The sequence below is a fragment of the Dromaius novaehollandiae genome, chromosome 23, assembly GCF_036370855.1.
Source record: "Dromaius novaehollandiae isolate bDroNov1 chromosome 23, bDroNov1.hap1, whole genome shotgun sequence".
NCBI classification, from domain to species: Eukaryota; Metazoa; Chordata; class Aves; order Casuariiformes; family Dromaiidae; genus Dromaius; species Dromaius novaehollandiae.
The window spans coordinates 3,262,626-3,550,983 of record NC_088120.1 but is presented as its reverse complement, the minus strand read 5'-3'; the positions used below and the strand labels follow the sequence as shown (position 1 = coordinate 3,550,983).

Below are 288,358 nucleotides of genomic sequence, written 5' to 3'. Positions count from 1 at the left end.
CTCTTGTGTGTCTCCTGGTCTGGGGGATTATGCTGGATCATGGCTGTGGTGATGCTGGGCCAGGGGTCTGCTCCCACTAGGAATGGGGTGGCAAAGCCCAGCCTAAAGGCCACAAGGGCACTGAGGAAAAGTAGCATCCTAAGATGGGATGGAGGGTCCTTGAGGCTTTGCCCCAAGGTCAGGGTGAAGTCTGGAGTCTTGTGACATAGCTACAGGAGTTTCATTATTTAGCAGACCTCCATTGGAGGGTGCTCTCCCTGTTATCTTAACCAAAGGCAGGAGAAGAAAGACCAAACCACCAGACATGGCGGCTCCAGAGCCCGCGGACCCCCTTCCTGATAACACCATGCTAGCGCTTAGCAAGCCAGAAGGGAGCCCTGACTCATCTAAGTCAGCTCCTGGCACGAGTGCTGCAGTATGCTCTGAATTTGGCTCCAAATGCCTCTCCAATTTCTCTGCAAAGGAGAATGAGAGATTAGCTCTCTTCACAGCACACCATGAGACTCACCCACCTGTGTGAAGCATTTTGGACTTCTTGTACTCACAGCACTGTTTTTAGTACTTAATGAATGAGTCTTACAGTCAGTAAGACTGGTTGGCCTTCATCTGAGGCCTCCAGTTTTCTTTTTCTGGCTTTCTTGAAATGTTTTTCATCAATGCAGCTCCAAAAGCTAGCCGGGTTCATTGGAATTCCCAAAGCAAACACAAAAAAAGGTCCAAGAAGTCTAAAGGAGGACAATGTTCATTGAGATGTCTCTGCTGGCAGGAGAAACAATAGAGGAACACACTTTGTGTTGGGAATACTGCTTAGTGTTTCAAATGGTTCAAAAATACAAACTTCCGTCATTGTATTGAAAATGAATTGAATATGTTCGAGTATGCAGGGATGGGGCTAGGAAGACCAAAGTCCATCTGGAGTTTAATCTGGCAAGGGATGTCAAGGACAACAAGAAGGGCTTCTGTAAATACATCAGTAACAAAAGGAAGACTAGGAGAAATGGGGCCTGCTGCTGAAAGAGGCAGAGGCCCTGGTGACGAAGGATACAGAAAAGGCTGAAGTACTGAATGCCTTCTCTGCCTCAGTCTTTACTGGTAAGACCAACCCTCAGGAGTCCCAGGCCCTGGAGAGCAGGGAGAAAGTCTGGAGAAAGGAAGACTTTTCCCTTAGTGGAGGAGGATCGGGTTAAGGATCACTTAAGCAAACTGGACACACACAAGTCCATGAGCCCTGGTCAGATTGTGCTGAGGGAGCTGTCTGGTGTCATTGCAAGGCCACTCTCAATCATCTTTGAAAGGCCATGGTGATCAGGAGAGGTGCCTGTGGACTGCAACTCCACTCTTCAAAAAAGACAGGAAGGAGGAGCCAGGGATCTACAGGCCAGACAGTCTCACCTCCAGCCCTGGAAAGGTGATGGAGCAGATGATCCTGGATACCATTTCCAAGCATATGAAGGATAAGAAGATGATCAGGAGTAGCCAGCATGGACTGACCAAGGGGAAATCATGCTTAACCAACCTGACAGCCTCCTACAATGGAATGACTGGCTGGGTAGGTGAGGGGAGAGCAATGGATATTGTCTCCCTTGACTTCGGTAAGGCTTTTGACATGGTCTCCCATGACACCCTCAAAGGCAAGCTGAGGACGTACGGGCTAGATGAGCAGACAGTGAGGTGGACTGGAAACTGTCTGAATAGCAGAGCTCAGAGGGTTGTGATCAGTGGCCCAAAGTCTAGCTGGAGGCCTGTAGCTAGCAGTGTCTCCCAGGGGTCAGTACTGGGTCCAATCCTGTTCAACTTATTCATCTCTGATGTGGATGATGGGACAGGGTGCCCCCTCAGCAATTTTGCTGATGATACAAAACCAGGAGGAGTGGCTGATACACAAGGGGCTGTGCTGCCATTCAGAGGGACCTCAACCAGCTGGAGAGATGGGCAGAGAGGAACCTCACAAAGTTCAATGAAGGGAAGTGCAGAGTCCTGCACCTAGGGAGGAATATCCCCATGCACCAGTGCAAGCTGGGAGCCAATGGCCTGGAAAGCAGCTGTGCAGAGAAGGAGCTGGGGGTCCTGGTGGACACCAAGTCGACCATGAGCCACCACTGTGTCCTTGTGGCCAAGAAGGCCAATGGTATCCTGGCCTGCATTAGGAAGAGCATTGCCAGCAGGTTAAGGGGTGACCCTTGCCCTCTCAAGCCTCCCACCTCAGCCCTGGTGAGGCCACACCTGGAGACCTGTGTCCAGTTCTGGACTTCCCAGGACAAAAGAGACATGGAGCTACTGGAGCAAATCCAGCAAAGGGCTCCTAAGATGATGAAGGGACTGGAGCATCTCTCATGTGAGGAAAGGCTGAGAGAGCTGGGCCTGTTTAGCCTGGAGAAGAGAAGACGGAGGAGGGGAATCTTATCAATGCGTTTCAATACCTGAAGGGAGGGTGTAAAGAAGATGGGGCCAGATTCTTTTCAGTGGTGCCCAGTGACAGGATGAGAGGCAACGGGCACAAAGCGAAACACAGGAAGCTCTGTGTGAACATGAGGAAAAGCTTGTTTACTGTGAGAGTGACTGAGCACTGGGACAGGTTGCCCAGAGAGGCTGTGGAGTCTCCTTCCTTGGAGATACTCAAAACCCATCTAGACACAATTCTGGGCAACCTGCTGTAGGTGACCCTGCTTGAGCATGGGTGTTGGACTAGATGATCTCCAGACTTTTCTTCCAACCTCAACCATTCTGTGAGTCTGTTATTCTGTGAAATTAGAGCTTGGTAGATTTATGCTATGGCTTGTTTATATTTTCTTGCTAAACCTGAAAGCTTTGAGGTGTCAGAAATTCACAAAAAGAGGTTCATCTAAAATAATGATAAAAATGAGGAATAGTAAAATGGACTGTTTGGGTAGTCCAAAAAATATTCCACTTGACCTGAAATAAAGTACTTACTTTTGAAATGTTTGTAACTAAAATAAAACCAATGATGGACTGACTTCCAGCAGTTGCTTAATAGACCAGGTCTTCAGAGGATGCTATGATCTCCATCTCTTCATGACAGAGTGTCAGTTTTCTCCATCTCAGAAAAGATGGGTCACTCCTCATCTTCTAGCAGAATAGATTTCCATAGAGTTTGGTATTCCTGGAAATGCAACTTTCTCATTTGAGTTGAAACAGTATTGTCCCATTGTCTTCTGCTAACTGAGAAAATGTCCTGAACTCCCAGAACTTCAGCAGTCTGCTTCTTTTGTAGTCAGGGTGTTCTTGCAGGGCCTCCTTTGTGAGTGTATTTCAGTAAGTACCTCTTTGGGAAGGAGATCTGGTGATATGAAAGCTTGTGTTCTTACAGGAGAGAGGTGGACCAGCTTTTTCATACTGGCTTATTCAATCCGAGCTTTGCTGTACCCCTCTTCACAAATCAAATGTTTGTCTAGGAACAGAAAAGTATTTTGTGAGAGATTTAGGTTGCTAGACAGACTGTAAATATGGAATGCTCTATATTAGGGATGCACTCCCTGGATGGACCTTGGACCTGGTTCATCACTTGCCTTGTCGGAGGCTGTCAATGGACCCTGCCTGCCATGTTCGGACCCCGTGGGACTGTGCCCTGTTGGTGAGGGCACAGCCTGTGCTGCGGCCACCCTTGGATCCTGTCTTCTCTGCCCTTAGGAAGCATTTGGCCCTGGCTGCTCCTTGACACCTCGTCTTCTCCAAAGGCTGCAGTGAAGCACAGGCCGTTTTAGTCTCCCCCATTCCTCGGCTGGCAGCAACGACTGTGAAACATATTAGGGAACTGTGTGTCTCTAATGTTGGAAATAGACATGGAAAACTCTTGCTGCTGTCAAATTCTGTTAATTCAAATGACAGGTGTCTGTGTCAAGAAGAACCGATTCTGCAAGTTGCCAAGACTTTGTCTTTTTTTCAGGTGCTTTCCTTAATCATGTGGGAAATCAAACACTAAATAAACTACATTGAAAGAACATATGTATTTTAACACCTAAGGATGTTTTTGCCAGAGAGAGTAGAAATGTCTACTGTTAAGAATGTCAGCAAATTAACTTTTTTCCCTCTAGACCATTCCCAATGCCTTCTGTAGCCATCACTATTCTGGAGATTATCTTTGGGATCCTATTTCCTTTTTACCAACATTAAAAAATAGAAAACCCTCTGTAAGCAAAATGACTCCATTGTATGTGCTTTGCTCTGGTCCTGGCAATAATCCTTTATCTGATTCTGGCTCCCCAGGCAGCCAAGAAGTTGAAGAGATGTTTTGGATCGTTTTTTGCTCTGCGGTCCCTATGGGTGGCTAAAGTTGCCCATGCCATCAGCTGCTCATTTATATCTAACACTTCCTGAACGCACTTCACTGGGAGGAGGGGTTAATTGGCTGCTGGGTGCTCAGGTAGTGCAAATGACCAGTTCTTCACCGCAGTTATAATGATTTACGCTAGCTACAAACCTGCCCAAATGAGGCAGATGTAGAAAAAAAAATGTTTAGATATACAGGAATTAGAGTAATAAATATAAAGGCATTAGTAGGGCTAGTGAAAAATTACGGCTGACTTTTCTCAAATATTTTTAACACAATTTGCACATCTAAAAATGTTGCTCACTTGTTGTCATTCTAACATACAGAGTCTGTCCATCCATCCAAGCACTTCTGGCTGGCTGGACATCTAACTGTCTGGTACAGTGGAAACAGGACCCATAGGTAATTTCCTGGTCCCAGTAATTCGGGTAATTAATTACCAGATTCAAAGGTAATTTCAGGTGACTGCTACCGACTGCATTGGGAAGCATCTTTTGAAGGCAGTTTGCAAGACTTTACCTGGATAAAATGGTCAGTTTTACGCAAAGAAGACAAATCTAGCATCTTTAGAAATGCAGGCTGGAAAACCAAAATGAAACACTATCTTGGAAAAATCCTGATTGTCCATAAAAGAAAGACTGTTTCTTCCTCAATGTCTCTACAGGTGCAACAGGTGAGACTGTCAGTGCTGTGCCAGCAATAGACAGGCACAGGGAAAGCAGTACAGCAGGTAGTTTTGTGAGCAAAACATACATGAGAACAGTACCTGCCATTCTGCTCTTATGATGCCTTAAGGCTTCTGCCCTGGACTTGCTGACATGCTTTTGCCCTTCTCCTCCTGTTCAGCCGGCTGTTGGTCTTCCACAAAGCTTGTCCTCATGTGCATAAAGCCAGCATATCCTGCATAAACAGTCTTGGGATTTTGTGTGATTGCTCTTTTTTCCCACTTCCATGCATTGCTCTGTAACACAGGTGTTTGGTGACAGGATCAATTGCATCAGAGCTGAAGTTGAAGTGGACCAGGCTACCTCCGAGTCATTGTGTAATTTTTTCTGATGGAATGTAATTAACTTTAATTATCTCATCCAGAGTCACATGGAGCCTATAATGGCATCAATCTGTATGTTTTTGTGTCCCTTATGTTCTCAGTTTGCTCTGTGAATTAGGTGCTTATTGTGGTGTTCCTAGGAGAACCTGTAAGCAAATAGGTCAACATTTTATGGGGGTTTATAAAATCCTAACCACAATATCCCAAGTTTTCTGGAACTGATATCACTCATCATCATTCATCAAGAAACATCTAACTTCAGAATCATCTGATTTCTCCTGTCCTGATCATCCCCTTAAAGACTTTAAAAGATCTTGAAGAACAAAAGGAAACCAATTTTACGCTTCCTTTTCATTCACAGCACTCATTTTATGCAGCAGAACTACTCTCAGCTGTGATCTGCAGACAGAGGTTTCCATTGCTCTGTTAGCTACTGCTCACATTGACACATTCACACTAAGGAACAAGCAGTGTGAATCATCCCTCAGGGACAGTGCTGCACTCACCGACCTCACAGAAGTGCCCCCTCCTCTTCCAGCACCAGCTCTTTCAGCACACTGCTCAGAGGTAGGCAATAGCCTGATCAGCCATCCCTCCCTTCACCTTACAGCATCAGCCCAGCCAGGCTATCGTTGCTGGTGGGACGTCACGCCCAGTGGTTCAGGCAGGTGTTGTGGGACGAGTACAGCACAGCAACGCACACAGAACTTGTGACTACGGCAGCACGTGGCAATGCAGGTTTGTTGTCCAGCAGCAAACAGCCCAGAGTTAGCAGGGTACTACAGAGGGCAACCACGATTCCTCTGGTCCAGCTGCTCACCATGAGCAAGTCACATCCCTGAAATGGGGAGCACAGCCTGTGCTGCGGGGGAGAGATGCAGACCGTGTTTGAGCAAGAGAAGATCAAGACATCTTGGCTCTGTCTTCCACTGTGCATGCTTACAAAACCTCTGAAAGCTAAGTTTGAACTTGGCCATTAGACAAAGCAGCTTCCTTAGCCTTCTAGGCTTACAATGAAATGTAGCACTGTATCTGTGAAATGAAAATGTATATGGAAAGAAATATTCTTTTTACCACTCCTTTACTTCCAGATAACAAGGAGAATCATTAGATAACTACTGAAAAATGGAAGTAATCCAGAGATCAGAACCCAAGGCTCCTCTTCTCTAACCAGGCTATGAAACTGTGCTATTTTTACCTTACTTTTCTTCTCACCCTTGACTCTTGCACTCTGGGCTGCACAGAGGCGCAGTTTCAGCTTGACATTTCCTTGAGATTAGTCCCCAGAGACAAGCAAGAAGTCTCTTATCCACAGTCGTTGGATGCTGGAAGAGTGTTTGGGAGCATTATTTCTTTATTCTTACCTTTTCTCTAGAAGTCTCTGAAAATCACTATGTGCGATCTCTATGTGTCCAACAGGTTAGTGTTAGAGAGAAGATGCTGGGTTAGATGATGTAATTCACTACCGTCATTCTTATCCTATGAGACATATCTGGTCTTCTGGGTTACTGTATCCCATCCTTATACTGCCACAGTTCTGCCACTCTGATCCAGCTGGTCCCCCCAGCGCCTCCAGTCACAGCTCACAAAGTAACATTTTTAATCAAAAGAAGCGTAGAAAGGGATCTCCAGGATCAATTACTTCAGACACAGAGCTCAGGTTACAGTGTCACATTGTCTGGTTCATCAAACCCTAGATCCAGCTGTGTTGTTTCTTCCTGCGAGTCTTGCAGGGAGGCTGTTCTGGGTACTCACTGATATCTCGGCAGGACACATTTGATTTCCACATTAAATCTCTTCATGACCCACAAACCCATTTGTTTCGGGTCATCTTTGTACTTTAGCTTAGTTAGTTCAGCCTCTCTCTGCTTTCCCACCCGACATTCCCTAAAGAACAGCCATGATCCAGCTGCTGCTCTTTCCCTTTTTCTGCTCTGGGACATGACGTCCCCAGCATGGTGCTGGCTCTTCTGAAACAGGAGGAACTAAGCAGTGGCTGCTGGTTGCTAGTTGCTGCGTGATGTTGTTCTTCCTGCTGGCACTGCTGCTGGCTCTGCACAGGACACTCATGGTTTCATCTTGTCTTCGATCTTGTTCATGGTCTGGCTTTCATCTTTTTGTCTCAAAATGTTCTTTTTCATTTCCTGTGGGAGGAAGAGACAAGTCCATTCCTGCATGTGGAGGAATCAGATAAAAAATTATTGAATCCTGTTTGCTCACAGATTGCCAGTGAGACAGATTTTAAGGAAAGTGCCCAGTGTTTCAGCCAAAAGCCCAGTCTCCATTTAAGAAAAGGTAAGACCCTGGGTTGGAGATGCTATGAGATGAATACAAACCCTCCAGTATTTGCTGCTTATGCACTTTCTGTGATGCTGCCTGTTCATTTTGTGCAATATAGATACTTGTTCTGTTGCCAGCCTGGAGGAAGATAATGCATTATGACTAGCTGATAGTTTGGTAGCTTGTCTTTAGAACAGCTTGAAGTGACTTGCCAAGAGTGCCCTGTCATAATGACCTTTCTGGTATTTCCAGTGTTCAGCCAATATCTTGCTCTGCCTCTAATACAGCACAGTAGCACATGGAAAATCAATCATCATACATTTCTCAAAAATCTACCTTGCAAGACCGAGCCCCAAGAGCTAACTTTAATCAGAGGCTCCATAATTCCCAGACTTCAAGACTAGAAAAAAAATTTGTTCATTTATTTTGACTTTGCAGCCAAATCAGCAAATGTCCTTTTGTCTCAGCGTGGTCAGCACTGTCCTAAACAGACATGGCGTAAAGAAAAGCTAAGTGTGGTTGAGGGACCATCGTTATTCATTCACTAGCCCCCACTGCAAGAGAGTCTCTGGACAGGAATTTTCTAGCCCTGCTGTCCAGGCAGTGTCATTGTATAGGTTTTTGCAGAGTCCTGTGTACTGAGATCATGTTTAACCATGAATTAAGCTCCTCTTTCTTGCCGGATCTGAACAGTGGCTTGTGAGCCAGGATGGGCAAGTGCACAGAGTATCGCATGAGGCCCATGGGTGAGTCCCAGCCAGATTCTGGTTACTGTCAGCTCTCAATACTCGGAGTCTCATTTGGCTGTCCCCAGGGTGTTATTCGACTGGCTTTTGTCATGGTGATCCCCAAGTCTGTGCAGGACTGGGAGCACACTGCTCTTCCCTGGGCTCTCCCTCTGACTCCACCACTTGCTTTTGGCTGGCTGGGTTGGTCTCATGAACACTGGGAATATTTCCTCGCAAGGTGGATTGTTAGTATCTCCATCTTACCCTGCAGGAGAAACAGAGCCCTGGAAGATTAAGGATAGCATGCCATCTACTTTGGCATATGAAATTTGCTGCCTCTGTCCTGTTTGCGATGCACAGAAACACCCAGACTGAGCACGGGTTATCTGACTTCGAAGCGACTGTTGGTGCAGTTCAGAAAGGAGATAGGGGTTATTGCCATGCCCAGAGAAGCCTAAACCAGCAAGAAGCTGCATGCAAGAAGATGAAAGTGGCATTGAGGTCCACTAGCTAATAAACTGTCTTTGGCAAAGGCAAGCCTCAGCTCCTTAAGGAAAGAGTATAAAGAAACAGGCACATATTGAGTAATCTCACCCCCTTATATCCTTTTAAAGCTTCCAGCAGTCTGCAATTTAGAGATACCCTGAGCCAAAGATTACATTCATTTTTAGAATACAACACCCAATGGACATGTTTTTTCCTGTGAATTTTAATTCTTTTTTTCCTGAGCGATAATTTCCAGAACTAAATTGGTAAAGTACCCTCTCTTCCTAGTCTTAAGCCCATTTTCCAGTAACTTTACGGGAAGGCCTCTAGTCTTTGCATTGCAAGAAGGTAAATAAGTGTTTCCTTTCTGTCTTCTCTGCATTTGTGGTCTTCTGCTCATTTTTCTTCCAACCTGAAGGCCTAGTCTGTTTAGTCTCCTCTCCCTGTGAAATTGTTCCTTATCTGATCATCCCGTGACCTTCTTTTCAGTCTCTTGTATCCAATTGAAATGGGAGTGCCAGGCCTTGAACTCAGTATCTGTGTGCACACAAAAGGGATGGTGACACATGTGTAATTACACGTGTTTTGTTCTCTGTTTCTCTACTAGCAATTCCAACATTTGATTTTAAGTTACAGCTGAGCACAAAGCTGCTTTTTTCAGAAAACTGCTCCCACCAAACTATGTGTGAATAGATAGTTTCACTCCATCGCGGATGCTCAGAATTGTCACTTTTGCATCTATTGCCAATTAAATTCAACAGCTGTTTTTATCACCTGTCACTCTGTTGTGATATTTTCTGGCAGTGTTTCCCAGGATGCCTCCCTGGGATTACTATCAGTTGCTCTGCATCACCAGTAAGCTCTCTCATCTTGTGTTTGAGCCCTTCCTTTCTGCCAACATAAATTTCATGGGACCTATGACAAATTGCTGCTGGGGAAGAGGTCCAAGCAATAGCAGAGGAACTTCTGAAATCATTAACATGCATGGGAAAAATATTAAAAACTACACTTTCAGACCAGTAGTAATGTAATAACAATAATGTAAGCTGCAAGTCAGCTTACACAAGCTGGGCCACAAAGCTAGGTGTGCAGCTCAGCTAAGTGGAGATTGAATGGGCCGAGGAGGCCTCTTGTCTCTACTCTGGACCGTTTATGCACTCCACCAAAGTGCATAAAAGTGTAAATTAAGCAGTGCATTTTGTGCCAAAAGTCTTTCCTTTCCTTCAGCAACCTGCCTGAGCCTGTGACCACGCACATGTCAGCTCACATTTGCTGTTTGCTATGAGTGAATTCATACCCAGTGTTCATACTAGGTGACATGAGGAAACCTACTGGTTCCTTCCCTAAGAGCAAATCTCACCTTCCCTCTGCACTACTTTTTCTTGTTCAAAGATTCCTTTATCCCCACATGAGGCCTTGGACCATCATGAACCTTGGAACCTTGTCATGCTGTGATTCTGCTTTCATTTGCCATGATGCAAATTGATCCCACAATTAAACCAGATATCTCAGTTTAATCACCTGCTATCAAGCAGTTGCTTTCAGGGGAGCAGAAAGGTGATTGGGTGATCACGATTCATAGAGAAGTGTGGGAGATCAGAAGATGGGAGACCCATGAGTGCAATGAACCACAGCCAGGATCAAATAGAGCTTTCTGAAGGCACAGGCTGCAAGAGGGACCCACCATCCCTGCTGCCTTTCCCAAGACTTTTCAGAACATCTTGAGGTCCTTGGTTTTGCCAGAACTCAGTTACACTGAGAATGAGCTTTTCTCACCAATCATTATGCTACTGCTTCTCCTCAGGGCTGACCAACAGAGCCCCATGTAATCTGGATGCAGGAAAGCAGAGGAGAGACATTTCCCAGGGCAGGCGTAGACTCCCACAGCCCTTTGCAAAGCACCCAAACTGCCCAGGGGGGAGCAGTGAACATTTTTTCAGTGTCTCCAGATATTCAGTGAGGGTAGATGTCTGTCAGCATGGCTGTAAAAAGTGGCTTTCTAACCCTGTATGGAGGCAGTGTCTATCCAAGGAACGTTATGCACTGAGATGGCTCTTACACCAGGGATGGTGGGGTCCGTCCCCACTAGAGCTTTATAGCCCTTGGTAGCTTTTCTAAGCACTACCCTGGCATGAAGGGTGGGCTGTGCATGGGCCAGCACCCTGCCAGGTGCAACAGCAGCCAGGGTGGAAAATACAAACCAGAGGAAGGATCCCTGCCATCTAAATAGTGTTAGAGCTGCCACTGATTTTGTTTCAGTTTCTAGTTCTAGTATAGATCCCAGGAAGCCATGAACAACTCATTTAATATTGCTGGGGATGGAGGCACCAAGACTAACTGAGATGGGTCAGGAAACACAAAAGTAGGCCAAAGGACTGTCCTTAACCAATTCAGCTCTACTTCAGGTGAACTTTAAAGGCCTCTCTGAGAACCACCTCTTCACCTGAGTGTGTTAACTCTCATATGTGCCAAGGTTTTCCCCTAAAACTTTGCTAATGACTATGTCTGCGGACTCCACCAGCCATACAGCCTGACTTGGCACCTTGCTCCTTGAAAAAAATGTTTGGAATTGCAGACTGGGTGCTCCTGTCCATCAAATTCCCTGGGAGGCTGGGCCTGGAGACGTGGGCTGAACACACAAGGCAAACCATGGCCAGTGCAAACCTATCGTGTTGTTCTTTGCAACTGTGGTGGCATGGGTACACTGTCCTGGCCACAGGACACTCACCACAGGATTGAGGAAACCAGATCTAAGCTGTTCTAGATTTGAGGTTGGTGGTAAAGCCAGCACTCCCAAGTAGCAGAGCATTTTCTGACCACGAACTATGAGCAAGTTATGAAAGAGGATGGTGGGAGTGAGCAGGGGTGGCAGTAGGGCCTCATCTTCTGTGAAACTGAATTGCTCTTCATCCAGGAATGAAAGATTTGCAGAGACAGAGAACAACTAAGTAGGAACCTCAAATTATAATGTGGGCATTATGCTGCGATCTCCTTTAGCAGAGCAGCGAGACTAGAGTTTAGGTTTTTACTCCAGGGACTGCTTTTGCCTTTAGCTTAGTTTACTTTGAGGAACCTGTAGTCCACTGTGAGGAGAGGAGGGAGGAAAGATGCCTCTTCCTCCTGGATGAGCCGAGAGTGAACCAGGTTTCCAAATCCAAAGGGCTGATTTTGATGCCTTCTCTTTGGACAGATGCTTGTTTCACCACCCAGAACTGTAGTGCACTGACCCTCAATACTCTGTGCTGCATGTATGCACTGCCCTGTGTTGTAACGCTTACACGCACTGAGCACAGCACGCTTTGCCAGCTGAAATGCAGCAGGACTGAGCAGTCAACTGAGGAAGGACAGTCATACATGCCCACAGGTTGAATTTACCAGCTTGAGAAAACAAGGAAAGCCACAGCAAGAAAATGCATTGGAATCCCTCATTTCCTCAGAGGTGATGGTATCAGCACATCCACTAATTACTGGCGATTCATCAGGGGCAATGATATTAGGAGCCGTATTATTTAACAGTAAAAACAGCATTTCCACACTCTGTTCTCTTCTTTTGAGAAGTGATAACAGCTTCAGAGCTAATCCAGTCTGTCTCCTAATGTGGCTCAGGTGCCAGCCTGGATGTGGTCCTCACGGTGATGTGTCCGCTCTCACACCAGCAATACATGCAGGGCAGCAGACCTCACTATCTCCCCATCATCTGCCAATATTTGGTTGAATTGTTTTTTCCTTTGAAAATACCTATTATTAGCAGTGTCAGGAGAAAATAATTAGCAATGCAGTCCTTGTGGGAGCATTTGGCTAAAGCACTAGGATTTGGGATTTACAATGTTATTCACCTCTCAAACTCTCACTGAAAAGCAGGGACCTTCTGTCCTTGCAGCCTCCCTGGACATGGGACTTTGGACACGCTCTTAGGCATGGACTGGCAGGACATGTTCCAGCTGAGGCAGCTGCATCACTCCAGGAACCCCTGAAAGCCTCCCCAAATGCTTTTCTCTGTTTGAAGATCCAGCAAAGCCAGCTACAGGCAGGCTGCTGCTGAGCACAGCTATGCCGTTCCCCGCTCCTTCCTGCCCATGCAGGCTGCTGCTTCCCCCCTCAGCACCACTCTTATGATCCCTACAGAGCCAGTTCAGGCATCTCAATGATAAAAGTTTAATCCTATCCAAAAAAAGTGAAATGTTTTCTGCTGGTTTGGCTCCTGCCCTGACTCATGGCAGAAGCAGATCAATATGTGTTTCAGTGCAAGGGAATGGACAGAAGAACCAACCGGTGGTGGCAAGAGGTTAAGCTGGCCTGGCTGAAACCTCGCACGGTATCCCTAGGCCAAGGGACAGGACTGCTTTCAAGAGTGCTTGATGAGCAGTAAGAGGGCCAGAAATGCTAATTGGGTGCCATTGGTTCATTTGGATTGAAAATGCTGTGTAAGACTAGTTCTGATTGGTTACTTTGTCTGCCAACAGTACAGTACATTCTTAGCTGATTGCTTGTGTTTTGCATTCTGTACTCTTTTGCATTTGCTCTTTGCAAGGTTTCAGTGTTCCTGTTTGTGACACACTCACCAAAAGCACTTATTGAACTAGCTTCATTGAGTGTTTGGCTGCTGAAAATTCTGGATTGCACTTGAAAGTCTAGCAAAAATCTCAGCTTATCCTACAGCTTATCCTACAAATTATAAAGGATTGTTTAATAAATCATAGGATCATTTAGGTTGGAAGGGGTTGGAAGGGACCAGCCATAATAGTTTGCTCAGGACCTCGTCTAGTCAAGAGTTCTTGAGAGGCCAGTTCATCTACATGGCCACTGACTCAAATGACAGAGAAAACATTCAGATATCCAACCCAAAATTTGTGATTTTTGGCTCTACAACCTTCAGCCCACATTCAAAAGTATATATTCAACTCCAATTACTACTACCAAAATTCTCCAGAAGAGGAATCTTCCCCTGGAAAATCAATGGATGATGTCACCTAACGAAGCCATTTGAGAACTTCTCTGAATATGTTTGAAAAGTCCTAAGAAGTGGAAGAAGGGGCCACCCAGGACACCATCAGGCTTCCTGGTGTCCTTCTTTTTTCTGAGAAACAAATGCAACATTTTGACTTGGTGAAGATGATATTGGGAAGATTCGTATGCATGGGGGAGTAGAAGGGTGTGTATGTAACCATGAAGAAATAGGATCATGTTCTGAGGGAGGCAGTGAAGGGCCAATGTGGACAGTAGTTTTGCAGGTAATGTCAGTTTTCACATAGCCCTGTTTATCAGATAAACCGTGCCTCACAGAAAGGTAGCACAAGTTCCCTTCTTTGGCAGGTGCTTAAATGCTATTCCCAGAATAACCAGAACACATTTTCACCCAGGTCCAGGTTGCAGGTCAGTCTGCAGCCAGGTCCAAAGAAAATACATCAGAGTCAGCTAGTAACACCTGTCCTGGGGTGGAAGCAGTCAAGGCTCCTAAGGTCTCCAGAATCACAGTTATTCCCTCCACCTGATCCTGTATCTCATCCCATCCTCTTCTGCTTCTGCCTTCTTCAGCTGTTTTACCTTAACATGCCAAGGAAATGCAATTCCAGCCTCACAGTCCTGTGCTAACAGGCAGTTTTACTAACTGTCAGCTGTGTGGGACTGCTGAGACCAGCTGGGCTTTCCTCATTAGTCTGCAACCCTTTGCCACGAAGGCAGACAGTGTAGCATATGAATCATGTTGTATCTTCAGCCATCGCTGCATGCAAAATGGCTTCAATTTGCCCAGACTGAAGCATCTATAAAGTAAATTTCAACAGCTCAAATACAGCCACGGAAACTGCTCCAGGAGGAGCTGAAGTATGCCCTACCAGTGCTTCTGTTTCCGCTGAGTGTACAGGGACCCTAGACACTTGCCTTAGGCTGAGTAAAGTCTAACCACTCTATCTGCCTATCCCCAGCTCTCCTCCACTGAACACCAGTTGCTAAATTACATCCCAGGAAATATGTGTTGCAACTATTTAAAATAACAAAACTGTACAGAGAGGCCTGTAAAAGCCTTTCCTTTACCGCTTCTCCAGCACCAAGGATGGTTTTGTTATTTTCTTTGCTGAAGAAATCACCAATACCACCTCAGTTCTGCCCAGAGAAACTTTTGAGGTCTAGGAAAGTCCCCAGTTTCCTGCTGAGCCAGGCACAGCAGGGTAATGCTCACATTTTCCTAAGGATTTAAACTCACTGGAAGAACTTTGGTTTGAAAGTGCTCTCTGTATGTCCATTTTGTGTTTCCTACATTGCTAATGAAGGGAATGAAAAGCAGAGTGGGATTATTTTGACTCATAGCTATCCCATTTAATTTTTCAAGATACAAAATATGGGCTATAATACACATGTTTTAAAGCTGAAGCTTTAAAAGAGGCAGCTGTAAAAAGAAGTGACAAGGGAACATAGCAAACAGAAAACAGTGTTACTTTTCACTTAAAAGAAAGCAAAACTTGCTAGAATGTACAACTAGCTGCTCGAGGGCCAAATGCTTGAAAGTCACAGGTCATCAACTATTTGAGACATGATAGAAGCTGAAATTAAGGGTAAATCTGGGCTGCTTTGAATCAAATGGCAGAAGTCCTCTGAAGACCTCTGGTAGCACAGGGTGTGGGTCAGTGCCCTTTCTCAATTAGACGCCAAGAATTTTCCAACCTGGCTAAGGGGCTTTGATCTCTTGGTGATCAGTGAAGTGTAAAGGGACCAAGAAGACACTGAAAGAACTGGGTCTGGGCAGCTCCAAAACACATCCTAGTGTACAGATTTTTAATAAAAATATTAAGCTTGGTCTCAACAAACGGAAATGTCTGTGTGTAAAAGCACTAGAAGAAACACTAGGGCAAAGACCTGGTGTTGCACTGATCATCAAGGAATGACATCAGTAAACACTGAGGAAAGTGCCATTTGTATCAAAACCACATGCAGATGAGTTCAGCAGATGACCTGCACTCCAGTAGCACGAGGATGGCATCAAGGTATATCACGTCACATATACCATTCCTCTTCCCGTTACCCTGACAGGAAGCCAGGCTGCAGCTATAAGATATCCCAAATGAGGAAGCGTGGGGGTGTGAGAGTTAGATTGGGCAGAATCAATTTAGACAAGCTAAACATAATAAAAATCCCATTCCCTTGCCTCAGGATCTCAAGCTGAGTTTTGTCACATCATTCTTCAACATGAGGAGATCAGGTCTCCCAGCAGGAGGAAAACCTGAGGTAGTGCGGGCAGGGGTCTGGACGGCAGCAGTGTGGTGGTGGAGCTGCATGGCAGGGCTGGTATACGGCAGTTCTCCTGGGTTTCTTGGCTATGGCAGCAAGATTACCAGATCATCAGAGAGATCTGGGGCTGATCTGGAATCTGAGGCTGCCCCTCTAGCTGGGCAGAGGAGGTACCTCCCCGACACTGGCGGCCCTGCGGATGTTACCTGTCCTGGCTTCCCGAACCACCTCCCTGCGCACCAAGAGCTCATTCATGAAGCATCTACTGTGCTGATCTCCTGTGTCTTGGAGGTAAATCTCAATGGGTACAGGCTTCTAGCGCTTCCAGCACCAGATTTTCTTGGTCCTTATGGATGGCACAAAGCAAGGCTTGTGCTCTCGTTTGGTACCTAGAGGTGCTTCGTTGTACCCTGTTCTGGGCAGTGCAGTACATAACAAGGTCCTTCCCCTCCCAGCATGGGGCACTGGGCAGACTGGACACTTTAAAGGGAAAATTAAGCAGTAAATTCTTACATCTCTTGAAGCAGAGAAAAAATGTTCTCTTGGAATGATTTCCTGAGCCTCAGCATGGCAAGCGATTTTTTTTTCCTGACATTTTGAAATAGCAGGATTTCTTTTTGACATTTTCAGAATGATGCTTTTTACATTTTTTGCCATCAAATGATATTTTTAATTAAAAATTGATCTAAATGGAAAGTGAACTGCATCAACAAAAGAAACAAATAAGCCCCCTCTCTCCCTCCACTTTTGCATTCATCCTGACACTCACCTGGAAGGCAAACTTTGTGTTTGCAATCAAACAGTAGGGTTTCAATCCTTGAAGGTTTTGCTTTTTCTCCAGTCTGTATCCATTGGTCCAGTAAAAAGTATTTCCTCTCCCTACAGCCCTGTACTACATACAAGCCACTCAGCAGTTGTTGCACAGAGTGGGATTTTCTAGGAAATAGGTATATTGAGTTTATAGCCACAGAAGTACTGTGTATCACACATAACATTTGCCTGCTGCAACATATCTCATTTCTACCGTGATTCTGGTTCCAGGGACAGTTGCATTAACATTCCTAGTAAAAGGAACTGCTGTGTCCCTCTTCTTTTTGTCACCTCTTTCCCTCACTTCCTCATGAGAAAGCTGCCTGTGCAGTCATGGTGCCTCCCTGCCATCACGTTGCATCCTCCTAGACCCAGGGTCACTGAGCCCTGCTAGATCAGGACGAGGTTAGGTGAGAAAAGCCAGAGCACTGCAGAGGGATACAGCCCTTTTTACTTTGTTGGGATCAGACCAAAGGCAAGGCATCCACAGCTTTCTGAGAGAGACGTTTGTCAGTGAAGATCTTGGTGCTTCATTGCTCAGTGTCAGAAAGTGCTGAGTCTTGCAGAACAGCTTTCTAGTGGAAGAGAAACCTCTGATGCAACATTTGGATCTATATTTGTGCATGAATAGGAAAGTTCATCTGCTCTATGTATAGAAAACCTAGATGTATCATGCATGTCATCTGTTTTTCTGTATGTGTTTGCATACCCACCGTGACGAACAGGCCATGCTACAAGCAGAGCCATCCCTTCTCCTAGACATCCTAGTCTAATGTCTAATGTCTGGTTCCCATAGCAGCCCAATCCCACAAGAGAGAAGAGCCAATACACTCAATCTCCCAAACATGTCTACATCTAACCCTGCATAACACACTATGTGCAAACATTACCTAGAGCTCATCAGGCAGCAGGACATTTTTGACTTTCTGGTCAATCCAAGAAACTGGCAGAAAATTCAACCTAGGCTGAAGTGAAAATAAAAATGTAAGACGTTTTTTAATTTTTGAAAAAATCCAGGGTATTTTTCTTTACTCATAATTAAATGTTTAGCTGGTATTTTGGAGTTATTCAGCCTTTGACTTTAATTGCTTGCATTAGACATTGGGTCAATGCTTACATGAAGCTGCTGTTTCTAAGCCAGATGTTGAACATTTTCCTTTGGAAAAAAAATGCACCAAAATTTTTCCCAATTTGGCTTCTTATGGGGTTAGGATTTAGACTACATTTTAAATGGAATTAATAAAATATTATGCAAAACATAAAATGTATTTTAATTCCATTTAAAGCCCTAATTTCACAAGTATTCCAGTGGTAATCAGGTTACTTTTCAGCCATTCACATGACCCATCAGCCTGCCTTTAATGAAGTGCTGGTACAATTTTTGTGCCACACAATGAGATAGATTCAGGATTTCCTTCTTTTTTCCTGTGTTATTTTTAATCTGGATTGTGACACAACCAAGGAAGAGGGTGGTGTTGCTTACGGTGGCATTGCTGCTAAATATACTGCTCCTGAAATGACACCTTAGTTGTATTGTGCAGGTGCTTCAGACGTAAGCCTGCGACTGAGGCCTGAAAGAGAAGAGTGGTGTCTACCAAGAGCCCTGGAGAAAGGAAGCCCAGAGCAGAAGGGATATTCTCTTCGCAGAGAAGTGGAAAATGTATAAAAGGGACTGATGGGAAGGCTCAAAAATGTAAGAACACTGGAAATGCCCGATGGGGTCAGATAAACGGGCCATCCAGCCCAGGGCTCTGTCTCCAACAGCAGCAAGAGCAGATGCTACTTGCAGGGTGTGTGTGAGCCTGGCCACTTGCTGTGCTCCCCTCCCGATGTATGCCCCCAGCATCCATGACCATTGCATATGGGACAATGGAGGAGACATCTTGCATCCTCTAGCATCCATTCATGGACCTGGTGCCCATGGATTTGTCCAGTTCCTCTCCAAACCTACTGCCACCACCTTCTCCCACAGCCTCCTGGGGCAGCCAGCTCCAGCAGTTCACGACATGCTGCATAAAGAACTTCTTCTTATCTGTTTTAAACCATTCTCCAACTGGTTTTCAAGTGCTTTCAGTTCTAGTACAACAGGATTTGGTGAGCAGCTCTACTTTCAGCACATCCACTGCCTTCGGGATTTATAAACCTTGATTACATCCCCTCTCTCCCTTTCTCTATCCAAATTGAATTTTAGACTCTCCTCAGAAGGCAGCTGTACCATTCCCTAGACCATTTTAGTCTTTCTCCATTCCTTCTCGAGATGCAGAGACCAGAACCTCAAGGTTTAGGTATTGAAGATGTGGGTGTAACAAGACTTTGTATACAGTAAGGTGATACGTCCTGTCCTATTCTCAGTGTCCTTCCTGATGATGCTCAAAATTTTATTGGCTTTTTCAGTGCCACTGCACACTGAATTGATGATGTCAGTGATGTTCCCAGGATCTCTCCCCTGAGTTATAACTGCCTGTTCCCAGCTCTGCATTGCATAGACATGGTCTAGATGATTTTTCTCTAGATGAATTCCCTTATATGCAGCTACACTGAAGCTCATCTGCCACCTGTATGCCCACTCTCAGCTTTGTGAGGTCCTTCCAGAGATCACTGTAGCATTAAACTATTCAAAACAGCTTAGACACAATCATATGCATTCTGTTTTATGACATTTGTAGTCATGTCTCTTAAAATAAAGTTGAGGAAGTTTTAAGGTTCTAATAATATAAAAGGACAAATCAGGCCTCTGAAAAAGTTCTGGAGCAAGTGGTCACCATAACCTATTCAGTGTTAGGATGCAAATCTCTCCTCTGAAGAAAAGAGCAGGCTCTATTTAAGAATTGTTTGTTGGACAGCAAAGACCAAGTATGTGCTGGGAAATTCAATCTAAAAAGTGGAAATCACTGGGGAAAGGATCTTTGGAGCATCCGGAAGGGCCATTGGGAATTTCACACTACAGGGTCAGCTGGAGCAGGGAGGAGGTCCTGCTGTCCAGTAAGTGCAGTCACTGAGCTTGTCATCCACAGTGAGCAGGGTAATAGTGTAGGATGTGGGAAGCAGTCGAAACAGTTTCCTCGGCCGGGGGGGGGGAGGGGGGGGGAAGAACAGAAAAGATGGCTTTAAATACTACAGCTGTTCTTTGGAAGGTGAGCAATCACTCCTCTCATCACAGATTACCTTCTTTATCTTCCTGTTCCCCTATCTTCTGTTGCTTTGTTAAGATACTTGCATCATCATTCCCAAGCACACAGATGTAGATCGCAGAGTTCCCAGACAGCTGAGCTGATTTTCTTGCTGCAGACATGGGGCAGTGCTTAGATTTGAAAATACCAATTTATAACCAAAGAAACTCAACATACACAAAACCATGCTGGGATTTTTTGAGGGAAAATATTATCAGTTCAGTTAGCCTCAGAATGAATCAATATCAACCAAATGTCTGAGTTCTATAAAAAATGAATACTTAGAAAAATCCTACAAGGTCTATTAATACAGAGACACCACTGTTGGCTCAGAAAGTCCATGAGTTACAAATTTTTGAAGACTGGGATTGCTCTGTGGAAGACTTGGTATTTGTGCGCCCTATTCTCATGCTCTTCCTTAGGCATCGGCTTTTGGACGCATCCTGGGACAGCGGACCTTTAATCTGTACCATTGCTCTCCTGTACTTTTGCAAACTGTGGCTCTGATCCACAGTCCCACCTACAGTCTGTGCAGCACAGGAGCCCAAGGTCACTTATAAATGTGCATTCATTTAATTATCATCTGTTTAATCCCCTTGGAGTCAATGGCTGGATCTACCTTGTCCAGCTAAGGCCTCAGTGACACCCTTATAGGAAAATCCTTTATTTCTCCATGTTGTTTAGCTTGTAGACAAAAGACGTAGGGCTCTTCCTGTGATGGTTGTCCTGCTGGAAGGAAAAACCTCAGACCTGCTTAGACCCTATGGCTCTCACTGCGTGGGGGAAGACTGCCACTTGGCGCACTCTAATACTTATGCCATAGTGCTGCATGACCTGGCCCATGGTATGGCCCAGCATCATCACCCCCTCAGGTACAGTGTTTTTCCAACACTGTCTCCTTTACAGTAACATGGCGCTGCCATACCCCACCCTCTGCTTGGACATCACCGTTCAACTGAGCAGAAGGACCAGAAACCAAGTTCCACGTAAGTTAAAGAAACTGAAAGCCAGTAGGAAGATCACTGTGGCACTGGGGACAAACCACACAGGAGTTCCTTAACAGAAAGGCTGTGGTGTGACTTAAGGCCATGCTATGCCAGTTTCAGAGGAGGAGGAGAACATTATCACCTCTCCAACCCCTCCGGGGTGTCTCCGGAGGGCCTGCCAGCCCAGCATCCAACATCCGCATGACGGCAGAGTCCCGTGGACAGAGGCAGGCACCAGACCAAGAAGTATTTTGGATAGCCAGAGTCAGGACACCAGCTCAGACAGGATCACCATCTGCCTTTCTTCAGGGGCAGACCCTCAGTTTACCCCTTGGCCCAGGGCTGCTGACGACTCCAGTGGATCTGCCAGGCTGAACTATCTGTCTCTAGGCACCAGCCCCATCCTCTCCCACTGCCAGGCAGCCAGGTCTCCACTACCAACTGCTTGTTGCCATCTCCACTACTAACTTTTTGCTGCAAGGCTCAGCTTTAAGCTCCACACCACTGCTGGTGTGCATGCGTGACTTTGTGGCCAGCTGCTGCCGCAGTCACTTTTCAGGCTGCAGTGTTGCTGTGTGATGACCAAGAGCAAAAACACCAGTGCGACTTTCTGTGGATCTTCTCTGGATGAGGGGGGACCTGAAAGAGTGATCCCTGTGTGTGTGTGTGTGTGTGTGTGTGTGTGTGTGTGTGTGTGTGTGTGCGTGTGCGTGCATGCAGCTAACGAGCACAGCTCTGTGACCTTTTGGGGCTGAGCTCTTCCTTCAGCCTCAACCGACACAGCCCTTGCTTTGAGGGTACTGTATGTTCATACAGTTCCTAATAATCAAATTAGCAAGCTGTGGCTGCCCAGCAACTGCCCATGCCCTGCATAGCTGCTCCCCCAGTGACAGCGTGGAGCTGTGAGGGCAGGAGTGACAGCCTTGACTTGAGCGTGCATCTGCAATGCCTGTGGCCAGGAGTGGGGTGGAGCCCTGCCCACCCAGCAGAACAGGATGGAAGGAGTGAGCACCTCCACGGCACCCAGAGGGATGCCCTTTGAGAATACTCATCCCTTCCAGGAGGACAGTGTCTGGAGCGTGCAGAGTTCTACTACCCAGCTCCCTGGTAAACATAAGGAAGCAAGAGCACAACCAGAATGTAAGGGGAACAAACACTGGAAAGGGCATCGCAGTCCATACATCTCTCCCGCGTAGCCACACAGCTACAAGACCAGTGGCCAGTCTTCAGGAGTCCTGTACACATGACCCTGTGATTCCATCTTTCACCTGCACACATAAGGAGTCCTGTACACATGACCCTGTGATTCCATCTTTCACCTGCACACAGGCTAGAGGGGCACCCGCAGTTCCCCTCATTCATGATGGATATCTGATCCACAATGATAGAGCATGCAGAAGTAGGTCATGGGGTTGAAAGCGAATGATGCTGGGAATGAGGACTGGTCGAGGGGCCCGTCAGCTGCCCAAGGGCTGCAGAAAATCTCTTGGAGGGGGAAATAAGGTCTTTTTCCATTGATACTGTCAGCTGAAGGGCAGGATGCCTACTTACACTCATAGACATAGCAGAGCGCTCCAAGCAAGGGGCTAAATCCTGGAAGGGCAGAGATGTCCAGGAGCCCTCCATCTGGTTTAGCGCACTGCCATGGACAGATGCAGATCTAGAAAATCCTGCTTTATTTCTACTAGCCTGAAAAGCCAGCCCAGAAAATGACTTGCATTAAGGATCCTCTCTCTGAGTTATCAGTCCCGGGTTGAGGAAGGGCTCCCAGATCATGAGATTTGATGGACTTTGCAGGACTCCAGAGGCCCTCAGAAAAGAGTGCAGGTCTCTGCCTCTGCTCTGTGATATCCTGTGGCTAAGCTCAACTGGCCCTAGTATGGAAAACTGCAAAAATACATCCTTGCCATAGACTTTGCCTGATAACCTTTGGGAAAGATAATATCCTCCTCTCAGTCCTTGGTGATGGAAAATACTGTTTGTTCTAGTGAAAGTTGTTACTATCTGGTTTATTAGTGGGTATTTTTGTGTCTGAGACAGAAAAGAGGCCTCTGAGATCAGAAGAAACTGAATCCAAAGTCCAGCTCTTTAAGGACCCTCTGGGCAGGCAAAGAGTTCTCCAGAAACCTTTTTATAATTTCTATTCTCTCTTCTCTCCTCCCTTTGTTTTTTATTTTTAAAACTAATTAGTCTGGTTTTTTTAGCCAAAAAACAACTTTTTTTTTTTTTTTTTTTTGAGTGTGAAGACTTTTTGTGCTCTTTGGTGAGGTCTGTATAAGGAGACCATCTTGTCAGAGCCACATCACAGCTGAAGCCAGACTTGAATCCCACCAGAGGGTTGAGGAAAGGGGAGATCAGAAAGTGTCAGTCACACTCCCTGGGCACTTGTTGGGGCCACGTGCATCCCTGTGCAGGGTTAGCACAGGCCAGAAATGCATGGGCAACTGGGTATTCTTCTGTGGCAGCAGCATTGCAGGACAAGGAGGGGAGGCAGCCCCCAAAGACCACACTGAGGGAAGAGCTCAGGAGATAGCAAAGCTGGACTGTCTGAGTCTGAAATTAGCCACTGAAAAAGTATTCCCAGTGTTAAGCAGGGAACAGAGCCAGCAGTGAGCAGGCAGGGATGGATAGAAAGGCCAGAAGAGATGCAATGTGGCAGGGGAGACCCTGTGACACCCTGCCACCAACCTCCTCATCCTTTCAGCCAGCCTTGGCAGGTGCTGCCCCCCGTCCCTAGTGGCTGGCGGGCTGGGAAGTGCTCTGTTTCTCTGGGCAGGCAAATTCTGCAGCTGGGCCGACAGGGATGTGGAATGGCCTTGTGGCTCCCCTGACAGGAGAAACTGTCCCAGGAAACGGGTTGGCACCGCCTGTTCCAGGAAAACCTGGGGCAGAGCATGCTTCAGCTCCCAGCTCACTGCTCTACTCCCATAGAAACTCAGCCAGCCAGATCTGGTGGGAGCCACTCTCAGCTTTCACTCCATGTGCCTGGATAGGCTTATGCAGCCCACAGTCTGCAAACATGATTTCAGAGTGACTGGATCTGCCTAAGCTATAAAATGTCTGGCTGATCCTACCTTTCTAGATAGACTGATCTCTCTCACTAGGTGCTAAGTATGTAGTGCCAATAAGAAGGTAACACACCCCAATCTGGGCCTAATTGGTCATCTGGGATGTTCTCTGCCATAGCAGAGCTGAGATAAACCTAGATCCCATATCAAAGATGTCCTATTTTGCATAAGAAACATGCTCATAGGCAGATAGGATAAATTAAAGAAGTGAGGCAGCTTGCAAATCCGCTAGCTATAAGACCTTTCCCAGCCTCTTCCATCGAGTGAGTCAGAGCACGTGGACTGAAGCCTGTGTCAGGCATCACCAAAGAGCACAGCAAGAAGTGAAGGCTAACATGTTCTGCCCAACAAAACTGACTGATAATTTAGATGAATGTCATGTGGTCTGTGCTGAAAAAAACCTCCAAAACATAAGAAAAAAGGGGCAGTATGACTGGGATTTTCAAAGGCTTTAAAAGAGCTGGAGGTTATGGTTCCATTAACTACATGCAAACTTCAAGTCCTGGAAAACAGCCAACAGGCTGGAATTCAGTTGCTTAGGCTGTTAGTGGGGTATGAGTGACCATCTCCAGGTTTCTAAAGAGCAAGGTCAATTAGGTAAAATTGTTTTCACACTGGGGGTGGCAAAGCACTGGAAGAGCAGCCCAATGAGGTTGTGGAGGCTCCATCCTTGAAGATATTCAACACTTAAGGTCCTCAGCAACCTGATCTAACTTCAGAATTAACCCAACTTCAAGGCTGATCCTGCTTTAGGCAGGAGGGTGGATAAAATGAACCCCTGAGATCCTTTACAACCCAAATTATTCTATAATTCTGTATTTCACATATAATTCTGTATAATTCATGTATAATTCTGTAATTCACATACAACTGTAATGAATGAGCCACTGAGGTTTTAACTGAAATCTCAAGGGGTTGCTCTGGGAGGAATACAAGCCTGTGATGGAAGTTGCTTTGTATTTTTTTTAACCTGGTGGTGTTCCACAAAGCATTGCCATCTCTCATGGCTCTTCTCATGCCAGGGCCCTCTCCCCAGGGGTCTTTCCTCAGCAGACCCCTCAAATATAGCTGTTTGCAACTCTTCATATGAAGTTTAGCACATCCGACAACATGTTGGCTTGCACTTCTCCCACTGACAGTAAATGCAGCTAGAACTGGCTTTTAGAAATGAGTTATTCTGCATGGTGAAGAGTGATTAAAATACAGCATTTCTGTAAATTGGTCATTGTATAATTAGAAGCTTAAGGTCATGTATTTTTAATATAACAGATGTAGTCATCTTCATCTTTCCATTTAATAGTAGCATTACAGGAATTGCAGGAATAGCAGAATTACACAGGAAAAATAAATGGGTTCTGAGGAATATTCAGTGAATTGGATGTTGCAAATATTCTCCCGCATTGAAATTGTATAAATCCCCCACTGAGTCACCATCGGGCTTCACCCCCATGTGGACAGCTCTCAGGATAAGGCAAGGAAGGACAGTCCCACTTCTACCAGCTGTTGTAGGTTTTGGCTGTGTTTCACAAAGAGGTGAAAATCCAACTTTTTCTCTCGGATATATTCTGATGAACTCTAAGAATAAGGCAGCAATTTTGAGTCAGGTGGAGGTGAGAACAGAACTCGCTTCTTTAAAGTGATGGATCCCACATATGTCACCAAACAGTCTCTGAGCCATGTAAATGAAAGGCAAGTCTTGTTGTGGCTCACAATAATCCTACACCCTGACCTCTTTTGCCATCAAAACCTCTCACACTGAGATTTATGAATCTACTACACCTCTTATGCTTCAAATTGTCTATATTTAAGGCAGATAAAAAAGTTTCTATTTTAATTTCAGAGCTGTGGTTCCACTGATATGTCAGCCAGGGTGGCTTAAAACTGGGAATTTCTAAGACATCCTACGACCACCAAGTACGTGCATGTGGCCTGTTTTTCACCAGTAATGATAACAGGACCCCAAATGACTAATTCTGTCACCCCACGCCCCCCATCTTGTACAGGTCTAAAGTGAGATGAACCCGCCCTTGGTATTCAAAGGCCAGCCTAAACTGTGCTGATAGCCATGGTAGATTTACCAGTACTGACCCTATACGGGTCAGCTTTAACACAGTGTGACCGGTTTCTTCCAGTGCTTCCCACTCACTTCTGGACCAGATGTGGATATGCTGCTGCTGCAGAGCCAGTGGAAGTATCTCGCACGCAGCCTTGGGAGCAGATGTCAGCTTGTCCACCACAAGAGCCTCTTACCACTTCTCCTTCCTCAGCTGGGGACAAGCAGATCTCCTAACTGCAGATTACTAAGGCAGAAACACTTACAGCAGAGGCTGTCATCGTGGGCATCTTTCGTAGCCTGGGAAAGAAATGGGTACATTTAGGATATGATTTCTCCCTGTCTCTTAGTTATCTGTTTCTCTAAGACTCATTCTGCATATTCATTGACTAGATTTCCGCTGATGGTGAAGGAAGTGTAGGGTGAGTCTAGACAAGGCAAAAATGTCCCTCTTTTAGATTTTTAGATTGGATTAGATGACCCGTCAGCTGTAGGAGGAAATTCCTGCAGTGAGTAGAGGTGGGTAAGATCTTTGATATACATGTTGCAGTGGGGCATGTGTACCAACAAGTTGGGCTTAATGTGAGTGCAAAGGGGGCCTTGCTAGTTGTGCAACAATGACAATACAGGTGGAATATAGCCAGTGCCTCCATAGGTACACTGCTATGGAGTGGGACTCTGTACAGGAAGATCCAGGCTGGTGTGTTATCACAGATCTTGGCAGATATTGGGAATGTCCTAAAAAGCTGTGGTGACATAGCCAATGGAAACCATCCATGTCTGTTCAATTATTGGTACTTCACATGTTTTCCTCCAGAAAAGTGAGCTGATGCACAGCTCTTGCTAGAATGCCCTTGTTCAAACCACTGTTGTCTTTAGTCTTGTCTTTAGTGAGAGCAGATTGATTGGCAGATCTCCTTCCCTCACAAGCTCTTGCCTTTAGCATTTGCTTGTTTGCCTCCTGTTTCTGTGTTACAAACTCCTCTTCTGTATTAAGATCTACGCTTCTCATTTGTCATTACATAATAGCACTAACTAGATCAAGATGTTCTTTTTGGACACCACATGGCTATTGATGGACTACAGTATTGCGTTTATAAATAAATTAATATGAAGGACGTGTCCATTATAACAGGGTCCCACAATGGCTCAGAAATCACACTTCTGGGAAAAGTAAAATTTGTTCTGGCTAAAAGTCAATATTTTGTTTTACTGATTAAAATAATTCCAAAAATAATTATTAAAGAGGCTCCAAAATAAAAGGAGTACAAGTGGCTTTACAAGAAAGATGTCTCTACTTAAATGATAATGCGCTCCTGCAAAAGTACTCATGGAACAGCCACAGGGAAAGATGAAATTCCAGAGCCCTGGTTCAGACTGTAGCTCTGTTAAGCTCAGGTCCATTAGACCTTCCTCTGATTTGCCTGCACCTTACAGAATGCTGTAGGACCTGGACCTGCCATCTGACTAGAATTAAATGTTCCATGCAATTAGAGCTATGGAAAGCAATCACAGTACTGCCTTATTTTCATTGACTTTTCTACCAAGTCCACAGCCTGATGGTTTTGGACTAAAACCATTTTGCTTTTAGAGTTAGATGCTCTTGGGTTTAGAGTTGGGTTTGATATTTAATCTGAAATTAATATGTCTTTTTTAACTCTCTTTCAGAGCAAAGGATGGGTTTGCTGCAAGAGCACATTTGCACTGCATAGGAAATATTCACACCCTGTTGGTAGTGGAATGAATCAGGAAGAGTTTTGTGGGAGTTAGGCTCAGATTCATCCTAGGGATTGAGAATATGTGCAGAAGAATGATATTTTGAATGCTACTATTCCCAAACTACTGAGATGTAAAGTTTTTTTTATTCCTATCTGCTCCTGTAGAAAATGCCACAAAAGATATTAAGCCTTCATGGTTTAATCATTTCAAAGTCAGGAAAAGCAAATGTCTTGATACATCATTTTGATACACGTTTATCACATGGCTACATGATTTTTAAAAGAATCTACCTTCCAAAGCAAGTGGGATTAATCTCATCTAACTTTATACATCTAATTGCTACCTAAGTCTGATGCCCTTGACTACCAGAGGGATAGCTCAACCTCCTCCTGCTGGGAATCGCTCATTTGACTGCTTTTGAACGTTCAGTAAATGAGTGTCCCCTCAGATAATTCTATTTCTACTTACAATAAAGGAAGCCTAGAAGTCTTGTCAGACTGAGATAACCAGCTCTGGAATGTCTGAGGCTAGCTGAGGTGAGACCTCTGTACTGCCTCTCCAGGCTACCATCTAGGACAGGATAAGGATCATCTGCACCAAAAGCAAGAACCTCTACGGCTGGATTTACTCCAGCACTTGACCAAAGTGCTTAAGTTAGCAAAGACACTGGTGAGAGATGAGTACTTCCAGCTGGTGATTCAGATCTCTTATCCACACTCCCAGGGAGACAGCTGTGTTGTCATGGATGTTCTCATAATTTACATGCTGTGCTAGTGGCAGCTCTGCAAGGACTACTTGAAAACAACAAGGATAGCTCTCACCATTACTTCTGAGGCAGACAGGTTTTGTTCTTTGGGAGCCAGACTTGAATCCTCCCCACAGCAGGAAAAAGAAGAAGAAAGTCATCCTGGGAAATAGATCCTTGCAGGACACTGTTCAAACAGGGAGTTGCTTGTTCTGACCTCTTCCACCTGGAATGAGGTGAAAGTAGCAGCCTTGTTCAGGGGGAGTTGTGCCAAATGTGCTCCCAGGCAGGAGCTCTGTGATCATGATGAGAGACTCCTCCATGGCCTAGCATCTTTCCATCCTGATCCTGCTCTAGGAAGCCAGGTGATGTTAAAATCTCCTCCCAGGTGGAGGCACTTGCAATGAACAGCACTGCCAAGACAGACAAACACTGCTGACAGACGCACATTCATTCTGGGCATGAGATCAAGGTGTAGATGTTGAAGATGCTGAGAACAAGCCTGTCCTTACACACTATATGAGAATGTGGTCACCTCCCACCTAGAAATGTCAGTGAGGTGTCTGCAGTAGTGGTTGGACTGGTTTGAGTCTTCTGCAGAAACTCTGAACCTCCTCCTCTGCAGCAGATGCCTTTGGGATGAGAGCGATGCACCACACCAGCTTTGCCCAGAGCAGGCTGAACTGCACTTCTGAGGGACAACCTGCAGGAATAGAGACAGATCTGATGAGACCCAGGAAGTGCAGGAGGCCCCTGAGCTTGATTTAAGTTATTGGCCATTGCAGGAGCTTGCTGGTCATGGTGGTCTCCATCAAACAGAGTCTTCACATCAGGAATAAACCTTGTCCTTGAGAAAGCCCCTGTAGCTATATAGAAAAGTGCAGTGTCACTTGTGCAGTGAGGAAGACCAGTTTCTCCTGCTTCAGATGACAGGAGTCACACCCAGGAATCACGGTGCTCCCGTGTACCCCAAAGAACCAAGATCATCCCAGCTAAGCATCTAATACACTCTGTGCATCCTGAGCAGTCACTGTTCAGGACATGTCAGTCAGTACCTGATACAGTACAGCTGTATTGGTACAGGCCAGCTAATGTGACACTGTAAAAGCAGCCTCGAGGTGACATAGACAGAAAGGACAGTCTGTAAAAACTCTAGCACATGCTCTAGTTTGTTTCTGGGCAAGCAAGAGGGATTTTTTTTACCTATTCAAGTGTGCATTATATTCATTCTTAACTCTCTGTCTTTACCCATTTTTCTTCTGGACTTCTGGTTTTCAAAGTGGAAATGCTAATAATATAGAAGAGACTGTCTATTAATATAATTTATGTCATGGCAATGCATTTTTTTTTTGGAAGGGTTATCTAGGGTGAAGAAAAGGAAATGATAATTGTGAAACAATTTTTTTTCCAACTCTGCTATAGATGCTCAATACAAAACTGGAGACCTTCCCTCCCATGGTGGAACTGTTCTCCAGTGAAATATCCTGTTTTCAGAGGTAATCAGTTGCTTCACCTCTTAGCTGTCTCTCATTGCTCAGGTGCATGCTGTGTTGGCTGGGCAAAGAATTGCAGTCCCATTCTTCAAACTATTCTGCCATGTTGCCCTTCACTTTTCTGACAGCTCCTCCCCTCTCCCCCTGCAAGGCTCAAAGGGAAGCCCACAGTCATGGGGAGTTTCTTATGCTCAAGCTGCAGCTTTTGGCTGAGGACTGTGGTGTGTGCTGCTTGCAATGCCTGGAAGATTAGCTGCTTTCTTCTTCTAAAAGAATATTTGCTTTGTTCATGGATGATCTCTTCCTCTGGCAAGTCACCTCAAAGATATTTAGGATGAACATCAGCAACTGTCCCATGCAAAAGTGTAAATAGTTTATCAGAAATTCAGTGGAATGCCACTTGTTTCACAGAAGTCTCACAATGTATCTTATCATTTCTGGAGCACTGCTTTCACTGCGGCAGCATTTGATGCTGCAGAGATCTGACAGTTACTTACAGTGTCATTCACATGCCTCATTAAGTCTTGTTCTAATTCTAATGATCGTATAACACAAAACAGACTGTTTTACATTTTCTTGCTAATTGCTCCTCAGAAGAAGGTTTTCTCAGTCAAGATGATTTCTACAGCTGACAGCATAATCTGTCCTCCCCATGGCATTAGTTTTTAACACATTCCGAGTGACAGCACCCTGCTTGCTCAGGAAAGTGAACCTGATCCCCTCAGCACAGAATCAGAGACCCGACCTAGTATCATGATTGGTCTTGGACTCTTCTCTTGGTCCCATATTCATAGATTACAAAGAAGCTGAAGTTGAGAGTATCTCTAGAGTTCCTCATCCTAATGATATATCTCAATCCTTCTTGTGCGGCACCCTATCCAATTTCTTGTTCTGGAGAACATCTATGCTAGAACTGTGATTCCTTAAAACAGCAGGTTTCAGACATGGACAATACTACTTGTGGGCTAGGGTCTCAGCATGATTACATCATAATCTGTGCTATAATTTATAAAAAGTCTATTTCAGGCTTTGTGGGGACCCCAGAATATATAACCTATGTGAAGAAGGTCTGAAAGGATACCTTAGAGAGGAGAATGCTGACAAAGTAATTCCTACAGGTCCTTAACCCTCTGCCTCATTTTTATAAGTGCATAGTCCATTACCTGAGTGTCTAAAGCAACACTGAGCTGTCAATTAGCAGTATCATTTGCTTACATTATTAGGTTTTGCAATTTTCACCAAGTGACACCACTAAACAAAAGAAATGAGTGAACATGTGTGCCTTCTTGGAGGTTAGACCCTGAATGAAAGCTGCCTATTTTCCATCATAGTCCATTTAGGAGCCAAACAAAGGGGCGTGCTTTTCGCTTTAGGCACTCAGAGGTGACCCAGGAGCTGCAGTGAACACTGGATGGCAGCTGGGGAAATGGAGGAGAGGAACTGGGGTACAAGGCCTTGTTAACTCTGTTAATTATCTGGCTTTGCATTTCTGTGAGCTATACACCAGAGAACATGAGTTCAGTAAACTGTATGTATAACTGATGCTTTTATCTATATAACTTGTTACAATTTATATCTATTCTGTATATAATATTTAATATAAATTTACTGTTGATCTAAACAGTTCCTCAGCAGCAGCTATACATTTAGTCTGCAGGCTGACTGATAACAAAAGAGGTGTTAAGCAGCAGTGATTCCAAGTCCAAAGCAATGATTAGACCCTTGGATAACTACCTGTGACTCTGGGAAGGTTCTGAATATCCAAAATGATGTAGGCAGAACCGCTGTAAAGATTCACATTTTAGGGCAACAGCTGGCATGGTAGCTGGCTCTCTGAACCCAGGTTCAGGTCTCACCAGTAAGGCATCTTGAAAAGCATCCTAGGAATGGAGACACTCAGAGAGACATACTGCTAAGCAGAGATTAGAAATGCATTTTATGCTCCTTTTCTTTGTAACCTTTGTTTCCAATGATTCATCTCTAAGTCTGACCTGAAATAGTACTGGATCAGTCTTTTATGTTAAGTCTTTCCCAGAGGCAGCAGATTAGCATGGAGTGTTTTATGTAGGCAGGTCTGAAGAAGTGTAAGGGAAACAAGCTCTGAGGAATACTTCCCAGTGTTTTGCGGAGTGGAGTTTTGCTATTTTTCTGTCTGATGGAGGCAAACCAGCACCCCTTCTGCAGAGAAATACTCATGTCTCCAGCTAAACCCCAAATGGCCTGTGAGACATGTTAATGTCTCTTAAATGAGAGGCCTCTGCAGCAGGAAGATAGCCAAACTGACAAACTGCTCCTAAATGATTAACTCAACTTCTCTGCACACCGGATAGCTACCAGGAGCAGGGAGGACATTTTCAGCTGCCATCAATTGCGTATGGAGTAGGAAAGAGCAGGTAGAGACCATTGAGATGGCATGGCTCAATGCCTCTGGTGGATGCGCTCTTTCTTACCATTCATCCCTTTCTTCTCAAATGAATTGTTCTTGCTATGGGTCTGGAACCTGTCCCTGAGCTTTTTTACTCCATGATGGAGTCAAGGCAGCTCTGATACTCCTGGGCACACCTGAGATACTGGAACCTCCATCCAAGCAAAACCTGCTTACTGTGCCTTGCCCTTCTGCTCTCTCCACTCTTCTTTCGTCTTCCCATAAACTTTTCTGGAAACAGGAACAAGCATGTTTAGTTTGGGGCAGCGCAGGAGACAAGGGAAAGCACAGTCTGGCTCTAGGCCCAGCGCCACTCCAGCAGGGACACCAGGTGGTAACGGTCACTGCCCTTGCCCCAGGAAGAGGAGAAGACAGCATGGATGAAGCCAGAAACACAGCAGGGTCAGATGTTTAGTGGCAGCTCTGAAGGGAAGCACAAACTAAGGCAGAAGACTGATACGGCAGATACCAGTCATTTGGTGTTGGAATCACGTCACCATGATATCAGGAAAGATCTTTTGGCCGCAGGCCTCACATAGGGTTTCTAACTCAATGAAAGCCATGGTCCAGCCCTCTTTGCACACACTGTTCCTTCCTCATCTGAGAACCCCCTCCCCTGTGCCAGAATCCCTTTCCCTTCCACTTTGATGGGGGCAGCTTCACTCCACCCAAGAAAAAACTTCCATCAGGGAGTCTCCTACCTGCCCTGGGAAAGACTGGTGGAGGAACCATATCTGAGGAGACTGTGACTGTGGCCTCTCTCACCATGAGCAGTAAAGAAAGGGGGAGAAGGGAGTGACCAGGCTTTTTACACTATTTAACATGTGTAATGAAGGGCACAGAGGGACAGGGTGAAGGTCCAGCTGGCCAGACAGAGGCCCCTGACTCTATGGGTTGAGCAGCAGTATGCACAGTGGTGCTCTGTCCTTGCACCTCCTCACTGGATCAAGGCTTTCTACCTTGCAATGATTTCTTGTGGTCGATGTTGGCTGGTAGATCTAGATTCGGAGGAGCCCATTCTAAGTAGCAGCCCCTGTCTTGCTCTTTCATTCAAAAGATAAGGGAGTTCTGCTGGATCTGTTTTAGACTGTTCAAAAAATGCAGTGATGCTGCAGGACCAGTGCTGAGGGGGAATGCAATGCCAGGTGATACTGACCCCAGCTCTAAAAGAGAATGGCAGGGGGTCCAGAGCCCCACTAGGTCTGGTTACAGTGCCCCATGTTCCTGTGTGATGGAACAGTGGGCCAGCACCCTATGAGCATCCCCTCCCTGGGGTGTTGTTCCCAGATGGCATGTTAAATGGTGGTACAAATGCAGGACTCCAAGGGAAGATGGCTGTTTTTTAGTTTTTGGTTTTGGGTTTGTTTTTATTCTACTGGAGAGATGCCAGGGACAGAGAAGCTCTGGAGGATGCCCCAGTCGGACTGGGGAAGTGGTGGATGAAACTGGTGTTTTTGTACAGCCCAGAGCTCCCCTTAGCAGTGAACACTTGGTGAAAGGTGCAGTTATCTGAACCCAAGGTGGACGTAAGGCAAGGAGTCTATTTCTTATAACTGACTTTCCAAGGGGTCTACATGACTCATTCAGACATCTGCAATGTAGAGGCTTAAACCAAGCAATATGAATCCTGCTTCATGGGAAGAGCTAAAAAAGGGAGAGCAGAACAAGTGAAGATAAAAAAGCAGAGAAGATGTAACCTCCCCATAACAAGGACGATGAACTAAAATCTCAGCAGGGAGAGCATTGCTCCACAGAACATAGTAAGTAGCAACATGCCAGTGTTCATTTCAAAAGGAAAACTGATTGTAAGCTCTGTTTCTAGCTAGAAGAAGGAATCAAATGGGTGAAATGAAGCACTACTCCTGTTTTCTCTTCTTTGTGCAACTTGTAAGGAGACTCACTATGGGAGAAAACCCTGCCTACAGCCAGGATTCTTCTTCTATGGGAACAGGAATGTTCTACAGGCCTACAGACTGCTGATGCTAAGGTGCTTCCCTGCAGCGTAAAAGATCTGAGGTGATTTCATAGCAAACATTTGATAGGAATATAGCATCAGGCCAGCCCACATAGAATACAGATGACTACAGCCCCAATATTTCCAGAAAAAGGGAGGGATGGGTGAGTATTTGAGCCCCTGAGGCAGTTACTATGCCATTTCAGCTCACCCACATTTCTGACAGATTTTGCCCTCGATAAGACACCTACTGTACATGCAAGTGTTAGGGTTGGCACAACTAAAGTAAGCAGGAAGTGATAACTAGCAAATGTCCTTTAGACATTTAGCTGGCAACAGTCTAGCTGCTACAAGCTCTGATTTATTCTGTGGCTTTCACCTTACTGGTGAATGTAGCCTGGGCCAGGTTCGGCTCAGCAATTGCAATTCTATAAGAGTAGCATCCAGAGACCTCGTGCTGGATTAGGGTCCCACTGCGCTTAATCCTGAAGACATATAATATAAAACAGTCCTTGCTTCCATGTACGTGACTTAAGTAGATAGGAAAAATGCAGGAAGTGGAAGCCCAGGCACAAAACGGAGAACAATTTCCTGGAGCTGTTTAGCACTCTAATCAATCTAATCCAGTCCAGGCTACCTCGGTAGGAAACATAGGTACAAATATGGGAGGATGTGTGGCAGTGTGAGGAAGCCATGTGGCTCCCTGGGCCCCTGTGGGTGCTTGCCCCATCTCCATGCTGGTCCCACCTCTAGCAGAGGTCCAGTCCCAGGACAGTTCTGCCTGCCCAATTGCTATTTACCTCCTGAATGGGAATTAAGAGACAAAAAATGAGTACTCCAGGTTTGGACTTGGTTAAGTAGGTCTGACTTTGGGTCCACTTCTTCGGGTTGACTTTGTCTCCAGCAACAACTTGTGTCTTTGGATTCTGCAATAGGAGCAGACCTTTGGCCTTCCTGGATGCTCCTCTCAAAGGGCTGTGCAGAGCCAGCTGCTACCATCACCGGGCCTCATGGCCCTGTCTGAGGTGCTGTGGGCCAAGCAGCTTTGTTCATAAGGCAAAATAAAGAGTATCTTCTTCTTTATTTGACATTTAAGTATTATTTTAACGCTTAGATCTTTTTTTGCCATGCTTAAAGGTTTCTGAGGTATTTTATACCAGTGCTCTGAAAATGAACAAAGTCTTTATCTGCTAAACTTTATAAGCAAAGCATTTATCTACTCTAGCTGTCTGCTAGAATTTTAAAAGAAGTAAATTACTAAATTCCTTAGGCACTAAAGCTCCATTGTGAGCTGCCTCAGTATGTTCGGGGGCGCTTGCTGAAACTTCTCAGGAAAAAATTGGATGAGACCCAAGGGAAACATACAAAATGCCTTATTTTAATGGCAATGCCAGATATTGAAGCAATTATTTTGAAAGCACAGAATTTAAATATGATATTAAAATGAAAGAAGTTTGATGGTTATAAAAAGGGAGCTAATAATAGAAAAACTTCCTAACATTCCTGAACAATAGAAAGCAGCCTGGACTCAGATGTTATCTGGGGTATCACACAAACACAACACAAAAACTCAATAAACAGCCTGTTGTCCTTATGTTAGCATTCACCTCATAATAAAAATAACCTGGTTGCTTTAACTGTCTATTTGTTCAATGAGCTAAACAAAGCACTTGCTGCCCACATTTGGGTGGAAGGGGCCTGTTGCCAGACAGCCCTGTTTCCCAGCAGGTGTAAGAAGCCAACTGCTATGTGGTTCCTTGAGGCTACTGCTATAGCTCTGGAGGGACACTGCTGCCAGATGTTGATCGACCTCTGGCTGGGCATGTGGCCCTATGTTTTTCCCTTTGTTTTGCTTTTGTTAGGGATGTTCATTTAATAACTATTCTACTAGGGGCACCTTTCTAAGTGTGTGAACAGATAGCCCATAGGTGGGTCTTGGAACATGCACTGGAAGAGCAGTGAGACTTGGTGTCCCTTATTTTTGTCGCATGTCCTTCTAATGCAATTTTTCTGGTGATGCTGAAGCGCCCTTTCCTTCTCAGCTGCCTGCAAAAATCTGGCCAGTTCATGGCTTGTAGTTTTGGTAATAAGCCATAGCTACAAATGGGCTGCATTTGGCCATGTAGTCGTGACTAAGCATGTAGCCCGTGCATGTAGCCGTGAGTGGACAGGTGGGTTTATGCTGGGGAACAGCAGACAGCCCTAGGAGAAGTTTGTGTCCTCGTGGTGGAACTGGGACTAACTGTACTGGGCAGCACTGGGCAGCATGGAACAATCTGGGTACTGTTATGAAGGGTTCATTAATATAAAGGTAGATGTTAGCAGTGGAACCATACTAAGCTCTCTTATAGGTGACAATCAATAACAGTTACTTTTGTAGTGAGTGGGATCCTGGGCCTAGAGCTCATTTCATGCTCAAGCAGGTGTCACCGAGGCCTCTGAATGGTGTCTCAGATTCTAACAACCACCTTGCAATCCACTGGCCAAAGCCATTTCCGCCCAAAAAGCGAGCCCATAGTGACAAGATCAGCTGTAGGTGTCTAAAATTTGCTTAGACTAATATTGATCTGACTGAATGGCTCCATTCTAAATGCACCACTGGGCCATGCCCAAGCATTCCCTGAGGGTTTTTGACCTCATGATGGATTCTGCAGTAAGATCCTCTGAGCAGCTTTCCAGGCTGCCTCTTTGCCATCTGTCTTAGTCAGCCTTGGTTAGATTTTAAAGTGAATTAGCAGTCAGCAAATCCCTAGAGCCAGGAAAGCAGGCAAGCCATTGCTTTTCCATTACACATTTTGTATAGCCACACGCTAACTAGTCAGTTTTAATAAGTGTCCCTTACACATGGTCCCTCATCAGTGTGCTGTTTTCATCAGGAGCTGTGTCACAGTCACATTTTCCAGTTTGGTAGTCTCTTAAGGTCTGGTTAAGCTGTTCCTGGAAATTGGGAAGTAGGCACAAAAAAATCCGAATAATTTTGGCTCTCTCCACCTTATATGGTCTGCTAATGTTCCCCCCTAACACCCTCAGACACAAACACCCCAAACAATCTCACACCATGATCCAGGGCGCATCTTTAACATTGACCTGTAAAACCACTAGCCTGGCATTCTGTATCAGAGCCCTCACAGTTGGAGCTGGAATTAGCAGGGGATGTGAAGGATAGAAGGATGGACTTCTGTAAGTACACTGGCAGCAAAAGGAAGATTAAGGAACCTCAGCAGGGGACCTAGCGAAAAGAATGTGGAAAAGGCTGAGCTCCTCAGCACCTTGTTTGCCTCAGTTTTCACTAGTAACATTTGCCTTCAGGCCACCCATGTTCCTGATCCTACTAGCAGAGTGTGTGGGAGCAAAGTAGAGATCATACACAGCAGAGGAAAACCGAGTTAAGGAGCACTGAAGTGGCACTGAAGCCAATTGGACATATGCAAGTCCATGGGACCTGACGGGATGCATCCAAGGGTGCTGAGGGAGCTGGCCAACATCACTGTGAGACTGTTCTCTCATCTTTGAAAGGTCATGGCAATCATGGGAAGTGCTTGAAGGCAAACCTGTCTTCAAGAGTGTAAACCTGCCTTCAAGAAGAGGAATCCAGGGAACTTCAGTTAGTCTCACTTCAGTCGCTGGAAAGATGATGGAGCAAATCCTCCTGAAAGCCATGTGGAGGCACGTGAAAGACAAGCAGAGATTTAACAAGGGCAAATAGTGCCAAATCCACCTGATTGCCTTCTATGATGAGATGACTGGCTGTGTAGATATGGTGGGAAGCAGTGGATGTTTTATGCCTTAACTTTAGCAAGGCCTTTGACATGGTCTTCCATCGTCTCCTTATAGCCAAATTGCTCAGACAGTAGATGATGAAGTGGGTGGAAAACTGGCTGTATTGGGATTGCCAGGCTCAAAGGGTTTTGATCAACAGTACAAAGTCCAGCTAGCAGCTGGCTACTAGTGGTGTCCCTCGCAGGTGGATACTGGCTTCAATACTGTTTAGTGTCCTTGTTAATGGCCTAGATGATGGGACAGAATACACTCTCAGAAAGCTCATGGATGACATCAGATTGGGAGGGATGATTAACAGCTTGTAGGGCGTGGCTGCTATTCAGAGGGTCCTCAACAGGCTGTAGAAATGGGCTGACAGGAACCCCACAAGTTCAGCAAAGAAAAATACTTCGTCCTGCACCTGGGATGGAACAACCCCATGCACCAGTACAGGCTGGGGGCAACCGACTGGAAAGCAGCTTTGCAAGAAAAGGACCTGGGGGTCCTGGTGGACAACAGGTTGACCATGAGTCAGCAGTGTCCTTGCTGCAGAGAAGACTGGCACCAGAAAGAGCGTAGCCAGCAGGCTGACAGAAGTGAGTCTTCCCCTCTATTTATATATTTCAAAAGGAGATCTCACCGCTGGCAGCAGCTACCTAATGGAAGAGTGTACAGAAGACAGAGCCAGATTCTTCTCAGAGGTGCATAGTTAAAGCATAAGAGGCAATAGACACAAGCTGCAACACAATTAGCTATCAGGAAAAAAAATTTCACTGTGGAGATAGTCAAACAGTGGAACAGGAACTTGGAGAATTTGTAGACTTCTGATCCTTCATTTGAAAATCAGCTGGATCAGGCCCTGAGCAACCTGATCTAACCTGATCCTGCTCTGCTGTAAGTGGGAGAGTGCTCCAGAAGCCTCCAGAGGTTCCTTCCTACCAATTATTTTTTATGATTCTAGATTCTATCTGTTCAGAGGAATTTATTTTCTCTTTTTTTCCCCGTTTTCTTTTTCCAGTGCAATATCGCTCACTTCCCCCACAAAAAAACACAGTAAAATAAAAGCAAATACAAGGAAGAGGTGAGGAAGAAAAAGATGGAGCAAAAAGTAGCAACTTCATTCAAATTGTTGGGCAAAAAGGAAAAAAACACAAAAGAGAAAATAAAAACCACTCAAATTCAAATGTTGAAAAAATTCATAAAGAATTTTTTTCCAATTTACAGAAGGGAAGTGACTTTTAGATTTATTTTTTTTGCTGATATAATTTTACAGGTCTGGTTTCTAATGTATAATTATCTATAAAGTTGTAGACTAGAGGAGTTAATCACTGCCTGCACATTCTGCCTTTCTCCTTTCTCCTGACTCAAAAGGCCAAGGTCAGAGTCTTCATCAGGAACCATGAACCAGAAGATCACGGTTCTTCTTCTATTCTCAGGTGGACCTTTCTCCTTTTTTCCACTCCATCTTCGTGCCACTGAGATAATTGCACACACAAATTTGAAACATGCAGTACATTTCAAAGACATCATCGTCTCATCTTTTTGCCTGCATTATCTCTCAGTTTCTGTTGTCTCCTTCCCCGTGATCGCAAGAATAAGACATCCTTTCTCTATGTACATATAAGCGTGAATAACCATCTCGCTGACTGTTTGCCCACTGTGCCCTTGGTAGAATGCCCTCCCATAGGATGTGCCAGTGTGACCACTAGGGACACAGATAAACTGTCATCAAGGAAAATTCTCCCACAGTGAGAGAGCTCCCTCCTCTTTTTCATCCTCTGCTCTGATGGCAAATTGAGGCCTATAAATCTACCTTTCTGTGAATCTCCATCCCCAGAGATTTTAAGATCTCAGTTGGACAAGGTCTTGAGTAACCTGCTCTAGATTTGAAGTTAGCCCAGCTTTGAGCAGGGAGCTGGACTAAAGACCTCCAAGGGTCCCTTCCAATTATTCTGTGATTCCAGTTGTATTTCCTCATGCAAGGAATGTTTCAGAGTCTCTGGTGTTTAGGAAAGTAAGAGCAGAGCTGAGATTCCACCACCACAGAAAATAACTCTGCTGTTTGTCTGTGTGCCTTGTCACATTGCCTGGCAGAATCTTCAGTGGTGCAGCTGTTTATTGCAGAGTAATGGAATATGCACTTCCCATGGACTGCTTTTTTTCACAGCTTTGAATAACTGAATTTTGCTCAGTAAAACACATTGTTAGGGACATTAGTGGAGTTGACAGAGACAAGTGGTTTTGTAAATAGAATCAAAGTATTTTCTCTTGGTCTTCTCTTTACACATTCGATTTCACTGTAGCCTGTAAGGAATGGGAGGGATGGCAAATAACAGGCACAGATCTATCACTTTGAATCAAGAATAAAATATTTAGTCAATAACATTTAGTCAATTCACATTAACCAGCACCTGGGGCAGATGGACATTTCCTCTGCAGGAAATTCACCACAACTTCAGAGCTGAATGTCAGCCCAAAATCCAAGATCCTTGGCTGTTGTATGCAGGGATCACATTCGAAAGAAATATATGTTGACTGAGTCTGTTTAAAGCTCTTTCTTTTCCATGCTGTGACTGATGATTGCTTTAAGCGCACTGAGCCAAGACTTGGCCTGTAACAGATACGGTAATAATCAGACGGTGTATGGACACTTAGCAGGTGCTCTGTGCACTCCTCTCTGCCAGTCCTTAATATGTCTCTCTCAGTGTGAAATTCACTGGAGGCCACACGCGATTTCTGTCCCACTAAAAGTGGGATGCAGATTATGCATTGCTCTGTTCCTGGATGAGTTTTACGTGAGGGAAATAGGTAGTTGCAATTATGGTTGATCACAGTTTTAATCAAAAAATACCAGTTCAGTGAATCATGAGTGCTTTGTCCTGGATTTCCAGTGGACTGCTTAACCCTTGACTTTTGTCTCTGAGCAGCCAGAAGGCGACCATTTAAGTCTTGCTGTCCCAGAAACAGGAACCTGCATACCTTGGGAGTTCGGTATGGACTCTGCGACCTGACAGTCCCTCTTCTCCACAGCAGCGTGAGGACTAGGACACCTGGGGAAGACTCCCAGGATACACGAGTGTGGAGCAGCCCTGCCATGGGCAGCTGTCATGCAGAACCAGAATACTGCATACACTGGTGTGCAGCTTCTTCATAGCTGTTAATCATGGCATTTCCCTAAAGGATGAAATAAAGTTTATTTCACAAAACCTGTATTTCTGTGAAACAGCCTTGATCGATATTGGATGGAGTCTATTTCTGTATTAGCTCTTGTGACGAGGTGTGCTCCAAGGCTCCAGATTCAAGTTCAAACCATTTAAAGACCTTTCAAATCTTTTAATTTTTTTTTCAAGTGCGAACTTGATGGAGCTTCAGTCAGCGTTTGTCTCACCAAAGCTATTCTGCTATTATGCCTGTAGGCATTCTTCTGCCTACAAACCCACCTCTTAGCCACGGCCAGACAGGGACCTGCCATCACTTTCCCACCATTTTACACTCCTGACTGTCGCATTCCCATCATCCTGCACATCTCATGATTAAATTAAGTAAACTGAAAAATATATTGTACTAGATCATGGAGCTAGTAAATCTGCTCATACACATCTGCCTGTATAGTACAGCTCAGTGCCCTTCTGTTAACCTTTTTATTTCTGGTAGGGTTTGGATGGAGCAGGCAAAGATTGTTATAGCTGTATCTCCTCTTCCACCCAAATTCTTAAACTAAAGAAACCCAGGAAACTCTGGTGGTTTTGATTTCTGAGGCTGGTTTTCTCCCTGGATAATGGAAAAAAACACCTCTGCATTTCACATTTCAAATGCTTGATATTAACTGGAGAGAACTCCAGGGCCAGGATTCACCTCAGCCTACTTCTACTACTAGAAGCTGGGTGAGCAATTCATGTGCCTGAACATAGGCCTAAAGTGCCCTGGCAATGGTCCTTCTAGCCTCCTGCTGTGCAGGTAGGCAAGGCTCTCCTGCAAGTCCCACGCTGCATTCATCAGAGCCATGCAGATGTCCATACAGCCAGGGCAACTGGAATGGGATGAGACACCTAATGTTAAGGCAACTAACAGACTCCGCTCATAGCCCATAGAAAGAAGTAAGCAGATGATACTCAGGTTAGGAGGAAACAGTTCTTCCTATTTCTCTCATTTGACCATAGAAGGAGCTGAGGAGTCCGATGCCTAACTTTTAAATGTCTAAATCAGGGCACACTGTCTTTGTGTAATGCTGACCAGCTTTTTATTCAAAGAGTCATTTATGGAAGAGAAGTTAGCAGGAAAGACAAGTTCATGGGACATTGTATAGTAATGTCATGGGACTCACACAGTTAAATGGGGAAGTTTCCATGGCAAATATCACCTTCTATCAGCCAACAAGTTTGGATCTAAAAGGAAAATGAAAACACTCAACTATAACAGCTGTCATTCTTCTCATGATGAAGAGGTTCATCCAAGATGCTGACTTGAATGAAGGCTCTGTACTTTCCTCCTGGAGTCAAAAAAGCTGAGAAGGAAAAAAATCTTGTAGATGATTCAGCTGTGCCTCGGGATCATGTAGCCTGTGCTTTTCAGGTTGTTTTCAGCGTTCTGCACTGTTCTGATTGAAAATTTCTCTCAGTAATTGAAACAGGGCTGTTCAGCCTGATATGAACAGATAGGTGCTTTTTACAGACTTTGGAATGTATCATCTCTTTCCGGTGACACCAGTCACAGGACAAAGTGAAATTCTTTGTCACTCAAAGCTCAAAGTGAAACTCTTCACAGTGAAACTAGACCACCAGGCTGATAAAGAATGGTTCTTCATTTACAGTGTGACATCTGTATTTTCCTTTTAGACAGGACTGAGAGCTTGGAAGTTGCTGTCTGCTTGTCTTTGCCTCAGAAGAGTCCACTGGCAGGGGGAGTAACTGGAAATCATGAGGGAGAGGCCCTGTCTGGGAGCTCACTCATGAATCTGCTATTGCATCATGAAAGATTTAAAGCTGCTTGCTACGCCAAGCAGTGCTGTAGCTTTTCTTCCTCTGACCGTAGTGCTGGAGTTCATCACAAGACTGGTTACAGATAAGGACACTTGCAGCGTGCATCTAAGTTAAGGTGTCTGCTTCCATTTCTCCATGAGTAGATTTGTACCATGCTGTCCTCCCCACACTCCTGGCTGACACTTCCAGGGCTGTAATGATTATTTGCATCTTTGTTGTAATTATTTATGGTGAATAGAAATTTCCGGGTGGGAAGGTGGGATTAACAGTAGCTGCCCACTCTCAGTGAACTCATTGTCATAGGATGTGGGAGTGACTCATGGCCACACTGCGTCCAACTCTCACTGCCTCAGCCCTGATTTGTGCGGCCAGGGAGGAGTTTTGCTTTATGTCGCTTCTGTGTTTTAGCTAAGAAAGGCAAATGATTCCATTTTCAAAGGACAGTGTTAGTTGAAGGGTGATATTCATCTGACTGGGAAGGGGTCAAATACAATTTTAGATGCCCTAAGGCTTGATAATGACTCAGATGACTACCCTTGCCAAATAAACAGTTCATCTTCTGGGGAGCAGGGCAGCTCAAGCTATTCTCCAGAGGCACTTATACCCTTTTTTGCTAGTCCAACGGTATTTACATTCCTGCCCTCATGCCCATGAAGTTCCCAGAATGAAAGGGTCTGTGAAGACCCACAGTTCAGTTTTCATTTGGAGAAGTCAGTATTGCAATTTCACCATGAGCATGAGTGCTATTAGTCACACCAGGACCAAGACTAGGCTCTATAGGTACAACCAGAATGGGAACACTAGGGGAAGAACAATGACTGTTTCTCAGTGTATAAACCCAACACTGTGCATGCTTGGCTGGGCTCTGGGGTTCATAAGAGCATGGGTGGAGAAAAAAGGATCAAGAAAGTGGTATTCTGGTGATCAGATCAAACTAGTATAAGGCATACTAGGTTAGAGTAGAAATGGACAAATTAAGAGAAGAAATATCCATTGAGAACTATAAAATAGAAGGAAAACAGCTCTAGCTTAGGAATTCCCTGAGTTGCAAATTGCCATAATCTGGCAGAGTATTCTGAGGAAAAGTCACTCAGCACTTGCCCTGTTCTTAAACTCTTCCCTCAGCCCCTTTGTCACTGCCCCCACTGTTGGACAACTAGAGAGGAATGAAAGCCCTTCTCTGAAAACTCAATGGCCCCTCCTGAGAAAGGGGAGCCACAGAAGCTGCAGGAAAGAAAGAATAAAAAGAGGAACAAATGAGAAGACGAAAGGATCAAACATTACATGAAGGGAACCTCAGAGTGATGATGGTCATAGCACCCCAGACAGCACCACCCAGTGACAGGGTGGCATTCAGGGAACTGATGGAAGGCTCCTAGGGATTCATGCAAAATGAAGGATAGCTCTAGGTAGGGGAATACAACTCAACCTGGCCCTAAGCCCTCTTTGTTAAGAGAGATCATAAAGACTGAAAAGATCATGCATTGTTGTCACCAATGTACAAGAACCAGGACATACTATGAGGACTTAATAGCCAGCATTCCTCCTCTAGGTCACTACAAGTGATCCTGAGCAGACTACCTGGTCACAGAGGTCTCAGAGCTTGTGAGGATCTGACTACAAAAGAAAGAGTGAAACACACAAGGGAATGACTATGAGTCCATTTTGTTTAAATAAATACACATTCTCCTCCTATATCATTTCAAATTGAGTTTTGCTACACTGATGGTTACAAGTCCATGCTTTGTTCACTCCTTGGCTGATAGATATTTAGTGCATCATGAGTATTTCTTTGTTCTGATTCACTGGAGTAGGTTTCAAAGTGGCATATGTCAGTGTGTGGCTTCAAAATGGTATAGATATGTTGGTCAGTGTTGTTCTCCCTCTCTTCAGGCTAGAAGGAACCTCTGGATGTCACCTAATCCAACCTCCTGCTCCAAGCAGGGCTAACTTCAAAGCTATGGTGGGTTGTCCAGGGCCCAGTCCAGTCAAGTGTTGACTGTCTCCCAGGATGAAGACTTCACAGCCTCTGGACCCCTGTCCTAATGCTTGACCTCTCTCACTGTAAGTTTTTCCTTCTAGTTCTCTGCCTCTTGCCCTTTCACCATGCACACCTGAGACAAGTCTTGCTCCATCTTCTCTATAAACCCATCAGTTAGCTGAAGACTGCAGTTAGACCCCCATTTGCTTTCTCTTTCTAGGCAAAACAAGTCCAGCTCCTTCAGCCTCTCCTCCTATGTCATGTACTCCAGTCCCCTAATCACCTTAGTGCCTTCCATTGGATTCTCTCCAGGCCTGTTGCCAATACAATATACTCCATCCAGAAAACTGCTTCACTCTAACTCAGTGGAAGAACACAGCTGGTAGAAGCTTCCTCTCCCCTGAGGAAGGACATTGCTGGTTTATCTGTATCAGAAACTCTTTGTATGTGTAGATAAGGCCTGTGACCTCATGGAGTTTCAGCAAGTAAACGTAACTTCTTGGAAGTTTGCAGCTTTTCTCAGTCATCTTTTTAACTGAGAAAATTTAACTGAGGAAAAGTGCTTGGTGTGGAGAGAGGAAAGCAAGGTGTCTAAAGAGAAGGAAGCGCTGATAGGGCTCTCTATTACAGTCCTTTACAAGATTGAGAATAAACACTTTGTAAAGCCAAAATATACCTTCTGTAGTGAAACAGTGCCTGAAGAACTCTCAGTATACCAACATCCCATTGTGAGGTTTAGAATGTGACAAAAGCATGGAATTCAGAGGAAAACGATTCATGCAGGAAAAGTAAGTACTGAAAGTTCCTTCCTTTATTTTGGAATGTCCAACTCTTCATTTCAGTTTTCAGTGCTAAAAGTGAGGTGACATCAAATACCGAAGAGTAGAGAAAAGTCTCGAACCAAAAGGAGGGGCCTCTCTTGTTGTGTCTGCCTTCTTTAGACAAAGTCTCTGACAAGAAGCAAATTATACTTTGTTGACTGAAAACACACAGTTTAGGCACACACTAATTAGAAGGGTAAACCTCAAGGGAGGATACTGCTAGCTGCAGAAAAGGTAGATGTAAATTAGCAATGGCAAAATTAGGCTGAAAATTAAGAGGGTCCTATGTATTAGTGTTCTGACCACAGTTTGGAGCTGTAGTTTAACAGGGATCAGAAAGATAGTTTTGAGATACCTTTTGTAGTTCTCATGGTGACATCAACCTCTCCTAGTTCTCCTCCAGTTTCTTAGCAGGTTTTACAGAGGAAAAAAGCATTATCTCTGTTTACATAAGCACACGGATCTGACTGTGATACATTCACAGGAAGCTGCACCACTGATGAGGAAGAAGATATTTTTACTTTGACACTATACAGGCCATAGCCATTTTTAATGTCATTTTCCTTCTTCTGAGGGAGGGTGAATTCAAGCAATAGTTTTCATGCTGTTTAGAATTAATTTGAATTTCTTTGTCCACTGACTCTCCCATCAATTCGATGATGTCACTTTGCCAGCAGAGACAGGTCTGTGACAGTTCCCAACTCTTTGAAAGCTTCAACCAGAGCAGCAAAATAACTCCAATCTCACAGATACTTGTCTCCACTTCTGTGAGTGACACTGGTGTTCAGTATAGCATAGAAAACATCAAGTAAACCATAAACTAGTTTGTGCATATGCATATGTGCTACAGAGCTCTTTATTACCTGTTGCCACTTCTCCTTTCAGCTCAAACAAATACAAACACTCCCCAAACATGTCTGGAAATGTTAAATAATTAATCAGCATCTCAAACTTCCCTGGGGAGTCATGGTAGTCATGGGAGGGAATCAACAATGCTCTAATATATTTGTTTGATCTTGATGTAGATCAGGACCAGAGCAGGGCTCAGAATCAAGGATCCTGGACTTACTCCTAAGACTGGAGACCCAACACTCTCCTGCCACTGGGAAGGAGAGCATCTATTTTGTCTTTCGATTGCCTTCCAGCTCCAGAAACAAGGGAAACCACACTATGAAAATCTTCATGATTTTAGCCTTCCTTCTGCATCAAGGGAATAAAATCCTGAGCCCGGAGCAATCAACAGTCTAGCCAATACTGTTGAGGCATTCACTTGAGGTACTGAAGAAAGAGCTGTAATTCTCCCTCTCTGGAATGTGTCCATAACTTTCCCCCATCCTGGAGTTCAGCTGCCTGGGTCCCAAGCACCCAAGGCCCAGCTGCATGACCTTGGCTCAGATTGCAGAGGAAATTACTAAGCTGGAACAGTGGTGTGAAAATCTTAAAGTAGAACATTCATGATAGGAAACATAAAATTAGAGAAGTAAGTTTGCTGAGATGGGGATCAAGGACCCGAGAGGAAAAACACCAACACAGAAAGGTATAAAGTCATCAAGAGAAAAAAACCAGCCAAGTCAGTGTCAGCAGAACTTAGGCTCGATTCCAGGAAGCTGCAGAGGTCAACTCATGGCTGCCTGGCCAGCAAAGACTCTTCGGATGTGTTATTGGGGTAGTAAACAGACTAACGCTTAGCCTAATAGCTTGTTATATATTAGCTGTCTGTTGTGTGTGTTAGCCACTAAATAATTGCTTTATATTTCAAAACTGTATATCATCTGCTTGCAGAGTCTCTTTGCATACAGCTAAAGGTTGTAGGAAAGGTTAAATCTCTGATCTAAAGAAGAGAGAACAGAAATGAGATTTTACATTACATGTGATGTTCTCACCACAGAGCTGAGCTGGAGGGGTTTTGTTTTTGTCCAGAAAACAGACATACCTATGCAAACCAGCACTGCCTGTTCCTATGCAATGTCGGTTTTGAAACGAACTGAGATAAGCTCATAAAAATGCTATTGGAAACTCTTCAACTTTCTAACTTGTATCTTCAGTTAGCAGGCTCAATTTGAAGAGGAAAAATGAAATCAGGCCACGTGAAAGTCAAATAAATGGAGGCAAGGAAGAGACTCAATAAAGCTGTATTTATGTCCCACAGTCCAAGGAAAAGGGCCAGATCTTCTCCTAAGGACATCCCTCAGACAGCACCAAATGGCTGCAAACACACCTGAGTTATATTGATGTACAGCTACAACTGCTCCACGTCACAAGAGCCTGTAGGCCCAGACTGAGCACCATCAAAACACTTAGGACTTTGTCACCCCTACCAATGCAGCTATAAATCTTTTTTTTTTTTTTTTTTCTCCAGTGATAAACTGAAGAGTAAACTCGTTTCAAAGGCTCCTTTATCTGTAGATCTGCTTGTCTTTCTGGTGCACTTTCATATTGTCTCTGGGCAAATGCACAAATTCCCACTGTGCCTCCCCCCCAAAAAAAGATAACACATCTCAAAAAAGAATAGTTGCATTATTTTCCTAAGCAGGATATTCAATACAGGATATTAAATACAACAGTGATTTTGACCTTATAAAGCATGAGTGAAATGAGCTATAGCTGTTATTAGGCAAGAGAATGTCTGGGTGATCAATGTCAGAGGGAGAAGAAAAATGTATTCTTTTCCCTTTTTTTGAAAATATCCGAAGACTAATTTTGCGCCCCAAACTCTGTTTTTCACAAGTCAGTCTAATGAAGGCCACGAGCCAAAATCTTCATTTCCAAAAAGCTTTTCTGAGATGAATCAATGCTTGTGAAAAATATCTAACACCGCAGGAAGCCTGCAAGGGCAGGACAACTAATTTACAGCACATTTTTCATGTGCTAAAAGGTAAGAGGAACCTGGCCTGCAATTACGGCATCCGAGTTCCCCAGTCCTCTTGAGTACCTGACAGAACACCAGCTCTGACCAGCTGCACACTTGAGATCAGTTTGGATCGTCTGCTACAAAGGTCTACAAGCTTCCTTGGAAGTATTTCTTGCCCTGGGGGTGGAATTTATTCCTCAGTTGGAAATATAAAAGCACCAACCTCTTTCCTTGCACTTTAAATTGCACCAAACACATTTCCACCCACAAAACAACACCCACATTGTTTGGAAAGGAAATAAACTGAGAGGCATCTTCTCTAGACTTTCAAAGAAAAGCTATTGTAAGTGATGGTGTCTCGTTCTGTCTCTAGGGAGTTCTGGAGGCTCCAAAGATTGACCATGAGTCCTCTCCCAGTTGGGAAGTGAAGTGATGTTGTAGGGAATGTGTTTTTTTTGCATAAGATTCAAACTATGGTGGTGCAGTCTGAAAATCCACCATTTCACTTTCATTTGTAAGTGAGCTCCAGGCCAAAGCTGCTAACTTTATGACTTCTACAAAGCAAAGCCTCTCCAGTTTTAAGAACATATTCTTCTGAAGATGAACTCTAGGCAGTAACAGGCAGCTGGGTTTCCTAAACTTAGATTTTGCCAGGGATAAATCCTGGGCCTTGTACAGAATCCATTATATCAGGAAACTGTAACTGTGTTAGCCACAGACCAGACTAAGGACTAAATGGAGGAGGCTGAGATGAAGCCAGTAGGCTGGATCCTACTAGCTTTCTACTTAAAGCCTCTAACTTCCACTTGCTGAATGGAGAATTGATGAGATGCTGCTGTCCCCAGGAGTAGCCAGCTATTTTAGGTGCTGAATTTGGCCAAAAGCCTCTAAAATTTATGAAAAGAGCATAAATTCCTTCTCAGGTTAACCTGAGGGCATCTAAGGCAGACTCCTACTCAGAGTCACAAACTTTCCGAGTTAGGGGTATCAGCAACTCTCAGCCCACCACACTGAGACAACATGGTGCAGATAGCAGAGTTTGGCTATCAGCAGTGCTAAGTGTTCAAAAATCATGAGATTAGCTGTTCTCTGAAAATAATCCAATATGTAAATTGGCTGCCAGAGGGAAATGGAGACAGTTGATTGGCAATGGCTAGATTAAAGTCTGTTTCAGGCCAAATGATGTGGCAAAGGGTTTGTGACTTTACCATTGTCATTTCAAGTCCTTGGACCTATTTGAATTGCTTTTATATAAGTGGTTTGTCTAATATGTGAACAAAGCTAATGCTTCTTCAGCTGGAATTAACACTCTGGCTCTCTAAACTTCAGATGCAGGAAGCCTATACTGCTAAAGGCATGGAAAGGCACGGGGTGATGAGCCCTAGATCCCAGACAAGGTGATAAAAGTGTTCTCTGCAGCAGGCTGTCCATGCCCATCCAGCAAAGCACTCAGCCCATGTCTCCTCTGGACCATGGGTGGTGGCCTCCACGGCTTTAGGACACCACCATTATCTTGCTGTGGTTACTCCTGTTCCAGCCACCTGAGATAACATGAAGGTCTACAGCGCTGCAGCTTGCCAGAATGATGTTTCACAGCACGGCACAGGGGACAAGGCCCAGGCCGGTGCAGCCTGGATCGCCCTGCAGGAGAGGGGCAGACACGCACCCCCGCCGCACCCCTCCAGGACAGGGGGGCCCCAGGAGGCAACGCCTGAGCCTGGGCTGCCTGGGGCAGGAGTAAGCACGGCAGCGGCCGGCACGGACACGGCCCCCAGGGACCCGAGTTACTTGGCAGCGCGGAGGCCTGCTCCCTGCCCCAAACCCAGCCGGGCTGGCCTGTCCCAGGGCGGGCGGCAGAGCCAGCCCGGCCGGCCAGCATCCTCGGGGCGCCCCTCGGCCCGGGACGCCCGGCGCCGGCCAAGCGCAGCCCCGCCGGAGCCTCCCTCCGCCCCGGCGGCGCCCCCGCAGGGCCGCCCGCGCCCCTCCGCCCGGCGCCGGGGCCGAGCCAGCCGCGCCGCCGCCGGGGAGCGGCCCGGAGCCCGCGGCGCGGCGGAGCGCGGCGGAGCGGGACGCGGCGGCGGCGGCGGCGGCGCAGCGAGGCCGGTGCTATTTAGGGCGGGCGCGGCGGGCGCTGCCACAGCGAGGAGCCGCCGGACGGGCGCGGGCTGCGGCGCGGAGCGGAGCGGAGCGGCAGGTGAGTGAGTGAGCGCCGGCCGCGGGGCCGCCGGGGCGATGCCGGCGGGCGGGCGCCCCCCGCCGCGCTCCCTCCCTGCCTCCCTCCCTCCCTGCCTCCCTCCCGCCGCGGGGCCGCTGCCGCCGCGGTCCGGCCCGGCGCGGCGGGGCGGGGAGCGCCCGCGGAGCCCCGCTGAAGTTTGCTGCCGCGCTCTCCCCGCCGCCCGGCCGCCCCGCTGCAGGGGAAGGGCCGCCCGGCGCTGCCCGCCCCGCCGCTTGACGGCCGTGCCCCGTCCCCGGCCCGGTCGCGGCTCGCGGGTGCCCCCTCCCCGGCCCAGCCCCGCCGCCCCCGCTCCTGAGGCCGCTGCACGAGGAGCAGGCAGAAGACGGAGGTGAGGCCCGGGGTTGCCGTCCCGGCGTCGCGGGGAAGCAGGGAATTACCCCGGCAAAGCTCCCTGCTCGGAGTGTGTGCGCCAGAGCCGGCGGGGAACTGGGAATTAAGCAGTGCTGGACAGTGGGAAGTGTGCGCACGTTTGTCTTTAAGGCAGGGCTTTTCTCTCAGAGGTAATTTTCAGTTTAAAATTAACTGCATTTAGATATTGCAAATCTCTTTCCTAGGCTACATGGTGATATTTGGTAAATGAAGTGATCTGCTTTGGAGGTGTAATTTCGAGGTGAATTGCTCGGGGCAAGGTTTGGGTGGCCGTGTCTGAGATTGGTCTCGCGATAGTTGTCTCGGTATTACTCCACATTGTCCTAATTTGTACCACAATTGACCCATCTGCCTAGCTTTTCTTTCACACTTTCTTCAGGTATGATGGTGACCAAATGTCACCTCCATTTGTGTGCTGGCACAAAGCCAGGTGCCCTCATTAGGAAGTTTTACTCCTGGAATCGTCCTCACCCCTCGCTGCTATAGCTGCCATGCTCAGGTACCTGCTTGGAGCTCACCTGGGATTTTCAGAGCAAAGCCACTGTTTTCTCAATGGACTGTCACCATATGTCACACATTATAGGAAATAATGCAACAACCTTTGGGATGAGCTTTTGTACTACAGCAAAGAGCAGAAGGTCCAGCAGAATTATAAACCAACCAGGGAAAAAGACCACCAGCAATGCCTTGCTGTCACGAGATGGTGCTGATTTTTCAGGATACCATGGACAGCAGTGCATGAGACATGAACAAGGACTTCAAGGAGACTAAAGTTCCAGAAGCCGGTCTCTTTTCCAACTGTGAGCCTGAGATAAACCCCAAAGAAGAAAGTAGTTTCACAAACCTAAGTGGACACCTGAACTAGACAGTGGTGGGAAGGCATCTTTGCCAGTAATTGTAACTTGCTTATCACAGTACTGTTGTCAGCAGTGTTAAACGGGTTATTCTAGGAAATAATGTCTAGGATCTATGAGGTTTTTCAAGATAGATTTTTTTGTTTGCCCTCCAAAGTTAAGATGGCATCATAACAAAGGATTTAGGCTGTGCATCATGCATGGCTCTGAAATATTAAAATGAAGAAATATCAAGCAAATTGACAATCTGCTTTCTTTCATGTTGCCTTTAACGTTTCTTTCTTTCTTCAGTCGCAGAATGTTCTGTCTCCCTTGCAGCTGATGGTCACCCCATGTATCACACTTCTGATGGACTGGAAGGAGTTAAAAACTGAGCATGTGTAATGCAGGAATGTTTGAGTAAATGGCAGAGAATAAGGAAATGAAAAAATAAAAACTGCTCTGTGGTTTGAGTGATGCTGGTCTGCAGCTTTCTTAGAATTCTGTGAAGTATATTTTGTAAAGTGAGATGTGAAAATGCAGAGAAAGATTGTGAGGGGCCTGGCTCCTTTCAGTGCCTAACAGAGAATAAGCATGATGGCAGTGCAGTGTCCTGACCTAAACACAGTACAGAAAGCAATTGCAAAGATAACTTTCTTCCAGTATTTATATTGCAAGGCAACACAGTCTTCTTGGAGCCATTTGCCAAGCTAGAGTTGTCCTACAGCTTTGAGGAGAGCCATCCTGATATAAAAAGTTGGCATAAAACATTGACACGGGTCTTTCTTCTGCCTTTTGAGTAAAGACTCCTTTCTGCCTCCTTGGTGATGTAGCTCAGGGATACATCTAAAGAGAGACACCCTTCAGAGGGCACATAAAGTTATGAGTTCACCTTTCATGATTCCCAAAGTTGCAGTGCATGAGCCGTCTAAGAGGTTCCTTCCATCTGTCCTACCAGCTCACTTCCTGCCCATCACTAACCCTACATAAGCACAGAGACATTGTGCAAAAGAGGAGATAGAAACTTTACCATCTCTGAGCTCATCCTAACTGGGGTGGCTAAGGGAGTTGTATTCTAAACCAGGGGGAAAAATAAGCCTAATCTTTACCATAAATACTGTAACTGGAACAATAACTCTTCAGTTTCTTGTTTGCTTCAGTTCCTGTATGTGAAGAGCTCTTAACTTGCCCTATATTGGAACGCCACTTCATTGTGCCTTACAAGTGTCCAGGAATAAAGGGAACAAATATTGTATGTCAGGGGACTTTGTATCTTAGAGACTGAATAAGAAGGCAAAGGAGTGCAGGGAGAGGAGAGGGCAGAGAATTAGTAGGAGTTCACACTGAGAAAGCCAGGGACATGTGGAAAGAGCTGCTGGGGGTGATGCAGAAACAGCATCTATGTAGGGAATATTTTTGTACAGTGCTTCCTGCCCAGCACAGTCCTAGGAAGTACTCCTTCCTCCTGTTCATGCTAGGAAACAGTGAAGACCGGGAATCCTGGCACACCAATGATACTCTTCCAGTTACAAGCGGTAGTATCATTCCTTACCATCTGTGCTTGAAGGTAATAACAATTATCTTAATTCCTCTGCCTCTGTGGACTACCACAAAGCTGAGTCCCGAGCCTGTTCCACATGTGAACTTGGATGTTCTGTAAAACTTGTGCTGTCTTAGGTTTTGATTAATTTTTAATTGGCTAAGTTTACGCTATATTGCAGCCAATAAAGATTCTTATGACTTGCACTCTTTAATACAGAGAAAAGAGCCCTATTAATCCATTTTGCTTCCTCGGTGCTGGATTGACTGTTGGAAATGACATTCCAGAAAGATTGTTTAACCTGTTTTTAAAGACTTCCAGTGAAGGAGATGTCACAATGTCCCCAAGCAATCCATTCAAGAGTTTTACTGGCTTTACCATCTGCAAGGTTTTCCTAATGGCTAACGTCAGTCTTACTTGCTGCAGTTAAAATCCTCTCCTTTCAGTGATATTGGTCATAGCCATGGCCTTGTTCCTGAGGGCTAGAAGAAAGCAAATGTCACCCCTATCTTTAAGAAGGTCAGGAAGGAGGATCTGGGGAACTACAAGCCAGTCACTTTCACCTCAATTCCTGGGAAAGTGATAGAGCGACTAATCCTGGATACTGTTTCCAGACACATGAAGGACAAGGTGATCAGGAGTAGCAAGCATGGATTTACAAAGGAGAGATTGTGCTTAACCAATCTGATAGCCTTCTACGATGAGATGACTGGCTTGGTGGATGAGGGGAAAGCAGTAGATGTTGTTTGCCTTGTTTTTAGTAAGGCTTTTGACACTGTCTCCCATAGACAAGCTGATGAAGCGCAGACTAGGTAAGCGGTCAGTGAGGTGGATTGAAAACTGGCTGAACTGCCTGGCTCAGAGAGCTGTGATTAGTGGCATGAAGTCCAGCTGGAGACCAGTCACTAGTGGTGTCCCCCAGGGGTTGACACTGGGGCCAGTACTGTTCAACTTATTTATCGGTGACCTGGATAATAGGACCAAATGCACCTTCAGCAAGTTTGCTGATGATACAAAACTGGGAGGAGTGGCTGACACACCAAAGGGCTGCGCTGCCTTTCAGAGGGACCTCGGCAGGCTGGAGCAATGGGCAAGGAGAAACCTCACAAAGTTCAACAAAGGGTGGTGCAGAGATGTACATCTGGGGAGGAATAACCCCATGCACCACAACAGGCTGGAGGACAAACAAGTTGGAGAGCAGCTCTGCAGAGAAGGACCTGGGGGTCCTGGTGGACAAGCTGAATATGGGCCAGCAATGTATCCCTGTGGCAAAGGCAGCCAATGGTATCTTGGGCTGCATCAGGAAGAGTGTTTCCAGCAAGTCGAGGGAAGTGATCCTTCTCCTCTACTCAGCACTGGTGAGGCCACACCTGGAGTACTCTGTCCAGTTCTGGGCTCCCCATGACAGGGGAGAGAGAGCTACTGGAGTGAGTCCAGCAAATGGCTGCTAAGATGATTAAGGGACTGGATCATCTCTTATATGAGCTGAGGCTTAGAGAGCTGACACTGTTTAACCTGGAGAAGAGAAGACTGAGGGGGAATCTTATCAATGTTTATAAACATTCCATGAGAGGGTGCAAAGAGGATGGAGCCAGACTCTTTTCAGTGGTGCCCAGCGACAAGGCAAGAGGCAATGGGCACAAACTGAAACACAGGAAATTCCGTCTGAACACAGAAATTATTTATTTACTGTGAGGGTGGTTGAACAGTGGAACCAGAGAGATTGTGGAGTCTCCATCCTTGGAGATATTCAAAAGCCATCTGAATAGGGTCCTGGGTAACCAGCTCTAAGTGATCCTGCTTGAGCAGAGGGGATGGAGCTAGTGATCTTGAAAGGTCCCTTCCAAACCCAACTATTCTCTGATTCTGTGATTCTATGGGGAATGGACTATTCCTTCTCTCAACTTCAGCTGTGTCCTTTCTAGCCCAGATATCCCTCTTCATTCAGTCTATCCTCATGCTTTAGCTTTTCTGATGACTCCCACTGCTGTCCTCTGACCTTTATTGATCTGGTCCATATCTTGCTTGAAACAAAGTGCCCGAAGTTAAACCTGGGGTTCCTATTTGACCATGCCCAAGGTGAACAGAACAAGATCTATCCCAGGACCTATTCCTAGTTATGCATCTACCAAAGTGTTTGCCATTTTGCAGGGGTACAGTGTTGCTGACATTGCTGAGAGGGCCTGTTGATCCTGTTACCTAGGCAGTTGCTCTCAATCACATATAAGGGCAGCTGCTCATTTTTGCCTAAACTAAATACTTTATACTTGTTCTTACTGAATTTAATCTTAATCTTGTTCTGTAGTATGCTGGAACCTCTCCAGGGTCATATTGCTGGAAGAAGCATGCCATCCACTTCATTAACCAAGTCATTGCTGAAAACAGTAACAATTATTGGACTTCCCTGTTCCCATCACAGCAGAATTAGAGCATGTATTAGATTCTGCATGTGTGTAGATAAATGCCTGTGTGCTTCCTGAGACATCTGGCTGCTGGCTCTAGATGAGTATATTCAGCCAATAATTGTTGTCTGTTACTGAATTGCCTCCAGGAAGCGTAAGGCTATGTCACATTGAATTTATTTACTGGGTGGAGAAGCGCTGGATTTAAGGGCAATGTGTTGCCCTCTGAAGGTACTTTGTTCCCTATGTTAGGTATTGGCTACTCTGATTAAACATCTGTAGTGTCTGTAGTTAGGCAGATGAATCCCACCATCATAGTTTGTCTTTTTAAGACTTGACCATTTATTTAAGTGCAGGTATTGGTATGTCAGCCAGTACCTTCCAAGTCCATCTACAGGCAAAGCTGTAGGATTCTTTGTGGAAAATTTGTAATTCTACTCACTTTTGACTTGAGAAGAGGGCAAGCAAGGAAAAAATGGCTAAAGCACGAAGTTGAAATTTGGTGCATGTGGATGGCCCTGAGAAATCCCTATGAACACTGCCCCATTGTGCTCAGAGATGAAATCTCGTGGGAATGGCTCAGCACACTGAAACTAAGTTAAATAAGGCATCAATAGTTGATCTGCAGAGCACACTGCAGTACTGAACTGAGCAAGGATGGTTTTGATGAGACCTGTAAGAACTTTTTCTTTTTTGTATCTCTATCTAGATCTATCATTATAGATTCCAGCTAATTTTAAAAGGGCCAATGTTTGGATGCACTGGGGTTTTCTAGAGCACTCAGCCTTAGCCTACCTCCCATTGCTCCCATTGAATGAATGCTAACATTTTGTTGACTTAAAAATTAGGGAATTAGAGCATTATTAAACACTTTGGAAAATCCCTGATTCTGAGGACACTCTAGAGGCACTGAGGACTGTAGGAAGCTGTAACAGTGATTTCCCTATCCCTTTCTAAACAGGCTCTAGTTTTTTGGAGCAGGTACTTGGAAGACCCTTGGCTCTGATCTCCCTTCCTCTCTCCAGGTCTCACGTATGTCACTGCTTTCAGATTTCAGGTAGGGTTGATTTTTTTCTAAGGTAGGTGTTTAAATGGCTGAGTCTGAGCTTTTAGACTTCCTTTTCAGGGACTGGAAAGAAATGGGCACAACCTAAAATAGGTTTCTGGGACAGGAGGGAAAAGTAATCTCCATAAAGGGAGCCTGAGATGATTAGCCACTGTTTAGATGTCAGACCTGCCAGGTTAGCATTTTCTGTGGCAGTCAGATCATCAGGACTAGAGTTAGGGTCACTGCACTTGCCCAGGACTCCCACTTCTCAGACACTTGCATATGTCTGTATTACAGGGACAGGTCTGGCCCTGTTTGCAGACCCAAATTCACTCCGTGCCTGCACTGTACAGAGATAAAACTGACAGACCATTGTTGAGCCTCCCAGCACAATGAAGAGAAGACTTGACCCTACATTACCTCTTGACATGGTCTTACGTAACCTCATCTCTGTATGAGGATGTGCTGGGCTTCGTAGGTGCATTCATTTGCCCAGATGTGTCTAGAGGTCAGTCACCTATATTTGAGCTAATTGTCTAAACTACCTTTACAGTTGGAGGAGAGACATCATCATGTGCGGAGAGGGGAGGGATATTAATCACCCTACAAGCAATGATGTGTTCTTTTCTCATGTCGGATAACTTAGGTCAGGTGATTGATTCACTGACATGTAGATACCTGCACAGTACGTATCTGTGATATGTACTGTTCAGTGGTGTGAATCTCATCTGATGTGCTTAATCTCACATCACACTGTATTTCATCAGCCCTTACAATTCCACTTAATATATGACATTGAATAATAATGGGAGAGGAAATATGAGAAGGAAAAAAATTATTGGAGATTTTGCATTGTGCATGTTTGGCATCAAAGACTTTAAGACTGAGAGCGCATAGCTAATGCTAGAGCTAAATGCTATTTCTGCTCCTTCTGAAGAAATTATTGGCAATGTATTATAGAGAATTCTGTACTTCAGCATTTAACAGCCTCACTGCTCACTAAATCCTTACTTTTCTCTTTGATAAGTAATATTTAGCTAAAAAGTGTAACAGCAATTGTAAGTTGGCAATAAGAAATGGGTTGGATAGCCAGTACACGCTGGCTGTGTATGTAGGCGAGCGATGCAGAGCAGCGACACTTTTTGAAAGCTGAGCAAAAATAGAAATTGGGGGAGGGGGGTGGAGAAGGGGGTTAAGCATTGCCAGTATTTGCTTCCTAAATAGAATTTAAACGTACTTGCTTACTTAGGAATAGGAACTGTTTTGTATGCAATTTAGCATATAGAGTACTGCTCTCTATATCAATGAAAGAAAATAAACACACCTGTTTTACTCTGGAATAATTACGACAGTACAGACAGTATAGATACAGCTGTGCTGCATGAACCATGTTAGAGTGAATATATGAAGTGTCTTCTGTACTTTCCGAGCTTTTTCTCTAGAAATATGAACTTTTTTGTACCAGCTCCCTTTATAGACAATGAAGAGAGACACTCAGGCCAAAAAAGTCAATTTATCCAACCTGTTGCTTGCCTAGGGTGACCAGCTTTAACTAAATTTTAGATATCAAAGGAGATTGAGATGAATCTCACCTTAACTTTATTGTTTTCCTCTGATATGTCATTGAAGTAGGGGACAAGGAGAGGAAACTTTGAAAATGGCACTCATATTACTCACTTTATAACCAATGGAAAATGTTCTATCCATAGCAATGGAAATAATACACCAGTATAGACTTAATGTAATAACACAAAGAAAAATAAATTTCCTAAGGAAAAACTTAAAAAACTTACATTTCATTATATTATGGTTAACGCACTGCAATGTTATTGGTCAACAGCTAATCTATACTTATGGTATACAAGTTTTGTAATTTCACAATATTGGTTAGGCAACTGAACTCAGAAATGCTGATGAAGGCATTTCACAGCAAAGACAGGTCAGGAAGGTGCGAAGTAACTATGACTGGAGTACAAGAGCTCTGTTTCTTGAAATATATTAATGTATTAAAAAATCATTTGGTGTTGATGCAAAATACACCTGACATCTGAAAAACATCTTGAATAATGGTGTAGCCAGTAATGCAGTGGCCTTGCTACTCCCTGACAGCTTGGGAAATTCAGATGCAGGCTCATGCTCCTATTGACTGAGCTCAGGGTCTGAAGAGTATTTGCACAGGTACTTGCATAAAAAGGAATCAAGATCTTGTGGAAAATGTTGGGGTGCAATCAGTAAGTGGAAGCTCTGCCTCAAATGCACCAAGGTGTGAGCAGACTTGTGCATGGGTGCATATGCCTGCACTGGCAGGTGTGTTCACGTGCGTGTATACTACCTGCCTGACATGTAGGTAGGAGGAATTTACCCCTCATGCCATGTTGCCAGAGGTACCAGTTGAGCAGTGGCCCCGTGAGAGGCACTGGGAACAAAACCTCATGCTGTGAAGTGGAACCCTGGGCGCACAGGCCTGCTTAGAGGTTAGGGAGAGGAATGCGTCCGAGACCATGGGGAGTCTGTTTTTCCTCTAGCAGCTAAAGTGGTCTGGCTCGCTACAAAGTTGAACCTTGTTCAGTCTTCCCTGGCTGGAATACGAGATAGTGGAGGGAATCAAGCTGGAGATGTATGAAACATTCCCCTGCTGCCCACATCAATGGGTGAGACCAGAGGAGCAAGGAGAGACCCAGCTGTAAGTGCTGAGTGACTTTACTGTGACCTTCAGAGTTGCCACTTCCTGCAAGTGCTTTTGGCTTCTGCCACAATCTGCGATTTCCAGCTTGGGCTCCTTGCTGGAATGGAAAACAAATGAGCAATTGCACTCATTACTCTCTCTTAGGGACAGCTTTTCTCAGGGCAACAGGGCTACTTTTGTAGATGCCCCTTGTTAAACTGTATCCCATGCTGTGATAAAATTCACTGCTTGTGAAAACAAGCATTTTGTTTTGCTCTAGGTGGAGCTCCTATATTCACTGTTGAAAACATTTCCCTGTCATATCAGTATACTTTATGTATCTATATTCAAGATTACTCTGCTTTCTTTTCAAGGCGTTACCTCTAAGTTCAAATGGCATGTTAGCTTGTGCATAGCAGACAGCAAGTAACCAGGCTCTCATTATAATTATCCCCCCTAAATTGCTTTTCTTCTTTATTGTGATGGCAATGTGGCAGTATTTTTAGTGCAGAGTGCTGCCTAAACCTACTTTATGGTGCAGAGTGCCTACGCATTTTATTTATTTTCAGGTTTATTCTGTTTCATCTGTAGGCTTTTCTGAAATGTTATTCCCTCCTGTATATATTCCAGGCAGCTTAATCCAAAGCCAGGAAACCAGTTAGGATTATGTTTACTTCCAGACTATGTCTAGTCCTTCATACGGATGTATGCAAACCTACTTATGTTCCATTTTACAGACTTCTCCAAGTCTTGACTTTTACACAGCTACTGCATTTTCTGTGGATTTCAGTTTTTAGTGAATGTGCTGTGGCATTGCCTTGTTTCCCTCCTGGAATCTGCATTCTGAATGGTTATGATATATGGACTGAGCTATATCTTCTTCTAAATTTATTTCATGATGTTTAAACAGGTCTCTACAGTTTGGGTTCTGGTCTCAAACTGGGACTCCACTGCTTCCTGCTTGAGTCAACTGTTCCAAATATGCAATAAATTATTCAAAAGTTTCTCTCTCTTTTTGAGTTCTCCTATGAAACATATCTTTCAAAAGTATAATTCTTCTTAGGAGTGCCATCTGGTGTTTGTCGGCTCACACCAAGATAGTCTTTTTTACAGGTCAGGGTGCTGAAGCATAATAGAATGTCTGGTTTATTTAGGCAAGATGAAGGATTCAACATTTAAATGAAAAATCAGAATCAGTTACAAAAAGATTTGATAGCAAATGGATTATCAGTAGTTTCCTGAAATTTAATTCTGTTCTTAGCTGCTCCTTTGCAATTCCCTTGGTTGTTACCCAGCTATAGAGCACAGAATTATTTCTAGCAATTCAAAGCGAAGCCTCTGACACCCACCCAGGACACTCCCAGTAAACCGAATGGACGCCTGATCCCATTCTTCCAGTACTGCCATGCAGAATAGGGACTGAGATCTGTTCTGTCCGCGTAAGCTTAAATGCTTTGTGTTCTGTCAATACAAGTAGTGTGTGTGAGGGCACTACTGAAACAACGTTTTGGGGAAACACCCTATTCTCAATCTCAGTCCTCTATCTAAGGGAGTGTGCTGTAAGTAAGTAAGCTGATGTTTTACAGTGTAAGCTGACGAAGTATGAAATTAAAGAAAACATTATTCAACTTATTAAAAGATATTTTATCTTGTTCCCTTTTCCCCCCTGTTCTATCTGGTGAAATATTTTCATTTCAACATGTTTATTTTATTTTTTCTATATATTATTCACTTCAATCAAACACAGGTTTTCATGGTTCATCAAAGCACTGTCTTTTCATCAGAGCACTGTCAGAAGCTATTGTCAGCTACCTCATAAAATTGCTATCTGCAAAAATCATCCTGTTCTCCAGAAGGGCAATCTGTTTTCCAGAAAGGATGGAAATATGTCATGACTGCATTTACACTCTGAACTGAATATTTTCTTTGAAACAATCAGGGCATCTTTCTCGTTCTGTCTGACACAGTCGCTGTTACGCATGTTCAGTGTCCACAGGATGGCACTGTGTCACAACTATCTTTTGGTGTCATTAACCTTGTGTTTGCAACAGTCTGTCTACCTTGTAGTCTGGGCAACTTCGTGTCATGTCCGACTTAATCAGGCTAAAGACCCTCACCCACTTCTTCTGTCTTGCTCTGTTACTTTTATTACAAAACCTAGTAACTAAAGCTGGAACCAAAGTGTCTTTTCAAAAGTACCTCGTTTTAAGTAAGGACTCTGAACAAGGAATCACCTACTGTTAAAAATGTGTTTTCTTTTCGCATTGACTATATGCCTAGCTTCATCTTCCAGACCCTGAACTGTGCTTTCTCTTTGTCTGCTAAGTTAAATAATATTGCACTGTCTTAAATTTTCTCTCCAGTTAAATATTTTTTCCTGTGGTGAAGATATCTGTTCTTATTTTTGATAAGCTAAAAAGATTGAGTCCCTCCAATCTCTCTAGAATATCAAGGCACTATTACAACTTTCTTAGTCTCTTGGAATTTCCCAGGAACCACTGAATGCATAGACACAGAAGCTGAACCAAAGGGCCCGCCCCTATCCAACTTTAATTACTTTTGGAGGTATATAAATTAGGAATGTAGTCAATCCAGACCATGTCTAGAGTTAAGGAGAGATGGGCAGTTGCAGAGGGCACTTTGGATTTCAGGAGGCCCCGCCTTTGGGGTGGCCCACTGGCTATAGAGGAGGCTCTCATGTGCTGCTCGCTGGGGCTGTATTGTCACTGTCAAATAGCTTTGCTCCAGTGTCACTCTGCACCTTAGTTCTTCATCATCTGCATGGCTGTTAGTTTCCCTCTATTCTCCCTTAGTATGGATGAACCAGTTCCTTCCAAGGCCAAACCTGTATGTCATGCTGGGGATAGTAGTGTGGATAAATAAAACAAAATAGGTCTGGTTTCCTCTGCTCTAAACTGTTCCTGAATGCTGTTGTAGCAAGCCTTGCCTGCAGCATCCAACACAACCCTACAGTTTGCCCTGAGCTATCCATTGTGTGGTTGTAGGTGATGTGCTGTGAAAAATCTTACTTTGGTAGGCTGTGACATCACCTTCAATCTATTTCAGGCACATTGAACAGAAAAAGTAGTCACAGCCCATGGCCAAGGGCACCAGGTGGAGCCCAGGAAGAGATGGGCCAAGGACAGTGCTATTGCAGCCAACCCATCTGAGAGGAGTTCGGTCTTGAGAAGTGTGGATGAAAATTTTCTGTGCTGTGCCTGGTGGGGGTCAGAGATGCTACATGGGCTGATACCTTCAGCGCTGTAGAGGTAACTTTAGGAATGCAATTGAGTGCCTACAATTGTACAGACCATAAACTGAAAATAATGAAAACAATAATATTATCCAGAGGTGATAACATATTCACTTGCTACTCATTATGCATCTTTTATGCTCTGGGTATCATATAAGCCTTGTCTAGGCAATACATCCTACTGGAAGATTGTTTTCAGCTGAATATGTTGAATGACCTCTTCATCCTTTTGGATTCAAAGTGTTTTGTGAGTGTACATCTTGTAAATGTGCGTGTTCTTTTTTGCTTAATATACAGCTGAATCTACAATCTTGCATTTGACTTAATAAAGTTTAATTTAATGACTGCATGAGATTTAATGTTATTCTTCTTAAATGTGTCTAGTTTAAGAAAACTAATTCTCTTCTTTTTCTGTTTTTCTACAGGAAAATCATTTGACTCTTTAGGAATTTTTCTTAATTGAGTAAAAAGCAGGTAACTGGAATCTTTATTTCTGGGCAAAATGAGCAATAACAAATCTTCACTGTGGGATGGTGCTCTGATTAAGAGCTCTGATGGAACTCAATATTGAAAGAAAAAAGGTATCAACTGGAGTGTTCAACCTCTGCTTAAAACCCCCTTTGCACTTGGCAACTGCAGTAATGCCAGTTTATAAAAAGAGTTCTGAAGAGATCTGGGCACTACTTATTCATAAGCTTTATGTCTCTACCTGGCCAGTTTGTAGAAACTGTAATAAACAGTAGTATTACTGTACACATAGTAAATATGATGCCTTGAGAAACAGTCAAAATGGCTTTTGTAAAGGTAAGTTATGCCTCACAAGTCTGTTGAAGTTATTAGGAAACGCTGATGAGTATATGGATTGGGTGAAGTCCAACTGATGTAATTTACTTCTGACAAGGCCCTTTGCCAGATACTCTTAAAGAAGGTAAGTAAAGAAGGCTCAGACATACTAAGTGATCTGGAAAATATATGAATGGTGAGGTGGTGACATCTGCTGATGAGACGAAGCTCTTTGGGGTAGTAAAGACAGAGAATGACTGGGCAGACCTGCAGAGAGCCTTGTGACTAGGTAGAAAAATGGGAGAAGGAATTCAGTAAAGACAGATGCAAAAAGTGAGCAAATAAGAAAAAAACAAAATTGCCAACAGGGTAATATCAGGGCAACAGGAATGATTGCAAGTATGGACTGACTTCCAGATACTAAACAACTGAATGGACAAGAAGTAACATTATGGTAGAGATCTATAAAATGAACGGTTGGCTGAAGAAAATAGATAGGGATGATTATTCCCTGTCTCTTTAAAACCAGGACAACACATCAGATGAAATTATGATGAACTAGTTTTAAAACAAACAAAAGGATGCAGTGAAGCTACGCCACTTACTATTGTAAGAAGTGTTTCTCCGTGATGGTTGGAGGAGGCCTGCCTGGGGAACTCTGTTCTTGGAGAAGTTTAGCTTCTCTCTTGTTAGCCCTCAGAGCATACTTCAAACCCATTCTAGACCCATATTCTGAGTCTCTTTCATGAAAGAATGGGTTTGCATTACCTAAGTGATGTTCTGTTACTTGGGTGTAGGTCTGACTTAAGATCTCAAGGTAATCTTTCTTAGAATGTTCTATTCAGGTTTATAAGGATTTCAGGTTACCCTAAGTGAGTCTAAAGAAACATATGGAAAGATTGTGGTTTGCATATTGCTGAGAAACACTGACCTAAAACTGATAGCTTAATTTCCACATTACTTGTATCATCATTCTGGACTAACACATTCGCTTTCTTTCTCCAGATCCCATTAACCAATAACCAGCCATATCCTTCCTCTTTTGAGGGAATCACCACTCCACAAGTCATTACAATCATCCACTGTTTGCATAATCAAGAACATCTCAGTACCTGGAACATTCTGTGATCTTCAGCACCAGAGCATTGAATTCTGGTAACCAAAACTTGATTCCAGCATTTGAAGACTGAATGTGTGTTGAAGAGAAAGCCAGAATGGTCTGGATGAATAAGTGAAAACAGAGCTCTGCACTGTTCACAAAGAAGGCCTTGACTTAAAATCTGGCAGAAATTACGTTTATGTAGTAGGAATCCAGACAGTATTGTATTATATCTTGGGTACTCTACTAACAGAGTCCCTCGAATAACAAAAATGTGACATTCAGCTACTAGATTGGAAGAGAAAATAATCTCAAGGATAGCTTTGTCCCAAACATTGGGGCATTGATTACATGCCCAGATGTTTCTGTTTTGGCCTCTCTTCCATACTGATTTATGCAACTTTGCAGAAGATCAGTACAAAAAGGAGGTGTGAGGAGAGGATAATAAAGAATGATTTTGTCTTCAGGTACATTAGAAGTTGTAAGATAAAAAATAAAAAATACCTACATTCCCACCACTGACACTACCTTCTGTGTTGTCATATGCCAGGATCATCTTTGGATGATTATGTTAACATTTTGCTTTTTAACAATGGCTTCAAATAAGATGCGATGGAAAAACTAACTTCAGAGAGTGCCTCATCTACTGTCCAAGCTCCTATTTGCAAGGAGTTAGTATTTCTTTAGTGTTGGACCCTAGTACAAAAAGTTCTGCTTCAGCAAAATGTGAACATCTTTTTTCATTGTGGAGGGAAGATTACACTGGGAAGTGAAATCAGAGCAGAGAAGATTACATTGGCAAGTGAAATCAGAGCAGAGAATGACTCAGTATAACCATTCAGCAGAGCTCTCTCTCCAGAGCTCAGCAGATAAGTCATTAAATTTCACTGAAACACCACTGGCTTTGGACGAAAGGACACTATTAGGGCTGAAGATTTCGCTGTCAGCCCTTCTGTCTGTTATAACTTTGGCAACGATCCTTGCAAACGTTTTTGTCATTATTACAATTTTTCTGACTAGAAAGCTCCACACACCTGCAAATTACCTCATTGGTTCCTTGGCAGTGACCGATCTTTTAGTGTCTGTCCTAGTGATGCCCATCAGCATTGCTTACACTGTCACCCACACATGGGCCTTTGGCCAAGTGTTGTGTGATATCTGGTTATCCTCAGACATCACGTGCTGCACAGCCTCAATCTTACACCTCTGTGTTATTGCACTGGACAGATACTGGGCTATCACAGATGCTTTGGAATACGCCAAACGCCGGACTGCTGGCCGAGCAGCACTCATGATTGCTGTGGTCTGGATGATCTCTATTAGCATTTCTGTGCCACCACTTTTCTGGAGGCAAGGGAAAGCTCATGAAGAAATTGCGAAGTGTACTGTGAACACAGATCAGATTCCCTACACAATTTACTCCACCTGTGGAGCTTTCTACATCCCAACTGTGCTCCTCGTAATATTGTATGGTAGAATTTATGTAGCAGCTCGATCCAGGATTCTGAAGCCACCTTCATTATATGGGAAACGATTTACTACTGCACACCTGATTACTGGCTCTACTGGGTCTTCTCTCTGCTCCATTAACTCCAGCCTGCATGAGGGGCATTCCCATTCAGGTGGATCCCCAATATTTATCAATCATGTTAAAATAAAACTTGCAGATAGTGTCCTGGAAAGGAAAAGAATTTCTGCTGCAAGAGAAAGGAAAGCCACCAAAACTCTAGGCATAATTCTGGGAGCTTTCATTTTCTGCTGGCTGCCATTTTTTGTCATGTCCCTGGTCCTGCCAATCTGTCGGGATGCTTGTTGGTTTCATCCTATCCTACTGGACTTTTTTACATGGTTAGGTTACTTAAATTCACTGATCAATCCAGTCATTTACACAGCTTTTAATGAAGAATTTAAACAGGCTTTCCAAAAACTAATACATTTCAAAAAGTGCTCGTCTTGATCCTCTCCTATTGTTATTGACTTCTGTACAACCTCACAGCCTACTCGGAGACTTTCTGTACCTTTATTCCTTAAGTAAGGAGTGGTAATTGCCATCTCTGCTGCTAGCCTGTGTTGTGCATGTAACTGGGAACTTCTTGCCAATTTGATACTTTCTGTCTGGAATTCTGTATCCCATAGTAGAACTTGTCTATGGTCTCTGCAGTGATCCTTTGTGTATATAAGATCAAAACATGAAGTAAGCTTTGTAACAAGTGAAAGAACCAGAAAGCTGAGTTTGTATGATAAGATATTGCCCAGTTCTGCCATGACTTTGTAACCTGATGGGAGGAGAATGTGTGCATATTTGCAGGACTTCAGTATTTCTGGTGTATATTATTAGCAATTTATGTAAGCAGAGAACATTTCTAGAGAACAGGATCTGCTGCCTACTTTTTCTGTGGCATGTATCCTATCCATTTGAAATTGATAAAACCAGTAACTTCTTCAGAAATTGTGTGACACAGTCTGACTATAAGCAACAGGGCACAAAGACATAACAAATATCTAAGTTTGGTTGACACTTCATGATTATGCATTTTGCATTTGCTGCTACACTTTTGGTGAACTCCAGAAAGAAGACTTATTTATTTGAAATTATTTTTACACATTTTATCATGAATAGAATAGCCAGTGCAGAAATACTACAAAATAAATAGCATGAAAATTATTGAAAATTACCTTGATCTTATATTTGTTATTTAATTTTTTGCATGCACAAACTGAAACAGGCAAATATGTTTCGCATCTGTGTGGAGTGACAGGGACCTTGGAATGGAGCCTGAAGAAGCACAAGTTCCTTCTTTGGTTCTGGTACAAGTTTCTTCCATAGCCATGGAAAAATGAATTGGACATAAGTTAGCAAGTATAGCTGTACACTGCTATGTCTAATCCATGGGCACCCAGGCACTCTGTATGGGATCAAGTAAGTGCCTAAGAATGAGACAATTAAAAAAAACATTTTTTTCAGTCTTCCGTGAGAAATTAGAATCTTCACATGAGATGTAGAAACTGTGAACCTCTCAGAAAAGATTGAAAGAACTGGGAGGTTGAAGGCTGAGGCAAGATAATAATAGTCTTCAGATAGATAAAAGAGAAATGCCAAGAGGAAGGGAATAATATGTTCTCTGTATTCATAGACAGTCAGACAAGAAATCAGGGACTTACAGAGGGGAGAATTAGGTGAAGTATCAATAAGAACTTTCAGAGTAAGGTTGTTGGGGTGGATGTGGAGTCACCATCTCTGGAAGTCTTTAAGAACTGGTCAGACAAACATCTGTCAGAAATCATAATGTCAGGACCCTCTTCTGTGGCAAGGGAATGGAGTAGAGCTTGGAAAGTGGAGGAGGTCCCCTCTAATCTGCATTTCTGTAGCGCTAGGATTCTGTTGTAGACATAACCTGTGTAAAGACTATATAACCTGCATATACACACACACACACACACACACACACACACACAAACTTTATATATATGTGTGTGTGTATATATATACCTTTATATATATACTTTTATATCTATATTTATATAGAGATATAGATATATATAAAACCCATGTATAAACTGCAGCTCCAGACACCCTTCCAGATTGCCATCCCTGCATCCAGGATAGCTGCTTAAGTCCTGGGGATCCAGGCCACTCCCAGCTACTACCACTGTGGGACAGTGAGTCTGGCACTGCCAGCCCAGGGTTGGTCTGGTGGTAGCTGAGGTATGCAAGGCATCCCCAAGGGTTGACATAACCATCACTGCTAAAATAATGGGATATACAGTCTCATATTGTCTCTGCTGCAGGGGATCTACAGGACTACATGAGTCTGAAGAGACATCACTCCAGGATCCTGCAGGGCCTTGTCACCCAAAGGACCATTTGCGGAAACTACAGGAAGATCTCCTAGCTTAGTACAGGTCACTGCATATTCCAGAACTCTGGCATCTTCTAAAGGAGACAGACGAGCATCCAGTTTCTCCCCAGCGGACATAGTCCATCCTCCCCAGATGACATAGTCCATGTTGTTTTAGAATAAACTTCCTCATCATGGGCCTGGGTGGTGCAGGCCTCCCTGGGCAGTAGAGGCCCACATCAGGGTTTCAGTCAGTCATGGAGCTCATGTAGAACGGTGGCCGGCTGTCATCATCTGAGTAAAAAAGAGCAGATGTTCAAAGACAGATTTCATACCAGTGGGTTCACATCACTGGAGCTCTTTGCATCCTCTACAAGCTGTAGGAGCATTTGGAGGGGCCTTTCCATTTGACAAGACTGCTTTTTCATGACCCAGCAATGCTGCCAGCAGTGGCTGAATCCCAAAACAAAGAGCATGCTGAAAAGTTTCCTGCAGCCATATAGCATAAGCAATACTATGAGAATACCCACAATGTGACATCTACTCCCTCAGGAATTTTTTCCTGTCCCCAACCTGGAAGATGGTCACAGCCTGAGGAGTCTGTGATCCCACAGGTCATGGGATCAGACCCATGTAGCCCTTTACTACACTATAAGCAAAGGTTTCCTCTCATGAAGACATTTTATTTGGATATCTCCTAAGCTGCCTCTCCTTCTCCTTTTGATGCTGTCCATCCTGCCTGCACTGGGTGACTTCTGGACCCATGTCCTGTGTGCTCATCTGGCACAGCACTTGGAGCTGAGGGGTCCAGTAGTGCAGCAAGGCAAAACAGCACACATCTTTAACTCCATGAACATACCTGTTTTACAATTTAAAAACAAACAAACAAAAAAAGACCCAAGTGGAGCAATAGAATAAAAAATAAACCAAATAAATGAGAGTCCGGGTCACAATCAAAATCCCAGAATGAAGGTCTTGGTTCCTTATTGGTGACCTTAATGGGAGAACCAAAGATTGTTCCTCCTCCCTTCCATGCCTGGCCAGCACAGTATTGTGGTCTCTCACTTTGTACCAGCCTCTCCTGAGAGCTGTAAGTTTGTCTTGCCACCATATGATCTGCTGCCTGCTAAAGCAGGGCATGCCTTCAGAGAGTTTTCTTATGAGCTACTGATTCTGTTCCTACCTCATGTTTCAGGAAGTCATGGTAGTAGTGAGTACTCAGGTCATGGTGTTCCTGCAAAAGCTTGGCAGCAATGCCTATCCACTGGTTTGCCCAAGCAATGCTCAGCATTGGCCCGGATTCCACTTAGGGAGCTTCTGCACAGTGTCTTCAGGTGGCCTTATGCATGGTTCTGAACCTTAAAGTCAGAGGTAGCCTTGAAGCAGTTGATGTCAACATCTCCCAATTAGAAGTATCTATAGAGGCACCAATAGCAAGCATGACATTCCTTGCTCAGATGTGGGAACATGCAATACACAGAATCAGAATAATTCACGTTGGAAGGAACCTCTGGAGATCTCTAGTCCAGACTAGACCAGGTTACTCAGGGTTTTATTTGACCTTCCAAGCATGAGGATGCACAACTCTCTGGGCAATCTGTTCCAATGCCTGACTGTCCTCATGGTGAAAAAGATTTTCCTTAAATCCAGTTGGCACCTCTCTTGTTTCAGCTTATGCCTGTTGTGTCTCATCTTCCTACCACTCACAACTGCGAATAGCCTGGTTCTGTTTCCTTGATTACTTCCTCATAGGTACTGCGGTGATGACTGCTGTTAGGTTCCCCCAAAGCCTTTTCTCCTCGAGAGTGAGCAAGTCTGGTTCCTTCAGCTTCTCCCCCTACCCTCCTGCAGCAAGTGCTCCGGTCTCCTGACCATTTTGGTGGCACTCCACTGACCTCACTCCAGTTTATCGATGTCTTTCTTGTACTAAGAGGCCCAAAATTAGACACAGTATTCTATATGTGGTGTAACAACTTTTCTGAGTTCTGTTTTAATCCAGCCAAGATTCTTCTGTTGAAAATGCCAGTGACAAGACATATCTTTTGTACAGTTGTTGTCAGTAACTGCAATTTTGCATTTAGGCTTCATCACTCTTGAAACAGAAAGAGGAAATGTAGGTTAGTAGTTAATGAAGTTAAAAGCCCTCTCAGCCAGATTTTTCTCTAAGCTGCCTTGTTCACATACACACCATGTCCAGTTTCTGGTGGCAGCAGTCATATTTTCACAACAGCTCTGTTGCCAGCAATTGCCAGTGAGAGGAAGGCCCTTTTCTCCAGCCTGTCAAGGTCCCTCGGAGTATCAGTCCGACCCTGCAGCATAGCAGTAGCTCTCCCCAATTTGCTACTGCCTGCAAACTTGCTGAGAATGCACACCATCTCCTTGTCCAGGCCATTAGTAAAGACATTAAACGGTACCATCCTCAGTGTGCATCCATGAAGGATGCCCCTAGATGCCAGTTGGACTTTGTGTTGTTGATCACAGCTCTTCGAGCCCAAAGCTCCAGAAATTTTTCCATCCACTTCACACCTCACTTACCTGGTCCATATCTCACCAATCTGACTATAAGACAACTGTGGGAGACCATGTTAAAGGCCTTGCTAAAATCAATGCTAAAACGAATCAGTACACATCCAGTGCTCTCCCCTTGTCCATACAGCCAGGTGTCTCACTGTAGAAGGCAATCAGGTTGGTAAGGCATGATATGCCCTTGGTAAACCCTTGATGTCTGCTCCTGGTCACTTTCTTCTCCTTTATGTGCTTGGAAATGGCTTCCAGGATGTGTTGAACAATCTTCCCCAGGATAGAGGTGAGGCTGACCAGCCTGCAGTTGCCTGGATCCTTCTTCTTTCCATTCTAGAGGATGGGTATGACATTTACTTTTTCTTCAATCATTAGGAACATCTCCTGATGACCAGGACCTTTCAAAGATGACAGAGAGTGATCACACAATGACACTGGCAAGCTTCCTCAGCATTCTCTAATGCACCCCATCTGGTCCCACATGTATGCCTAATTCAGCTGAAATTTTTAAGACATCTGCTCCAGGAAGGGGCCAAATACCCCCTAAACTCACCTTACTCTAACAACAAGACCTCTACTGTCTACAAAGGGAGACCAAAATAAGTGACTTGTACGGAGCAGTCTGTACTGTAGATATCTAATGTATCCAGACAAACCTGGCTCTCAGTGTGTGCAGATGCTGTTTATTACTTCCAGCAGCTGCCACTCCCCATCCTGGTGCTCTCCAGACATGCCAGGTTCTGGCTCCTTGTGATCCTGGTGAAGACAGAGATGAAGATCCTCTATCTGAGGAGGACATGGTGCTCTCACTACAATACCATAGCACATGCTTTTTGAGCAAGAGGAAGGTGTCAGTGGTTTGAACTGACTAAGACATTGATCTGCTGATGTTGCTGCTTGCTTCTCAGAGAGCAATGCCTTCATTCCTGTACCTTGATATGGACGTGGGCTCCTGGGGGAGTTCATTGTGGTATCCTGCTGATCCTAGAAACAAGAAATAGTTATAGAGACAAATGACTTACGCTGGTTTCCACACAGAGTGCTGATAACAATGTAAGAGTAACAAGCTGTGCAGCACTGCTGCCCACACAAACAACCATCTGGGGTTTTTCTCCTACTTACTGTGTTTAATAGTACTCCTAAACTCTGTGTGGCACCCAGCACAGGCAACGCTCCACCCCTGTCAGGAGCTTTTAGAAGCTAATGAAATAAATATGATGATCTTATCATGACTCTGATGTTATAAATACTTAAAGTCGGAATTCCTTGAATCAGGTATTAGCATGAGAATCTCAACTTCCCTTTAAAAAGACAATCAACATTTTAGTCTTCCTTGCAGAGAAAAGCAAGAAATTTTGACTTGATGGATACCACCAATTCAGAAACCAGAAGGCTGATTCAGCTCACTAACCTGGCAGAAAACTATTCACTCTCTGAGTTAATTTTCTGCCAGTTTAATGAACTGAACAAATGTCAGAACTGGTGCAACAGAGATCGATGTCTTCCTTGTACTAAGAGGCCCAAAATTAGACACAGTATTCTATATGTGGTGTAACAAATGCTGAGTAGAGCAGGATCATCACTTCCCCTGATCTGCTGGCTATGCTTCTGTTAATATAGCCCAGGATGCTCTCAGTCTTCTTTGCTGCCAAGGCACACTGCCGGCTCACGTTCAGCTTGCTGTCTACTAAGACCCCCAGGTACCATCCAGCAGAGCTGCTACTCAGCCAGTCAATACCCAGTCTGTATCATTGCAATGTATTCTTCCTTCCCAGGTGCAGGATTTTGCATTTGTCCTTTGTTGCATTTCATAAAGTTTCTGCCGTCCTATTCCTCCAGCCTGTCTAGGTCCCTCTGAATGGTGGCCCTGCCTTGGAGTGTATGGACTGGTCCCCCAAGTTCAGTGTCACCTGCAAACTTGACAGGAGTGCAGTGTATCACCTCCTTCAGGTCACTGATAAAGATGTTAAACAGGCCAAGCCCCAGGATATACCTTTGCAGTACTCCACTTGCTATCACACTGTCCAGCTATCCAGACCATAATGTCCCAAACTGGATACCAGGATATTGTGGGAGGTAATGTTGAAAGCCTTGCTAAAGTCAAGGTGAATAACATCCATTGCTTTTCCCTCATCCACAAATCCAGTCATTTTATTTTAGAAGGCAGTCTAACTGGTCAGGCATGATTTACCCTTGGTAAATACATGCTGACTGTTCGCCTTCTTCTCCTTCACTATGTTCTTGCTCAGATCCTGCCTCCCGAGGGCAGTGCAACCCAAGGCCACAACTCTGTCATGCTTTTGCAAACTGTGTTGCAGGATTGGTTAGAGAAAATCTCTGGGCTTGATGTCACAGCAGCTATTGCTACACCTCCAGGAGCCTGAAAGAGGTCAGTGACCTCTGCAGCAGCCTGCAGCTTAGACCACAGAGCACAGGGAGAGGGGTCTCAAAGTACAAGAGGAAGAGGGGAGCACTTGGTCTGTGTCTGGTATTCAAGGAGCTCTAACAATAACATTTCCCTGCTGTATCTTTATAGCTGATTCTGAGTGGACAGTGGACTGAGATTCCTGCACTAATGCACACAGTCCCTAGAAGGATGGCTCAGCTGGATTAAAGACTAGCAGGTGAATGGAGGCAGTGTATGTGGTTCAAGCAGTTTGCACCTTGCTTGTTCCTGACCAGCTCCAGCAGTGTACTAGGGTAGGCTTGTGAAAAAAAGGATATGCTTACATCCCCTATCCTGGATGGCTTTGTATCCAGTGCATAGTACATTGAGTGTTCCAACAGAAACCCAAATCCTAGGAAATCCTGCGAATAAGTCCTTGAAGAAGGCTTCCTCTTCATCCCACCCCTTGGATTGAGGCATATTATCTCTGCTTCCATGCTGATGTTCTGAGCCTGCCCTTTGCGAAGGATCTTTTGTCCCTTGCTTCTTCCCAATGTTCAGAAGGGCATCTGGCACCTTCCTATCCACCATCCTTCCCATTACTGTTGGATCACCAGCTGCTTGATTTTTCCTGGCCTCATAATAATTCCTACCCAGAAAATTTAATCCTGTCTGTACATATACAAATCAAGCTGGGAAGAGGGAAGGGTGAGCAAGACCTTGACAATACAGCCCAGTAGTTAGAATACACCTAGACAGTGGACAATTCAGAGTCAAATTTATTCTCTAGTAAGTAGTAGATTGAAATTATTCTGTTGTGCATAAACAAAAGGTGACATTAGGAACTTTGTCCTTCAATATCTGGGGACTGACAGTGTTTGAAAACAGACTTCCTACCAGAGTATTTTGTCATAGACTTAGTGAGTTGGCATTTCCAGGAGAGAGCTGGGCTGGCAGTGGTACCTAAAGCCAAGAAAAGTTCCCAGTTGAGAATCCCCAGAGGGTAAGGGGACCTTCCTGCATGGTTCTGGAGGCCAAGTGTCTCCACAGCATTTCCCCTGATGGTTTGCCTGCCCAGTGTGAAAGCTTCACTGAATCATAAAACCACAGATAATTATCCTTGGAGGACCTTTGGGAGAACAGTTGGTTCATCCCCATTGCTGTCTGGATCAACTATGCTTTTGGCCTTCCTGCCTTGCCTACTCTTTAAAACTTCCAGCGATGAACAGAATGGCAAAACATCATAGCACAGAAGATGACCAACTACTGTTCTTTGGTCTTCTTTGGGCATTTAATGAGACACTGTTTAATTCAAGAGCAAACAAGCTGGGCCCTTTGTTTGATTAGATCGTAGGCTAATTCAGAAAGGCACATAGTCTAATATTGCACCACTCTTAATGTTGGTAAATATTTGATAGAGTGCTTCAGGAAATCATATTTGAAAAACCTGTGATATCGAATTGCCACAGGAAAACACTAGCTAAAGCTCGTAAATGAAAGATAAATAACACCACACAGCTTTTGAGTTGAAAGGAGGAGGCTGTCATGTCACAGAGATCAATGTCCATATTTACTATGTCATTAATGGTCCATGGAGTCAGGAGTACACAAATGCATTTCGCAGAAGGTACATAAGGACTGCATGATTTCTAAGTGCCTCTCAGGCTTTTATTTTTATTTGTGTGGAGGTATATATTGTGATTGTCCCAGCAGATACAGTTATCTCAGTGACAACATAGAATTAAAAACAGAATTAGCTAAATAAAAGTCAAAGCATGTGTGTTCATAGCAGCACAATGAAATAAAATTTCAGTGAAGGATATTCCTACAACTGGGCAAGAGTGTCAGCAATGAGGAATTGCCAGAGCTGAAGGTAGGCAAGACAAGGAAAGTAGAATTTGATCAGTCCTCCCAGGACAAACCTAAGTAAGTCTTGCACTGTGAAGTGAAGATGGCCCTGTAAAGCATGTGTGTTGAAGTAATACTGCTATGCTAAATCATCAAAAGATAGTTCCTTATGAGTGTGGGCACAAAGGAATAAATGTTATATATGGCAACCAGCGTAAGTCATACTCCCTTTGCAGTACATCTTGAGTGTCCTTGAAGGAGTATCAGGAATGGTGGCTGTATTTACAGTTCCCATGCAATTTCCCTTATGACACTGCAGTTACAGATGCTCAGTAGTTCATGTCACTGAGAGGTGAGGAATTCCCAACAGCTTCAGCAAAATTAATTTAACTTTTCTGAGTTCTGTTTTAATCCAGCCAAGATTCTTCTGTTGAAAATGCCAGTGACAAGACATATCTTTTGTACAGTTGTTGTCAGTAACTGCAATTTTGCATTTAGGCTTCATCACTCTTGAAACAGAAAGAGGAAATGTAGGTTAGTAGTTAATGAAGTTAAAAGCCCTCTCAGCCAGATTTTTCTCTAAGCTGCCTTGTTCACATACACACCATGTCCAGTTTCTGGTGGCAGCAGTCATATTTTCACAACAGCTCTGTTGCCAGCAATTGCCAGTGAGAGGAAGGTCCTTTTCTCCAGCCTGTCAAGGTCCCTCGGAGTATCAGTCCGACCCTGCAGCATAGCAGTAGCTCTCCCCAATTTGCTACTGCCTGCAAACTTGCTGAGAATGCACACCATCTCCTTGTCCAGGCCATTAGTAAAGACATTAAACGGTACCATCCTCAGTGTGCATCCATGAAGGATGCCCCTAGATGCCAGTTGGACTTTGTGTTGTTGATCACAGCTCTTCGAGCCCAAAGCTCCAGAAATTTTTCCATCCACTTCACACCTCACTTACCTGGTCCATATCTCACCAATCTGACTATAAGACAACTGTGGGAGACCATGTTAAAGGCCTTGCTAAAATCAATGCTAAAACGAATCAGTACACATCCAGTGCTCTCCCCTTGTCCATACAGCCAGGTGTCTCACTGTAGAAGGCAATCAGGTTGGTAAGGCATGATATGCCCTTGGTAAACCCTTGATGTCTGCTCCTGGTCACTTTCTTCTCCTTTATGTGCTTGGAAATGGCTTCCAGGATGTGTTGAACAATCTTCCCCAGGATAGAGGTGAGGCTGACCAGCCTGCAGTTGCCTGGATCCTTCTTCTTTCCATTCCAGAGGATGGGTATGACATTTACTTTTTCTTCAATCATTAGGAACATCTCCTGATGACCAGGACCTTTCAAAGATGACAGAGAGTGATCACACAATGACACTGGCAAGCTTCCTCAGCATTCTCTAATGCACCCCATCTGGTCCCACATGTATGCCTAATTCAGCTGAAATTTTTAAGACATCTGCTCCAGGAAGGGGCCAAATACCCCCTAAACTCACCTTACTCTAACAACAAGACCTCTACTGTCTACAAAGGGAGACCAAAATAAGTGACTTGTACGGAGCAGTCTGTACTGTAGATATCTAATGTATCCAGACAAACCTGGCTCTCAGTGTGTGCAGATGCTGTTTATTACTTCCAGCAGCTGCCACTCCCCATCCTGGTGCTCTCCAGACATGCCAGGTTCTGGCTCCTTGTGATCCTGGTGAAGACAGAGATGAAGATCCTCTATCTGAGGAGGACATGGTGCTCTCACTACAATACCATAGCACATGCTTTTTGAGCAAGAGGAAGGTGTCAGTGGTTTGAACTGACTAAGACATTGATCTGCTGATGTTGCTGCTTGCTTCTCAGAGAGCAATGCCTTCATTCCTGTACCTTGATATGGACGTGGGCTCCTGGGGGAGTTCATTGTGGTATCCTGCTGATCCTAGAAACAAGAAATAGTTATAGAGACAAATGACTTACGCTGGTTTCCACACAGAGTGCTGATAACAATGTAAGAGTAACAAGCTGTGCAGCACTGCTGCCCACACAAACAACCATCTGGGGTTTTTCTCCTACTTACTGTGTTTAATAGTACTCCTAAACTCTGTGTTAATTTTCTGCCAGTTTAATGAACTGAACAAATGTCAGAACTGGTGCAACAGAAGCAGTACAGACTCACAAGCAGGGTCAGGAGAAGGGGAGCAGAACTGCATGTATCATCATCAGCAAGCTGTTAGATCACCTGGTTAAAGCCCACCATAGAAACGAAGCAGTATGGAATAGCAATACCTGAAGAGTTAGTTCAGGGACTTCATCAACTGGAAGATGACTCAGACATTTTTAATAGCTGCTGAGAAATCTTTTCTCTGAGTTTGTCTAGCCCCTCATATTAATGAGCTGGGCATAAAATGCATGAGCTGCTTTTGTTTGTTTAAGCCTTCTACGCCCATATGGGTCCTCTGTTGTAAGACATGCTGGCAGTTGCTGTTGCTTCCCCATACTATTCGTGATTTTATGTGTGTTTATCATTCCTCCCCACACACACACCCTGTCATCTCTAGTCACATCCGCTCATACTACAATCACCCTGCACTCTGGAAATTAAACAGCCTTTTCTGTCAAGTACAATAAGATGAGGAGGCTGCCACCACACAGTGACAGCTTTCCATGTAAGAAAGAGACTTTGCGGAAGGAGACTGCTGCTTCCCTCACAGAATTAACCTATTCTCCTCTTCCTATCTGCCCACAGGCAGGGCAGCCTTCCGCAGCCCTCCCCAAGCATGTACACAACATCAATAGCGTAACCTCTGACATGCCTCCTCCTCCCCTCTCCTGTGGGTCTGCCCCCATTCCTGTTCCAGCCTCTGAATAGTTTGCCCCCATTTCCAGTCCCTTTTTCCCTTCAGGGTCCCCTACTTCACTCCTTTCAACTCTGCCAATCGTACACCTTCCCAGTCTAGACCAGGGCTGGGTCTGTCTTCCTCCCCTTTTTACATCCCCACACCCACCGGTCCTTTTCTGTCTTTTAGTCTGATGCCCCCCTTGACTGCATTAAGTCCCCATGCACAAAAAATAAAAAATTGTTCCTTCCCATCAGAGTAACCATAGCTCCCTTATTTCTCTTCTTTTCCTCTAGGTCACGTATCATGTTTCCTTTCCGAGGACAGATCTTTCTAATTCCTTAGCCTCACAACGTTAAGTTCTTCTTCTCCCAGATATCTGCCCAGGCAGTTGCACCTCTGTTCCCACAGCCACTGTGTCATCAGGTGCAGCCATGCCGCTTCTGCACCATCCACAGAGAGCAGGGTGTCTCCCACACTCATCTGGAGGTCTGACATTTGTCATTCCCTGGTTTGCTACTCATCATCCCATTCTAGAACTGGAGCCCCTACCCAGAAGTCAGTTCAGGTGCAATCTTGGTGAAGGGCTTCTTCGTTGCCCTTTATTTCCCCTCAGCTCAGCTTGTTCCCCAATATTCCCCTCACATCTCTCGTTTGCCTCCTATTAGTCCTGCTGGGTGATATGGAGCTTACTCTCTGCCTCGTGCTTACTTTCCAGCAGTATTTCATCGTCCAAATGTAGCTTGCTGCTTGTGGCATGGGAGGTCTAGGAGCGTGCTCCATCGTGTATAGTAAGTATGCTTCTATTGGTTGCACTACTGCATGATGCGAATTCTGTGCTTCCTCTTCCAAGGCCAGTGGCATGGTTGGAAGGGCTGTCTCTTGGCTTGGAGAAAGGGTGCTGAGTTTCCAAAACCCAAAGCAAGGTGCCAGCATCAACACTAAGCGCCTATGTTCTCCAGACGTCCCCCCAATAGCAGCTAAGTAGCCTACCGGGATGCCAGGAGCAATCCCATGCAGACCACTGCAGCCAGTGGACACCTCTGCTAATGACAGTGACCAGGTGGGGTCTTCAGAGATGTTACTGGAGGATACACCAAGGAGAGGGCCCGCCTTGGGGAGATACATCTCTGCTTCTGCCTGTCCCCTTCTCATCCTCTCCTGAATGCTGTCAGCTAGGGTCCCTGAATCCATACAAGTGACCAAGCCTCCATCTTCATAATGATGGGAGCTGAACTGGGAACAAGTGCTGTGAATGCACACTGAGAGACCATGAGAGACCTTCTGCCTTGGGGAGAGACTTCCTCCACAGAGTATCAGAGGATTGGAGCTGGCCACAGGCAGCCAGAGGAAGTCACTGTCCCTCTCCTCCTGGAGGCTGTAGGTGCAGGAGGTCTCAAAATCCCTGGTCAGTGGTGGAACAGGGTTCACCTCTGGGTTCCTGAGAGGACTCTTCTTCAACAGCTGTGACTTAGCTGCCATTTCCAAAGTCTGACCTCTGCCACCCAGAGGAATAAACACCTGCAGACAGTGAGCTTCGGCCTCTCTTATCCCAGTATCATTTTCCCCATCCCTAAACTGGGCCTCAGAAGGCCTCTTGCTTCCCTGATCCACAACCCAGCTGCAGTGGGCACAGAAACATAGGCTGCCAAAACTCTGGATACCGCTGCCAGGGCCCAAGAGCAGAGCTCTGGGCCCTTGAGATGTCCCTGGATGATGAGGCACTTTGGGGCGCCTTCAGTACTTACCAGCTGAGCTTGCCAATGACTAAGGGTGCCAACCCAACCTTGCTACTGGTCCCGCTCGCTACATGCAAAGTGGCACCCAAAATGGTGGTGCTGAGCCTGATGGCAGAAATAGGCCCTTTCCTTAGCCCCTGTCTTAGCCTAACTCCAAGGCTCCCCATCAGCAGCAAGGCCAAGGAGTCAACATGTAGCATGCTGCTAGAGAGCAGCAGGCACAGAGCTTTCGCAATGCCTTCCTTGCCTTTGTGGAGGAGTTCAGTTTCCTGAATGGTTTCCCTGATCACAAGGATCCACCATGAAATGTCATCAAACAGCATCACTAAACACCTTGGGATCTCAGGTGAGTCTTTGTGCTAGAGCGATACTTTCCATCACTATTGTGTTCTCAACACTGCATTCCTGCAGGACTCTAATTTTAATGCAGCTTCTGAGTCTCTGATGGCTAGAGGGGAAGAAAATGGCCTAGTTAAGCCACTTCCACCAAAATCTCTGTGGGAAAGTGGTGAACCTGTTCTTCCTGTATCTATGGCCAAAGGTGCACTGTTATGTAATCACCCACATGCCAATGCTAGGCCCAGAGCACATGCACTTCAGCAGCTGTTCAGAGTCCTCAGATGCCTGGATCCTCATGAATCTTGCACAGGGATTTTATCATGGTGAATCAACAAGATGACATTGGGAGGGAGAAATGCTGGCTCACAGCACTCTCAGGATTTCTCATGGATGGCTGCTTCCTAGGTCATGTTGGCATAACCAGACTTGGACAACAGCCTTTTTCACCCATGTTTGGGTGGAGAAAAACAGGTCAATTTACTCCCAAGCAGACTACATTTATATTTAAGTTTAAACATCCTGCAAGATTACTTCTGTGCAAAAGGGCAGCTTGTCTCATGGACCCCCCTCTCCCCTGACATCCATGAAGATTGCTGTAACTTTGGGCCAGATAGGTGCTTGGCACTTAGCTTGTTGAAAAACACAGGCTTTACAGTACTCTTTCTAGCCAGAAAGAAAATTCTGGAGTTTTTCTGACCAAGGCTCACTAACTCTCTACAAATGTCTTGAGCCTGTGATGAAGAAGGGGTGCAGGGCTGGGTCTACATTCACCATCAGGTCTATACCTTCTATACCCAGATGCTGCAGAAACTTCTACCTGGTGCAGACAGTCTGTATGGAGCATGCTGGTATATGCCTTTCTTCAACCACACTCAAAGGCTCAAAAAGACCTGTCAGCCCTTTTGTATCCATCAGAGAGGCTTGCCCCAAGAACTCACCCTTTCAGTCCTCCTCAGAATGTGAACATACTTATCGGACCCAGTTTTGCTACAGCCACAAAATGAAGAATCCTTATTATATAATTCTATCTTCATATGCAAGCAGCAAGTTCCCTGCAACACTGAAGTTGGTCCTCGCTAGCGTAATCAATATCGGTACCTCTTAGATTAGTTAGCAAGATCAAGTAGATCCCATTCTGCTCACTTTGCATATAGGGTGATCCACCCACTGCAACCCTCAACTAATTGATTCAGGAGATGACAGTGCCCCAGATCCTCTATCTTGCTCCTGATATGAGTGGTTTTTACAGAATTGATGTGTCCCGAGCCACCCTTCACCCCTGGCCTCATAACCTCAGGCTTTGGCACTTATCCCACAACATTTCAGACAACAATCTGAATGTCTTATCAGTCTTCCTCCAAGCATCTGTATGCTCCACTCGAATCTTTCATGTTCTCCATATTGAGACCTCCACATAGAGTTGGATCTTATCTCTGTGGCTGCACCCCTCCTTCCCTTTTCCACATCTAGGACAGCATCTAGGCTTTTATGACAGGTCTTCAGCCATTCTTACTGTGGAAACCAATGAGGACAATGGCAAGTAGCTTATGCCTGAGGAAGACTATAAAAAATAGGCCAAACATGTAGCAACACTTTCCCAATATCTCTCCAGGTTCTTCTTTACTCAGAGTAGGCACCTTCATGATCTATAAAATGTCTGATTGAATTTTCTTTCCTAGTTTGTTCCACCCCTCTTTGAAACGCATATGAACCTTTGGTGCCAATATCATCCTGTAGCAATGAGTGTCACAGTAAAAAAAGTACCTGAAGCACAGCATCATTCCTCCCACAACAGAGCAAATCCAAGAAGAATGTGGAAAACACTCCCAGGCTGCGATGTACACAACGCCTGACAAGGTTGAATCACATGCATTTACACATGCTGAAATCAAGAACTACCTCTTTATCTATTTTTTTTTGATTTAATCTGTCCATTATACCAGCTATGTCATTGTTAGATGTACTTCAAGAGCTACCATTGTATTAGCAAACCTCTCTCATTCCAGTTTGGAAATTAAAAGTAACCATCTGTAAAGGAGAGAATCAAAAAACTGCTAAATGTGGTTGCACTACATAGAGCAGGTAACATGTTCCCTGTGCCTCCACTGTTGAAAGCGGGTGCACTGGTAGGGTTTCATGAAAACAGATACTTCCCGCAGCTAGAATGACTGGAGGCAAGCCTTCTCCATTTCAGCTATAAGAACCAGTAAGATCTTGTTCATTCTACATCTTTGTGTGAGCCTGGACTTTAGCTGTAAATCTAGTGAGTTCTCTTTAAGCTGCAAATACTTCATTCAAAGCCAATATATTTCAGATTATGCAATGCAAACAGGACAAAAGAGATCTATTTTAACTTATTATGACAACATGAGCAATATGACTCTCAGGGCATTACAAGCTAAATCACCTAGCATTCCAAGTATCTTTCTTTGGCATTGCCTGAAATAGCTTTAAAATAGAGTTAGAAATATAATTATAGCTAGTGTACCTACTAGCAAAAGAGTAGACTTGAGACTTCCAACTCCATTTGCATGGCCAGGAGGCTGGAAGCACACTCCATCTGCTAACTGGGTCCTCAGATGACTCGTTTGGGCCGTTCCTGGCAAACGCTACACACAAGCATCAAACCATCATTCCTCAGTGTCCATCACCGTATCACCCTCTAGCAAAAGGTTAGTGTTAAATTAGCCCTGGCGTTTTGCTTACAGCAGAGTAACACTTTGAGTAGCTTTTCCTCTTTGCTGCTGGAAGCTCTGTTGTCTCTGAGTCCAACTAAATGTTTTGTGGTTGCACATACCGGAAGAGGAAAACACCATAGTTGGGTCCCCATATAATTCAGTGCAAAGTCCCAAAATTTCAGAAGGATGATATACAAGGGGAGCTGCAAAAAAGGCCCTCAAGAATAAAACTGCTTTTCATATCCCTGTGCCATATGACACACAGATTTCTCCCCTGTTCTTTGGGAGACAGATCTATTGTAAGTCCCTTGTGTCTCGAGTGGAGAAGAAGCACCTGGAAAAGTATGGGCAATACTGGTCTTTGAGAGCCCTGAAATGACAGTAAAGTGCCCAAACCGGCTTCACACGCAGCCAACTGCACAAGGAACAACTCAGGAACACTGGCCCGAGGGCCCTCTCTTGGCTACACAAGTAAATGCCCTTATACCCAGAAATGTACCGAGATCCACCTTAAAACTAGTTAAATGGCTTTATTTCAACACTCCTACTGGAAGGCTGCTCCAGGACATCGCTCTAACCTTGACTCATTTAGCGGATACCACTTTCTGCCCCGTGTACCACTGCTCCATAGCTGGGGCAGCCGGTCCCCACTCCAGGTGGAGCGGAGCCCCCTCCCTGGGGCACTGCGGAGGACAGCGCGCTCTCGGCTTGTGTCTGGCACAGAAAACGAGCTCACCTTCCCCAGCCCCGCGAAGCCCCGCGAAGCCCCGCGAAGCCCCGCGAAGCCCCGCGGCCTGCGGCGCCCGAGCCCAGCGCGGCGCCCGAGCCGGGCGGCGGCGGAGGCAGGCCCTGCGTCCGCCCCGCGCCTCCTTCCCCCTAAAATGGCCGAAGTTCCCTCGCCGCCTCCTCCGAACTCCAGGCGAGGGCGCGGGGCGGCCGGGCCCAGGCGCCGGCGGAGGGCGCCGCGGAGCCGGGCCGGGCCGGGCCGTGCGGGGCCACGGCGGGCCGCGTGGGGCCGTGGCGGGCCGCCCCGCCCCGCCCGGCGCCGCCCCGCGCTCCCGGCCCCTCTCCCCCCTCCCAGCCCCGCCGCTCCCCTCCCCCGCCTGACGTCAAGCCGCCAGCCCGGTGCTGGGTCTCCGCCTCTCATTGTCAGCCGCCCGGAGCCCGCAGTCGGAGCCCGGAGCCCCGCGGGCTGCGGCTGCCCGAGTCGCGGCGCGGCTGCCAGAGCCCGGGCTGCCCCGGCCGCTGCCCGCGCGGCCACAGCGCGCCGCGGGCGGCGGGGACGGCGCCGGCCGCCCAGGTAGGCGGAGGTGGGCGCTGCGGCGGGCTGGGCGCGGGGCGGACCGGCCGGGGCCGCCGGGGGCGGCGGCGCGGGGCGGCGAGGGGCCGCGGGAGCGGCGGCGCGGGCGGGGGCGGCCGGCGGGGCGCCGCCTGCCCCAGCCGCGGCCGCTGCGGAGCTCCGCGCCGCTGCCAGACTAATGGGGTGGGAAGGAATTCGAGGCATTCGCTTTGTTCGAGCTGCCAGCAGACGGCCCTTCCGAGCGGCTCCTCACGGCGGCGGCGGGCGGGCGCCCAGCGCCGGAGGGCCGCGGTCGGGGCGGCGCGGCTGCGGCGGGACCTCGCGCCGCCGGCACCGGCCGGCTGCGCCCGCGGGGCCCCGCGCCGGGCCTGCGCCGCCGGCAGCCGCGAGGGCTCCGCGCCGCTCCGGGGACCGGCCCGCGCCTCCGCTCGGCCCCCCCACCCCCCGCCGCCGCCGCCGCCGGGGCCGGGCGGGTCCCCGGGGCCGCTGCCGCCCGCGAGCTCCGGCTCCTCCGAAGGTTTTCAGCGAAAACGCACCGGCGCGCGGGGACTTCGCCCGGTTAAACGCAGCAACAAGTGGCGAATCCTGCGTCAGAAATAACGCTTTCGCTCAGACTCGCCTTCAGGGCAGGTTCGGGATTTGCTCAGTTGACTCCGAGGAATTTTCCGAGTTACTAAAGCAAAACCCTTTTTCCTCGTAGCGGAGACGGAGCACGGCTGCGGGCCGGCTCCCGCCCCTGCGGCCCAGCTGCCCGGGCCGGGAGGTCTGCGCGGGGTCCGGCCGGGGCCCTGCCGCTCCCGGGGGCTGCGGGCGCTTTCTGCCCTCGGGAGCATCTTGCGATCACTTTGTTCCGGGAGAGGCAGTTCCCCTTCCCCGGGCCAGCGTGCTCTGCATCAGCATGGGAAGCACGTAACCTTTTTGTCAAGCCCCTTTGAACCTTTCCTGGAATTGCTGCGAGTTTTCAGGAAGGATCTTAGACTACTTTCAGAAATTCATTGAAATTTTTTCGAGATAAATGCCAGTAAGTATGAAATGCATGTCACACCGTAGGTACCTTCGGCGTTGCATTTATTGGGTTCTCTTGATCTGTCCTCCTCTTAAAGTTTTAGTTTAGTTGACCTTTTTGAGATTCCCAGGCAATTCAGGCATGGGATCCCTGTGAATAAGCATCAGCATTTTTTTTATTGCTGCAGCTACATACTCCCTTTCCTGGTAGTTGTTTATTTATCTAAATTGTCTCTTTTTTTTCCCAGCCCACCCACCTTTACTGTATAATTAATAATGTTCTGCTTTTTCTATATGAGCTTTTCTGATGCTCTGCCTTTGTTAATCACTTTAGTCCTCTTTGCTCCCTCGTCTTTAGGGAATGCATTGATTTTTAACTTTGCAAAAACTCCTTTTCTTTCTTGGCATTGAATTTCTTAAAATACTGCCTTTGGCTTTGCCAGGGGTCCCATGTGCTGGTATTTGAGTCAAATTCTTCTTGAAGCCTCTCCAAGGGAATAGAAGATCTTTGGTGGTTGTCCATGGTGACCACACTTTCACTGCAAACTTGCATTTTTTTTGTCCTCTAATGCTGCATTTGAACCCCTTAAACCAATTAAATCAAGTTAAAGTGATCATACCAAAGTGACCAGTCAGCACATTAGAGTTAGGCCTGGTAGAATTAGATTTTAATTGGTGAGTAAATGCTGTTAAAATTGCCCACAAAAATCACTGAAAATAGTGCTAATAATTGCGGTGTGCGTTGATATTATTTGTTATGAAGTCTTTACCAGAGCAACTGTCTGGATAGTCTAGCACCTCTCATAAATGGTACCATATAGTGAAGATAGTAGAAGCGGGAAGTATTTTTACAACATTGGAGTTGTCTCAGGTGTCCAGACTTTGGAAAAGACATAGTTACGTACCATATGCCTACAGTCTCTTGGCTGAATTTCCTCGTCTACTAGATGGTAAGGAGAGAGAAAGTATTTGTCAGTACTTCCACTCTATGTATCAATACAAAACCGACAGCAATTAAACACTCTGATTAGTTAATAAAGCCCATTTCAATGGACGTAATGTGTTCTGCGGTTATTTAACAGCAGCGGTACTCGCAGAAGCATAATTCCCCCATTGTGTCGGGGCTCCGCGGCAGCGAGGATGGCCGCATTGGCTTCGGTGCTTCAGCTCTTCTTCACTGGACTGATTCAGCTTGTTCACGTAGCAGAAAATGAGCTGCTTTCTCTCCCCGAGTTTGTTTTCTGCCAAGTTAGTGAGTTGAATTGGCGCCCAGAAGGCTCCGAAAGACAGCAAGGGGCTGAGGGGCAGGAAGGCTTTCCGTGGCGGGGAGCGTTGCCTGTATCCCAGGCCGTGCCCTTGGCTGCTGAGCCTCGTCGAGGCCACCGAGTCCCCTTTAGTAGGGCAACACTGGGGGAGGAGGAGACTTTTAGAAAGTTGGTTGGTATATTCTTTTTGGATGTGTGGCTGTAAAGTCCGAAGCAAATCAGGATAAGGGGATAAGGAAGAACTGAGTCATTTAAGAGTAGGCAGGTTAACTAACTCTGTAATGCCTGTATTCTGCTCTGAGCGGTCCTTCAGCCTCAGCTCCCTCATAATCCTGTAAACGGTGACATTTTTTCACTCCGGTCAGGGCAATCTGACTGGATTCTACTTTATAGGAAGCCAAAGTAAGTTTTGGCAATATAATCTCTCTGCTAGCCCCTTTGGTTTTCTCTGTACTCTGAAAATTTGGCCAAATAGAGAGTGCGTTACTGAATACATTTGTTTAACATGAGTTAGCAAGTGCAGACAAAAATAGCTCTTGTTAAAAAAGAGTAGTCTCAAGTCTATCTATGACCAGAGATGGTAACATTTAAAAGCATGGTATGCCTTTAGTCATAATCCAAGCCAAGTTATTTTATTGCTTAAAATGGGTTAGTGAATACACTTTGTAGTGTGACCTTATCATAATATTGTATGTAGGCACTCCGAGATTGTGCTCATCCTCTGTGAAATCACTCCTTCACCTGCAGCTGTGGTCAGTTAGAAAACATGTTACATGTTTCACTTCTTATATATCTTTTTTCAAAAAGTGTGACTGGCATAACTGAGCCAAATCACAAAACGGGGCAAGTTTGATACAAGTATTAACCTCGTATTAAGCAAATAATCTCATTTAGGAAGCCATTTGCTTTGAGGATTCATGATGGTATATTTTTCACTAAATAGTACCATGCAGGGCATAAAGTTTATAGGAACTCTTAAAACACAGCAAAGGAAAGACAGTACTAGTTGCAGTAGTTATGGCTTTACTAATTATGTCTTCACAAGTCTAAGACCGTTACACATTCTTTTTTCTTGGCTAATGTTTGGATTTGCCATCTCAAGTAGAGAAGCGTAAGTGTTCTCAAATCCTTGGGGACGGTGATGGGCAAGCGGTGCTTGCCATTGCTTTGTGCATCTCCAGCACTAATGATCTGCCTCGTCTTTCCGTACTGTCGTTCCTTTTGCTTTAGGCATCTTTGGAGGGCTTTGATTCTTTCAGTTTGATTTCTTCTTTTCTCAGCAGTCACCAAAGATGGGGTTCATCTCACCTGCCTAGGCTCTGCTGTTTGCCCGGGTTAGTAGATGAAGGCAGACTTCTCTGTATGCTGATTCAGACTACCCGCTGCAGACGTTGTAGACGGTCACGTCTGTCTAGATTTGGGGGTTTAGAATTTAAATGGTGACAGGTTTAATTAGGTGGAAAACCTACAAACCATTCAGCACTGGCCAGCGTTAGGAACCTTCATAAATGCCCTGATGGTGAAGAAGCACTGCGAACGTGTACTTCCTTGAGGGTCAAAGGGATTTGTGTAGCTTCAGCTCACTGAGTGATCAAATATGAATTGCGATTGTATTTTAGCCACCAAAATGTGGCATTTTAGGCCTTTTTGTGTCTGAATTTCTCTTCGTAGATTTTTGGTGGTGATGTTCCACTGTAAGGCCCTAATCTCGAAAGATAAGCTCTTGTAAGGCACAGTTCAGACCAGCGTTCTTTAACCCTCATCGGGTGGAGCAAGAGGCGCGGGTGCAACAAGCAGCCTTGCCTAAGTGCGCCAGAAGTCTGCACAGGAGCACATACACTGTGGAGAGGCAGTTTATATTTCCTGCTCTGTCAGATAGCCCTAAGCAGCTTTTGGTGCTTGCTTGCAATGGCTGTATAGCAAATTTTACAGTTTCATTGCTGAAGGTGTGAGGTTCTCGCAGAAATCCAATCCTGGAGAGGGGAATGTGCTGTTATCATAAAAGGTTGAAAATAGGGTGATCAGCAGATTTAAATGAGTTTTAATGTTATGCTCGGCAATCGGCCTGCTGTGCAGTCTCTTGCTATGAGTGACGTGTAGCAGTGAGGAGCTGGATGAGCGTGTGATGATGGTGGAACCTGTTAGAATCCATGCAGGTAGCCCCAGGAAAGAAATCGCTCATTTATTCGCTTAGGAACAAGGTTGCCAAAATACGCAGCTATTAAGCATAAGGAAACATCAGCTGATAAGTTTGTTTCTGTATGACATATCAGGCAGATCAGGGGCTGATGCTCACTGCTACAGCTCTCAAGCTTGGAGGATGATTTTTGCATCATCTTTGGTTATAGTTTGCGGAGATGCTAAATCAGCGCAGATTGGCGTCACCACCAGAGGAAGCGGGTTTGCCCTTCCCTTGGCCCTGGTTGCTCGTTCTTGTCCAAGTGCCCTCCCCACCGTTTTAACCCAGAGTGCTTCCCAGGCCTAGTTTGCAGCATGGACGCTTTTGTCGGGCCAGGGGGAGGGGAGCGTGGGGTAAGAATGAGCAGTGAGGGGAACGGGGAGGGCAGGGCCATCTTAAAATTACAACTTCAATCTGAGGATCTGATCCAAAGTCTGTGAAGTCAGTTGTGCACCAATAGCGTTCCCTGATCGTATGAAGTATTGCCACTCGTGTGCCTGAGTTTGCATGTCCGTACCACCACGTTGCCTTCGTGATGGCTTCAGACGGCACATGCTGCACTGGCAAAGCTCCTGCTCTCACAAAGTGATACCTAGGTTTGGGCAGCCAGTAGTGCAGGCCTCATGTTTAGCGTCCTTTAGTGGAGAAGGTGCTGTTCTTACTGAGTCCAAGTGATTTTGGCCCAGTTTGTCAGATCTGTGCTGAATTTGGCAAACGGCACCTGTTTCCTTGTCAGAGGAACTCCTCAGCTCCACCACCTGGGGCCTCATCTATTGAACTTGCTTGGGTTTGGGCTGGCCAAGCTCGAGTGGGCTTCCAGGATGTCTGGGGGTCTGCCCACGTAAGTAAATACTTGGCGCAAGCTGGAGACTTCTTTATTATTGCTTCTTGGCCCATGGCAGCCTAATGCCAGTGGTTCTGAGCCACCTCTTCCCCTGAGCCACCCCGGCCCTCGGGGAGCGGGGTGTTCATAACGCTGCTGAGCTCGGTGCCAATGCCCGTGTTCCCCTTGAGGCAGAAGCAGCCGGGCTGGCCCAGCTCCATGGGCAGATCCCGCTTCTCGCAGATGGGCTTCTCAGTGTGGCAGGATAAAAGGGATCTATCTACACGGCGGAGATCAGACGCTCCCTCACCTCCCCCTCGCAGTCTGCCCTGGTTCAGGGAGGAATGTGCGGCGGTTCGGCCCCTTCCAGTCATGAAGGGAAAGTGTAGGCTTGAACGATTTTAATCTGTGCTGCGTGTACTAGCCCCTGCATGTAAACATTTATGGTTCTGAATTTACTTAGCTAATTGGTTTTTAAGTCAGAGATTAAGTCATAGTTTGACCTCCTATACAGCCCAGGCCATAGGATCAGACCTCACTTAGTATCAAATTAACCCATTAATTTAGCCATTTTTGAGGGTTGAAACTTTAAATTGCAAACTTCATGGTTTTATGGATTTAATTTTTTTTTTTTTTTTTTTTTTTTTTGGTGAATGTAAACAAGATTTTTTGCAGTGAAAGCCCGTATTTCTTGGTTTGGTGTTATTTGTGCTCACCTGCCTTGGAAACATGTTTGAGGGCTCCTCTCGCAAGGTAGCTCTCCGCTTACTGGTGCCCTCAGCTCCATCGCATAGTGCTGCATGCAGCACAGCGTTGTGGAGTCGGGAATAGCAGATTTTGCTGCAGTGCTGCACGTTTGTTAGTGTATTGCAGCAAGAGCTCTCGGACTTTGCTTTCACATCCTTTCTCCAAATTGCTTTTATTTAAATTGCTCTTGTATGCGTTATCTGGATTTTAAAGTGCAGCGCTGGCTTGTGGCTTCCCCATTGGGTTAGTTTGAAAAATCACAGGACACATTTCCAAAGCGGAAAGGAGGCTGCAGAGGCTCAAAGCTTGAGCTGATCATCTGATTTCACTGCAGCACTTTCAGCCGGCTTGTGTCTTTGAGGTGCCTCTGCCTCACGTGGGAGTGCAGTGGGTTACCTTAAAGGGAAAAATCTGATGAAACTGCTTCAAGGACTTGTTGTTACATGTGATATCTTAATGGAATTTACCAGAATAGAAAGGAGATTCCTGACCTAGGATCTGGAGCAGACCTGAAAAAACCTTACTTCTTCAGGTAGTGTGAATCATTTGGAAATATGGCTATTTTTAATGGACAGCAATAATTCCTGTGTGATAATAGACAACTATTAGTACTGCATTATGATGACAAATTGAACAGAGAGCAAACAAGAAATCATAATGAAGATTCTCACTGTTTATATAACATCCTGTATATCTACTATTTGGGCTTGTTTTTTAACGTTGTTAAATGCAATTAGTGTCTTAACATTAAGGTATGCTATATAGCACATAGCATAGTATTGATGTTTCTATGTGAGATTTGGCTGTAAAATGTCATAAGCTGTCTGCATATGCTTTTAAATTCTCTGCATGTTGCATTCAAGTAGCTTTTTGCACTGGGCAGAGCATAGCAATAAGAAGCACGGTTTGAAATACGGCATCTTTTTGTCTGAGGAAATAAATCCTCACAGAGGTACTGTGCAGGGGAGAGAGCACAGCGTGATCATTGGTGTTTTGGGAAGGCTACTAATTTGTGTATTTGTGAAGGTGAATGCGGGAGAAATGATAAGAACTGCTGGGGGGGGGGGGTCATTTTCCCACAGTGACTGGGAGGTGGGGCTCCTTGGATGCTTAGTCTCTCCAAAGTATAGACAGCAAACTTGAGCCTCCTGATACCTGTGTATCAAATATACATGCAAGACTGGCTTTAAGCACAGGCAGAGCAAAACAGCAACCTGCTGGGTGTAGAAACACAGTCATGCTCTGTTGTCTGCTTTGACTATTCTTAATGTCTTTTTGCTGTCACTGAGGGTGGGATGGCAGGTCCTCCCTGTACCAAGTGTGGCACCTTGAATACAGCACAACAGTCCTGGGGCCTAGGTCACCTTTCTCATATCTCTTCAGAGTAGCAGTAGTGGTAAGCCCATTTCTCCAGCACTCTTTCCCTGACTGTCTTATAACAGAAGCCTTCTCTGAAACCCTTACCCGCAGGACAGCACCGTTCAATTTTACCTTCATTGCTTACATTTTGGGCTGGTTTGCAGTGCAGAGCTCTCTTTTGAGAGATGTCTGCCCTGGGTTTCTCCAGGGACTTCTGCAACTGCCAGAGCTCCCCGGGTTGTGAGTGCTCAGCACAGTCCTTGCCTTGCAGCCCAGTTGTGCTCTGCTGCTGCATGAGAGCTGTGTGTGGTGCGGATGAATGTTAAGTTGGAGAAAGAGGAGCCACTGTCTGGCCAGTACTTTCTCACCTCAAAAATTCCTGTGGCTGGAGGCCACCCTGCACCCTCGGCCACATGCCACTGCGTGCTAACGCAGATTCATCGAGCAGCTTCTGTGGAGGTGGTAGGATACAACGAGTACCTTCCTCTGCACAGAAAGGACGTGGTGGGCAGCAAGTTGAACAGGAGTCAGCAAAGTGTCAGCAGCGTGGCAGTGAAGGCTGACTGCACGTTGGGCTGCATGAATACGAGCACAGCCAGCAGGTCAAGGAAGATGGTTATGCTCTCCTCAGAACTGGTGAGGTTGTGTCTGGAGTATTCTGTCCCAGGAAGTCGGTGGAGGGGCCACTGAAATCGTTGGGGGCTGGAGCACGTGGCACGAGAGGCTGAGAGGACCGAGCTTCCTGGAAAAGAGAAGGTGAAGGGAGGATATAATTACAGTCTTCATTATCTAAAGGGGTGTTATAGAGAAGATGAAGTCAGAGGTGCACAGTGAAAGGGTGAGAGGCAAGAGATGGAAGTTGCAACATGGGAAACTCTAACTAGACATAAAGGAAAAGAGATCTTCACTGCGAGACTGGTTATACACTGGAACAGGGCCTCAGAGGTTGTGGCATCTCCATCCTTGGAGGTTTTCAAAACTTGACTGAACACAGCCCTGAGTGACCTGCTCCAGCTTTGATACTAGCCTGCTTGGAGCAGGGGGCTGGACCAGGTTCTGTGATACTTGGGTTGACTTCATCTGCTTACTGGCAACAAAACTGGGACAGAAAACCGGGGTTTCCCACTTCTTCCCTCCTCTGTAGGAAGCAACAGCTCAGTGGGGGAAGCGATGAGGTCCAGTCTTGATACAGCCAAGTCAGTCCTTCCTTCCTGTGAAACATCCTTCCTTCCTTCAGTCCAGGGAGTCTAAGGGGAAAAGGACACATAAATAACAAAACAAGAAGAGAGGTTAGCCAGCCTGGCCCTGAAAAATGGTAAAGGGTGACCCTCTGCTGCTGTTTACTGCTTATGGTTGATTTTTCACTCTCCATTTCTTAAACACTGTCAGAAAAGCATGTGTCCTCTGTTGACTCTGATCTTCATTTAGGAAGAGATTCAGATAAATTGATGCTTGCCATTAAACCTGCTAATTCCCTCATCAGTATTTCATGTAATGCTTACAGAAATGTGCATGCTTCAAGAGCAACAGAGGGATTTTGTCCATCTTCTGTCCAAAGAGTACCTGTTATCTATTGTCCATCAGATGCCAGTGGACTTCTACAGTGCAACCTACATTTGCTTTTGAACTCTTTCTTGTTAATTAGGTATTTCAAGATTGCCAGTTTTTTATCAGAGTGAACCTGAGAATTTGGGAAAAGGTTTTTTGCTGGATAGTCACGCACTGGTTGGGCATCTTTAACCCTTTTGGCTTTAGTCCTGTGGAAAAGAGACTCACAGGAGCAGGACAAACTTTGAAGTTAGTGAGGTATTCAGCCCTGTCTGTGGGAGAAGTGCCTTCCCACTAGAAATCCTGGCCCACGCCTCTGATTCCAAACAGCTTCTTAGCTACGTAGTAAAGGAGGCAGCTGAACTCTAAGGCAGATCTTCCTGGGAAACTATGGCAGTTTTTTTGCCAGGTCAGTGCCCATCTAGTCAAAGGAAGCACTTTCTCAGAGCTAATGCGAAATAAATTGGGCTCCTTTCTGAAAGAGGGGTCAGATGCCAGATATCCCTTTGGCCCTCTTGTACATTCAGAAGATTCCCAACACTAGCTGCTAAATCCCTAATCCAGTTGCCAGACCTTGGACCTCCTATGTCTTGAACAGTATTGAGCCTGTTCACTGGTAGTTCTCAGTCCAGTGCAAGGAGATCTGTAGCACAGTGGACATATTTGCTCTGTGCCTTCCAGTGCAGTGGGACCCTGTCACGTTTATTGGCAGTTTGCCTAGCTTTTGGTGCAATGCTACATGTACTGTATACAAAATGCTCATTACGCTTTTGAGATGCTCAGCCTGTAGGTGAAAACATTCTGACAGTAAATTCATGGGCGATTTGTTTCTCTTGCGGACTGGCACGATTGCCCGGCCCCATCCTGACAGCTTGTCTCGGAGCTTCATCGTGGTGCATGGAGGGCAACAGGAGAGCGTGTGGTCCATTTGCCTGGCTGCCTGCACTGCCCTGTAGCAGCCTGGACTGCGTTCCCAAATGTCCCTTTCCATCGCTGCCTGCTGGACTCCGCACCGCAACAAGCCTCTCTTCCGAGGAGTGATAGAGACTACCAGGCAGCTACGTTATCTTTTAACACTTTAGTGAATATGTTGGGTGTCAGCACCCATAGCAGAAGTGCTGCTTTGTATTGCCATGGAAAAATAAGTGACAGTCTCTCTACTGAGTTTACATCTCTCCAAAGTTTTCTTTTAGGATCTTTGCGGTGCAGGGCAAACAGCATCTTACCCTTGGTCTTTGATTTCAGTGTTATGCTTATAGCTAAAAGAATCAAAATAGTCTTTCCAGTGATAAAAGCAGGGAATCTAAAGCACAATCCTGTATTCAGGATGAATTTCAGGGAAAAATTAATTTTAAGGTTAATGTGTACAAGTGACAACAGCTACAAGTGTGCTCTCATAAAGGCAGTGTGTTCTTTAGAAGATCCAGACTGTCATCTGTTTCTAAAAGTTATTTACTCTTTTTGTTACCGGAGGGTATTTTCAGCAATAAACTGAACACAAAAGACTTGTGTTAAAATCTTCCAGTATATCTAGCCATCTTCATTGCATATATCACATTTAAAGAGTGACATAAGCTCCTGAATGCTGCCTTTCATTTGACTTCACGCTTGCCAGTGAATAAAAAAAGATATTCTAAAGCAGTAGGGTAGGAGCTCGGGGGAAAAAAAACGACCTGTTGTAATAAGGAAGTCTAAGATCATAATGTTTGCGATTCAGCCAGAGAACAGAGTTCTTGAGAACTTACGTTGGATGACCGCGGAGGAGTCAAAGATTATTCACAGTATATTAGCGAGCCGGCCTTCATTTACCTGCACTAGTAATTGTGAAACTGCATATCTGAAGTCTGCCTAGCTCAAATGACTTCAGGGAGAAATCACATGGGCATTTAGCTGCTGTGCTGCATATCTGTGAGTCAGTGCCTGTGTAAGTGGGTGGGGTATCTGCCATTCCTGCTCAGCTGAAAGGCAGGGCTTCCTGATTTCTTCATCGTGCCGAGTCTTGCCTGCCTGCTGTTGTGTTAGATCCTGAACCGGCCTCCCTGTCGGTGTAGCGAGGGGCTTGGCTCGGCGCGGATGCGAGCTGACAATGTTTGTTCTTGCAGAACACCCAAGAAGCTCCTCTGAAAGAGGCTTAGGGCCATTGGCGGATTCCTGACGTAGCTAGCAGCACACAAGGTCTTGCTTTAAAGCAGGGTGTGTGGATTTCATGGACTGCAGAAGGAGCGAGCGACAGTGCTGCAGAGTTCTCCTCGCTTTGGTGAAACGTTTGCTTTGGGTCTGCAGCAGTTGAATGTTGTTAGTGCAGAAGAGTCCTGCAGCGTGGTGTTGTAACCTAAACTAACCAGAGCTTCATGCCAGAGGAGTTTCAAAAGGCTGACTACTTCCTCCTAATCTCTGAGTACCAGCGATGTTAACCTCTGGGGTTCCTCAGCTGGCTGAGCTAAGGATTGCTGCTTACTGATGCTCTTCCCTTTCTAACAAATACTTGGCTAGAAGCTTCTGAGCTTCACGCAGAGTTTTTGGTGCAGCTGGGCTCATACACAGCTGTTAGCTAATGCAGTTCTGCTGCATCCAGCATGTGCGGACACAGTGCACCATGGGCTTGTGTAAAGACAGTCCCTGCCTCAAGAAGTTTACTGTTCGGATCAAGTCTAAACCCTGCTTTGCTCTGAGAGCATCACTGGCGACACCTGTGACCTGACTCATCTCTCCTTGCTTCCTCAGGGGGCCCTTCCACCCATTTGAACTGTTGCTACCTGGGGCCTCGGTTCAGCCTCACACATTTTTGCTGCAAGTGCAGGTCAAGATGGAGTGCTGAATGCTATTACGGACTATCCGGATGCAGTACTGCTGTCCAGACATCCCTGTGTAGTGTCCTAAAACAGTGCCAGCAGCTGTATATTTTATATCTGAACTAAGCAGGGTAACTGCTGAATTTGCAGCTGGAGAAGCTGTGTTTCAGATGCCACCCATGCCAAGGGAAGTTTATTGCAGACAAGCCTATGGAAGCAGTGGTGTACACTGAAGAGGGTTCCCTCCAGCAAGTATAACTTCCCAGAGACTTGGGGTAAAATTTTTACCTGTTTTGGAATTCTGATGGTCATGTTTCTTTCTAGCAGTGGGGATGATCTGTTCAGTGAGTGCATAAAAGTAACAGTGATTTTTAAGGCTTGGCCTACAAAGGAGCATTTAAAATTGGGTTTATGCTTTTTCCCTGAAAAGAATTTGATGCGCTGTGGAGTTTAAATATTACATTTGTCATCTTGCTTTCTTTAAAAATGGTTCTGGCTTTTAGTTGCATGCAGTTCTGGGGACATTACAGGAGGACTTACTGGGGTTGCTTAAAGATATACCTGCAGTCTATCTCAATGTCTCAGTGTATGCACAAATGTGTAGGGCTACTGAATTTTAGCACAGCAGTTAGTCCTAGATGTCAGCTGAGTATTTGAACTAAAGTTTTACTAATAAAGATTAATGAAAAATTAAAAATTAAACATTCCTTTAAATTTAAAATGATTAAAAATTGTTCTTAGTTCCTATTTGTTTCCTTGTTCTGTCATGGCATTAGTCAGAGAGTCTCTGTGGTGCCTTCCAGGGTTGCTCAGAACTAATTTGTGAGTGCATGGAGTAAAAGGAAGCACAGGTCAAGGCGTGCAGAGAGGACAGGACTCATTTCCCTCAATTTAGCTAAAAGTTGGTCATTTGTCTAAACTATTCACACAAGGTTCCCTCTACTAGTAAATTAAACGGTGCTAGGGGACAGTCCTGAGCGATGGATCACCATTGTCAGTACTACTCTATGTTTGCATGGTTCTTGGCGTTGTTTGACATGAACCAACTAAAACTTTCCCGGACAGTTCCTGGGATGGTTCAGGAGTTAGCACAGGCAAGGACCATCCCTTTTTCACAGAATCAGAACAGTTGAGGTTGGAAGGGACCTCTGGAGATCATCTAGACCAACTCCTCTGCTCAAGCAGGGTCACCTAGAGCAGGATGCCCAGGACCATGTCCAGGTGGCTGTTGAGTATGTCCAAGGATGGAGGCTCCATAACCTCTCTGGGCAACCTGTCCCAGTGCTCAGTCACCCTCACAGTAAAAACGTTTTTCCTCATGTTCAGACAGAACTTCCTGTGTTTCAGTTTGTGCTCATTGCCTCTCATCCTGTCACTGGGCACCACTGAGAAGAATCTGGCCCCATATTCTTTACACCTTCCCCTCATATATTTAAACACATTCATAAGATCTCCCATCTCTTTTCTTCTCCAGGCTAAACAAGCCTCAGCTCTTTCAGCCTTTCCTCATATGAGAGATGTTCCATCTCACGTGAGAGATGCTAAAGCATCTTAGTAGCCCTTTGCTGGACTCCAGTAGCTCCATGTCTGTCTTGTCCTGGAGAGGCCAGAACTGGACACAGTACTGCAAGTGCGGCCTCCCCAGGGCTGAGGAGAGGGCAGGGATCACCCCCCTTGGCTTGCTGGCAATGCTCTTCTTAATGCAGGCCAGCCTTTGCCACACAGGCACCTTGGTGGCTTATAGTCAACTTGTTGCCCACCAGGACTCCCAGCTCCTTCTCTGCAGAGCTGCTTTCCAGCTGGTTTTCCACCAGCCTGTCCTGGTGCCTGGGGTTAATCCTCCTTAGGTGCAGGGCTTTGCACTTCCCTTTGTTGGACTTTGTGAGGTTCCTCTCTGCCCCTTTCTCCAGCCAGCTGGGGTCCCTCTGAAGTGGTATCAGCCACTCCTCCCAGTTTTGTATCGTCAGTAAACTTGCTGAGGGGGCACCCTGTCCCATCATCCAGGTCATTGATGAACAAGTTGAGCAAGGTTGGACCCAGTATTGACCCCTGGGGGACACTGCTAGCTGCAGACCTCCAAGTAGACTTTGGGCCACTGATCACAACCCTCTGAGCTCTGCCATTCAGTTTTCAGTCCACCTCCCTGTCTGCATGCATTTGTGTACAGGCACTTCAGAGAGGCATACGAGTGTGCTGATTTCCAAGAGGGGGTACAAGACTGGATGCAGGCATTCTTTTTTTGAAGGCTAGGAGAGTTTAATAATACGAAGGGAGCTCATTCCATTACTAGTTGGCCTTGGGGCCAGAAAACAGTCCTGAGCAAGTCTCATGTACTAATACAGATGTAGCCTTAAGCTCCTTCTCTGGTCACTAGAGCAACATTAGTATCTTCAATGGGCCATTCATCCCAGTGGCCTTAGGCACCAGTCAGGGATCAGATGAACAGTTTATCTGGCAGTGCTGCCCACTCTTTGTTATCTGTAGAGGGTGTCTGGACTCTTATTCTGGCTGCACAGGCTGAACAGAGCTCTGCAGCTGAACCTGGCATGCAGTGCGGTAGTTGCATCTTCAGTACAGCACGCAGCTGGCTCCTAACTTCTTTCTCTAGCTGGCTTCTGAATATGGCACCGCATCTCTTAGTGTGGCAATGGAGCTTACCCCAGAGGACAGCCCTGTAGCTGAGCCCTGAATACAGTACTGTATCTCAGGCCCCGCAGTGCTGAGAAAAGCAGAAAAATTACCTTGCCTGCCTTGTGTACAGTTCTAGTCTTAATGTATCCCAGAGTGTGGCCTGCCTTGTTCACAAAAGGATGACCTTGTGGATAGGTCATAGTCTGCTCTTACCTCTGTATTTGTTCTCTATTTGGGTGCTTCATTTTTCTGTGGTGCAGGGCTTGGCCTGTGGTGAATTTCAGTTTGGACTTTTAACTCCTTCTCCTCTGTGCTAAGATTATTCTGTGTTCTGTGCTTGCCATCCCTCCTGGCTTGGTGAGATCTGTACGTTACCTCAGTCTCCATTCTGCTCTGTCACTCATGTTGTTAATGAAGCTGCTGAACAGACCTGATGGTGGGATTGCGCTAGGAAAACATTAGAGAGGAAAGATTACTCTACACTTGTACTGTTTCCTATATTCTTCCCCCAATAACTTGTGCTGGCCACATTCAGAGATAGGGTTTGGACTATACAGACCTTTGTTTGAACTCCTGTAGCAGTTCCTGCAATCTCTGTCATTTTTGAAGACTCTTTATTTTTACACTGAACTGGTGAAAAGTTTCAGGGAGTTCTGGCCCTCCTTGCTGATGGTGGCTTCATCTAGAGATGCGTTTTTCAACTCAGCTTATGTGAATCCACGTGGGAGACAGTGTTGAAGTATTCAAGTCAAGATACCTTAAAAATCTACTGCTTCTTCAGATATCCAGTGTGACTCTTACTCAGTTCAACAAGGGTTAAAGTTGTTACCAGCACTGATACAAATTTGTAGGTCCCAGTTCTTTCTCCCTTTTCACAAACTTACATTCTTCATACTTCAGACTCAGCCAAATACAGCATGGTTTTAAGAGATGAAAACCTCCCTAGACTGGGAATAGTCTCCTTTATGAGAGTTTAGGCCAGTTAGGAGGATTATATGTTGTTTTTGTAGATAAGTAGAATCTTGTTCATCCAGGCTGGCACAAAACTATCCTCTTAAAAAACAAACAAAGATGCCAGTTAGCTTGTTAAATAATCTGTTGACAGTTCTGCCCTAGGTTGTGACATGAGACCAGAACATTCCCTCTGTGAAGGTATGTGCTCCTCCCTCCTTAGAGGGCCTCCACCTCCAGCCATGTGTGGAGTCAGAGCCCTTCTGAAACAGGTGTTGAATGAGAAGGAAGTTAGCGCTAAGCTACCTGTGTCCAGCTTCAGACTGCATATTCTAGTTGTTTGGCCATGCACAGTCCTCTTGGGATTTTAAACACTGAGCCTTCTGTGAAGGACAGGAGCAGGTCACTCGTGTCACCTTGCGTGACAGCTTCAAGATTAGAGGATTTTCCTGCGAAGTAGCAGACCTGGATGCTGGGTTTGTTTGGCTTCATCTTACAGTTCTGCCTGCCTACGAGAATGCACTGAATGCCAACCAGTGGATGGAGATGAGTCTGTTCTTTACTCTTACTGTTAAGCTGTGCTATTGTGCAATGCAGGGCACAAGGTTTTTCCATCTGGTAGAAGTCACAAAGCAAAAATGATGCAAACTGATGCTTTGTCTAGCCTGCCAGAGATAGCAGAGACCTGTCAATGAAGAGTTATTATCCTTGGTTTCCATGTCTGCCCTAAGTCTTTTTTTGCAATACCTGATGCAAATCTGGCAGGGCAGTTTTTCCTTCTTTTTGTGATTATAAGCTGGGCTCAACTCTTTTACATAAGGCCATTATGTTTGTCTTGGATGAGACCACAGGTGTATCTAGTCCAGTATTTTGACGGTGGCCAAGAACAGGGCCCCAGGGAAGAGTATAGAAACAGGGCAAATGCACAGTAGTTCATGGGTGCTCTTCCAGCCTCTTGTGGCACAGAGAATTACGGGGCTGGATGTGATTTCTGTGCATCTGCTAACCCTCAAAAGAGGTCTCGTGGATTGCTTTATTAGCGTGCCCCAAACCCCTGTAAACTTTTAGCATCCACAGCATCCTGTGGCAAAGTCCAACAGTTTAACTGCATGTCACAAGGAGCACCAGCTCCCCTTGTTCGTTGTGACTTTGTAGAGACAGGGAACATTTGATCCTTGTCTATTCTCTCCAGACTATTCATAATTTTATAGGTGTCTGTCATATTCCCCTTGAGTCTTCTCCTTTTCCAAGCTAAAAAAATCTAGTCTCTCAGTGGTTTCCTTTGCAGAAGCCATACAGTTGATCATCCTTCTTGCATATCTTTTCTAGCTGGCCACAGAGGCTGAGATAGGATCAGAACTGTAAACAACATTTGAGATGCTGGCACACCATGGATTTATATGGTGGCATATTTATGTTTTCTTTTTGTGCTACATTTCTTTCCTAATAACTTACAGTAATGGATTTGAATTTTGACCACTGTGGAGCAGTGAGCTGGTATTTTCATGGCACTGCTTACTGTAGACCCGAGACCTCCTTCCTGTATGGTTGCACTAAGTTCAAAGCCCATTATTTTACATGTAAAGTTAGGATTTGTTTTTCCCCATGTGCATAATTTTATGCTAATCTGCACTGAATTTCACCTGTCATTTCTTTGCTCAGACTTGGAAGTTTCATCTGTAGTTCTTCACAGTTAGTCCTTGTCTCTACAACCCTGAGTATCAGAGTATATTCAAGTCATTTTAGTAAGGTGATAGTGGAAAATTCTGATGTAAAATGGCAGTGTGGGCAGCTGCTCCGTTGCAGGTGTCAAGCGGGGGCACCAGCTTCTCCAGGGTGCTGCAAGTTCAAAGTTGAAGTGGAGATCCAGGAAGCTTCTTGGAGGTAAATCCCTTTCCACTGGAGTGTTTATGTAGGTGGGAGCTAATAAGCGCTCTGTTACCATTTTCCTTAAGAAGTCCCGCAGCAGTTGTGGGCAGTCAGAAATTTCACTAACAGAGAGATGGTGCCTTCTTCTGTCTCATCCTTCTTGCTCCTGTGTTGCTCATTTTCACCCTTATTCCCACCTGTCCTCCCTTGTGCTGGCACAAACATTTGCCTGGCTGCTATTTTTTTTTCTTTGGTGAGGATGGTTTTAGCCCAGATCAGTCCAACATGAATGCATGGGAATAGGAGTACATGTGAGGGTATGTGTATGAGAGGAGGAGTATGCAGCTGGCAGTGAGAGGACATCAGATCTAAGTCGGCCAGCACTGAGCAGCTGCAGTGTTAGGCCAGTTTGGGACATTCCTCAGCAAGTAGCAACAGACCCACAGTACTTGCTTAAACAGGTGAAGCAGACCAAAGTATGGGGATCCAAACTGCCACACGCGCAAGGTCTCAGCACTTGTAGGAAACTGGTATTTTTATCAGAGCATGGACCTCAAGCAAGTAAACCTCATGATAAATGAGCAGTGGAAGAAAGAGGACCCAAGGAAGTCTGTGAACAAATACTATCAAATGATACCTCCGTGGGCAGACGTGCTCAAAAAACTGGAAAGTGCCAGTTTTCTTCTGGAACATCATCATAGGGTCTGAGGGCCAGGGAGCCATTGCTGCGGCAACAGATTTTTTTAAATGTTGCTTTATTTCAATGGGGCATCCAAAATAATGTTGAAAATAGACCATAGGGCTAGCTTTTGCAAACAGTGTATCACAAAGGCAGCAAAGGGTAGTGGGGAAGCCTAATAACGGTGGGTTTGGGTTCAGTATGATGCCATGCAGCCTTTCCTGAATGAATCACTGCACGTCACTATGGCTTTCAGAGTTGCTCCTATGCGTCTGGCAGCAGCAGGCAGCCTGGGACCCTGCACTTCAGGTTGGTGAGCTGAGCTTCTGCTTTCTTCTAAAATGCACTTTGAACTGTGAGGAGAGCAGCCATGCTAGTCCTAGAGAAAATTCCTAGTAGGGGAATGCATTAGAAAGCTAGGAGCACATGCAGTCACTCTGAACTCTGGGGGTAGCTGGGACCGTGTGGGTGAGAGAGGCAACCGGTTATTCTGTAATTGTGCTGTACTGGGAGCTGTTAGGTGGTTGTTTTTTGGCTTAGTCTCCCTAGATGGCTTTGCCCTGAAGCTGCATTGCTGTTGGCCTCTAGATAATGGTGCAAGCATGAAGTGCAGCTTCTTTTGGGCCTATACATTTCCTTTTTCCAAAACTGCCTTTCCTACTTCTTGAGATCTGCTGGGAGTTTGCTGAGTTGCATTTCTGTGCCAAGGCTGGGCAGGTACCCACACATATGCAGGTGACTTGCCTGTGCTTTCATTTCTGTGCAAGGCAGAAACAGATGGTTCAGTAGCCACAGTAGTTCAGCGGAGTCAGTAGCTATGGCAACTCTTTGAGCTATTCTTGTGATGGGTGGAAAAGAGCTAAAATGCTTTCTTTTTACCACTTAAAAATTTCATTGACTGAGCTCTTTCAGAAGGAAAGCCATAGGAGTAACCGGTTTCCTGTGGTAGTGGATCCATAAGCTCATTTTTTGGGATGGCCTTTGGAATGATCAGGGTTTTCTGTAGGGCTCACAGGAATCTGCGTGGAGATTTCTGAATGGCAGTGCCAGCCTTTTGGCCTGGAAAGCTAACAGCAATTCAAGGAGAGCTCCTGAAAAGGTGCTGACTTGGGTGTCCTACCACCACTCCTTCAGGAGGACGGAGGAAACCCTGTATCAGATGGAGTGCAGGGGAACATGCAACACCCTGTAACTTGTCTGCCAATGGGAAAATTTAATGCCCATATGGCTCTCACATATACTGCTAGGAAGAAAGCAAAGGTTGAAGTTATGTATCATGAGCAAAATGATTCAGAAATAGTTGTGAGCACTTGTAACTGACATTATTAGGTATATGGTACCAGGGTTGCTTTTCCCAGCTCTGTAGATGCTGCTGGATAATAAATTGCATGGGTTTATGCTTTTGGGTACTGTAGCCCATTTTTATAGCATGGTGCTTCTCAGGTGTGCAGTATTATTTCCTGCCTGTGGGGTGGGACTGAGCCTGTCTGACCTGGACAGGGACAAGATGAGACTACAAGAAAATAAGAAGAGCTGTACTAGATCAGACCATAACCTGTATCCTATCTCCAGTAATGGCTAAAAATAGATTCCTAGGAAAGAGTGTAAGAGCAGGGCAAGTGTGCAATGACGCAGCCCAGAGTACTCTCCCAGTCTCTAGCAATTCTTGGTTCAGAGACTTGCTGAGCTAGAAGTGGGTCCTTGTATGTATGACCCTTGATGGATATTTCTTCCATGAATTTGTCTAGTTGCTTTTTGAGCCTGTGTGAACTTTTAGCTTCCACAGTGCCCTGTGGCAGGGAGTTCCCGTGCTTTACAACATACATGAAGAGAAGCAGAGTGCTGATTAAGATGAACCTAACTAGCGAGAAATGCAAGGCAGCCAGAAGGAAGAAAGGATTGAAAACACCAGTAAGAACTGGAGTCAATATTATTGTCCTGTCCTTGAGCACAAACATGACAGAAGAGGGTGGAGAAAATAGAGCTGTGCTTGAAGAATAAGATCCGTGGTGACTGGAAAAGAGGTTAGAAGAGAAAGCGTAGGAGGCAAGTTCGATAGGGTGGTGATGTGGAAGGTAGGTCTTAGCACAGAGCAGATTTTGCCATAGGCTAAATGTCTGGGGAAAATGGAAGATTGAGAAATAGAGAGAGGCAGACTTAAATGGGAAAGGCGAGGGGGAGGGAAGGGAACAGAGGAGCGGGAGCTGTAAATCAGAACAAAGAGCCATCTTTCCCAGCGTCCTAACTGCAGCAGTAGCCAAAAGCAGACCTCTGGGGAGGAGTATGAGAATAGGGCTGATATACAGTAATATTTTTGTGCTTCCAGGGACTTCCTGAGTCACTGGCCTTTCTGGGTCTTTTGCATGTAATAGTCTTTAGTGAATTTTGCTTGCATGAATTCTTCTAATCACTTTCTGGATCTATAGACATTTTTGGCATCCATAATACCCTGCAAGCAGTGAGTTCCCTGGTTTCACTGCTTGCTCGGAACCTCCCCTAGTCATTCCAGCTGATGCCCCTCAGTTCTCATTTTACTGAAGGCAAGCAAAATCACTTTTCTCTACTCCTCCTCTGATTTTATAACTTTTTATCATACCCCCTCCCCCTCAGCTGTCTCTGTTTGAGGCTGGAGAGGCTGATCCTGGGCAGTCGTTCCTCACACAGAGACACGTTATACTTCAGCCTTTCTGGGATGGGAGAGCCAGAAGCCCAGAGTACTCGAGACCAAGCAGTGGTAGTCCCTCCTTGTTTACGTTCCTCTGCTAATATTTTGTTTGTTTTTTGTACTGCCATTAACACTGAGTGGATGTCTTCATAAATACTGCAATATCTCTTAGAAATCCAGGGGGATAATGCTGGAGAATTACTGCTAAAAACTGATGACAATCAGGTAGGAAGTAGAAAACAATTAAAAAAAGTTGGCCTCAGGGCAGGGACAGTCAGGAAAGTTTAGTTAATATCTGAGTCTTTCCTAAGGTTTTTGATCCTGTGGCTTTCGAGTAGTGTGTGGATGAATTCAGTCCCAGGTAGCACATTGACACTAGCAGATGTCACGGGGATGAGAACAAGGTGATGGCTGTGGCCCCTAAAGTCTTGGAAATGCTGAGCCTGGTGGAAGTGGGATGGAAGGATGGAGGGGTGAAGAGGGTGGATGACCTCGATGTTCAGTAAATATTACGAAAGCAGTAAGAGCTGGGACCACTCTCTTCATGCTGTCCACAGGATGCTGCTGAGTTTGTGACTTGCTGGATCGATGCCCACAGAGTGTTTGTGAAATCAAATGTGACAGTAAAATCAGTTTCTTAGGACAGTGCAAGTAGCAGCATGGGACATTAAGACAGAGAAGAAAAAGCTCATCCTCAGCTTTGGCTCCAATACAGTTTGGAGCATTTTACTTGAAACAGCGTGAAGAAAGCAGAAGGGTAATTCTTGAGGCCTGTGATGTGGTAAGGTCTGCAGCTGTCCCACCAACTCTTCTGCTAGCCCACAATGCACAAAAAATTGTCGTTAAATCCAAACATAAAGTAAATTTAGAGCTTCTCAAAAGAAATAACATGTAGTCTGCTGTGCTTGCAAGGCATTTTTTGATGCCCAGCAGATGGGACCAGCATGTTGAAAGGGTTTGAAAAGAATTGATCTATTTTTGAACAAGAGCATTATGCTCTATCATGCAGATAGTTTTCTCCCTGCTGCAATGTCAATGACGCGGGGACCGTGCCAGCTGTAGAGCTCTGTTTGGTGCCTATGCGTGGGTACAGTCATCAGTTACTGGTGAAAAAGCTAGCACCTAGTGATCAAATGCTCAGGTCTGGTATCACTAAGCCTTTACTTATGAATTTTTTCAGTGTGTATCGTGCGAGGCAAGCACGGTTTCAAAAGGGAGATGGAAGAGAACAGCAGCTCTGTAGTTAAAGGCAAATGCTCCGCTGTGCACAGTAAAGCGACAGTCTTAGTGTCTGTGCAAACCTTAGCACAGCTCAAAGAAGCTGCTGAAGCTGGACAACTGGGGGTTGCTTTATGCTCTGCTGCTTTCAAATTGGCCCTGCCAGTTCCCCCTCTGCACCTTCAAAACTGTGTAGAGCAAGTCCTTGTATAATGCTGGAAGCAGAGCAGTGCTTAGAGTTCAGTGGGTGACCTGAGTGTTTCTGCAGGGTCGGCGTGACTCAGTGATGTGCTAACGCCTCTTCTACATCTGCAGAGCCTGCTGCAGTCTCCCACACTTGCTCTAGACTCTATTTGGTGTCTTTGTTTTAGTCTCCTTGAATGCTGTGGTCACTGTGGTTATTTTTGGCTCCTGTCTCATTATTTCACATGCCTCTAGTCTAGTGTTGTATTAGTCAATATTCAAACCATTTCCAGATTGTTTAGCTTGTTCTGACTTTGAGAATTTCCTCTCCCACCAGATGCAGACATTTCTGAGACAGTTCATCCCTAAAAATACAGACTTCCCTAAAAGTCACTTGGCGTTTTTCCTCTCTGTTCAGTGGGGCCAGGGTGCCCCTTTCCCCACCCTGTGTAAGTAAATAAATCATCCGCCTCTCTCTTCAGATCTACTGGGAGGGTTGTTAGGTGCCTGCAGCTGGCATGCTGAATTGATGACACATTCCAGTCTTAGTGGACTCTGACAGACTCTTACTTAGTCTGAATATTTTTATACCATTTTTATGGAGTATTTTTTCTCCTGTTCCCGCAACTACGTATCATTGTGTGGGGTCAAGAATGGGGTGCTGGCAGGAGTTCATAAAAGGCAAAAGCAATTTAAGAAAAACTTTCCTTCCTTCTGTCTATAACTAGCTGAAGTCTCTGTCCGCAGTTTCCTCCATGTACTGCAACTCGTGACACTCGTGTCCTTTCCCTGTAAAAAAGGCAGAGAAATTTTGCTTTGCAAATGAAAAATGACATGCTGGACTCCTCCTGTTCCATTCCATCCTGGGGCAGGGAAGAAAAAACTTGCTGATGCTCTCATCACATTGAATAGGCACAAATCATCAGCAGCGCTACTGGGTTTGAACATGACATGTTCATACTCCCTTTCATACGTATGCAATACCAGAAAACCTTTCCTCAAAACTATGTTTACACACGCAGGGCAGAGTAGAACACATCTGCCCTAGTACCTGACTGTAGTCTGGGCAATTTCCCCCCTAAACTGCTGAGCCACCTGAGATTGCTGACAGAAATCCCCTTGCTACCCCCAATTTTGCTGCTGTACGTCTCCAGGACTGTCCTCATGTCTGAACTGACTGTCAAGCTTCTAATGCAATTTGAATACATAGTCTGGAGTCCTGTATTGCCTGAGGCTCCCGTTCCCCAGGTGTGCTCAAACACTCCCAGCATTGTACTCAGTGTAAGAATATGGTTCCCACGGGTATTCTGAGTAATAGTTTAGCAGAAAATAGAACAGGGAGGGTGTAAGCTCACCCCAGCATTTGGGGGAGGAGGAGGAAGGAGTTCCAGGTGTATGCCCTATCCAAAAAGGTATGGACATGCTCACAAAAAACCCGCTATGTTCTTCCCCTTGAGACCAGACCACCTGTCAGCTGAAGAATGCAAAACTCATAGCCAGCGTGGATCTGACAGTGCAGAGGACCCCATGAACTACAAAAGGGCAAGTTGTGGTTCTTGTCTCTGGTTATGCGTGTTTTGAAAACTATTGCCTTTCTATAGCCTGTAGTGAGTGCTGCTCTCCAGAGACTATTGGACCCCCTCTTGCTTCAAGAGCAAAATAAAAAAACAAATTAAAATGTGCTGTAGTTCAAGGGTTTAATAATTTTCATTCATTTTGAGGTCTTGGTAAGCCTGAAACTTGACATATAGATATGCCCTTACACTTTTGATGATGGGTACCGTAGGAGACAAGCAATACCATCACTGAGGGTTGGGGCTCCCACAGCCACAGTGAGGGATGTTAAATTATCCATTTAAAGACATAAGCAAAAAGATAAAAAGATTAAGTGCAAAATGTGTTTGTGAGAGATAACAAAGTCCTGTAGCACTAAACGGAAACGCATGAGAGCTGGCAGCATTTTTATCTTGGCGTAACAGAAGGAACTGTGTGTGGGGGGCACCTACAGTTATTCCCACACAAACATGCTGGGGAAGACCTAAAGTCAAGACTAGTGGGTGCTCAAGGTACTCTGGTATCAACAACGAAATCAAAGCAAAGAACATGATACGTAGGATAAGATGCTTTTATGCATCTGGAGAGGAAGTTCCATGCCTCAAAGGACTTCTGCCAGAGTTATCTGTACAGACCTCAAGTAGTAGCAGTTTCATTTCACTTCCTGAAATGCAAGGTGGTTATTCACAATTCACAGTGTTTCATCTAGCACAGGTATTTCTAGCTAAAAGTTTTTGCATCCGTGCACACAGCTGTGAACTGATTGAATTTGTTTTGTGCAGGCCATGCAATATAGTCCCAGTGGAAGCTTTTATCCGATGCTGCTGCTAAAAAGGTGTTTTCATGAAACTGTAAATAATGATGAGCAAAACTGAGTGTGTAGAAAAACTTAAATTTAAGAAAGTAAAGGGTAACTGGGACTTGTGAAAATACTGCAGTAAGTATTCCAAATACTAAATTCTCACAAATGTTTAAAAGAATTCCATGGCTAAAACCATGTGGGTGCAAAAGAATCACAGAACGGTTGAGGTTGGAAGGGACCTTTAGAGATCATCTAGACCAACTCCCCTGCTCAGGCAGGGTCACCTAGAGCAGGATGCCCAGCACCATGTCCAGGTGGCTGTTGAGTATGTCCAAGGATGAAGGCTCCATAACCTCTCTGGGCAACCTGTCCCAGTGCTCAGTCACCCTCACAGTAAAAACGTTTTTCCTTCTGTTCAGGTGGAACTTCCTGTGTTTGTGCCCATTGCCGCGTCTTGTCACTGGGCACCACTGCAAAGACTGTCATCCATCTTCTTTACACCCTCCTTTCAGGTATTTATATACACTGGTAAGATACTCCCTGAGCCATCTCTTCTCCAGATTAAACCGTTGCAGTTCTCTCAGCCTTTCCTCATATGAGAGATGCTCCACTCCCTTAATCATCTTAGTAGCCCTTCACTAGGCTTGCTCCAGTAGCTCCATGTCTCTCTTGTCCTGGAGAGCCCAGAACTGGACACAGGACTCCAGGTGTGGCCTCCCCAGGGCTGAGGAGAGGGCAGGGATCACCTCCCTCAACCTGCTGCCAACACTCTTCCCTGCTGGCCGGGATACCGTTCGTCTTCTTTGTCACAGAGGCACATTGGTGGCTCACAGTCAACTTGCTGTCCACCAGGACCCCCAGGTCCTTCTGTGCAGAGCTGCTACAGAGCTGTCACCCCCCAGAAAAGAGGAGAAGGATAATCTGTACTAAATAGGGGGCAGGAAAAAAATGATAATGGAAATAGAAATGACGTTAGGAAATGCAGGCACTTCCTAAAAACAGAAAACCCAATGAGAAATCTGTGGGGGAAAGCAGAATCAGAATGAGTTACTTGTGTAATTCACTACTGTGTTCACTTGTAAGTTATTTTTTTAAGTAGGTAAAATTCTGTGCCAACTTTCTATAGCAAAGTTATGGTTTGGCTAAATGTGCTATAATAAAGACCATTTTAGATCAGTCAAAATCTTTTCTACAGATAGGTATTTGCTCACTACAGTCCCATTTTCTCTTGGTATTTACTTTGAATAATTCAAGGAGTTTGAGATGCCCAAGACTTCCTGCATGTCTCATTAGATGGGCATGTTTTCAAGAATACAAATCGAAATGGATGTTGCTGTGGCTCTTAGGTTAATGCAGGATTGTCTTTCTTGTTCAGGTGAGATCACTGGACAGTTCAATGATTTCTTCTACTTTTAAAGAGAAAAAAATATCATTCTTGTGATCAGTTTCTTTGAACTTTCCCTAAACTTTCCCCAACTTTTCTCAACCTTTCAGCTTCTGATTCTTATGCATAAGGACATATCTACCCAAGGATAGATGACTGCCATCCAGTTACCTGTGTCTGAGCCAGTGTCTATATTCCCTTTATCGTCAGTGGACAGAATAAGACACTTCAAAGGGTGATTACTTTCCTCCTGAGGAAAGCGATGTTACCTTAGGAAGGTCAGATGAATACCGTTTGAGTGACTTTTTTTCACACATTATCAGTGTTTTGGACAGCTCTGTTTAACTGAACCATCCATAGTATTTTTACCACTGCCTCTGTTTTTTGCTATTTGTGGAAATTATCATTCTTTTTTCTTCCTGGTTATTGCTGAAAATAAATAATAGAGCTAGGATGGGAACGGCTCACTTTCTAAAAGGAAAAATAAATAAAACTGAAGTCCGAGTGTCAGATTCTTCAGTACATTTACCAGCTGAGCAAGAAATTATCTTATCAAATTTATTTAACAAAACCTGTTTAACCGTCCCCCAGCAATGCTGATTAGCATTAATAACAGTCCCAGTGTTTGAATCCTGCCCTGCTGAAATTTTGGTATCAGTGACAGGCTAAAAATAATGGTCATGGATAGTCATAGAGTGATTTAGGTTGGAAGGACCCCTGGAGGTCTGTGATCCAAGCCCTCACTCAAAGCAGGAGATAACATTTTATATTGCCTGATTCCCGTCCATCTTAGAAATGTAAGCTTTATTTATAATACTGATATGTTTAGATTCAGTTTCTAAGCACTGGAGTTATTTCTGCCTATGTCAAGAGGTTAAAGGGCCTTCTGCTAGAAGACTTCTTGCAGAGTCTTTCTCTCCATTTATGTTTGTAAAGGATGTTCCTGTTAACGTCTCCCTCTTCTCCTTAAGATTAATATATTGAGCAAGAAATCTCAGCTGAGGAGGAAGTGGGGAGTTTCAGGGCCTTTTCTGCTGGAGCTTTGAATAGCTCCAAGGATGTAGATCCCACAGTCTGTCTGGGACCCTGTGTCGGTATTTGACCACTTTCATGGTGAAAAAAATTCTAACTGGAATTTTTCTTGTTGCAGCTTGTGTCCTGTCCTTTCACTATGCACCTCTGAGAAGAGCCTGGCTATCTTCTCTACACCCTCCCATTAGGTAATTGCAGACAGCAATTAATTCTCCTCTTTACCTTCTCTTCTCCAGGCCAAATAAATCCAGTTCCCTCAGCTTCTCCTTGTATGTCCTATGCTTCAGCCCATGACTATTTTGGTGGCCTCTGCTGGACTAGCCCCTATACACCTATGTCTTTTCTTGTCCTGGGGGGCCCCACACTGGACAACGCACTTCAGATGTGTACTCACATGTGCTGGACAGAGTGGGAGGATTACTTCCCTTGACCTGCTGGCTACGTTCTTGCTAATGCAGCCCTTCCTCACTGCAAGGATACACTGCGGACCTGCATTCAGTTTTTTCTCCTGCAGGACCCCCAGATCCTTTTCTGTGAAGCTGCTTTCTAGCCAGACAGCACCAGCCTGTCCTGGTGCCTGGGGGTATCCCATCCCTGGAACAAGACTTGGCACTGCTCTCTGTTGATGGTCCTGCCTGCCCCTTTCTTGGCCTGCCAAGGTTCCTCTGAATAGCAGCCCTGCTTTCCAGCATATCAGCTGCTCTCCCTTCTCCCTCCCAATTTCATATCATCCACAAACTTGCCAACAGCGCACTCCATCCCATCATCTAAGTCATTAATAAAGACATTAAACTCTATCAGTCTCAGCCTCAGCCCCTGAGGACTGCCACTAGTAATTCATTCATCATCACATATTTAAATACTGCTCGTCTTCCAGATTGCTCAAAGACTTCCATGGCTGTATCCTTTAAGACATTCAAACTAACCAATTTGAACAGGAAAAAGTGGAGGTTTTAGGCTGTAAATGTGAAAATCCTCTCATTCAGTGAAGGAGCTGCTTACTCCAAAATAAGTGCTCATTCACAAATTTAAAATGGAACAAGGTGAATTACATCCGAGTTATTTTTAATTTGCAGGTATTCAGGTCCACATCCTTTGGGTGTCTCCACATCCTTTGCATACTGCCTGTATTTGTGTTATCATCACACCAAATCAGGTAGAGACCAGATTTATGAAAATATTTAAACAGTGAATGAGTTTTCCATGTTGTGATTCTGACTGTTAAATTCATTTGTAGTTGGCTTGAGTTGGGCAGTCTGATAAATCCCAGTAGTTGCTTATTTGCACACATTAGTGCCCTACCTTACCTCTGGTACCCAGATTTTGAACTCTATGATTCAGTATATCTTTTGACATCTTACTCTTCAAATAGCTTTGGGAAAGCTGGTCTTGCTGTACTACCCACTGGACAATACTGCTTTACTGTTGGGTATTGCATTTGTGCAGGCAATGGTCTCTGGCCTGTATTTCTTAGGAGATTAGAATAGAAGTCCTTTGGTCTTTGAGACTCCCCAGCACTAAAATCTATTAAAAGAGGAATAGTGTGCTGTAGAAATTATTTTAAAATCTCTTACTCATATGGGACCTGCAAGGATGAGAGATGGCTCCAAAGCTGGCATGCAAGCTTCATTGCTGGATACTGTAAAGAGACCAGAAGATCTCTCATAGAGATGTATGGGATGTGGGGGACTGGAACAGGTTTTCTTCATCTGAAATTCTGCAGATTTATGACTTAGAGGATGCTAATCTCACTCAAGAGATATATCCCAAGTTTGGCTACTTACAAATGTGCAACTCTGCACTGAGAGCCTTCATGAATCAAGAGTCTTCTTAAATCCAGAAATGAATCTTTACTTGGGATTCCTTTCCCGTCACTTTAGCTATCTAAGTGTGAGCAACTTATTCCCTTTCCATGGAGACAGAGAGAGGGAGAGGGCACATTCTCTGAAATAATTTAGATCCTGCTCTGAGGATGAAATGAGCATCCTTGGAATTTACCATTGTCTGCAGAATATGACCAAATCAGACTTCAATATATAAACCTCACAATGGTGTGAGTTAGAGCAAAGGAATTCCAGCCTTTTCTCTTTGAAGGACAAAGTTGATTGTCTTAGGGTTTATCTGTCTGGAAGAATAGCAGTTCACTGTATTCCTACATTAAATGACTTGCAGTGCATTAGCAAAAGATGACAAGGGGACTTTGGCATTGAAGCAGTTCTCACACTGCTTTGTTTTGTGGAGGAATCGTCTGAAATCATTTGTTATGAGTCATTTCTACAGGAAAGGTTGGGCCAGATAGAAAAGGAGCAGTGGCTCTAGGCTGGTACAGCGCGTATGCACACGTGCGTGTGTGTGTGTGTGTCTGTGTGTGTCAGTGATTTGGCTGTACCGTTGGAATATGAAGGAAGTCCCGTTCGTGTGGAACTCAACAGAGTTAGAGGAGAGGATGCCCATGCAGCTTCTGCAAAGCTCAGGGTTTTTGTGGGTTGTATAGAAGGGCTCTGCAGTTAAGCTGTGATCTGCTGAGCCACACAAAGCCCATCAGCAAACTAGCTGAAGACTTCAAGGGTCCTGTTGATCCTGGAGAAGTTTGCTACAGGATACATATATTTCTGATACATCACAGGGCCTCTTTATCCTAGAAATGGTCCTGTATCACTTTCTTTGAGATCTTTAAACTATTCCCTATCTGATGTCTCTCAAGTAGTTATTTTATGCATAATTTGCCCTAAAAATTTTTGAGAAATATGTTTTAGCCCCTAAGGAGCTGAAACTTCATGCCATCGTTGGGCTGAGGTTGTATTTTGGGGTCTCACAAGCATTGAGAATCCCCCTGTTGTTGGGTGTTAGCAATTAGTGATTGGGGCTGCCTTCATAAGACTAGAATCAGTGCAGTCCAGCATCAGAGCTTGCAGCTCTCCAGTGAACCAGTTAGAGCAAATTTCCATATGCTTCTGTTAAGGATATATTGTGGGGAAACCAGAGTTGTATGGTAACATTAGGTGCACCTGGGGGGGCATTATTTCCTATTTGTTGTGTTTAGATGTTTGTCATGCAACAGCCAATTTATCAGAGACTACAGGAACCAGGTGCCACCAGTTCCAGTTGAAAAACTGGAACAAAGAAATCCAAATCCAAATTCAAGGTGTGCTCCTAGCAGAGTGGTTTGTTCTCTCAGCCACTGAGTGCACTGGCAGTGAGGACAGCTTCAGTTGTTGTCTCCTACAGGCTGCAAGGGAAGATCTGGCTAATCAGGAGGCTTCAAAGCCTGTGAATGCTAAGACCTCTAGTGACCCAAGACTGCTGCTAAGTGGAACAGAGAATTTGGCAGGAAAGACTGGCTGCAAAGACAAGTGGTCTCTGTACCTGTGGTCTGCATAGGAGAAACCTTGATTCTAGAGATCTGAAAGGGTTTGGGGAAAGCAACATCCTTAGAAGGTCCCTTTGGCCTTGGAGGAGTGGCTTCTGCTATTCCAGCTGGCATTCTTCTGCCAAGGGATCTGGCATTCTCCCACTACTTACACAATTGTTGAGCTGAATTTTCAGCTTCACTTTCAAAGAAAGATTTGAATGTTTCCTCCTAAATCAGCTTCTCTTCTGGGATTTTGAGCAGTCTCTGGCATCCATGCAGGAGTATAGTGACCCTTGGGATGATGGGACCCCCCCCCCCATGTCCCTCTGCTTGTTCTTTTTGGTGCAGGAGCTGTGACAACGTAGCCTGAGGGCCAGGTGTAAATCCTGACACCTCCCCACACACATACCAAGCTCTTCACCTGAAATTACCATATACAGACATGAAGGGATGTCATAAGCCATGGTCCAGACTCTGTAGAACCAGGTTGAAGAAGGTGGTTTGGTGGGGCAAAAAGATGGGTGAATGGTGGTTCACCAGCAATAATTGGTCCCTTCCCAGGAATCTGTTCCCATACCTCCTCTCTTTCCGGGTAAAGACTCCATCAAACCATATCAGGTCACCCCACCAGGGAAGTGTTTTCTTCTGACTGCAGAAGCCCTTCAGAGCACGGCCTCTATCTGCAGCCCCATTGCTCACTGCTGAGTTTGAGCCCTTACTGCCCTCCACTGTGGGGCTTCTGCAAGGCTCCAGGTATGTGAGAAGAGGGATACTACTGCATTTAAGTGACAGCTAATGCTTAAGGGAAATTTGAGGTGGTGAAGAAGAGGGAACAAAGGGAAGACCAGCTCCCTGACCCCACTGTGCACCAGCCTTTGGAGGTAGCTTTCCGTTTTCTAGTGGTTTCCAAGAAAAGAGACCCTGCATGGTCTTTCCGTGAGAAGGAGCCCATCACTTGGAAACCAGAGCTGTTCCCCGTGCTAATGAAGTGCTCACCGGCACCCCACGTCCCTCTCCTGCTGAGCACAGGAGAAGTGGCCTGCATCAGCCACTGTCTGAAAGTCAGCGCTGCAGAAAGACGCTGCTGAGAGTCCCAAGCCTGTATCTGTGTCACACCACCTGCAAACTGGCATTCTGAAAATGAGCCTGAAATGCAGCTGCTGTTATTTGCTGGCTAGAAGGCCTGATTGGGGCCTTCCTGAACAGTGGTTGATACGGAGTTAACCATTAACTCCCTGCTCCTAGACACACTGGGAACAGGGTTTTGTTTTCAGGGCGCTGTGAGGTTGCTCGTTTCGTCCTTTCCTGTGACATTCTGGTGACATTCCTCAAAGCGATCCTGCCTGCATCTGACAAGGCAGGCAAGTGGCCTTCCCTGCTTGCAGCCAAAGCAGGCAATCACTAAGCAGGAGTGTAGCCCACATGGCCTTTACGATCTGTGAGCAGTACAAGGTAATGCGGCCCAGGAGTGTGACCGTGGGGTGATGTCACCACAGTGACAAGGAAGCTGGACATGCATCCAGTGTCCACTGCCGTGCCAGCGGACACAGCTGACCTCAGACTCCTGTCCATTTGCTCGTCCATGCTGCTCCGTTCAGCTGCCTGGTGTGTGCAAGCCAGAACAAATACAGTGGTCAGCCCCGCGGCGGGAATGGTCCCTGCGGAGAGGGGCTGGAGGGGGCCGGGGAGTGCACTGCAGGGGGCTGTTTGCACCACCGGCCCCTCTGCCTGGCAGGAAATGAATCGCCTTCAACCAAAGACTTCGTGTCAGGGCACTGCAGTCTCCTTTAACAGCACTGTCTCCTCCCCACATCCTGCTCTTCCCTTCTTGGCACTGTGAAATAGGAAACTCGTAAGTGTTTCCTCTGCAGGGAGCTCCAACAAAAATGCTGGAAGCCAAGTCCTTCTGCATCAACACAGGCAGACTAAGCAAGGGTGCGGGTCAAAGAGTTGCAGTCATCTCCCCCGCCTTGTGTCTGTGTTAGCCCCTCGCACACGTGAGTGTGGGGCTGGAGGAGAACCTCAGGCCCAGGATATGGTGATGCTTATTCGGAGAGCCGGAGGGGGATCTCAGATCCTCCCGTCAACCGTTCTGGCCTGCTCAGGTTCCAGCAGTCCCCCCTGCCGCTACTCCCTGCCAGGCACAGAGCTGCTGTTTAAAAAAAGTCCTGCCACCTCGAAGCATTGCACAGACCACCGAGCTGGGAGCTCTACGTCTAGTGCATCAGCGCCTGCCGGTCTCGTAATCGCTGCTCACTGTCAGTGGCAACGAGGAGGAGACGTGTTAGCGTTTGCAACGGCTCGTCACCTTGGTGGGCAAGTGGGCAGCAGCTGAGGGCGTTGACAGCTTTTGAAGCAGGAAGGAGAAATTTGAAACTCCTTCGATGCAGTGTCTTAGGGATGTGACCGTGACCCAGTTAAAGATTTTTGCCAAGTAACCTGGGCTTCAGTAGAAGTACGGGAAGAGATGGGCAGTGCCTGGCTGGCAGCAGCTATTACACGCTCCGCCTATGCAGTCCAAAGCCAGGGTGCTGGAGGGGTGGTGCAGCGGATGCCGGGGATCTCCTCCTGGTTAATAGTGCCGGGGATCTCCTCCTGGTTAATAGTGCCGGGGATCTCCTCCTGGTTAATAGCGTCCCAGTAGATGGCAGCAGCTCTGCAGATTGCAATTTGTGTCCGGCTCCATTGCAGCAATCCTTTAGCAGAGGCATAAGGCAACTTCTTTGTTCCTGCATCTCTGCAAATCAAGGTTGCACACAGGCATACAGCACTCGTCAGGTTCGCAAGGAAACCGGCTCCTCTATATTCCCACTTCACACACACAGAACCGGCTCATAGGATGGTCAGTCTCTACTTGGTGTGGCGACTGTGAACTTTGAGTCACTGCAAAAGCAGTGTCAAGAGCAAAGACAGTGCGTGGCTGGGCACTGCCTTGGGCTGGGCTCTGACTGTTTAGGAGTCAGTTCTCTCAACATCGTGTGGTGGGGACAGGCCCTTCTGGCAGTCCCCGTGCCAGAAACACAGTGAGTTCTGCACAGCGGCATTAGCTCCTATTTCCTTACAGTTTGTTCCTTCTTCGGTTTTCTTCATAGGTTATTTGGGGAGATCGTTTTCCTGTGCTTTTGCCACATGTAGGAAGCATATGGCCATTTCATTCTTCCCTTCGTATTGGTTGTGCCAGTTTTCTCAGTGTACAGCATTTGTATTTTCTAGTTTCCAGATGTTGTTCATGGTCCCTGAATCTCCATCTGTAAAGAGTCTGCTAGAAGCTTTTACAGTGCTTCAAAGAGAAATACCCAACACATGGATATTTCATGCAGGGACCTGAGTCATGTGCATACATAAACCTCACCCATCCAAGGACCTGCACACAGGCAGGCTTATATCGACCACTGAATACTGAGTGTGAGGGGACACTGGAGACATGCAGCTTCCCTGTAAATCAGCGTAAGATGCTATTTCCTTCCCTCGACTATCAATAATGGGCTATTTTTGGAACTAGTCTGCATCACCAAAGTAAATGGACTATGGCTCTTTTCCACAGTTTCGTTTCTCTTACGATCCTAATTTAGCACTCAGAAACATGTTTAATTAAAATATTTATATGAATATTTATATTCTGAGTTATATTCTGCAAATATTTATATTCTGAGTTCTTATGCTCTTTGTTTTTTTTCTTTCAGGGTGAGATTGCCTCTGTCCAAAGAAACTGTAAAATACCAGGAAAAAACAAGGTATTTAGGCTTTTCACCCAGAAGGAATAAAAAATAAACATGGCAGAATTCACAGGTTACAAGGAAACCTCGAATCGCCATCTACGATTCAAATTACAGAGTCTTAGTCGCCGCCTTGATGAACTGGAGGAAGCAACAAAAAATCTCCAGAAAGCAGAGGATGAGCTGCTTGACCTCCAGGACAAAGTTATCCAGGCAGAAGGCAGCAATTCCAGCATGCTGGCTGATGTCGAAGCCCTGCGGAAAAGAGTGCTGAAGATTGAAGGCAAGGATGAAGAAATTAAGAAGGCAGAAGAGCTTTGCCGTTTAATGAAAGAAAAACTTGAAGAGGAAGAAAGCCTCACCCGAGAGCTGAAGGCAGAAATTGAACGACTTCAGAAGAGAATGGCAGAACTGGAAAAGCTGGAGGAAGCATTCAGCAGAAGCAAGAATGACTGTACCCAGCTGTGTCTTAGCCTGAATGAGGAAAAGAACTTGACCAAAAAGATATCTACAGAATTAGAAATACTTAGAGTGAAAGTGAAAGAACTTGAAGCATCTGAAGACAGGCTGGATAAAACTGAGCAGAGCTTAACGGGTGAGTTAGAAAAACTGAAATCCTTAGCACTGAGCTTTATCAGTGAAAGAAAACATTTTAATGAAAGAGAAAAGCAGAACGAAAAGTTAATCCAGGAGCTAACCCAGAAACTAGAGCAAAACAATAAACTAAATAGGGCAGATCAAACTAGAAATGCATCCAACTTGCTAGAAAGATCATCAAATAATCTCTTGGACAGAAATGATTTGAGAATTGAAGATGACTTGTCGCCAGCACTGCCCTCTAAAGAAACCAGGAGGAAGGGAAGTGTGGATTACCTAAAACATGTAGAAAATGAAACCAGGAATAAATCAGAAAACCAAAAGAACAAAAATCAGGAAGACAACAAAGTGAAAGATCTCACCCAAGAAATCGAGAAACTTAAAACTCAGATCAAGCATTTTGAATCTTTAGAAGAAGAACTTAAAAAAATGAGAGCCAAAAACAATGACCTGCAAGACAGTTATTTGAGCGAACAGAATAAAAACAAACTCTTGATTGGTCAATTAGAAGAAATAAAAATGCAGATAAAGAAACAGAAAGATCTGGAGAATGGAGAGGTAGAAAATGAAGATATGAGCTTTTCTAGCAGGGGGAAACACGACAAACCTAAATACAGAGGTATCACAGCTGATCTAGCCGCTACCAAGCACAAGCCAAGGGAACTTTCACCCCAGCACCGAAGGGAAAGAATGCGGAACAGAGATTTCTCCTTCAGTAATGACAGCTACAGCCACAGTGGTAAGCAAGTACCCAGTCCAAGCTTAATGAACAGGAAATCCGGAAAGGCATCCAGTGCGTCTACCCTTCTAGATGCTACTGCGACAGATACAAAAAGACTAGAAGAGAAATCTTTAGTTTCCACTTTTTCATCTGGTCAGAAGGAAGGCTGTGTCGCACAGAATGAGGGAAAGCGGTCAAAAGAGCAGCCGTCTGTCCTCAGTCGATATCCTCCTGCTGCACATGAGCAGAAATCTTGGAAATCTCCTTCCAAACCTGTTAACGACACAGGCCTGAGATCCAAGGTTGAAAAGCCGTATCAGATGCTCCGTGGCAACTGCCAAACCAACTCTGATGCACGGGATGAAAAATCAAGCAAAGGAGAATCAGTGTATTCTTTGCCTGAGAAGCTGAAAACAAGTCAGGCAGAAGCTGCTGACTCTGCAGACATGCTCCTCCCCAAGGGTAATCACACCTCTTCCAATGGAACTGCTTCAGCATATAGGTATCACCTCTCTTCCCAGACATCAGCGTCAGACTCCATCAGCTCTAAAGCAGAAGGAACAAACACCTTTGCTGCATCTCACAAGCAGCCCTCAGAGGGGAGGGCTAAAAAAGCAGTAAGCTCCCAAGAGAAAGATTTCACAGACACTTTACTTGAAAATATGAAGCCTTCAACATTAATAAAGCGTTCACATCGCTCAAGGAGTCAAGAAGACATTCTGCAGATTCTTACAGGTCTTGATAAAGAAGACACAGAACAGTCTTCAACTTCAACAACAGATCATATAAATACTGGCTTTAAAACAGACTCCCAAACCATCCAAAGTAGTCATGAAAAAATTAATTCAGAAGAAGAAACAGGAAGAAGCAAAAAAGCAACCACCCAGTCAGACTTTGAGACAAGAAAGAAAGCCACTTCCAAAGAGTTCTCCAATTCCAGGGGAGTTTTTAGAGCATCTGTTTTTGAAAATGACAAGAATACTGTAAATGATGAAGAATCCACCAAATCTATGAAAACATCAGATGCCAGCACTGGAGGATTAAAATCCAGAAGGTCATTCAGCCCAAGAGAAGCTCTGAGATCAAAAGCCATCATTAAACCTGCAATCATTGAAAAAGACATGAAAGCAGTAATGGGAGGGACTGTTTCTGAGGCAGAGTCAGAAAAACAGAAAGGTGTTTTCAAAACCACGACTAATAAAATGACAAGTAGTATCACAATCTTCCCTTCTGAGCCAACATCTTCATCAAGGACCAGTGTAGATGTAGCAACAAAGGAAAGGCATGTTACCACCAGCAACATTAGAGTTGCTCCAAACGAACCCTCACCAATAACTAACAGTCTCCCCACACCCTTTGAGATATCAGTTAATAAAAGTGCTCTGAAATTATCTGAGACAGACAGAATTGGAGATGTGGCTCTGAGAAGTAGAGCAGAAACAGTAGTGTCAAGAAGCAGTATTATGATAAAGCCTTCTGAACTCCCAGAAAAGAGTAGCGAGCCATCTTCGGAGACAATCACCTGGAAGAACCATGGCTCTTTAGACACTGTTTCATCAGAAACAAAACACGTCACTGTGAGAAGTGCTTGGAGAACAAGGCAAGGCTTACATTCCCTGGATGACTCTCAAACCAAAGTGGAGAAGAATGCAGCTTCAAGTACTACGAACATGTGCAGACCCTCTGCAGATCTCTCTGAAACTGAAGGGAACCATGCAAGAACCAACTCACTTGAGCAGAACTCAGCACGGATGAGTGCCGTAGCCGATTCCTGGAATGACCCTGAACTGGGCTCCCGAAGGACCAAAAGTAGCCTAACTGCATCTGAACTGCTAACACGCAGGAGCTACATCAGTGATCCTACAGTGGCTTCTACTTGGCACCGAACTGCATTACTTGTAAGTGTCCTATTTTAAGCACTGTTGTTTTTCTCTCAATTGAGCAGATTTTCGAAGTTTTCTGCTTGTTTTAAGGTACCTGATTTGAAATTCTTATAGATTATTTCCCTAAGAGCTGCCCTCTCCCAGCTCCTTTTATCTTCAGTGGAGCATCTCGTATGTGACGCACCTAAATTAGACTACTTGAAATTAAATCCATTGGTGATGTTTCTGTCCACCCTGATCTTGTAAAACTGTATGAATAATTATACAGCCATATCCATTTGGTCTTACCAGGATCAGAGAAGACATAGTCATAGCTTATTAAGGACATGGTACGCTTTTCAGAATGGCGTTGCCTGGCACTATCAGCTTGGTGTAGCAGAGAAAAATGAGCGAAATGACTAAACTTTAATAGGGTTCTGCCTCAGTCTGAAGCTATAGCTCCTTTTAGTAAGGGCTGCGTACTGCCTGCATGGTCTCTCCCCATGTGAAACCAGAGTCCAGATCTGGACTCTGGTCTGAAAATGCCTCCTGGGCATCTGCTAAACAGACCACAGATGAATGGTGGCTGGTTACACAGGGCTATTCTCTCCTTCTCGGTCTGTATCAATACACCACCTGGGGAAAAGACAGAGTCACAAAGATGGCTGTCCTCCTTTCCTGTTCTTTTGGGTGTTATTAATGCGAGGAGTCCCTCAAAGCGCAGCTGACACAAGGAGACGTTCTGTCTGATAAGATCTACTTCTCACTTTGAAAAGAGTTGCAGACTCCAGCATATTTTAAAATAGCTCACAGGCACTGAATGACCCTCCACTCTGTTAAACCACATTCTGATTCCTGCTGCAGCCACTGTCTTTGCTCTTGGAGCTGATCTCAGCGCTCACTTCCACTGTGTAGTCTTGCGAAGGAGCCCAGGTGAAAGAGCTGATAGGGCTGGTGGGTAGAGGAAACAAACTCATACCCAGATGACGCTAGCATTGACAAAGCTCAGGTGGTGAAGCTGTGAAAGGAGTTTTATATTTGCAAAAACATTTCACTGCTCATTTCACTTCTCTGGGCGTGACTTGCACAAAAGAATGTGTATTGCTTTGCTTTGCAGAGAATCTATTGCCTGGTTTTACAAAGTACAGGTATGCCTTCCAACTACGTTTGGACACTAAGGATATAGCAGGGAATTGTGCATGACAGTGTCTGGCTCTGGGAGGGGCTTTCATCAGCCTCAGTTAGCAACCCAAATCCCCTATGTTAAGTAAGGGGGCACATAGGAATGGGATAACCACAGACACCGTGCTTTAGGTAGCCGATGGAAATTGTGTGAAGAAGGGAGTATGCAATCCACTTCTGTCCTAGACTTCATTACCTATGGGAAAGAGATTCCAAGCCAAGGCCTTCCTCCTGGCCATAGTCACTCTTGGGTTACAGGCAGTCTTTACTTCTCATTCATGAATCCAGGAGGAACCGACATTGCTGCTTGTGAAGCTGGAAATCCAGCCATGGGCCTCCTTTAACCCCAGAAGTCTGAATTCTTGGCTTAGGGACCAGTTCTCAGGAAGGCAAAACTTCGGGCACCTACATTTTGTTTTATCATCTGTCCACTAGCAGCCCATCCAGGGCTGAGTAAATGCACTAGTGTAGCTCTGCAGTACATTCTGTGGGTGGTCCCAAGGTTACTGTTCGATCGAATTTGCTCGCTATGCAGGCAGTGTGCCCACGACAGCTGAAGCGTACCTTGCAGAGCATCCTGACCTCTGCGTGCCTGAGTATTCCTGATGAATTAGCTGCTTTCTAGTCTTGCCGATTATCTGCAGTGACAAGCAGTCAGCAAAGCAGCTGTGTGGCTAGTTCACACAGGGCTTTTGAATATTGAGTTATACGCCTGTCTGCATCTTACCTTTAAAAACAAATCTCATCCTGACACCAGTCAGAAATCTGAATTCTTGGTGGCAAATTAAGTATATTTAGTTTTACCTTGTAAATGAGGAGTGTGAAGTTACCCTGAAAGACTGGAGATACATGGATACAAGAGCAGCTCAAATTCCACATATTTGGGCAGCTCAGAATCTTGCATATCCCCTTGGAAAAATTCTTGTCTGGCAATTCGAAGGGCCTGAAACTCTTGAGCCTGCTCTAGGTTACATAGGCACATCCACTGCAAACCTGCAAGTTCATATTCTTATGCACTAATAAAACTTTCGCATCTAAGTCTTTAAGAAATACTGCAAATATTTTGAGACCAAATCAAATCACAAGGAACAAAATGTTTGAGGCATTTAAAAAACTTACTCCAAATAGCTTGCTTGTGGTAAATCACTCATTTTTGAAGGCTATATCCAAAGCCTGGTAACACATGGGAAAACAAAGTCTCTCCTCTTGAAGATTATCTTCAACCTTATAATATGCCTCATATCATAAGCAGCCCATTTCCACTGGCATTTATGTTTCTGATACAGAAATAGATATTTCTTTGGCAGAAGTTGAAACCTTTAGTCCACTACTGAGCCCCTGCTATAACAGTATTAGCAACTTTGCAAATTCAGATTTTTTTCCGAGAAGGGATCACTGCCTCCTATCTGCAGCTCCGCTATCGAAAATCTGCAATTGCCTTAGAAGTCTTATTTGGAAAACACAGGGTTTGTGCTGTTTTTGGCAAAATACGTCTCACTCTCTCTCTCTCCCCTCCCTGAAATATTCAGCTATGTCTGACCCCCTGCTACAGCATGGCAAGAGGCTAAAGAAAGCTGGAGACTAGGACCTTGCCTCTCAAGCTGGGACAGACCCAAAGGGAGCGCATAGAAGTTCTTGCAAGGAAGCTGCAAGAGGCAACTTCCTTGCTTTAGCAGCAAGGGCTGCCCAGGCACAAGCTGTAATTTCAGTCTTAAGTGTTTCACCATTGATGTAAGTAAATTTTCCCAATAAAGCTGCTGAGGTAGCAGCAGCTCCGGGCACTACTGAACTACAGAAGCGGCAGCTCTTTGGTCTGCTGCTGCGTTGGGAGCTCCAGAAACTGGGGAGACAAAGCTGTAGGTGCTGATGGATGGAGGCTGCAGCTTGCTAATCAGCTCCCTCTAGTGACTGCAGCCAGCTTTTCTCAAGCTCCTCCAAAGATCTGTGCCATCATCTTGTTCATGTAGCATTTCATACCCCACACAGTCTGTTTCTATTCGGCTTTGTGCTTTTGATAAAGAAGTCAGTAGTTCTCTGGCAGGATGTTTGACAGCTGAAAATTTGCAGTGCCTGAATTTGTCCAAAGGCATTGGCAGGAGAGCAGGCAGCAGTGCAGGATGACTGCTCTCCCTGTCCTGTGGCTGTGATGCTAATATGACTGCTGTGGAGCAGGGCTCTGCACAACAGAATTTAGGTTAAAACCTAAAGGTAGGCTTTTCTTCAAGTGAGTCTACATGTGCCTTCTGGGAGGGATGGGGAGATCTTATGGAAAATCCTCCCTTACAGTATCCAGGGATATGCTCACGCGTTCTCTCTCATGCATACGCGCATGCACGCTCTCCCCCACCCCCCTCTTTCCTCTTGCACACCCTCTCCTTCTCTTTTCTGATCAGGGTCTGAGTGCTCCCACCACCCTTTCAATCTTGCTGAATCTGCATGAGCTTCCACTTAAGCAGTCTGTCATGGCACTTTGCGTTGTTTTAATCCTTGGATGGCAGGAACTTTTCCCAAGGCCTCTATTCTCTTTTGTGCCAACTCTTGTTGGGGGGGGAGGGGAGCTTCCAGCTTCAGAGCATCCCAGGCTTTTGTCAGGGACCAGATGACTTTCTGCAATGGCTTCATAACATCTCGTGGTACCAGAGGAGTGCTGGGCTAAGCACTGACTGGGCTCAGAGTAAAGCTACAGTACCAGAAGATACTGTTTTCATCTCTCTGGCTATGCTGCACGCTTGGGTGGGGGCCCGGGGGCGGGGGAGGGGGGAGTTTGGACGTCCTGCCTGCTCAGGCTTAGCTCCTCATCTGTGAAATCTTCTTGGGACCAGTGTACCTGGTTTGGCAGTCACATATTTCAGATTTCACAGATATCAGATGCTCAGCTGGTGTTATCACATGCTCAATGAGATGGAGCCAACTATATGCTCACCCAGTGTCCTCCTCTCTAAAGACATCAGAAAGAGACCAAGGTGCACATCCCTCGGTAAGCTGTTCAGGTTCAGGAAGATGACTGACTACTTTTAGCTTTAAAAAAAAAAAAAATCCTACCCTCACCACGTGGCCTGGCCCACCATCATTAGCTCTGGTTCATAGTTGGTCAGGGCTGTGGTCAGTTCTAGGTCAGTATGTGACAGATCCTACATGGTTACTGAAGAGTTACTGACGCTCACAGCTCCCTTTTGTCGTAGGGCTCTAATTGCCGTTCCTTATCCTGTCTCTCCAACTGGTTGGCAAGAGAATCATTACAGAACTAAGTCCTTTGGTCTCTCCACGTAACACACTTCATGGTCTGCCCTCTTGTTCTCATAGTCCATGTTTTCTAGGCTCCCAAAAGGGTTAATTTGGCCATATATACCTATTTCTGATTCATTTCATCAGTGGGATTTCATTATTGTGTTCCCAGGGCTTAGGTGACCTTGGCCTCATAACCTCTTCTCTTTGTAAATGAAGGCAGCATTCCTGATGACTTAAGAGTAGGAAGAGTGTGGTTTCATGGCTGACCCTTGTACACTATTTCCTAAATAAAGTGAGAGTTGAGGCTTAATTATCTCCCTGGTGTTCCTCCTGCAAATCACACTTCTAGAGCTATACAGTTCGTTTCAGCAAACATGATGCCATTCCCAAAGCATTCAGAGCTGATACAGCCTTCAGTAGTTCATTGCAACTTTTGTTGTTTGTCTAATAACTGCTTACATTATTGCATGTGTATTTCCCTAAAAAAAGGTAAGTAAGTTCAACATTGCAATAATTTCTATTTTGTTTCTGAGGTTAATGTGACAATGCCTTATAAATTTGTTAGAAATTTGTGGATAATGATGTTATCATACAAGGTTTTCCAGCCAAATACTAGCAATAACAATAATAGCAATAGCGAAAGCACTTCCACGTTTAACTTACCAGGTCAAGTTGGTGGGTGATAGGTACTCCTCACCCTTGTAACTCACACAGCCACGTACAGAATCAGCAAAAGACATAGGTGCCAGAAACAGCCCTAAGGCAGACCTTAGGCGCCTGGATCCCAGAGTGTGATCCCTTAGAGGTCTTGACAGATGTTCAAGAAAATAGCCGTGAGTTTAAGAGTACCATTTAGATGCCTGTGCTAGTAAAACAGTGTAGGACACTAACACATCACTTCCTCATTGCCAAGAGAGTAGGAGATCCAGGTTGCTGACCACCCCCAGCCCATGGTACTTAAAACTCACAGTTAATGTTTTTAAGAGTCAGTCACTAAACTGGGGGATTTTCTGGTGCTGACAGTCCTTTCTTGTCAAAGCTGGGCTCCTGGGTCTCATGGATACTAGCATCATGGGCCCAGAAAGCCAGGCAGGCCAAGGCAAGCTGAGCACAGACTTACACATGGGTCGCTCAGCTGAACATAGGACAAAGCAAATCTGATCTCTGCACCCAGAACTTGTACATCAGAAATTAGTGGATGAATTAAAAAAGTAATAATAATGAAATAGCACAAAAGTGAGGACATCCCAGAGCTGGCCTGGGTGCCCTCCTTTGCTGAAGGGAATCAACCCAGAACCTCACACTGCAGACATACAAGTGCTGGGAAGCCAGTTCTACTCTAGACCCCATTCACAGCTCCTGAGTCCCAGTCCTCTTGTTTTTCTTCCCACAGGAGGAAAGCAAAGATTTTGTGCCTAGTTCCAGAAGAAAACAATATGGCTCTTCTGAGTATCTTTCACAGGTTGACACACCAGGGAAAAGGCCAGCCTCCAAGACGGACCTGCAGGACACCGAATCCAATCCCCGTGCACAGCTGGGTGTCCAAGCAGAGGAGCAGGTATGTGAATTCAAGGACCATCCAGAAGAGAATTAGATTTGCAAGGCGGGAGGCCAATATCTGAACTGACTTCTCAGTAACATAACTCAGAGAACTTCTGTGCAAAAGAGGGTAAATCTTTCAGGATAGATCCAGTCTTGAATTAGCACTTCCCAGAGGTGGAGTGTCTACTGTAACTCTTTGGTAAATTATTCTACTAATTTCCCATCCTGGTTAAAAAAGGTGGTACCTTATTTTTCTGTTCTTAATTTAACTTGTTTCAACTGGCTTTGTGGCTAGACACCTTCTCCAGGGAATAAAAGGCACTGTGTCTAGTCATCCTCAGCCACACATTTTGTATTGGACAATCAGGGATGGAGAAAAAAAAGCATTTGGGGAGAAGAGATCAGAGCATCTGACTTACCCCCTTCAGCTGGCTGCTGTACCACTGTGGTGCGTGTCTGCTGCTACACACCTGCTCCTCTGCTTTCTAAACCACGCATTTTTGGCTGCATAGAGAAGTGGAAAATGGCCCATATTATGGGGATGGTGACTTATTTGCTGACATATGAAAATATGTGTATTCCAACCTCATTCATTTGTAAAGAAGCAGCAGGTTTCCAGGCATTGTTTCAGTCTTTCAGTCCTAGATACAAAGCTATGCTTTTATATATATGTGAAAGACTGATTTTTCTTTTTTTCCTGGCATTTCCTCTTTGCTTGTGTAGCTGCCCAGAGCTCAGTGCATTGCCAGTGTGAATCCTAATTTAGCTAACAAAATCTTTCTTGTTGATTTTGTAGGAGTTTAGGCACCTAACCCAGCATTGTGGGGCACCTGGCTCCAGCAGTGGAATTCTGTCCATGGTATCACAACACAAAATGTTTGTTGGCTCTGGTTCAGAGCTTATCCAGTGTGCAAACCCCACAGGCTCTGACTGCCAGCGCTAAAAATACATCACAGGCTGCAAGAGTTAAACTGGGGTCTTCCCCTTTTACACATCCCCTCCAGCAGGAAATATCTTAAGACCTCAAACCTGTCTTCAGCATAACTTATACATTAATAGAAGTTCATAGGCGTTATCGAGCCCTGATTTGTCAGCATCAGGGCTGCAGAGAGGCAGCTGTGAGCCCTGCAAGGTCATTCTTCTTGGTGAAGATGCACAAAGTGAAGAGCCAAGGGGAACACAGTTCCAGCTGAGCTTCTTAGATTGGTATCTAGAAATCAGTAGTGTTTGCAGTACTGAGTAGTGAATTAACACAGTCCCTGTTGGTAACTGAGAAAAGAGACTCAGCAGAGATGGTCTGTGTGGTCACTAAGACGGGTTAATCACAGTGAGATTCATCTGACTCAATGTAGACATCTGTACCTGAGGTAGCTGTGCTGTGCTTCTTTTTCCTCTGCAGATACAGTCAATACAGAACAGAACCTTGGGTGAATTTAGGTTACCATAACACAGACACTATCATTTGTCAGCAGGATCCGTCTTGCTCAGATTTCCACTAGCTGCAGTGGAAGCCCGAACACCTTGTACATGGAGACACGTGCTCTGTAGACATCTGGTGTTAGGTTAGCTCAGTGGCATCTTTGCTGTCAGGTGGTTTTGCATGTGCAAAATCCACCTCCCTAGCTTAGAGATGGGTGCTGGGTGTGCTCCAGCATAGTAAAAGATGATGGCAAAGCCTGTGGGGACAGGGCTGAGTAATTCTGCTTTGGGTTTATTCCATTATAAAACCTAACCAGGTACATGTCTTCGAAGTTAATCCTGCCCCTTCCCTTCTACCTGCCTTGCCATCAGGCCTGGATCCTGATGAGCTTTGGGCTAGCTGCTCAAGCAGAATGGTGATGCTTTTCCCAGGGCAAAAATGCTGCCAAAGGCAGCCACAGGTCTTGGTCAGTCTGTGATACTGTGGGGTTCTCTCTTATAGGGTGTTTCCCGTTCCTGCCGGACAACATCTAGGAGATGAATTGTATTCCCTTCCACCAAGCGAACACTCTGCATAGTGGAGCAAGAGACAGGATATTACCAAGCTCACAGGTGTCACACCTGCATTGTAACCTCTCCAGAGGCTTCAGCTAGCCTGAAACCAGTTTTGCGAGGTACAGGAGCTTTACCAGTGAATTTTCCTTCATTGCTGAAGAGGCAGCTGCAGACACTTTGCTCAGGGGACTCCCACTTCTCATCTCTGTACCTGCAATCTGAATTTTCTCCATAGGATGATAGGTCTATTTCCATATGGAAACCTTGAGTGCATGGTCACTCTTTCAAACTGAAGTATGGTACTCCCCAGAAAGAGGTAACTCCTCATTAATCACCTTCATTTAGACAAGATCCCAAAAATATCCCTGTGACTACAGTCCACCTGCCCATGATAGCTGTCCTACACACCTCCGCAACTGAAAGTGTTCAGGTTCCTAGTGAAAGTTTGCATTCTTCTAATATACCCTTATTAACTTGAGTTGTGATCACCTCCGGTACCTGTGTTGCTAGCACCCTCAATCTATGGTCGGGAGGAAAACATTCCCCACTGGTTGCTTTACACACTAACAGGAGAAGGTGAACAGGGAAGGAGAGCAGAAACTGTTGTTTAGAAGCAGTTTCTTTCCCATTGGTCTCAGCCTCTGCCACAAGCTTTGCACGAGGCAAGACCCATTCATTACTGGCTGAGATCTTACACCGAGCCAAACAAAACAGCAGTTCAGACAGCAGTGAAACTTTCTCCTGCCTTGGACGGGCATGCTTTTTTGCCCAAAGCTTTATGTCCATCAAACTCCGCCAGCACCAGCTCTGCTGCTCGTTCTCAGCCATTGAATGCTAAGGGACAAAGAAATGCTTTTCTTGTGGCTTGGGGCACAGAATGCCCTTCTTCCTTCCAAAAACAGAGGGGAGACTGAACCCTAAGCTGAGCTGCAGGAGGGCTACCTAGGCAGCCCCAGGCTATGCCCATCTTCAGAGCCCTCCCATCTGCCTTGGCTGGGACCCAGGTACAGCCAGAGACCATTGCAAATATGGAAATGCAAAAATGCTCACAGGACAAGATGCTAGGTGGCATAACTGTTGGGGAAAGCCACCACCTCTCCAGTCTGCACAGTAGCCACGGGTGGTACTCAGGTAGAAGCTATTAGCACAGCATCTGCCCTGAGGAAGGTGAATGTGGGAGACTATCCAATCACACATGTGTATGTCATATTTCTTCCCTCTGCGTTGGTCATATATGCCTTAATTGTGAGGGGCAAATGAACCGAAGAACAGAGCTGGTTGGAAAATATCTATCAAAACACTATCTGTAAAGTATTTCCTAAAAGGAAAGTGTTCCAGTCATAGGATTTTTTTAATAAAGTCTAAGTGGAAGAAGGAGAAAGATTTTATTTTTGAAAAAATGTCTTCCTATGCAGTTTTAGATCCCCCCCCCCAAATTTATATTTTTAACATTTCATTTTATTGCTTTTTATTTCATGTAGAAATGTCAGGTTGCATAAAAACACAGAAAGATAATGCTTTTACATTAGTACTAAGCACAGGTGCTCTAATAATCTTAAAACTAAAGTATATTAAAATAGACTGTTATCAACTGCTATTTTGCACCCCTTCATGAGATGGCAGTGCTAGCAGAGAATAGGCTAAATATCAAATATAATAGAAAAAGCTTTTAAACTCAAAATTCAAACTAAAGAAATTGAAATTTTGCAGTTAAATTCAAATTTCTGATATTCTCTGCCACACTCCTCTGCCCCTATTTATTGGGATATTTTGAAAAACTGGTGTGTATTTTGCAACGTGAAACTAAAATACATTCTTGAACTAGCATGTGAAAGTGCAACATCCACCCTGCACCTCGCCTTGCTCAGGGTGTGACTGTATGGCAGGAGCACCACAAAAAAAAAGAAGTTGCTGAGATTGATTGCTTTAATGATACAAGCTTCCCCTCCCTCTTCACACAGTCTTCAAGGCTCTTTACAGCTCATAAATAGCATCTCAGCCTGACCAGCAGCAACATGTGCTGTAGCAGTGCTTTCATGGGTCATGCTTGCTTGCTAGCTAGCCTCTCTCTGCCAGCCCCAAGATGTTGGGTTCTGGGTCTTTTCCTCATATTTTCATGTTAGAGTGAACATTTCCCTTAATTAAAAAACAAACAAAAAAAACCCAAAAAAACACACAAACAAAAAACCCCACTACCTCAGGCCATTTTCCATCTGTTTCATGGCAGATATTGCTGTGAAAAACCTTGCCATGCCAGTACTGTCATTCCGTAGCCAGCAACTTGAATGCCTCGTGCAATAACTGCTTTCTGAACCTGGGAGTTGGCTTCTCAAAGGATCCTTAGCACATACATGCCTCTTCAGATATCCACAGTAACTATTTACCAGCATTTACGTTCCCAGACTTGCTGCTCAGCTGCTGCCCAGATAGGTAAAATAAGTCCAGCTGTAGTTGCTATGGAAGAACCGCTGTTGACCAACTTGACCTTGCAGTTCAATCCTATAAGAGGAGCAGAGTTTTTGAAATCCCCCCCTCTGTCCTGTGTCAGTGCTATCCTGAACAGGCAGCATGGTTTTGAACAGGCAGCATGGTTTTGAACAGTCAAATGCAACAGCTGGACAAGCAGCATAGCACATACACCGCCACAGAGGATGAGGATTGCTCCAAGCATCTACTTCATGGCTTTCTTCACGGTGACAATCACTGTCCTACAGCAGGACAGGGATTGTCCAAGTCCCACAGTGGGGAGACATATTCACCAGCCCCCTTCTTTTCAAGTTTCTGCAGCTGGTCACAAAGCTGTGGTTTACCCTTCAAATTTCAGCCCCACAGCTCACCCCAATAATGCAGCCACATTCCTGAAACCAGGGGGAAACAACAAAAACAAACAAAACCAAACAAAAACACCAGTGGCAATCGTTGCCATTTTTCTCTTCTGTCAACCAGAGCCTCTCTCTTCCTTAGCTAGAGCCAAGGGCAACTGAAGGGAATGTCATTGCTGCTCTAAATGTACTGTCTGATCACACCGCACAGTAAGAGCCTCTCAGATATGGACACAACAGACCCAGCAATGCAACTACTGCGGCACTATCTGCTCTCCTCAGGTGCTTCTCACAGAGTAAGTTTGTCTTCTTTTCTCCAGCTGCTTTGTCCTTGGGGAGACAAAGCAAGGCTAGAGGCGGCCTTAGTCCTTCATTCAGTATTTTACAGCACGTTATCTTGAATTCAGGCTCAGTCTCACTGCTTGCAAGTGATGAATATAGATGTCATTTGGTAACTGTAAACTGGGTTATTTTACCACAACTGAGATTAAATCTGAGAAAGGAAAACCCTTTTTAAAATTGAAAGGGGCCATGCCCTCTAATCATGAGTGCAATAGGAGCTGATTGTATTATTAAACTTATAGTGATGACTTCAGGAAACACGATGTGTTTTACTCAAATTGCACACTTTTTTGAACAGCTGTAAAATAGAGTATATGTGTAAATATTGCCATCACTGAAGAAATATTTGTAATTTTAGCATATAAATATATCAGGCTTTTCAGTGGACTTGGTGATGCTGAGAAGCTGTGCGTCAAGCATTCGGATAATTCCAAAGTTGTAAATGTATTTGCTGTACAGAGGAAGTGTGTCAGTGCTCTGCCTCTTCTCCCAAGGAAACAAAGAGACTGGTCCCTTTTGGAGAGCCAGCAGCTTTCACCAGAGAAGGCTGATGCCAGCTTGGGGGCCAGCAGCTTGCTACTCATGGAGCTGCTTCCTTTGTATCTGGAAAAGGCACTGCAGGTTCCCTTGGCAATGCCGTGAGCAGAAGGCAGCCTCTCCAGCAGCTCAGGTAGTATGGAGGGAGGACAGCTTCACGTTCAGCCACCAGTGCCAAGTGTTGTCAAGCTGCAGCTCACTGGACATGGATGAGGGGAATCTCTTTCTGCAGACAGTGCCTCCAGAAAAGGGGAGATGGCAGAAAGCACAGGGAAGGGTGGCAAAACCTTGGTGCTCCAAGAGACAACTGACATGAGCAATTCCTTAGCTGCAGATTGAAGCAATAGTCATATTGATGTTACCTCTAAATAGTAGACCTCATCTCTGCCACCCCTGCACATCACTACGGAGTGGTTCAAACACTGCTACAAGGCCAGCCTCCAGCGGACTGCTCTACACATGATGAAACATGAAGCCATTTTTCGCAGAGGCCTCTGATGGTCAGTAATGAAACACCCAAAGGATTATCTTCCTAGGCTGTCCAGCATGCAGTGCAGGCTCCTGCCTGGAGGAAGCAGCACTCCAGACTGCGTGGAATGTATTTTTAAGAGAAGAAATCTATTTTTTTGTATTTGCAGACAAATGTTTGGGCTGGGACAGCTTAGTTACAAGACAACGTTGCAAGAAGTCTTTTCATATTCACAGACTCGTCCAAGTCAAGCGACTTCTCCAGGGTTACAGTATTCCCTATTTTCCTAAAGCAAACTTTGTGTCCAATAGCGCTATCGGCACTGTTTCACCTTCTCAAAATCCTCCCTGTCTCAGCATGCTCAACAGAGGGAAGCCAGCTCTTTCCTCCCAAGGCTGCCCATATAGCAGATACAGATGGTGCTCACCTCTTACACAGTGCTCTTAGTCTGCATGCCAAACGTAATCACACACTTTATCTGCATGTCTTTCCTGACTCAAACATTGTCAGCTCTACAGTATATAACCAATAAAAGTCTCTCTTTTTACGTGTTTGTGGTGTGGTATTTAAGGCTGTGGCTGAACTACTCAGCGTTCATTACTCAAAGGTATTGGCTTCCCCCGCTGAAATGCCGACACAGCCCAGCTCCAGCCTGCGATACTGTGTGTTACTGCTGATTCTCACCATCCCATTCCTACTTTTTTGCCCTGAACACATCTCCAGGCAGATGTCCTACCCATTCCTAGACCAGTCATTTAAGGTACAGGCAGCGCATATGCAAATTGCAAGTGAGGTTGAACACAGCCACTCTCCACTTACACTGGATGATCTGGACTTGGCACTTCTGAGAGCAGGTTGGCGGAGTGTTCTTACAAAGGGAAACAAGCTACTTTAGATTTCCTTCACTCGAGTAATATAGACTGGAGTCAAACCAAGATCCATTGGCCTTCTGGCTGGAGGATACAGAGGCCAGCAGAGATGGCAAATTCTCCTTCGTACTTCCTAACTTAGTGTTATATGCAGATACCATCTAGCTAAAAAACATCCCCCTGACACGCACACCCTTCCCCCACTCAGCTTTCAGGCATTTTTGATATTACACAAGTACCTAGCATATGCAGGACCATCCTCCATGACTGTCACCCCATTATTTGGAGAGAAGTACATTTATGCATTAAGGGCCTTTTATCAGAAAAAATATTTTCCTTAAAATCTGGTTTATTCTACCTGACTACAAAACTGGACACCATTCCAGAAGCTCTAAACAATTAAATGCATTATTGATACTTCCTGACACTTTAGGAGCCATTCATAGCTGTCACTTCATCTATTACTCTCAGGCCAGAGCTCATTAACTAGAGGTGAAGTCCTACAAACATCCCCTCTCTTATATTAATTGAAGAAAAGTGACTTCTGACTTGTCCGAGACCTCTCCTTCTGCCCCAGTTCACATAGGCAGCCATTGAGCATCATGAACCTACAGACAAGTGCTGCTTTGTCTGGCTTGCCAGGGACAGCAGAGATTTGCAAATGTGTAAAAGAAGAGTTAATATTCATAGCTTCCATGCCTGCCTTAAGTCTGCCCCCAGGCCAACACCTCACACAAGTACCACATCATGGTTCTTCTCATTTTTATGATTTGAGGCTGGGCTCAACACTCCTGCGTTAGCGCACTGCAGTGTGCTATTTAGCCATAAAAACTTTATTTTTCTTTAGTCTTCTTTACTCTGTTCTTTTTGAGCAGTTGTTTCTACTTACTCTGGTGGCTTTAAGTAGTTTTCACATTGTCTACAAACAGTCGTACTCTTTTACTAATCCAGTTGTGAACCTTCTGCTTTTGCTGTGCCTGTGAGAAGGTTGTTGCTGTGAAACAACTCCTTAATGGTAACATTTTTAGGAAGATCCTGCATGCTTCCCAGGATCAAATCAAGTGTTGCTTCTCCTCTTGTGGGTTCCTGATCAGCCACTAATACAACTGTTAGTAGTGCTAATGTTACCACATCCAAAGCAGCATTTACCCAAGCTACAAGGGTAGCTGACAGGTCTCCTTAACTGTGTTTCCTCTCCTCGCAAACTCATCTGCTTACCATCACTATCACAACTCCAATTAGAAAAATAGTCCTAATACGCCACTACACTTACACAGGTCTGGATGGTTCACCTATAGAGCCTATTCCATTTAACTGTAAATTCCTTTAATTTACAGCGCTGCTTCTTCCCTGGCACAGGGACACAGCTTGCCTTTTACCAGCTATTTACGTTCCCAGAGCGCCTTTCCTTCCATCAAGTAATCAGTGTGTTTGTTAATCTCCTTATTGACATCCTTTTTAATCCAAGGCACCTGAAACCCTGTCTTATTTCCTTGTTTTCTGGCACTTACATAGATGCACATACTCAATTGTTTTGGCTTTTAGTTCTCAGCATTCAGCTTAAACTGGAATCTGTCCCAGTCATTCTGCCTAGCTTTTATCAGGCTGTGGAGACAAAAGTTTAAGGATACCTAAACCCTTCAGTCCCCCAAAGGTCTTTTATGTTAGACACACTCCAAACGTATGGACAGCACCAACTCATGCACAGCGGCCACAGCTATCAAACTCCACCCGATTAAGTCTCATATTTTGTATCACTTAGTGACCTAGACATCACCAAGACAGGGAAAATTTAAGCTCCTTCTCCTCAGCCTGCTGGGGATTCAAACAGCTGTCGGTCCTCAGAAGAACAAGCAAGAAGGGAGCTCCTCCTGCTGAAGCAGTCATAATATAACCAAGAACACACCTGGTCAGGAGGAGAATAAATGAGTAAGCAGGTCCCTAAGGTTGTGGCTTTGTCATTGCAGAGCTCAGCTGGGAGGGGAATTATCTAACTCTGTCCACAGCTTCCTTGGACTCCAAAGGTTACATCTGTACTGGAACAGTCCCAAGCCTGTTTTAGGGCTTTAAGACCAGGCTGTGTCATGTAACTTCACAGACTTTTATCCCACCTCCCTCCCCAATCCAGAGGCAAGCATTTCTTGCTTGCATTTCCAGACTGCCTCCTGGTAGCACAGTCCCCAGCCCCTGCTACTCCCACACCGCACCCAGGCATTAGGGAGAGAGAGAGTTGGCACAATCCCCATACCAGGGAGCTTGCTCCCAGTTTAAGAATATGGACAAGTGCATGCCAGCACCTAAGACATGTTTTATTTCCTAGCATAAGTTTTCACATAGAACAGCCTTACCTCTTAGAACCACCTCCCTCTGTATTTACTGTCTACTAACAGACAGACAGCCATTACTTTTTAAAATCACCATGTTATCAGGAACACAAACTGTTTCCTTCTTTGCTGAAAACCCCAATGTTTGTCAGTGAACATATTTGACATTAATTCTTACAGACCCAGGTTGGGACCCAGCACTGCTCTCACTACCTTCGGCACATAGTATCTCTGTGTTACTTGGGGCTGATCGTACGGGTTGTGATGCCATGGTGAACAAACCACCATCCCTCTAACAGTGAGGGAACTAGGCCTGGATTAGCCATAAAATTGTCATTAACTTCAAGCTGCCACCCAGGATACTCCTGTGGAACACCCAAAAAAGCCAAGATTGTAATGAAATAAAAACAAGTAGACTGAACAGGACAACTAGATTGAGGTGAAGGTCAAGACAAGTTCATTCCTGTTTACCCTTTCCATCATGAAACCACATCTCCCCTGGCTCAATGTCCCCAGCTGTAGTTCTTCCAGGTGCCTTCAGGCCCACCAAGATCTCACCTGCTCCACCCCTTCCTACCACAGACCAGCTTCCAGGACCTCCCTTTAGGAGCAGCTTTGCTACCTTGTCTTCTCAAAAGGCTCAGCTGCCTCTAAGACTATTATGAGTTGCCAATAAAAAGGGAATCTGTTTTCTCCAAAAGTTGCAGCATCGCTTCTGCTTCTGAAAACATGCACGTGGCCCAGCAAAGACTCTGAATTCACGCTTCAGCTGCAGAAGGATGCTGAATGTGTTGTACCCTCATCTTGGATCCATCCATCCAAATAACCTGAAGTGTAGGTAAATAACGTCCTAGATTCTTATCCACTCAAAGAGCATGCTCCCTCTTGGGCTGACCCTAATCAAAATGAATACCGGAATGAAACAAGAACATGCTGTATATAGCAGAAGACAGCAGGAAACCCAGCAGTTCTGGGCTAAGGCTCATAAGTAAAGTATCAGGTAAGGCACAAGACTTAATAAAGGCAAACAGAGTACATGGAGTACTCCAGTCATGTTGTCAATCATAAATTAAGTCCTCTGCCATTTATAGCTAAATAACTCTTGTCTTCTGTTGTTATAAACAGGAATTCAGTAGTCTGTTACATACATTGTTAGTTACAGTAATATATTTCCACGCTTACCTGAGACCACCAAGCAGCAGTGTCCTTAGTGAATCAGGAAGAAGTATCCAAATTCTGCAGTTTGACAAGCTTTGCAGGTTATGCAGAAGTCAGCTTTGTAGTCTGTGACTAAGGAAGAAACTTGCTGAGAACAGGAGTATGTTATCCAAACATCTGTTCTAACTCTGCCAAGGGCCTTGAGACTGGAGACAATTCTGTCCCATAAATGTATCAGTGGGTCATGGCTGAGACCTGAATCACCCCATGTATTAAGCCATAAGCACACAAGACACAGCAAAAAAATCTGAAAGAAAGGTATACTGGACTATGAGTGAGGAAGAGGAAGTCCCCGATGACTACATCTCATATAGCACCAATGTAAGTAATTTGTATTTTAAAGTGATGGTCCACATGTCTGTTTTAAGCTTGGGTAACCTGCACTATTCCACACAGACACAGTTACCCAGAGGTGGCTTGGAAGCAAAGCAACATTCATTTCATCACCATTTGCAAAATCTAGCATAGTACCTCTGCACTCAAGCAGAGGAGCAGCATTTGGTGCAGATATGAACAGGGAACTCTTCAGAAGCTTTGCAGAAGGATGGACACACTGAGCACCGCTACTGGTGATAACACTACACTGCCATAAGGTGCTTACTACCAGGGACTACACTCAGCAGATTACTACAGTCTAAACCAAGTGGTTATCCAATGTCTCTTCAAAGAGATCTGTACTTAGGACCACTCCACAAAGATAAACGAACACAGGAGCTTCTGAAAGGCATGATCCCATAGAGGGGGTAAAAAGGCCACCCCATTAAGGGTGGGTTGGCAGGCAAAGATAGCTCTGTCTCATAAACCGTGAATTCTAGAAGGCAGGTAATCTACCCTCATTCAAAACAAATAACCTTAGAGTTACTGTGGGAGTTGGGGAGGAATGGATGGGTCTGACGCACTGTGTTTCATTGTTCTCTTTTCTACAATTTGCTGCAAGACCCCATATTACCTACTTAGAGGAAACAACAGCAACCAGAAAAAGTCCCTCCCTGGAGAGATGCAGTAACATTGATGGGGCCCAATAAATACTTTAATAAAACAGATCTCCAAACTTCTGGCCCCACAGGACAGCAGATCCCCAAGCATAAGATATATCCACAGCAGTCTCTGTGAGAGTTGGAGAAAACAAAGGGGTCAGCAAGAGAGAAACAATAAATGCAAACCATCACTAGAAAGTCCTTGAGCTCTGGCAGGACATGGTATATAATTGCACTAACACCATCCAAGGTGTGTGGATGTGGCTGATTTGGCCACATACCATTAAGGGAGAAAACAAAACAAAAAACAAAGCACCCCACTTATTTCATTTTGACAAGTAAGGTTGCTTGGTAAATCTCTTCCCACTACCAACTATTTTCCTTCCTGGAGAAGGAGAGGCTCTAACAAAGACAGTAGTCATCCAACCCATGAGAGATCATATTGGGGGGTGTAGATGAAGGGTCCTGCATTACCAGTGCTCAAAGGAAAGACAGCCCTAATTAACAGACTCAAAGGCCCTGAAACTATTTGGACTTCAAGCTAAGGACACAGTTAGTTTCCCTAGAAGAGTATGAATACAAGGAGAGTCTACACAACTAGCACAAGTAGCACAGAGGAGATATATGTGGTTAGGTGAGATAAACTCCACCCTAAATAGGTATTTCAAACATTATCGTAATTCTTTTCCCAAAATCTTCCATGAAACATCTTTGCACAGTCATCCTCTTCGTCAGCCATCTTTTATTTGGTATAAGTCTGAAGTTTGCCGTTTGCTGTCCACCTGCAATACTCTAATATGGCACGAATGGTGACAATTGCATTTCTTAAGCTCCACAAATGGACACCTGTGAACAGTCACCTGACGAATCTTTTTGCTTGATACTTTATGAAGCATGTACTGAAATGGACAATATTTGCATGAGAAACTACGAAAAGTCATTCAGAGTATATTGGTCCGAGAACAGGCCCACTATTAATTTAACTGAAGCATGGACAGTCTGCATATAAGCCTTCCTTACTCCTACATTGTGCAAGACACCAAATGATTGAACAAATAGCTACAATACAAGTGTGACTGTTCTGTATTTCTTTGAAGTATGGACTCTATAGTCACATGGCACTACTGTGTGACCAGAAGCCTCCTGGTACCACATCACCGTGGCATTTAGTTGGCCAGAAATGGGAAAGAACCACATGTGATAGAGAAATTGGTCTGGTATTCAGTTCCTTATCTCCATGCATGAATTCCTTGACCAAGAATTTGTTGAACCTGTGCACACAAAGGCTTCCAGTGCTGGACTGTGCATTCTTGAGATGAATATTTGCGTTGGATTTTCTGTTGTGTTTCTCAGCACCTTTTACTGACATTTTCCAGTGGGTTTTTAAACAACACATTGACTTCATGCCAATGGTACCTAGCGCTAATGAACAAAGAGATACCACAAGCTCTGCAAGAGCTTTGCCAATACAGGCCAAAAGACTCTGTAGAGGGGCAACAGCTTTCAGCAGATGAACTGGCAAACCTGTAAAAAAGCTAATTTGAAGACAATTTGTTCTTTGGTAATACACGTTCCAAGACTGATATGCACAGATAATTTAATGGAATTTTTTTTTTTTTAACCTTCTCCACTGATCTATCTAAAGTTGACTTGTTGGTTTTCTTTTTTTTAATGTATTTATCCAGCTGATGCTGCTAACACCTAGAGAATAAGGTTTAGAAGCATGCCAGTAATTCTCCAATAGCCACCTATGTGCAAGAATGGTAATACAGACATTTAAAAAAAAAGTTTCCATATTCCTTCCATATGAGTAAAAAGAAAAAAAACATTGCACCTTCAGAATTTAGATACATTAAAAATAAAAATTAATTGGTAAGAGCAGGAAGTTTACAAACCACCACAATTCTCTTTTGGTAACCAATTTTGGAAAAGTAATTCATGTGGAAGTATCACCACTTTTAAAAAGAGCCTTCTGAAATATACAAACAAATCTAACTCAAGTCACCTCACTTTATGGATTAATTTACTTTATGACTTAAATCCAGAAAGATCAACTCTGGGCATCTTGTTGACTAAAATAGCCTCAGTTGAACTTTCTAGCCATTATAGCAAGAGACTTAGCTGAAAAGATTCATAATAGAAAAAAACAAAAACAAAAAACAAATGAAAACAACCCAGTGAACTTGCTCCTCTAGGTTTATCATCCAGTCAATCATTAAGATAACAAAACAGGGAGAACCCGTGCTTCGTAATTAATTTCCATTACAGGCAAGACCATAGCAAATATTGTAAATTCCATATAAAGACTGAACACAAACACCCTGAGCTAACAGTAGTCCATTGCAAAATAGATGCTAGTACCAGATAAAAAGACAGGCATCTGGAAAATTGAGAAACGCAAAACTTTCTGCAGATTCATACCACCCAAATTCACAATCCTGACTTGTGAATGCATGCATTCACTCATCATCCAGAATTCCATGGTAGATTATTGCGGTCCTTCATATTTAGTACAGAAATGGAGCTCCCACTAGGAAAGGGCACTGTTTCCTTCCAAAGCAGGTGCTGATCTGTTTTGATCTCGGAAATAGAGTTCACCTATCCATGGAGTAGAGTGAAAAGAGGTGAGTCCCTAAGAACAAGTGGGAAAGCAAGGCAAAAGAGGGTGCAATCAAACCTGATTATAAGGTTTTGTGACAATGCCCAGCTGCCTCAGATCTGCAATAAAGGTGGTCCATGATCTGCTGAAATAGATCAGGCAAGTCCTACAGGGATGGAAGGGCAAGCAAACAGCAGCAGGTGGGAGAATGGACCACAAGAAAGTATGCTAGAGATGTCAAGGGCTTGGTGACCCATTTAGTTGCAATGTCATCTCCTCCTCAGTAGGTCACAATGGCAGGAAGAAATGTGGAGGCAACACTTGAGAAATAGGAACAGCCCTTCTGGGTCAGACCAAAGGCCCCTCTAACAGACCCTAGCACAAGGCGGGGAGCAGGCAGGGCAGCACGGTCCTAAACACAGACATTGATAGCCTGGACTGGGAGCTACCATTTGAGGCATAGCTGAAGGCAATTCAGGGATGATAGGAACAGCAGAGCAAGAGCTGCTAAATATTGTGTGAGTACCTGCTCAAGAAGTACTGCATGCTGGCAGTGCTGCAAGGAGTACAAGACCCTCCTGCTCCTGGACAAGCAATGGAAGCTACACCACATGGCCTGGCAGAGCTGACCCATCACTAGATACCCAGGCCACCTTTGGCCAGATCTGCAAACTCCAGCTGGCCTTCGGGTGACCATGTATGCAGTGTTCTCCCCCTCCATCCCAGCAATCCCATATGATGCAACCAGAACAAGTACCACTGGAACAGTCTTTGACCTTCACTCAGCCATTGTTCTCCTCTGCTCTGATCGCAGCCAATGCCACTCTCCATATGCCAGGCAGGACTTGTACTGTAGGAGAGCAGCTCCGAGGAGTCCACTATCCAGCTGCACAGCCTTATCTGTACCCATGCTGGGTCTGAAACACTTCTAGGAGCTGAAAGTACTCTGAGCTGCTCACTCACTTATACTTACTGAGCTTGTCAGTAGAGCCTGGCTAAGGAATAGGGCCAGAGTCCCCAGAAACACTGGAGAAGGGGAGGGATCAGTACCTTCCAGTGAAAAACTCTAAAAGCCACAAACAGGCTACACCAAATCACAGGGCCTCCTCCTGGCATCCCTTTCTTTTGCTCATCTATGTCACCACCAGCAGCTCACACCCACCAACTCCTTGCACACCTTCAGAAAGGGTGGGAACTGTAAGGGGCACCTTCTATCAGCTTCATCTCCACCTTCTTATTTCAGTAGTCACCATGCTTTTCAGATGTCTTATAATATATGGAAGAGAGGAGACTTTGATGATCACGGGTGAAAAACAAATCCCTCTCAATCAAACCAATGGCAACACGCAGAGTGAAAAGTCTGTTTCCATTTGAACGTCTTAGGCAAATTATTGTACGTTAGACAGAATTTAGCCTGCTGAATAATCTGCTAAAGTCTCAAAATTAACTTAAAGCAGGAGAACAAAGAAGCTGAAGATAATATGAGTAGATTGGTACAGAAGTGGCTTGCTATTTGTCTAGCAAGCATAGTTTGGCTATGTTAAGTTTAAGACTACTTTAGTTTCCAGTGGGCCAAAAGTGCTTTTTTGAGTGGAGCTTGGCAAGATGCATGTGATCTTTCCCTCAAAACCACTTCTGCCTTTCTCACTACAGATCAGACCAGTGTACAAACTTTTCCTAATATCATCCTCTGAAGTTACCAGAGAAAGTTGTAGTCCACTTGCCACAGGCTTGCATGCTGGAAACATGAGCTCCAGTGACTTCCAGTAAGATTTTAAGCATTCTTAAAAGACTGTTTTGGAATCCATAGCCTCTTATTCCTCCAGTTCTTCAATTTGTTTACCTTTCAAGCAAATGGAAGAATGACTATTCTTTAATTCTTCTCTAAAGAACATCAAGTAAAATGCTGATAGGGCATAAGCAAGCCTCATCACTGTCAAACATCCTTCCCTGGTTAAGGACAGGAGAGCAAATAAGCATCAGATCATTCCTACACACAAGGTGAAAACTATTCCAAGCAGACACAATTCAACAGATATGTTCCAGCGTGAGCAGGTTTAAGTCCAATATGGATACATAATATTCCCATCAAGAATCTAAGTTGTGGTGAAAGGGCCTTCATTACCACTGTTGATCAAAACAGAGAGGTCCTTCTTCTTAGGCACCATTATACAACCCATCTTCATGAAAGTGAGGACACCCCATTCTAAGGGCTTAGCATAACAGTGATGATGTCAGAGCTGATGACAACTAAGTTAGTCTTAAAAAAACCAAACAAACAAAAACCCAAAAAACAACCCATACAATCAACCTGTCAAATGCTATGCAATTCTAGGGGAACTTCTGATGAGGGTTTCAGTGAGTTGTATCATTCCAGGTAGTCTTAGCTGCTCAGGTTTAACCAGAAGAACATAGAGAATCTGGTTCTCTCATCTGCTCTGGTTTACATGTTTTTCAGTACACCCTTTCTCCCCTCTAGGAGACAGAAGAAGTTATTAGTTATTATCCACCTCCTAAACAGAGAGCCTAACCCAACTGTGGGTCCTTTTTTCTTTCTTTCCTCGTACCCCACTTTTCCACTAAATTAACAAACGCTCCTCTCTAGCTGCCAGGCTGGCCACAAGTCCCACGGCGTAGCTATAAAGTCTAACCTTTCAACAAACTGCTAAAGTACTGGTAGGCCAGCTTTACTCTTCCTGTATTAAGGAGACAGTCCATAAACAGAACTCACCAGATGAGGAGAAAAAAAATGAACTTGTCAGATGCTGAAGTATGAAATACAGATGCACTCCAAGCAGAAGTGACTTAAACAGCTCTCCTCCACCAGACATCCACATACAATTCATATCACCCAAAGAAAAATGGTCCTTTAAGATCACCTTAAAGATATTCACAGTTGCTTGACACTATCCATTCTTGCTGCAGGATAGCATTACACTCCCATCCAGGGCCAGCCTATAGGAGAATCACACCAGTGAGCACAGCAGGCAACTCCTTATCTAATACTGAGAAAAGTGTTTGCCAGTTCATAACAGCACACAGTTGGAGCAAGTACCCTTGCTGAAATCTCAGCAACTCCCAGAACTTTGATTCACCAACTCTGAGAGAAAAGATTCACCACTCTGTCCCTCCATTCTACCCATCTTGCAACACTGGGTTATTGGTAAAAACAGGCAACAATCCTTTTATACAGGAGTGCATCTGGATCTCAAAGTCCTGCTTTATAATTACTGATTTTCAGCCACCACAATTTAGATGCTTCGCTAGAGCGCATAAGATGAGAGTACTCTTGGCCAGGAACAGCAGTCTCTCTAATGCTAACAGCAAACAACCCCACAAACATGGAGAGACCCATAAGAGGCAGAAAGCCTGATGACAGAAGGTGGCACCCCAATTCCCAAATCCTCTTTCCCTCTCTTCAATCAGACTTTCCTAGCCAAGAGACTAGATCAGTTGTTGAGAGACTATAAAAGTCTGTTACTCTTTTGTGCTGGAAAAAATTTTCTCTGGCAAGTGGTGCAGATAGCCTTTAACCTCAACCAATGCCAGAGAGCCTTGAGTCTAAGCCTCTCAGTCATCCTTTGGACAACCTTCCTCTGTGCTCTGCTGGACTTCCAATTCCCGTCCCACCTCACTGGCAGTTTCCTGACCAAGTATCACAAGGTCAGTCTTGCCTCCCGAAGAGAAAGGGAAGATGAGTAGTGTTGCTGAGGAGTACCCCTTTCTTGAAAGGGTCCAAGTGACAACAAAATTTGCAAAGTTAGAAACGCGGTGAGGGTAGCACTAGTTTAGACAGAGGGTGGGGACACAGGGTTCCCCCTTGGCAAAAAATCCAGGCACTTCAAATGGGCTTAGCATTTGACATCTCATGTCTACACTTAGGGAGCCCTAGCTATTCTAGGAGAAAGTTCCTCAAAAAAATTCTTGTAACATTTACCAGGTAACACATCAAGTTAGTGGGCTCAACAGCTTGTAGTTTTAGAGCCTTCTAAAGAGCTCTAGGGACGTAAGATGGTAACTGGGCATCTGAGGCCAGCTTAGCTTGAGATTTAAGAGAGGTGGAAAGCCTTTTGGCAGAAAGTCATCCATGTTCTGATGGATCAGAGGAAAGACTGCTTTCAGCATCCCCTGCCACCACAACACTGCTTGTTAGAAGGATTTCTCTTGGGGAAGCCCCCTAAGTGATTTCAACATGTAATGAGAGAAACCAGGAGACAGACACTGTCAGGAGGGAGAAGGATCTGCAACTACTACAAGGAAGCACATGAAAACAGTAGGAGAAATAATGCTAGAAGATGGAGGGTCCGCAGCCAAAGATGATACAGCTATAAACAAGCGGGGCTGCAGTCAACTGAGCATATATTTTCACGAGGAAGAAATGTGGACAATGTAATTAGAGGGAAGAGCAGGGAGCAAGAGAGGTACCAGTCCTGCAGCACAACAGAAGGTACAAGGACATAAGGAACCTGGGACAGACTGCACATGCACCAAAACCAAGCTCAGAGAGAGAGAATAGTAAAACTAAAAAGGAAAAATTAAGTACAAAGAAGTTGACCATGAAGAAAGGGCACGGGTAAGAAAGAGGAAATAAGCTGCAGAGGGAGGGAACGGGAAAATTTGGAAGAAATGAGAGAAGTCTAATGCTAACTGACAAGGAAGAAGCAGGAAGAAGGACCTAGATGCTTAAACAGAATGAGATTGCTCTGTGTGCTAGAAGGAAGGTATGTTGAATCAGTATGAAGGAAAATATTTGGGAAAGCAGCCAAACCAAAGTGACTTTAGGAACCATTATGATGGGACTTGCAACATCTTCTCACCTTCCCAGCAAAAACGAAACATGGTCCTCCAAACTTTGGAAGGAAACAAACAGTCACAAAACCACCCCACACCAGTAGAACCCACAATGTCCACATGTAGCAGACAGGAGTCAAGAGATGAGGTCCTTTACCTAGCTTACTTTCTAGGCAATACTGTTTCTATACAAAGAAATAACTTTTCTAGTTTTTATCTTGAAAATACCCATTTGTGACAATTTCTTTCATTGAGAGTGTTTAATGAAACAGTATACTTAGCACACTTCAGAATACTAACCTTCTTTCTAAAACAGGATGCATATGGGGTAGCAGTCAATGGACCATTTTGAGAGGTTGTGATTTGCTGTTACTGGCAGGGAGACAGTTGCACCAAATTCTCAAATGACAGATAAGACTAACAGAACTTGGCCAAAAAATATTATTCTTCAAACAAACAACAAAATTTGCATAAATTCTACAGTAAGCTACTATTAGTAGCCACCAGTTTCTAGAGGGCCTTCTGTGCAATTACCAAATCGTAAATACATGAATAGGTAGAAAACAAACTAAAAAATTCCAGCTATAAGCTTGACTTTCAAAAAGTATCTGCAGAGCCAAAAGAGTTCTGGACCAATTTGCTAGTAAAGAATTCTGTGTACGTTGACACTTCAAACAGTTATAAGAGATTTAATAAAAAAGGGTGCCAAGACAAAGGTCAGGTAAATTTTTGTAAGGCCATTCTAACGGAAGTGTTACACAGCAACCCAAGGCTGAGTCCTTTCAGTAAACACTGTTACAGACCACAAAAATATCTTCATCCCCAGAACAAGTTCACAACAAGAGCACTGTGGTTTTATCACTCCTCTTCTGGTACCTTCTGCTGCTCTACATGCTGGCAGTTTGCTGTGTGGGGACCCCAGGCGTAGGCTGGCGAGGCAAAGTATACATGGCCCCAAGAAACTGGTCTGCAATGCGACCTGCTTCTCTCAGTCCACTCAGTAAAGCACCATGAACAGTTGCTGGGTAGTTGCGAATTGTATGTTCTCCCGCAAAAAACAGGCGAGGAATAGGCTGAGAAAAGGAACAGAAAACACACTGTTAAGACCTGTGCACAGATTTAGTTCAGATTCCTTCAGATTCTGCGGCAAACAGATATTTTAAAAAGAATTTTAGAAGTCCTCTAATCAGACACCAGTCTCCATAGCATGAAGTTACTGTGTATGAAGTACAGCCTATCAAAAATATTTTTGTCCTACAACTTATCAGGAAAGTCTTTTATATAAATCTTTCATTTCACAAGAGCATTTCATGTTTGTTTCCTCACATTTAGTGATTACACTTTCCAATATCATGTTTTGATAAAAAGATTATAGAGTTCTACTTTAAAACAATACTTTCAGAACGAAATAGGCAGGAGAGGAGCCCACCAGGTGTATACTGAAAAAGCATTTGAATGTTGTATCTACAACACTACAGAATCACAAAATCACAGAATGGTTGAGGTTGGAAGGGACCTCTGGAGATCATCTAGTGCAAACCCTCCTCCCACCCTCCTCAAGCAGGGTCACCTACAGCAGGCTGCTCAGGACCATGTCCAGATGGCTTCTGAGTATATCCAAGGATGGAGACTCCATAACCTTTCTGGGCAATCCGTTCCAGTGCACAGTCACACTCTCAGTAGAAAGGTGGTTTTTTCTTTTTCCTGACATTCAAACTGAACTTAGTGTGGTTCAGTTTGAGCCCATTGTCTCTTGTCCTGTCAGTAGGCACCACTAAGCAGAGCACGGTCTGTCTTCTTTATGTGCTCCGTTCAGGTATTTATACACATTGATAAGATCCCTCTTGAGCCTTCTCTTCTCCAAGCTGAACAGTCCCAGCTCTCTCAGTCTTTCCTCATATGAGAGATGCTCAAGTCTCTTAGTAGCAGACTCCTCCCTCATCTTAGTAGCCCTTCCCTGGACTCACTCCAGTAGCTTTCTCTCTCTCTTGTCCTGAGGAGCCCAGAACTAGACACAGTGCTGCAGGTGTGGCCTCGCCAAGGCTGAGGAGAGGGCAACGCTCACCTCCCTTGACCTGCTAGCAACACTCTTCCTGATGCAGCCCAGGATACCATCGGCCTTCTTGGCCACAAGGGCATATTGCTGCCTCATGGTCAGCTTGTCCACCAGGACCCACAGATCCTTCTCTACAAAGCTGCATTTCAGATGGTCAGCCCCCAGCCAGTCCTGGTGCATGGGGTTATTCCTCCCCAGGTGCAGGACTCTGCACTTCCCTTTGTTGAACTTCATGAGCTTCCTCTCTGCCCATTTCTCCAGCCTGTTGAGGTCCCTCTGGTGCACAGACAAACAGATCTACATATTTAAGACAAACGATCCCTTCTGACCCTGGAACATGAACTCTAGCCCAATACAAGCAAAAGGAACTCTAGCCCAATACAAGCAAAAGAAAACCTATCCAGCAATTCAGATGAATTAGCAGTTTCTCTCTTTATACTGAGACCCAAGTCACCTATTAACAGTGTCATAAGAAGTAGGAGGAAAACTAAGCTTCATGTATTATAGTCTGCATGGTGCAATTCTACCCCTAGCTATGTTTATTAATGACTTATATCACTACAAAAAGAATCTAAATAAATTCAGAGCCCTACAGCCTCCTGCTGGTGTTTCCAGAATGGCTTTTGTTTTCAAGGATTCCACCATTCAAAGGGAGCTGGAGATGACTCAGGCCTATACTGTGTTGGATCCCCATTTGGAAGAGAACTTTTGCTTCCTTCTCCTCTTCCTCTAGTCTTCACCATCTCTCCTCCCTGTTTTATCCTCCCTGAAAATATTTACAGCTACTTCTCCAGAGGCACCTGTGCTTAAAATCTGCCTCTATTTTTTTCAGCTTTTTTTTTTTTTTTTTTTAACTGAGTATTTGTAAATGTCTGAAATAACTTCAGGATTTAGTAGGGAACAGGCATTTTCTTAATGTGAGACTTACTCTGCAAACACTGTATGGTTTTAGAAACATGTAATATGAGAAATGGTGCCAACTCTGGGAGCCTCCATCATTTGCTGCAAGGACATTTTAGGGGAGAAGTGGAAGGAAATAGGTAAAGTGAATTTCTACTTTTAACCTTTGGAAGACAGTATTAGTAGCCAAGAACAGAACAGAACAACAATAGGCAACAATAATGGTTACAGTGCAAGGTGATGCTCACTTTCAAGGACATGAAATAATCACTTCAAAATTGAACCTTCCTCTTCAGAATTTCAATGAAAAATCTGTGCTTAAAGTCCTAAAACATTTACACTGTGCTTAATGTCCATTTTCCTGCTGGAAGTGAGATTACATCTAGGTATGTGTGAATGGAGAAGGGCAAGAGAGTGAGGGGGGAAAAAAAAAGTTTGAGACTGAAAAGTTTCTGCACTGTGAACTGGGATAGATTATTTGTCTGCTTCTATACCAATCCCAATGACAACTGCAATATATTAGCCTAACCCATCCCTCTTTCCTGTAACTCACTGAACTTGTAAGCTTGCCTCCTTTGCAAAAAGCAGAGTACAGTAGTGTTAGCCACCTCCAGCGATCTTTGGTTAACAGACATTACCTCATAACCAAACGAATGGTTGCCATTTCCCAGCTGACAGGCTACAAGCAAACTCACAGTAACTTGATTAATTCTGATTCCTAACAAACTGCACTCTACTTGAGAAATCTTTAGAAGCAGAGTTTAAGAGAAGCAGGTAACATTCAAACAGGACAATTTTCATTTAAAAAATTTGAGTTTTGTCTTAGAAAAACCCATTCAGTTGTCATAGGTTAAGTTTTGAAAGAAGTCACTGTGACTCATTTAAATACAGTCATGCACCACATAAATAAGCACTATGAAATACAATGCAAGTAGAATATTTTAATACTGTGTTCAGACATTATCAAATTGATCTTCTGAATAAAAATGTTTTTTTGCTAAATAGAAATGAGACCAAACCTGGGGAGGCACAATTCCTGGATAGAAAACTGAGTTTTTACAGGTGCTAATCATTAGCAAGAAGATATGAGTTATCTAAATTGCTGCTGTATATAAAGGACTAAGGAAAAGCATCGTATTTTTCTGAGGTACTTCTACAAAGAATTCAGAGATTCTCTCACCTGTGGAGCACCTGGAATGGCTGGTCCTGGAGTAATTGGCTGAGCCATCAAGTCATAATCATTTCCAGAAGACCCAGCTGCTACATAGGAGTACGATCCCCGGGCCCAAGGGTCAGCACGCCAGCGGGACACCACAGTCTCTTTGGGCTGAGACAAGAGAGAAATGTCAGTTGCTGGCATAGCACAAGTTCTACAGTTAGTGTAAAATACCAAAGATGCAAACTGCAAGAATAGAAAACACAAAGTCCTTAACCTAACGTTAATGGTGGAACTCCACATATATATTCCACAATAAAAAATACTGTGGTAAATAACTTGTCTTCACTAGCAGGAGCTTTAATCCTTTGAGATATATTGCCAGAAACTATTCCACACAGCTTCTGCACTGGAACTCGGACACTGTAGTCAGCAGTAAAGGTATACTGTGTACATTTCCTCTCTTTCTCCTCTTATTACTAACATAAGGACAATGTCCCCTTCTCACTCCTTTTCTTTCAACCACAGAATATCTGAATGTTTCCTCTTGCTTTAACTATAGTATAGGCCTCTAATGTCTATAACTCATCTGGGAAAATGACTGCATGATGGGCACCTACACGAACATCTTTATTTCTCCAGTCTGTTTGGTTTGCCAAGGTACTGGTCATGATGAAAGATATTCCACTGAAAGATGCAACAGTAGGAACACCGTAAGGACTCAAAACAGTATCCGTCTAAGGCATGAACAGTATCCGTCTAAGGCATGAGCACCTGAGTCAAGAGAAAAGGGGACATCTTCATAACCTTGTGAATGTAATACTGAAGAGCGATGGGTCTGAACCTTAAAATAGTAGCCCAGACTCTGTCCAAATTAGTAATTGAGTTTTAACAGGTACTACATCCTGAAAAACTTCAAACATCAAGATAGGAACTTAATCTCCTTAGCCACAAAGGTATTTTATGGAATTGTCTCTACTTGAACAGACCTTCTCAGGACAGTTTCTGTCTAGCAGGAGGAGAGGCTCTGTTGAGCAGGGGAGCTTTCCAGAAACTAGGAACATTTCAGCATGCCCCATGCCATGTCCTGGCAGGGGAAGTCTCCTGGACCCCAGTACCAAGAGATCTGAGAAAAATGTATCTGAGGTTGACTTAGCAGGACTAGATTTGATGGCCTCCACTGAATTTGTGGAAAACACTCAAAGGACTAGGGTAATGTCCCAAGGTTTAAGGAGCCACTGGGAATTTGGGACCACATTTCCCAATATGATCTGATGACTTAACCAAAGAAAATTCCCCACCACAACTTCCAGCACATTTTTAATCCAAAAGGTAAAGCACTGATTGATAAGCAAGCCTCTCAGATTGACTGCTTCTTGACAAAAATGGAACCTCATGTTTCCCTCCCGGTTAAATGGAGACCGCTGTGATGACACTGTATATTATCACATGTATGTTTGACTAAAAGAAGAGATTTTGAGGCATTTTATGTATTTCTTAGTTCTCTCTGCTAATCACTTAAGACTGCAACACTTAACACAGGGAATAAAACCAGAATGAAATTTTGCTTTCTTGACATTGCCTTGAAGGTATGGCTAACCCAGACAATTGTGGAGCAAAATACAGAAGTACTGCCTCCTTGGTACTGAGACAGACAGCAGTCAGTCTAAAAAACAAGTGTGGTGTTCATGTATCCATACACTCATGTAGGCCTCGGGTAAGATGCTGAGGCATGCTTTTTTCCCCCACCCCATCCTGACAAGCAAGCATGGTAATCAGGACTCCCTATGAACAGGAGGAAGAAAGATGGTTAGAGGATAAAACATGTACTATGACACAGGTAGTAAAAAAAATGGAATCTTATCTGCAGAGGACACAAACTTTGCAGAGGCTAGCACACAGCAAGGTTGAAAAAGTTCCCACGTGTGGATGAATAGCAGAGGGAAAACTGGTGCCATCTATCTTAGGGGAAATGAAAATTGAAACCAGAAAGAGCAGAGAAGATAGTAACAAGAAAAAGTACAGGAAAGAGAAGGATGGTTCACATTCCAATGAAATGTTGGCTTGGTTTAACTTTTCTGCTTCCCCGTTTTGGATAGCTGAGAGGAACTGCACTTGCACAGCAAGCTCCTGTTTATATACTTATTCATCAAATACAACAGATGAGATGTTTAATCCAGATTGATGAATGGGATCCAGGAGACAGTAAATCTCTCTGCTACCAACTACTTGTGGCACATAAGCACCCGAAGTGAGAATATGCCTAAAATAATCATTCACAGAACTCACTTATCACAAACAAGAACTGCTTTTTCCTTTAAATGACTGACCGTATATGTAGTCATCCATGACAGGTAACTATCAGTTAATACACTGAAATATTTTTAAGAGTCGAATAAGTTCTTTAACTGTGTTATTTATCCACAGTGGAATTTATATTCCTCAAGATTCTGCTGTTTGTTAGTGTGTTCTTTTAACTTGAAAAACCTAGTAGAGAGTAGCTGATTTTTACAGCACTTGTAGACAGAAGAGTCTCAAAGTTACTGTCAGAGAAAGATCTCATTAAGAAATGAAACTGTCTTCAAAAGGTTCAAAGAAGGAGCTGCTGATTTATCAGGAAGGCAAGCCTGGAATTTCCTTCTCTTGTGTTCCCAAGTCTGGGAAATAAAAATCAACTGACCAAGCACTTCCAAAATATGAGATTGACTTATTAAGATGTTTACTGTCTGCTGGGAGGATTTGCCCATCATATGAAAAGCTCTAACAGACTGAGGATGTTAAAAGCCATATTCAAAGAGACCTATAACTATTCTACAACAAAGAAAATGAAGGGAATTTATTCCTCACATAAAGTACCAAACAAATAAATAGTCTAAGTTAGCAAATGATCAGAGAAAACTAGTATATTAAAGTTATCACACGCTTTTAATATTACCTTAGTATATAAAAATCCCAGTGGAGGAGAGCTTTGAGGAAAGTTACCCAAATGAGCTAGCTGTACTAACCTGTGGCACAGCACTGCTGCCAAAGATGCCTTTGAGAATGGCAAGACACCGTCCAACAATGACATCATCACTGATATTTTCCATGATCCCTGCTGCTTCTCCAGCGACTAAAGCCAACAAAATCGGTGCTAAGCGGGTGGGGAGAAAATGAATTATTGGAAACTAGCATTTTAGTAAGATAAATATTTAAATCAAATTTTAATAAGCATGGAGCTGAAGCTAAGTCATCTGAAAAACAAACAAATAAATCCATCAAAAGTAGTCCTAAATCTTTCGCCATCATTAGAAATTACTAAAACAAAGATAAATGACTATACATTATTGTACTATCACAAATCATCAGAACAACTGATGTATTAAAAATTAACACACTCTCTCTTATTAGGAAGGACAGCAGGCAAGAGAGGTTTTCTTTAGTGAAGACATCATTTGTTTTAAATAGAATCTTCAACTGGGACTTAATGTCAATATCTTCCAAACAATCTGATAGAAAAATAGAAAATTTCTGATAAAATTTAGGTATGATTAACATCAGCACAGCAGCGAAGTTATCTGTACAAGTAGGTCACTTGCACAAAATATCATATTTCTTGCTTACGTGAGCACATTCAAATTAAATACAACTCAACAGAGCCAAAACTACCCAGAAAAGCAGAAATTTTGAGAATAATTTAGAAGTCCAAAGGACAGTTATCAATTAATTCAGCTGCCCATGTGATGTTGGGGTAAAAAGAGTTAACCTGACTGTAGGATGTACAAACAAATGAGGTCATTCTACTTCTGGCCAGAGATTAGTGTATAACTGTGTGTAACATAGTGTGTAACAGAACTATGACAGAGGAAGTACCTCATTTTTTTCATTATGTATCCCTAAGTAAAAAAAGCAGGAAACAGTCAAAAATTGAAAAATCGAATGTCAGACATCCAGAAAACACTGTGCATTTCTGACAGGACTTCCTTTGCCATGTGCTGAGTGGATGCTTGTAGCAGGCTCCTTCCATCTGGAAGTGTGTCTACACTGCAGCAGCAGGTCTGACGGCATGCCAAAATAAGATGCAACAGCAGCACAGGCCAATTGCTTCAGTACATACATGGAGCTCCCGGATGCTACACATTTTCTCAGCAATCATTACCTGAACTAGACTTAAACTACTGAGGGAACTCCTGTTCAAGCCACAACAAGCCACAACAGATTCAACTAGAGTTGGTACTTTAAATGGTCACCTGCAAGAAAAATAACCTGTTTTGTAGTGCTCATTGTATATACCTTTTCTTAGCTTTTAATAAGATAAATGAAAATAGAAACAGTACGCTTACTAAAAATATTTTCTGAGAACCTCTTATGATAGACACCAGCCACAGAAGCAGTTTCCCATTTTGGAAACGGGCAAAGCAATAGCTTTTGCCTACTTAGGTTGAAAAGCATCTTCTAAAGAGAAGTTCTAACATTATCTGCCAGTCTTAGAGAGCCACTCTCTACAGTCATAATCACTTGGCTTTGTTGCTCAAAACAGGAAATAAAGGCATCAATTCAGCAAACTTTGAGGAGAAGCACGCTGTGGTGTCTCCAAATTTGAGGGCCAATATATACACTAAGGCAGGGGGGAACCACTGTATCTTAAAAATGCATAAGAGTAGTTGCTGCTGCTCATCAAGCTAGAGTAGGGACGCTCAACAAGAGAAACAGCTTTCAGTGGAGCAGACTAGAGGCTCTGACTGTTCAATACTAAGTCTTGGAAAAATTATGGCAGGATAAACTGTACAAGCATTGAGTTCTGCAACTCGATCACATAACAGAATACAGAACAAGTCAATAGCTCCACCTGACCTCTGAAGTATCATCATGGTGAGTCCCTCGACACAAAGCTTAATTAGTTTAACCCCCAGCTAAGTTACCTTTACTGGGAAGGACTTGACATCACAAATGAAAGGGTTCCTCTGCTGTTATCAGTTCATCTCAGATTACACATGCAGCTCCATGAAATGGACTTCACTGCCAGTTCAATTTGAAAAACATTCAGAAAGTTGAGGCTTTCAAAACCAAGTAACTAAATTGGATGCCAAAGTCCCATTCCATGAAAAGTTACGACCTTGTTTGAGCTCTTCCCTTCTTTGACGTAAGTGGCCAAAGAGAAACTATATTTCAAAGAGACTGACAAATGAACTAAGAAAATGTTTCAATTCATAAATACTGCAAAAACACATCATCCTCTTCTAGGAGGACTCAATACAGCCTCCCGACAAAGTGGAGATCTGACTAAAACAATACTGCTCTCTGGCAAACAGAACATGCATTATTTGCTGCACTTCTCGAATAGAGCAAGTGAGAGCACATGACAGCATGGATGTCCGATGACATTCAATTCTTCAGTTTTTGACTGTTTCCTTACCTAGCTCTCCTGGGGTCACACACACAGAGCAGGAGAAAAACAAAACAAAAAAACACCCACGAACACAGAACACTTGTGACAACCAAACCGATACTTAATAGAAGAAACCAAGATAACCGAGTAAGACACGGAACAGCTTCACCAAGATGCAAGAATATAAAGTATCCTACAATAATTAAAATTGTCAACAGTTGAATCACATTGCTTTCAATTCTACAGACATGGCCTGGAATTCAGCTTTAGCAAACCTGTACTCTTCCATGTTCTATCCTAATTTACTATGCAACCATTTCTGAAGTCACTGATGCTCTCTGCTTTCATTTGTCCTCCTATAAAATATCATCAACTTTTTACAACATCCATATGTTAACAATACTATGAGCATCTTAAGAAGCTCTCTTTTCTAGCTCCAAAACTACACAAATGGGACACCGGCAAAACTATACATGAACCACATTTACCTTTGTACAGGTTCCAAAACAGGAAAAGCTCTCCTCTGCTCGCAGTAGTGCTACCAACATGACCAAACAAATTGACGCTTGGATCCCAGAAGACACGATCAAAACACAACACAACCTAGAAATAAGAATCAAGAGTTAGGCAAAGCAAAAATCAAAGCTAATTATACTCAAAAATTTTCATCACTGAAAAAGTCAAAAGAGTAAACGAACACATACTGCTATACCCCTATACTGCCTTTCATAGATAAATATCCTCTTGTAGTTTATAAGTTTGCTAGTTAAGCTATAGCAGACATATCAAGTCAACCTACTTCTGAAATTAACTATTTAAAAATGATAGGGACAGAGGAGAGTCCCTTACAGTTCTTCAGATAATTTTCACCATCAAAATCTAGCAAAACAGGAATGGAATAAACATTCCTTTCTTTCATCCACCATACACATTTCAGATTCTACTTATTGCAACCCTTGGTCTGCTGCAGTTTCCCCAATGACTAAGTCACCTTGTTAAGGTTGCCAAATCCCATCCGTTGCACCGCGGAAGTTTTCCACTCAGGAAGAGGCGGCACAAACTGTACAGCTGGTGGCTGCTGTTTCAGGACTCCCAAGGGAAGAGTACACAGCACAGCATCACATTTGTAAATGAAAGTTTGGCTAGTAGATCGGGTATTAACAGCTATCACTTCGCAGCCTGGCAAAAGGAAAGGAAAAACAGTTATTTAATAAGCTAGGGAGATAAGACTCACTACCAAACAGCATTGGATTAAAAATTAAAGAAACTACCATTAACTATAATCACAAGAGAAAACTTTTAGGTTGTGGAGACAGCCTTACAGAAGCAATTAATCAACTTCCAGGCAAGTGAATGTTACTGGCCATGTAGCATCTAAGAAGGGCCTTACTGGAATAAGGCTAAAGGTTCATCTAGGCCAGTAAATGATATTAAATATAGGCATAACTCCATAGCAAGTAGAGACTGAGCCTTTCGTTGAGTTACCCTCCCAGTTCACAGTTTTCTGAGCCTAAGCCCCTTGTTTTGAAGAACAATGAAAAGACATACTCCTGCCATTTGTTTGTTTCCATCTTACATACATTAATGCCTTCAACACAAAATCCGGCGGCACCATGTTCCTTGACTTATATTGCGTGAGGAGAGAAAAAGCTCAACTTAGTCCATCTGAAACCTGCTATCTGTATGTTTACGTTTCTCTACAGACACTGGCAGATTACATATTTGACAGAACAGTGTTACTAGGAGACCACATTACTGCCAGGCAAGCTGCGGCTGTTCACTGCAAGGGGACTGTTACGCAAAGAAAAAGTTTGCCCGCATATGGAACTTGAACTACAAGAGCCCCACACACTTCCCACACCAGTTCCCCTTATCTTCATAATCCCCCTGGAACTTCTAGGTTTCACAGCTGAGGCATTAAGAGCTGTAGAGGACACAATGTCCTGTACATACGCTGTGCATTAGCTATGGGGAAGGGATATGCATTACACACTCTTGGTAGAGTCCTCTCTTCTATAGGTCAGCAGGCTGTTTGGCTTAATGAAACTGCTCTCAAAGTTATTAATGCATTTTCTCAACAGCAGTCTGAGTTTACTTATATTTTCCTCAACTAACCTGTGTAAGTCAGATATCTCCACGCCTCAATCAAGGGTCGGGACTCCTTTGAACTAGACACACACACAAACAAAACCATCTTTGTATTCCTTCTCCCATTCACATTCTGACTTTCCTAACACTATAAAACAGAATATTACAAAAAGTAGCCATAATCTGAAGTAAAACAAGCTAGTGTGTACACGCATGCGTGCATAAATAATTAAGGTAAAGAGAATGAAGATACCCAAATGACTCAGCTCTATAGCAACATAATCCCCATAGTGTTTTCACTGTAATTCATCATTTATAATGTTTATCCCAAACTGCACTCAAGTTACAAAAATACATGATGTCTCCAAAGAACTGCATTACGCTTCCTTGACCTGTCCTCTGAAGTAAAAACATAGATAATCATCAGCAGAGTCTGTTGGCAGAGAAGACGGTAGAAAGTAACAGGAAAAGGGGAGTTCTGGCAGAAGATGATGTGCACAGTTACATTAAGTGACTGTCTACTGATTACTGAGTTTCATAGGAAATATTTACTAGTAGGAAAAAAAAAAAAACTGATCAAGGAAAGAGTCAGTCCTCAAGAAGAATATCTAGAAGATGCTCAGTGATGGTGCTTAGGATACTAATCCATGCAAGGAAGAAGCTCTGTGGACCCTCTTGAAATTAAGTATTTATCATACTAGACCTTGTGATTTCACATGACTGGTCCTGATGTTTCAAGTGATTCCCCTCTACTCCTATGTTCCAGTACTAGCAACTCCTTAAAAACCTCCCATAGCCCCACTGGTCAGTTTTATCTGGCAAACTTAAACCACACAAGCCATAAGAGATGAATCTGGTCCAAAATCAACAGAACACAAGATTTTTGCAGATCACTCCAACCAACATCCTTGCAGTACTTAAAAGAAAGATCTATTTCTACAGTAACACAAAGGATACATGATGTGCTTGGAAAGAAAACCCTGACTATATATGTAAGGGCTTGAACATTCTGACTCCCTTGCAGGCAGCATCATCTCCAGACCCTCCTCAAGCTACAGAATAGAACAGAAAATTTGCAATAGCTTACTTCAGGTGCTGAGGTTATAATGCTTTTGCTTAAGCAGCACCCTAATCCTGTAAACTACCAGATTAAAGAGACATTTGTGTTAACACAGCTCCCCTTGTGTGGTACATCTCACTCAACAGAGATTGGTCACTTATTTTTAACAGTTCATTCACATGGGTTTATAAATATATTCTCAGTGAGGATACTACATGCCAGTCACTGTTAGTAAGTGTTTTTACTTCAGCAGCATCTATAGAGGCACATTCCATGTTCTTCACTTCCTTTGCAAGGTATTAGGAGAAAGGCACACCTCCCTCACAGCTGAGTCCACGAAAGATGACTTGGCTCTAATGGCGGGAGTAAGAGGATGGATTGTGAAGGCACATAAGCAAAGAACAGCCACAGATAAACAACACGACTGTCTAATTTAACAGTCTGCCTGGATGCACATTAATACTGTGGGCAAATATAAAAGTGTAACCATCACCTAAAATCAGAGATCATCAGAGATCAGATCAGAGATCATCAGAGTCAACGCACAAGGATCACAGGATGGCCCTTCCAGAGGCAGGATCGCTTCTGGATATTTTCATAAGCATGTAATGCTTCACAGAAGTGTGAAAAGTTACTGTACGATACAATTTACCAATATATTTCTGCACTGTTATATGTTTACGCTCCCATCAAGCCTCAAGAGAAGACGGAGGCTTCCTTTTAGCATTTCAGTACACAGCTAGACATCCAACACTAGGTTCCCTGTAAGAAGACCAGGAGTCTCTTGATCTTTCATCTGTAGATATGAAGAGACAAAGGTTGTTTTGAAGGGTTTAAGACAGAGCATGTTTACATGTCTAAAGTACGGACAGTCACTTCTGCAAAAGACAACAGGCTGGATAACTCCTTGTGACAGGCTTAAAAACAGAAGCCACCATGGATAAAGACTTCAGACTGATTCTAAAAGTTACATCACCTTTATGGATATCCACACAAAGACAATCAGGAGGTATTTCAAACCAGAAAGGCTGTTTTAAGAGAGAAATACAGCAGTAAGCAAGTGGCCATAGGCTCCTCACAAAGAAAGGGATCAGACTGAAATCTTCTTGAGAAAAAGAACCTCTAACCAGCAGGATGAGGTCCACCCAGGTCCTTCAGAAAGCTGTTAATGTTAGGGAAAGCAACTAACTGACAAGGAAATCACAGAAGTGAAAGGCTATTTTAAAGTATAGGAATCCTCAGTGATGGGTAAACATGCAAAAAGTTCTGTCACAGTCTGGAAACTGTCCTTAAAGAGAAAAATCTCTGAGCAATGTACAGTTCTGTAGCTTTTGAATTCTATCTGTTGAATAGGCATGAATGGTGAACACAAATCATCAACCTTATAAAAAAAATATAACAGTATAGTTCTATTATAGAACTAAGTTCTAATATAGAATATAATAGTTCACTGAACTAACTCTTCTGAAAAAAGGAGAAAGGAGCTTTAAGATTACTTATTCAATCTATGCTCTTTTCGTCAGGAAGAAAAACAGAGAGGCCTCTAAGGAATCTGAGATAACTAGGTCAAAAGGAACTATAACCACTGACTTTCTTTGTGTTCCGAAAAAGCTCAAGAACTTCTTAACTTTGAACTGATCGGTTCATGTAACTGAATGTAACTCCACAGAATCAAGCCTAATTCTGTGTGCTCAAAGAAATCTTAATTATGAAGACTCCCTGCAAAGTTGGAATACAAGCTTTAAATGCTGTTTGTCTTTGCTCTGCAGAGCAAATCTCACAGCAAAAGAGGCAACTGCTTTGGGAATATTTGTGAAAAGGATGAGAGGTCCTCACTTATTTCCTACTCTAAGGATTGGCTGCAGTCTTAAGCAATCCAAGACTTCTTACTCCAAACATTTCAATCACAATAAAATAAAGAAACAGAAGAATGAAAGAACTCAGAAATGAGTGAACTCAGCTGAAAAGCATGGAGTCCAACCAGCCACAGAAACAAGCAAGCAACAGACATGACAGAATAACTGTGTAGGAGGCTGTTTAGAGATTTATTAATCTCAATAAAGAACGTAACTCTTTCCCCCCCTCCTTCATTTTTCTAACACAGAATGTATGATGGAGAGTTTTATTGGATGAAACTTCACATCTGGTTCCAGAAGCACTGAAATCTGCTTTCTGTGATCATGCTCCCTCAGAGCCATTTTCAACTGGAGGTTTCATTTACCTGAAGCTGTATAGCGAACCTGTCGAACTGCTGTGTTTAATTTAATGTCCAACCCTTCTGCCAAGGCTACAGGCACACAGGAATATCCATTCCTCACAGTCAAGTGACTGCCTGTGAATTCAAAGTCATCATCCTAAAAGGAAGATGCATAAAATGAATCACATCATTCAATAGTGAATTATCAGCAACTTTACACAGTTACAAATCTTTTTCAAAAAAGATTTCAAGGGGTAAGCCTAAAATATTTGAAACCCCTTCCATTATTAGTCAAGTATCGGTACAGAAACTTTCAAGATAAGGTATTGTTAGAGATTGTTTCAGCACCAAAAGCTCTCTGGAATTCCACCTCCAAATAAAAATCATGTAAGAGATAGGTATCTCCACAGAAGCAGACAGCATTTAGAATTTAGAAATTGGTAACATACAGAAACTTCCATGAGAATGAAATAAATATAAGTTTTTAATATATTGCTGAAAATGAGCTACCTGGTCCCAGTGCTTCAGTGAAAGTGTAGATAGGGGTGTAGCATTAGCAAATTCTAGGTTGGCAAAATGCCAGTCAAGTATTTGCCTGTCCCTTGATGACAGATAAACATCACTAGAAAACAAATGTAATAGGAAAAAAAAACATTTAGTTTGCAAATGCATCACTTTTGAAAAATTTATTCACAATCTCTTATTTTGGTCCCTCCATTGTGAAGAGGCTAAAAACATGAACGCAAGCAGATTCTGCTTTAAACATTTGTACCTCCCTCATGAAAGCTGTAATTCTGGAGAGAAGCAAAGCAAAGGAAAAATACCATGAGTCTGTAAAACCCATATAAAAAAAACAACCTCCCCCCACCCCACCCCCCCCAAGAAAAAAAACCCACCACACAACAAATGGTAAAAATCTCTCTTACACTGCTTCTCCTCTCTACTCAGTAGATATTCTTTCTGCAGAAACTAATTAACATGGATATTTCAACTTTGGGTTAATAGCTGAGACCAACAATAAATACGGCAACCTTGACTTACACAACTCATGTGGGGCATTTTCAAAGAAGTGTGCATATGTAACATTCCAGGTGAAATTAGAAACTTAGCTTTAGAAATAAGAGTAAAGTAACAAGCAATGTCTTACGTAGCACATATCAAGGAACAGGCTAAAAAAAAACAAACAAACAAACAAACAAAAAAATCAAGCCTAGTCACACCAGCGCTGTGCATTCCTATGATCAGACATGACGTGCCAAAATATGCAGGTTATACACACTGTTTCTACAAGCAGCCAGTGCTCAAAAGGCCTACAGAGCCTGTATGCCAGGACAATTCTCAAGAAGAGCTCTGCGGCCAGCTTGCCTGCAGCACAGTAACACCACAAAGACACAGAGAAGTTGGTGGCAGACCAGGCTGAGCATCCTGCCAATGAGGACCTACTGGGCCTGCACAAAGATGTAACAGCTTCTGTTAGTGCAAACTACAGAATGGGCCCAGTACAAGTCAAGAAAGCACAGGACAGGGACACAGCATTTGAAAGAATAATACTAGCAAATATTTACAATGAAAAAACATGCATTTTTAGTCTTAGCTATGGAATCCTAAATAAAACAATCATTTAAATCTAAAATGGTATATGAAAGAACAGGGTATTCTCAAACTGAGACACTACAAGGAAAAGAAAACAAGAGATGTTCAGAGGGAAAGTGCAGAAGTATTCACATCACATAAACCTGACTTTTCGATCTTTCAACATGCCATCTTTTACTGGCTTTTCAAATCTCAAAGACGCCCTGAGATCGGATAATACTTACAGTAAGGGTGACTGCTGTAAAGCATCCTGACAAAGAACCACCTTTTGGTGTTCGAGTCACCTCTAAAACCGAGGAACATGAGTTCTAAAACTGAGGAAGTACGAACTTCTTGTGTGAACCTTCCTATCTTATGAGTTACCATAATAAGAAGAAAGCATACAATAGCATTTCTGAAACCCAATAAAACAGTTAAAAAAAAAAGTTAAAAAAAAAAAAACTGTTTCCCAGAGTATTCATTTTTATAGTTTGTATTCTTACCTTGGTGGATTGGCCTCAAGTTCTTGAAGCTTCTCTTCCAGCTTTCCTTGTGTTTCTGCCAATTCATCATACTCCTGATAAGATTAAAAGCTAATATTAGAATCAGTTTATGCTGAAAAGGATTTAGTGGCATCATGCAGACTCAGACTGGATCCAATCTTCAGTGAAATCAGTGGAAGACTCATGGGTTTCAGTGAGATTTAAGTCACGCTCTTTAGTTTTCAACATCTAATCAAGCATATTTTACACTTCTGCTATTCATTTATCCAGAAGCCCATGCCATACTGCAAAAAGATTAGTATGCTAATATTCCAGGAACCTAAACAGTCAAAGCTGAAGAACATGAGGATCCATTACAATTCTGGTATTTAAAGGGCCCCATAACACACAGTACATTGCACAAAATGTACTTCTGATTTCTCTATCAAAGGGTTATTACAATTTTTTAATGCTGAACATACAAAATTTTTACAAAGGTGAAGCAGGCATGCAAAAGGCAACAAAAACATGATCTAATTCAATTTTCCTTCAGAGATTTTTTTAAACATTGGTAGAACAATGTATATACACAACAAACATTTTCTTTGAAGGCAGAATAATTTGATTTGATGAGCACCCACAACAGAGACAAAAGCATAAAGCTGTTTTTTGGTGACAAAATAGAAAAGCTACTACCTTGAAGCATGTCATGTATGGAGATTTCACAAAATCCAATTATTAATACAGCCATTTAAAGGCTGTCATAATCAGCTGATTACAATCTTTGAACATCTATATGGAATACCCAAGAGCCAAGCACACAAGAAATTTCAGCTACTGTGTGTGGGGAAGTGGGGTGGGAGGCAGGGGAAATTTTACCCAGCTTTAAAACACTTCTTGGTACTATATGCAACAGTAAAAATCATTGCTAAAGGTTACAGACACAAACATTGTTTACATTAAAATTCCATGAGTTGGTTTTGGCTTCACTTTTTTGATAGCGAAAAGGGAAGAAAAAAAACACTCCATTTTACTGTAATAATATTTTTGCCATTAAGGTTAATGCTTCCTACTTTGAAGACATAAATCAATTCTTTTAAAAGCTCTTTGCTAGGGCCGTTTTGTGAATCCCAGAACTAAAGAAACATTTTCTTGAACAAAGGGCAACAGAAGACTTGCTTCTAGTTTCTTGAACAGGGTTTTTATCTACCTATTGCTATGCCGTATGATCTCAACATCCGACCATAAAAGTGGGATTCCTCAGCTAAATCTTGTCATATCCCTTGTTATCAAGGGAGACGAAGAAGAAGAGAGAGGGCAAACCTCATTCAGTCTAAAGTAAGTACCTAGGCAGCAGGACAAATGCCTCTAGCTCAGGAGCCTGTAATTTATCATTTGTAAAAGTAGATGAGATGAATCCTATTTCAAATGTCTGTGTTGTATAATCCATTTAACCAAGTAACAGAAAAGATCAAGAAACAACATCCTTAACTTTATGCAATTTTGTCCCTTAATGTTCAATTATTATATTGTCACACGGCAGAAACAGACTACTTGATCCAGATTTCTGAATGTAGAGTCCAGGACTCAGTTTCTCTGGTGACAAAGGACTGAAGGATGATCCAGTGATCAAAGGATAGTTGATTGGTACTAATATTAACAAATATTTTAATTGGTACTATTAATAATTCTTATTTTAAAGGACAAGTCTGTTTAAGGACATTGACCAATTAGAGTATACTTTCTCAGAATAGGATAATATGTCATTTACTTTATCTTTGCCTTTTCACATCGCTAACACTACTAAACGTTAAGAAAGCAGGAAGATCTGCAAGAGGGTAAAATATTGTACTAGAAGGTAACTGGAAGTCTGTTTTGTGAATATACCCAAAAGATATATCAGGTACACACAGATCAGGGGTTACAGATGAAGTCAGACTAGTGCCAGGCTCACTGCTGCTTTTAGAAACTGAGCCCCTTTTTCGGATTTATAAAAGACAATGCTTCTTTCCTCACTAAGTCTATCTTCTTCTCTTTGGAAATGTAGCAAAGGCAGAGAGAAGTATTCTTTCAGTTTATTTCATTGTAAGAACCTGGATCCCAACTAGGACCTAGCCAAGAGGGAAAACAAAACAAACACACATATTCCAGTCCAGTAAGATGCCAGATCTGGCAATACATATGATTAATGGGGGGGAGGAGGAGGAAGGGAAGGAGGGGAAGCTTTTCCAAAAGCTCAGTAAATATCCACAGAGCAGCCAAAACATGATGTTCCGCTTTCAATTAAATACAAGTATTTTCTGACATACCAGTAGCTGCAAAATGATCCCTGGTTCCATCTAACCAGAATGCCTTTCGTGATCATAGAAAAAACAGTTTTTGAGATTTCTTTAAGGCATCAACGTATACGTGATCAGAGGAGCACTAATTCTGCTTATCAGAACTGATCTTTGTCAACGGTAGTCTTTGGAAAGACAGAAGTCTTTATTCTGGAAACCACCATTTCTACCCTAGAGGAGCATCATACTCGTTAAATACAGATTCTATTTCCAGACTATTGTGAGACTCAGCAGTTAATGAAGTATGACCTACAATTTATCCTTCATCATGTGAAGGCTCTCTGACACGAGCTGGTAAAGACAGGAACCTAAGGTACTTAACGCTGTCCTATTATCAATATTACAACCCAGAGTTATCACCTATCATGTTCTCTGAGAACATTACTTCAGAGTGAGAGCTCCTGAAAACATTTATATTGGCAATTTCTATTTGGCTGCTCAAGTTTCAGAGACCATTGATTTAAGTGCTGTATATATGTCACCATTTACCTTGCACAGTGCAGTCAGATCTCTATGTTTGCTTTTCACAAGGAATTCTGCTGTAATATCCCGAGGTGGTTTCACTTCTGATGCTTCCTTGTACTGTTGATGGAGTTCTTTAATCTTCTCTTTTAAACTCACCATCTTTTTCAGGTGGAAGAGTGGAAGTGAGAAAGAAAGGAAGGTGGTGGTGGTGGTGGGGAACAGATTTCATGTAAGTTACTATGTAAAATGGATATTCATCTCAAATTGTGCCACTAATACTAAAGAGACTTCCTCTGTTTGTCAGATGTTACTTACATGCAGATCTACCTCCAAGAAACTCCAATAAACACCCCCTCCCCCAATAATATGGGGGAATTATAAAATTCCCCCATACAAAAATTACAAAATTCCTTGCAAATAGTTTACAATATAAGCACTGTCCTCAGACATTTTTCATCTGGAGAAACCTCTATGAGGAAGTAAAGACAGCTGTCTACCACAGCCAAAGCATTCTAGAGTAGGACTCCAGAGATGGCCTATAACACTTCCTACACTGCAAATGATAGATTTATTTAGTCATCATTTCCTCCAAATAACTCTAAAAATCCTTTGAAAGTCAGGTATTTCCACTAACAGTGGTAAGGAAAGTAGAACATTTTAAAACAAACTGACTAAAAGCTTCACTCGTAATCAGCATCTCTAAAGGAAGCTACTACACAACACTTTGATCATATCTGTCCTCTCCCTTTCTTTTCCCAGATCTGTTTTACAGCCTTTTGCCTAATCCCATTGTGCTTCTCTTCACATGGAGGGACGAAGTCCTCTTGCGCATAAGGAGGAAACTCCTATGACAATATGTAAAATCTCCACTTAAATAAATTCCTTCAAAAGAACATTTTTGCAATACTACTTATTGCCTTTTCTATAAAAAGTTAGATACTTTCTCTAATCAGTTTTCTTGTTTATTTCAGAGAAGAGAAAAAGGCTCTTAAAGGTTAGAAAAGTAGCATCAATGAAAATAGTTCTTTGGGACTCTTTTTGTCACAACAGTGCCTCTAGGCAGGCCTCAGATGAACAGAGATATTTAAGAACAGCATCAACGGCAACCTTCTTGTATTCTTCTGTGAAAGTGTTTGTACGTTTTACCACTATGTGCAGAGCACAATGCTAACCTCTTGTTCTGAATATCATCACTGGACAAGACCTGACCTTGTTAAGAAGATCTTTCAGCTCCTCCTGTGTTTTCACAATCTTTTTCCAGTGTTCAATCTGCTCATCCTTCACATGCTTCTCCTGCAATCTGGAAAAGGCAAGGAGTTAAGAGTCAGTTTCACCATGAAATCCTAGCAGTATTAAGAAAACTCATTATTGTAATCTAATGACCATAATGCAGTAAAGCACACCTCAAATGACATTTTAGTAAGTAGTAGTATAGCAACTAGAAAAATTAATAAAAGTTTCTGTAAATAAGGGATACTTGATTAGCTAAAGCAAAAACCTGGAGTTACCCGATATTATTAAAAAGCATATTACAAATGCCATTACCTTTCAAGTAGGGTAAGTGGGCTTTAGGTACATAAATGCATATTAAGTCAATTATCTACCATCATTTAGTGTATTATTCATTTTTCAGGGAACTTTAATGTTTGCTACTTTAACCAGCATCTATCTTTGTCATACTTTGCTAAAATAGATAGAAAATGCATATACGAATGAGAATCTAGCAAAGGTCAAACAGCTGTATTAACTGGGTAATGCTTACTCTAGAGGTATCATAATTGTTTCAGATTTCTTTTTGAAGTTTTTCCACAAAACAGGAAAGTCTACCATGAAGAGTGAAATCACTTACTGTATGACGACCTCCAGAGCCTGACCTAGGGAGACAGGCTTATTATTGAGAACATTAAAATCCAGCTGATGACTGAGGTAGGAGGTAGCTTCCAACAGACGATTGAATTCTTGCTCCACCATTTCGTCCTTCTCTTTTGGAACCTAGGAGACAAAAGAACAAACTTTCTTCTTAAAAATCTATTTATAATTAAAAAAAAAAAAGAAAAAAAGAAAACATTGTCGCCAAAGCTCAGAACCTCAGAGGACACTGGAGTAGTGGAGAAGAGATTTTGAAGAAAATCAGAGCAATGACACAGATTATCTTCTCTAGTGAAGTCATAATGCAAAGTAACACCTGGTAACTAAAACTCAAAATGCTTCCAATTCCTCAAATCAGAGCAAAGAGCAAGGTGCAGTGCAGATACATTCTTACAGTAGTGCTCACAAGTATCACTTGTCCTGAACTAGGGCAACACTTCAAAAGCACTTCAGTGAACAAAAGCAGCTGGGAACTAGCACTTGCAAAAAGAAATTTAACACTGTTGGCTCTCTCAAATGGCCAGACACCAAGGCCTGTACAACACAAAGGCACTTTGCCAGGATTTCTGACCAAAGAAATGGAAGAAAGAAGAACCGGCAAACCACAACCACAGCTAGCCCAGGCAGCCACAATGTCTTAGAAGGCTTGACATAGCTCAATGAAGCAGAGAAGCTCTTTGATGATTACTAACAAGAGCAAAAGGAGTTTGAAATGTGCTGTTCACAGAGATAACACTATTGCTATGTCCATATCAGACAGCTCTCTATCAATTATTACTCATCCTGAATTCAAAGCATACACTATGTGATTTGGAAGGCTGTATCCATATCTTACTACTCCAATAATTAGGAGTCTTCTTCCACTTTACAGCTGGCCACTCTGTAAGCATTTGTTCTTGTGCCAGTTGTCTTCTAGCTAATTAGATCTTTCTTCTTTGGTACTTTTCCAGACTAAAACACTGAGATTCAAAATTGATAGTCATCTCTCTTCTCAGGCTACATATTCATATGCACAACAAGCTAACTTTTCAGGCTGTCTATGCTAAGATACTCTCTCGATTCTTCCATTATTAGAGACACTCCCTTTCAAAATGCCTTCTTAGAATCACAGTGTTCTGCAGGCAATGTCTTACTGGACACTTACTGCACAATGAAACGAATTTCCCTATTTCTGATGGATCTACCTTTGTTAGGGCATCTTAAGTCTGAAAGGCTTCCCCCATCCCCTCCCCAGGTGCAAAATATATTAAAGGCTCAGCTACTAATAAACTAGCTTATTCCAAGGGAGGGAAAAAACCCACAACAAAAAGCAACAACAAAAGCTAGAGGTTAAACAGAGCAAACAGTTGTTTCAAAGAGGAGCAAGTGAGACAACTGCCTAATGAAAAAAAGTAATGTATTTGGAAGCCAGGCTGCTGTTTGCTCTTCCCCAACAATCTTAACTTCAGATTTGAGAGGTTTTAAGTTAAGAATTCACATGCAAAAACCAAGTTTTATAAGACTTAGCACAGATTTGCAGATTTGAGATATTACTACACTGACTAAAAGTGGACACACACTCTTCCTTCCTTTCATGGAAGTTCTCATACTAGATCAACAGGTTGATAACAAATATGCTACTTCTTTTTAAGATGTTTATGAAAAAAGTATCTGAAGTATCAGACTTACAGCTTGTCCATTTGCTTCATAAAGCGGGCATTTTTGTTTGATCTTAGCCAATTCCATGTTTACTTGTTTGCTGACCACAGCCATAGGATTCCCTCCTGGAAAACATTTTGTATAATTGAATATTTTTGTAAAGTTTGTCTGCAATTAAAATCAAAATTCCAGAGCAAAAACTATACAAAGACTGTAAACGTATTAACTTCAGCACAAAACGCATTCACGTGAAGCGGTATAAGACTGCCAAAGGTCTACTTTGGCAGCAATTCTTGCAACAATGTCATGAAAAAAAATCCCTGTCCATGAATACTTAAAGAGTGCTATGTAAAAGGGGGTGATTATAAAAGCAGAGTCCTAGTGTGGCAGCAACCTTAGGACAGAGAGTTAGTTTATAGTTATAAACGTATCTTCAAAAGGCTTAAGAGCAGAGTGGCTGAAGAGCCAAGGAAAGTTCCCACAGCTGCAGAGTAACTTTGGGAGCTCTTGAAAGTGGTGACATGGAGATGGAATCTAAGGAATTAAGCCCCTAAAGATTTAGGGAAACACCAGCAAGTGACACAAGTGAATATGACATATGAAGATGAACCATGTAGGCTGACTATACATGGAAAATATAAAACCAAACAGATTAGAACTGTAGAAACCATTCCATGTAGAAACATGAGAAAGGCAGAAAGCAATCAACTTTATTCATTCAGAAATAAGAAATAAATTCACTGAAAATAAAAGCTTTTCTGTAAATATGGCAGAGGAAAGGAAAAGAGCAGACAGAAAGGGAGAAGTGCTTCCTGAGCTACAAAAATGTTTGAAGAAAAATGCGAAGGAGACGTAGCATAGATTTCATCTATAAGAACAACTTTGGGAAGTTTTTAGGATCTAGCTTAGTAACTCTTGATTCTGAAATCCAATCAAATAGGACCTTTAGTTCAAAATACAGAAGAAGGTTCAGCCTACTGGACAAGTAGCATCGCGTTTGAAGGAGGTCCAAACGAGTTCAAGTGTTTCAAGTTCAACAACCTGGAAGGTACTGGCCAACTGAATTTGTTTTTTCCACAATTTACTTTCAAAAGAAAATTGTGACAAAAACAGAAAAGATTCCGTATCTTCAGTCTTTCACCTTCCAGAACCACAACTCCTGCCTCAGTAGTCCTCATTCCTTACGTCCCTTCCAGGTTCAGAAATATGAAAGATGTCCTTCAAACGGTCTCCTTCAATACAGGACTCCTCGATTCCTTCTCCATAGCATATGCTACCTTATTCAATGCAAAGGGTAGATTATTTTGGGAAGGAAACACCCATGATGAATTAAATATAAAAATAATAGAGTCTTTGGCTAGGCAACCTTAAAGCTGGGATTGTACAATTTCAATACTCTTTGGCTGGAAAGAGTTTTTGTTAAGTAATTTAATCAAGAATATAAAATCAGGTAGACGCCACATGGGATGTCGAGCTTTGGTAGTCAGCAGAACTTTGCTGGATTTTATCATTTCACTGCACTACTGAATAGTATTCCACATTAAATATCTGCACCTTCTTAATAGAGTAAGAAGTATCAATAATTGACATCATCCAATAAAACAGCATTAAGCAGGGAAGAAATACGGCTTGCTTGGCATTAATTTTACAACTGTTTTTGAAATCATTTAGAGAAACGATTTTCGGGTTCAAATCTTGATTTTAACAGGGGTTTCCCTTTAGAATGGCTCTTCATCCCCTTCTTTTTACTGTAAATGTAAGAAGTCATATCCTATCTCCTTGGCATTTGTCTCATCTTTTAACTTTGCTATTTCCTTATCGGCCTCTTTGCTACTTAACTAATCTCCTCACTACTTCTTACCTCTCCATATTCAATTGCAGCTCCAAAATACTTTGGGAGATTCAAGAGAACAATTAAAACAGGGTTACCTACCAACTCAGTCCTCAGACTTGAGATCAGAGGCTACTGGCAGCTGGGTAAAGCAGCTTTGGAAAGACTTGCTCAGCTAGTGCAGTGAATCCAGTTCAGATACCATATTACAAGAATCAGGCAAAGAAGCAAAAACACATGCAAAAAGATAGCATGCCAGGGAAACAGCAAGAAATTCCACTAAGCATGAGCAAATGATATAAAATGCATCACAACATTTGATGATATGACAAGCACCTACAGGATTTCAGTGATTAGTGAGAAGTAGAGCAACAACAAAAAATCCCATCTTCTCTTGTGGGCTAATATCTATTATAAAGATTCAATGATGAAATAAAACTAACTAACAAAGAGGCCAAACTAGAGTGTCAATTTTAGATAGTTAAGAACCTCAATTACTTTGACTGTGAAAGGAAACGGTGTAAGATTTCAGACTTGTGATAGCTTGACCCACAATTTTCCTCTCCCTTCCTTTTTATTTTGGATGACTCACCGAGTCCTGTTACCACCATTGCTCCTAGATCAGCAACGTAGTTCCCTTTGCGAAACGTAGCAACTCTTCCCCCTACCCGGTCCTTTTGAAAGCACAATATGTTAGAATTGAGGCAACATTCAGCAATATAGCTCACTTAAGTCAGTACTGAAAAGCTTCTACAGAACATGGATAAGAATTCTCATAGTCAGAGGTCCAATAAACAGAATATACACTTTTCTAACTACCCCTACAAATGAACACCTGGCTCAATTATTTGCCTAAGAAAGACCAAAATGTTTAAGTTGCATTAAAAAAACCCACAAGCCATCTAAACTGATGTAGAAGAGATTTAAACATACCTACAGCAGGATCTCCTGTAATTCAAAGAACCACTCTTGACTGCCATGTTAAATTATATTTTAGATTTAGTCCTTCCGCTTTCTACCGCAATTCCAATAGCTATATTGGAAATGATTCAAGTGTAGAAAAGTTCAAGTGTTGCAAAAACTAAATTTTAGTGTTAAAGATCGGCCAACTTTTCCCACTTACTCTCCACAGAAGTGTCAGCTATCAATCAATAAGATAACCACAAAGAAATGGCCCATTTTAGAAGCAGGAAAAAAATGCTTGATTCCTGACACATACTATTGGCATTTATAGATGCCCCCCTCTTTTCCTAACACTTTAACCTTCAAAAGAAAAAAATAAGTCCTTCTTTCCCTATTCTCAATCCAGCTAGCAGGTTGGTATCTGAGCAAAATACCAATAAAAAAATACAAGACAAATTTTCCAGACAGCTACCAATTCATATAATTACTAGAAATCTGAAGTCACAGTTTAAATTAGCAATTCAGAAGTATATAAGCATTATAAATAGACAAAAAATTACAAAGATGAGTGGATGCAAAAGAAAGATCAACTACCATCTGAATCACTGAAATCATAAAAAAGATAGTTTTTAAAAAACTGACTACCAAAAACAAGCAGCAGTCCAGAGAAAAATGACTGAAAAGAGATTTGCAAGTTATTCTAAAATAGACTACCAGATTTACACATAGGTTTTAAGAATTGCTATCTTCAGATGCACAAAACAAAACTCAGATTACAGCATGAATTTCTTTCTTCCAGCTAAAACACAACACATTCAGGTGAGGAAAAGAGTCTTCGGCCATTAGACTCTAATGCAAGTATTCTAAATTTGTGTTCTACTTAGCTCTAGTGGTACGTAACCCATGAAACAGAGCCAGCAGCTGTCACTACCTATCGACAACAGTAGCAGCTAGCAAAAAGGAAATGTCTGAAACATTAATCTGTATAAGTTTTTATTAAAGTAATCTGTGTGAGAAATGGCAGAAGCTAACACATATACCAAATGAAGTCAAGAAGTAAAATAGAAGGTAAATCCCAACTTAAATACTCAGTGGATTTATTTATTTAAAATGAGTACCAAGAAGTCTTCAAACAATTAGATTATATAAAAAAAAAAAAAAAAAAAGAACTTAAAAAGAAAGTTTGCTTATTGTGACACCAGTAGTATCTCAACACTGGAAAAAGAATCACCTATTTCATGCACAACTAGCTATATCTCTATACAACTTTAACAACTATGTTAAGCACACAGTAGTAAACATGAGAAAAAATGCAGACTGTTAAAAGGTGAAAAAAAAAAAACCCGTTTGACAACATAAGGAAGGAGAAGATAACATTGGTGAAAATTCCAAACAATAATTCCATTTAATGGGTGAGTCTGTGAAATAAACTTGTATTTTACTTCTCATTGAAAAAATAGTTCCTAATCATGAAAAGAAGAAGATTCTAGCGTATTACTGGTGTGAGTATACAGTCCTTCTCTGACAAAGTATTAGCCAACTACCAATGCAAACAGATACACCTGTTTGCTAGCGAGACAGGTTTACGTGCCCAGCAACACATTCCAGCTGGCTGTGACTACACACAAAAGTTTTATCGTCTTTGGGCATGCTGTTGGGATACTTAGCCTTAACCCTAGCACTGAATACAGTTACCGGTTAAGTTTCCGGAAAGAAGTAAAATAGCACAGAAGCTTCATACCCTGGCTTCCAGAACTGTGACATCCATCCCAAAACTCTGTAGCTGGCGAGCTGCTGCCAACCCAGAGACTCCAGAACCTATAATGATCACCTTTCCGGTCTTCTTGGCTAAAGAAAGGAAAAAAATATGTTACAGGCTATATACGTGCATTAGTACGATTTAAGGAGTCAAGCTAAAACTGAATCTAAGAGATAAAGAATAAAAAGCAGATTCCTTCTCATCAGAAGAAAACTTAAAACTTAAAAGAAATAGCCACAAAAAGACTATTTAAAATAAATAGGCACATAATATGGTAACAGTAAATCACTTCAACAATATTTCTTAGTGAACACAGGTATAAGAAAAACGGGCCAGTAGCACATCTGTGACAAGGAAGAAAACAGGAGAAAAATACTTCTGAAGGACAATTTTTTTTGAAAGAATTGATTCTCATTAATTAGTGTGGGACATAATATCACAATTTTATTTCCTCCTGCCTCAAAAGAATAAAATCTTGAAAGCTCGATCAAGGTATTCATCAGTATTATTCATTCATCAGCATCTCTAAATGCTGCAGGGACACTGAAATAGGGCAAGTTTAACAGTCTTAGAAAGTCTCTGCTCCCTTAAAGTTAGGAATCACAGCATGTGTAAACTTTTATACTTTTATGTAACTGCTGTTAATGTTATCTAAATCCCTTTTAGTAGGGGAAAACTAACTTCATGACCATCCACTCATTTGGCACCTGTCAATGACCACTCAGCTTTACAGAACTTAGAGGCACTCTCTGCATTACAAAGTAGCAGAAACTGAAAACAAAAAGCCCACTTAAGTTGTTCAATACTGGATTAGGGAGAAAGATAGACTCACAGAAGAGTCTCCAAAAGGAGAAGCAATGACCAACACCTTGAAAGCTGGTCCTTTAAGCCCCTATCTACCAAAAAAAAAAAAAAAAAAAAAAAAAAAAAAAAAAAAAGCCCTGATTGTACTCAATTTATATTCAAGTTATTTGTAATAGATAAAACAGGCAACACACCAGGACCACAGTATAGATAGCTGAGAGGTCCCACAGGAGTTTGCTGAGGTCACACTGATCGAAACTAACAGCTCTGAAGGACCCACACTGACTATGCACTTGGGAGATACTGCATTTTGTTCCAGATGAGACCACTGGCCCTTTATGCAAAGCATCTCAGCCCCCATTATGCAAGTAACAGTGAACAGATGAAGTTACCCTATTACAACAGGTTTAGCCCTAAGCTTCGGGCAAGGGAACAAGCTCCCTCCTTTCCTCAAAAAGGGGTCACCTTAAATAGCCCCAATTTTCAAAAGAAAATAATTTGCCTATGAGGCTAGATGTTTGATTTCCAAGGAAACTGCCATCATGAACTAATAGCAGGAAAAAGCCACCATCCGTATAGAAAACGTGGAATGTAAAGAACGAACTGTCCTTTATATCCCATGTGCAGAGAATGTGGAAGAGCACGTCTAATGCTTGCCACAGGGACAAACAGGCTCAGTTCAGAATTCATGCACTGAATGCAAAACATTGAGTTTTGTAAGTATAGTTAGCATAGGAAGTTCTTAAGAGTTTGTCCCACCATATCACAGCAATTGTTTATGCATAGTCAGCATTTTTTTACTCAGCCACTTCTTCACCAGGCCTAAAGACAGACAAGTTCAGCAATTGTAAAATTCGAGTATTATATAAGCACATAACAGAATTAAGTGCAGTATGGTGAGGTTTTTCTATCTTCTGTTATTCAAATGAGGAACAAGGATAATTCATTAGACAATGACAGCTACTGAACTATCTACAGAAGATCTTCAAATGTTTTAAGTAATATACCTTGGGACTGAAATACATGGCTCCCCACCCCAAAATGGAAAACAAACACCTAGCCAGATGGTGTTCTAGCCTTTACGATTCTCGCAGTACCATAATGCAAAATTAAAACCAATTTTTAACATTCTTACTTGGAAGTGGCTTCACTCTTTTGTAGATACCAAAGTTGATTAGACCATGCCGCTCTAGATAGCTGTGTACTCTGTGGACTAGCACTGTATCACCTAAAAGAAATTGTAATGTTTCTTAATTATTCTCTATGGTAGGCAGTGCATGACTACTGAAAACATTCACAGGCAAGTGTGACACAGCAGTAACACAATGAAGTCACATGGAACACATCCCTTTTTCCACCCCCAGGTCCCTTACTGAACAATCCACCTTCCTGAAGAAGGAAAACAACCATCTGTTCCTTTGCTATACTAGAGTTTTGAATATTTCCTCAAAAGCAATACAGGACATTAAACACTTCTATTTATCTACTGCAGAAGAACATATCATCTGAATTCTGACTATAGAAATCTGTAAATCTAACCTGAGAACTGTAATGCCTACTTACTAGTACCACACTGACCCACTGGTGGGGTACTGAATTCCCACTTTTTTTTTTTTTAATAAATACCAATATTTCACTATTTGGCAATATTTGACTGCTTTCATTTCAGCACTAGTTTCCTTTTCTGATTACTCTTTCCTTATAGGTCCTCTCCATCTTTTTCCAATTAGGGTCTTTTTCAAGAAGGCTGAAAAGTTCTATGTTTGCAAGCAGTAACACTTCACTCTTGCATTGCCTTTAGTCATGGCCACTCTCTCTTCAAGCCTTCTGTAACTTTTCAATGTAGCCCAGAAACCTTATGAAACTCACAACTGCAAACCACCATAAAGTTGGATCAAACTTTAAAAAGATGTATGTGAACTCATTTGCAAGAAGCTACCATGACAACCATCTTTTTACTAGCTTTTGTAATTTCTGCTATAGATGCATTTCTTTGACAGAGGAATGAAATCCAACAAACCTGAAACATCAACATACTGCACTATTCCATTCATGGGGATATTATCAACTGCAAATTGATTTATCACAAGTAGCCTAAAGAAAATTCTCCTGCTGCATATTCCATGCTGGTCTGAGCATATCTCCATATACTCATTTTATACTCAAAGTTCCACTAACAAAAGGACTTACTGAAGTCTTCTCTCGACTTCGAGAAGCTTTTGCCCCAAGTGAAACTGAATAGCAATGAGAAGTATAGTATAGTATAATTTTAGCAGTAAAATAGTTAACTTACTATTATAAGGTGCTTCTAACTGTTGGATAGTTGCCTCAAATGTCAACTGAATCTTTGGGTTATCCAACCAAAGTTGCAGCTGTATTTAAACAAACAATAGGACATATTAAGCAATACAGAAAGAAGTTTCCCATGCGCTTGTTTGTTATCAAACACTGTTAGGAGATGAAACTCTGCAACAACTTAAAGTTTCCGTGGTGCTATCCAACCTGCATTAATTATGACTGATTTTATAATCAGGAATCAAGGAACAAGAGATACAAAATGGAAGTGCCAGAAGGCTTACATGTAGTTTTCCTTCCATTTGCATGGTGCACTCGATGGTTTAATCGGGCATTTCCCAACATCTGACTTTGCAGCATCAAATTTTAAGGTTTTTTTGTAAAACCTATGGTAGTACTCACCATCTGATGAAGTGTATTTATCTTAGACCTTTAATCATCTAACTCATCTTCACTGAAATAACAGACTAACACTGAATATGTTGGCCACATACACACGAAAAAGAGCATCTGGAGGACAGTTACACTCCCCCAAAAATGAAGCAGTCAGAGGCTAGAACTATCTGCAATTTTAATTATGCCATTTCATGCTAGAAAGAATCAGAGAATGACAGAATCAGAACAGTTTTCCCCAGAAGAACTCCTACTTCATAGCATGGAAGGTGACAGTTAATGAACAACATTTTACTGCTCAATGCTTAGCTCTAGACCATACATAGTATATCTTCACTATGTTACACTCCAGAATTTCTTTGGGTACTTCTCTACAATTGCACTACTGAACTTCATAGTTCCTCAGAGATAATAAAAGAAATGGAGACAATACAGTTATAACATAGAAGAAAGATTAAGAAAGAATTTTCATAGTATTTGGAGCCTATCTGAGGCAAATCTGATTTTTAGCATATACCTGTTTTGTTCTCTATTCCTTTCCAAGTAATTTTTAATTATTTTTGAGTGTGGAACCAGCCATTTCATAGTACTACTTACCATAACGCTAAGACTTCATTCCAACTGGAACAACACAAAGCCCATGATCTGTACTTTTATATATAGATCTCTTTCTATATTTATACACAATTACTTTTCCTCATTTGCATCAGTTTAATGAATTTCATCTGCTAGGTTATCATCCAGTTACTCAGAAGATTCCTCAGCATCTTTTTGCAGCTCCTCATTTTTACTACTTAAAGTAACTCAGTATCTGCAGCAAGTCATCTCATTACATGTTCTGATTTCTAGATTATTTATGAACACCCTGAACAGTTCGGGCTTCTACCTATGTTCACCCTGCAGTACAACAACAGACCATTTATCCAAATCCTGCTTTGTAATTTTGAAGAACCATCTACTTTAATCACCAATAATTTAAATTCTTTGAGATTCTGTCAAGAGAAATGACTGGGTTTTTGTTTGCCTTTCTTCCCTGTTCTTTTTTTTTTTTTTTTTTTTTTTTTTTAATCCAAGACAACCACATGAACTGGATCTCCTTCATCCTTCCACATTCTTACTTACTCCTTCAAAGAACTCCAACAGATTGTAAGCATGACTGCCCCATTTACAAGTTACAGAGATCCTTTCAAAATACATTTTGCTTTTGCAGTCATTCACTCAAATCTTGATTAAATTTGCTACCAGGCAAATTGGTGGAAATAGCAGACTTACTAGTCTGATACTAGCCAGCTATAACTCTTCTAACCTCTTGCAACTCTTTAAAAGTTCCTGCCTTGCTAAGTATTTTCAAATTCTTTGGTACTGTGCCAGCTCTAAGCAAGATTACACGGGCAGTTCACAGCTCTTTTAGAGCTCTGCTTAGCACTAGGTATGTATTATTCATTCACTTTGTCTGTTGTTCTACAACCTCTTCTATCCTGCACAGCAAATAAGGCCAGAAGACCAACAATGCAGCTTTTCTAGCAGAGCATTGCAAGTACTGCTTTGAAGCATTCCTTTAAAACCCCAGTCATTTATTAGCCCTATAGACTCGGTGGAAGGGCTTTCTGCTTCCAATGCATTTGTAAAAGGATTAGTCATTATACATTTTATGCAAACTGGTTCTTTAAGACTTTTGACTTGTCTTGGTCTGTTCTACACCACCAGAAATGAGATTATTCTGCTTAAGTTCTCTTCCAAGAAAATGCATGTCTCACAATGTCTCAAAAGTTACAGCTTAGGTTAATTGAAGGGAACTTTCACAGGAACAGCAAAAGCCACACTTCTAGCATGAAGATCTCCACCACGATAAATTTTGAATTAGTTCTGTAAAGCACTGGAGTGCTACCACACTGTAATGCCCCTTGAGCATCTTAATTCTGTGAAAAAGAGGTGGAAAGGGGGGGGCGGAATCCTATTTTAATGGTCTGGAATGGCTGGTTTTCCAAAGAGTTTCAGCCTAAGGCTAGTTCCTGTCATCAGATATAAACCCAATCCTGTCATCAGATATAAGCCCAATCGTTAAAACATTTTCAGTTCCAAACAACTGAAAATGTTACTTGATCATCTGAGTTGTGGCTGGTTGAACACTGCTGATGCTACTATATTTACCCAAAATTCATCTACCACACAAGTCAATCAGCAGCATATGGGTCTGTTCTTCTCTCCCACGTATTACTTTTTTCAGGAATTTTCAGTAAAAACACATTGGAAAATTTCACTTTCTAGAATGTCAAGATATTCTTGATAATTACTTGTCTTGGAAAGCTTTTGCAATACAGCTCTCATCCTCTGTTGCCCCTTCCTTTTACACCAAGAAACTGCAGCTGAAGGAAAAACAGAAAAAAAAAATACTCCCCAGAAGTGATGCATTTAAACTCTGTCCCCCGCCCCACACAGTCATAAATAACTATGTGAAGAACAAAGTTATCCCCAGTGTTCCTAAATTCTGCTTGCCTTAATAACAGTAAGCCGAAAATTTGCTTCCCCTCACTCCCAAACGCTAAATAAAAAGACTATCACACTCATTTCAGATTAAGAGCTTGAGGAACTGAACTGCTTATTTGGAGACTGGATTACTGCAGTGCTCTGAAAGGTCTAGTTTAAAGACTGCTTGGAAATTTCAGTTGGCAGAGCTCACTTAGACATGCTGTCAGGGAACACTGTCTATTTGCATTCTTTGTTCTGCGCTAAACACCAAGATGTGCCACTGCACATTTTAAACACCTAAGTCATTTAGGGCTTTGTACCTCTAATGAAACTACAGGGCCAGACATTTGAACAAAGGAGAAAGTTGACAATACTCCATCATCTACCTGAATACCTTAACTCTAACACTTAATTCCCTCCTTTCACTCCTACCTTGGCACCTTGGATTCTCAATGCCTCTTACCTTCAGGACCTCCCACTGGGAAGGCATTAAAAGCATACCTTAAAGGAAATGGCCTTTAAGGTAACTGTATACATACACATCTTTTACAAAGAGGGAAATCAACAGTTGTGATGGGTGAGATGTCAAATATCACAGAATCTTTCCCCAGTTAGTCCAAGCACAAGTCTGTGAGGCATTTGAGAGGAAAATCAGCTATTTGTAAGAGTAAAGCACTAGAGTGAGTGAGGTGGGGTGGGGTGGGACAGAGATACTTTTGCACTAAAAATACAAGAACCATAGAAGTACTTCTTGTTTGGATCTATCCTTTAAGCTTTCACAGTTTATACAACTATAATAGATTGTTCTCACTTTTTATCCCCCAGCAGATTCGTGTTCTGCATTAAACTGTTGGATAGATTTTTGTCCATCTGATCTAGTGGAGAGCAGAATTTGTTTGGAGAAAAAAAGCTGTCTCCCTAAAATCATTACTGTTTTACTGAATATTGCATAAATTGTTTCATCTCTGAAGTATGGTAGTAATACAGATTTTCAGGTTAATTTTTGCTTTCCTATTGTTAATTCTTATAACACGGCTTATGTTTTCTAAAAAATACTTTTCTAAGAACAGGGAAAAGTGCTGAGCCTCATTTGTGTGCTAAGGCAGCTAAAAACAGTGTCCCGATTTAAAAAACATCACTCACAGAAACACAGTACTAAAGTTCTATTAAGGTTTAAAGTCCAGGGATGCTTGCCAAAAATTTTCCAAATTAATTATTTGAATATTTCCCCTTTCCTTCGTGTTTTAAATTGCATGACAGTTTTGGATTGAGGAGAAGTGTTATAAACTTGCAGGAACAGAGGTTTCATTTTTATCAGCTTTCCCATTTCTTTTTTGAAATCAAATTTGGGACAGTTCCTTTGGAAATTTGGAAAATTCCTTTCAGAGAATAAGCCATATGACTGACTAGAGGTTTATATATTACGGCAGGTGAATTCCGAGTAAACTAAAACAAACAAACAAAAAAAACAAAGACCAAAAAAAAGGAAAAAAGGTCACATTAACTGAATCATGTAGTTTTAATGCTGTTATAACTGTTCTTTGGATACTGTGAACATACTACAGTTTCTTTGTGCTGCCTCAATCAAGAACTGAATAACACCTCTTTTTGCACCTCAGAGCGTGACAGGATGCCGGAAATGAAACACCATCACAAAAGCAAAAAACTACCAACTATTAGACGTGGAAACTGTGAGAAACACTTTGCAAGGTATTATGGTACAGAAGTGCCCTCTTGAACACCTTTTTCTTCAATACTTTTACAATAAACTTACTGTGCGGTTCCTGATGTACAGAAACACCTTCTGAGTCTGCTGTGGCCCACTGATTATATCTGGGAAACAGGCAGCTTCTTGAGATGTCATACGGTCATGTGGAAGTCTACTCTGGAAAGCTGCACCCTCCACACCTACAATAAAAAGACAGGTTGTCTACAAATACTGCAAAAGAAACCGCTAGTAAGTATTGTTACACTACCCTTCCTAGCCAACGCATATAGAATAGTAATAAGGTGACATGCTTTTCATGCTACGCTTTCCTTTTCTCCTTGCATTTATTTGTGCAAGACATGCAGCTTCTCAATTAGATAGTTCCTTGAATTACAGGTATTACATAGTTTCAATGAAAGAGCTACACTATGGCAAAAAACAAAACAAAACAAAACAACCCTGAAAAATAAGGGGGGGGGGGGGGGAAGCAGAGTATCAACAAAACTGAATAGCCTTTTGTGCAGTTTCCAGTTTCTACCAAAGTATTAAAAACATTTTGGAGCCCATTCATAGCCAAAAGAACTATAAGCCATAAGCACAATGCCAATAGTCCCCTCTCATCTGCTTCCCAGGGTTTCACTTGCACTGAGCTTCTCTTCCTAGACCAGAAGGAACCCATCTTAGCCCATCCTTTTGCCTATTCTATATATCCACAACATGCACTGCAAAGTAGTACAAACCTACTTAGGTTATTTCTGTATCCCCTCCCCAAGTGTTACCTATTATCAAAAATGCCAGATTTCTGCCTTTTCCTTGTAAACTATCCACACCTTGACTAACGTTGAACGTATACAGGAGACATTTTCTCTGTGGAAAGACTTTATTCATAAAGGCACCTTTCCAGCTAACACAGTTTAAACAAACTTTAAAACACTGGCAGTGAACTAATACTAAAGCTATCTACCTTACATTCCTCAGTCTTATTGGAATACAAATTATACTATACAAAAAGTAACAAACCAAGACACAGCTGCATGAAGTGCTGCAGCACAAATGGACTGCAGAAGGTACATCTTGCAGGCACAAGGAGCAAAACACAGAGATGCGAAATACAGCGAGGACAATATAAAACTCATATCCTAGGAAGTGACTTAAGAAGATCAGGAAAGACAGAAGAGAGGACATTCCATCTGGAAAGATATAAGCCAATACATCCCAAGGGAAAAAAGCACAAACAACATAATAAAATTGAGATCATTTACTGAACCTGGAGTTGTTCAAAAAAATCGTAATAGATATCAAAGGATATATAAGCTTGCAGTGCATGTTACACTAACCAAGACACCTGTTTGAAAGTTTGTAGTCCATGTGCAGAAGTACACATTACTGTATTGAGGAAATGCAGGAAATCCTCTTCCTTCGGTTCTGACGCAACCACACACACCATTAATTTCCAAGTACTTTTACATCCCCAAGATGAAGAAAAAAAATTTAAGAAAACAGTTGTGAAGCTAACAAAATTCATTCATAAGCAGTGATTAGAAGATCTATGTGATGACTCAAGGGAGAGAAAACTGTCTATAATCATTTACAAGAATTTGACACCAAGAGGAAATTAGTAACAGAGGATATAGTGCACTACTTTGAAGTAAAGCTGAAATTAACGATAGGAAAAATCGACACACAAGCGATATTTTGACAGTAATATCCAGCTATGGAATAGAAACCCATAGCAAGGATAGAACTTCAATTTCTTGCGTAACAAGCATTCCCCTAGCCCTTTTGTTTTCCTTCCGTCTGACGTTGTGACTGACTGTGCAAGCATCTGTGTATGAACACATAAGCTGAACTATGAACTCTGCCACACTGTCATGCAAATCAAAGTTACCAATTCTCTGACACTTTATTAATAAAACAAAACTTTAAGGTTCTAGTTCCTCAAGAGCCAGCAAAATGCTCAGCAGCACGATTTTCAGACTGGCCAGTTAAACAAAGCCTTAATATGTCTAGTTACCTGACTCCCTTTACAAACTTGCACTGAAATGCATGGACCCTCTCAAGACATTTTCTAAGAAATGTTGACTGATATGCACAATGACTGATCAACTAACACAGAACTAGCAGATGGGGATTTATATGCCAACTCCCCAGTTTCTAGATAAGCTTTGCTGTCCATCTCTTCAAACTGACGAGGCCAGAGAACCTGGTGCTCCAAATAGCCTTGAAAATAATTCTATGCTGTTAAAAAAAAAACAAAAACAAAAACAGCCTGTGCATTCCTCAAGTGTTGGTGGGGTTTTTTCTTTTGTTTTTTTAAAGGCTACATCTCTCCTTTTACAGTACCTAATTTTAAAATAAAATCTCAGGAACAGTCTTCAATGAGAATCAGTATTTAGAAGGCAGACCGAAAAACAAGATTCGACTTTCAACAATTTAGAAGAAGCCTAAATATAATTAGCAAAGAGATTATTTTATTGGCTTCAACTAGCAGAAGATCATATCAGAACCCGAATTTACTTTTGCAACTACACAGATCACAGTTGAATCACTTTCAGGTAGATTAAATTGTTACCCCCTTATTCTTTTGTGTTTCATGAAAGCAACGTGACAAAGGGAGTCTCAATCCAAACCTACATACGTCTTCTTCAACACCGTAGGTAGGCAACTTTTAAATTAATGTAGCAGTCGTCCTGCTTAGACTCATCTCTTCACATGCACGCACACACACACACGCTCACTTGCCAGTAACAACTGCCAGCAACTGTTAAGTGCCAGCAACTGTGTGAGGTTTTGATTATCTTCCCCACAGAAGAAATCCTGAGGGATGCTGCTCATTTAAAGACTTACTGACACATCTGCAGATGAAAAAATCCATCAAGCACTCTGAAAGAAAGTTATTTGGCTACTCAATCCTTCAATTGCTAATGCATACCCTTGGCATACATGCAGTGTAACATACGCAGAATTTGCAAACAGAATCAATGTCTGCCTAAAGATGAAATAGACAATGCATCCGTAAATCAGCTATCCATAGCTTTCAGAAATTCTGTGCAAGTGATAAGATTCATAACATAACTAGGCTCCTTTACTAAAGACAGCAAGGATGCACTTTCAGATGAGTATCTTGAATTTGTATTTGCTTCAAAAAGATTAACTTCAAAGTACAGAATGGGTTCTGGAGCCTCTGACTCCTCTGCTTAAAACCCTAATTCTCACTCCTCAAGTGAGAGCGAAAGCAGCAGGGTTGGAGGAAGATTTTCAGTAGCAGTCTAAAAGTATCAAATAATAAAGATACCAATTGTGTGAATTAAACAATAAGTGCATACCACTGGCATCGCTGCTTAGATCAAACGTCAAATGCAATTCACAATCCAGTCCGCTGAAAAGCAGACTAATCTCCCCTACAGAGAAGTCTTCTGGGCTAACTACTGGGACACAGCTCAAACTCAAACCCTTAAGGAAAAAAAACAAAAACAAAAAAAAACCACACCGACACACACAGTTTCTTCAGCAAATTAGAAAAAGGGCCTAGTGTTCTGAAGCCCAAGGCTCTCAGAATCATTCTAACTGGTAGAAACTGGCTAGGTAAGAAGTACCTTTTTGTATTTTTGGACTCCTCTGAACATGGAGAGGAGCGGAGGGATGAGAGATCGGCCTGAGGCATTTGACTGTAAGTTAGTTTCCTTTTCCATAGTTTTGGTGCAGACCTCAACTGATTGAAAATACCCCTCACTTTTTTTAACAGGTGAGCAAACAACTTTGCTAAGTTCTGGACACCCACACCCATGCGCACTTGCAAGCATCAATCCCTAACTTGGCGGCTCTTGCTACTAAGTGGCAAGCATCAAACGCCACCCTCACCTGATGCTTGGCCGTCTCCATACCCTCCAGAATTGTCGTCTTGAAGTCCTCCTGCTTGCCCTGTGGAAGGAAAGAGGAGAACTCAGGGACCTTACTCCATAGGTTAAATCATACTGGACATAAAGGCCCGGCAGTTGGCGTTTTTAGGTGTTAAATTTCACCAACTAACTAAACCCATTTTCTGAGAATCCCATCTTCTGGAATCTAGGTCCAGGGCACCGAACTCTGTGGTCTTCTGAAGTGTTATCCATGTTACTGGAACCCTTTAAATTAGATTTTTATGGGAAATCTAGAAGTACATAGTATGTAGCATTACTGGTGGCTAAATAATTATGATCGACTTGATTAATGGCTAGATTTTAAATAATAAGATCACATTTCTTACTACCAGGTTAAAGATTGGGTGGATGGGTACTGTCAGATCACATGGGTCTCAAACCAGAAGAATTTGATAGTCTTGCCCTTGATATTCCTGAGTCTCCCAATAGGGAATGGGAAGGTTTGAATTGTTCTGAAAAGCCTCTTACTTTCAAGTATAAAACCTTTTTTGCCATAAACCCTTTCTTGAAGCTTGATGAAGGAACAACAAAGCCTGTAAAAGGCACAGGCCAATTACCTTGGCTTTAGTGCCTGGGTGCACCAACAATCCTTTACACACTAAGACAATCTTTGTAGCCAAGTATGTGTCAACACTGCTGATCCACAGATCACTAATGTGATGAACACCCAGCACTGAAAGACACTGGACTTTGTGTATCCAGAGCTGGAAAAATAAGGAAAGGTAAAGCACCCAGCTGAAAGATTTGAAGAGGTCTCAAATTTGCCTTAGCCTGAATTTAAGTCCTAAATAGCAGCCTTGATAGGACTGAAATACAACTGGGAACGGAGTATTCACAGGAAAAGATGAGCACAGCTGTGATGTCCATCCGAACAAACTAACAGGTCATCTTCTTACGCTCTGCTAATCTTTACAAGAGAAACCACCTCCGAGTTTAGCTCTTCAGTGATACTCTTCTACAATCGGATGTTAGTCTAAAAATCTTTTCAGCTCCGAAGAGCAGGAAGCAATGGAACACTGCAGAGACAGCTGAGCCCCGTTTGGCCATCCAGACATATATCAAGGCACCTTCAAAGCAGAGTTCTTCACAGGAACGTCCCAACAGTCAGCACATTGGGTGTTTTCTGAAGTCCAAACAAACCCCCACCGGAATAAACCAAACCCCCACCAGAATAAACCCCTGAGTTCAAGGTAGCTAATGAAACAGTCACTTCCTAGACCATGACTGTTCACCACACTCCTGCTCAAGAAGCCATCTTCAAACAGGTAAGAGAAAGGTTCAAAACACAGTGGTTAAGATTACTCTGTAGAGTTTAGGATGGAGTAGACAATTTCACCAGAATGTAGTTTGAAGCTCTTAGGAGAGACCTGATTTAGTAGAAAAAAAATTTAAGAATTTAATCTGAACTATAAATTTAACTCCTAAAGCAATATACAAAAATGAATCAAGTGTTTCCATACTTCAATAAGCTACGTGCATATTTGGAACACCATAACATTTCATGTCTACAGATAAAATAAAATTAGAATAGTAAATAAACAAATTTTAAACAGTTTCAACACAAGTCTCTGAAGATCCCCACAAAATTATTGAGCACACCGAGTGCTTCAGGGCACTATAGTTTTACTGTGACCTCTAAGAAAAGTTCAGTTAGCTATAAAAGGACTAGCCTATCACATGTTTGAATACGGCTCTGAAACAAGAAACACATTTTCACTTAGTTACAATAGAGGAGTAAGCCTGTATTTTTATATAACCAGTCTACTAGCAGGAAAGTTCAGAGACTCACAAGAGAGACTGAGACAAGAAATTTTTGTATCTCAATAGGCTTCAAAAAGTCCCAAAGCCAGGATCCTATTAACCCAATGTATCTGCAATAGCAAGAGAAAATGCCTAACTTTACTTACATCATAAGCACTGGACTTTATTTGCTGGGAACATATTCCAACATTACAGTACCTGCTTCCACTCAGGGAGGGGATAATGCAACCCAACATAAATATTTACCCTCCAGCATAGGCCATTATTTGCATGAAAAGTTATACTTGTCCCTTCCGTAAGTTAAGAAATTGAAAAGATGCTGACATCAGCCCATGGCAGTCATTATTGCTGAATGAGCATTGACACTGAGCAGAGGGGACAAAGCTGCTCTCAGTTTAATTACAAAAAATATTCAATACTTCCTCGTGCTAATAGCAGCTAAACTGTTTTCAATGTTAGGTCAAAAAATAAAAAAATTGTTCATTACTCATGCTGTAAGTCAATCCTAAACAATACCCGGTCTGAGCACAGAACTGTGGAAACAAGACATTCATTATACGTCCTCACACTCAGATTGCCTCTCCATCCCCACAAGAAAGCAAAAGAAAACTCTTCCCAAAGCAGCAAACAAACTGCTGATCCTTGCCAATGTCAAGCTATTCCAGATGAACATGTGCAGGAACAAGATCTGCTGAAAGGGTGGAGGCAACAGAATAACGGCTTGTAATCTGAACAGCAACCAGGAAGGCGGCCAGCGGAAGAGTCCGCTTCATTTTGGTCCAGTTCATACAATCATCCACTGCCTTAAAATAAAGAATAGCAGCATAGGATGACCAAAACTGAGTGCTGAATTTAATTAAGAGAACAGACAAATCAGATGAGAAAAGGCAGAGCATCACTAAATCTGACTAGTCACGTGATATTAATCTGGATCATATTCAGTCTCACACTTCCATGGAAAAGAGCAGCTAAAAACATTTACCACAAACTAAGAACACTGACAAAACTAGAAAAACAGGAGCTAGGAAAGGAAATCTTCAGGAAGCAATGAAAATGAAAATCCAGTTTAGCCAATGCAAAGAGGAGGAAAAACAAAAGCAGCAAGCTCTTTAATTCCAAAGGGGATATTATTGGTAAACAGAAACTCAGATTAACCCAACACTGAAAATGAATTTGGAAGCTTTTTGCTATCAAACAAAAAAGCAGACATAATTAAGGAAATTTAAACTATTATGAAATACTCTTACCCCTTTTAAAACTGCTCTGCAACAATTTACAGTAAATCTTGCAAATCCAGACTCTAACAGTCTGCATAACCAAAACATCTGAAATCCTCCCCACTGAACACATCAATGGAGCCCACGCCGAGTAGGCCCAATGTTTTGCTATTTAAGTGTAACAATTAATACTCTCCTTCTAATCTTAATTGACTCTGAGTACAGAGTAATGAAATACTAGCTACTGTTACTATCACATTTTTTAAAGTTTGCACAATTAGACTTTTCAGCACAAAAGGTAGTAAAATGAACAAGAGTTTTACACCTCTACTGCATTATCTAGGTTTTTGCAGGCTTTAAACATACAACGAAAATTAAAATATTTCCAGGTCTGATAAAATAAAGCTCAGTAATGAGAATAAATTAATAGTAATATACACTAACTTTTGTAGCTTGTTAAATATGTCACCCTGCTCTAATATTACCATCTTATTTAATATTTCTTATAAAACATTTATGTTCTTGCTTCAAAGAAGTGACCAAGAGAACAGCTCGATTACAAATACTGCATCCATATTAAAATACACAGAGGACCTCATGTCTTGTCCTGCTAACTTTGTTGGAATTAGGTGTTTCAATACACCTTAACAGCCAGCAGAAGATGAGCTAATGCTCTGGTGCCTGCACCTTTGAAAATAAAGACAGAGAGATCCACCAATGTGCATAGTTTCGGAAGCCTTTAGAAATAGTGAGACTAGCTACAGAAAGACAACAGAAAATTTCTGTCTTCTTTCACATGCCCATACTTCATACATATTACAGAATGTCTGTCCCTGGAGAAAAGACATAATGACCTGAAATCCAGTTTTAAAAACAGGTTATATCTAGCTGACTAAACATAGTGCCTGCAGAATAACAGACTTAAACGTATACAGAGTAACGTAAGCCTATCACTGACTCTCTTCCACCTTTTCTTCCTTCAGAAGGTAAAAAACTGGGAGTCCTTCAGCAATTATGCCTCCAACTGAACTCCAGGATCATCCTTAGATGCACAAAATGGCATCTGAGAAACACACTGGAAGTGTATTAGTATTGTATTTCACAGATTAAACCCCAAAAGTGCAAGCTAAATTAAACAGCGAACTCGAGATACTTGCTTAATTACTCCTATTAAAATTCTACTTTTAATAGTTTAGCTACAACTATGAAGAAGGGGAAAGAAAAGGGGGATTTTCATCATTTTAAATGTTTCAGTGAAACACCTGAGAGCCATACAATTCCTGCATCAAGGCAGGAGCCCGCAGCTGCAACTGAAGAGAGATTGCAGGGGCAAGCCCTAACAGGTAAAACACAATTGTGGCTTTCAGTATTTCTCAAAAATGAAGGTGAGTATCCTCAAGCTAATATCAGATTCAAATGGTCTGTCTACATGCTCAGACTTGCCTGCCAAAAAGAAACAAATTAAGCGCAGAACTGAAGACAATATCTGTGACAAACCAGCAAGGGTTCAACTATTAGATGTCGGCTATTGTCTAAAACCAACTAGCACACATTAAGTTTTATAAAATCTCTCTGGCAGCTGAATTTTGCAAAGGCATGATTTTGTGGATACTTGCTTGATACACCAACATGAGACCAAATGCTGGTAGCTGTAAACACAACAGAGGTAAAGAACAGATAGCATACTGCTAATACCATGAATTTCAAAAAATGCCATTGCTTCTTCCTGAACGAGGCTGAACAACAAACTTTCCAATGTAAAGTGAAGCTTTACAGCTCTGTCAAAGGTAATGAGAAAAGCACTGAAGTCTAAGCAAAGAGTATCCAATGAGAACTTAAGATTAGATTCGTAGTTTAAAGTCACAGGAATCACCACCAACTAAATCTGTTCTGCACAGCAACTCCCCCAATAAATCTAACCTCATTTCTCTCAGAAGAGTAAGTGAATGTTCATATATGAGCACGTGTGACAGTTAAGTCCCAAAGAGGCTATTCTGGTCAACAGGAAGCTTCTAAAGACATACTAATAAGGATAAAAAAGGAAATATTAATATGAGAGGTTTGGCTTTGTTTGCAATTATATCAGGCATATTCCCATCTTCATCGGGCTACTGTTCTGCATTTTTACCCTTCTTCCACACGTAGGGCCAGCAAAAAAAAGAAAATACCACCAGAACAATCATTCATAACCAGACTAAAACTAGACACAGGACTCATGATGCTGCACCTGACCCCCTTAATTTCTGCCAATAAAACAGGTAAATACTGCCACAGGGAAGGTCTCTCTTTACTCACCAGATGGTTCCTCTGGCTCACTTTCATTTTCTTCTTCTGCAGGAGCTGGTGGAGGCGGTGGAGGCAGCTTTTTCTCTTTCTCAGCTTTGGCATTTCTCTCTTCTTCAGAGTAATACTCATCTTCTGACAGGTTTGCAAGACTCTCATCCATCTCTCTATACTCCACCTGTAAAGAGCACAATCACAGGATAAACACACTGAAGTAATCCAAGTACAACTACTAAAGTGAACATCACCAGCAACACAATTGCTTACAGGCTCAAAGAAAAGGCCTGAGTTATCTTGTCCAAAATCCTATTACAGGCACCATCTTATACAAGTCTTCAGCAGCTTAACAAGTTTCATGCACTTTCACCTCCACTTCTGGCTTCAGCACCTAATTGTTCCATAGTAGGAACTTTCTCCTAATATTTTGTATGTACTTGTTGTTGAGTCAGTATTTTCTTTTAACCTCTGTAGTTTTCTCCCATACCTTTACCTCCCTGACATACTTATGGATGACAAATCCCTTTCCAGTCCAATCCATCACAGTGAAACTAAACTTTCAGTCTCCTATCATATAATAGGCTCTTTATTCTCATTATCTACCAGCCTTTATCTTATATGCTCCAACTTGAACTTATCTGTTAAACATGGCTGACCAGAACTGTTAACAAGACTTCCCAAGAAAATCTCACCAGTATCCTGTACAGACAGGTATCTTGCATAGATATTCTCTTCTTTACTGAAAAATTTCCCCTGGTACAGAGGATCACATCTGCCTCCTCTTCAGGATGCTCACACTGGTGGATCAATAAAAGATCTCTCTCCTGTTTTCAGTTGAGAAGTTTTATTTGTTAGCAGAAGTTGTGATTAGTTCCCAACATGAACCGCTTTGTGCTTTTTTTTATAATCAGATTTCACCCCGCATATCTATTATTCTGGCCTTCTAATTTTTTTCTTATGATAATTTAATCCTCTACTCCCGGCCTTCTAGCCTCATCTCATTAGCCCCCCCCCAAAAAAGAAATCTGAAAAATACCAATAGTAATCTCCAAGTCTTTCCCCAGAACTCCAGTGCTGCAGTGTCTCTCTTCAATGCTCTAGCTTGGATTCAGCCATCTCTCAGCTCAGACTTAGCAACACAAGAACCATACTTCAGAAGGATTATCAGAGACAACCACGGCACCATGCCTACCCGCAAGTTTGGTATAAATGATTTTGATTACTAGAGGTAGCTTACAGAGCTAAAATTAGTAACAACTAAGTTCTAACTAAGTAACAACGTAAGATCTAACACAAAATAAGATCACAGATAATGATTCGGAAGGAATTTACAGCTTATTAAGCATCTAACACCCAAAGTTCAAACAAAATACAAATCAAAAAGCACTACCAAAAGAAGACGTCTGCCAAAATCAGCCAGGAAAGACTCAAGAGTTACACAAATACAATGCTTAGTAGCTATCTATACCACACAGCAAGACTCTTCTATCGACAGATTAAAGTCTCTACGACTGAAGGTACACGGGATGGACTGGGCTCATCTCACAGTCCACTGAGGCCTGCCACATGCCTTCCAATCCTCTCTTCCCTCTCTGCTCCTGGCCACTTAGCTGGCACAAGGTGTGCAGCACATACAATTATCACACCCCTTTACCAGGCAATTCCAATCACTAAGCCAGTGGAACACTAAATCTCTTCCTACTCATCCCCTGAAAAGCAGACAGGTTTCTCCCAGGTGGAGAAATGAGTCAGCTTTTTCTGTGATCACACAAAAGCCAGAGTAGGTTCAATCAAAGGCGCTGGAACCATGTAGGTGCTAACAGGAGTGGAAAGAGACACCACCACCACCACCACCACCCCCTTCTAAGGTTGACAGAAGCTCAGAGACATCTGCTCTCTGCTGGTCTAGCATTTCTTGTAAAAAAGGAAGTTTAAAACTGGAAAAGAACAAAATACATTTCTGCCAAATTTTCATCTGTTGTTTAACACAAACTGATGGGAGTAAACTGCACCTATGGCACATTTCAGCACTGATAATGAAACGGGAACGTCTGTTCTAACAGAAAAGATAGATATTTTCAAGTTATACAGCACTGGGAATCTATGCAAGTCTTAAAGGGGTATACATTTTCTGGAGATCTTCAGTGTAAACATTCAAACTGTCCATTCCTAATTCCTGTAAGTCTTTTCAGGCAAGCTAATACACTAGATTCAGAACAGGAAGGTTGAACTGAACCATTCCTGTTAAGATTTCCACTTACCTCAACTGACTCCAAACAAAAAGTTCTGATATTTCTTGCATCCTGACTACTTCCCTGTTATTGACTCCCGTTCAAGAATAGCATTAAACAACATACCCATGTGTGTCATGTGTCTTAAGTATTTCAGAAGAAACATTTGCAAGCTGGAATCTTGATTTACAATGCCTCAGATCTTGAACTGAATTCTGAAATTCTTCTTGAGTTTTTCCTTATCAGAGTAGACATACAATGAATTACAATCACAGGATGTTTGTTACAATTTCTTCTTGTTTAAATCTAAAAGCCGAAATAAGTAAATGATAATCCTTTAATGATATGAGGGAACAAGCAGTAAAGGGGAATCCTGTAACAGTAAAAATTCCAGTGATCGTAAGATAATGAGAGGTCACACGTTCCTCACCTTATTTTTTTGTATCTGTTAAGCAAAATAATGAATTATCTTTATTGTCGTATATATTTTGTTTGGTTCTCCAGTGGGGAAAAAAAAACAGCTTTTTTTTTTTTTTTTTTAAACTTATTGTAACTTAAAGGAGCATGGAAACCCCAGGAGACACCCTAAAAGGGTACTGTTTAAAACACATAGCTGTTTTTCCAAATTAAGATTTGTCTATTGCTATTGAATTTCCCTACCTATTGCAAAGGGGAAAAAGCATGTCTCCCAATACAGAGCCACTCAGAAAATAAAAAGAAAAAAGCTAGTGTACCTACAGGTCAGCTTCTATCTTGAGATGACAAAAGCATTTCTCATCAAAAGAAGAATGAAGAAGCTTTCACTTTTTTACAATCAAAGCGCAATCATTAAAAAGGGCATCAGTGGGTGTTATTCAAAGCCACACTGAGAAAAGCATATATAGGAAAGCCTAAGTTCACTAAAACACTGACACACACAGTGATCTGCTTTAACTTCAGTAAAAGCAAACCCAGAATGGAGGGTTCCCCCCACACACACACATTCTCCCTCAACCACCTCTCACACATACACAGAATGCTTTGATACATTAAAAATTCACACAGTGTGGAAGACCTTGAGATTTCAATATGAATAATGACATCCCTATCACTAACTAGCAAGCCCAAGAGACAAAGATCAAGCAATTCCTCTTTCAAATATTTACATCCCATCCTCTCCAGCACATACAGTTGCTCACTGTTGAGCAGATGTGTTAGACATTACACCGCTACCAGGATCTTTTGTGAATTCCCACTCTGAAGCAAGTTATAATGATCTCAGAGTATCACAATTACTTGAAACCAACACAAACTAGTTGTACCCCCAAAAGAAGCTATCCTACCCCCTCCGAAGTCTCCCTTCTCTCTTGAGCTTGCACAACTTTCAAAGAAAAATCAAGCCCCCCCACCCTCAAATTAATCTTTTCCCAAGGTTTATTATTAAGGTAAGATCCCCAATTGAGTCCACAGCACAAACATTTGCACTGATTCATGGCAGTGCCAACTTGGGCTAGCTTAAAAGTGGTCATGGGAATGCTGTGTTATGGGAGATTAATGTCCTTAGCAAATGGTGCTGTCAACACAGAGAAACATCACTAAAATATAATCTGCAAATAGTACACCAATTCTTACCTGCTAACAGACCATTATAAAGCAAATAAAGCCCACGTATGCTGCCTCTGAAGATGCACCAGAGTGACCTTATTTGACAGTTCCCAAGCGCAAAGGAAGAGTCAGGCTATCACACAGCATAACTGCACTCAAGAGTAAGATATTCAAAGCGACAACTACATAACATCGGTCACAGTTCCTAAGAGTAATTTCAGCCTCTATATCAAACACACCCAGTTCAGGGCACACCCAAGGTCTTCAAAGTCTTCTGCAACAAGGTTTCCAAGCAAAAGATATGTTTCATACAAATAAAGTGTTCTCATATGTTCATAATAACTTGAGGATGAATGACACTGCAGGCCCAAACCACTGGAAGCTGTTCAGGGGCCTTTAGTTTTCATCACTAAATGTCACCCTCTAGCCCCCTTGGCACGATGCTGGTTCAGTTCTCCAATGCCAAACGAAGGCAGCTGAAGAACAGTGCACAGAGTATGACAGTTACCTTTACAACCTTGCAAGACCAGCTCTGTTCCAGGCACGTGATAATCTTTACGAGAGAGTCCTCCCCTATACTCCTAACAACACTGTGAATGTGCTACTTTATGAAAACCTAAGATCATAGAAATTTAGATTTAGCAAAGCTTTAAAAAAAAAAAAAAAATCAGTATTTGACCGAGAAGCCCTACACACCTCGGAGGTCTGCTGCTGACTCTGCAACACTGCACCGATTCCCTAGCTCTTGCGAAGATCAGCACTGACGATGCCCGACCACGTTAAGCTTCCTGCAAGCCTGCGCCTTTACCCTTGGGGAGCGCTCGGCTCCCCGGGCACCCACGAACCAGGGCCGCCCGTTAACGCCTCATCAGACCGGCGGCGGCTCGGCGGAGCCGGGGAGCTCGGCCCAACTCTCCCCCCGGGCAGGGAAGGCTCCCAGCGGCACCCGATCCGCAGCCGCCCCCCGGTCCGGGGAGCCCCGGCTAGGCGGCCCCGGCTCCCCGGAGAAGGGGGTGGCGGGGCACGGCAGCCCAAGGGCCGGAACACGGCCCGCCCGGGGGGCCGGGGTGCCCGGGGGCCGCGGCGGCTGCCGCCCAAGGCCCCGGCACCGCCAGTGCCCCGCTCCGGCCGCCGCGGAGGCCGGCTCCAGCCCCGCTGAGCCAGGCCCGACACCTACTTTGGCCCGCTTACGGCGGCTGGTCCTGCGGCCCTCGGGGGTCTCGGCGATGCCCGTGGTCTCGGCGCCCGGCGCGGGGGCGGCGCCGGAGGCCGGCGGCTCGGACAGCCCGCCCGGCGGCGAAGCCCGCGGCGGCTCCTTCTTGCGCGGCGTCCGCTCCGAAGCCCCGCCACCCTCGGCGGAGGAGCCCAAGGCCCCCGGCACGGCGGGCGGAGGCACCGGCGCCTCAGGCCCGCCCTCGCCGCCGCCGGCCGCCGCCTCCGCGGCCTTCTTGCCGCCCGACAGCATCGCCCCAGCCCGCGCCGCCGCCCCGGACAAAGGAGGCCGCGAGCGAAGTGCAGGCGCCGCCTCGCGACGTCACCTCCGGCCGCCGGGCGCGCGCGCGTGCGCAGACGGGCGCCTCCCCCCGCCCCGACAGCGGCGGGTGGCGCCCCCCTGCCCCCCGCCATGGCGGCCGAGCGGCCGGCGGTGGGCAGCCGCGTCCTGCAGCCACCGGGGGCGCCCTGCGCTGTGGGCGGGAGAGCGCGGCGCCCGGCGCCTGCCCGTGAGGGCCTGGCGCGGCCCTGGGCCCGGCGGGGACGCTGCCTCGGCGTCGGGCCACGGAGCGCTCAGCGCCGGGGCGGCAAGGCCTGGGTGCCTGGCGAGACGGCACCCGGTCACGGCCCGGGGGGAGGACGGGGTGGCTTGTGTTGGTCTGGGTCTGTGGCAGGGGACACGACCAGCCCAGGCTGGAGCTACGGAGCCCTATGCAGGACCATGTCTGGCAGGTTGTATCTGGTCTGGAACCTGCAGCCGATGTGTGGGGATGGTCTGGCCATCTCATGGTCACTGCTGATGTTGGTTGCGACCAACACGTGGGATCCCATCTGTTCCTGTGTGCTGCTGCAGAGTGAGCCTCTCCCACAGTCATGAAAGGCAACTGGTCCAGAAAGCTGGAGGTCCGGTTGGCATAGGCTCTGACAGGCGTCTACTAAGCCATATCTCAGCAGCCTTTTCTGCAGTCAGTGGGGTCAAGAGGTGTAGTCTTGAGTTTGGAGGCAGCTGGCAGATAGGCTCCTTCCTGTCAGTGCTCCATACCATCTGAGGGACAGGGTTTGATAGTGTAATGTGGCTATCCAGCTTTCTGCTAGCCACCTCATCAGACCTTCCAGTTGGAACAGACCAGTAGCTAGTGGGCCTGAATGGTCACAGGAGTGGCCAATACTTCTGCAGCGTCTTTCCCTTTGGGGGAAGGCACTGAGTGTCAATCAGCTCACTGTTCATGCTGTGGTACTGCTTCAACATGCTGTTCCCTGAGAGCTCCCAGACCATTGGTCTTCTGCCAAGAGCAACTCAGAACCACAAAGCTGTTCACGATGACAGGTCTGCCAAAGATCTTATCACAAAGTCTTTCTCACAGAATCTACGCATTGGTCATTAGTATGCCAAAAATGTCAGAGGGAGCTCTTCCTGGAGATGCACAGTAAAAGAACAAGAAACAACAGGCCAAAATTGCAGCAAGGGAAATGAGAGCTAGATGTAAGGAAGGAGATTTTCACGATGAAGAGTGGTCCAGCCCTGGAACAAGCCATCCAAAGAGGTTCTGGAATCTCCATCCTTGGAGATTTTCCAAAGCCCTGAGCAACCTGATTTGAAGTTAGTGGTGCTTGGAGCAGGATGCTGGACTATGTGACCACCAGAGGTCCTGTCAAACAAATTTCATATAATTCTGTGATCTTGGCAGAATACCTGAAGATGGGAACCACTAGGACCATGATCATCCACAAGCGTGTGCTGATCATGCTGCTAGCAGTATCAGCGTGCCACAGCTCTTACTGTTACCTTCAGTCTTTGGATTCACAGTTCTTTTCCTTATCTCAAGCAGATTCTGTTGGGAGACCCCAGTTACTCTCCTGGGCTAGCAGAGCTCATTATTAGGTCTGTGTCCTGCAAGCCTCCCCAAACACTACCAGCAGATTCCTTCACCAAGCTGAAATGATGTAACTGAGTTCATTTTCATATGATCCCACGAATTTATCTTTGCATGCACCTCCTCCACACAGGCTCCCCGCCTACACATCTAATCCAGATACAAAGTTGCAGGACCTGCTGGCAGCCAAGAAGGTGAGAAGCCACGTGGAAACACCTATAGCAGTGGGCATAAGCATGGCCACAGCATGGTTCATGGAGTCCCCTTAGACTGTGGTGAAAGGGAGACATTTGTGCATGTTTCCATGAAGCATGCCAAGATTGGGCTGGACTATTCCTCTCCCCTTTTTACATCTTTTCTCTAAAGCTTCCACCTATAACACGAGCAGAAGTTTGTGAGACGAAAAGGGTAACTGGAGCTATCAGCCTTTGGGCAGGACACTGCTGATCAGTGCCCACCAGCTCTGTGGGTGCCTGCATGGATGTGCTGGCAGAGGTGTTCTGCTTGGGGTTCATCTTGAATTTTTGAACATTCATCCCTTATTACTACTCCTCTTTTTCTTCATGTGTTCTTCTCTGCCACTTCACCCCCCTTCACAATTCACATATGTAAATCCTTCCCTTTTGGAGGGGCTTCCAACAATGTGTCTGTGATTCTGCTGTAGGGCTCCTGCATGCATAGGGTAACTTATTTGCTGTCTAACATACATAAGCTTTTAAATCTCCATTATTGAGGACTATGGAGGCCAGGTACTAGCTAATCCCACTCAACAGTCCAGATATACATAGCCAGAAGCTATAGTCAAGATGCCCTTGGCAGTCCAGATGAAGGGAAAAAACAATGCCTGTAGCATAGTTTGAGGAGCCTGTCCTGAACAGTAGGGGTTCTGGCAAATGTCAGTGTTTAGTCTGAAGCCTCAGCAGCTGAAAGACAAGGTAGAGCATGCGGATGGCTAAACTAACAATTGTTCTTTTCTCTGAACTCCCTCAACCTTGTCGCTTTCTCACAAATTGAAGCACAAGGGCACCAGTCCCTTGGCTTTGTCCCCATCCTAACATAAGTTGCCCTAAACCCTACTGTGACTCTGTGATCTAGCTTTCTCATTTTCCTATCTCAGAACCAGTCATTAATCCAAAGGGACATGGTTGCCTAGCTGATGTTTTATTCTGGTAGTCAAACCTCATCATCATGCTGTTTGGACTGGCTGGTCATGTGGCTGTGTAGACATGGTGGGAGGATTTAGATATCTGAAACGCAGCAGCTGCATGGAAACAGGCTTAGCTGTGATTTAGACTATTGTAAGGAATGCATGAAGCAAGCAACTAGAAGCTGTAGGAGGTCTGTAACATGTAGCTGACACATTCCAGATGTCCACACAGTAGTAAGTGGAAGGCAAAAAGTCAGAGGATGAACAAACAGGATGCCAGTGCTGAGTAGTGATTGGAGCAGACTGGAACCAACTCTAAGCCCATGGTCACTTCAGAGGAGTCAGATGACCAATTCAATTGGAAGAACTGAGGAGAGAAACTCCTCAGAGATAAACTACAGAGAGAAGGGAGCAACAGACAGTTACCTTATCTTCACCTGGTAGCCCAAATATTTCAAGTCTGAAGTGCTTCCCTACTAAGTAGCATTTCCCCCATTATCCCATTTTCCTCTCCTTTTGTTTCCATTTTGCAAAATTTCAGAAGTAACCACAAAATTCAGTTTTAAATTAAGTTTTAATTATTGATTGAGACAAATGCTTTTCTTAGATTGCTTTCAACATGCTTTCTGTAGGCTCAGACCAACCAACACCTCTGCAACTCAAGACTCGACACATTTATTTAGTCTTCTGAATTGACAGGTCCAAGTTAATCCTTTTATTTTTAAGGGCCATTTATTAAATGCAATTAAGATAACAAATATAGGCTTCCCATATCTGTAAACTTGTCTCCTAAATCCATGGCTGTAGCTTAGCTTCACATTTGTTAGCATATAAACACAATCGGAACAAGGCATACAAAGAGCTTCCAGCAACATCTTACATCCTGTTGCACCTGAGACATCGCCATGCCCATCACCTGGTAAGGCATTTTTCCCTATTTCAGGTGGTCAGAAAAGCAAATTTTAGCTAACAGTGTCTAAGAATACTTCACACCTGAAAGGATCAGAATTTGCTTTGATTCTGTTATCTCTTTGCATAGAGCTGAGAACTTTTTAAATTTACCACAGATACCGAATCTGATTTTTATATGAAGTGTTTGCATTCAGTCTGGTCCAACACATATATGTATGGCACATACAAACCTATATTTAACTTCTATCTTTGTCAACAAAAGTAAATTTAATCTCACCTTTTATTAGAAAAGACCTTTTATTAGAAAGGTCTGAGAAAACAGACACAGAAGCTGCTCCCCAATTACCCATTTTGTCCTTCCCTAACCTGTATCAGGTATGAACAAACTATCTTGGGTTGTTTAAATCAGAATGATGATGAGGAACACCTTCCAAGTATTCCAACACTAATATTTCATGTGGCTCCATATTAACTAAAGGGCCCATCGCAGAGTGCTTCCACACCTCCCTCTGCTCTCAGAATGAATAGTCTGCTCTGATACAGTCTGAGCCACTGCTTGCTTCCATATATACAAAAATTGGTGCAAAAGACAACAGAGGAACTGAGGTGTGAAAAAGCTGTTAACGATTCTGCTCATAGGCAAAACGGAGAAGAACAGAGAATTAGCAACTTTCTCTAACATGTGGGCCCTGTCTTGGTTCTCCATAGCCTCCTTTCACTCCTCCAGAAACACAGTGGAGAAGAGGAGCCCAATCCCATTATAATGCTGCTGAATACAGACTAATGCTCATTTTCAAGGAAATCATGGTACATTTCCTCAGCTGAAATTCAACTTTATTCCCACGTTTCAGAGAAAGTGGTTTTATTACGCAGCATTTTCAACTACGACAGACATGAATCTGAATCCAGGAGAAAGGCCAGTACTTGCATTCATTTTTTTTAAACACAAACAGTGATTGGCTAGTACAAGTATTATCACACGAGAAGCCAAGTCCCTCAAACCCTCTTCACTATGAATCAGGTTTGAGACTGGGAAAGGAAGGTTCATCTCACTTACAGAATGTTGAGAATGGGGAGAGAATCAAAAGCAATGTTCAAGGCATGTGCGAACTGAAAAAAATATGTGCTTTGGAGTCTGTATTTTTTTTCTTCCCTCAAAGTCTATACTACAGTATGAAGATAAAAGCCAAATGAAAAAAAGTCTTTATCCAGTACTTTCTCTAAATTAAGTCCCACAGTTCTTTTTCTGTTAAAAGAAAATAATGTCATTTAATTTAATACCTATTTCAGGATTCTCAGAGCAGGGTGTGGTACTCTTAACAGTGCACTTAATTGGAATTATCCTTTTAAAAAGCAATCTTAAAAGCAGCTCTGAACTTTGCTTCTGAGATGGAAGCACTGTCTCTGAACCAACAACGATTCCTGTCACTCTTGCTTTGCATCTTTCAAGGCCTGAAGTCTTTCTAAAAGGGGTGGATGGGAGTAATGCCACATTGAAAAGATCCAGTCAGAAACCGGGAATCCTAAATTATCTTTGTTTAGTTTTATCAAAGCAGAATACAGGTCTTTAGCCTTCCCAAGTTCCTTGGCAAATGCATCTGCTTGAAACTCAAATCGTCGGCTTAACACAGTCAAGCAAAAGGAGAGAACCTGTGGTGAGAAATATATTAAAATATTATTTAAAAATTCAGCCATCTGTAAGTTCCTTATAGCATCAGTAAATAAGCATTATAACATCTTCCTCCCCCCATCCCACAGATCGCTGCGGCTTTAGAATGATCTCAATAAGATTTATGCAGGTCAAATCTGAAACTGGGAGTCCTACCCAAGGCAGAAAACTGACCATACTTATTACATTGAGATATACCACGTACAACCCCTAGAAACTTCAAACTCTTCTCTAAAGTAATAATATAGCCAAATAAAATCATTACTTAAAAAGGATGATACTTCAACACCTAAAGCTGAAAGACCAATTCCAGGAGTTACAGTTTACCTCATTGTAAGGTGAGAAAATGAACTGGAAAATAATCATCAAGCCTATCAGGGTAGGCTGGGTCTCATAGAAACCAAATGCAGCAAAGAGTTCTTTCCGACCAATTAACACAGCAAACAAGAAGAAGCAGAGGAAGGAATTCATCTAGGAAAGGAAACAACATTCTTGGTTAAGATGGGCTTTTTGTATAAATCTAAATTATGGCCTAAGTGTTCACATTACAGATTGGCACAGAACCTCCAGTGAAAAAGAGAGAGATTACTTTAGAATTAATATACAAAGAGGAGCAAACGGCCACCTTTAACCTCCTCTCTGTGTACACATTCAATAAAGTAACTATTTTCATTTTCTATCAGTGAGCTAAAAAAAGAAAAAAAAAGTTTAAGTAGTGAAGGGAGATGAAAAGGCAGGAAGACAAGATAAGTGAGGAGGGAACAGAGTGGAGAATCTATCTCCGTGGAAGTAAATGTATTCTAAAAAGTTTAAAAGCAAACCAAACATGTCAGAAGTCTTTCTTTGAAGCATTATGTGCTGTTCACTGTGCTGTACTTCTATTTCTGGAAACAATCTACTCTTCCATCTAAGCCATGCATTATTGTGTACAAGTGCTTTGCTTGGCTGGCTTTTCAGAGGCAAGAGGCAGGATCACATCTTACAAAGTTTTCTGGAGAAGATGAAAGTACCTTCTCAATCTATTCAGGTGGCTGTTTGGTCTTTTCAGAGTAATGTGGAAGGTAAAATGCATGGTTGAAACATACAGACAGAAAAAGGGAGAGAGGGAGAGCTGTGACAGAAAAGAGCCAACAGAAAAAGTAGAAAACAGATTTGTGGATATTTTTGGAAGTGAGGATAAAAATCTACCTATTACAGTGAGATATCAGTAACTGGAAGATGGATCCAAACACAAAGGTTACATGAGTTAGCAGCATAGAAAATATCAAAGTAGTTATTTTTTAATTAGTAGGGATCAACACAGATGTCAGAAGTTGGAATATAATTGCATTAATCAAGGCAGGAGGTAAGAAGGACCTCACTGAAGTATTTAATTGGGTGGATAAGAGAAAGCTAGTGTGGAAAGAGAGGGATAGAAAGGAGCTTAAGCTGGACAGTGATGTTACAGCCTGAAAAACTTGTGAATAGCTTAAGAAGAAAAAAAAAAAGGAAAAAACAGAACAGCATTCTGTCACCTGGAACAAGATAAATCTACACCAAAGAATATGGCAGACTGATGACAGTAAATTAACAGAAAATAGCCATAGCAACACATTGCTGAACCTTGCAAACCAAAGCATTTGAAGTCAGGAAGCAGAAGAGGTTTGAGGAGCAATTCCTTTGCATTGTGCAATGCCCAGAGGCAAATGCATGAGTAAACAGACCATTAGGCTTTTCTACTTCAAATGCAAGGTTAGCAGATCTCTAGTGACTGCTTCAATATTCATCTTTTCTACTTCAAATGCAAGGTTAGCAGATCTCTAGTGACTGCTTCAATATTCATCCCCATTTTGGGCATGCACCAAGAAGGATGCATTAAGGTTATTCACCAGTAAAGGGTGCACAAGGTATGAAAATGCAATGTAAAAAAAAAAAAAAAAGTGCCCTCCTGAGTCAGTCATGTTCCCTCATAATCCTCTGCTCTCCAAACTGAAGTGCCAGTTTTTTTGGTTTTTTTTTTTTTTTTGGTCTCTCTTCGTGCAATATTTGCTCCATCCCCTTGATAATTTTAGCTGCCCTTCTTCTAATTTCTAACCTTCTCTAACTCCACCATGTCCTTCTTGAGATGTGGAGACCAGAACTGTACGCAGTATTTGCTGTACACGTGGAGTACACATCTGAGTGTACACAGGCTTTGCTGCAGCACGCTGGAGTGTTCTTCCTTTGCAGTACTTGCACAGCAGATAAATGGCAGCATATTTGCTCCCCCTGCCATATCCCAATATACAATTGCGCAAGAAAGACTCCAGGAAAGGTGGATACAAGCATACATGTCACATACACTTCTTGTGTACAAAATATGTAGCAGAAGAGCTACTAGGAAAACATGAAGTCCGTGTACAATTAATAATCCCAAAATATATGCAAAAAAGAAGAAAATGCTTTGTAGTAAGAATGATGCAAGCTTTGGATTGTTATTCTTACTGAGAAGTATGAGCACACTCTTAATGGTAAGAGCTGGGAACAGTGGGATGAGCTGTAACATGCAAGGGTGTTTGGTGCAAGACAAAAGAATCATAAATACTAGTTGTGTGCAAACATCAGTCCCACTCCAGATTCAGAGAGCAGAGAGAAGAACTCGATGTGGAACGCCAAGGGAGTACTTGGCAAAGGAATTACAGGTCTGCTGCTGGAAACCAGTAACAGAGGAGGAGAGTGGACTAAGGGGTACTCACAGAAGGGGCCATTTGCTGTGTACGGCACAATCAACATGAGATACACTTGCAAATCTGGAAGTAGGCATTTTGGAAAGGACAGTAATTACAGAATGCTCTAGAAAAACCACTAGTTTATCGTAACTTACCTGGCTGATGATAATATTTTTGATGGTGTGACCTAGTTTCCAATGACCCAATTCATGGCCAAGTACAGCCAGAACTTCTTCATTTTTACATCCTTGTTTCTTATTCTGAGGGAGTAACAAAATCGAACTAATATCAGATATGACTGAACACAACTGATCCAATTTCTTACTTGTTAATTTGTTTTCCTTATGTCACTTAAGTCATTAAATGCCCCAAGATCTGGAAGTCGCTCTTCCCTTATACCAGCAGCATAAAGATAAACATACAATTTCATACTGAGCCTTTTGGACGGGCTTGTCCGTTATGAAATGAGATAGACTCAAGAAGTCACTCACAAAAAATAAACTTTTAAGTTCAATAATTTTCTACCATGAGGTGGTGATCCTTTATTTCTTATCTATGCAGACAAGCCTGTGCAGACCTGGAACAATGCTGGAAGATTTGCCTTCCAAACGCTCTCCTACCATCTGTTAACCTCATCTTTTTCTTTCTTTACCCAAGAAAAGGCGTTACAATGCAAGCTGACATTCAGAGCCAAAGACTTTTAATGAGTAATTGAGCAGAGTCCTCTCTCTCCTTCCTTCAACATTCAAAACAGAGCCTTGCTTTCCAAGGTACTACAGTTGCATTCACTAAAAAAGGAATGACAATAACAATACCCCCATCCCTGCAACAAAGGGATGATGAACTTCTGTAACTTCAGAGGTACAAAAGCCCTTAGCAAGTCAGAAGCAAGTATGCGGGCCTGTGTATTGAGAAGGTAGCTGAAGAACCCCCTGGAATGGAGGAAGTGCTTCTCATTATTACTATAGAGAACGCTTTCTGGATTTTTCAGTGTGGGTGAGCTCAAAATCCCCTCCTCCCATCACTCACTTCTGCAGTATGCCATACCACAAACCACGGATGAAGAGAATTCTACCACCAACATGCTCACAAGAAACACAAGCCAGAGTGAACAACAGTCTATACACTGGCCTAACCATGGGCTGCAGGAGGCAATTTATTCTTCTCATAATTATTCCTTCAGGCTCTTCAGAAAGTATTCCACCAATTTTATCCATCCTTATTTGTTACATGGAAGAAATCTATGTTTTACTAAAGCCCTTGTGGATTTCTAAAGTCTCCTTAAGATTATTTGCACCAATTCACTCACAGGCCCAGAAATTCCATCTATCACCAGCTCAGAGATTCTTTGGTGATGAAATCATCAGGTTTTGGGTTTTAGCATTTCACTCAGGACCTTTACGATACACACAGGAAACACAAGCAAAAAACATCTCCCTAAGAAGTTAATGTTAATAACACAATGAAGAACAAATATGAACTCACTTTGGTTTTAGACTTTGTCTCTTCATTCTCACCATCGGCTCCTTCTGCTGGCTCTTTGTTCAAAGCAGAATAATCTTCTAAGAGGGTATCAAACAGCACTATCCGCTTATTCTTGAAGAATCCATAGAAATAAGCATTGCTATGAGAAGAACGCTTAGAACCTGATCAGGGAAGATTTACATCAGAGACCACGGTCAGAATAATCCTGTGCACTGAAACCTATCTATGCAGTCTTACTTGGAACAGATTCTTCCAAAGGAATTCTCAGAGACCCCATATGAACGGTAGACCAACTCCCTGCAAATAAGCTTGCAGGCTGAAGCATATTTTAAAATGACCTAAGTAAAGATGATCTCACTCACTACCTCCAATAGTGATTTTTCATTTGCAACATACAATCGCAGGTGTTCAGTCCAACTCACTAAAAGCACAAGAACAGTCAAGAACCAATGTACTATCCAAAAGAAAAACACTACTGCAATTTCAGGTTCAGAGAGGAAAGTACTCTGCAAAGAAATTTGCTGCCCTCCTTGTAAAGAGACTGATGGGTGCATTTTAGAATTCTTTGAATGTGCCAGCAAAGATGATTTGAATTTCTGAAGGTGTTATAATCAGATGCAGATGAGGAGAGAGAAGAGTAGGAGATGAAGTACAGATCTCAGACAGACTCTTAAAAATGTTGTATTCGTAACAGTTCCTAACAGATAAAAAGAGCTAGGGCAAATAGGCAAATTTTAACAGCTACTTTCATCTAGACAGTTTATTTGACCAGCTGAAACTGTCCATGTTTCAGTGGATCAAAAAAAGCTGTCTAGATGGCAGGAACTGTTACAACATCAGGACTGAGAGACTATGAGAGAAGAGATGGAAGCTAGCTCTGTTTTTGGCAGCAGAAGATAAGATACTGCAAGTTGAAGGCAAACCTTCACTGTAAACATACGAGCTGCATCAACTTCTTAGGGCAGCATGCAATGGGAATTTTCTGCCCTATGGTATGGTCATGGTAACTTCAGCACCAAACCAAGACAGATTGATGCAGGAAGAGACTGGTCAGAGAAGGAAGCCTCAGCTTCCAGTCACTTCTCAGTGAGGAAAACTGATCATCAGCCACAGCATAGTGAAGTCTCCATTTACCTACCTATCATAAAAAGCTTCATCCTCCAATACAGTGTTGCTTGCAGAGAAGGAACCTTTGCAACCTACATTTTCATGGAATGAACTCTGAGATTAAAAGACTTTTTTGTACATGTTGCTAAGAAGTCATTTCTGGAGTGGGGAGAGCCAAGAAAAAATGCAGAAAAACACTGGCAAAGAGATGCTCCCACATCAGACCCCCATACCAGCAGGGAATGGTGCTAGCTCAACACTCTTAGAGATGCCAGGAGAGAAAATGGGGGTTTGGAAGCCTCTCTTCATTGCAAATCACTAACACTTAATACAGTGATGCTGAAGAAGCCAATGCAATAGTATGCCACAGAGGTGCCAGAGCACAAGCAATTGGCTTCCAGTGCTTCCTTTTAACCTTCATGACAGAAGTCCATGCTAGGAGACAGTCAGCAATGCTTAAATTAAAAACTCAATTATTTGACAAGCCTCTATAATGACTCCCAAGCTTTGAAAAGTTTCAACTTTGCTAGGAAAGGGGAGTTTGTTAGGCCTCAAGTATATCAATACTAGAAGTTTTTGACTGCAGTTGTGAAAGCCACAGGTCCACGCTGAAGTCTTCATTAGCTTCTCTTAAGGGAAAATTCTACCATTTCAGCTCTTTTTTTCCATCCTATACTGCTTTCACCAAGGCAATAAAAATACCTCTGCCTCCCAAGTGGCACAAACCAAAAAAAAAAAAGACCAGTTGGGAAAGTCCCTGAAATCAAGAACAGAAAGGAACAAAATGAGTAGCAGTGGAAAAAAAAAGTAGAGTGCTCCAAGAATGCAAAGGTGGAGAGAAAGTGAAACGGCAGCTTTCATATTCCACATTAGGTACCGTGAGCTAAGCATGAGGAGAGGACCAAAACCGCAGTACTACGTAGTGCAAAGCTTATGATACCAAGTAGAGGGGCTGGGTCCATCGAGCCACACCATAAGAAACAGTCCACATGGACACTTAGAAGGAACAGGAAGTTTTATCATTCATACCATTCTAATGGCTTCATTAAAGAGTTTGAGGCAATTAATGCTGAACATAGATGAGAAAAGGTAAGAATTACTTTTTGATTTAAAGTTCTAAAATTGGAATCTAGGACAGCAGCTTCCATTTCTTATTGTGCTACATATTTCTGCTCAACAGATCTAAGACAATGCTTCCAATAAAATGCTGAGTTAAGGCTCTATGTTCAACTTCACCATTCTGATCCCAAGGTGAAAAAAAAAGGAAAGTGGCATGTACCTTGACAAGTATTACAACAGTTGGAGAATGTAAGCAACTCCTGTTCTGCAGCATCCATAATTAAAGCTAAAAATCCAAGAACTTAAAATTAAAATGTCTTTTTATTCAAAAATCTCACCTTCAACCACATACACCTTAGTCAATGGGAAGTCAATGCTCTTTGCCATTGTTTCAATTTCTTGCTTGAGCTCTCCCTCAGGAAGCGGAATGAATTTATCAAACAAAGGGGCAATATAGTCTGCATAGATTGTAACAAGTACCTGCAAACACATACAGATATTGAAAACAAGGCATAAAAATGTGTGTTTACTACTAGAAGTGGAACACAGCAAGTACAAAAAGAGGGCAGGAATCCTTTCTATATTTACGAAAAAGGAAAACCTATCACCATATACCATTGTATTTCCAGTGTCTATTTTAAAGCTTTTTTAATGCTTATTTTTTAATTGATAGACAGTTCAGTATTAAATAGATAAAATAGAAAATATCACATTAATGTGGACAATTAATATGAGCTGTTATTCCTGAACAAATACATTGAAAATAAAACATGCTGTTAAAGACTGAAGACCCTAAAATTCCAAGGAGATTTAGATTTTTCACTGATTTTTTTTCTGTTATTTTTTTCAAAGCTCAGCACATATCATCCTGCAAGTAAGCTACCATTTGGAAGCAACAAAAATGTATTCTCTTACTCACCAAGGAAACAACTAATGTGAAGAGCCAGGCATAGATGAAGAAGTAGTCTCCCCCTATTTTAATAATGTAAAGCAGGAGGGATGTCACCGGCAAAAGAATACACTGAGTCACAATAAACTTCTTGATGGCATCCTTAAAAAAAAATCCCAGTGTCTGCAAGAAAAGGATATTAGTGATATTTACACTGTAAATATTAATGCATCGCAGCGGTTAATGAACTGATCCCTTCAGAGATGTACAGAAACAAAATAAGACAAATCAAAAAACACAAAATGGTAATGCTGATGTGCGCTACAGAAAAGCAGAGCTGGTTACAAAAAAAGGTGGAAGAACCTTCTCACTTCCTGATAGCTGTTGTTCTTTACATCCCCTGGGATTCCAAGTCCATATAAAGGCACTCTTTTCATTGCTAAGATCGGATGCAAATCCTTATATTGTGTTTGACATATATCCTTTGCTCCAGAAAGAATGAACAGATAGCTCAATCAAGCCCTTAATATCACACATGGGCTTCAATGCCAAGTCTTCCTTTTCTCTTTTAATATGGCACAATGCTTGCACTGACAACAGTCAAGCACCCAGGTTCTGAGAGAACAGCTCTATGGAGAAAATATTCAGAGCATATCCCCAGAATCTTCCTTACCCTCAGTAGAGCATCACCTCTGCAGGCTCTCAATATGGTTTTAAAGAAGCCTGAGCTGCTAGTTCAGTATCTCTCTCTCTGGTTCTTCTGCACAGAGGTAAGGCCTGATCACAGCTCTGAGCTCACTCTGTACCTTAAAGGGTTGATAGATATTCAAGTCAAGTTCTTTCCAGCCATAAAGCAAATGTTAAATGACAATGTACCCTGAGTCTTACTAGAGTCTAAATAGGACTGGGAGACTATGCAGATGGACATACTAAAAGATAAAGTAAAAACACAGTAAGCTTTTGCTAGTGCAGAGCTAAGAAAATCACTGATGGAATTCAAAACAGGAAACACTGAGATTCATTCTAGCATTGAGGCAGAGTGGCACCAGCTGGTCTGTCAATCTGGTGCATCTCTAATGCTTTAAGAGTCCTGACAGCATTCTTTGGACTTTTGTGTCCCTGACATGAAGAGCTTGTTGATCTGGCACAAAGATGAAATTAAGTCCTCACTGATGTAGGAGAGACAATCAAGGTGCAAGTCTGAGGCTAGTACACAAAACTGCAGAAGGGAAGGGAATCAAAGCACTGTGACTCAGAATCACCTAGTATACAAATGGTCATGTGCATCATCACTTAAAGTAAGAAGAATATTTGCTAGCTACTATGAGAAAGAGAGAAAGAAATGACTGTTAGAAGTAAGACAAATGAATGGTTTTAGAAGCACAAGTTTTTTGTTTTTGTTTTTTCTTTTTTTCTTTTTTTAAGACCAGACAGCTAAATGGAATATAAGCAAAATTCTGAGTCGGTCACAAGCTCAAGGTTTATGACTAACTGGAACAATTTTCACATTTGCTGGTCATGTTCCCGAAGCCTGGAATAGCAGCCACCACTAGCACAGTATCCAAAGATCAGAAAAATAACTTTGCAATTTCAGAGAATACACAAAGATGTCAAGGCAAAATTGTGCAGCGAGAATTTTCAACACTGAGCTTCCCTGGGAGAGGGGGAGTGAGGGAAGTGCCGTTATATAATTGAGATGAACCAAGAAAATAGAGGATGTGTCAGGATCTGTGCACTTCTGTTTCAAAGATGATTGAGAAGGGTTGGAAATTGGATCACTGCATTTTTAGAGCCTTCTTCCTTACTTATTTTCTTACTTGTTTTATAACAGGAGTAAGAAACATCAAATTATCATTTTGCCAGGAATATAATTAGTTTAGAGAGAAACTAATTTAGCTTGTTCAGAGCTAGCTCAGTTCTCTTGCCTCCTTGGAAACTGCAAAATGAAATTAGCAAATGCCAGAGCATCTCTACTCTTAATAATGAGTCAAACAACTTGATCTGCTGCATTCACATCCAAATTTCATTTCACTAAACCTAAAACTTTCCAATAGACTTGCAACAGAAAGTACTGTAGACAACACTAGCTGGGTCCAAAAGAAGAAAACAAGCCTAATGCTGATATGAAATGGTGTAATGACAACTGAGGTTCTAGACTGAGGTTCCTCTCTCAAGAGGAAAATCTGCTCCCAAGGAAAACTGATACTGATAATAGAACAAATTAAACTAAGTAAGTGAGAGAAATTAAGAAATTCAGCCCAGATATTACAAAATAAAGTGAGTATCTAAAGGAAGTGCAAATGAAGAGATGAATATTCTAATTTAGTGAAGGCTGATTCCAGAATGCAGACCAATGAGTGAAACAAAATGAGGAGGAAAATAATTTCTCAGTTTTGTTTCATCTATTCAGTGTCTAGAGGTCAGAAGTGTCCCTGCCAAGCAGTAATTTAGCTGTCACTGTATGAACATTTATCCAGGCTTCTCTGAAAGGATACATAAAGGGCAAAGAATACCTCAGCCAACAATGAACAACTGAGGTATGAAATGTCCTCAGTTCCACCACTAAAATACACATCCTTTTTGCTAAAGAAGCTGCTTACAGGCATGACCTCACTCAGATGCATTCTGATGTGCTACAGGACTTTTGCAACAACCACAGAAGAGTCGCTGAAGGAAATTAGACACCACAAGTTTGTCAAATAGAACAGAAAGCTTTCAGATGAAGCAAGAAGCAGTGGCAGTCCAATCTATTGGTTCTTATGTGTGACAGAGGAAAAAAAATACATCAAAATCCAAGGTTTAGAATATCATTGCTCTTATTTTTATGTAGGCTGAGTTAAAACATTCCTAAAAATAATGACCTCTGGCACAGCTATGGACATACTAGTCCATCTAAGCTACCAAATTACTGAAGATGTTAGGTCAGTACATGTGTTATCAACAATACCTGTTGATTGAAGCCATGTTTCTCTTCTATGACAAATGTGTTATATAAACTCCATGGGAGACCAGTCACTGCACTGAAGAGTGTTGCAAGAAGCAGGAATACCAATGACTGAACAATCTAAACACAGAAAAGAGATTTAGTACTTACTGATCTGTTCTGATGTTAATATTCCTGTTGTCAAAATGCATTTTATATCAGTCGTTTAACTGAAACTAGTTAGAAGCTAAAGCTTGATAAATTCACCAAAATAACAATACCTTTGTAATGATTAGATTATTGTTCACTGGAATAACCTACCTATGTTCGTAAAAGCTCTATCATTTGGAGACTTTCTTAAAATATTTTAAGTTCAGCCACAGCATAACATCTTCATAAAGGAGTTACTGCACAATGCTTGAAAACTTTGAAATCATATTGAACAGTAGATCAAACTGTAAAAATAGTCCTTCCTGTCCTTAGCATACATTAAATATATAGAATAGATGTTCACCTGTATCCATGTTATCTCTACAGAGTATTAAGTCTTGTTCAATATTTCTTGTCTTTAGAATACAAAATAAATATAATCTACTTTTATGTTTCTTATGGTGCAACTAGAGATCAGAGAAGTCACAACTACTTAAATAAGTCTTCAATTAAAAAAGACAACTCATTAACGTACCCGTGACTTTCACATAAAATAGAGCTTTAACTGTCCAAAAAGCAATAGCTTTAAATCTGACAAGACACGTATCCACACTTTTTGCAGAATTTTTGGAATGGAGAAAAACGAAATTATGATAACAAAACAATGAAGTCTTTTTTGCTTGGGAAGCCTTCCTTAGGTCAGTTATAAACAGCAGCTCAGACAAAATTGGCATCACCCCAGTAAACACTCTCCCTACTAATTATAGTGTTGCCAGGTAGATTTTATGCTTGTACAGGGAAATTTTCAAGATGAGAACTGATATGTACCTGCTTTTAAGTCACTTAGGCCACAGGCAGGTATGACATCTGTCAGGACTTGTGCAACCTAACAACGAGGTAAGGGAACACTTCATACATTTCTAAGCCTTCCTCAACCTCAACTGAAGACATCTGATAATATTCCAGGTATGAAAACAGGGTGAGTTGACAGACATCTCCCTTGAGCAGATGATTTTTTTTGTTTCCCCATTATAGAAGCTGGGCAAGAAAGTCAGATTTTCTGTGTATGCCACCTAATTTGGGTCATAGCATTAAAATACCCAGGGCTTCAGTGATTCAAGCAGGAATAAGTAGCAACACATCAAAAATGCCACAAGAGGCATGAGTCTTAGGAAAAAGCACACAGTGTATATGTTTTTATTATTAAATTCTCCTCCAGGAAGAACACTTTCACTTCACTTACATTCTATGCTGCCCCAAAAGTTAGACTCTTCTTGAAAAGAAGCTTGTTGAATAGATTGCAACTTATAATTGTAGCTTCTGCCTGATGCTGCTGTACTCAGTCTTTATTAATGAGCAACTGTCTAGAGATTCCCGTATCTTCTGGAACCAGAAGTGGGCAGCAGTATATTTTATGAAGAGCCTGCAATGTCCACAGGCTAAAGGGGTATCGTTTGTACATGAATTGCCAACAGTCAAATAAGAACTTCAACTATTTGAAGAATTTTGTCCTGCTAGCCATACATCTATCAATATAGAGCCACTCAGATGAAGACATGCTCATTTTCTTGGGAGAGGACAAATATCTGCAGGAGCAATATAAAGTCTTAATGTAAACTTCTAATTTATTAAGTTTCAGATTTTCTTGAGCCATTAAATCTTCGTGGAAATAAGAGTGCTTCTGGAATAGAATTCATTGTTTCCTCAATTTTCCTTCTTTCTCATCTGGAATAGAGATTTCATTTCCTCATGAAACTGAGTGGGGAAGGAAGCTTGGTATAAAACTGGATGGAAAAAATCATCACACATGGTCTTTAATACCCAGCCACTGAAAATAACTACACAGACTCCAACTTCACAGTGCCAATTCTCTCATACTTTTTGGAAGGGGCTGGCAGTAGCAGTCAATATCATGGCACAATATTAGATAAGTCTCCGTGTCTGATCCAGTTTGGCTACTGTTATGTTCCAACTTAGTATTTTGTTAAAGGCAGCAGAATTCATCTGTAATTAGCGCTAAGGGGGGGGGGGAGAAAATCTAAACCTATACTTCACTAGTCTCTCGAGTTGTTAATAAAAATCCCTGATATTACAGAACGGAACTACTAGCCTTGTCCAAAGTCAGCATAAGCCTTTGTTGGATAGCTTTAAGGCTGGAGCAAAACCCTGATCAAAATTTCAATTTTGGCAGGATGAGCTAATTAATACTGGAAGAACGTTCAAACCTGTATTATGACAGATAAAGTAACAGCCAAACACACACACTAGATGGATGGACAGAGAGGAAAAGGCAGCACGGCCCCTCCAGGGTAGTATTATCTAGAAGGATATGGTTTTCTTACAAATTTAAAATACATAGTTAAAGTATTTTTTCTTGTTTGTGAAGATCTGCACCATTGAAAAAACAGCTGAATTCCTCCACAGTACAAAGACAATAGAGCAATAGCTTCAACTTTCTTACCATTTTACTATCTAGGAAGATCACATCTAGGATTTAAAAACTTTAAGAACAAACAAACAAGAAAACACCCATCACCTCATTTGACTTTAGCCAAATAGCTTTGAGACAAACATACAAGGCCATATTTAATAAGTAAACTAATTAAAAAAGTCACACGCCGTTATCTATCCTCAGACTCACCCAATCATTGTGCTCACTAGAAAATATCTGTTATTTTTACTGTATTGTACCTGTAGATAAAACCTACTTTAAGTAAATGGAACCTTAAAAATAAAAATTATAACAGGATAGTTCAGGAAGCAAACAGTTCCACTAATACTTAAAGGCTGCATACCTCATATTCCGGTCCAAACCCAGCGTGACCAGAGATTTGACCTGACAGATTCCAGAGAAAAGGAATTCCTCCACAGAGCAGAATCATCTTAAAAACAAAATACACACCACAGAGACAACATGAAACAGATCTGGCATCTCATCCAACGAAAATGTCAGCATGGCAAGTACCTTTTAAGGGTGAATTAGAAAAATTATATAATCAGGCTTTTTGCCCCCCACCTTTAGCAGTGCATAGAGAAAACCAGGAATATTTTGCAATGGTTCATTCTTCCTTTACAGAAATAGAGTTCAGGTCAGGTGGGTTTTTTTGTTTGTTTGTTTGTTTTTTGTGCCTGGTGGGAAACACCAGCAGATCTCCGAACTTACTTACTGTAGACTGGGCTGCTATATTGGTTGAGACATAGGGCATATTTTCCAGAAGATCTCAGAACTTATTTGCCCTACATCTGTAGCATCCCATCTTTACTGGGGATAGTCAAGATTCAGCAACTAGACTGCTTTGGAATAGTCTCCCATGCATTCCCTAGTGGGACACAGATATTCAGAATAAGGCCATAATTTCATATTCAGTATCAGTGCTGCTTTAACCATTTTAAGAAAGCTTCCTGCTCTCCCCATGTGTGCCTGCTCCACACTGCCTCCTGCTCAGTACTCACCTGCTATACAGGTTGACATGAGACAGGGAATGGACTACTTAAGATATACTGCCATCAAAGAAATGCTTGTGAAACCACAGCCAGAGAGCTACTGAAGTGAAGTGTTAACTATAGGTTAAGGCAGAGGGAAGTAGTGTTTGTTGAACAGCCTGACTTTCAGATATTTCACATTTATTTTCTTAGCAAGTGATGCATCATTAATAAAGCAGTTTTCAAGTAGGCAGTCTTACGGTATGGGCAATACCCTTTTTTAAAAGGCTTATTTTTATAATCTAGTAGGAGATGGAAATGACTGAAGCAAAAAAAACAAAAAAAACAAAAACAAAACAAAACCCTGGGAAAACCCAGAAAGTACCAATCACTGAAGCAAAGACAGCTCTTAGCATGATGTTGATTATAATTACTAGTTAAAAAGAAACCCACACAGTTAAAGGCTGAAGCAAAGCACACTAGTAATTTTGTCTGACACAGCCTCCTCTTCAGCTAACCTACTAGGTTAAAGAATCTTACTTCTACCTATAAAAAGCAAAAAGTTCTGAAACCGTCATCCAATTCCATGACCTTTGGACAAGACAGCCTCTTTCAGGTTCAAGGGGTTTCCAAAGCCAAGGACGGACACAGTCTATACACTAAGGAAGCAGCAAACCCAGACAGTAGAAGCCACCTTTCTTCAGCTCTGACACAATCTGATTATGCAAGGATATGTCCTGAGAAATGGAAAGGCATGCCTCAAAACAACACAGAAGAGAGTGATAAGTCACCATCGCACATATCTGCAGAAGAAGCTGCATGGACCCTACATATCAGGGCTACCAGCCCAACTGTGAGAAAGCTGTCTAAAATCCAACAGCAATAATGGCCTTAGTTACAACCATGCCATTGCTGCAGCCTTCAAACCAGAGGCATTTTTCCTATTAGCAATCATGCTGCAGCCATCACACTGTAGGAATATGCAGGACCAAGTTTGCAGGTTGAGGTTAAGTCTTATTTATTAGGCCAGTTATGTTAAGTGGAACAATCAGTTTTTTGGAAATACAAGCTCTTCCTTAAGTCTGAAGTGAAACAGGCAAACTTCAAAGCTCAATACAGTTTGAGAACAAGTGATCAAAATCTATCAGGATATATGTATCAAGTGTAGACCTGCTAGCAGCAGAAGATGGGAAAAAAAGGAGATTACATTGAGCTGGATACTCAGGGTCTCCGCTAAGAGAGAGCATGTACACAGCAGGAACTTCTCAATGTTCTACAAGCTGTAAGTTAGCCATTATCTCTTAAAAAAATAACCACTCTAGTTCTCTAACTCCAACATCTGCTCTATTCCGAAGTGTGACAACCCTATCTCTCAAAGTGGGCCAGCTGATAACTAATTAAAATGTAAACTTCACTCCAAACTGGTATTTAGCTTTTCAGTATACAGTGGACATTACAGACCAGAAGCGGCCTTGTATGCTTCCAAGACTGTCTATTTTTTAGACCAACTAATATATCTGGGAGAGTGATACTACCTAGATGTTTTTTTCTCACCTTTAAAACATAAGAAAATGGGTAAGATAAACAGGTTTCCAATTCTACTAATCTTCCAAGAAAGCCTCTTGTCCTGGGATGATAGTGGATTTGGGGTGCGGGTGGGGGGGGGGAAGTGTCCATCCAAGTGGAATATTCCATTTGCAGGAACAAAATACCAGGGAAGTCTGAAGGTGTACTTCACTAAGGAGAAGGCAGGATAAAAACTAAGAGTTTTAAAAAGGAACCCAGTTTTGGGGAATTCTAAATTCTAAACACAAAGAAGGACAGCAGAGAGGACAAACCATGCAGATCATCTAAAGCTCACAGTTAGCTATAATATAACTCCCTCCTATCATTCCAAATAGGTCTGAGTGTTCAACAACAAACACAAACTTTGGGACTTGAATATAAAATTAGTTGGGGAAGCACTACAAACAGCAGCTTTTCACAAATCTATGTTGATGCTGCAAAGGAATCCAGGTAACATCTTACCAAAATTAGTAACAAAAGAGAATTAATGTAAAACAATCCACAGCTTTGGATGAAGGAACCCAGCTGCACAGACAGGCTATGAGGGACATTATACGGTGGTAGATCTTTTTAGCCCTAGCTAAGAAAAACTTACACAGCTGAATCCACACTCAAGAACTTGTAAATGTTTCTTTGCTCCTACAAAGCTGTCTTAGCAAATAGCTTGCAGGCCCATTAGTAACTCTCCTAGGATAGCTCACTGCAAATTCCAAACTGAAGAAGTTCAGGGACACAGGATCCTAAGACCACCCCCACCAAGTCTGACTGAGAACACTAACTTCTTCTTCAGAAGATCAGAAAGAAGGCACTAGCACCATCTGAGCATATGGTATCTCAGCTGAATGCTCTGAGACCATCTTACTCAGAACACCGCTTAATTAAATAGCTGGAGGCTTTCCCCGGCATAGTCCGTGTTCTTTCCTTGGCTTTTGTTCATCAGTGTCACTGCAACACAAAAAGCAAAGCACCATCATCAGTGTGAAAACAGCAGCAGTGTTTCAGATGGAACTTCTTCCTAGCTGTTTATCACCATCACAGCTGAAATACTGGAACACGTAAGCTGAGATGCTTGACTCAAAACCTGGTTTTGACAGCTGAATAGGAAGCACTAACATAGTCCAGGTTTGGTGGCTGAGCTTTAGGGGGCAGCTAGATGCAGTAATTTTTTTTAACTGCTCCAACAGCTTCCAAAATCATTGTGGATCTACTCTAGAGTAACATGGACAGAAAAGAAAAAGTCATGAGACAAAACAACGGCTGTGCTTTTCCTACACAGGCACAATAGGAAACATGGATGAAGACAAGCACAGCCTACAGATAGAGTTGCCACTGAATTCAGTGCCTGCTAAACAAACACAAGAGGCTTATTCCAATCGTAGTATTTTCCTTCAAACAAAGGAGGGAGGCTGTTCTGGCTAAAGCTTCAGAACTTTTTGACTTCTTGCACCTCCCAGGTGGTATCATCGCACCCTGTCCACTAACCCACTGCTGTAGGACAGTTTCATTTCTCCAGTGAAATACTGACTCCAAAGTCAGTCAAAAACATGGAGGCTTTCCAAATTCACACAAAAATTCTCCAGAGTTCTACACAGTATACCAAAAAGCCCAACAATGAGAATACAAAAGCTATACTGACACGTGTAATTACACGTTTGTAAGTACACACTAAATGAAATGCAACATACGTGTTAGGTTGCACAAAACCCATAGATCAGAAAATGCAAGAATTAAGACAGGTCATAGCTCCTAAGAACTGCTTTTCTGTCATATAATTATATGATTTACACTATTATACAATAGTACTTTCACTATCTTTTTAATTAACCTTTTTGCTGTCTTAAGTACATCACTGTAATGACATACTATACTCAGTAATTATATTTTTGCAATGCCATGCATTTGGGGATTCCTTTTTCACTCAGTTGTGCTACTGATGAACAATATATTTCAGCAGTAAGTCAGAAAAGGTTTTTCTTAAAACTATTTGTATACAGCACACATAAATACTTTGTTCTAAGTTAAGGCTCTATTTTTTTATATATGTAAACTTTACTGCCAAATGTAATTGTTCTTACACTCCAGAAACATCTGTTGGTACTTTTTTTGTTCTCACAGATTTTCCTTTCTATCTTCTAGTTAAATATCAGCTAAAAAAGAAAGAAGTTGCATCCCTTCACACACAGAAAAAGGTCTGTATTTGTAACCACTTAAAATAATTCTAATGCTGCTTAATTATTTGGCAGAGGAAACCATAAAAGGTCAGCTGTGCCACTAATTTATAAAAATACAATACACATTATAGTTGCACAGTGTGAAACAAGACTGCATTCGGAAATTATGCTTTATCTACTTTCAGTACGCACCTTCTGACTATTACTTCCATTTTATCATGCGTTTTTGGAATATTTGACATGGTCCCACATTAGTATGTAGTATAACAAAACACTTATAAAGAAGAATTTGCAAAATATATTAACCTACTTAAGAAACAACTCACAGATGTTGCCTTACATATCATAAAATCACAGAACGGTTAAGGCTAGAGGGGACCTCTAGAGATCATCTAGTTCGACCCGCTCTGCTCAAGCAGGGTCACCTACAGCACATTGCCCAGGTCCCTGTCCAGACAGCTTTTGAATATCTCCAAGGATGGAGATGCCACAACCTCTCTGGGAAACCTGTCCCAGTGACCAGTCACCCTCACAGTAAACAAGTTTTTCCTCATGTTCAGACAGAGCTTCCTGTGTTTCACTTTGTGCCCACTGCCTCTCATCCTGTCACTGGGCACCACTGAAAAGAATCTGGTTCCATCTTCTTTACACCCTCCCTTCAGATATTTATACACATTTATAAGGTCCCCCCTCAGTTTTCTCCCTGGATGCAGGACTCTGCACTTCCCTTTATTGAACTTCATGAGGTTACATATGGTTATTGCACATATGGTTATTGCACACATCAACTTTAACTTTGGCCAGCTGTAGGAGTCATATTTTCATATATCTTGTTTTCATGACATTTTAAAATAAGACGGGAGATGAATGTGTTCATGCAGTCCAGGAACAGAGCAGAAAAGCAATAAATCCAGCAAGTAAGGGTTTCAAATCTTCCACTTGGACACGAGCATGCTGTCTGAGTAAAACCTTCTTTTAATATGGCAAATACAGGCACAGACACGAAACACACAATCCTAAACCTACCAAATTACAATGTTTGATGCGATATGCCACAGTCCTGGTAGTGCAGCTGCACAGGATTATTAAGAATCAAAAGCTGAGTATTTCACAGCTGAACTGTATGAAAAACATAATATGAGCGCTGGGGCAGCTCAGGTACTTACAGTGCCCTCAACCTCTGAATACAGTCCTGACCAAAAGCTGAAAGTACTCTTGTCCAGCTGATACAGACGAGATTTTTCAAACGTTTCTGAATCCATGATCTGTCCTAATTCCCATGGTACATGTGTTGTTGTTCTGTACACCCGTCTCTGAAAAACAGGAAAAGAAACTTAAAGTCCACATCTAATATTTTTAAGGAGAGAAGTAAGATTAACAAGTAATATATAACATGGATGCATGGGCTACCACAGAAAGTTGCAAGGTAATACACTACAAGTAAACAAGTATTCCTAACTCTTGGCTTCTTCCATGAAATTGCAAATATAAAATTGAAACAAGATTATTATGCTGCAAGCAGAAACTGAGTTCATTACTTATTAATTTCTTTCTAATATAAAAAGTTATTATATAAAGAGCACACAAATTAGTTTTTTTTTCCCCCCACAAGATATAGCTTACTGTGCCATGATTATGACTAAGCCGAGTTCCAGACTAGGCACCAGATCCCCCCTTGTGAACCATGAAGCTTCACAGAAAAATGTATCTATAATTTAGCTGGAAAAATGAGGAGTTATTTGACTTTCAGTTGGAGAACTTCTCACCACTTTCTAATTTTAAAAATCATTATTCCATTCACTGCCTTATCTTGTTTCAGTGTTTTTAATCTCTTCTTATCGTTATCCTTTCTTCTTTTCCTAAAGCTCCTACCTCTGTCACCTCAAAATATATTTGTCCTTCTACTGGAACAGAGCATCCTTCTCCGTTCAGTGTTACTGATTCATCTCTGACCAACCAACAAGGCGAAAAAGTGGACTTCTTTACAAGCAGCCTTCTCAAAAAGCCTGCTAAAAGCCTTCTGTGCCTTCCCGGGTGCTCATCCAGCCCCGTTGTCTGATGCTGCCCACAGTAACATGGGGTTGCAGCCTCACATGGGGCTTAGCCGATCTAACGGCTCACTGCTGCCAAGAAAAGGCAACACTGCTTCTTCCTCCCCTGGCAGCGTGACCTCCCGGCACTTGCCACAGCCGTCCGTGAACTCACTTAACTCGACGGCGTGACAGCGAGTGCCCCCGCCATCCTGCAAAAGCGAGAAGAGCGTAACGTCTTCTTGCATAGCAGCGAGTCGAGACAGTTCACGACGGCCTCTGACACGGGCCAGGTGCGAGCGAGGGACCTGCCGGGGAGCAGGACAGGACTGCGCCTCCCCGGCTGCCACCGCAGATCTGACCAGCTCGCTGCCCCGCGTCCCCCGACCGGGCGCTGCGCGACGCCCAGCCCAGCGAGCGCACCCCGCGGTCCTCGCCCGCAGCCTGCCTACGGGGCCGACGCAACGCCCCGGTCCCGCTCTCGGCTTAGTCCGAGCCAGCGCTGCCTGCGCCAACCGCCAACCGTCCCGGCTGGGGCCGAGCCAGCGCTGCCCGGGGCGGCGCCAGCCCGCAGCCGGCTCCAGCACAAGCCCCGGCCCCGCGGCTCCTCTCGCGGCCTCCGCCCCGCCGCCCCTCACCGCCAGCCACGTGAGGGCGAGCCGCGAGCGCCGCAGCGCCTCCGCCCCGCCGGGAGCCCCCCGCCCCGCCCCGCCCCGCCCCGCCCCGCCCCGCCCCGCCCCGCCCCGCCGACCTGCCGGTGCGCCAGGAAGGCCTCCCAGAGGTAGACGGCCCAGGAGAAGAGCAGCACGGAGCAGAAGATGCGCTTCTCGGCCGGCAGCTCGGCCCACAGCTCGCCGGGCAGCGCCATGACCGGCCCGGCACGGCCGCCTCTCCCGCGCTTCCTCCTTCCGCTGCGCGCGCTGCGGCGCCACCTCGCGCCCGGAGGAGCTGGCGGCCGGGCGGGGACCGCCGCAGCCCCGCAGCGGGTCCGTCGGACCGGGCCGGCGGCTGCGGGGCCCGGCAGGGGCTCGGGCCCGCGGGGTGCCCGGGCCGCGGCAGCGGGGCCGAGGAGAGGCCGGGCCCGCGGCGGCGGCCGTATCGCGGCGGCGCCAGGAAGGGCGGCCGGGCCGGGCAGGGAGGGCGAGGGCTGAGGAGGGGAGCGGGCCGGAGAAGGCGCGGAGCTGGGGGCAGTCACGCTCCCTGCGGAGGGGCAGCGCTGAGGCACCCTGTCCGCCTGCCCCCTCAGGCACGGCTGTGCAGCTGCTCCGCCCCGGGCCCGCCCGGCGGCACCGCGCTCTGCCACCCCTTTTGCTCTGCCCTGGTTGTTTCTGAGAGGAGGAATGGATGGTTTCCGTAGGGCAACAGGCGGCTGGCGGGTCACGGAGCAGGGATGCGAGGAGGCAGCCAGAGAGAAGGGGTGGCTGGGGCTGCCTCCCCAGGGGACCGTGTGAGGTACGAGGTGGGCTCATCTACCCAGGGAAGCAGCAGAGGTATAAGGTGGCCACCCCATGTACGAAGAGAGCAGGATGAGACTGACACGAGCTCTCCGCAGCAGGTACCTTGACCTGGTCAGAACCCATCAGGACTGTGCCAATGGCTGTATCTGCTATCTGCGCTTGGAAACAGGAGCAGCGTAAGAAGAGGTGTGGCAAAGAGGTTCTTCTTGATAGCCCTGGGAGGACCTCATTGTTCCAAAGAGCTTTCAAGTCCTGGTAGCATTTTGAGGAAGACTAGCAGTGGAGAGCTCTTAAGAGCTGGTAGCAGTATTGGGAGGCATCAGCAGCAGACAAAGGGGGGCACGTGCCAGCATGGTTCGTTCTGCTGATGCTCGGGTACAAATATGCAGCGACTGAGCTGTGGATGCAGAGCAAGCCATGGCTTCTGTGCTCTCCAAAGTGAGACTCAAGTCCCACACGGAAACCCAGCTGCAGCCCTGATCAAAAGAAATTCTGGAGGCTGACTGGAGGGGGTAGGGCAAAGAACATTCAGGTGGTAGCAGAGCATGGACAAGACCATCCAGCTGATGGTCAGTGATCCCTCCCAAAGGGGAGAGCCCTTCAGCAGTCCTGCCCAGCTTTGCAGCCATTCTGGCACCACCATTTGACTCAGCAAAAAGGGATCTGTAGCAGAGAGGTAGATACCCAGAGAGAGCAGCATGCTTGGGCCTGACTCCATCTGTGAAGACACAGCTCTTGATCCAGGTGAAGATAGCCATGACAAGGTTTCTTGGTGGGTCTCCATGTGCATCAGGTCTCATGGGTCCTGAATCACAGAGAGAACGTTGTCAGTGTACACCAACAGGATACCTCTTGGTCCAGCTCTTGGAGCACCGACCCTGTCATCTCCTTCTGGAAGCAGTAGAGGAGTGGCTTGATAGTGATGGAGTAGAGTTGGCTGGGCAAGGACAAGCTTAACACACTCCCCAAGTGAAGCTTAGCAGCTAGGTCAGTACCCAGCTGAGCTTGCCCAAGCACTCTGCAATAGTATACAGTGTCCAGAGGAACCCCAAAGAGTGGAGATCAAAGCTGATCATGCACAGTTTCCCCATGGAGTAGCTGTGATACCTCCCAATCAAACACCTTTGAAACAAGGCAAAGGACACACTGACCCTATGTGCTAGGTGAAGCAAGTCTTGGACAAGATACAAGCTGTCCAAGATGTTTCAACCTGGGACCATCTAGATCTGGTCAGGAAGGATCACGTTGCCTAGCCTGGGCACTAGTCACAGTGAGATAGCCTTCACAGTGATCTTGTTATCTTTGGAGCAATATTGAGTACCAGTCCTACAGGGTGCAAAAATCCCCCTTCTTACGTAGGACAGCTGTGACAGGCCCTGCACAAGAGCAGCAGCACGCTATTTGCCCAGACAGTGTTGAGGTTTGGACTGAGGATGCTCTAGAAAGTGTAGTAAAATTCCATGCTAGCTCACTGATGTCTGGAGTGTTGTTAGTAGGCATACAAGGGAGGGTTTCTGAGCTCTGCCATAGTTGGGAGCCTATTCTCACAGGCCTGGCAAGTGCTGGAATTCGTGAACTGAAGACAGAAGAGATGTCCACAAAAAAACCCTACCTTTTTTTTTTTTTTTTTTTTTTTTTCAATCTCCTCCAAAACCAGACCACCAAGAAAAGCAAACACCAGTTGGTGAAACTACACTTCTGGGCCTGGTATCAGGGCACAGACATTAATCAAGTTAACAAGCAAGTCCTTTACACAGTCCTAAAGATGCACCAGGTAATCTGGCACAACCTTCACCACCCAAAGGACCATGGATCATGGTGACCATCCTGCAGGAACATGCCAGAATACCCTCCCTCCTGAAGGAAGGAGTGCACAAGGCTCCAAAGAAAACTCACCCTACAGTTTAGCAATGATTATTTTGAGGTGTTTCTGAGGACTTCAGGAGTAGTTCTGCCATTTGTACGAGCAGTGCCATGCAGTGACTTGTACTCATCACAGATGAGATGTGTATAACAGCTGTATGTTTTCTTTTTTGCCTAGTTTTGCTCCTTCTGTAACTGTACAAATCTGGAAACCATTTTTCTCCTCTGGTATATATTGCAGGCTGCCCTTTGATTATCTCCTAACAGCTGCTTTTTTCTCCTTGCAATGCAGTATTGCTGCTTGAAATTTTGCTAGAGCAAGCTCTGTTAAGTCCTTCATGAAAGAAAGGAGGTCTGCAGAACACGTGCTCCATGACGTCATTTGCTTGGCTGCTTGTTCTGTGACTTTCCATTGCGGATGGACAGATGTAGTTGTGGGGGAGTTCCCCGCATGTAGATTCCTTCTCTTGAAGATACCAAGAATTTAAGGTAACTGTCCCCTTGCTGGCCAAGCTACTGGACACCTGCCATGGGAACAAGCAACTGCTATCGGACTATCACCGCAGACCAGCTGAGATACCAATGACTTGGTACTCCACAGTAATCCATTAACGTGAAGTACCAGAAAGATAATAGTGCAAGGAACTGGGGTGAGAAGAAGGGAGGAAGGGGCTCTTACAGAGCGCAGCTGGTCATGTTCACATTAGCAAGGCTGTAATTCCAGTGAAAATTCCCTTTTCATTAGGTAATCATAGGGCAGGACCTGCATTTCTGGGTAAGAATACAAGGAACACAAACCTGAGCTTCTTTTTTAAAGAAAGATGGATGACAGAAAGGGAGAAAATAGGAGTATGGAAACCATAGTATAGAAGAGGTGAAGTCTGCTTAGAGAAGTCAGATAGGGAGTTTGGGAAATGGAAGTGATGGAGCTGACACAATACTCAAGTAAACACCAGTGCTGAGACAAGGATGCAAGTGCAGGAAAGGAGGGCGCCAGAGCAGGCAGTACTGCATCATATAGCAATAGTTTTAGGTAGCTGTGGTGAAAGAGCTCTGTCCTAAGGAAGTTGTTCTTGTCATGGAATAAGAAATGATGCAAATCTGTCCCATTAACTGCTGCCCCAATAGCTTTAATAACCTCTGAGTTGCAACCCTATTTCCTTGCACTGTAATGGCAGAAAGCTATTTAATTGTGCATTATCTTTATTGGATTTTTTCACTATTTCAAGGAGTTGATTCATAGATGGGTCTGACAAGTACCAGAGCTGTCACATAGGAAATGGCAGGAGCTCATAGCTGGGAATGGAGGAGAAGCCGAGACTCCTTTTGGAAGCTCTGAGACATTTACTGGCTCATTAATATCTGTGTGAACATTTTAGGCTGACATGTATCAGCAGTCCCAGCAAAAGCAGAGAGACAACCCACTTCTCTCCCTCTCTGCTTCCTGCGCTCACAAATTTACATGGTTGTGTAGTAGGGGCCAAATAACTCATCCAGGTTAAAATATTTTAAACCTTTCCTTGTTGTTGTTGCCTAACTCAGTTCGTTCTGAAGGCAAACAGATCCCCTCCCTTCTGCAGCAGGATAAACCGAAAATGTTTGGGGAACCATAATGAAAGGAGTAAAATTATGGAGACTCACCAGAAATCAAATATTTATTCAGTTCTCTTCATATTTGGTATCTGTAAGGCTAAGTGAAGATAGCATTGGTCCTTCTGAAATCAATATAACTTTCCAATGTAGCACTGGGCACATGGACATCATGTATATATCAATGAACACGTAGCTTGAAAAGGCAAAAACAAGGGGTTGTTAATGAATACTCCTTTGCAGCCATTTTTTGAGAAAGCATTTTAGTATCTGCCTCTGATTTTATTTCTACTAGACAAAAGTATGACAGAACTTGTCTGCATATTTAACATTGACTTTGATTTCTAAGAAATATAACCATTTTGCTCATTTTTCACTACACTCATCACCTGTAGCTATTCAGAAGAATGATCTGACAAATATATTAAAAATCTGCCTTACTAAGCTGGTATGTCCTGTCCTGCCCCCAAAAGAACTATTACTTCTACCAACTGCCATAAAAGATAAGGCAGCGCTTCTTTTAGTGAACTCTGCTACTGGCTGTCACATTTCTGCTTTCCTAGAAGGTCTATCAATGTGTAGATGTTTCTGAAATATAGTTTCATAAGGTTGCATCACTATAGTAAAATTCAAAGATCTTGCATGGAAAAAAAACAGTCACAGAGCAGCAGGTAAGCGAAAACACTGGACGAACATCTGCTGGCTGTGTTGAGAGCTCTACCAGAAGTACAGAAGTCAGCTTAGAAGGTCTCTGTTTATAATGCTAGTCACATTTTTTTTTTTTTTTTTTTAACTACTCATGGAAGAAGGCAGGGAAGTCCACAACCTTGTGGAATTTACATGCAAGATAGGCATGCACAGCCAAATACATGTGTAATTTTCCTGTAAAATGTACTCACCTGAAGACAGTAAAAATAACGTGAAGAATGGAAGCACCATACCAAGACTGTGAACTTGTACCTACGTTTTCTCAGATATCTGCCGGTAATGGTAAGAATCTTTTTTAATAGATGATCACGATGGTGTTCTTTTACTGGGGAACCAAATATTTCTGAGGTTCGTTTTAGAGTGAGAAGCTGCACTGCAGTGTCTCTGCCAGACAAGTTCTGTGAAGCACTTGGAAGGAAAAGGGATAGCCAACTTGGTGACCTTTGATCCTTTACTTTTCTGTGGCCTCTTTCCCTGGGATCTACCAGCACTGGACAACTATAAAGATCAGGTAAACCAGCCCAAGAAAAAATCACGATGGGGATTCAAACAGTATAGTTTTGATAGTGTAAGATCTATCATCACACTGAAATGAGACTGCGTTCTGTTGATGATACAGAAGCTGAGTCTAAAGACTGAAAAACACTGTCCCTATCTGAAATGAGCAAGACGTTGTTTCTGTAACTGGGAAGTAGCTGATAGACCAACGTGACATTAGCACCTTTCACTGGAAGGACAAATACAAACATGTGACCACACTATTAAAAATTCCAGTAGTGCACAGGATGGCAGATCACCAGAAGCTGCCTCTAAGATGATCACATGATCACCAAGGAGAACCAACTTACCACTTTTTAAATACAATTCCCTGAAGAATATAGTAGAAATTTCTCCATACCTGTTGGATAAAAATGTCTGTATCTTTATCTTCACCTGCATTATGTTCAAGCCAAAGAAAATTGTAGCAAATTAATTAACATCAGCAGCCTATCCAACAGGATCTACAGGACACTTACATGGACTTCAGTGATGTAATTTGTAAAACTTGCTATGTTGTGATGGTAATTTAAACATATACAGTAACTCTTATTACTCCAGGGAGTATCTCCGGAATAATATTTCTGAAAGTTTTAATTCCCCCGGAGATAACTCCTCTATGGAATAGCAGAACTAGAGTTGTCACAAAATTCATGCTTAATATACATGTTTATACAACATGTGGCAGGACTGGTTTTGTTAGTGGGAAATCTGAACATTGAACAACTTGAAAGATGCACAGCTTAAACAGCAGGGTTTTGTACAGATAATTTTTCAGAGTTCTCTGGTGGCAACAGCTTATAGGAACTAAGAAACTCAAATCCATTCAAAGTTATAGTTTTAAAATGATCCATTATTTGAGAGCTTGACAGGGAGAACTATGGAGCACCATGCTCCAGAGGGAAGGCAAGGGTGCAACAATGTGCATTTTGTTCATTAGTCATACTGCAAGGACATGGTTCCTCTAAACAACCTGAATTTTGAATTGCTATTTTTGACTGTGAATTACAACTGAACCCGTTCCTATGTTCACATCAGAATAGGCAGATGAACACACTGCAGATTACACTGGAGAAGATGGAAATTTATAATAAGCCTTCATTCATGTGGCAATTTATCCAACATTCTCAGGCAAACTTTTGCAAAATTTTTGTCTTTTACACAGAAAAGCTTAAGCTATGCCAAGTAGAAACTCTTTTGTACCTTATTTCTGGACAAATTCTGCAGTCTCAGAAACTTTTCTTTATTGTAAAAAGGGCTAATTCACAAATTACATGAGGTTAACAGGGGAACTGTGATCATAGCTTCCTATTGATCAGAAAGTTTTTATTAATGCTAACCTCCAAGAAGCCACAATAGAAAAAGAAAGCAAGCACTTGAAGAAAGTTTAAGTATGATCAAATTTTGAGTATTGGTCAAGTGTAAAAGAGAAGGAAACTGTGATCAGGGAGTTAGCAGTGAAATAGTATCCAGCTTCAGGTTAAAATAGGTGCAAAATACAGCATGGGCAATGGGCGAAGCAGCTCAGAGCCGCAACAGGAGCGTAACTGATTCTTAGTACTTCTAGAACAGTAATGCCTTTATTCTCCAAGTACCTCAACTACGCACTAGAGCAAGTTCTAATGAACAAAGTATGAATGAGGTCTAGAAGAATGAACACAAACTTCTTTAAAAAAGTTTCTGTGTTAATATAGGTAAAAAGATCGCAAGGAGCTGTAACCCCAGTTAAACAAGTTTCCACTTGTCAGTGAAGCAAATACATTCAGCTCCTAGCTCACTGCAAACAGAAAGTAAAGTCCATTTAAATGCCTTCATATTTACAAAAGACATTGTAATTATTCCAAAACAACCATCATTTTGTAAAATTACATTGTCAATACACTAAAATATATTTATCAAAAGCTGCAGCTACATCTTAAAGTAGCATCTCAGAAGCAGATCACCTTTTTAATTTTTACATTTTCTTCTGCTTTCTTACTTGTGTAAACATGTAGGAGTATTACCTTCCAAATTTCTTATGAAATCTGAGTTGTCCCCAGGTCACTCAAGACAACTGCAGGTCCTTGCAGCCAGCAGATTTCCATCAGTGTGCGTGCACAGATAGGAGCGATAGAATCAGATGTGATGCAATATGGCTCACGAGCGTGCAGCTCTGTTACCTTTGAAGAGAACTCCGCTAGCCTGAGGAATCATCACAGAAGTGTCTTTCCTACTTTCTAAATCTGGAGGCAACCCCCTTGCCTTAATGGAATTTATTTGTCTTCGCTATACCCTGCCAGTTTGGAAGCTGAAGAGATGCAGCAAATGCTTTGCTGTCTCTTATGAGTCAGCTAACTTATCATCACATTAAATTTTGCTTTTTATTCATTTCCAGTTTCCTGACTGTAGTCACAGCACTCTTAAGTTGTTGCAAGCAATGATTTCAGAACTGCTCTTTTAAATTATGGTATATTTTTAGCCACACAAAGCAAGCGCTCACACTGCTTTTGTCTCACTGTTTTTCAGTTCTGTGGCATACGCGTGTTTACTCCATCCCATTTCATTCGTGAATTCACATCCAATTTCTGTCCTTCAGAGCATTTTAAATGCTCCACCACTTCTTCTTTTTTTCATAATGCCATGTTTGAAGCCCTGGGGATCTAGTGGAAATACAGCTGTCTAGCCTGAAACTGAAGGCTGTAATCTTAAAGAATTCATTAAATTACATGCTGATCTATTTTCTTTACCTAGGCTTGGAAGGGGATGAATTCCTTCCAGAGATGCTCTGAAAATGTGAGAACTAGAGACAGAAATGCACTAGTATCTCTTGAGGCATGTTATTTGAAACAGTCACCATGTCTGTGGAGTTTGCAGTTAATCCCTTTTCTTCTTTTGAGTTCCTCATATCCAAATATGTTTTAACATGATGCAGATTTAACATTAAAAATTAGACCATTTTATTAGGGCTGATACCACTTTGAAACACTAGGTAGTTCAGGTGCCTGACGCTGGCGCATTATTTAATCTTTTTAATCCCACCTTACTTTCTTTTAAAAAGGCTAGTGAAAAGATTCATGCACCATATCCTTTCACTACAAGAAGTGTATAGTTTAGAGAAATGAGATGACAGGAAAGGTATACAATAAACAGCATATCTCCTCACTTTCAGCTGGACTTTTAATCTGCCCAAATAACTTCTAGAAGTGCGTGAAGATGCCTTTCCTGCTCAGTATTGGTCACAACACAATCCTCTAGATTTTTTTATATAGTTTTTTTTAAGATAGTCCTCTTCGTTCTTGCACCCAACCAATATTCAGAGTTTAAACAATGTTTTCCCAAGTTTTTTCATTTTCTTTCCACTGTTACTTCTAAGATTATAATGTAAAAACCAAATCACCCCCAGAAAACCGCAAACCCTCAATAAATCAGGAACTGTTATTGCAGCTTGCTCATTATCGTCCTCACAGAGTTTGGAAAATACCACTTCTTATACAATGTACAGATTCTAGGCCTCAGAATGTATGCAGAAGTAAGGAAAGAAACAAGACAAAAGAACAAGTAACAGATCTTAAAATATTAGATAACTTTTCTGATGAATCTTCAAGCTAGGTTTTACTCATTATCCGAAAGGTAATTCAGGGAGCCCAAAACCCACACTGGTACTTTCCTGTGACTCGAGTCTCTTGGAAGTCTGTCAAGGAATTTCAAACACGCTGTAACATACACACTCTCAGAAGCATCTTCTTCCATCAAGGGAAAGATAACTAGAAGTTTCCTATCACCAAGTGGCAAGTTCTTTCTACCCATACTAATCCTAATTCTTTAAAGTCTGCAAGGAGGACAGAAAATATTACAGAATAAAACTTAACCTTTATCTACATTGTTTCATCAATCTGGTAAGCTATCTATAAATGCATCAAACTTCAGTAACATTGTCCAATGCACACAGAATGGTCCCAAATTCAATTACTACAAGCAAGCCACATTAAAATTGCCTAAAAGAAATTAAGATCTACCATACAGTAAACGAATGGGTGAAAAACTGTAATTTATTGAAACTCATAACTCAAAAAATATAAGATGCTGTAGTGTACAATATGTTACACAAAGCACCCTAGGGTGCACATTCAAGTCAAGTAATAACTCCATCACCCCCCAAACCCTGGTACCCTAGTACTTGTTCCATATACAATCATGCACATTTACTCTGCAAGAGGAAGCCCCCAGTATTCCGATGTGTTAAATAGCACCAAAATCAGCATAGTCCATTTAAAAAAAAATTGGGGAGCTAAATTAACTCGGCCAGTACTTTTGACAGATATTATACATTCATGGAATTAAACAGTCTAAACTAACCTAAACAGTGTGTACTGTAACAGTTTCTGTTCTAATTTGAAGTTCTCCCCATATAGCAGTAGTGGAGGCAATCTGTTCTAAGCAAAACTACTTATGTACTTCCTACACAAAGCTCATCTGCCTTTTTTGTTGGAAATAAGTCTATAAGGGGTGTGGAAAACTTGGATCTTTCAAGAACAACTACGGGTCTTAAGTAATGAAGTTGTTTTAAGGCAAGGTCTCCACAGTCTGTTAATGCCTTGTCCAAGATAGCCCTCAAGTTTTCTAAAGAAGGGGCAGATGATGATTCTGAAATCAAGGGCTGGATTTCTGTTAGCTGCCCATGATTATTTTGGGGTACGATTACATTTTTTTCATTCACAAAGCTATTTACTGGCACATCCCTTTGGGAGTCTCCCTCTTTTTGTAAGATTCCATCAACTGGAAACTGTTCAGGAGACTCCCATTCCACTACCTCATCAAAATCGTCATCGTCATCACCTTTTTCCTCACTTTCCTGAATAAATTTTAAAAAAGAAGACTCAAATCCCATTGGTTTATATGTCTTTAAATCAAATGGTCTGGACACTGGATGCTTTTGTAATTTGTCTTTTGTAGTATAAAGTATATTTCTTTTTGCATTTTGGTTAACCGCACTATGTTCACATCCTTCTGCATCTTTCTCTCTTGGCAATTCTAACTGTAAATTGGAGAAATAAGAGCTATTTTCTCTTTCACTACTTTCAGATAAATCTCCAGTTTTACACATAACAGACTCCCTTAAGTTATGCTCTTCGAAACAGCTATTTTTTGAACTGTGGTTATATTTTAAAGTGCCTGAATACATAAGGGCACTCGTATCAAAACTCACACTACTTGCTGGACATCTTTTTTGGTCTTCATTGCCTACATCTTGATGGTCATGATCAGTATTTGGAAGGGGAGATTTTTCACTTTCCTGCACATACTGAGCTGATTTCTCCTCTTTAACTTTTAGGCCTTTTTTATCCAAGCCTAAACCTGTTTCAGAGCAGGACTGTTTTTCTGTCATTACACCACATTTAACACAAACAACAAGTTTCTGAATCTGCTGCTCTATATACATATTGGTCATCTGATGCGTGCGTTTATAATGCCTCACTATACTGCTTTCCAATTTCACAACAGACAGACATCCCTGAACCATGCAAGGGTACTGGGTCTGGTTAGACTTCTCTTTGCACATTTGTAGGGCTTCCTCTTTTGTTTTAAAATGAATCAAATGCTTTTCTTTACTTTTGCTAATTCTTTTAGGTTTTTCTTTTAACTGCTTCCCATTCTGCTTGTTTATGTCAAAATTGTCTTTCAAATAATTTTGTTCATTTTTATCCTTATCAAGATTATCTTGCTCATCTTTCTGATTTCCAAAGAGACTATCATAATATTCACTATGTCGGAAATACACATGTTGAGAGTAGTGACTGTAATTTGTGAAAATTCTATCACAGCCATTAAGGTCACAATGGATTTCAAAATCTTTGTTTATTCTTTCTTCATTGGCATGTTCTTCTATCAGGTGCTGTTTTAGCTTATTAAAGGTATAAAATACAGCAGGGCACTGGGCTTGGTTACAAGCAAATCTTGCAGATTCAGTTTCAGAAAGCACTTTTTGATCCTCTATATGTTCATTGTGGAAGTCACTACAATGCTTAGCAAGGGCTTTAGAACATAGAAAACGTTTACTACACTCTTTGTACTTGCATGCAAATATTTTTTTACATTTGACAAGTTCCCTTTTTGTTCTTGCTTTGTCTTTCTCTAAGCAGAGCTGTTCCTTGTTATACTGGTGAACGGTCCTATAATGGCGAATCAAACCTTTCTGGTTGGTAAAAGCAGAGTTGCAACTTTTATGAATACAATGAAATGGTTTGTGGTACTTATGCAATATGTAACATAAGTTTCCTTTAGCAACTGTTCTTTTGCTTCCTCTTCCCTCCCTTGCCTCCAGTTCTTCCCGATGACTGTCCAGAGAAGCGATGCTAGATGTTTTTCTTGTTACACTGTTGTCTGTCTCTTCACTGGACTCCAAATCAGTTTCAGAACTACAGTCTTCCTTTTTAGGATGATAAAGCTGTTCAGAGTGGTCCGAATGTTCAATGAATTCAACCTTGGTTGCAGAGACAGATGTTGGAACAGAATTACGTATATCCTCTGTACATAAACCCACATGATCAAGTTTTTCATTAGAACATACTTTGTGTGTTATCCTCTCACAGCCAATTTGATGTTTGTTTCTATAGTGAATTCTAAGGTGTGTTTTTCTTGTAAATGATCTTTGGCAAATATGACACTTAAACGGTGAGTACCGATGCTGGAACATATTTAACTGAAGAACCATTTCCTTTGAATAGTTATGCTTTTTAACATAATGCATTAAGAGAGCTTCTCTGGTCACAAATTCACAAGTACATCCTTGACATTCACAGAAAAATGGTTTAGCTGCCAGCTGAGTAAGATACTGGCTAGGTAAGTTATCTTGTTGCTCTTGAAACTGAAATTTTGAGGTAGCTTCATCTACTGACTCAGGGCACTTGGCATCCCTAGATGAATAGGGCTGTAAAGAGCCCAAAAAAGGCTTGTGTCTTGAAGAATTCTGAATGTTAGAATTTTTTAAGCTTAGATGTTTCAAGCCTAGAAGTAGTTCCAGCATGTTGTCTTCGATATTTGATACTTTAGAACTGTCATAAAAAGACGTTTCTGGGGAAGAAGGACAATTTTCTTCTTTCAGGTCATTGCTTCCTTTAGCATTTATATTGTAATACAAGCTTTGTGGAGAATCAGCATTTGTATCTGAATTATGATCTATCTCTGTACCAATGTCTCTAGGGGATTTACTGTCCTGAGTGTCACTCAGCAGATTCAGAAAGTCTTTAGTTTTCATCTCCATCTTTTTTTTACCTTTGAAGTTATATGGGTGGGCCCTACGAAGATGTTTTTGCATACCTCTGGCATTTTTGTGCATTGCACAGCATCCTTCAAAGCTGCAGGAAAAATTTTTTCCATCAAAGCAAACTGCCACATCGGAACACTGTTCTTTCGCATCTGCTGAATGGAAGACTCCTTCCCGAGACATGAGAAAACTTGGAACTGTTTGATTGTGAGCCATTGTTTCAATCAGTAAAGGAGACACCTGGTTTTGGTTTATAGCTGTGCTGTGGTTCCCACAGTGAACACTGCAATTACTTTCGCTATCTACATCCTCACTGTCAGAGAGCGCTTCTTCCTTTATCTGTGGAATTTCCTGAGAGCTCGTAGAATCCAGGTTTTCGTTCGGACTGGAATTTTCAGACTGTTCAACCAGTTGAGACTCTGGAAGATAACTGAATTTGTCTTTTGAAACAGACTCTTCAAGTTTTACTGTTTGCTTCACCTCCCCATTTGACACTGCAATATTATGCATTGCAAGGTGGTTCTGAAATTCGGTTTTTGAATAATAAAACTTTTTGCAACCAAAAAAATTGCATGTGTACGATGCGTCTCTGAAGTGCTGCGCCTCATGATGGTAAAGTTGCCCTAAGTCACTGAAAACAATATTACAGCCATTTAGTTCACATTTATAACGAAGATCATCGTGTGTTTGTTTGTGATTAAGAAGCTCATTAACTGACCCAAATCTAGCATAACAATCCATTGACACACACATATAAGGTTGAGGACCACAGTGTACTCGTTCATGCTCCCGCAAATGAAAGGATGTCATGAAGTGTCGGCGACAGAAAGCACATTTCTCTCTCCTGTTTTTCATATCCAAGTAGTGTTTTGCATTCTCATCATTGTTTTGATGTTCAGCTTTTAGATGTACACTTAAGTATTTAAACTGTTTAAATACTCTAGAACAATCTGTTCCAGGACATGGATAGATGTCTCTGTCTTGTAGTTGGCAATTTTCCAATTGGCTAAATGTGACGTATTCATGTGTGTCATTTTCAAGGTTTTCAGGCAGCTGTGGCTGATGCAGCTTTTCCTGAAGTGCTGGAGAGGGGCTGCTGGAAGCTGTTATCTTTTGTGGCGATCTCTCTTTTTTCAGTATTATTTTCTTCTTAGGTCTGTGTGTTCTACTAGGTGGCATTTTAACATGTTCCATTACGTGTGGTACAAAAAATTCCTTTCTCTTGAACTTTTTTGTACACACTGGACATGTATAAATACCATCTTCCATATGCATCTTAGAATGATGTAGTATTCTAGCCTCTATACACTCCCTTTTGCAGAGCACACAAAAAAATTTGTATTGAAGCCATCTCTGGTATCTTTCTGAAGAACCAATCGGTTTTTTTACTTTTGCTTTTTCTTTAGGGTGATTTATGGAATCTTTTCCATCATAATATTTATGTTCTTTTGTCTCATCATAGTCACTTAAGAAAGTATCCAAGATGTCAGTTTCATTGACTGACATATTACAACTTGCATCATCCTCGGAATCAGAAGCTACTTTCCCTAACAATTTAAGGCAGTGTCGCTTTAAAGTCTTCCAGTCCCAAAATTCGGGATCAAACGGCCAATATGCTTTTAAAGCTAACAGGAGCTCACAACGGAGTGAGTTTGGAACCAGTGCATTTTCTTCATCAAATTTTTGATCTGGCTGCATATACAGCTCTTCCAACATATTAAATCCAGCCAAAGTTGGCTCAAGTAAAAATTCAGTGAGCTGACATGCTCTTCTAACTTCAAGGTCTTCTGGTAAAAGGCATGCAATTGTTTTACATACAGATGTCTTCATTTCATCACTTCCATTTGATCTGATCTGAAGGGCTCTCACACATAACAAAACAGACACAGCAAGTCCTGCTTCTTCTGCCTGTTGGAAAAAACCCACAAAACAAAAATTACTTTTCTTTGGTAAGTATATTCTTTCTCGAACTTCTCTCTGAAAGAACTACACCTACATTCTGCAGGCTTCCTGACGATAGGAAAGATTATGAGGATAGACAGTCTCCAAGATTCTGAACGAGATTCTAGCATCCAATAAACTAGAGCCTACTACATTCAGAACATATTTAGACTGTGTTAAGTGCCTGAGTCAATTACTGTATTCCAAAAAGTTGAAAATTATTTTACATGAAGAAGTTGTTCTACTTTTTGAAGGCGAGATGGTCCACCTCACAGACTCACCCTGACTACCTTAGGCATTGAACTTGGACATCGTGAAACATCCTTGCATCTAACTCCTGCCTCCCTCTCCATGGGCTGACTCTCAGTCATAACGAAGTCAGATTTCTAAACTGAACGGTGCGAATCTCCTACATACGCTCTTCCTGCAGCATCCACACAGGATACTAATTCAGAACATCTGGTATACGGTGAATAAGGTAATTAATGTAAATTCATATCCTGAAAAAAACACCTTTAACTGTACAAGCAGCATGGTAGCGGAAAAGCTGCCGATGAAGATAACTGACATCTAAATTCCAAACATTTTCCGAGAAGTCTATTCAACTTCTTGAAATACTGCTTAAGTGTATCAAGAAGATACCTACAAACATTATCCCTATGCTAATTTATAAACAGACTATAATCCAGATTCTACATGGACAAAATAGAAAGTTACCTTGTTCCAAAAGTTGACAAAAGTAAACTTTGGGGAATACAGAATTTGAATGCATGAAGTAACTATTTAGTTATCATTTGTAAAGACAGATAACAGTTAAGATTTATGAATAGTGTTGAGAGATGATAAAAAGAATATTTTTAATTAGTATGCATGCATAAATATGTACGTGTTAGCAGATGATGAAACCCTGCAAAGAAAAGAAAAAAACATGAAAATTGGCAAATCCCCAGTTTAAGACAGCACTACACACACATTCTTTCCTCATGCGTACATATCTTAAGAGAGTGCTTTGTATTCAAAAGCCTCCTACCTCCTTCACTGGGCAGAGTCTGAATAGTGCTCAATGAAAGGGACATCTATTTAACACCTCTTTTCAAGCTTGTGAAGGGTACTGTCCCAAATGCCATTCAAGCTTTACATTAAATAAGGTGTTATTTCAACATGATTTTCTTTCCTGGTAGAAACACTGTATTTGGACTGTAGCATATGAACTGCGCAGACAACAACAATTCCCTCCCTGAACACCTATCGGTCTGTGCCAAGGGAGTCACACAAGCAAAGTTATGCAGGTTTTTATAGCACAAAGGTATTTAAATTATTTGTAGCTATAATCAGTCTCTAGTGGAGGAGTTCTTACTCTGTTGTCTCCTTCAGACTAGCTTAAATGCCTTTCCAGGCAACAAATAATTTTATAATGGAACAGAAGTATCCAGAGAAATGGTGGTTCCTGTATAGGTAATACAATCTTCTTAGATAGATAAGGCTTTATATAAACCACTTAGTTCCAGCTTACTCCTAAAGTCCTAAATCAGACAGTCTACTCAGTCCTATACTAGTTTTTTGTGCTGAACTCTAGATGTCTATGGCTTGATTTCCAGGATGTGCCGAACATCTATACAGCCAAGGAGTTTAACGTTCAGGCTCACAGACATTGGCAGTTCAACACCAAGCTGAAACTATACCATTTACAAGTATATCGGGGGGGGGGGGGGGGGGGGCAGGAGGAGGGAACCCCACCCCCAAAACATGTAATCTTAATCACCTGCTCAGCAAAACTAATCAGTAATACCAGGAACAGAATATACTACACTTGTGTCCCAGATCAATACTTTAAGCACAAGAGGAGCTCTTCACTGCCACTCCCTCTGCAATATTCATTCACCGCCTATCATCTTTAATAAAACAGAGATTGGGATACAGCATCATTCCACATGTATCCCCGCTCATTTCCTCAGACCTATCCATTTTATGCAATGATTAATATAGGGCATTTTGAACTTTATTTCCAAAGCAATTTTCATCATGTGTATTTTCACTATCTTTCCATATAAATATACTTTAAACCACTGGCTAACACAACTACACCCACACCAACTCAAATGGAAAAGGTCAGAAAGAATTACAGGTCAGTTAGAAGAATTAGCAAGCTCTTATCCTCACTGTGCACAGGCTATTAGAAGTCATGCGACACTTTTGAATTCAATGGCAGTGTTAATTTGCTATACAGCACTAAAAAGCTGCTTTCCCAGAAGAAAAAATGTTCATAGGGTCTCGCAGAAAACAGAACAAACAGGTACGTAATTCACAGTGTATTCCAGTAATATAAACGTACATTGCCACACGTTTTAAAAGCAGAAATAAGCCCATCTTAGAGAAAGCGGAAACAAAGATTTCTCTGTACAAAGCACTATCATTAACTGAAGGGAATTCATCTTTGTCAAATAAGAGTTCCAGAATCTCCTCTATGCTGTATCAAAAGGACTATCATGCAACCTTTTCCAATCTCTATTTCTTTTGACTCTGAAGTAGGAGTTTGATACTTGCTCCTCTCCTATCAAGCCTCCCTTGGTAACTCATTTGGTTCACAGAATTAACTCCAGAAAGAGAATACAGTTTATAGAATTCTAACTTCCAGACAAAAAAACCTGAAGCTAGAGAGAAGTTTAATTGAAAAGAGGAAGCTCATCTCTGTAACCCAGCTGATGATTTAATTCTTAATTAACTCATGTCCATACAATGATGCAAAAAGCTGAGCAAATTTGGAAGTACACTGTTAATTGGAACATTCACAAAACCGAAGTTCCTGTAGCAAATTCTACTTTACATATGCAAAACTATGAAGTTTTTCAGCAAGAAATATTTGGAATCTTTCAGAAACAATGACAGTCCTAAAGAAAAAAACCCCTTTGTTTGTAATTTAACTTTCATGATTTGAATAATACAGTTATTAGAATAGTTAAAATCTTACTGTTACCAGCTAACTTATTTTTCCTCAGCTTATAGTTATATAAGGAGTGCCTGATTTATTTCCTTTCATAAACGCTCTCCCAAAGATCTAGTCCCACACAGTGACCAGGCACAAGATATTTGAGTTTAGCCAGTTCAGCAGTCAAGAGCAGCCAGAAACATCCTACTGAATAACTATCCAGATTAAGCAGAAGAACAGGGATAGCTAGCTTATAAATAGCATCCTATATTTGCCTCCTGCTAGATGGATCAATTTCAGTGTTTCCATTTCTCCTTAAACAGAGATTCCCAGGTTTTTAAAAATTGCTGTTGAGCATCTCTTGAATCTTGCTGTGCCTATTTAGAGATAGGGATCAGAACAGAAGGTAGTCCAAATGTGACTGCACCACAGGTTTATAGGATGAGGATATATCCTCAAACTACAAGAATCCTTCTTTTGCAAAATACAGTCATCCTGTATTTTAAAAATAAGAAACAACACTGTTTCACATTGACTGAAGGTCACTTGAATTTGTGTCAAACTGACATAAAACTACAGTGGATATGCATTTTTCAGTTTTTTTTTTTATGAATAAGTTATTAGGCACTTAATCAGAAAGCCAGAATAATGAAATAAGCTGTATTTTTCATGTCAGTTCAATGAAATTACTAACAAAGCAACAAATTCATTTCAATAGTTGTGGCTGTGTTCAAGGACTCTGGACTGCAGCTTACTTACTTCAGATTGTATGACTCTTATCAGGAAAAATAAATGCTGTAGTGTTTTGGCAATAATGCCAAACTGACGACATCTCTCCAAGAAGGAATCCAAAGAAGGATCAATTCTTCTTTGCAATTTGCTCCAGAAAAGTGTCAGCTCCCTGCAAAACATTGAAAGCAGATTGTAAGCACATCGCAGATATGCATAATTCATCCAGAGTCTACATATCTTAGCTCAGAGTTGACACCACAAGAATTTAAGTGTTATTAAAAAGCAGTACACACTTGAATCAGGTCTCCATCTCCTAGAGATGCTGCAGAGAAATGTTTTGTTGTGCCTCACTTTTAAACAGGCATGACATCAAAACACTCCTGATCAATAATCTCCTGTTATTTAATAGGAAGAGACGCTGGCAGCGGGATTCATTTCACTTTGTGCAGACATCTACAGATAAGCTTATTGCCTAGACTCCCTCCACAGTCAGGGATGGCAGGGTGGGAGGAGGAGCACTTGCAGATGGAAATTTAAAATAGGTAAGATGACTCACAATATAAAGTTGCCAGCTTTCCCCCACTAGGCAAGTACCTTAGATGCTGACACCTGCCTTCAAATGATAAAACTCCCACTCAGTGCTGTAAAAGACAGCTCTAGGAGAACACACTTTGTAAAGTGTTACGTAAGTGATATATACAAGCCCAGGGCTTTGTCTATTGACTCTGAGTGGTTACATGCTTTACTGTTTGTACAATTCAAATACAGAGCTGTTCTGTTAAGCAATTTATTATATCCAGGGAACACAGCTGTTGCACAGTGTAATCTGTCACTTCACATCACTTTCCCATCACAGATGAAGTGCCACAAAAAGACAAAAACAGCAGGGTAACAGAAACTGTATCTTCTATGTTAATGTAAAAGAGTTCTTCCGCTGCTCCTTTACTAGAGTAAACTTCACCTTTGCTTACTCAAGCTCTCTATACATCAAATTATACACATTGGTTTCTAGACTATGAGGTCAATCATAGCTTCTAACACCAAAGAGAGACATCTAGGCAGACTATACAATGAATAATGGCAAAATTTTTGGTTTTGAGTTATTGCAATCCTAATCTCAAACCCAAAGTCAAGTGAGAAAAGCCTTACTACAGATCTGTTTTGGGATATGCTTACTGTATGTATGTATGGGATATGCTTACTGTATTTACAATGCCAATGCCTGTATTTACTAGGAAATGGATTAAAAAAAGAAAAAAAAGAAAGAAAAAAGAGGCCTAGAAAGGGACAGCTGAGCAGCTGGATAGACCTACAAGAAACTAACCCAGGAACAGTATAATTCAACTTTTTTAAAATCCTAAAGCAGAATTGGAAAGGGAAAAGATGAATAATTTTGACATCTAGAGTATCAGTAACCTTCACTACAGTTCTTTACCCCAAAGAAACTAATATAAAGTTTAGCTGAACATCAGAAGAGCTAACAGGGAGAGATGTATGACAGAAAGCTACCTCGAGAGGCACAGAACTAAAAAAAAAGGCATTACAAAAAACCTAATGCATTACTACAACAGAAACAAAATACATAAATTGAAAATAATTTATCAAGACAGTCATTTTGCATGTGTGTTCAGTATGTGTAGTGAGCTGGGAATTAGAAGAGTACTGAGAAGTGCTTTACTCTGGATAATCCCATATTCCTAAGAGATTCTCGCGGGGCAAAAAGTTTTCAGTGCCGTCCTATTTTTTTTCTCATCCCACCCCTTCCTTCTGCAAAGCTAGAGTGGTTTGTGGGAAGGATTTCTCAAGGATGGTGATGTAGAAACGTTCTTTGTATTGTCTTCATGCATATGAAAAGGAAAAGGACAGTTTTCAGTACTCAGGTAATTTTCAATTTCAAATTGATTCGAGGCAAGGAGGAGGGGATAGGGAAGAGAAGGCACTCCAGCCATGCAGATAAAGAAATAAAGTCTTATTAGTATAGCAGAGCAGAAAAGTTTTTTTTGAAGTTGTGCTTAGCTGAGGTTCACATTTAATATCATTTGTGTTAACTTTCAAAATTACATTATTTTATGGATTGATAAATTTTCTGACTACCTGAGGTTAAGTTCAGAGCTACTACTCAAAACATCATTTCCTAGATATGGTCCTAAAGACAGTAAATATCCCCAGTGGAAAGGGAAATCATATCTTAGAAGTAGCATTAGGTATTATTTTATGATCATAAGCAGCAGTCATTGGAGAAATTTCCAATTTTCATCAGGAGGAACATCTGCAAGCAAAATGAAGCTTCACACCAACAAAACTAGCTCACAAACAGGTATGTATGTTTTGCTAATCTTCTCTTGCAGGTACAGATTTGAGGCTACAGGAGGGCTAAGTTAATGAAATATATTAACCATTCCAAATATGCAAGAATAATAATGGAAGATTTGAGGCAGAGAATTAGCACTGTACCATCAGGGAGGTGCTACAGTAGTGAAGAGGGGAAGGAGAAAGAGAAGGAATACTTGCCCTTTTCTGGAATAAGAGAGTGATGTTGCAGCTGAACAGATTAACAGCTAATCACAGAAACATCAACCTTGCACTTCTCTGGTACTTGTCTGATCAGCTGGTAAGCCAGTCTAGCATTAGTCTGTAGAAAGCTGTATACAGTTTTGGCTGGGTTAACTGAATATGCTCATTACAGGTCAGATGGACCCAGAGCCAAAACAAGAGGAGCAGACTTATGCAACCAACACCACAGGAGGAGGGGAATTTTTTTCCCTTTTTGGCAGCAAGAAATTGTTTGGACTGGCCAAACAGTCTCAAAAGCATTCCTGTTTTCCCCTGTTTTTCATAGGGTTTCTTTTCTTTTTTTTTTTTTTTTTGTTTAAACCAGAATACTTTATCTTAAGTTAGTTCTCTTTGAAGCTGCATAAAGCAAGACCTGGAGAAGGACAATGGAAATGGGTGGCTAGCAGCGAGCTGCACTATGTTCAACAACGCTGTTTCCTTACAGCATCTGTGAAAGCATAGCTGGGGCTAGCTTATCAGAAAAATATTTCATCAATGTATTGTGCATTTTGACAAAAAGTAAAGAGAAGGAAGCATTCCAAGTAATTCTGCAGGAAACAATTTTATTTCAGGATCCTACACATGGAACATTTTCAAGTACATACACTATGGCTCATCTGTTGAACTGAATCCATAACAACATAGGTTACTATGCAAAGGGAAGCTGACCTGCAAGCAACATTGCACCAAATGGTCTCTGCTTTTCTTATTCCCTGCTCTCCTCCCTTAGGGGCCTTTATTAAATGTTTGAGTCATCAACATTCAGTTCTTGCCTGTCAAATTACATACTGCAGCAGAAGTAAACCATAAGAACTGATTAAAACTTTAGTCATTTATTGAATTGAAACACCATCACACACAATTATGATGGAATAGACACAAGTTACATTTTATTGTTATGAAAAAGCAAAACAAATGGTGTTAATAACATTGCTAGAAAAATTTTAAATAGAGTCCAAATTATCAGTAGATGAAACAGTGCTCTGAGTTAAATAAGCTTTCAACAGCCACTCCTGTTTTCCTAAACTAGACAGGACCTTCTTTGAAGTGAATTACCCAAAACATTGCTGTCCCTTAAATACTGCAGTTGGTCACAGAAAGGAGATTTCTCATCTTATGTATTCAATTTAACCAAGTATTTTAGCATCTTTAATGCTATACCTAAGCTTATTTAATGGCTGGCAAGCTACCTCTAACATGTGAGCCTCCCACATTAGATTCAGCTATAGAGTGAAGCTAAATATGCATATTACAGTGGGTCCATCTAACATTTGCTGTCCTCCACACTGCCTCCTCTCAGCCAGCTCTGACATTTATCACATTTCTGTCTGAGCTTATTGAAGTTACTGATGCAGAGAAAGCAACGTTGCCTTAACTCTATTCCAGGCCACAGATTCAAATCAAGTCTGCAATGATTCCAGTGAGCAGAGTCTGTATAGGGCTGGAGCCTCATTTTTGTAGAGATGACTATATCTGTAGTGTGTAACCTCACCCCTAATCAGTTCAGCTGGCTGTTCTGACAGAAAATTAATCCTCCAAATTAAGTTTCCTGCCATATCAGCCAGCTGAATTCATCCATCTTGTGCCTAAATAATCACTAGATCTGCATCTGCCACAAGAAAAGGGAGTGAGGATCAATAGAATAAGGCCAACATATACAACAGCATTTCACCATTAGATCAGCACAACATCCTTATTTTCAAACAGTACTTTCAAAGGGAGTTAGAGGTACAGCCTAGAAGTGAGAAAGTAACCTGTTGAAGGATTCCAGATGATCAAGCAGCATTACAACAGTTTTGTAAGAACAGAGTCCATCAGAAGATTAACTTCACTATGGGTTCCAACATCCCAGAGGTTTTGCTCTGAAGTGGATCAGGCCACCTCAGTTAGGCAGAATCCTCTTGTACCTAGAGTGCTAGGTACAGTACTAGATTGAGTTTATACCCCTACACAATTTCAGTGTTAGACAGAAGACCTCATTCTCCTTCCTGGTTCCTGGGGGAAAGCAAATTGAACTGGAGCCTTCTGGAGTATGTCCACACAATAGCAGAGGTGGTAGTGGTGGCAGAGATGGTAGTGGTGGCATAGCTGGACATACCAGCACTTTAGTTTGAACCAAAACCTTAGTCTGAACAATCACTAACAGCAGAAGACAATGACATGGCTTCCGTGAGAGTGACAGAAGCCTGCTAACAACTTCAGTAAGCAGGAACCTACTTGTGTCACTAGACTATGCTAACATTTACACCTTTAAAAGCCTTCACTACTTGTCACTTATGCGAACCAATTTTAAAACTGGAGATACCTACTCATGTTACAGTTGCACCACGTCCTGTGTAGAGAGTCTTAGGCACATCATGGACCAAACTGGCATGGAAATAAGAAGCCTTCATCTCTCACTGATCTCTCTGACTCAGGAGAAAGTGCAAGTTAGACTGAATTATGAGACATGAAAGTTTCATCAAAATTCTAACCAGCTCCGGTTCAGACTTGGTACTACATGCCAAAAATGTACTCTATGGTTGTTGTCACAAAGAAGAGTTATTTCTTAACTCTAAAATACTATGTCACTGAAGTATTTTTCCCTCACATCAACAGTTTTAAAGTCTCAGCTGCACCTGAACTCTGATTCTCTTCACCTGCACCCTAGGGATACAGCTCTTAAATAGAACTCCTTAACAAGTCTCCTTGGACAACAGCATATCATTTAGTTCACCCTTAAGGAATGTTAGGTTTGTTTTTTTGAAAAAGAGAACACGATATGGATTTCAGCCTTGTATCTATGTTGGCTTAATGAGAATCATTGCTATATGCTTTGGACATGGCTCCATTCCCTACTCTAGCCATCTCTGAAAACACATTTCAGTGGTAAAAACAGTCAACCTCTGAAATTTGTATGCGGTGGACTCTCCACTGTCTGGACTCTTCCAAGGGCTCATTTCTCTCTACAAGGCATGCTTTTGCTTAAACAGACATCCTTGGCCTGATGCAGAAGTAAATATGAAATATCCTCTGGTCTTTCTGTACAAATGACTGGACCAGGCTGAACTACCAATCATTCCTGCTGACACTTAGGTGCTATGAAAACATCCCTTCAGAGAGTTAAAATGTGGAGTGAGTGAATGAACTATGCCACAGCTGACAATGCAGATTTCCAGGATATATTTGAGATGCCTGATAAATTAAAGCTTTATCCACATCAGAGTTTAAGTAGGAAGAAACAGTGTATTAGCCATGGTTCCAAGGCCGCAACTACAAATCTATTCTATAAGGGCCAGAAAACAGCTTCCTTGATTTGACTCTACCCGTTTGCAACCGCTGAAACAGAGAGAGGCAATTTGTTGCATCTCCAACCAGTTAAGAGGGTGGATAAGTTTTATAGCCCATTTGGCTAATACATAATCCTAGCATTCTCAGGATTACGGAAGTTTCCACATTCCAATCAACTGAAATATAAAAAGGCTCTCTTGAGGAAAAAAAGGTTGTTATGCTAAAGGGTTTAAGGGTGCTGCCTCTGTACATTCCTACTGCTACTCTGTTAAAGAACTGAAAAAAGGGATCAAAGTCCTTTGGGTCTAAGTATTCAAGAGGGAAAAACCTGAACTAAATTACAATGCACTCTGTACACTCACAAAGCTTGGATGCTTAGTATCAAGAACAGAAATGCAGATAGTACCCAGCAGTGCTGACCTATAAAACTATATTATTGAAGCATTACCACTAATGTCATTCATACAAGTACAGTTTGATTTTTAAAAAATTAGACAAGTATGTCTGGCATTCATTTGCTGACTAACTGCTGTATTACTGCAGCTATAATGTAAGAAGGTTACAAATGAGTCCTTATTTATTTCCTCATAAGTTATTTACCTAGAAGTACTTCAGCCTGATATACTTCAACTTAAAGAAAATATATCCACCACAGAATCGAGCTATTCTATTTTATTGCATAAAAGCCAGTAGGCAGTGAAGAAGAGAACAGTTAAAAGCAGTGGTGATACTTATTACTTACCAAGAGCAATACACATTTGCTGTTTGAAGCTGATGAGTAAGGTACGTTGTACAAAGAATAAATGCAGTGTTTTCTTGTCCTTCAGATTCCAGATTACATATGATGTCTAGTACTTCCTTGCAATCCACCTTTGCAATCTAAAAAAGGAAGAAAAAAGAAAAAAGGCACTTCTGAGCATTTTTACAAAAACACACTTACTGTATCAAAGGAAACAGTGTCAAAAACACATTAACAAAACACTACTATTCCTTTTAATACCCAGAGCTCCTATGACAGCTTTCAGCTACAGAAGGCACTAAAGGTTCATACCAGTTAGTTCTGATACTTTCCATTTTTGATAGTTCAGCAAAGGACAACACTCCAACTAAAACTCCTCATTCGCCCTCTGTGATTGCAGGCATTCCTGATTTCCTGTTGACAAGTAAAACCTAGGTCTAAAACAAGTCAGGAGGTCTCCTGAAAAAGCCAGTCTCTTGGCCTCTTTGTCCATAAGGGTTAATTTTCAACAACTGCATTTCAAAGAATGAAATTAAAAACAGAAATATTTAGAAGATACACAGAAGCCTATGGAAGCTCTGGAAAGCCTACCTAAAGGTAAGGCTCTACATTTAACCTAAAAATTAAGACTTTGGAGTTGTACCTATTTGCGTATCAGAAGCAAGCAATAACTTGCTTATAAGTCAAGTATTCTAGACCACAAGCAGTAATTATGAAGTGCTTTTATCATCAAGACCACAGTATTTTTAGTATATTTTTTATAGGATTTATTCTATTTCATAAAATAGACCGCACTCAAGCAACGTTTGCTTTAATCAGCTGTTATTACTATAATCAATTCAAACCTCTCATTAATCACGAAAAATGGTAAGGAAAGAACAAGGGGAAATTTAAAATATAGCAAATTAATTTTTACAAACATCTAATTAAACAGGGAAAACAGAAGCAGGTATATTACCCCATTTTCCATACAGGCTTGACATTGGATTTTACTGTGCAAAGTCAACATTTTCTAGGGTCCACTGACTCTTGACGTTCAACTTGAGACCTAAGACGACCTTTTGCAGCAGATATTTTTAGAGCACTTCACAAGCCACAACTGCTGCAGATGTGAAAACCAGTCAGTTTTGTATTTAGACGATTTTGGTCAGGGCCTTGCTAGAGGTGACTCAGTGACAAGAGAGAAACTTCAAGCTGTGATTTAAAGTGACAGCACTTTGCTAACTAAGGGAACACATGTCATCACTCCTATGCATGTTAGAGGCAGTAAGCACTTACAATATCTGCAAATCAAATGCCACCTCTATCAGGCTAGGAAGATGGAAAAACAAGCATATACCAGTGGCTATGTGAAAAAATTGAGTGATGTGTTCACCACTGCACACACATGAGAGCACAGAACAGGCTGTTCTAGCTTGCAGATTAAAAAAAGGATACAGTTGCATACTATCTCCCTTCAAAATCCTTTGCATCTTTTAACTTCTAGGGACTCAGCAAGAGCAGAATTACAGATGCTCTTACTCATTACACTACCCAGATTTCTACCTGGAAGAGAATTCATTTCATATATTGACCAGATGTTTCCATTCCCCTGAACTGGGCTGGGAAAAAAAAAAAAAAAAAAAAAAAAAGTGATGCACTTCCCAAAACCTGTACTCTGCTACTTCAGACATACCAACTCTTCCTAGCCTACTCAAAATACCAAATCCTATTAACTCCAGAGTTACCCATCTCCACAGTTCCTTCAGTCCCTCCCCTCCTCTACTTCCAAATCTTCTCCTACACAAACTATTTCCTTCTCTACCAGGGTTCTTTCCACCTCCTCTCCTATTGACAATCCTACTCCCAGCTGAAATCTCTCTTTAACCAAGCCTCAGTCCCAAAGTTACCTTGCACCTTCTACCCTAAGCCTATCTCCAAACTTGGAGCGCTACAGGGACCTGCTCCTCAACTCAGATATTGCTTTGTTCAAATACAGACCTGAACTGAAGGGGAAGGAACATTATCTCCTAGACTGCTAAAAATGCAGTCACAGAGCAAATTGAGGGGGACCCCCCCCCCCCACTGCAAACTGCACTTTATGCCACACCTGTTTGACAGCGGCACTCTTGCCCTGTACTAACACCATACCTCACTCTTTCTTCCAGTAGGAACTTCAAGAACAGATTGCATTCAAAACTGTGTGGGTAGCACACAGAAGGAGCAGAAAAAGGACCTTCAGAAAAATCACAGCTCTAGTCTGTCAAATTTGTTGTACGTTACTGGAATGTACTGTGTCTTGAAACACAGGAGATGACAGTTAATTAAGAAACTACACTCATGTAATCTCCTCAAGTTGCAGGTAATACCTTTCTTTTTTATAATCTGACCTACATTAGGTACCTACAGACACACGTTCTTTCAACTTTTGTGGAAAATCTAGTTGCATACACTCCTCAAATGCATAACTGAAGTCTTTTCACAGTGTACTTCTACCACTTCTCTTCATTCAGTTATTCCTGTTCTATATAAACTACAAGTTGCATCAGTGCATCTTGCAATACAAATTGGGAAAACAAAGATAAGCGATCCCAACTTTTCTCTTTAATAATTTTCACAATTATGCCCACAATTATCTCCTGAAGCACTGCAGCAAACATCCTTAAATAACGCAAGAGGCTGCAGTGGTCTGATACAAGCCTGTTCTTCCAAATCTAATGCAATCTTTGATTTAGAAAAAAATAAAGTTACCATACAAACATGGGATACACTTCCTCCATAGATCTCAACAAGACTTCATGTTACCTCACTTGTAATCTGCTCAGCCAGGCATATCATTGAACATAGGTCCACCTGCCTTAGAGAGTATGCTCGGTTTCTACAGAGTCATTAAAGAAACAGTCACTCAACTTAGGCAGCACGAACAGGAGACTACCATCATCTTAAAACTACAAACTTGAAATCTACCAGCTAGGGTTTATCAGGCTACAGAATAATACAAAACATCTTTTTAATAGCCAGTTCCTCCTGGCTTAGACTTACACTGTAACACCACCCGGGACTTCTGCTATTTTGCCAGTCCTTTGGTAGGGGACTGGACCAGCAGGTACAGCAGCTAAGAACAACTCCAGTAACTGGCACAGATGGAGCACATAAAGCAGCCTGCAGTCACAACAAGTTGGATTCTCTCCTTCCCACCTACAAATTTAATTTTTTTCACCAAAAACTCACTCATGTTCAGCATAGTAGCTTCTGAGTAACTAACTAGGCAATTTATTCCTCTGCATTTCAAATTTGGTCTATGACCCAGCTCTTTTTAGACCTGAAGTTTTTTTTTTTCTTTTAAACCAAAACATAAGACAAGAAATTCTAAACACACACAGATCCAAGTCAACCAACAGTATGCACAATCAGTCACTAAGTGACAACTCAGAAACATTACTAAATCACAACTATTTATTAAATCTGAAACTGTGTTTGGTTAGATTCTCTATCAGAAACCTAACTAGACTGACGTCTGCACAGAAGTTTAGACACAACAGAATAACACTACTAAAATATTTTAAATTAGAATTGTTGAAAAATGCTGTCATCCTCCCTATACTGAAATGTCAAAAAGGATGACAGTTTGCTCTTCAAAATTACTGTTTGGAACATATGTCCATAAGAGATTGATCTTGGTTTTAAGTTTAAATTAAAATGACTGGAAAGACAAAATAAGACCAAAAATAAATCATTTCACAAAAACAAATTTTTAGACTATAAGAATTTTTCACTTCTTATGTCATAACAGTTCCCCTACCACTACCTTGAGCCTTCTAGCAATTTCTATTAGGACATTATGTTATTACACCTTAAGAAAAGGTGATACCAAACCCTACTTATCTAGGGAGACTTCCCTTCCTTTCAGGAGCTAAAAATACACCATCAAGTGACTAAAAGCAACTTAGTTTTAGCTCAGAGACTAAATTTCCGCTAGATGAGCTAGGACAACACGGTCGGTTGGGTCGGTTTGAGGCTATCAGGAAATAAACAACTCCCAAAATGGTATAGTTACAGTTCAATGGCTTACCTCCCCAGACCATCTGCTTTGTTCCTCTGTAAAAGCAGGCTACTTTCTTTAAGCATATTACCTCATTTAGGGTAAATAATGTTGCTATACCTGCAAAAATTTGAGAGTTGCTGCCTAGCTAAAAATTTAATTAAAAAAAAATCATGTTTTATACCAAAGATATTTCATTGAGAATGAAGAGCTTGCAGGACAAGCAATATACACGCCGAAGTTCTTGTCATTTTCCAGCCAAATTGGAAGGTAGGCAGGGAAGGGAGCACTTGGTTTAATTTGACTACAGAAACTCAAGACAATCTAGGAACGCTTTTGCAAATGAACCCATGAAAAGCACCTATCCTTCCTCAGTGTTTTAACAAGCTTCACTGCCATTCCTCTTTCACTCTTCTCAGTCATACAAGCCAAGAACACTTCCTAATTCCTCTCCTGACATTGTCTATAGAATCTAAGACATGACTGTTTTTAAGTTTCTCAGGTGTACTTGTGTGAGTGGGATTATGGGCATTAGCCTAAACTCAGACTTACTCAAGATGTTTACTTACAGGTTTTTGAATGGTCTTTCCCCAAGAAAGCACAGACCAGCTAATCACCCTGATATTCCAGAGGTGACCAGCAATGATTAAAACATTCAATTTTCAATTCATTGCTTTACTTCTAAAAGATAGTTTCATTTGAAAATCCGTTTTATCGCTACCTTTGGCCAGCGTTTGCCTTGCAGAGAAAGCTGTTTGAGATTACGGAACACTTTGGGCTTCAAGCTTTTTGCAATAGTAAAGAGTGCTATTAACTACTTATTAACTATTGTGTAGGAGAACTTCTTTAAGGAGCATTTTAATTGGCTCCACAAAATTGGCAAATTCAAGACAAGCTTTGTAATCAGTACACCACAAAACATTTCTCAGCTTTGTTACTTTGTTTCTTACAGAGGAACAGGCAATTCTTGTATAATAATATGATTATGTAATTAAAGATTATGTTTACATGTGCATGAAGATCAAGTCAAGGTACAAGAAGGTACTAGAAAGTCCAAGAAATAACTTTGCAATGTATTTTTAACAGAAGGAGTTCACCAGCCTTAACTCTTTGGAGAACAAAAGCCTGACTTCCAAGTCTAACCTAGTCTTTGTAAGCTTTGTAAGGCATTTTCAGAAGAGTTAGATGGTTGCCATCCTGGATGCCTGCTTAGGACATGATGAATTGCATATTCTCCTTATTCATTATAAAGACCCTCTGATGCTCAGTTCAGGTCTCTGCAGGACACTTATCTGAAGTTAAATTAGAATACCCACTACATATGAAAAACATTTAAAAGTGATTGAGAGTTGTTTTTTTTTTCTTTTTTTTAAAGTAAACTGAAAGGCAAGTAACAGGGGAAAGGTTATAGCACCCTCTACATAGACCCTGGATTAATACGTAATTGCCAGTAGTAATGTAACTTTACTTCACATGAGCCAGGTCTGGAAGGGGATGAACATATATTGTGTATCCTTCAACAAATTATTTCTCTTTAATCTCTCCAAGCTATCTTCACTCATACTGATCCTTTTTGTAATATTTAGTTTTGCTAAGCCCTGTTATACCACCTACACCACCCTACTCTGAACTTTGAATTTCACTCAATATTGTTTCCTTTATTACAGTTAATTTCCTCTTCCCCACAGGTTTTCAGTCATTTCCACCTCCCATTCTCCACAGCTGCCATTCTTTGAGCTCTTCATCTTTTGTCTTTCTCCAATCTCTCTCTTCCCCCCTTTTCATTAGGCTCAACAACTCTCTACCTGACGAAGATGACAAGCAATATAAAAAACCCCTTCTGAAAACTGTGGTGTGTTTAAGAGTTTGTTTTCAACAATTCTGTAAAGAATGCAAACGATGCAATATCTCTGATCACGTAAAGAAACCTTCAGACACTAATCCCCCTGTTGCCGATTATTCAAGCCAGCTTTCTGGCACTGTAACTCCACTGAGTTTATGCTTTTACCAGTTTTGGTTACAGGTGAAGTTAATTCAATAAGCCACACTGCCCTAAGATACTGCTTTGATACCCAATGCCTTCATTTTCCCATAGTGTGATTAAATGATCACCACAATTTGATTCAATTTATCAATCTTCATTCTTTCATGCTGCAAGTAAAGACTGAGGCATCTTTTTCTATGTATCTAGATACAACAGATAATTACACCTTACAATCATTAAACAAAACTGAAGAGGTTGTAACTTTGATTTCTAAGCAATTGATCATTAGTATCCAACCTTCCAGCCAATGCAATCGCAGAACACGCTGCAAGTTAAATCATATATCCCTAAAGCACGAGTATATCCCTCCAGTACGAGTACAACACAGACTGAGTCTGCGGTGAGCAGTTCATTGATCCTTCAGTGCAGTCAAACTGAGTGGAATTTGGCTCAAACTGAAGAGCTAATCTCATGGTGCAGTTATCCAGATACTTATTTTTCAAAAGAAGTATTTTTAAAGGGAATGCTTTTTCAGCAGTCCACATGTAAAATAAAGAAAACACTGTAAACCAGTATTCTAGTAACTCAGTGGGAAGCACATGTGAGCTTTTTTTGGTATAGGTTATCTTCCTACAGTTTCACCGAGGCTTACTCAAAATGTCCAAGTCTAACATTTAAAAGGACACCAAATACATTTAACTCTAACCTTGAGGTTAATAAAGTAACAGGCGTGTGAGATCAGGAGGCAGAAGCAAGAGCTGTATGACCACTGTTATGACTGTAATGTATTAATACAAACCATTACTATGCAACAGAGCAAGAATGATTTGTTCAGACTGCTAAGAATGAGTTCAGGGTTGTAGAGTAACTGGTTCCAAAGATTTTTAGCTTTTCTTTCTCAAGTCAGAAAGACTTAACCACTGGAAGTAGTAGTATTTCCGAGTCAGAAAGGACAGCTTTCCATTTATACTTTGCTGACGAAGGGACTTTAAGTCACAAGCCTTATTTTACGTTTTCAGGTGCATCTAACCTTGGATGCAAGCAATGTAATACATACTTATCTACAACAGCAGTTAATACAAAGTGTTCTTTCCTACTGTAGTCTGCAAATAGGACATTTTCTCTTTCGGAACTCTGCTGCAACAGTTGTACTCTTCAGATTCAGTTCTTAGTATTGCAGAAATAAATCCCAAAATGCTTGATAAACACACATTAAAAAGGGACTATGGATTACTAACCTCCTTAATGGAGTCTTCATTAGGCAGCATAGAACACACACATGTGATGTAGGCTTGGCGAAAAGATGAAACATTTGCAATTTCTGAAGAATCAGCACACAATTTTGACAAGAAAGTAGCTTGTGGGATGCAGTTTGACTTCATCAAATGTTTTATTCGCATCTGCAGAAAGGAAGGCCCTTCTCGTGTAATCAATTTATTAGCTAGGAAAAGAAAACAGCCTTTGAGAATACACCCATTTACAGCTGACGCTTAACTGAAATTGTCTCACTGCATTCACACTTTATTTCATAATAAACTCATTTAAGCATGGTCAGCTTTCTTATGAAACTCTAGGTGTGATAAAAAGTGACAGCAATAAGTAGAGAATTTTCTCCCAGGCGAATTCAGTACAGAGTAGGGAGAGAATGCTGGGCTACAGAAAACACTCACATCAAAAAATAGCATCCTTTAAGGCAATAGGGAATTATGCCACAGCGGGGGCTAAAGGACAATGCTTACACCATGTGGTGTTTTGAATAGTATACCAGTAGTTGAGCTCAACTGTATCCAAGGTTCAGTATCTTCAATTACAGCTTCATATTCCAAAGAACCAAAATGTATTTCAAACAAAGCATTATGTACTAATTTCAACCAAAGATTTTTCACCCAAGGTGTTAAAAACCCAAGTAACACTAAAAAACACAAAATGAAGTTCAGAGTGAAAAATATTCCTTTTGGTACTTTGAAGGAATACTGTATGAGACATACTAGGCTTATGATCTAGATCAAGGAAATAAAACCATTACAAGAGACAGTCAGCTAATTGAGTATTTCCAATACAACTTCAGAGTATTTTTATTAGTAGTGGCAAAATATTTAATGAAATTCAAACACCTGGGAGCTCCTTGAGTTAGGAAACTGGAGCTATCTTTATTTTAGCTCAAAAGCCAACCGAGTTAAAACCACCCAGATTTAGTTTCTCTTCCTAGGTACTCAGCACGTATTTTCTCTTATCTGAAGAAATAGCATGTTTCAAGAAAGCTATGGTGATTTCTGCTTAAGAAACATCTACAAAAAGGCAGCTTGATGTTAGTCTCCAGATTTGTACGAGTTTCAAAAAGACAATCAAAAATTAAGGAAAGAGAGAGCCAATACATTCTTACTTATACTGCATGTAATATATCAACCAAGGAATAAACTCTGACAAATTTGTATGAAGAATTACAAAAACTCCGGAGACATTCTGATATAATGCACATTACAACCACTGTTCTGCAGCAGCTGTAGTCAACCAGCTACTGGTAAAGCCTACAAGAGTCTGTGTATCAGTCAAAAAAAAAAGAGTCTACTTTGGAAAGATAGTTTACTGAAAGAGCTATTGCAGAAGTGATTTTCACCGTTATAGTATCTTGCTCCTGGATGTGAGGTGGGTAGCTGAGAAACTAGTAGTATACAAACTTTTGGAAGAGGGAATTGCATATAATACAAAACAAGAAGATTTTTATGAATATTCTGTACTTAAATTTTTCTCCAGACTGAAGAAAGCATGTTCAAAAGTACACCATACTAGTTGGCAAAACGCTTACAATGCACACCTAAGCAGAAAACTTGTTGCAGGGGCCAAGTACTTACTATGCGACCGTAGTGAAATTTACTGGTATTCTGCAGAATTTTTCTTAGTGGCCCATTAAATGTTCTTTTAAGATTCAAATCTGTGGTACTGGTCCATACTCTTCACAGAAAAACCTCAGAGCAGTGAACTCTCGACATACATGACACTGACACTTCACATTAAAGGAACTTCAAAGGAGAAGGTAAAAAAAGTTGTGTGACCAAGAGAGAATCTGCAGCAAGACCTCCAGTTGCTAGGAAACAAGCCTTTTCTCATCCTTAAAAATTATATCCACGTATCACATTGTGCTTGAAATCTGAGCAAGGAAAACTAACAACACTTAAGTATATAGTCTACTCGATGCAAGAGACTATCAGAACAAACTGGCCAAGAGATCACTGTTAAGGAAGAACTATGAAAAGCCTTGCCTACTCAAAATTGAAACAAAGCAATCTATTCAGGCAAAGTATACTACTTAAGTGCACATCACCAGCAATTTTTAAGTCGCCACAAGTGCTCAAAGCAGTTCTGTAATCCCAGTTCCTACAGCCTCTGGCTCACAAAAGAATTGAAAAATTTTCTGGAAAAAAAAGTCACAAGAAATAGGAGAGATTGATGCATCTTAGTCACCTGCTCCAGGAATGAATCAGATTATTCTCCTCCCATTAAGCAGCTAGACAAATACTCAGCAATAGCTCAAATGAAGTTTCTACTGACATGCTGGGGCAAACCAGTCAAGACATGGAAAGTGTTTTAAGAGTACCTGCATGTACATGCAAACTTTTGTTTTCAACACTCACACCTTTATTTTTAAAGCACAGATATGAATTCAGTAATGAAATAGAGGTGTACTCACTGGTGGTACGGACAGGAGGGATCTGCTTGCTGAAACCTTCAGGATTGACTAATAAGCACCCGCCCCCGCTTAAAAGCCCATACCCCTGCATTGAGAAAACTGCTCCTCCATGCCTAAGGAGGTGCATACAGAACGTTGTTGCAAAAGAGACAGACAAGCTCTAGTCCCCAGTCAAGCAGATGCAAGTTGATTTAGGTAGGAGGAAATCTCATGTATCTGGCTCTAGGAGTTTATTTTATCCTAGCAACTAGTTTTCCTCTAAACTGTCTACTCATCCAGCAACCTGCTTGCACCAATCTTCCCTGAAAAGGCAACAAAAGCTAATTTTGCTGGCTGTTCCTCAGAACAGCTGTTCTTCCCCTCTTGCTTAATTTTGTACCCATCCACACTGTTAGTTTCCAAACATGCCCATGAACAGTTTTTTTTTTTTTTTTTTTGCCTCTTGGAGACCTATGACTGTGCTTTATTTCTGTTGAATATTCTGTCCCATTCCTCTGCTGAGCATCTCAGTACTAAAACAGCTTGCTATAAAATTAATGCCAAGAAGCCTAGCAACACATCCCTCTTCCAAATCCTTTAGAAGAGTAAAAAGTCAGTGCAGTTTCAGATTCTAAAGGGCTCTCTAATCACAGGACTAGACAGTAAGGATGTAAGAATTCCCCCCCCCCCCCAATAAAAAAACACTTGGAGCATAAGATGAATTTGAGAGACAATATGATGAGTACAGACTACATAAAGTCTGAATGGCACTAAGGCATGCAGTACCATTCTCTCAGAGAGAGACTCCACAGTCACTTCAAAAACTGCTCAAGAGAGAAACAGCATCTTGGGTGAGCATTTTCATTTAGAGTACCTCTGGAATAGAAAACAATTTTTTAAGTGCAATAAAGTATACTAAATATGCCCAAATGGCAATGAGAAGCTGGAAAACCTCTCAGTCAAAACCTGCCTAGTCTGTATACTGTACAATAGCAATGTGGTAGAAAGATTTTCCAACTCTCCTATAAACTAATTAATATCAATAGAGACATACCAGAGTGTTGGTACCCATGTGCCATGTGCAGCAACAAGCTTATCTTAAACCCTTCTTTCTTCCTGAATCACACCATTTGTTAAGCTCCCCCCAAAACTATACTGAAATAAGAAGAGTTTGAAAGCTAGCTTCTTTAGGCATAGAAGAACGTCAGAAATTAGACTGGTGATGGGCATCTATTATGCTGCCTTATGAACGCTCTTACCAGTCATTCAGTAAGCTAAAAGGTATAGCAATGGTGACTTTTGTGGGCCTTTCCTCAAGTAAATATCCATGCCCAGACAATCATCTTGAATCAGACAGCACAAAACAGTGACAACATCCTAGAGATACGGAAATTTAACATGGCAGTTGAATTCATTAACAGGCATAGAAGCAGCATACAGTACTTCAGCTGCTCTGAAACTCTTGCTGGAATTAATTTGGCAAGCTGTACTTACAGCTGATATATTAGTTCCTTTTCAGGGCCAATGTATGTGTGTATACATATTTGTGTGTATATACATGCATACAACTTTTAATCTAACCAAGACAGACTATAACATTGCAAGTTTTCAAGATTTTTTGATCAAACTGAGCATTTGATCGCTAGCATGAGCTACCCTTTCTCAAGGCAAAGCTTGGTGTGCACATTGAGCTATTCTCAGATCTGCTTTACCAGCAACCCATGGCAGCAGGAACAGAGTTTTTAAACACACACCATACATAAAAGGCAGAAGATAGGAATTATTCAAAGAAACTAAGTTTTAGATGACTGAAGCAGCTTTCATTTACAATACTTCAGAAGATGTTCTGTGAAAATTTTTTGTTGTACTAAAGGGTAAAATGGTAGCTGGATTAACACGACTGAGAAACCATTGTGCTAAAGCTCCTTTTTGCATCCCTTTCTCAACATAATCTCAACCTAACAGCAAAACTTTCATCCCTGCTTCGATCTGCCAAAAACGCATTTTGATTCCTCCTATCTGTATTGAAGGGAGGCCGGCAGTCAGAGGAGACTAAATCTCCATATAACTGGATATAAGAGCATCACATAGATCAAAAGAAGTGACAGAATTAAAAAAGAAAACCAACAAACAAAACACACACACACACACACACCCCACATACAAGAAGCTTAGTAACTAATCAGTGACTTAAATAATCTGTTACAGCTACAAGTATTTAGCTGATGAGAACATATTTTATGATTCTTGAGGAAGAAAAGGATCAAGTTAATCCAGAGGACATCTAGAGACAGTTCCTTAATCCCAGCTCCAATCATGTTTATACAAGGCCATAAGAATAATTTTAGCTAATCAGAAAAATAAGACTTTCCAAAGGCCAAATAATACCACAGCAGCACCTGCCTTCCTGGTACAGAGAAAGGAGACTGAAGAAAAAAGTGGAAGTGAAAAGACACTCAAAACATTTTTACTAAATGTAATACATGGTATGATATAGCTTCATGGATCAGTTGGTATTTCAGTGGTAACACATGCAATCACTGAATTATACCTGTCTGATGACATAAAGAAGACAAAGTTTACATTAATAGCATAATCTTGGGGCAAAAAGACTTTCTTCACCATAACATGTTAGCATGCATTTTTTTATTTTTTACTTTGTCATGCTCCACAGTGCAGAATATGCAAATTTAGTTTGACAAATACCCTATTGTCAAAAAAAAAGATGAAAACTTTATATATGTCCTCAATCTATTTTTCTCTCTTTCTGTAAGATTTTAGAGTTCTATGACTCACAGTGACTCATAATATGTGTTATGGGGTTTTTTTGAAACATTATTTAATAGCTGGCTACAATTACAGGAGACCAAACCCTCTGGCCTATGCGGTCCTTCCTGGCCTTATGGTCTCTCCTTTGAGAATCCTCTGCAACTCTCAATACCTGTTCAACCTGTTCTTTAATAAGAACAAATACCCCCTCCCCCTCACTTCCATGTAAGGGCATGACATTATATCATTGAAAGACAGAAGCATACTTTATAGTAACTGAGGGGGAAAATGTACTTACTTAGTGGCTAGTTTCCCCTCTCCATTACTAATAACACTATTTTCATCTACTACTGTTACAGCATTTGCAGGAAACCAGAACGACGGAAACAAGATAGCACTGTCCTGTCACTCTCTCACTGTCTTTCCATATGTGGACACATACCACCCAAGTTCTTCTACTACTTATTGTTTCCTACACTGTCTGTTGAAAGCACTGAACTAGTATCTAACATATCTTGCTTGGGTACTAAGAAAACACATCAGATGCTTTGGAAAGCTCGTAGAAAGATGTCTTAGATATGCCTTAGCAACAATGTTGAACATTCAATAGGTCACGAGAATGAGACTTTTCTTGGTTCATCTGCTCTTAGGTATCCCGAGACTGAGAAGAGGGAAGAAAAAAAAAAAAAAACAAAACAAAAAACCAAAAACACACACCACAGAAAACCACAAAGTTCTTCAAGACTGTCACAAAAGAAAGGCACTCAGTAAGAACATCTTAGGCAGATACTTGGGTTCTTAGAACTGCCTTTTAAGTGTCCAACTCTGCCTTATCTGATTTACTTGAAAAATATTCCTTTAACAGACTGGGGTAACACGGGATACAGAGGCCTCCATTTAAGATTGGTTAAGCATGTCTTGAGACTATTCCAGACTAAGTGAGAATGCACTTGGACAGTTGCAGAAGCTAGTATTTTCAGAATAGGTCTGATGAATGTCCTGTTACATCTGCTTGCATCACGTGAAAGAAACACCAGCAAGGAAGACTTGCATCTGTTGTACCTCTGTTGGGCATGTATTCAGACCTAGCTAAACAGACAAATATGAATTGAAGTACTCTAAGGAATTAACAGCTTCAAAGTTGCCAAGTGATCTCAGAAATGGTAACCTACGTAAGTCCAGGTCAACATCGTCAGAGGAGTCACATGCCAGTGGATCAGTTTCTCACCTGCAGAAACTTCAACCCAAATTAAGAGCCAGGGGACTGAACAAACAAGCTTGACTATTATTGTGGAAGATGAGGTAGTCTGAACCACCACAACCACAAGTAGTAACAAGGACCTCCTATACAGGAATGAAGAGATGCAGCAGGGTCTTCTAAAAGTTCAGTAATACAGCCAGTGATAAAACTAGTTGTGCGTAAGAAGCAAATTAACATATAATGGAATCCATACAGATGCACACGAGGAAATCCTTCTTCTGGAATTCACATCAGTTCTCCAGAACAAATCTTGGCTTGGTAAATGGAGTTTGCAAGCCTAAGTAACTGGGCCATTAAATTGGTACACCACTCCAAGAAAAGGATTGCTCAATACAGCTGAAGATTTTTAGGAAGCACTCCTTTTCAGTAAGATGGTCAAGTTTTGAACTGCAACTCCTTTTCAGCACTAAAACAGCAACTGTGTGACTGGATGACTTAATACTATAAATGAAAAGCTCCAAGACAGGACACTAGTATGATATACAATTCCTTTTAGGGCATGCTGGAGATGGGACTAAATGCTGTTAGGAGTAAAAACGCTTATATCATACTACTGAATATTGTAGATGAACGCTGGCAAAAGTTGCAGCCTTTCCTTAGCTTTTTTTAATGCTTACTAAGGTAACACATCCTGTGAAATAACTGTAACCCGTTTTTCCTTTAGTTTATTCAATAACTCAAACTTAACACGCCTCAATGAGAGGCTTCTCAAAGCCGGAAAGGATTATGCTAAGGAGAAAAGTTTGACTTAAAACCCTGTTTTGTGCTGCTTTAGCTCTGAAGGAAATATTTTGTGCTCTTCCCCCCCCCCTCAATTTTTAACTTTAAATAACTGATGAGTTAAACCTGTGGTCTCATGTACTTTTAATGAGGCAACTGAAAGGAACATCTGCAAGTACTTAACAATACCACTAATAGATAGGAAAAAAATTTTGGTGAGTAAAATAAGAGTTTTCCCTTAAACTTTCAAAAATTCTGTAAAATCATGCTAAAGATTCCTCTTCCTCACCTCTCAATAAGTTCTGATTCAAACCCTCATTTCACAAGGCTAGTTACAATGAGCTTCCCAGCCAAGTTTAACAAAAGGAAACCTTCACTCTCCACAGTCATAGCCCTACATACACACACATGCCCCTCTTATATGCATTTTCTGTGCTTTTGAAGAGATATGTGCATGCGCAATTCCTCCCTACTAACCATTTAGGACTAACAAATCATGTAAAAGCAGAGTTATGCAAGACAGACCATTTTAGGGAGCAAAAATTCTGTATTTTTCTATGGAAAAAGAAATACTTTTCAAAGATGGAGTTTGGAAATATTTGAATTGATGGTGATAAAAGCATAGCCCAAGTGGAGCCGCATTAGTGACGTCAGATTATTCAAGAGAGAGTGCCAGTGAGACAGTTTCATCATAAATATCATTTAGTAGCATGAGTACTACTGCACAAAGCAATTTGAAATCCCACTTCCCTTCTGATTTCAAATCACTGTTTCCCAACCACAACTGCATCAAGTTCTTTCTTAATAACCCTTTCTCATTACAAAGAAAAAAAAAAAAACCCCATTCTTACCTTCCTCTGTTTCTACTGGTTGCTGGGATAGAATTTTAAGAAGAACTGGATTTTTCCATACTCCTTCCCTTGTGATATCCACCAATATTTGGAGGTTGTTATTCCCAAATTCCAATAAAGCATCATGTGAATCCTACAAAATGAAGGGGGGAAAAAAACCCAAACACATACACATTAGAAGTTCCTGCTAAGCATTAGAACAATGCAATTTTTAAGTTATCTGCCCTAATATGTTATTGGATTCTAAAATTTCACACCATTCTTCTATATCATTACTATTTTGACATGTTTGTCTTGGGATTTTAAGATTACCAAAGTCCCTACATTTGTCTAATTCTACAGCAAAGCTTCCTAATTTCAATCTTCTAAAACTTAACTGAAATGGCGTCTTAATCTGAAGAGTCTAATCTGCAGTGGTAACCCTTCAGCATTCATGACACAAGTACGCAGAGAAACAGTTCCCTCAATTTTAAGCCTCCCACCAACTTCTAGATTCCAAACAGAATTATAGGAATTAATTGTAGAAAAGATGAAGACTTTAGGATAGAGATAAAAGATGATTTTTTATACCAAGAAGTGCTTAGTGCCACACAGGAAACAGGAATTAACTAGTTCTCAAAAGGAATCAAAAAAGCTGAGTGCCAAATCTTATGTTTACTGCCAACACTGTAGCAACAAGCTGGTCAATTCACTTCTCTGAGAAGTCTAGCATTAAAGTGCATTGTTTGGCACGCAGTCCACGCGCACGGATATGGCTTTTTCTAATCGGTATCCACTGGTTCATGTGGGTTGTCTTTTTGCATTGTCGCACGATCCATTCTTCCTTGCGCCTCAGTACTCTTTGTTCAGCACCCATGACAGCTGATACACCAGTGACACACCAGTGACACAAAGTGCCATGATATGACCCACACTGACAGACACATCTGATTTCTTCTGAAGAGTTGAGGTGAGGAAAACAGAAGCTAAGTTAAGCAGAGATTGTATCTTGGAACACCACATGCAATTTGATCAAGCACAAAACAAATATTTCACCGAAAGTGGTGGATTATCTACCCCATCTTAACTCAAATACAGACAGATTTAACACAGGCGGCTCTCATTCAAGCAAGCTCATGTCAGGGGACTTTACAAGCCCAGTTAACAAGCTGGTATTAGATTATTTACATGAAAGTATTCTCTGTGAGTTGGCAGCCTCCTGGATAGCTAGCTACTGCTTAGAAGAAATGAGCAGCCAGTGAGAATGGCTCACAACTAACAAATACTACTCCAGAAACATCTAGTACATTTTCCAGTAGAAGGAGGGTTTTGAGAACACAGCAGACAAACTGCAGTTGATCTGGCCTGAACAGACATTGGAGCTTGCATTGTCAAAACACACCCTAAAATTTCATACAAGAAAGATGAGCTGCTAGCGCTCAGACCTCACTCACTATTCTGAGCAAAGTGACAGAACGAAAAACCATCCTTGAACCAGTAAGAAAACAGTGCAATGAGAGGCTCAGAAAGGACTCTCATATCTGTTAATAGGGCAAGGCTGAGGACACATGAAGATAAAAGTTTCCTGAAGGTTACAGTTGTAAGAGGTCTCAGGAGATTTGAGGGGAGGGAACCAGAGCGTGATATATACTGCTTCCTAGAAAGCAATCCTTGCCCAGTGCATTTACTCTTTAAGATCCAGGGATTTCAGATCCAGACAGCTAATGCTGTGAAGATTGACTCAGAGACCCTGCACACTGAACTGGTTTCTAACTGAAGTTCAACCACCAAGCCCATTATATATAGTATGATACTCAAAGTGATCATGGCCCTACCACTTAATTTCTGAAAACTGAGGAGTGAAGGAGAGAAGCAAAAAGTAATATGGGGAAAGAAGTCCAGATTCTATCTCAAAAGGAAAGCAACTGTAATCAGATTCCAGCACTTAACAGAATCTGTAGCAGGAAAACTGATGTATCATAAGACTTGCAACCAAAATACTAATATCACCATGCCAAATCTCCTGAGACTGACAAACCAAAACCAATTAACTGTAGTCATAATTCCATCATTACTAACATTGGTAGCTAAATGGTCAATACAAGTGTTTCTCATCATATAGTATTTTGAGTTTGAGTGCAAGTTCGCTACATGACAAGGCCTCCTAGTTCTAGCAAGCTATGCTTTAAGTTAGCAGTACTTTGAACACTATTAACCTCAAGTTTGCTTTGGACAGCAACATTGTATGCTGTGCTGTCTCTACTAGAATCAAATCTGTGTTCTCTGACAGAAATTCAGTCTTTGTTTTCCTTTAGCTCTTCCTTCTTCATTCTCACCCCTCTCCAGATTTCAGAATTGAAAGGGGCTGGGGGCTATGACTGCTGAGAGTACTAGACTAACCAAGTACCCTCTTATTATTGATTGTCAAGAGATATTGATAAACTGCATTCCACACTGCAACATACAAGATGTTTTTTTTCAAATTACTAACTTATCTGCTATAACAGAGTAAAACTGCTATGAAAATATAAGTTTCCCATTAGCTATTCACAGTTAAAAGGCACCTTCTCATTCTATGGTTTGGTGACCTTCAGTAAGTTAGATATTGATGTTCAACAGTTCCCACTATCAGGTGCTGATTTCGGACCAACTTCAATATTTTGAGGTAACTATCAATTTTCTTTCTAATAAGGCAGCAAACTGTGTTCCACAGATCTCTGGACAAGAGAAATTTGGATTTAAATCCTCATTGATGCATTCATCCACTAAGTAGGGAAAGCCTTATGCCCAGTAAAAGACTCCTGAGCAGAAAATTATATCCTTGCAGAGAGGTTTTGTTTATATGGATCCACAGCTATCATAATCAAGAGTCTTAGAAGTTTCTTAAAAAAATTCTCTCTAATAACCGTAAAACTACACTAGCAGACATGCTACTTAGATACGTAACTAAATTGAAGTGTAGCTAACACAAGGTTCCTTCCCCTCCTCATTGATTACTTGCATGTTCCAAGTATACTGTAGCATACTTGCACTGTAGGAAATAAAATTCAAGTTTACTTCACCAATAAAAAAATCTTTGTCCAGCATTAAGTTTACACTTGTCTATCACCTGGATCATTACATTTTCTAGACACTGACAGAGTCAGTGCACCAGACTCTTCAAGGAGTCTACGCACACAGGTGGCTTTGGAGTACTCCTTCACTAAACTAAGAACAGACAAGTTTAGAAGGAAACCATTCCTAACGAGGGCCAAATGAAGAGGATAAAAAAATGCACACACTCCTACAATTATAGCATCTGCCTTCCTGCTTGCTCACATAGCATAAAATGAGTTGTGAACTTTCGGAGGATAAGCAAGCACTCCTACTGGTGTAATACAGCTGTTAGGTACCTGTGGGAGATCTCGCTGTCACTAGAGGCACAGTAAGTCAAAGAAAAGCAATGCATATTTTCCGATGCCTCCATGTAAGTTGGTAAGATAGCACAAAACGTATGCCTGACTCCAGAGACTAGTGTTAGTACACATATACTGGGGAGGTAGTTAGGTAGCCTCAAACAATAGTTTTGAGTACTTTTCATCATTTCAGGCAGAAAACACTAAAACCATTTTAAAATTGGGTTAAACTGAATCTCTATTTTCAGTTACAGCATAAGTTTTAGATTGGCTGCGTTCTACAGCTAGGTTAATCCTCCTTCCTGAACTCCACTCATGAAATTAAAGAAATACAACGTCCTAAGTAACCCTCAAATAAACAGGCTTTCCAGTTATAGTATCTCTAACTTATTATGCGAAATGAGAAAAAAAGAAAGAAAATAAGGCAAGCTATTAGTAACTCATTAATAACAACTCTATGTACCAGTAGAGGCTGGTGGCCAACTAGCTGGCTGCAGTATGGCATAAAAGGTCTTTGTGGTCCAGGTGGATGAGAAAAAGGTAGGCCAGAAGTGTCTCCTTGCAACAAACAAGGCAAACTACGTACTGAGCAGTCTTAGCAGGAGCGTAGCCAGCAGATTGACAGAAGTGCTTGTTCCTCTCCACTGCGGTATGAAAAACCCCAAACGGATGTACTGTGTCCAGTTTGGAGCTCTCCAGTACAAAATCTTTGATGGAGCGAGTCGAGCAAAGGCCTTCAACTATGGCCTTTTAAATCTTACAAGAAAGGACAAAGGGGGAAATTTTAGGGCTCTCCATCTTTGCTATAAACCCCAGCAGGTAGGTGGAGCCAGACTCTTGGTGTATGGTGAGAAGGTGAGAGTCAGTAGACACAAGTCACATAAAGGAAAGTATCTGATAAAGTATCAGGAAAAAGAGTATTCCAGTGTTTGAATACCCTCATACCCGTCACTGTACAGTCAGTGCTTCCATCCTACACTAGTTCTCCCGACTACAATAACAAAACCAAACTAACATTGAAAGTGAGTTAAAAAGCACAGGCTAGTTCTTCCCAAACCCAGAACTACAGTGCAGATTTCCAACCTTTAAGAGGCACCAAAATTAAAAGTCTACCAGCTGAATGCCACGTTCTATCAGTTTTGATAATCTGAACCACTTCATCTTCTCCAGAAGTACCCAAGACCTTCTGTAAGTACTGTTCCAATGGTGATTTTTTTGGTAACTACTATAATTGTTCTCAGCTCTTAGCTTCTAGCATGCTTGCCAACTAAAATCCTCAATTAAAGACTAAGTTGCTTCTAAAAATTATTACTAAGCTAACTAGCAAGACCACCTTAACATCAGCAGAGATCAGTAGAAGAGTCGGTTCTAATTTGCAGATACAAGCTCCCAAAGGTAGCCAAGTATAGTGTTTACAACAACGGGTTTCTGATTTCCTAGAGTTTTACAATTCAAGGTTTAAATGAGCCCTTGAGCCTGAAATTGTACTCAAAGGAATCAAATGCTACAGACCTTACAGAAACAAAACAAAAAAATCCAGAGTGTCACAGCTGCATCCTGAAGAGTCAAGTGACTTCATATGCTCTTAACCAGTGCTTAAACTGCTCTTAACCAACTGCATTGAGAGCCTAAAAATGAGTTACAACACAAAGGTTTCAGGGTGTATTTATGCATGTGGAAACATCACTTAAGCAACCCTTATGCCCACACACTTGTTCCCACTCAAGTCTTTCCTTGCGTATGGCAAGCCAGATCAAGAAACCAAATTCAGTTGAAAGCTGCAGGGTAGGAGTGATTCCCCCCCAAAGCTAGATCAATTCCTGACCCCACACACAGCTAGATGCTTTGTCAGTAGTCACAGACAGGTGAATGACAGACAATGCTTAAATCAACACCGGGGTCAAGAAATGCTGAAATTAGAACCTCAGGACAGCTTTAAAAATGCCAGGTCTGTTTATTGCAATCCACTATCTGTATCTATAAATATGCAACCACAGGCCAGGAGTTCAGAGCTCCTACACATACCAGTACTATGATCACATAGGAAATCTATAAATACCATTTTATCATCAGATTTTGGTGATTAAAAAAAGATTACAGATATGTAAGGTAGGTGGGCTCCCTTATCTTGCCAACAAATAAATATGCATATTTTGATCACAAACCAAGTCCATTCTTTTTCAACTGTATGCCACCATGCAATAAGAGTCTTTTCACTAGACTAGGTTGCCATAGCATCCATTCATTCTGCATTTCCCTCACACACACTAACATTACAGCTTTAAACTTCATTCTTCTCAAGCATTCACACATAGATCAGGTCAAAGACTAAGTCTAAAAATTATCAGCATGTAATAGCCTGAGAGTTAGAATTTTACCCCAAAGACTGAGCCAGTAAGTTTTTACAGAGCTACAGCATTATGTGAAGAAATTCAGCACACATACAAGGGCTTGCAAAGAGGTGGAACTAACCAGCAAAGCCCTTCCAATCAATTTGTATACAATAAAGGCAAGAAGTGTTAGCCTCCTCACAATTACGACTTCAAGAGAAAGGACACTACTTTTAAATAGCATGTTTTCTTGAAGGGGAAAAAAAGTGTCTGAAGCAGAAAAATTCTTGTCACTGGGCTTCTGAACCTGAAAGAAGCCTACATTTCCTTTGAAGGTATCATCCATACCTTTAGATTCTTTGCAGAGACCTTCAATAAAGTATTCATAAAATATCTAGCAGTTTTATTGCAAGTCTTGAGAATTTATGCTCCAACTCCTGGGATCATTTGAATAAAAGCATATAAATCACAAGTTTCTGGCTCTTACTGTTTAGAGAGTTTAAGCAACAAACAAGACTGAGGAACCTCCCAAATTACAAGTGCTTTAACGTAGCAGTGCTTCTACAAGATACACAGCTGTAAGAAGTCACTGGAAACCTTTGGCACACATTACATACAGCAGTGTTACCCAAATATCTGTTCCAGCATCCGTAAGATATTCACCAGTGAATAAGACTGGATTATAAGTAGAATTTTCAGCTATGCACAGTTCTGCAAGGCAAAGAAAGGGAAATGCCAACGCCTAGTTACATGAACTCTGCCTCTGTAATCACAGAAGAGACCCTTGCAACCACTTGCCAACCAATAGCAAGTACCAAAGAGCATGCAAGTGGGTTTCTGAACGATACCCTGCAAACACAGTAGCCGAGATTTGCTGCCTCTCAGCATTACTTATATCAAATTTCTCTCTGTTACCAAGTTGTATGTTCTACAGGTGCTAGAAGCTAGTGCCTCACAGAGAGGTACATGGAGTGATACATTCACACCACTTTTCTGCTGCCACCTTTGAAGCAAAACATAGCTGACAAAAAGAAAAAGTATTTATCATATAACCATCCATTTGGATGAGTGATGCGCTACTACAAAGAGTGCTGCCCCTCAGATTATGACAATCTGCATTCCAGACATCCAGTATATATATTTTTAATATACATATATATGAACACTGATTATGAAATTCACCAACATCAAGCATAATTAAATGGGTACTAACCATACATTCCACTTCTATTCCAGATGTTTAACTGAACCTTTCATCACTGAGCTTACAGGAAAATATTTCCATTAATATTAACTTTAAATTATTCTTAGTAGGTGTTCTTAAATATAAAATTTCAGAGGAAATCCAATGCAAAGTTAAGCACAAAATCCAGAAGTTGGGACAATGAAACTGTAAAGGGGCTCTGAAGAGAGCCACACAGTAAGGCATTTTATTCTGTATGAAATCAGGAGGAGTGCAGCAGTGAGACTTCATCTCAGTTTGCAAGTACCTACCTGGGAACAGAAATGGGATATAAAGACCTTCAACTTAGTAAGCAAAGCTATAATAAGATCCCCCAGACAAAATTAAAGAGAAAATACAATCTTTGGAACAGCTTACCAAAGATACCTGGATTCTTCAGCACTGAGAATTTTATGAGATCAGTAACTACTACGGTGTCACAAAAATTTTAGTTTTATACTCACCCTCAGTATGCAACATCTCTAAAGAAAGCATTTATACTATTTTAACGTCTGAGGGGAATCCTGTTTTACAGTCCATATACAATTCCCCATACTAATGGAACTCTGCTCCCACTAAGACCATCTTTGACATTGTTGTTTCATCTTTTTCATCTGATCTTATTAAATCCATCCCCACGGTACCTCTCACTGATTTTCCCTCAAATTAATTGAGCTTACCTGTATCACGGGCGCTGTTGTAAACTGTCTCAACCTATGGCATCCCTTTCACTCCTGTTTTACAGCATACGTTTGCTTTTCCCTGTCCACACCCTTTTGCATGCTGCCACTGTATAAAACTCATGCTTAGTCTTCTGCTATACAAGCTCACATCCTGGTTTTATTTTGCACAGGCTGCTACTGATCTTGCTTAGAGGCAAGGAAAACTGGAGTCATAGGGGCAGGAGAGGGGGCAGAGAAGGGCATGCCTACTGTTATGGAAGAACAAACAGGTTCAACCAAATAAACAGAAAAAGCTATCAAAAGGTTTAAGCTGGACATTGGTGACACTCCATTTGCAGCTTCAGGACAGTCCTTCGTCTTGCTGCTTTGAAATGCAAGCCATAACCTTCTTCACTCCTGAGCTGAAAACTTAATTGAAATTTCACTCCCAGTATCTGTACAACTTGTTATAGAGCAGGAACAGACACAGCTAGGTCCAAAGGAAACACATTTTTCTCCATATTTGCCACAACCACCACAGAAGACTTGGAGTTATATTCATCAGCCACATCCACTCCTTTTGTTAAGGAAGTAATAAACATTATCACCAATCTGGGTCATACTAGGTCATGGTGCTTTGGGCTACTGGATTTGCCTGGAGATTAGCACATTAATGGTCACAGGCCATATGAGAACCCATGGGTTCTCCTATGAGAACCTATGATTGACTGCTATCTAAAGGTCTATACTGCCCTCTGTATGACTGCATACTCCTACTGTTACTCAATTCTGCTCTAATAAAGTGCGGGGGGAGTGCTGTATTAAATGGCAGATTGCAAATATTCCCGTTCTCAAACTTGCGCAGCAGTGCAACTTCAAAACATTAGAAGCATCTGTTTGCAAAAGCCCACAAGCCTCTTCTGCAAGGTCCATGTTTCAGAGTACTAGCAAGGTGTGCAAGCTTTCCCCAGAACTTTTAGTGTCTTACTGATATGGAGCATCAGTTAAGTGTTAAAACACTGAAGCTACATGGTTTCAAAAGGTCTGTATAAAAATCAACTATATCACTACACCTGCCAAAAGCACATCTTCAACCTTCCATTATTTCTGCAAGTTCAAAAGATAGATCTGGGCTTGTGTCACTTTCTTGCCAGTGCAGAGTAATAGCTTGCCTCCAACATGTCCAGCCTCAAAGTCCTCCCACTTGACTGAAAATTTACTTTCTGCTGACAGAAATATCATAGTTTGATCACTTGCTTCAGAAACCTAGAAATATATACACATGCTTGTTAACTCCTGGAAATTGTTCTCCTTGGCAACAAGAATTCTCCTTGCAGATCCCTCCAGTTAAAAGCTAGTAGTTCTTAGAACTGTCTTATACCTCTGCTAGAACGGGTAAAAGCCTGTATATTTTCTCCTGTACTCTGAACAGAAGGACTTTTTTTCCCCTGTTCTGGGATACTGTAGTTATAAACAGTTATGACATTCCTTTTAGGTTGTAGTTAGCCCACTCTTCATCCACAGGTTACTGGATTAGCGAAGTTAAGTGTTCTCTTGGAAACAGTGAGTTTCAAACAACTTCCATCAGCCCTAATGCAAGAGATGAACCGTTGCTATCAGTCTGATTGCGGCATCCACACTAACCTGAATGTATTGGGAAATGTAGGCCTATTACTTGGAACACCACACCTTACAGGTATAGCCTATGGGTAACAGATGGCATAGTTCAGTGTTGTCAAAATAAACCAGTATGCCCCTAAACTCAGGTTTAGGGTGCTGCAAGGTCTGCTAAGACCTTGCTTCTAAGACTTCCTTGGTGACTCTTGCAGTTCTGGGCTTACATATCAGCACTCAAAATAGGAAACAAATCTTTGACATCAATAAAACCTTAGAACTCTGATTTAAATTACTGCACTTTCTCTACTGCCAAATGCCTGCCAGCCCCAGGCCCATCCATTTCTAGGGTTACCACAATAGTACGTTTTCCATGGCGTAACAGGAAAAGGAGGTCTGTCCACTCCTGAAGCCACCAGTCACAGACCACCTATGTCCCTTCCACTATTGGCAGGACCATACAACTTTACCAGTCCACTTCTTTCAGTTTGAAGTGTAAGGTTTATTCATTCCTATTGAAGGAAGATTTTCTGTACTGGCAATTTCCCTGACTGCAGGCAAAACAAATCAGAAGCTCCTTCAGAGCCTCTACATACACCTCCAGAACAACTACAGCAGCATCCAGGCCTCACAGACTGACAGGATCCTAAATCAACTGTGATTAGTTCTGCACAAGGACAGTTTCAAGACCTACATTCGTTTCCTTTTAACTACCAAGCTGTTCATTGTGATAATTTATAATCGTGGTAACTTACAACTGCTATCACCTTCGAAGTTAAATTTTCATCAGTTGTAGATCCAAAGCAGGCACTAACATCAGCAGATCACTCCCTGGGCCAGGAAGGCCCAGCAGTAAAAAAAACAAACAAACAAACCACACAGCAAGACTACTATTCCTATCTTTCAGCTCCATGAGGAATGCAAGTCCTTTCGGGCAGCTAGCTATTACCTTCAAATTAAAGCCTGGAACACATCTCTTCCTCCTACATAGTCTACAGTAATCACCTTCATTTGAGTTTTAGGAAAGGTGTAGTAATGTTATGAGCTTGTTTCAGCAGCACCTCACAAGCTACACTACTAGGGACTACACTGCACCCTTCAAACCAGGAACAGATACGAACTTGACGTTCAGATCTCTACAAAAGCTTTTTCAGTCATTTTCAAAATAATACCTCATAGCTCTTACATCACTCCACCTAACTCATGTCTGTGTCTCATACAGTCCATTAGACAAATAGAGATTTGCTATGGTTCTCTTGCTGGAGTTTCCACTAGCTCTGTAGCTACAAGTCTGTTATTGGACCTTTGGCTGCCAACGCTGCTGTGGGGGACAGTCTTTTGCTGCCCCTAGAGAGACTCTTGCAGCCTAGATAACAGCAAGTGCTGGACAGAGTTTGGAGGAGGAAGAGGGCAGAAGAAGAGAGAAACACAGCAGTAACTTATTTTTTTCCAGACCTAAAAATTCACAGCTTCTCCTCATTCTGGTCTTACCACTAACATTGTCTGTCATGCATAGGTCTTCTGACAGCTGAGGATAATGGGGGCCTACAGCCACCTCAGCAAGTCTTTTGATGATTATTTCTAACTGAAGTACAAGGAACACAGCAATCAACTCCATGAACCTCCTTTCATGCTGCCAGCAGTGATTTTCAATCACTCAACTCATGTAGACTCCTCAACCCCTGTGTAGCCTCCCTTTGAGAAATCTCTTCCTGTGGGGCACACATTAACTATTCCACCCAGACTGGAAGCTTTTTCAGTCCATCAGCTGGCAGTCAGGTCACTGGGATGATACTCAGCACCTGCCAATAATTTCACTACACAATCAGCTGTCCTTTGAAGTTAAAAAAAGGAAAAAAAAAAAAAAAAGAAAAAAAAAAGATCTCTACTTACATCTCAGATTGCAAGCTAAACCAGATTTTAAAGAGTGTGCTGCATATATTTTAGGTAAAAATAACATTTGATACAAAACTTGAGTAAGGAATGAATACAGATTTTTTTTTTTAAACATGATCGCAATTTGAAAAAAAAAAAAATCTAAAACACTAACCTGTATAGATTGATGGAATCCTAACCATACTTCATGTGGCAATTCACTTTCAGGAATAGAAAGCAGTAGCTCAAAACAGCTCCTAGAAAAGTAAGAGACAAGTAAACAAGCAACTCTGAAACATTCTACTGTTATGGTAAAATAACATTTGTGGCACATACTGCTTAACATTCAGATAAGAAATGACAGTGACACTGAATCATCTTTGACTGCCCCAAATCAGAAGCCAGAAACAGTCCCAAAATCAGGTAGTCATAAGTCAGTCACAGAAAATTACTCCTTTTTACTATACACCATCCCACTAGGTTAAGACTGCTGCTAGTCTTATAATCAAAATTAGCCAGTTCAGATGGCTCAGCAACTTTGCACTACATAATTTCTCCTTTTTCTTCTTTGCAAAGAAATCATAATATTCATTCTGAATAAAATTCACATGAGCCCCAGCAGGGTCTGTTTGCCTAGACAGAGTGAAAGCCAGTTTCACCCAACCTGGAGTTACCAATACACATAGAAAATAAGACAAGGAAGAATGCAGGAGGAACAGCAGTCTGGCAGAAGATATGTTAATGCTGATGCAGCAGCACAGAAATGGACCTGCAGAATAGTTCCCTAGAAGTACCCTATGATTCTTTGATAGCACGAATAAGGGGCGGGGAAGGATTCAAATTCCTACAATACAAGCTGCAGGAAACTCAAGAGCTTATCACCCCCCCCCCCCGCTAAAAGATGTTCACACTATCAATGTCAGAGGAAACAGTCCAGATCAGACTGTAACATTCCCAGTGTCAATTCAGAGGACTCCTATATTTGTGCAGCTCAGTTACCTGCACAACACTGGTTGAGAGAATCACCTTATTTCTTCATTTGACCAAGCCCCTGCTTAAAAATAGGACACTTTAGTCATCCAATCTTGATTTAATAAAAAGGAAGATCTGCTATATCCCCTGTTTTATGTCAACAATTAATGTTAGTATCAGGATCAGCCTCACAGCATTTAACAACAATGGCATGTGAATGTAAATTCAAATATATGAATATATCAGGTTTTCCAAATGAAAACTTGAGAAAATGGAAAGGATTCGGAAAGTTTTAGCATCTTTGTAATATCCAGCAAATCTGAAATCTACGTATTCCAAAAACAGCAGCAGGGAAAAACGTGAGACCTGCTTGATATTCCTTCAGTTAGACTGTCAGGCCAATGCTTATCTCTTTTCAGGAAGAAGGAGGAAACAGTTGCATGTATTTAGCATGTCTGCCTCTTTTTAGAGGAAAGTCTTGGAGAATAAAAATCATATTTTCTAGGAGACAAGGTAATAACAAGACTATTGCCTATATTTTTTTGAAATGTGGACTATCTAGCCCTGTATTGGGTGTATTAAAATGGATTATTTACACCCTAGTTCCTGTACAGCAAGATTTTGCCTAACCAATTTAGGCAAGTTTACTATCACTCTTTCAAGCTTAGAGATATCACAAGATTTGTGTGCAACAAAAACACTTCCACAAGTCATAATATTACAAGGCCCTGGAAAGGAAACTGGTCTAAGACTTCACATAAAATAAATGCACTGCTTAATTGCTGTAACTTAGACCTAGGCTGCTAGATAGTTCTAAAACACATCAGATTTTGTTCACGCCTCCACCCCGAATACTAACATGCAAGACATGACAGGACAATACATTTAGTCTTCCCATAGCTAGAAGGGCAAAGCTTGGGGATAGGGAGTTGCAGAGATGACCAGGAGGCAAACATGAGTTTCAAAATTGCTTAGCATCTAAGAAGAATAACTTTCCTTTTCTCCTCCTTCCTGGCTTCTGACAAATACATTACACCAGTTATCTGCAAAAAGTGTTATGCCTAATTAGTTTTCAGCAAGAATCAGCAGTCATTTAGGTAAACTAGATCAGAAAGACAAATACTGAATTAATATCTGGCCACCCTTTTTACATTTCAGAAGCTCGCCTCCACTACCAAACAAGTTCTTTTAAACAGAGCTTTAGATTTTTAGAGGCCTTCACAGGACTATCAGAAAGGTACAAGATTGGATAACCTTCACCACTACCATTTGGTAATTACTGAAACATCAACCACTAGAATCTCAGTCATTGCTATATCCACAAGAAAGCAGGCAACTGGATTGCCAGATGTTCCAACACTGTCATTGGTCTCAACATTCTTATAAGAACATATAGATTTTATAAAATAACCAGGACTGATTTTTCTATTGTACCCAAGTCTGGCAATAAAATTTCACTCACCAACTGCAGATGCGTAGACCCAGGTGGCTGCCACTTGACAATCAAAGAAAACATATCCAAGTTTCACAGGAGCTGAGCTTGATTTTAACAGTCAAAGCTAACACAAACAAAAAACCCAACCACCACTAACCAAAAAAAAAAATATAACTAGATAAGTGATCTTTTGTGGTGTCCAATTTTCATGCATGTTACCCAGAAATGCATTTATTTGCAAACTTTGTGGTTAATCTGCTTTAAAAGAAAATCATTTGATACACATCTCAACTTCAGAGTATAAGAAAAAAAAGCAGTCAATCCTACCCCACCCACTATTTTAAATTGTGGATATAATTTCTCTGGAATACTACTTTTCATACATGATTTTTGGTTATATAAAAATAACAGGCTTAAACAAAATAGCAAAGGAAGGTTTTACAAGTAACTATTTTTCTGCAGTTCCTGGTTTCTTACTATAAGAAGTCATGCCATAACTAAAATCTGTAATAAAGTATATAGTATGTTGAATTTATTCTCATTCTGACATTTCAGAGCACTAACACAATGAATCCAGTATGTCTACACAAACGACCTTCTAAAGCTACATAGTAACTAGGTAAATTTCCACTGAAGTGTCAGACATTCAACACAACTCTTTTTCTAGTAAGCTTTGGTTTTATAGTTCTCTTCTCCTTATGATCTTCATTTAATAAGTGTCCAATAATGAGCAAAGAAAACATGACCTCTGAAAGTTATAGGCTACGATACACTTAAAAAAATTTTCTCTGAACATGTCAATAATTTGGCATGTTATAGCACTAAGATTTATTACGCTAAGATTTAACTGCCATAAAATGAGTCATATAAAGGCTGAGAAGTAGTATGTTCTTTCTATTTTTCATTAGAGATGAAGTATTTTTTTGCAGAAGTTCTCCAGCACACAATTTTATTTAATATACTATGCTTATAGAGATACTTTAAAACAACTTACAGTGAGACCCCAAAGAAAGCAAGAAGTATTAGGAAGCCTTGTATTTATCTACTATGGCAGATTACTGCACATATGAAAATGCAAATATGACTAAAAACAGAATTATGTAAGTCACTGGGTATTCTCATGGTACTGTGTATATTATACTTTCATAGGTGCCACTTGGACAGCAGAAAAAGTTTAAAATTAGATTTTCAAAGCATTGCATATACAGAATGAGCTAATAGCCCATAAAGACAGGAGGGCTGAATTTATCACTTGGTCCTTATCTGTCATAGATACATAGGACTGATAGTTGAAAATGAAAGATTCCTCAGTTCTTGGTTCAACATCCTAAGTCTTTATTAGGATTCCAAAGTCAAACACTCAAGTTAGAAAATTACTCAGTAAGAGAATTCTGGCATTCTAGATGTACCCATTACAGCCAACAGGAAGACAACTTACAGCACAACTGCAAAAGCAATATACAAGATATTCCAGTTATCACTTTCTTGGCAGAAAAATGAAATGAGAGATCGAAGTTCTTATAGCAAAAGGGGGGCATATGGCTGCATAAAGACCAGCCAGCCTTCCCTACTGGCAAAAGGGAGAAATCAGTTTACCCTAATTCTTCCTTGGGGTAATCTTTCCCTTCTGTGTTCTCCACAGAAGAATCTTTCTCCTTCTGTGTTCGACTGTTCTCCACAAAAAAATTAATTGCTGCTGAACACCACAGCTTTGGCTTTAAAAAAAACAGCACCATCCTTTCAAGCTAACATTACTCTCTACAATTCAAAGACTCAACTTCATCTTGTAACTCTACCAAAGGTCAGAGACCTTACTGTTCATTGGCATTTTTAAAGAGATAGAGCTTTGGGGCTCTCTTCCTTAATTCTTTCCATCCTCTGTCCCACAATGGGACAACAGTAGATCCTTATTATACTCTATTTCAACATTCATCTCTATTCCTGAAAACCCATTCCCTTATTGTATACACCTAAACAGAACTTAGGTGTCGCAATTAAGACCCCAAATAAAAATACTAATACCAACCACTTCTTAAAGTTAAGTCTTTCTACCTCACTCTGCCAATACCACCACAATATCTATATGCAACTCAGTTCCAAATCATAATCATATTTTATTTGCAAAAATTGCAACTGCTGCTAGAATGCTTCCATTACTAAAACAAAAAATTCTGTATCAAACACTCTACTTCAAAGTATCTTTTAGGAGAAACCCTCCTGGACTGTTTTTCATCAGCACTTATTATTTGCATACAATTATTCTGTAACTAGTTTAACATCTCATTCACTGTTATTAAACACATGCCTCCTCACAAAGGCAGTATGAAAAGCAAGCACACTCTTCCCAGAAGCAACCTGTGAGAGATTCACAAGGTTCAGCTGATTGGGTGAAGTACAGCTCAAGATGTTTGAGGCAGACTAATCTAAGCAGTTGAATCCAATTCTGTTACTTAGACCAGAAGATATTCAGATCTCCTTTTGCTTTATGGTTTAAAGAAAGTGTATGAACAGCCTCTCAAAGACATGAAAATGCTAGTTAAACTCTCCTTCAGACCAGTGCTATCACAGTAAATAGGAAACAGTAGAAAGCAGTCAAATGAATCACTAACACCGTATGCAAACTAGAAACAATCCCTTCAACTTTGTTAACTTTAATCTATTAATCTTAGGACATTATAAACCATTTGCAGATGAAAGTACAATTTTTTACAGTGAGAGTAACATGAATGCCATCTTTTCCTTTGTGCAGTATCCTAACAAACAGCACTTGCATAGATTCCTGGGCAAATGAGTAAACAGCCTCAAAGGCTGCTTAAGATTAACTGAAATAATCACCTAACCAGAGTCCATCCATTCCTGAAAGACATTTTTGATATGGCTAATTCTTCATGATGATCTTTACGATAAGGGCAAGACTCTTCATATATTAGGGAGAAAAATCTTTTATTCTGCTTTGTGGATGTGGAAGCATCCATCTAATTCTGTTAGGACAGAATGTTGCTCCTCACCCCTCCCCAAGCACTGTCTAATCTGCAGACTACAGGAATAAGTGATATATGACCACTCCAAGTTGTCCTTTTACTACCCAAGGTTAGCTGTCAGACCAAGAAGTTCTCATGCTGCATTAGCATCATACCTTCATGGGGTCCACAGTCTCTACCATCATGCAGAGTTCCTGAGAACACCCAACAGACCTGGGGAGGTGGCAGGGAAAGCCTTTACTGCTGCTGGCTCACCCAGCTGAAAGAGATGAGCACTATTTGTCAGGAAGAAAAGGTTCTCCCCCCTTCCTCAGGAGGGAGGACAGGAAGGGAATGGGGCTTCCAATAGTGGGTAGAGCACTTCTGTTTTAAACAGAAGATTACTTGTTTCAGAGTTGAACACTGATGAGAAATGAAATCACACAGCTTGTATGACAGAAGAGGGTAACCCAATTCCCTATAAAAATCCCAGTAACATTGTAACAGAAGATCTTCATGTCCCTGACCAGGTAATAGTCTTCCTCCCACATTGAACTGAATTTTAATCTTTAATTCCCTGCCTTAAGTTCTCTCTCAATTCCTGGGAAACTCTTTAAAAAGGCCAGAGAGAGATCACAGGTAGGTATGCCATTTACCTCACTCTGATCTGATTCCCATTGCCTTTTTGATTCTTTAGTTTCCCTCTCAAATGCAATCATAACAAGAGATCGCAGCAAGTCAGCCACTCCACCACCCTCTGTGACCAAGTGTCCTGAATATACAAACCACAGCAAACAGTGAATTCCTCACACAAAGATGGAAGAAAGAGTATCGGTGGAAGCAGGATTTTCTGATTTTTCTCTTATCTGTTAAGCAATTTTAATCACAGAATTGTTGAGATTGGAAGGGACCTCTGGAGATCATCTAGTCCAACACCCATGCTCAAGCAGGGTCACCTACAGCACGTTACACAGGACTGCATCCAGGCGGGTTTTGAATTTCTCCAGAGAGGTTGTGGAGTTTCCTTCTCTGGGAAACCTGTTCCAGTGCTCAGTCATCCTCACAGTAAACAAGTTTTTCTCATTCTCATATGGAACTTCCTGTGTTTCAGTTTGTGCCTGTTGCTTCTTGTCCTGTCACTGGGCATCAACTGAAAAGAGTCTGGCCCTATCCTCTTTACACCCTCCCTTAAGATACTTGTATACATTGGTAAGATCCGCCCTCAGTCTTCTCTTCTCCAGGCTAAACAGGCCCAGTTCTCCCAGCCTTTCCTCATAGGAGAGATGCTCCAGTCTCCTAATCATCTTCACAGCTCTGTGCTGGGCTCTCTCCAGTAGTTCCATGTCTCTCTTGTACTGGGGAGCCCAGAATTGGACACAGTACTTTTATTTATATACATATTTTTTATATGTGTATATATATGTAAATAAAGTGAAGAAAAGAGTTTGTACAAAGGATTAACACAAGCATTTGACCAAACAGCACATGGCAAAATCCTTCCTGAAAAGTCTACAGGTATGCAAGTCAAAAATACTTGACTTCAGACCACAAAACAAGGAAGTTACCAACCCACTGAAAGACTGTCCCAGAATTACTTTTTTATGATGTTCTTTATATTCAAGGTTCTAGGCCTGCACCCTTGAAAGAAACCTTACAAGCTAGGAAGAACCAGTGCATTAAGCTACCCTTCTCAGGTTGCAGACAGTAACTGAGCATACTCCAATGCCCTTGAAAGCCTTTAGGCTAAACTGTTTCACTTCACAACCAAAAATAGCTTTTCTGCATTTAAACAGATTATTAGCAGCTACAAGTTATTCCACTTTGACTGACAGACAGTAAAATACTTTGTTCTAATTGCCATCTATCCATATATAAATATTTCTCAAAGAGCTCAGGTAAAATTAAATTTGGCTGCCCTGTAACAGCAGCTCACATACACAACTCTGTCTGCCATAAATAAAAAATAGCTCATTCTTTTCAGAAAGGGACTTGCTCAGAATTACCTTGCACTTACCACGGGAGACAGCACACACAAAGCCAGCTACTGCAGAGCAGCTGATGCAAGTTAATTAATCCATGCACGAAGATTTAACATTATAGCTTCTGTTTAATGAAAACCAGATTAAGTTTTTTTTGTAGAAAAATAGTTTTCAAAATGTTCAAGGAACAGAAGCTCCCTAATATCTGTACATTTATCCAAATACAGAAGAGCAAAGCCTTACCACTGGTTGAGGTTGGGCAACAAAATGCTCAAGTATAGTTTTGTGATATTATAAAAAAAGAGCATTAGACACATTTACTAGATAATAACAAACATTAAATACAGTTGTCAAATTAAATATCACATTGTATTTTAACAAGTTGCCTATTCATTTTGAAAGAACACACAAACTTTACAAAAGATTAGTGTACCAACTTATAACTTACAGCACTAGCCTGCCAAGTACCAAAAGAACATCTTCACATTCTGTAGTCAAGTAAGGTCGTGCATTAGCAAAGCTTTGGATGGAGATTCGATACACTTCCAAAAAAGGTAAAACATGTTCCGATGCACCCCGACTGCCAGCATACTGAAGTAGTGTCTGAAAGAAAATAAGTTCTATCATTAAAAGTTCTCATAATAAACTTATCTAAAAACATAAATATTAATATGCAATATCAAGCATATATAATGGAAGAATACTGGAAGTGAGAAGCTTTCACTCTAAAGGAGATCAAAAGTGGCAGTTTTTCTCCTCAACAGAATTTCTCCTTTTTCATCCAAAACATTTGCATTCTGTTTGAACATTTGATAAATTTAGCAGAATTTCTACTGGGAAGCAAGTTAGAGCCAATAGACACAAATGTGAGTTGCCAAATCAAAAATTCAGGGAGAAGTTCTGTTCTCTCCTTCCTTTATACAACTCCCATGAAGACAGAAATATATGTGTAAGACTGGAATCCATTACTAGAGAGAATGCAGAAGAAAAAAGGCAAGAAGCTTAAGATTAAGGACAATATTTCAGCTGCAGTATTTTAAAGATATATATATACCCATACAACAAACTTAAAGCCACTAAAGGAGAAATATGAAGCCCAAGTCATGCCATTATGTAGTCACTTTTCAAACATAAAATTACCCTACATTTTAGTACTTGACCACAGCAATCCTACCTTTTGCAGGCACAGTACTGGAGAAGCAACCTGAAATACAGTCCCGTTCCAAAAGGAATAAAAAATAGGTTTCAAATATCAGCAGAGGGATGACAGTAGTAATACTTCCCCACCTGTTCTTTTGAAAATCTCCCTACACTATTATTTTGCTACAGCTTACAAACCAATATTGAGAGCAAATAGGGCACTGAATTAAAGACACCTTACCTCTATCAATAACTTCCTTCACAAGCAACATCCCTGCAATGCAGGCATGACATCCTACATTCTGGACTACTTAGCTTGTGTTCCTTCTTACCAGTTACAAGACATCTCTCACCATACACCCTCCCTAGCACAAACATAGCACGAATCTTGATTAAGGTCAGCTACAAAGAAAAAAAAAAGAAAGAAAGAAAGAAAGAAAGAAAGAAGACTGTGCTCTGCAGAACCATTAGGGTCAAGACTATAAGTTCCAAGTGCCCAACCCTAACTTCAAGTCAAGTTGTCATAAGAGAATGGATGGTCAGGTCATATTAGACCCTATTAAGTCATTTAAGTCAAGCACCTGAAACAACCAATTTACTGTTGATGCCGAACAAATTTCTCTTTGTATCACATTATGATTAGGAGGTGGACATTAGTGAACGGACCCTACAACCAGCTTCCTAAAACCAAATGGAGTCATTAGGATGGCCGGAAACAAAGGTTAACTTTTAACACAAGGAGTAAGGGGCCAGTCACCCACTATTTTATAGTCCATCCAATGTTTGTCAGTGATCTAACTATACAGTACAAGTCCTAGGGTTTAAAAAAACTGCAGACATCCACTGGACTGGTACAACCTCATGTGATCTTTAACAACAACAAAAAAAGCTATAAGAATACAAATCAGTTAAAAAACAAAAAACAAACACACGAGACTACTTTGTAGGTTATTCTCCTAGAATTTTGTAGGAGTTATATTGCTGATAACTGAATTACAGTTATGGACTCTCCAAAAGACAAACACTAACAGTTTTAAAGAGGCAAGGGTGAGGGGGAAGAACAGAGACAGACTGCAAAACAAGCCACAGGTTGGAAGTTTACAGACACCATCCTTAAACACAGCACAAAGATCATTAACAGAAGCTCTCAATCACCAGTAACGAAATAGCCTTAGCACTTCCTGATAGCAGGTGTGTTAAAGATTTGACAGTATAATTCAAATTACATATGACATCAGAAGCAGTAAACTATGTTCAAAGGCTGTCAAGATATAATCCCTAGAGATATTCAAGTAATTGATGACTATCATAAAGTCATCTATTTAGTACACCACAGCAGTAAGTCTACCATTACAGTGAATACAGCAACAGAAGAGAAAACATGCTAATGAATGCTTTTTTTAAAAAAAAAAAATACATCAATTAAAAACACTTTAATGAGCCAAATTTAATACTTAATTGCTTTGACAGACACATACCACATACACAGATCAGATGGAGAATATTGTTTTATGCATTAAACTAAGATTAAATATTAGAAAACACTGTACCCTTATGTGCAATCTTAGCATTGAGATCAAAGTCTTACAGTTAATATTAGCAATTTGTGAGCAGCCAATTACCAGAAACTTCTCCCCAAATATACATACATTGAAGCCAAGATTGCTCAAGACAGATAAGAGACAAGTAGGAGACTTATTTAACAGCTTATTAGCTTGAAGTTCAAATTAGGTTAATCCTGAACATTAATAACAACATACTAACAAGCAAGCAGAACACAGTAACTATACTGTAAGGGCTATTAAGTGCCCTTCTGCTATCTGACAAACAATAGAAATTTTAATAGTCCACTATGGAAATTCCTTGGAAGTCTATATATAAGATTAAATATTCCTGACAAAATAAAAATTCTCTAGTTTTAGCCAGTCACTAACAGACCAGTAACAGTTTTACAGTAATTACTGCCTTACAGTCTAATTTTAGGATTCAAAGAGAATATTCAAACATTTGAAGTCTGGTTAAGGCACATTCATTTATACTTTATCCTATCTCTCCTCTTTCCTTCAAATGCAATTACATGTTTTTTTTTTGGGGGGGGGGGGGGGGGGCAGGGAGGGGAGGTGGAAGCAGGCAGAAGATGCACACATCCACCTACAGCACAATCTAGAGACCTGGCTAGGTCCTCAGCACTGCATGGCTTCTCATGTCCTGCACTGCAGGAATGCCTACTTAGCTACACTTCTTCTGAGCAACAATTTTTTTTTGCTCAGTACTGATTTAAACATCTCCAGGCTGACTGACCAGTTTTTAAAGTCTTAAAAAGCTGTTGGAGGAAGGGAGGAGGGAAGGGAAAAGAAAAACAAGAAAAAAAAAAAAAAAAAGATTGTCATCTCTTCCTGAAGGTATTCAATTGCAATTGGCCTAATCCTCAACTGTGTCACCTCCAAGAATTTCAGAAAGGCAAGATTCATTGCATATCCGCAGAGCAGATACTTCGATGTCTTTAGTTTGTTCTACGAACTCTGTTTTACTGATAGCTCTACTGTAAATATGGAGAACAGCTATCGCAAACACACACAAACTGTTCATACCAGTTGGCTCTCTGTGTACAAATTGAGCTCCTCAACAGACTTGTTTTCCATTAGCTGAATATGCAAAGCATCACACTTGGACAGTCAGCCCATTGTTTAGGCTTCAGGAGTTCTTGTGTTATCCTGGACATCAATCTTATGCTTTCCTTTAAGGTATCTATTTTTGAGCAGAACAATATCATCCAGCATCACTCCAGGGAAGACCTACTAGAAGCTAGTATGCGTTTGGCACTGCATGCTCTAGTAAAACTTAGTGTCCAGACAGCTCAGAACATAGAGATTTAATCTGTTCATAATTTGTTGTGCAGTTCAGTTTCAGTAATTTCCACAGGCAAAGAGAGCACCTCTCTGGACCATGACACAGGTGTGAACACTGGATGGCAAATCCATCACTGGCTAAAACATTCTAACTACCCTCACCTCAGCTACTTGCTCAGATCATATTTAAACCCACTTAAATTCAACTTCTGTCTAGGCATGTTCTACTGTAGCTTAAGAAGTTTATGACAGGATATCAATGGTACTCTTCAAGTCATTAACACAAAATTAAATTGAAATTCTTGAATCTCATTTAGAGACACTGAGTTATTCTGAAAATTCCTACTCAAACAATTTTCACTAGTTTAAGTTTTATCATTAGAATTCTGTGCAACATCCACAAAAATCCTAAACTAGAAGGAGAACCCAACAGGTAAACTTATACCTAGTTCACAGTGGTCTGACTGTGCAGTGACATCACACATTCATACTTCATTGAAATTGCTAGCTTGTCATCCAATCACTTCGTACTTTCCACTGAATCTTAGAGTACTGTTAATCTTAATGATTAGAAATACCCCAACTGATGGCAATCAAGGTTAAGTCTACTTCATTTTTATCTGTATTATGTATCATGATGTTCTAAAATGAGACTCTCACTTGATATTAGCACAATGACCTTAAGAGGGTTCATTTCACATTTTCTTCTGGGCAGTTTTTTGTTTTTTGTTTTTTTTTAAAAAAAACAGAACTGTCTTCCATAAAACTCCATTGATCATGTGCCTCTAAGACTCCATCTATAACCAGTCAAAATACTTTGGGTAAACAGACTTCTATATAAGTGAATTACCTCAACAACCTCTAAGTAAGTGTTAGCTGCATATTTGTTTCAACACTCTGATGTGATAAATGGTACTGGAAATGATTTTAGCAAATCCTGAAACATGGAAAAAAATAACACACATTATATAAGGTTCCATGCAAATATGAGGTCACATATCTTAAAAAGGTATGTATGACTTGGGACATACGTAAAGGCAGTAGCAGCATCTTGCAATTTGAGAAGTAACAGTTCCAAAAAATAACAAACAAAACTTTTCTGCGGTGTGGTAAAATGACAAGATAAACATTCTCGCAATAGAATGGTATGGCAAAGTACCCAACCTGTGGATGCAAAATGAAAGACCATGAGGAGAAGTCACTTACATATAATGCACCAGAAAGACTGTCTGTCTTGTTTAGCATCCAGTTTTGCTACTCACTCATCAAGAGGAGAAACATCAAGTAGGTGTATCAGCTAATGTAGCTTGTAAGTTTTTAGAACACGCAGTCTCTTCAGATTCAACTTGGAAAGCTCTCTAATCGAGCATATAAATAAAGTTTATTTAACCTTAGAGCTCACAGTAAATGAAGCCGGGGGGGGGGGGGCAGCAAAACTAATTAACCATCAGAATAATTTTTTAAAAAAGCAAGTTGCGATCTCCATCACTAAGACCTTAATCACACTCAAGTATTCTTCTAAAAGTTATTGGCTTGATTCAAAAATTTTTTGAGTACTAGTCTGAGATGCACTAAACAAAGATCCAGAATAGATCCTCAGGGTATTAAACATATGCTTATCTAGTGACCTAAATTAACTGCACGCCTGCATAAATAAGGAAATATTGTTTATTCCACGGTGGATCACAATCAAGTCTGGATGTGTTACTTGAATTCTGCGGTAGGTAGGGACCAGAAAGTCTGATGTCTAGGTCCCAAGCCAAAACGACAGTGAGAAAATGCCGTGTGGCCTGTCCACTCCAGAGAGCCCTCCAGCTCCCACAGGACTTCTCAGTGCTACCAGACGCCCAGGCCCAAAGCACTGTAAGAGCCCAAGGCCAGCGGCTCCCCAAAGCACCGGGCCAGGCCCAGGCGTGCAGCAGCCCGCCCGCGGGAGCAGCCCGCGCCATCGGCCAAGCGCGCCGTCCCCCCTCGGCTGCAGCACACGCCGCAGGCGGCCCCGCGCCGCGCCACGACAGCACCGGTGGAGCGGGCAGAGCCCCAGGGCGGCAGCCCCGCTCGCCGCCGGGCAGGGCCGGGCGCGCACTGCGCCTGGGGAGGCCCGCCGCGGCCCGTGCCGGCCCCAGCCCCCGCCGCCCCAGAGCCGGCCTGCAGCCCGCGCCGCGGCCCGCCCCTGCCCGGCCCGTACCTGGCAGAAGCCGCGGCAATACGCCCGGGACGAAGCCTCCGACACCTCCTGCTCACGCAGCTCCGCCTGCAGCTGCCAGAGGCGGGCACGGAGCGCCGCCACTAGCCGCTGCATCTCGGGCCGCGGAGCCGCCTCGGCCTCAGCGTCCGCCATCTGCACCCGGCCCTACTGCGCGTAGGCAAGGATCACGTGACTCGCAGCCACTGACCTCATCGTCCCGGGACGGCGTCACGTGACTCGCACATGACACGGCGCGCGTTTCGGTGTCCACGTGACCTAAAATCTAGGGCAGCCGACAAGGTAGCGTGCGGGAGTTTCCTGCCGAGTGACGTCACATGACGCGCGTGAGCCCGCCTCATGCTCGCCGCTGGCGGGGGCGCGCGCCGGTCGCTTCGGAGGGGGTGGGGGAAGGAGGGGGCCGAGAGGAGGGGGCTTGCGGCGACCGTGCCGCGCCCCGCGCGCCTCAGGGCTTGTGCGCGCGCGCGCTAACGGCTGCCTGCGGCACCCTCAGCGCCTCAGAGCTGCCCGGGCGCTTCCTCCTCTCCCCACCGCCTCGGGCAGTAGCCGCACACAACCGGAAAAGGCCGTATTTCCCTTCCAGGGTGCAAACTGGTGCACACGGGAGCTGTGCTGGCTCTTTGGAGCTCGGCCTGAGGGGAAAGATGGGGGCCTCCCCCCGGTTCAGCACGACTCCTCTGCCCTCCCCCGCAGCTCGGCAGGGCCCGCAGCAAGGCTTATCCCTGGTGTGGTGGTAGCCTAGCAGATGTGTGGGCTCCTGTGGGAGATTTCCCCACAGGGTGGGGCACTGGAAGCAAGAAGTTCAGTCTGTCAAGAGACTTTTCCCCAAGCAGAGTGCCATTCCTATCTGTCTTCCCCACAGCGTTGCCAGACACTGAAGAACACTGGCACGGCTGCACCATAACAAAGACCCGAGACCCTCCATATCTATCAGAAATGGTTCTTGGAGCGCCCATCCTCGTGGTTAAACATAAAGACTCCTAAGAAGCCCAACAGGGGAAGCTTAACTGTCTAGGAGCGAAGCACAGGCTGTTCCCTGATGTCAATGCCAGCACAGACCTCAGTGCAGTGTCGAGCTCCACCACTGTTAGAGCTTATCTGGGGTTCAGTCTTGGTAGCCACAGTAGTCTCTTCCAACAGAAGGGGTACTGGCACATGTGTGCTCATGGCATGGGATACACAGGCATGGATAATTTTTGTTCCAAGAGCTAATAAGCTACTTTCTTAATACCCATGAGTATATGGGAGCTGATAACAGGAAAGTGAAGCACTGGAACAGGTTTCATAGGGAAGTTGTAGATGCTGTATCACTGGAGATTTTAAAGAACAGCGCAGACAAATATTCCTCAGGAAACTCTGGACTGTTTTGAACCTGACTAACTGATCTCTTGGACTAATGTTTTTCATAGCATAATATCACCAGTTGATTCTCCTTTCACTTAGACACAAATGCAACACTACCCCATTTCATATTGGCAATCTTAATTCATACTGATATTCCTCTGGCATATTTGGAGAAAAGTTAGGAGGTTCAGTGAGATGCAATGGGCTCAGTCCACTGCTGGTTCTGGAATTAGCACAAATAGGCATCCAAGTGCTATAAAGGTAACTGCATAGAAAGATTACCTGAAGGATAATGATGAACACCAGTGAGAGCCAAGTTTTTAACCTAGGTTTTAACCTAGCCTGTGCCCTGAAAGGGCTGTTGTAGAAGGGTATTAATTTGAGAATTTCAGAGAAATCATGTGACTTCATGGAATGTATGGGAAAATATAAATGCTTTAATAGAAATTAATGATGAATTAGTGAAACATACCTGGCAGAAACAAAAGCCCAGTATTTTAAAAGGGAATGGCTAAAAGCAGCTAGCCATGTACTTGTGAGTCA

The 288,358-nt window shown here is 42.4% G+C and overlaps 5 protein-coding genes and 1 long non-coding RNA gene across 14 annotated transcripts; 2 read left to right on the top strand and 4 right to left on the bottom strand.

Moving 5' to 3' along the window:
• The first annotated feature begins 64,996 nt into the window (after positions 1–64,996).
• HTR1D (5-hydroxytryptamine receptor 1D) lies at positions 64,997–67,731 on the top strand. Its single transcript, XM_026102499.2, has one exon. The coding sequence runs from the start codon at positions 65,917–65,919 to the stop codon at positions 67,051–67,053; it is 1,137 nt and encodes a 378-aa protein (XP_025958284.1). The 5' UTR covers positions 64,997–65,916; the 3' UTR covers positions 67,054–67,731.
• A 6,872-nt stretch (positions 67,732–74,603) lies between these two features.
• On the bottom strand, positions 74,604–84,027 carry LOC112984551 (uncharacterized). The gene is made up of 4 exons (XR_003259523.2): positions 84,001–84,027; positions 83,079–83,195; positions 77,283–77,610; positions 74,604–77,024 (listed from the first exon to the last, which is right to left on the bottom strand). It is a non-coding gene; the product is annotated as an uncharacterized LOC112984551 (long non-coding RNA).
• Positions 84,028–84,346: 319 nt separating this feature from the next.
• LUZP1 (leucine zipper protein 1) lies at positions 84,347–134,141 on the top strand. Of its 7 annotated transcripts, XM_064524895.1 has the most exons (6): positions 84,348–84,564; positions 109,254–109,346; positions 111,369–111,438; positions 118,286–121,534; positions 127,302–127,466; positions 129,372–134,141. In XM_064524895.1, exons 4-6 carry the CDS (start codon positions 118,376–118,378, stop codon positions 129,408–129,410), a joined length of 3,363 nt encoding a protein of 1,120 aa, XP_064380965.1. In that variant the 5' UTR covers positions 84,348–84,564; positions 109,254–109,346; positions 111,369–111,438; positions 118,286–118,375; the 3' UTR covers positions 129,411–134,141. The 7 variants fall into 7 exon arrangements, with proteins under 7 accessions (XP_064380968.1, XP_064380965.1, XP_064380964.1 ...); XM_064524894.1 differs by lacking the exon at positions 109,254–109,346; XM_064524898.1 differs by lacking the exons at positions 109,254–109,346; positions 111,369–111,438 and having other exon boundaries at positions 84,347–84,564; positions 127,371–127,466.
• Positions 134,142–147,045: 12,904 nt separating this feature from the next.
• On the bottom strand, positions 147,046–196,281 carry KDM1A (lysine demethylase 1A). 2 transcript variants are annotated; one of them, XM_026102485.2, is made up of 20 exons: positions 195,895–196,281; positions 190,918–191,083; positions 185,586–185,645; positions 181,791–181,924; positions 177,153–177,231; positions 175,995–176,087; positions 174,038–174,144; positions 171,986–172,067; positions 169,593–169,687; positions 167,905–168,047; positions 167,265–167,355; positions 166,080–166,214; positions 163,273–163,346; positions 161,708–161,819; positions 161,222–161,354; positions 156,844–157,031; positions 156,341–156,455; positions 153,490–153,617; positions 150,509–150,655; positions 147,046–147,445 (listed from the first exon to the last, which is right to left on the bottom strand). In XM_026102485.2, the coding sequence occupies exons 1-20, from the start codon at positions 196,180–196,182 to the stop codon at positions 147,260–147,262; spliced, it is 2,556 nt and encodes an 851-aa protein (XP_025958270.2). In that variant the 5' UTR covers positions 196,183–196,281; the 3' UTR covers positions 147,046–147,259. The 2 variants fall into 2 exon arrangements, with proteins under 2 accessions (XP_025958270.2, XP_025958271.2); XM_026102486.2 differs by lacking the exon at positions 185,586–185,645.
• Positions 196,282–199,505: 3,224 nt separating this feature from the next.
• ZMPSTE24 (zinc metallopeptidase STE24) lies at positions 199,506–221,951 on the bottom strand. Its single transcript, XM_026102500.2, has 10 exons — positions 221,773–221,951; positions 220,158–220,304; positions 214,627–214,713; positions 211,706–211,822; positions 208,789–208,941; positions 208,208–208,349; positions 205,704–205,864; positions 204,374–204,478; positions 201,859–202,002; positions 199,506–201,512 (listed from the first exon to the last, which is right to left on the bottom strand). Exons 1-10 carry the CDS (start codon positions 221,887–221,889, stop codon positions 201,288–201,290), a joined length of 1,398 nt encoding a protein of 465 aa, XP_025958285.1. The 5' UTR covers positions 221,890–221,951; the 3' UTR covers positions 199,506–201,287.
• A 9,235-nt stretch (positions 221,952–231,186) lies between these two features.
• RLF (RLF zinc finger) lies at positions 231,187–286,671 on the bottom strand. 2 transcript variants are annotated; one of them, XM_026102493.2, is made up of 8 exons: positions 286,454–286,671; positions 280,725–280,879; positions 273,106–273,187; positions 261,854–261,986; positions 253,824–254,026; positions 246,584–246,720; positions 240,046–240,187; positions 231,187–236,327 (listed from the first exon to the last, which is right to left on the bottom strand). In XM_026102493.2, the coding sequence occupies exons 1-8, from the start codon at positions 286,604–286,606 to the stop codon at positions 231,603–231,605; spliced, it is 5,730 nt and encodes a 1,909-aa protein (XP_025958278.2). In that variant the 5' UTR covers positions 286,607–286,671; the 3' UTR covers positions 231,187–231,602. The 2 variants fall into 2 exon arrangements, with proteins under 2 accessions (XP_025958278.2, XP_064380962.1); XM_064524892.1 differs by lacking the exon at positions 273,106–273,187 and adding an exon at positions 285,116–285,202 and having other exon boundaries at positions 286,454–286,564.
• Positions 286,672–288,358: the final 1,687 nt, after the last annotated feature.

What these genes read in the sequence shown, in the direction of transcription:
- HTR1D (XM_026102499.2), top strand. Translation starts at nt 65,917, where the DNA reads ATGACTCAGTATAACCATTCAGCAGAGCTCTCTCTCCAGAGCTCAGCA.
- LUZP1 (XM_064524893.1), top strand. Translation starts at nt 118,376, where the DNA reads ATGGCAGAATTCACAGGTTACAAGGAAACCTCGAATCGCCATCTACGA. An exon ending in GGCACCGAACTGCATTACTT is followed by an intron (nt 121,535 to 127,301) that starts GTAAGTGTCCTA and finishes TTCTTCCCACAG; the next exon opens with GAGGAAAGCAAAGATTTTGT. An exon ending in GTGTCCAAGCAGAGGAGCAG is followed by an intron (nt 127,467 to 129,371) that starts GTATGTGAATTC and finishes TCTCTCTTATAG; the next exon opens with GGTGTTTCCCGTTCCTGCCG.
- KDM1A (XM_026102485.2), bottom strand. Translation starts at nt 196,182, where the DNA reads ATGCTGTCGGGCGGCAAGAAGGCCGCGGAGGCGGCGGCCGGCGGCGGC. An exon ending in GCCGCCGTAAGCGGGCCAAA is followed by an intron (nt 191,084 to 195,894) that starts GTAGGTGTCGGG and finishes TGCTCTTTACAG; the next exon opens with GTGGAGTATAGAGAGATGGA. An exon ending in ATGAAGCAAATGGACAAGCT is followed by an intron (nt 168,048 to 169,592) that starts GTAAGTCTGATA and finishes TTTGTCTCCTAG; the next exon opens with GTTCCAAAAGAGAAGGACGA.
- ZMPSTE24 (XM_026102500.2), bottom strand. Translation starts at nt 221,889, where the DNA reads ATGGCGCTGCCCGGCGAGCTGTGGGCCGAGCTGCCGGCCGAGAAGCGC. An exon ending in TAAGGTGTATGTGGTTGAAG is followed by an intron (nt 205,865 to 208,207) that starts GTGAGATTTTTG and finishes TTCCCTGATCAG; the next exon opens with GTTCTAAGCGTTCTTCTCAT. An exon ending in AAAATATTATCATCAGCCAG is followed by an intron (nt 202,003 to 204,373) that starts GTAAGTTACGAT and finishes TTCCTTTCCTAG; the next exon opens with ATGAATTCCTTCCTCTGCTT.
- RLF (XM_026102493.2), bottom strand. Translation starts at nt 286,606, where the DNA reads ATGGCGGACGCTGAGGCCGAGGCGGCTCCGCGGCCCGAGATGCAGCGG. An exon ending in GTACTTGGCAGGCTAGTGCT is followed by an intron (nt 273,188 to 280,724) that starts GTAAGTTATAAG and finishes TTACTTTTCTAG; the next exon opens with GAGCTGTTTTGAGCTACTGC. An exon ending in TAAGAGTCATACAATCTGAA is followed by an intron (nt 236,328 to 240,045) that starts GTAAGTAAGCTG and finishes TTTTTCCAACAG; the next exon opens with GCAGAAGAAGCAGGACTTGC.